General features: G+C 55.2%; 11 protein-coding genes and 1 long non-coding RNA gene across 46 annotated transcripts; 6 read left to right on the top strand and 6 right to left on the bottom strand.

Moving 5' to 3' along the window:
* Positions 1-58,873: 58,873 nt before the first annotated feature.
* On the bottom strand, positions 58,874-91,405 carry KCNH2 (potassium voltage-gated channel subfamily H member 2). 6 transcript variants are annotated; one of them, XM_059711499.1, is made up of 15 exons: positions 90,918-91,403; positions 87,956-88,186; positions 72,734-72,898; positions 71,229-71,720; positions 70,344-70,555; positions 65,700-66,128; positions 64,783-65,170; positions 64,293-64,492; positions 63,575-63,827; positions 62,375-62,568; positions 62,030-62,100; positions 61,119-61,204; positions 60,850-61,042; positions 60,390-60,567; positions 58,874-59,174 (listed from the first exon to the last, which is right to left on the bottom strand). In XM_059711499.1, exons 1-15 carry the CDS (start codon positions 90,991-90,993, stop codon positions 59,025-59,027), a joined length of 3,318 nt encoding a protein of 1,105 aa, XP_059567482.1. In that variant the 5' UTR covers positions 90,994-91,403; the 3' UTR covers positions 58,874-59,024. The 6 variants fall into 6 exon arrangements, with proteins under 6 accessions (XP_059567482.1, XP_059567480.1, XP_059567481.1 ...); XM_059711497.1 differs by having other exon boundaries at positions 61,119-61,391; positions 62,030-62,129; positions 90,918-91,401; XM_059711498.1 differs by having other exon boundaries at positions 61,119-61,391; positions 62,030-62,129; positions 71,256-71,720; positions 90,918-91,400.
* Positions 91,406-109,470: 18,065 nt separating this feature from the next.
* On the top strand, positions 109,471-126,102 carry NOS3 (nitric oxide synthase 3). 2 transcript variants are annotated; one of them, XM_059711492.1, is made up of 26 exons: positions 109,474-109,705; positions 110,973-111,075; positions 111,380-111,528; positions 111,724-111,886; positions 113,112-113,203; positions 113,277-113,418; positions 113,638-113,777; positions 113,879-114,053; positions 114,637-114,738; positions 115,268-115,462; positions 115,559-115,632; positions 115,807-115,951; positions 116,161-116,265; positions 118,736-118,803; positions 119,198-119,314; positions 119,413-119,587; positions 121,260-121,392; positions 121,505-121,583; positions 121,699-121,886; positions 122,388-122,560; positions 122,809-123,019; positions 123,099-123,186; positions 124,310-124,431; positions 125,185-125,333; positions 125,636-125,830; positions 125,941-126,102. In XM_059711492.1, the coding sequence occupies exons 1-26, from the start codon at positions 109,539-109,541 to the stop codon at positions 126,100-126,102; spliced, it is 3,612 nt and encodes a 1,203-aa protein (XP_059567475.1). In that variant the 5' UTR covers positions 109,474-109,538. The 2 variants fall into 2 exon arrangements, with proteins under 2 accessions (XP_059567476.1, XP_059567475.1); XM_059711493.1 differs by lacking the exons at positions 125,636-125,830; positions 125,941-126,102 and having other exon boundaries at positions 109,471-109,705; positions 122,485-122,560; positions 125,185-125,327.
* A 776-nt stretch (positions 126,103-126,878) lies between these two features.
* ATG9B (autophagy related 9B) lies at positions 126,879-134,624 on the bottom strand. Of its 2 annotated transcripts, XM_059711494.1 has the most exons (15): positions 134,462-134,624; positions 133,915-134,059; positions 133,741-133,784; positions 133,523-133,587; positions 133,202-133,363; positions 132,347-132,488; positions 130,171-130,925; positions 129,878-130,031; positions 129,490-129,669; positions 128,788-129,024; positions 128,478-128,611; positions 128,204-128,300; positions 127,894-128,017; positions 127,669-127,807; positions 126,879-127,506 (listed from the first exon to the last, which is right to left on the bottom strand). In XM_059711494.1, the coding sequence occupies exons 1-14, from the start codon at positions 134,462-134,464 to the stop codon at positions 127,683-127,685; spliced, it is 2,367 nt and encodes a 788-aa protein (XP_059567477.1). In that variant the 5' UTR covers positions 134,465-134,624; the 3' UTR covers positions 126,879-127,506; positions 127,669-127,682. The 2 variants fall into 2 exon arrangements, with proteins under 2 accessions (XP_059567477.1, XP_059567479.1); XM_059711496.1 differs by having other exon boundaries at positions 133,915-134,588.
* A 2,670-nt stretch (positions 134,625-137,294) lies between these two features.
* ABCB8 (ATP binding cassette subfamily B member 8) lies at positions 137,295-154,629 on the top strand. Its single transcript, XM_059711474.1, has 16 exons — positions 137,295-137,504; positions 141,126-141,438; positions 141,779-141,934; positions 142,010-142,104; positions 142,247-142,352; positions 143,599-143,760; positions 143,863-143,948; positions 144,062-144,159; positions 144,518-144,623; positions 148,474-148,507; positions 148,641-148,777; positions 148,943-149,037; positions 149,173-149,306; positions 149,993-150,140; positions 151,849-152,099; positions 152,729-154,629. Exons 1-16 carry the CDS (start codon positions 137,410-137,412, stop codon positions 152,852-152,854), a joined length of 2,142 nt encoding a protein of 713 aa, XP_059567457.1. The 5' UTR covers positions 137,295-137,409; the 3' UTR covers positions 152,855-154,629.
* Positions 154,630-154,761: 132 nt separating this feature from the next.
* ASIC3 (acid sensing ion channel subunit 3) lies at positions 154,762-160,087 on the top strand. Of its 9 annotated transcripts, none has more exons than XM_059711483.1 (12): positions 154,762-156,219; positions 156,408-156,949; positions 157,633-157,783; positions 157,997-158,124; positions 158,308-158,509; positions 158,601-158,657; positions 158,756-158,903; positions 159,124-159,215; positions 159,289-159,368; positions 159,480-159,551; positions 159,699-159,757; positions 159,901-160,087. In XM_059711483.1, the coding sequence occupies exons 1-12, from the start codon at positions 155,985-155,987 to the stop codon at positions 159,977-159,979; spliced, it is 1,845 nt and encodes a 614-aa protein (XP_059567466.1). In that variant the 5' UTR covers positions 154,762-155,984; the 3' UTR covers positions 159,980-160,087. The 9 variants fall into 9 exon arrangements, with proteins under 9 accessions (XP_059567466.1, XP_059567465.1, XP_059567462.1 ...); XM_059711482.1 differs by having other exon boundaries at positions 159,898-160,087; XM_059711479.1 differs by lacking the exon at positions 159,699-159,757.
* Positions 160,088-161,079: 992 nt separating this feature from the next.
* Positions 161,080-165,061, bottom strand: CDK5 (cyclin dependent kinase 5). Its single transcript, XM_059711491.1, has 12 exons — positions 164,903-165,061; positions 164,203-164,291; positions 164,046-164,113; positions 163,847-163,907; positions 163,694-163,750; positions 162,945-163,040; positions 162,746-162,820; positions 162,490-162,586; positions 162,252-162,321; positions 161,635-161,695; positions 161,449-161,529; positions 161,080-161,359 (listed from the first exon to the last, which is right to left on the bottom strand). Exons 1-12 carry the CDS (start codon positions 164,937-164,939, stop codon positions 161,273-161,275), a joined length of 879 nt encoding a protein of 292 aa, XP_059567474.1. The 5' UTR covers positions 164,940-165,061; the 3' UTR covers positions 161,080-161,272.
* Positions 165,062-166,728: 1,667 nt separating this feature from the next.
* On the top strand, positions 166,729-182,403 carry SLC4A2 (solute carrier family 4 member 2). Of its 5 annotated transcripts, XM_059711472.1 has the most exons (23): positions 166,730-166,912; positions 169,132-169,245; positions 171,229-171,394; positions 171,547-171,788; positions 171,868-171,986; positions 173,408-173,640; positions 173,728-173,870; positions 174,807-174,987; positions 176,801-176,936; positions 177,019-177,184; positions 177,276-177,390; positions 177,503-177,687; positions 177,773-177,998; positions 178,118-178,333; positions 178,413-178,561; positions 178,669-178,863; positions 179,949-180,203; positions 180,322-180,411; positions 180,602-180,768; positions 181,137-181,390; positions 181,484-181,653; positions 181,910-182,083; positions 182,179-182,403. In XM_059711472.1, the coding sequence occupies exons 2-23, from the start codon at positions 169,195-169,197 to the stop codon at positions 182,257-182,259; spliced, it is 3,714 nt and encodes a 1,237-aa protein (XP_059567455.1). In that variant the 5' UTR covers positions 166,730-166,912; positions 169,132-169,194; the 3' UTR covers positions 182,260-182,403. The 5 variants fall into 5 exon arrangements, with proteins under 5 accessions (XP_059567451.1, XP_059567455.1, XP_059567456.1 ...); XM_059711468.1 differs by having other exon boundaries at positions 166,729-166,912; positions 181,137-181,653; XM_059711473.1 differs by lacking the exons at positions 166,730-166,912; positions 169,132-169,245 and adding an exon at positions 169,753-169,871.
* A 92-nt stretch (positions 182,404-182,495) lies between these two features.
* FASTK (Fas activated serine/threonine kinase) lies at positions 182,496-186,682 on the bottom strand. Of its 6 annotated transcripts, none has more exons than XM_059711484.1 (10): positions 186,509-186,682; positions 185,308-185,730; positions 184,665-184,874; positions 184,395-184,534; positions 183,760-183,973; positions 183,518-183,692; positions 183,210-183,301; positions 182,987-183,122; positions 182,797-182,911; positions 182,496-182,705 (listed from the first exon to the last, which is right to left on the bottom strand). In XM_059711484.1, exons 1-10 carry the CDS (start codon positions 186,588-186,590, stop codon positions 182,598-182,600), a joined length of 1,695 nt encoding a protein of 564 aa, XP_059567467.1. In that variant the 5' UTR covers positions 186,591-186,682; the 3' UTR covers positions 182,496-182,597. The 6 variants fall into 6 exon arrangements, with proteins under 6 accessions (XP_059567467.1, XP_059567470.1, XP_059567471.1 ...); XM_059711487.1 differs by having other exon boundaries at positions 183,518-183,677; positions 186,509-186,680; XM_059711488.1 differs by having other exon boundaries at positions 184,665-184,844; positions 186,509-186,680.
* Positions 186,683-187,174: 492 nt separating this feature from the next.
* Positions 187,175-189,442, bottom strand: TMUB1 (transmembrane and ubiquitin like domain containing 1). Of its 3 annotated transcripts, XM_059711467.1 has the most exons (4): positions 189,301-189,425; positions 188,793-188,886; positions 188,017-188,435; positions 187,175-187,714 (listed from the first exon to the last, which is right to left on the bottom strand). In XM_059711467.1, the coding sequence occupies exons 3-4, from the start codon at positions 188,403-188,405 to the stop codon at positions 187,363-187,365; spliced, it is 741 nt and encodes a 246-aa protein (XP_059567450.1). In that variant the 5' UTR covers positions 188,406-188,435; positions 188,793-188,886; positions 189,301-189,425; the 3' UTR covers positions 187,175-187,362. The 3 variants fall into 3 exon arrangements, with proteins under 3 accessions (XP_059567450.1, XP_059567447.1, XP_059567448.1); XM_059711464.1 differs by lacking the exon at positions 188,793-188,886 and having other exon boundaries at positions 189,301-189,442; XM_059711465.1 differs by lacking the exon at positions 189,301-189,425 and having other exon boundaries at positions 188,793-188,969.
* Positions 189,443-195,048: 5,606 nt separating this feature from the next.
* On the top strand, positions 195,049-250,268 carry AGAP3 (ArfGAP with GTPase domain, ankyrin repeat and PH domain 3). 9 transcript variants are annotated; one of them, XM_059711458.1, is made up of 18 exons: positions 195,057-195,699; positions 223,914-223,972; positions 224,152-224,239; positions 224,385-224,470; positions 224,567-224,708; positions 225,062-225,196; positions 225,335-225,462; positions 226,982-227,140; positions 230,450-230,542; positions 235,212-235,316; positions 240,819-240,987; positions 244,417-244,536; positions 245,916-246,053; positions 247,747-247,901; positions 247,983-248,073; positions 248,259-248,481; positions 249,147-249,402; positions 249,574-250,268. In XM_059711458.1, exons 1-18 carry the CDS (start codon positions 195,369-195,371, stop codon positions 249,778-249,780), a joined length of 2,685 nt encoding a protein of 894 aa, XP_059567441.1. In that variant the 5' UTR covers positions 195,057-195,368; the 3' UTR covers positions 249,781-250,268. The 9 variants fall into 9 exon arrangements, with proteins under 9 accessions (XP_059567446.1, XP_059567445.1, XP_059567441.1 ...); XM_059711454.1 differs by lacking the exon at positions 195,057-195,699 and adding an exon at positions 221,651-222,753; XM_059711456.1 differs by lacking the exons at positions 195,057-195,699; positions 226,982-227,140 and adding an exon at positions 221,648-222,753.
* Positions 240,999-242,100, top strand: LOC132242611 (uncharacterized). Its single transcript, XR_009454681.1, has 2 exons — positions 240,999-241,557; positions 241,595-242,100. It is a non-coding gene; the product is annotated as an uncharacterized LOC132242611 (long non-coding RNA).
* Positions 250,269-252,268: 2,000 nt separating the features above from the next.
* On the bottom strand, positions 252,269-274,601 carry GBX1 (gastrulation brain homeobox 1). Its single transcript, XM_059711453.1, has 3 exons — positions 274,076-274,601; positions 259,176-259,178; positions 252,269-252,824 (listed from the first exon to the last, which is right to left on the bottom strand). Exons 1-3 carry the CDS (start codon positions 274,599-274,601, stop codon positions 252,274-252,276), a joined length of 1,080 nt encoding a protein of 359 aa, XP_059567436.1. The 3' UTR covers positions 252,269-252,273.
* Between the last annotated feature and the right edge of the window lie 501 nt (positions 274,602-275,102).

Below are 275,102 nucleotides of genomic sequence, written 5' to 3'. Positions count from 1 at the left end.
GTTTCCAGGATGTTTTTAATTTCTTCTTTGATCTCATTGGTAACCCAATCAATATTTAATAACATGCTATTCAGCTTCCAAGTGTTTGAGTATTTTGGGTTGTTTTTATTGTAGTTTATTTCTAATACTATGCCATTGTGGTCTGAGAAGATGCTTGGTATGATTTCAATCTTCTTGAATGTGGGGAGACTTTGTTTGTGACCCAATATGTGGTCTAGTTTTGAATATGTCCCATGAGCCCTTGAGAAGAACGTATATTCTCTGGCTTTGGGGTGAAGTGTTCTGAAGATGTCAATTAAGTCCATCTGATCTAGTGAGTCATTTAGAATTGCTGTTTCTTTGCTGATTGTTTGTCTAGAGGATTTATCCAGTGATGTCAGTGGTGTATTAAAGTCCCCTACTATGATTGTATTGTTGTCGATCTTTCCTTTGATATCTTCCAGGAGTTTTTTATGTATTTGGGTGCTCCTGCATTGGGTGCATAAATGTTTATCAAGGTTATATCTTCATTTTTTTTTCTTTTTTGAAAAAATTAAATCTTTATTGTTCAGATTATTACTTTGTTCCTCTTCCCCCCCCCATAACTCCCCTCCTCCCAGTTCCCACCCCACCCTCCGCCCTCACTCCCCACCCACTGTCCTCATCCATAGGTGCACGGTTTTTGTCCAGTCTCTTCCCGCATCTCCCACACCCCTTTCCCCCCCATGAGTAGTCAGTCCATTCCCTTTCTATGTCCCTGTTTCTATTATAATCACCAGTTCATTCTGTTCATCAGATTATTTATTCACTTGATTCTTAGATTCACTTGTTGATAAGTGCGTATTTGTTGTTCATAATTTGTATCTTTACCTTTTTCTTCTTCTTCCTCTTCTTAAAGGATACCTTTCAGCATTTCATGTAATACTGGTTTGGTGGTGGTGAACTCCTTTAGCTTTTCCTTATCTGTGAAGCTCTTTATCTGACCTTCAATTCTGAATGATAGCTTTGCTGGATAAAGTAATCTTGGTTGTAGGTTCTTGCTATTCATCACTTTGAATATTTCTTGCCACTCCTTTCTGGCCTGCATAGTTTCTGTTGAGAAATCAGCTGACAGTCGTATGGGTACTCCCTTGTAGGTAACTGAGTTTCTTTCTCTTGCTGCTTTTAAGATTCTCTCTTTGTCTTTTGCTCTTGGCATTTTAATTGTGATGTGTCTTGGTGTGGTCCTCTTTGGATTCCTTTTGTTTTGGGTTCTCTGCGCTTCCTGGACTTGGAAGTCTATTTCTTTCACCAGGTAGGGGAAGTTTTCTGTCATTATTTCTTCAAATAGGTTTTCAATATCTTGGTCTCTCTCATCTTCTGGCACCCCTATAATTCGGATGTTGGTATGCTTGAAGCTGTCCCAGAGGCTCCTTACACTATCTTCGTATTTTCAGATTCTTTTTTCATTTTGCTTTTCTGGTTGGGTGTTTTTTGCTTCTTCACATTTCAAATCTTTAACTTGATTCTTGCACTCCTCTGGTCTGCTGTTGGGAGTCTGTATAATATTCTTTTTTTTTTTTTTTTTTGCATGCTCTTTTATTTTTTTTTTATATTTTTTTATTTTTTTTTATTGCTTAAAGTATTACAAAGGGTATTACATATGTATCCATTTTATCCCCCTGCCCTAGACAGTCCCCTAGCCTCCCCTATCACCCAGTGTCTTATGTCCATTGGTTATGCTTATATGCATGCATACAAGTCCTTTAGTTGATCTCTTACCCCCCTACCTCCTGCCCCCCAACCCTCCCCGGCCTTCCCCGTGCAGTTTGACAATCTGTTTGAGGCAGCTCTGCCTCTGTATCTATTATTGTTCAAAAGTTTATAATGGTCTCTATTGTCCATGAATGAGTGAGATCATGTGGTATTTTTCCTTCATTGACTGGCTTATTTCACTTAGCATAATGCTCTCCAGTTCCATCCATGACGTTGCAAATGGTAAGAGTTCCTTCCTTTTTACAGCAGCATAGTATTCCATCGTGTAGATGTACCACAGTTTTCTAATCCATTCATCTACTGATGGGCACTTAGGCTGTTTCCAGATCTTAGCTATGGTGAATTGTGCTGCTATGAACATAGGGGTGCATATATCCTTTCTGATTGGTGTTTCTGGTTTCTTGGGATATATTCCTAGAAGTGGGATCACAGGATCAAATGGGAGTTCCATTTTCAGTTTTTTAAGGAAACTCCATACTGTCTTCCATAGTGGCTGCACCAGTCTGCATTCCCACCAGCAGTGCACAAGTGTTCCTTTTTCTCCACAACCTCTCCAGCACTTGTCGTTTGTTGATTTGTTGATGATAGCCAGTCTGACAGGTGTGAGATGGTACCTCATTGCTGTTTTGATTTGCATCTCTCGGATGATGAGTGACTTTGAGCATGTTTTCATATGTCTCTTGGCTTTCTGAATGTCCTCTTTTGAAAGGTGTCTATTTAGGTCCTTTGCCCATTTTTTGATTGGATTGTTTATCTTCCTTTTGTTAAGTTGTATGAGTTCCCTATAAATTTTGGAGATTAGGCCCTTATCAGATATGTCATTGGCAAATATGTTTTCCCACACAGTGGGTTTTCTCGTTGTTTTGTTGATGGTTTCTTTTGCTGTGCAGCTTTTTATTTTGATGTAGTCCCATTTGTTCATTTTTTCTTTAGTTTCAAGTGCCCTAGGAGCTGTATCAGTGAAGAAATTGCTTCGGCATATGTCTGAGATTTTCTTGCCTTTGGATTCTTCTAGAATTTTTATGGTATCCTGTCGTACATTTAAGTCCTTTATCCATTTTGAGTTTATTTTTGTATATGGTGTAAGTTGGTGGTCTAGTTTCATTTTCTTGCATATATCTGTCCAATTTTCCCAACACCATTTATTGAAGAGACTATCTTGGCTCCATTGTATGTTCTTGCCTCCTTTGTCAAATATTAATTGAGCATATTGGTTCGGGCCGATTTCTGGGCTCTCTATTCTATTCCATTGATCTGTATGCCTATTCTTGTGCCAGTACCAGGCAGTTTTGAGAACAGTGGCTTTGTAATACAACTTGATATCTGGTATTGAGATCCCACCTACTTTGTTCTTTTTCAGGATTGCTGCAGCTATTCGGGGTCTTCTTTTATTCCAGATGAATTTTTGGAAAGTTCGTTCCAGATCTCTGAAGTATGCTGTTGGTATTTTAATGGGAAGTGCGTTGAATTTATAGATTGCTTTTGGTAGTATGGACATTTTAATGATGTTGATTCTACCAATCCATGAACACGGTATGTTCTTCCATCTGTTTATGTCTTCCTCTATGTCTTTTTTCAATGTCCTGTAGTTTTCTGAGTAGAGGTCTTTTACCTCTTTAGTTAAGTTTATTCCTAGGTAGCTTAATTTTTTTGGTGCAATGGTAAACGGGATTGTTTTTATAATCTCTCTTTCTGAAAGTTCACTATTGGTGTATAGAAATGCCTCAGATTTCTTGGGGTTAATTTTGTATCCTGCTACATTGCCAAATTCATGTATTAAGTCTAGTAGCTTTTTGATGGAATCTCTAGGGTTTTGTATGTATAATATCATGTCGTCTACAAATAATGACAGTTTTACTTCTTCTTTTCCAATTTGGATGCCTTTTATTTCTTCTTCTTGTCTAATTGCAATGGCTAATACTTCCAGTACTATATCGAACAGGAGTGGTAAGAGTGGGCATCCCTGTCTTGTTCCTGTTCTTAGGGTAAATGGTGTTAGGTTTTGTCCATTGAGTATGATGTTGGCTGTGGGCCTGTCATATATGGCTTTTATTATGTTGAGGTATGATCCTTCTATTCCCACCTTGCTGAGAGTTTTTATCAAAAATGGGTGTTGAATTTTGTCAAATGCTTTTTCTGCATCAATTGATATGACCATGTGGTTTTTTTCTTTCAATTTGTTTATGTGATGTATCACGTTTATTGATTTGCGGATATTGTACCATCCTTGCATCGCTGGGATAAATCCTACTTGGTCATGGTGTATGATCTTTCTGATGTACTGCTGGATCCGATTTGCTAAGGTTTTGTTGAGGATTTTGGCATCTATGTTCATGAGGGATATTGGCCTGTAATTCTCTTTCATTGTGTTGTCTTTCCCTGGTTTTGGTATTAGGGTGATGCTGGCTTCATAGAATGAGCTTGGAAGTGTTCCTTCCTCTTGAATTTTTTGTAGTTGTCTGAGGAGGATAGGTTTTAGTTCTTCCTTGAATGTTTGGTAAAACTCCCCTGTGAAGCCGTCTGGTCCTGGGCTTTTGTTTGATGGAAGCTTTTTGATGACTGCTTCAATTTCTTCCATAGTTATTGGCCTGTTGAGATTTTTAGATTCTTCCTGATTGAGTTTTGGAATGTTGTATTTTTCTAGGAATTTGTCCATTTCCTCCAGATTGTCTAGTTTGTTGGAGTAAAGCTGTCCATAGTATTTTTTAACAATCATTTATATTTCTGTGGGGTCTGTTGTTATTTCGCCTCTATCGTTTCTGATTTTATTTATTTGGGTCCTCTCTCTCTGCTTCTTGGTGAGTCTGGCTAGAGGTTTGTCAATCTTGTTTATCCTTTCAAAGAACCAGCTCTTGGTTTCATTGATTTTCTGTATTGTTTTTTTGGTCTCTATGTCATTTATTTCTGCTCTAATCTTTATTATCTCCTTCCTTCTGCTCACTCTGGGCTTTTCTTGTTGCTCTCTTTCTAATTCTTTGAGTTGTAGAGTTAGATGATTTACTACCATTTTTTCTTGTTTTTTTGAGATAGGCCTGTAGAGCTATAAACTTCCCTCTCAGGACTGCTTTCAATGTGTCCCATAGGTTTTGGATTGTTGTGTTTTCATTGTCATTAGTTTCCAGGATGTTTTTAATTTCTTCTTTGATCCCATTGGTAACCCAATCAATATTTAATAGCATGCTATTCAGCTTCCAGGTGTTTGAGTATTTTGGGTTGTTTTTATTGTAGTTTATTTCTAATATTATGCCATCGTGGTCTGCGAAGACGCTTTTTATGATTTCAATCTTCTTGAATTTGGGGATACTTTGCTTGTGACCCAATATGTGGTCTATTTTTGAATATGTCCCATGAGCACCTGAGAAGAACGTATATTCTCTGGCTTTGGGGTGAAGTGTTCTGAAGATGTCTATTAAGTCCATCTGATCTAGTGAGTCATTTAGGATTGCTATATCTTTGCTGGTTGTTTGTCTATAGGACTTATCCAGTGCTGTCAATGGTGTATTAAAGTCCCCTACTATGATTGTATTGTTGTCGATCTCTCCTTTGATATTTTCCAGGAGTTTTTTTATGAATTTGGGTGCTCCTACATTGGGTGCATATATGTTTACCAGGGTTATATCTTCTTGTTGTATTGATCCCTTTAGTATTATGAAGTGGCCTTCCTTATCTCTTGTTAAGGCCTTCACTTTGAGGTCTATTTTGTCCGATATAAGTATTGCTACCCCAGCTTTCTTTTCCTTTCCATTTGCCTGAAAGATATTTTTCCATCCTTTCACTTTCAGTCTGTGTGAGTCCCTTCTAATGAGGTGGGTTTCTTGTAGACAGCAGATGTATGGGTCATGTTTTTTTATCCATTCAGCCACTCGATGTCTTTTGGTTGGAGCATTTAGTCCGTTTACGTTTAAAGTTATTATTGAAAGGTACTTGTTTGTAGCCATTTCTTTTTTTGTGTGGCTGTTTTCTTTCTGAGCTTTTTATTTCTTATTTTTATATCAGTCCCTTTAGCATTCCTTGCAATGCTGGCTTGGTAGTGACAAACTCCCTTAGCCCTTTTTTGTCTGTGAAGCTTCTTATTTCCCCTTCAAGTTTGAATGATAGCCTTGCTGGATAGAGTATTCTTGGATTCAGTCCTTTGCTTTGCATCACTTTGTAAATTTCAGTCCATTCTTTTCTTGCCTGATGTGTTTCTGTTGAGAAGTCGTTTGACAATCTAATGGGAGATCCCTTGTATGTAACTTTCCGTCTCTCTCTTGCAGCCTGTAAGATTCTCTCTTTGTCCTGAACATTTGCCATGGTGATTATGATGTGTCTTGGTGTGGGTCTTTTCGGGTTCACCTTGTTTGGGACTCTCTGGGCTTGTGTGACTTTTTTCTTCCCCACCTCAGGGAAGTTTTCTGATATTATTTCTTCGAGTAGGTTTTCTAATCCTTGTTCATCCTTCTGTTGTTCTGGTACTCCTATTATTCGTATGTTGTTTCGTTTCATGTTGTCCCAAAGCTCCCTTAGGCTCTCCTCCTGTCTTTTAATTTTTTTCTCCAATTGCAGTACATTTTGGGTGTGTTTTGCTTCCTTGTCTTCTAATTCACTAATTCGGTCCTCCGCTTCTCCTAGTCTACTGTTGATACTTTCAATGGAGTTTTTCATTGCAGCTATATCACTCTTCATTTCTTCTTGGGTCTTACTTAGGTTGTTGATTTTTTCATCTGTTTCTTCTAGCTTCTTCCATATGTTATCGATTTTTTCATCTGTTTCTTCTAGCTTCTTCCATATGTTATCGATTTTTTCATCTGTTTCTTCTTGCTTCTTGCAGAGGTTGTCGATTTTTTCCTCCATCCGGTTTATGCACTCTAGGATCCTTATTCTGAATTCTTTATCTGTCATGTTGCATGCCTCTGTATTACTTAGCTGGTTTTCTGGAGAGTCCTCCTTCTCTTTCCTTTGGGGGTTTCTTTGTCTACCCATGTTTGATCTCACTGACATATCTAGACGTTGAGTTGTTCAGTGGTTGCTCCCTTGGTGGCAGTGACTCCTTGGTCTGTGGTTGCTCTTCGGGCGGTTGCGGTAGCAGCTGCTCTTCAGTTGTCAGCAGCTCCTCTGGTGGGTGCTGTTCACAGCTGTGGTGGCTCTTCTGGCTGGTGGGGCGAGGTTTCACGTACAGCTGCTGTTCCTCAGCAGAGGATGTGGTGCTCAGGAGGTTGGTGTTGCTTGGATCTGCTGCGTTGATTTAAAGGCACAAAATACAATACAACAAGGCACCACGTACCAGGCACTATACACAAATATATTCACGATATTAATAACCCCAATTTAAGGTGACCACCTGAATTAAGAGAATTAGGGGATAAGGAAGAAGGAAGAGAAAAAGATAAAAGAGAGAAAGGAAAAGAAAAGTAGGGACCAAAAAAAGGGAGTGCAAAAATGAAATTGGGAAAAAGGAAGGGGGAAAATAAAAGCGAGAAAAGAAAAGAAAAAAAAAGAGCGAAAAGAGAGAATGAAGTGGAAGAGGGGAAGAGACTTTTTATATGAGGAGAATACTCCTATAGAACAGCCATTAATCCCAACAAATTCCAGCAACAGCTCCCTGGATATGAATGCAAACTAGAAACAACCAATAATATAACGATGAAAATAGAATGGTGAACACTAATCCCAAAATAAAATAAAGAAAAAATAAAATGGCACTTTAAAAAATGGTAAAATGGTAGCAGTAGTAATACTGGTTAAAAATAAGAAGGTAGTAATTAAAAGGGTAAAATCAGGTGATGGAAAAAGAAGAAAAGAAAAAAAAAAAGAACAGAAAAAAAAGTGAAAAAAAATTGGTTTCTTAGTTAAAAAGTGAAAAAAGAAAAAAAAAAATTGCCGTAGTGAATGTCCTTCGTTTCTTCTATTCTTCAGTGTGGCTCGCCTTAGACCTTCCAGGTATTCAGGAGAGTGTTGAGTTTCCCTGCGATATACTGTTCCTCTGTGTTGTAAACCACAGTCCTTATTTTAAAGCATGCCGCATTTATTTCCCAGACTGCCTTATTTTGTGTTTAGCAAAGAGTCAGTTTGTGGGTCAGCCTCTGGGTGGCAGTGTTCTGGGGTTGGCCTCTGAGGCTATAGGGCCTCTCTGTCCAGTGGAAGTTCACTGCCCAGAGCTGACTGCGTAATAGTTAGTTACCGGCGCTATGTTGTTGCTGGGATTGAAAATCCCCCTATAGGCCAGACCCTGTTAACTCCCAGGGACTGATCAGGTTATCTTAATCCTTGATCTCGTACAGGGTGGAATCTGGGTGTGGCTGTGCTCCTTGCCTGGGGGCTGGGGGGAGGAGACTCACTCTCAGGAGCGGGTGGCTGCCCCAGTCCTGGGCTCAGGGGTGTCTCAGCACTCAATTCACTACCACCTCTCCCGGCTCCCCCTCTTTCCCCAGTCTCTCCCCAGATTCCACTCCTCAGCACACTCTCCCTCTCTTCAGCACAGGTGAGTGTCTGTATCCGAAATGTCCCATGAACAGGATTCAGTGTAAACAAACAAACAAATGCCGGCCGCGGAAACGGGGAAGGCTTGGTTTCTGTAAGCTTCTTCTCTTACCGGGACTGCATGGTCAGGTCAGCTCTTCAGGCTGCCCCCTTTAGGCTCAGTCCTCCGTGATCACAGAACCCAGCTCTCAATTTCCCTGGCGGCGCCAGGAATCCCGCGGTTCTCCTTTCCCCCGTCAGGGGCTGTGCCTGTCCCAAGGGACGCGGCTGTCTGCCACGCGGTCTCCCTCCGACTCTCTGGGCTCAGAGGTCAGGCAAACTTTCCTGCCCAAATCCCTGGTTTTTTTTTTTTTACCTTTCCAGGGGAGTTCTGCTCTTCCCGGCTGCAAACCCTCTCACCAGCTGAGCAATTTTGCCAATTCAGTGTGAGTGTTACTAGCTTCAGCTGCTCGCTCCATTTGCTCCGGGACACGACCTGGGACGCGTCTGCCTATATCGCCGCCATCTTCTGCATCAGACTGTGTATAATATTCTTTATTTCAGTCAGTGTATGCTTAATTTCTAGTTGGCTCTTTATCACAACATCAAGGGTCTCATTAGATTTCTTGAGGATCTCACTATATTTATCAGCGGTCTCACCAGTCTTTTCAAGGGCCTTACTAAGTTTATCGGCAGTTTCTAGACAGTTCTTGAGAGACCTTAAAAGTGTGGTTTTGAACTCTATATCCTGCATTCTGCTTTCCTCCATTTCTGTCATTTGTGTCCTGTTTCTTTGTCTCTGCATTTTTTATGCTTTCTTGGTGCACCCCCTTGTGGTCTTTGTGTGCAGTCTTGTTGTAGTTAAGCCTTGATTGTTGTAGGTAATACTGGGGGGGGATTTGACCTCCAGGCCAACTAGCTGTGAGAATCAGCTGTGTTTGCAATGGGAGAACTTCTGTCCTCTAGGGGGGTGCTAATCTCGCCTTTGCCTGAGGCTATCCCGCAAATGTCTCTGTGCAGGGCTTGGGCGGGGCTGGTCGCAGGGGATCAACAGGGCGGGTGGAGCGAACAGTTATGGCTGCTCTCAGTCCCGTCCCCAGAGGCTCTGCCTCTCAGTGTCCCATCAACTGCTGCAAACCTCGGAGAGAAAGCTGCCCCTGAGCTCTGACTGATGCCAGACAGTCCTGTTTCTCCAGTTTGAGTCTGGGTCCCCAGAGACTCGCCAGGAACTGGAGCTCAGAGCCTGAGACTCCCTCCGTATTGAAACAGACAACCGCGCCCTCAGCCGCCAGCCCGCTCTGCACGCACCTCCGCACTTTTGTATTTTACTTCAGCACTGCGCCTCCTCTGAGTCTCAGTATGCTTTTCTCTTTCCTTCTAGTTGTAGAATTTCCCCTCAGCCAGCCTTCCTGTGTTTCTAGGTGATATCCGTTCCGTCTTTTAGTTGTATTTTTGAAGTGGTTGTGCAAGGCAGCAATCTCCGGTGTTTACCTATGCCGCCATCTTGGTTTCTCCCAGGGTTATATCTTCTTGTTGTATTGATCCCTTTAGTATTATGAAGTGGCCTTCCTTATCTCTTGTTATGGCCTTCACTTTGAGGTCCATTTTGTCCGATATACGTAATGCTACCCCAGCTTTTTTTTTCATTTCCATTTGCCTGAAAGATATTTTTCCATCCCTTCACTTTCAGTCTATGTGAGTCTCTTCTTCTGAGGTTGGTCTCTTGTAGACAGCAAATGTATGAGTCATGTTTTTTTATCCATTCAGCCACTCGATGTCTTTTGGTTGGAGCATTTAGTCCATTTACGTTTAAGGTTATTATTGAAAGGTACTTGTTTGTAGCCATTTCTTTTTTTGTGTGGCTGTTTTCTTTCTGAGATTTTTATTTCTTCTTTTTACACCAGTCCCTTTACCATTTCTTGCATTGCTGGCTTGGTGGTGATAAACTCCTTAGCCTTTTTTTGTCTGTGAAGCTTCTTATTTCCCCTTCAATTTTGAATGATCGCCTTGCTGGATAGAGTATTCTTGGATTCAGTCCTTTGCTTTGCATCACTTTGTAAATTTCTGTCCATTATTTTCTGGCCTGATGTGCTTCTGTTGAGAAATCATTCGATAATCTAATGGGAGATCCCCTGAATGTAACTTTCCATCTCTCTCTTGCAGCCTGTAAGATTCTCTCTTTGTCCTGAACATTTGCCATGGTAATTATGATGTGTCTTGGTGTGGGTCTTTTCGGGTTCACCTTGTTTGAGACTCTCTGTGCTTGTTTGATTTTTTTCTTCCCCACCTCTGGGAAGTTTTCTGATATTGTTTCTTCAAATAGGTTTTTCAACCCTTGTTCCTCTTTCTGTTGCTCTAGCACCCCTATTATTCGCATGTTGTTTCGTTTCTTGTTGTCCCATAGCTCCCTTAGGCTCTCCTCCTATCTTTTAATTTTTTTCTCCAATTGCTGTTCAGTTTGGGTGTGTTTTTTCCCCCTGTCTTTTAATTCTCTAATTCGGTCCTCTGCTTCTCCTAGTCTACTGTTGAAACTTTCAATGGTGTTTTTTATTGCAGCTATAGCACTCTTCATTTCTTCTTGGTTCTTACAGAATTTATTGATTTTTTTCATCGGTTTCTTCTTGCTTCTTGCATAAGTTGTTGAGTTTTTCCTCCATCCGGTTTATGCACTCTAGGACCGTTAATCTGAATTCTTTTTCTGTCATGTTGCATGCCTCTGTATCACTTAGCTGCTTTTCTGGAAAGTCCTCCTTTTCTTTCCTTTGGGGGTTTCTTTGTCTACCCATGTTTGATCGTACCACCATATCTAGATGTTGAGTCGTTCAGTGGCTGCTCCTTGGGTGGCAGTGGCTCCTCAGGCTGTGGTTGCTCCTTGGGCGGTTGTGGTAACAGCTGCTCCTCAGTTACTAGCAGCTCCTCTGGTGGGTGCTGTTCAGAGTTGTGGTGGCTCCTCTGGCTGGTGTGGGGAGGCTTCACACACAGCTGCTGTTCCTCAGACAGAGGGTGTGGTGGTCAGGAGACTGCTGTTCCTTGCATCTCCTCAAAATTCTTAAACAGGGGGCCAGTTCACTGTCCTTCAGACTGTTGGAGGGCCGGACTATAGTTTAAAAAAAAACTATGAACAAATTCCTATACACACAGCACATATCTTATTTTGAAGTAAAAAAAAAAAAACGGGAACAAATACAATATTTGTATTTGCATGCGGCCTGCGGGCCGTAGTTTGAGGACCCCTGCGCCTGAACAAACTCTGTACAACAAAGAACTGATCAGCAGTGAAAAGGAATTACTTGTGATCCAGGCACTATGCTTGGTGAAAACAAAAGTCCATCCCACAACGATGCATCCAGAACGATATCATCCAGATGGCATCTCGAAATGAGAAAACCGTGGAGATGGAGAAGAGGTGAGTAGGAGTGGGCGGGACATGTGAATAAAAGAGGCAGCAGGTGATGGAGGGGTTCTGCATCTTGATTTTTGTGGTGGATTCACAAGTCTATGCCTGAGATAAACATGGTGGAAACTGAGCCCCTCCTGTGGCCTAGCTAGCAGTGTGCCAACATCAAGGTCCTGTTGTGACTTTGAACCACAGCACCAAGATGGCACCACTGGGGAAATCCGGTGAAGGGGACTCCGATTCCTGGTACCATTTCTGCTATCCCTTGTGATTTTATAATTATTTCAAAATAAAAGGATCTTTATACTTGAAAAAATACATGTAGCATTCCTCAAGCAAAGGACAGTAAAGCTCTTCTTACTTTTTCAGGTTTCTTATTCCTTTAACTGTAAATTGTTTGAAAAGATATGGAACTCATAGAAACAGAACAGATTGGTAGTTGCCAGAAATGGAATGGATGACAGTGGTCGAAAGGTACAAACTCCAGTTATAACAATTGCTGGGGCTATAATGTGCAGCTGGTGGCTGTCGTTTACAATACTATATTTCACATTTGAAAGTTAGTAGGAGAGCAGATCTTAAAAGTTCTCATCACAGGAAAAAAAATTGTGACTCTGTATGGTGATGGATGTTAACAAGTTGTGGTGATCATTTGCAATATTTACATGCTTCAAATCATCACATCATACACCTAAAACTAATGCAATGTAACATGTCAGTTACATCTCAATAAAACTGGGGAGATTGAAATGTAAAAAGAAAGAAAGGGGTACAACATGAACAAATATTGTGGCGGGGATATTTCAATAACCCTCAATTCCCCATATTCATGAGCTGGAGCACAAGAACAAAACACTGTGCCCAAGCAATCCAGCCATTACTCTTTCAGTAACAGTAAGGACCTGAAGAAGGACAGAGAAAAGAAGCACTATTTTCAAACCTCAGGCAGCAAATCAGCATAATTCACAAGGACTCATGAATGCAAGGGTACACGTCCATTAGCAAGGGGGCCAGGCTGTTCCTATGCTCCTTTCCTCATGGCCTCCCTGCCCTCCCTCTGCCAGGACTTCCCAGGCACTGAAGGCCTATTGATCCTGGGCTCCCTTTCTTTGTTCTTGGGGGTGGAGGGACCGGAAGGGGGCGGTGGGGGGAGCGCTTTTCCGGCACCGCCACCGAATGGGCGCTAGGTGGCACCCTGAGCTGCTGCAACTCTCGCGCCCAGGGTTTCCACCAGAACTCAGGCTGAGGCTATCCTACTCTTTGCACCACCGGGTCCAAGTTCATGGTCCAGACCCGGGTGCCTGGGGAGGACCAGGAGGGCTGGAAGGCTAAAGACACAGTGGCCAGATGCCTGCCTTCCTGCAGGGAATGTCTTCTCCAGGCACTGACATGTTTTGTCTGTCTGTTGCACCCCCTTACTTTTTCCTGCCCTCTCTGTTTCTCCATCTCCAGGCCCCGAAGACTGTGCCTTCACCTTCTCCTCCCAAACCTCCCAGGGTGTCTCAGGCCCTTGGTGTGATTCACTTTTGAGTCGAAAGAGCAAGCCACACGTTTGCAAGAAGAGCACCTACCAAAAAGCACAGGCACTTCTCTATTGGCCAGGAAAGCACAGTTTGTTGAATTAGTGAATTATTTTAATCCTGTGGATTAGTCTCCTCTTGTCTTTACTTGAAGTAACAGAAGCATCTCCAAGCAGCTTAAGCATAAAGGGAGAATGTATTGGCAGGACAGTGTGAACTGGCCGTAACCAAGGAGGATTGCAGGCTGGGAGCTAGGGCCTGCAGGGAACTGCTTGGGAATCATTGTGTGGCATGCTGGTCCCTGGAGACAGCCAGGTGCCCTGGCCACAATCACAGAAGTGGCTTTCAGAAGTGACAAAGCGCTCCTACAGCCACCCAAACCCCTGGACAATTAGACTTGGCCACCAAACTCAATAGGTTAACAAGGGACAGTGCAAGTTAGAGGAGAAACCGCTTCCTCCCACATCCCCACCTTCCCCAGACTTTCTACTCTGGCCTCAAAGAGGAGATGATGCAGAAAAAGATGCAGCTGCCCCCTCCCTCTCCACAACGCCTCAGCATACAGAGCTAGTGCCATCCTCAGCTGAGAGCTGGCCTAACCTTCCCATCCCTGTCCTTTACCATCCACCCAAACTGGGGAGCAAAGGGGGGCAGCCCAGCACACCTGTCATCAATCACTTCCCTCCCTTCTGAGCCTCCAGCTGGTGGGAAAGTCTGAGACTGGGCTTTGGAGGGACTCACAGAGCCGCCCCCCATTACCTGCTGTGTGGGGGTCCCTCACCAGGCTTGGGGGCCCACCCCCTGCTGACAATCCATGTGACCTTGCTTGCCTTTGCCTTTGCTCCTGGTTTTCTCCATCCTACCCCAGGACTCCGTGGGAAGGTGTGGCCATGCTCTGGGGCAGGATTAGTCTGCGCCCCCTGGTTTCCAAGGGATGTCTTAAGCAGACAGATCATTGATAATGCGCAATATTCCAGAAACCTGTCTGAAGAGCTTTCACGTGTAGGACAGTAGGAAGATGAACCTCAAACCTTTTATCTTCCCACTATTAAGGTAAACATTCTGGGATGTGGACAAAGCACTTTTATAACAACTGATACAATATTTAAAACATCAACAATTTTTATCTTGGTGATTTTTTAAAAAATGTTAAATAGTCTGAACATTGTATCAAAGCTTTGAAAACATTAAAAAACAAAGGATCATAAATGTTCACAAAAGGAAAGGGAAATAGCAAATCTTCCAGCATTAGGGCAAAAACATCTAATCTTCCTCAACAAAAAGGGTTCGGTTCAGTGAACAATAACTTCTTGTAAAGAGGACCCAAGAAGTGTACTTGCTTTGAAACTGCTTAGTTTTGACCTTCAGTATTACTGAAGAAGCCGGTCACTGTGCTTTAAAAATTATTTTTTTTTCCTCATATTTTTCTTGAGTTGAAAGGAGTGTCTTCAACTTTAGCTAGTATAACTATTAATAGCATTCCACATCCTAACATCATTCCTAACATCTGACATACTCTACTATTAATCATTAGATTAACAAAACAAAAATATAAAGAAAAAAAAGAAAGAAAAATACAAACACACACACACATCTCAATAAAAAGATACATTTGCCCTAGCCGGTTTGGCTCGGTGGATAGAGCGTCGGCCTGCGGACTGAAAGGTCCCGGGTTCGATTCCGGTCAAGGGCATGTACCTGGGTTGCGGGCTCATCCCTAGTAGGGGGTATGCAGGAGGCAGCTGATCGATGTTTCTCTCTCATCGATGTTTCTAACTCTCTATCCCTCTCCCTTCCTCTCTGTAAAAAATCAATAAAATATATATAAAAATATATATATACATTTGAATACCATTTCTCCTCTCAGTAGACACAAATGGCCAATATGCATATCAAAAGATGGTGAACCTTACTGTTCATTAGAGAAATGCAAATCAAAGCCAGGAAGAGATGCCCTTTCACTTTCACCAGTAAGGCTAGACTCAGACAGACAACAGCAAGTGCTGGAGAGCATACAGAGCAACTGGAGCTACCATATGCCATCGCTGGTGGGCATGTGAAAGGGTGCAGCCTCCTCCCTCCTCTCTGTAGAGTAGTGATTGCCTCGGGCTGGAGAGTGTTGGGGAGAAACTGGGAGTGACTGCTAATGGGTATAGGGTTTTGTTACCCTGTGTAATAAAACCCTAATATGCAAATCAACCAAACAGCTGGACGACCAGTCGCTATGATGTGCACTGACCACCAGGGGGCAGACGCTCAACTCAGGAGCTGCCCCCTGGTGGTCAGTGCACTCCCACAGGAGGAGTGCCACTCAGCCAGAACCTGGGCTCACAGCTGGTGAGCGCAGTGGTGGTGGCAGGAGCCTCTCCCACCTCCAGGCAGCACTAAGGAGCAGCGAGCATGCAAGTGATAAGGGGCGAGGGGTCCCGGACTGCGAGAAGGATCCTGGACTGCGAGAGGGATGTCCAACTGCTGGTTTAGGCCTGATCCCCAGGGGCAGGCAGACATCCCCCAAGGGGTCCCCGACTATGAGGGGGCGCAGGCAAGGCTGAGGGACCCGCCTCCCTCTCCCCCACGCCAGGCACAAATTCTATGTACCGGGCCTCTAGTTGGATAATAAAAATGTTCCAGTGTGGCAATCATTGCACAACTCTATTAAACATCATTGAATTGTGCACTTTAAATGGGTGAATTATATTGTATGTGAATTATATAAACCGTTATTTTTTTTATTTTATTAATTGAAATTTGGAAAGAGAGGAAGGGAAGGAGGGGGGGAGAAAGAGAGGCATCTATTGGGTTGCCTCCTATCAAACCTGCAACTCAGGTATGTGCCCTTGACCAGGAATCGAACCCATGACTCTTCAGGATGTGGGCCTCTGGACTAACGCTCTAACCATTGAGCAATTTCAGCCAGGGCAAACTGTTATTTTTTTTTAGGAGGGAGGGAGGGAAGGCGGGGCCTTTTTGTTCTGGGGAGAAGCATTCAACCCCTCTTCATTACTTCTAACATCCTTCCACAGGATCTAGAGTTAGGAATAATTTGTGCCGCCAAGCCACAAGATCTCTGCTCCTACACTGGGATCCCTGGCTATGAGCCACAAACAATCTATGTCAAGCAGGGGCAAGGAGGGTCCGGGTGAGAGCTCAACCCAAAGGGCCTGGCCACCAGCCACCAGCCTGGTGTCCACTGTTGGTAGCCAGCAGGAGGCTCTGGGCTGGCAGGTCAGGTCACTGCAGGAACAATTTATTGCCCAGAAGTAAGTAAACAGATTTAGACTTGACCATAAGCCTGAGCAGATGCCTGAATTTTCACTGTTAGGGTAGCTAATTAAAAAGAAAAATGAGAGAGACAACAGATCATTGAATGGGACCTTTTCAGTGTCTGTGAATCTTTCCTAAAGCCCAAAGCTGGAAACACCGCCCACACAGTCCCTGCGAGTATTGTGAGGCTAAAATTCCCTGTACCGTCTCGGAACCTTTCAGGGTCTCAGGTCCCACAGGCCCAACCCTGGGTTAGCTCCCTGTTCTCTCCAGCGATACCCCAGCCGCTGGCTCACTCCTCGGCCCTCTGGCCCTCCCTCCCCCGCACAGATTGCAGTTCCTCTGCACCAGGAGGGCGGTCTTCGCAGTCCCCTCCCAGCCCCGCCCTGAGCCCAGAGGAGGCGAGGCGCAGACAGCAGCCCCTGCCCATCCTGGGACCGGGTTCAGGCTGAACTGGGAAGAAAAACTTTTAATTAAGTGTCGAATGAGAGTTTTAAATTAATTTGACAAGCTGTTCAATACCCGAATGTAATCAAACGTTGATGGTAGGGCCTGCCCGGGGTCATTAGGGTCAGGATGGAAGACCTGGGCAGATGAGGGGATGGGGAAGCAGAGCCTGGGATACCGAGCAGAGCCCACAAACCCAGGGGCCCAATGGCTCGGGGGACGGAGGAGCTGAGAAGCAGGCAGGCAGGCATTGCCGGGAGGGGTAGGGGGGCGGGGGGCTGTCACTGACCACTGACCGGGCGCCTGGCCACCAGGGAAGCTGGTCAACACCCCGCCCCCATGTCTGTAGCGTGGGGAGGAGGGGTCTCGGACCAGCACCGCAGGTTGAGCGGCGAAGGGGAACCTCCGCTTGTACGTTGCACCCACCCAGCTCCGAGCGTTCAGTAAGTGGGCTCATGGTCCTGTTGGCCGCAGAAACAGGGCGAAGAGTGCTCAGCGATGCCGGGTGGCCAGACCCAAAGTCGTAGAAGCCACACAGGAGTCCTTACCACGCCCTTGGGCAGATCACTCCGCCTGGGTCGCGGGCGCCTCCACGTGGCCAGGCTGACCGGCTCCCCTGGAGGCTCACGGGCCCCAGAACACAGGGGCAGGGCTGTCGAGGCTGTACCGGGAGGGAGCCCCTCCCTATGTGCACCTCTGCCCACTCTCGCCTGCCAGAGGCTCCCACCTGGGGTGAGGCGCGGAGGAGGAAGGGGTCCCTATGCATTCCCCCCCCCACCCCCCCACCCCCAGGACAGGCGGAAATCCAAACCCAGCCCAGTCCTGCTGGAGGAATGCTGGGGACGCCCAGGCCAGGCAGGGCCGACGGGAAGGGCAGCAGGTGAAGCTTGGGGCTGGATTCTGAGTGGCAAATGGCGCCCCGACCTACTTGAACTTTCTAGGACCACAAAGACCCGAGAGAAGGGAGAGAAGAGGGAGGACAGGACTTCCACCCTCCGCCCTCCCTCCCTCCAGCCCAGCACATCCTGCCGTTTTGTTTGTGGCTCTGCTCCAGGTGGAGGTGCAAATGGGGAAAGCGGAGAGAACGCACTGCTTTGCATGAGGAGGGGGAGCTAGACAATTTACAAAACCCTGTTGCTTCTAGAGGCCTTTGCTGAGGGGTGTCAAGTGAAGGGGAGCTTTGGGAGGAGGACAGGAAAGGGGAGGCGAGCGACCTTCTCGCCTGGCCAACACACGGAGACCCTTTTGTCATCTCGAGCATAAAAGGGATGCAGAATCACGAGGCGTCCCCATTGTCTGGGTGCTGATTCCAGACCAGCAGGACTCTGACCCCAGCAGGTGGAGGGCCTGGCCTGACCCCAGCTCTACCAATCAACCCTGCGCCAAGCTGTGCAGGCCACACCCCCTCGGAGGCCCAGCTTCTTCCGCTGTCAAATGACAGGTTAACTCTAAGGTCCTTCCTTGAAGCCCTGAGGTCCGGGGTTCTGGATCAGCCTCTTTATCATCCCCCCCACCCCCCATCCCCCCGCCCCACAATCCCAGATCTCATTCCTTCTTCCAGCTCTATCTTCTCATTACCCACACTGCCTGCCTCTGACTCTCCTGTCCACTCCCACCCAGGCTTACAGGTCCCTCCCAGAGACTAAGGATGGTCATGAACCCGCTGAATCCCGCCCTTCCGTGTAACAGGGACCTCCACACGGACACACACCACCGACATGCAAGCGTCTCCTTTCCACTCTGGGTAAGAGCCAGGGAAGCCACCTTCCCGCTGTTCTTGCTTCTGTTCCTCCCCAAAGCCTCTGCTATCTCGCCCTAGTGACTGAGGGCCCGCTAACTGCAAAGGCCGCAGTAGTGGCACAATGTCAGGGCTGAAGGCGTTCTGGCCACCTTAGGTACCAAGTGGAGGGAACCTGGAGAGAGAAGGTGGGCACCAGTCACACACTGTGGGTGGCAGGCTAGGTGTACACGTGTGTGTCCAGGTGCCAGGGGTCTTTCTGCCAAACCTCTCAAATTTCCAAAACTCCAAGACTGGTTTTGGCAATTTGAACTCAACTTTGGCCACTGTTGGGCGTGTCGGGTGTGTGCCTGGGTCAGCAGAAGGAAGCGTTCATCAGCCACCCAGAAAGCCCACGTTGCCCGAGGCTCAGAGACTGCACATCCTTGTGTCCCAGCGGCTGCCAGGTTAGGGCCTCTTGCTGCTCATTTCCTGCTCAGCGAGGCCATGAGTCATAGCCTCCCTTTCCTCCCCTTCCAGCTATTGCTCTGAAACCAGAGTCTTCAGAAGGAGAGGTCACACCAAATCTTTCATTTTAGCACAGAAGTTCTCAACCTGGGGAAGGGGAGCCCGCCCCCCCCCCCCCAGCAAAGGTAGCTGGAAACAGCCCCCCCCCCCCCCCCCCCCCCCGCTGGTTCTGAGCATCTCGGGACAGCGGGGAATTCCTGGAGCTCTCAGAGGCCCACGAACATTCAGGACTCTGGAGCACTCATTTTGTAACTGGTTAAAGATGATTCAGGGAACCAAAATGGCAGTGTAGGTAAATGCCTATACACACCGCTTCCCACAACCACATTAAAATTAAAGACAAAACAACCATCATTCAGAACCACCCGAAAGCTGGCTGAATGGAAGTCCTACAACTAGAGAAGTAAAGAAGAAAGCACATTGAGACTGGTAGGAGGGCTGGAGGCATGGCATGGGCTGGTCTAACATCCACGTGTGCCGTTTTTTAATTGGGAGGGAGATCTCTGCAGAGGCTGCCTTTGAGAAGCAAGGGGTCCCAGCCCCACACCAGACTCCCAGCCCATGATCCAGAGCTGAGGAGAGAAGTCCACAAAACTGTGGGCTGTAAAAACAAGTGGGGATTGTGGCTGAGTGACAAGGAGGCTGCTGGAGACCCAGGTGTTCCATTTAAAGGGCCCACACACAAACTTAGTCAGACTCCCAGTACTGGGTGCCTTTGGGAGACCCAGACACATATGGGGAGGAACTGGATTGTCTGGCATCAGGGCAGGAACTAGGGGGTGGCTTTCTCCCAGATAGGGGTGCTTGTAGGAGCCATTGTTCCTGTGCTGGGACCTCCCCCATCACAGGGCTGATTGTCAGCCATATCTGAGTCTCCATCAGCCTGGAGCACACTGTTTGCTCTATCCTGGGCATTCCCTGAGACCCCACCCTATCCAATTTGCAGCCCCACCCAAGTTATTTACAGCAGCTTTTCCATATGAATGGCCTGTGCTGGCTCAGGCTTCAGACTTTGCTAAAATCTCTCAAATAAGCAGCAGCTGGTATCTTCATTCAGGCCTCCTGCTCACTGCCCCTTTTTGTTCTTTGATGGTTGAGGCTGAGAAAGATTCCTCCTAGGGCTTTTCTGTTCCACTTTCAGGTGTGTGGGACCCACCTTTCCCCCTAGGTGGTGGACAGGCCTTTGGGAACTGGAAAGGGCTCAGCATGCTGCTCAGGTGAGACTTCACACTCACCCACTGGAGAGCATTTTCCTGGCAGGCATCCTGGTGCTCAGGCCATGTGGGGCCCATGAAGGACATACGCAGAGGTCCATCTATCTCAAGTGCTTGGTATTCTTGAAATGAATTTGAAGCGCAGGGCTTTCCAAGGTGACTGTTTTGAGACATCTTTAGATAATTGTATATCAAGAAAGGGTGGTTGGTGTGAAAATTAATGAGGAGTTAGTAAAAGATTGAGTTGTCATAGTTTTCTTAAAGCTGCATAGGTGCATGATATTAAATCCTATAAAAATTCTATGTATCTTGGTCATCTTATTGCAATAGCAATTTACATAAAGTGATTATTGACAGTCCAAGCACAGGGCAAGTATTTTTGCTTAATTTTGTATTCCAAACAATTGTTTAAACAATCAGCTTCATTATTTTATAATCACAGTTTATAAGTGAGTTGGAAGTCTGTGAGAGCCATCACTAAGAAACCAGAGCAGGAGAATTTAGCATGATGTCTTACCATTATTTTAAAATTAGCACTAGCATAAGGTCTGGCTGCAAAAGACTTCGATGCTAACTGGCAAGGAAATCAGTCATTAGAGAAACAGTCTGGAGAGGGTTCGCGCAGCGAAGTGGCTGTATGTGACGGCGGTGCTTCCTCTTCCAGCTCTATCAGGTGATGGAGAGCTGCAGACTCTGAGGGACCTTGCTGATTAGGGACAGTAGGAGGGTCAAATGAGGCTGTTCTCATGGTCTCAAATGGCGTAAGTGGAATGAAACTCTTAGCAGATGGGAAAATGACCAAGTGCTTTATTTAATGTCAAACTGCCCCAGGCGCTCCCAAATTATGACTGTCATTCATGCAAGTTTGGCTTACTGTGGGGCTCTGAGTGGCCATAAAGAAGAGCTATGGTCAGGGCTGGTGACAGGAGTGTGGGGAATGAGGACTGGGTTAAACCGCGATTAGAGACATGGCCCAGCTGCCCTCCCTCCTCCAGCCCTGAGTTGGGGGGCTTCCTTTGGGGTGCTGAGAATTGGCTGGAGCCCCATCCTGTGGAGAATAGGGTGTGCCCAGTGCCTCCCTGTCTTGGAGTGCTGAGGGCCTAGGCTCCGGTTCCAGTTGGTCCCCCTGTGACTTGTGTCTCTACAGGCACTTGTCCCCTAAGTATGCTGTGGCTGCTGCCACTTCTTCCATCCCAGAACCCCACTAGCCACAGGCTGTTGCCTACAGCAGGTGACACATGCAGATTTGGGGGGGGGGGGCGTCATTGCTAGCACAGGGGAAGTTATCTCACAGCACAGCCCAGAAGACAGCCAAAAAGAGGGTCTCAGACATTACAGCGGAATTCTTGGCACATCCTTGTCCACATCTTTCTCGCTGGCTGACCTTCCTCATCTTTCCAAGACCTTCTTGCTTGGCTCCCATCTTTCTAAAGACCCTTCTCTGCCTCCCCCAGCCCCCACCCCTGTTTCCCTGGCTGGTTCCCAGACACTCAGATTGTCCTTGCTGGAGGGACAGATCTGTTTAAGTTACTCCAGGCTGCTCTCAGCTGTCCTTGCCCAGGGCTCCACCCTTCTTCTCCTAAGTGGCCATCCCAGGCTAAGGGGCACGATCCAGACCTGCATCTGATGGGCCCAGGACTAACTATGCCACGAGAAGGGAGCAGTACCTGAGGCAAAGTTCGCTCCCCCCACCCTCACAGCAAGCACTTCCCCCACAATAATGAGTAGTGAGTCACAGTGAGACAGCAGATGGGAGCATGGGGCAGATCTGAGGATGGCTTGGCCCTGTCCAGTGGCTCCTGTCACTGTCCTTCCATGCAGGTAGTCTTGACCGGCACGGGAGGAAGGGGAGTGCTTGAGCTCAGGCAGAGCTGTGCAGCCCAGGTCTTAGGAAAATCCGCTCTCGTGAGCCATTAAGCTTCTCTTCTATAGCAGCACAGGCTGCGGCTCCAGCCCAGACCACCCTCCTGTGACCTCAGGCATTTGGTGAAGCAGCAGTGTCTGGAAGGGACTGGAAGAGACCCCGCTCACATCACACAAGGCCCTGGGGAGGGGCTGGGGTGAAGCCCCACTGACTGAGGACAGACGCCTCATTTCCCACCAACTTCTTGCCAACAGACTGGCAAGCACTGGATGTGCTGGGCGACTGTCACATGTGTGGTTTGGGAAGGAATAAAATGCAGAAAAGCTGCAAGTGACTTTGGTGAGGAGGCAGCTCCTTTGACTAATTGCTTGGCAAGCTGCTGCTGCATTAGGATGAGGCCTTGTGTCTGCACCGTCCTCGCTCAGGGGAACACCTTCGGGGTGCGAGCAGGGGTGCTCTCCTCAGTGACAACATGTCCACTCCCACTTCTTGCCTGGACATGGGCACATCCTTCCAGCCCTTCTGGTGTGCCCCTCATTCAGCCTATCCACAGCTTGGCTGGTCCCAGTTCTCCCCAATTCCCAGTCGTCCCCCCCCACCCCCGCCATGCAGATGCCTTTCGACTTACGGGGAAGGGTCTCAGTGCCTTGCTCCCTCTCCAGCTGTGCGTTAGTCAAGCACAACTTGTAATTAGCGGGGAATGCCCACTCTTCCTTCAATAGCAGAGGCTCCCCTAACTGATGTCTCTGGTTCCAGTCCTTGGCATCCTTTCTCCGCACAAGAACCCTGGAAGCTGCCCCACGTGGGACCAGGAGTCTGTGTGGATGGAGCATGGGGCCTGGGGGAACTCCTTTCAGTGCTACCTCTTACCTGAGATTCTGATCTCACCTATGGCCCACGCTTGAACACCAGGTGGTGGGCCCCAGATGACTCTTAAAAGGACTGACCTTCCATGTCTTAATGGGAAACCAGCAGAGCAAAGATTTCCTGGGCTGACATTGTATTCTCTTTGCTCTAAAGGAGGGCTTGAAAGGGGGTCTTCAGTTTGCCCTGGCCGGTGTGGCTAAGTTGAGTGTCAGCCCCACACTGAAAGGTCACAGGTTTGTACCTGGGTTGTAGGTTCCTTCCCCTGGTCAGGAAGCGAACCAATCTCTCTCTCTCTCTCTCTCTCTCTCTCTCTCTCTCTCTCTCTCTCTCTCTCTCCTTCCCTCCCACTCTCTCTAAAAATAAAAAAAAATAATAAAAGGAAAGATATCCTCTGGTGAGGATTAACAAAAACTAAAAAAAGGGCGGGGGGGGAGGAACTTCAGTAGTCACAGCAATTCCATGCTGTAGAATTCTTTTCATTTTCAGAATCTTTCAAACACAAAATCGTCCCACATGGGGGAGCAATGCACAAATTGGGATCAGAGCCTGGCAGGGTCTCACTTGTCCACTGGCTCCTCAGACAGGGCCAGTCTGATGAATTCAACTGAAGTCACACACTGACCCATGGCAGCAACCTGCACAGTTGTAAATGGGCTGGGGTTGCTAGAAAGCCAGCCAGGAGAGTCAAGGGATGAGAGTGTGAAATGCTCATATGAGTCTTAGTCCGTTCAGGCTGCTATAACATAAGTACCACAGGCTGGGTGCCTCATAAACAACAGACATTTCTTTCTCACCGTCTGGAGGCTGAGGAGTCCCGGATCAAGGCAGATGCTGTGTCTGGTGAGGACCCATTTCTTGGCTCATCGGCTGAGAGGGTGAGGGAGCTCTCTGGCTCCACCCTCATGACTTAATCACCCCAAAGGCCCCACCTCCTAATATTCACCTTGGGCATTAGGTTTCAACTTACTAAATTTTTTTATGGGGGGCAGGAGGTGTCACAGATATTCAGTTCATGGCAGATTGGACCAATCACAGCAAGATGATCCAGTTAGACCAACTGACATACCCTTACATGGACCCGATCGCCACATTCTCCTTGGCCAGAGGGAGAAGAAAAGAGTGCAATGAATGAACTATAAAAGATGGATTTGTTCTTGTAGAATTTAAAAGCTCATGTCAAGAGTTATAAATTATGAAACAGGCCTGGAATAAACCAAGTTATTTTGGGGCTACATTTAACAATTGTGGAGAAGGTGGCATTTTTCACCTTTGGCAAAATAAAATAGAAATGTGTGCTAGTCTTGACTTCTCAACCCGAGTATAAATTGCTTGGAGACGGGGCTAAGACTGGAGTTGAAATTAAAAGTGAGGGGCCATCTGAGAAAGTCTCTCACCAAAGGATCACATGAAAGGGCAGCTGCCACACCGCACTCCCCAACTCCTGCCTCCCTTGTCCCTGAATGAAGGAAATAAAAACCTGGGGTTAGGGTTAGGGTTTGGGGCATGGGCCTGGGCTCCATGAAGGTTGGCTGGCTGATTGAAAATATCAGGGTTGGGGAACTGGGCTATTGGGAAAACTCAACAAGTGATGGAAAAGTAGAAGGCCAGGCAGGGAAACAGGCTCTGTGGGGCCAGAGGTCAGAGCTGGAAGATTGGAGAGCACTTGGCCACATCCATTCATTACAAGACCAGGAAGCTGAGAGCCCAGAGGGCATGCAGCTCATCCAAGGTCATACAGGTAATTAGTGGCAGGCAAGGCCAGGTCCAGAACACAGGTCTCTGGCCTCTCTACCCCACCAGATGCCCAAGTCATGACCCTCCCAATCCTTGGGATACGTTGTTGTAAAACCCGGACTGTTCTTTGAACATGAAGATATTACACTAGGCCAGGGGTGGGCAACCCCTGGCACCCGTGCCAAACATGGCATGCCAGTAACTTTTGCTGGCACTCGAAACCCTCTCTTATAATCTTCCATTTACAATTGTGAATCTTTGCTCTCAGTGATGAATTTTGTTAAGTCTCGTAATAGGAGTAGCCTGACGGATGAAAGTTGTAGCTCGTGCATATCTCTGAAGGTCACGAAATATAAACCTGATGTTTGGGGATTGTCAAGGGTGGGGGGAAAAAAAGGAGACATGTGTAATACTCTTTGTAATACTTTAAGCAATAAAAAATATATATATTTTTTAAAAAAACCTGATGTAAAATCTCTGTCATCAGTGATGCAGCAGCAAAAGTCCCACTGATAATATCAAACGGAGTCATAAAGTTTTCTGTCGGACTATCAGTGTACATGTATACATTAAAAAATAAATGTATTTTTCATCATCATATACTGTATTTTTGTCGCTCGAATGAATTTTATTATTTCTTCAAGGTTCTTCACATACATACACTTTAAGAGATATCAAGTAGGCATAACATGTTCTCAAAAAAATTAGGGTTGGCAGAAGCATTTTGAGTGAGAGATTTTGCTTGTTTTGGCAAGCACTCACAAAAAGGTTGCCCACCCCTGCACTAGACTCTTCTCACACAGCTTGTGTCTGGGAGTCTTCCTCTGGGCTTGGGGCAGGATTGAGTTGAGCCATTCAGCCCCTCCTACCTACTCTTCCCAGGGGTGTCTCTGTCCCTCAGAGGTGCAGAGCGGTGGAACCCGTTCAGTCAATGTCTACTTGGACACCAGCATCTCGCCCCAGCTCTACTGCCTCTCACACTCTTTTATTACCCACTCTCCATGTCTGGCTCCCTGCTAGCTGGCCCTGGTCACAGGACCAGCCTCAAGTGAGCTGTGAGGGGATCCTTGGATCAGAAGGCACAAAGCAAGGTTATCTTGTCCTGTCCTATATCTGAGGCATGCCTTTCTACAGCCCTTGGTTCTCAAGCAGGGGTGATTTTGCTTCCCAGGATCTGATGATGTCTGGACACATTTTTGGTTTTCACAACTAGAGGTGGGGGTAGGTGGCATTGGTGGGTAGAGGCCAGGGATGCTGCTAAACATCCCACAAGGCACAGGGCAGCCGCCCATGACAAGGTTATTTGCCTAAAATGTTAACACTGCAGAGGCTGAGAAATGCTGTTCTATCCCTTCCCCTTACAATATGTTGGAAAGAGGGATATCGCAGACTTCTTTCCCCCCTGTCATGTGGTGAGTCATTGTTATACCTAATTTGACTCCTACTTTGGTGTTTTCTCATTGAAAGTGGGGACAGCCTTTCTATCCTCTACATGTAACAAAAAAACTATTCTAAAAAGCTGACTATAGTCAAGGACATGTGCCTGGGTTGCAGGTTCCTTCCCATGGTCAGGGAGCAAACAAGTCTTTCACCATAGGTGAAAAGGCAAAATATTCCTGCTAGGAAAGAACTTTAGGAATATCTCTGTGGGCCTTTTTGGTTATTAAAAATGAGGTTCCTAGAGATAGGCCTGGCTAACTGAGCTCAGAGCAGGGATGGAATAACAGAAATAATTTATGGGCATCCTGGAAGAGAGAGTTCAGGACCCAGAGATGAGAGGGAGAAGGATCCAGGAACTATGGAGACCCTGGCAGTAGGAAGAACTTTAGGGCAGGAAATGGCCAATGAATTCTTCAGAAAATTGATGCTTGATCTTCAGTGCTGTAGTATTTCCGACCTGTAATAAAATCACTGTCTGTGCTGCATAAGCCTTCAGGAGAAGTCCACTACGCACATCACTGTGAGATAGCAGTGCTTTGGGGATGGAGGAAGGGGAGTTTCCAGGAGGACACAGATGCAAAGTGGGTGAGGCAGAGAGGAGAGAGATGGTTAGAAGGCAGACAACATCTTTTCTTCCTCTCCTGTAATCTGTCATTGGTTCTCACTGATGAAACATAACTGGAAGCCAGTTGGCGAGGAGTTTGGGATATGTGTATTTCAGATTTCCAGCCCTCACAATACAAAGGCAAGTATGGAAGGTGAGTATGGGTCTAGGACCAACAGACAAATAATTGGTGCATGGAGCAGAGCAATGTTTACAGTGCTCCACTTTCCAGATGAGCCTTACTCCAAGTATCTTTTCTTTTAGGGATTAGATTTTATTTTTAATATGGAAAATTTTAAACATATACAAAAGCACTAAGAACAGCATACTCACCCTTCATGCGTCTATCATATAAGTTCAATAGTCATCAGTTAATGTCTCAGCTACACCATTCACACCCCTGACATCAGATTATTTTGGTACAAACCCCAGAATATTTCCTATTCATCTGTAAATAGGAAATAACCACAATAGCATTGCCATACCTAAAACATAATAATTTCTTGATTTCATCAAATCTCCAGTTGGTGATTAAACTTCTTCAGGTGGCTCACACATTTTTGAAAAACAACTTCTTTATTTGAATCAGAAAACCCAATAAGATCCATACATTGCAATTGGAAGATACCTTTTCTATAGGGCTCTCCTCCATATATTTTTCTTGATTTTTTGGTTTTCATCGAAGGTTCTAGGTTATCTTTTAGAGTTTTCTCCAATTGGATTTTGCTGATTTCATCTTGTGGTGTAGCTTAACTAACACTACAGTGACCAACTGACCCAGTTCTCAACCCGGAGCACTTCTGAGCACACCAGATTGGTCACTCACCCTATATTTTTGTCTGTCACCTATTTTTCTCATTAGTTGGTCATTAAATCTAGAGCCATTGTCATACTCAGGTTTAGTTTTCTGATAGAATTATTTCATAGTGGTACACTATTCTAACAGGGGGCACATAAATAGTTGGTTGCTTTTGTGTCTGTGGCATTAGCTGGTATTCATGACCATCACTTAAATCCATTCATTTGTAAAATGGTGATGTTCTAATTCTACCTTCCCTTCCTATTTGTTATCTGGACTTCTTGTTTTTTAATTCTTTTTTATTGTAATACAATTTACATATAACATTGTATTAGTCTCAGGTGTGTAACATAATGATTCTACATATGTATATATTGTGAATAATCTAAGTTAACATTCATCATCACACAGTGACAATTTTTTTTCTTGTGGTAAGAACTTTTAATATCTACTCTTTTAGCAACTTTCAAATATGCCATATAATATTATTAACAATAATATTAATACACCCTCAGGACTTACTTATTTTATAATTGGAAGTTTGTACCTTTCGACCCCATTTCCCCTACCTCTCAATACCCACCTCTGGCAACCACCAATCTTGGCATCTATGACTTTGATTCTCTTAATTTAGATTTCACATATAAGTGAGATCATATGGTATTTGTCTTTCTCTGTCTGACATTTCATTTAGTATAATACCCTTGAGGTTCACTCATGTTGTCATAAATGGCAAGATTTCCTTCTTTTTATGGCTAAATAATATTCCATTGTATTATCTATAATAATAAAAGGGTAATATGCTAATTAGATCAGACATCTTCCAGACGTCGTTCCAGACATCCTTCCTGACAAAACTGGGGCTGGAGGGATGCTGACCAGGGTCCCAGGTGCCTGCAGGTAGCCCAAGGGAAGCCATCTGAGGTTCCAGGTGCCTGCAGGCGGCTGGAGGAGGGAAGCAGCCCAGGTCTCAGGTGCCAGAGGGAAGCCGGTGCCAGCAGCCAGGGGAAGGAAGGCCTACTCTTGCACGAATTTTTGCGCATCAGGCCTCTAGTCTATATAATAAAAGCCTAGGTGGCAACACGCAACATTGTCACATGATGGCTGCCCTATGTCATCACAAGATGGCCATTCCCACTTCATCACAAGATGGCCGTCCCCACATCATCACACGATGGCCACCACAAGATGGCTGGCAGGGGAGAGCAGTTGTGAGCAATCAGGCGAGCAGGGGAGAGCAGTTGGGGGCAAAATCAGGCCCGCAGGGGAGGGCAGTTGGGGGCGAGATCAGGCTGGCAGGGAAGGGCAGTTGGGAGCAGCCAGGCCAACAGGGGAGGGCAGTTAGGAGCAACCAGGCCAGCAGGGGAGGGCAATTGGGAGCGAGATCAGGCCAGTAGGGGAGGGTAGTTGGGGGCGATATCAGGTCTGCAGGGGAAGGCAGTTGGGGGCAAGATCAGGCCAGTAGGGGAGGGCAGTTGGGGGATATCGGGCCAGTAGGGGAGGGCAGTTGGGTGATCGGGACAGCAGGGGAGCAGTTGGGTGTCAATTAGGCCAGCAGGGGATCGGTTAGGGGGCAATCAGGCAGCAGGCAGGCGAGCAGTTAGGAGCCAGCAGTCCCAGATTGTGATAGGGATGTCCCAGATTGGAGAGGGTACAGGCCGGGCTGAGGGACAACCCCCACCCTGTGCACCATTTCATGCACCAGGCTTCTAATTTCCTTTATAAGTGATGTGGACTATTTAACCAATGTTCAAAGGTATTTTTCCTCTTTAATGTTCATTTGTCTAGCATTTGTCATTGTCAGCTGTGCTAGAATGATTTTCCTGAGGGGTGTGCCATTAAGTACAGTTTTATGTATTTCAGAAACAATTTTTCAAAATTCTAGTTTTGAGTATTATTCTGTTTTACAGATTTGTTTTTCTTTTTGGGATTCTAGTCTATGAATATTTGTTTGATCTTCTTCACCTATCTCCTGTTACTTTCTCTGGCATTCTTTTTATTTTCTAACTCATTCCTTTTAACTAAAATGTTTTCTTTTTTCATATTTTATTTCACTTAAGGCATTACCCATTGTGTTTATTTCCATTTGTGATTATTTTAGCTTGGTCTTCATTTCTGAAATAATTTTGATTTCATGTCTAATTCTCCCATCTCTTTTCATATCTTCCTTTTCTCCAGTCACCTCCTTTCTGAGCTTTTCTGATTAAAGACGTTCTTTCCCAGCTTCTATCATTTTATTTCCTTTAGCTCATTTTGGAACGTTAAGTGACCAGCTTCTTTTATGTTCTGGCCTCATCACTCTGGTCTGTCCTTACTGACTGTGGGATGTCATGCTACCCCCATCTCTCTTCTTTCCATTTTATGTGCTCTCACTTGGTATTTAGGAAGGTTTGAATTATTGTTCTAATGAGTGCATTTATTCTAATACCATTACATGACACTTTTTGTTCCTAGTTTTACTTACTCTTTATTAGTTTCCTGCTAGGAGCAATATTAAAATGAGCTGGTAATCTTTCCTTCTCACTCCCCTGTGTCTTCCTCAGCATATAATTGGAAATAACATTCTTTTACTTCCTGTTTCTACCTTTGAGGCAACCAGCAAGCTAATTCTACACTTTACATTTCTTCCCACTCTCCCTCCATCATTTTTGACAGTTGCATTATATCTACAGACACAGCAGTTCCCTTCTCTGTGGTCTCTCATAATTATCACGGAGTCTCAGCACCAGTCTAGCTGCCTGTCCTTATCCTGATGGGAATCCTAGGGGAGGTATCAGGGAGGGTCTTACAGAATATTCATTAATTTTCAGGTGTGTCCTTCAAATTTGATTCATCAAAATGAGTGTAGAGAGGGGTCAGGGTCATTCTCTCGTCACTTTCATCTTTAAAGGATGCCATTAAAGAGGGACTGGGACTGAGGCAGGTCTGCCCCAACATGGTCTAGAGTGTGTAAATCATTTGTTCCTAAGTGTCCTTGGTTAGGGAAGATAATATCTTGTATTCACTAGCTGGCTATAAATTGCTCAGATGGTTTGGCCTTGTGTAATTATTTTCTCTAAATTTCCCACATTCCACCTGCCAAAGAATTTCCCTAGCTTCTTATTATCCTGCCTCAGAAGTATGTACGTGGTATTCATGAAATGCTAACCAATCATTGTATCCTGTGTGTTGGAAATGTCCTATTCAGGGCAAAGTGTCCAGAAGACACACCCTGAGCAAATGTAATAAAGATTTAGGAGTTGTATTGATTTCCTAGGGCTGCCATAACAAAGTACCACAAACGTGGTGGCCACAGAAGTTTATTCTCTCAAAGTTCTGGAGGTTGAGGTGTTGTCAGGCCACACTCCCTCTGAAGGGTCTAGGGATGAATCCCTCTTGCCTCTTCCAGCTTCTGGTGGTAGCCAGCAATCCCTGGCTAGTGGCCTCATCACTCCGATCTCTGCCTCCGTCTTCACATGGTCTTCTCTCCATGTGAGTGCCTGTGTCTCTTCCTTCCTTATAAGGACTCCTACCAGTCACTGGGTTAGGGCCTAATGCAGTATGACCTCATCTTAACTTGATTTCATCTGCAAAGACTATTTCAAAAAAGCCTTCACTCCCAGGTACAAGGTGGACATGGGTTTTGGGGGACATTATTCAACCCAGTACAAGGGTGATAGACTACATACCAGTACATGTATAATAGGGGGGTTTCCTGGACAAAGAAGAACAAAAATGTCTCCATAAGAAGAGAGTCAGAAAAAGGAGACATAGGAGAACCAAGATGGCGGCATAGGTTAACGCCGGAGTTTGCTGCTTTGAACAACTACTTCAAAAGTGAAACCAAAAAACGGAAGGGACATCACCCAGAACCACAGGGGCGCTGGCTGAGTGGAAGTCCTACAACTAGGAGGAAAGAGAAATGCATACGGACACTCAGAGGAGGCGCAGTGCTGAAGTCAAATTCTGAGGTGCGGAGTGCGCGGAGCTGGCTGGCGGCGGAGGGCGCGGTTGTTGTTTTCAATCGGGAGGGAGTCGCAGACTCTGAGCTCCAGATACAGGCGAGTCTTTAGGGACCCAGACTCAGGCGGAAGAAGCGGGACTGTCTGGCTTCGGTCAGAGCGAGTGCAGCTTTCTCTCCCAGCTTTGCAGCGGGTGCTGGGACTCAGAGAGGCAGAGCCCCTGGGGACAGGACTGAGAGCCGCCATAACTGCTCTCTCCGGCCCACACTGTTGATCCTGTTCGACCCGCCCTGCCCAAGCCCTGCACAGAGGCATTTGCCGGATAGCCTCAGGCAAAGGCTAGATTAGCACCTCCCTAGAGGACAGAAGTTCTCTCACCGCTGACACAGCTGAATCTCATAGCCACTTGGCCTGGAGGTCAAACCCTCCCTGGAATTAGCTACAGCAATCAAGATTTATCTATAAGACTGCGAACAAAGACCACTAGGGGGTGCACCAAGGAAGCATAACAAAATGCGGAGACAAAGAAACAGGACAAAATTGTCAATGGAAGAAATAGAGTTCAGAACCACACTTTTAAGGTCTCTCAAGAACTGTTTAGAAGCTGCCGATAAACTTAATGAGCTCTACACGAAAACTAATAAGACCCTCGATCTTATATTGGGGAACCAACTAGAAATTAAGCACACACGGACTGAAATAACGAATATTATACAGACGCCCGACAGCAGACCAGAGGAGCGCAAGAATCAAGTCAATGATTTGAAATGCGAGGAAGCAAAAAACATCCAACCGGAAAAGCAAAATGAAAAAAGAATCCAAAAATGCGAGGATAGTGTAAGGAGCCTCTGGGACAGCTTCAAGCGTACCAACATCAGAATTATAGGGGTGCCAGAAGATGAGAGAGAGCAAGATATTGAAAACCTATTTGAAGAAATAATGACAGAAAACTTCCCCCACCTGGTGAAAGAAATGGGCTTACAGGTCCAAGAAGCGCGGAGAACCCCAAACAAAAGGAATCCAAAGAGGACCACACCAAGACACATCATAATTAAAATGCCAAGAGCAAAAGATAAAGAGAGAATCTTAAAAACAGCAAGAGAAAGAAACTCAGTTACCTACAAGGGAATACCCATACGACTGTCAGCTGATTTCTCAACAGAAACTTTGCAGGCCAGAAGGGAGTGGCAAGAAATATTCAAAGTGATGAATACCAAGAACCTACAACCAAGATTACTTTATCCAGCAAAGCTATCATTCAGAATTGAAGGTCAGATAAAGAGCTTCACAGATAAGGAAAAGCTAAAGGAGTTCATCACCACCAAACCAGGATTATATGAAATGCTGAAAGGTATCCTTTAAGAAGAGGAAGAGGAAGAAAAAGGTAAAGATACAAATTATGAACAACAAATATGCATCTATCAACAAGTGAATCTAAGAATCAAGTGAATAAATAATCTGATGAACAGAATAAACTGTTGATTATAATAGAATCAGGGACATAGAAAGGGAATGGACTGACTATTCTTGGGGGGGAAAGGGGTGTGGGAGATGTGGGAAGAGACTGGACAAAAATCGTGCACCTATGGATGAGGACAGTGGGTGGGGAGTGAGGGCGGAGGGTAGGGCGGGAACTGGGAGGAGGGGAGTTATGGGGGGGGAAAAAAAGGAACAAATGTAATAATATGAACAATAAAGATTTAATTAAAAAAAAAAAAGAAAAAGGAGACATATGTAATACCCTTTGTAATACTTTAAGCAATAAAAAAAAAAAAAAAAGAAGAGAGTCGGAAGATTTCAGCCCACTTCCTCCCATCTAGGTCATCAATCATGAGGCATGTTCCCCATTAGTGAGGCATGGCCATGGTGACATGTTCTCTCCAGGCAGCTCAGGGCTCCTCCTGAGGTCCAGTGTGCCCTTGACTGTGTCCTTTGGGCTGATCTCCACGTGGACCCTGCACCGGGCTGGGGAGTAAATTTGGTTCAGAGAGAGCTTAGCTCCCTGCCAATCTTCAGAAAGGCCATAACCTGAGAAACTGTCAGAGAGAAGCTCTCTACATCCAGACCCAGTGGATGGCAGCAGAAGAGAAGGGCTGTTCTCTGCTCCCTATTCTGACCATAGAATTCATATAAATGAGCTTCTTTTTAAAAGCCTGAAACACTCACACAGGCAGAGAAGGAAACAAGGAGGCAGAACAGGTGCCAAGAGCTATAAATTTTCTCTGTCTGGAGCCATTATCCCATTGCCTGCAGGCACTCGCTTGGCAGCTCAGAGCAAATCAGTCACATCCAGGTGGATGCACTGGTGACTTAATTAATCGGATGTAGAGACCAGGGTCCTAGCTCTGGCTCGGGGCCTCTGCCAAGTTCTCAGTAGTCTAGAAATATCCCAAGGAACTTTTCTCACTGATGAATAGAATCACTGTAGCCATACCTCTCTTGTTCTAACTCAGAGCCGATCACTCATCAGCCTATTTGAACAGCAGCAACAACAGAACAACAGTGACTCCGCTCCAACCCACCATTTCTGGACATTGTGTGTGTCCTTAGAGCATTTGCAGCTGCTTCACAATGAACTCAGGGGAGTCTCTCAGTTGACATGGTCTTATGCCTGATTAATGTGCCCTTTGCCTTTATGAAGCATTTTTTAAGAACTTAAATTCCATTGGAAATCAACTCTGTATTCTCTTTGCAACCTTTCTGTAAATCTAAAATTATTCCAAAATAAAAGATTTGTTAAAATAATACATCTTTAAGAGAGAGAAAAGCTAAGCCACAGAGTAGAAGACAATATTTGCAATGCATATAACCTACAAAAGACTCACATTTAGAGTGTGCAAAGAACCCTTACAAATTAATAAGAAAAATGCAGACAAACCAACAGAAATTAATAGATAAAAGAATGGAACAAGCACATTACCAAAAAAAAAAAAAATGGCCATTAAACAGAAAGAGGTGCTTTATTTCATCCAGGATATGCAAATGAATTATTTCTTTTTTAAATATATTTTTATTGATTTCAGAGAGGAAGGGAGAAGGAGAGAGATAGCAGCATCAATGATGAGAGAATCATTGATCTGCTGCCTCCTGCGTGCCCCCTACTGGAGATGGAGCCCACAACCCAGGCATGTGCCCTGACCAGGAATCAAACCTTGACCTCCTGGTTCACAGGTCAAGGCTCAACCACTGAGCCACACACGCAGGGCTGAATTACTTCTTTAAGAATTTGTTGTTACTTTATTTTTCCTCTCCAGACCCTCCAATTATGTGTAATTTGGAGCTCTTTCACCTTCTCTCACATCTGCCATTTTCTCCCTGTATTTGCCATTTGGTTTGCTTGTCCTTCTAATTTATGCCTCCTTGTCCCTGTACTCAGAGATGTCTGTTCTCTCTTGTGCTGTTTCCAGTGTTGTCTTCATTTCTGGGATGATTTTATTTTTGATTCTGCACTTCCCTGAGTTTTGACAACTTGGCTTTTCATATCCTTCTGTTTTCTCACCATCTTTTTCTTGAGCTGTTGCTTCATAAAGTTTAACAAATTCATGGCAAAATATTTGGATACAGTTTTTATCTGTTCCTTGCAACACATTTTTATGAGTATTTTTCATCTGCCAGTTTTTCTTTTATTTTCTATGCTACTGTGTTTTTTTATGGATTTTTTTTTAGTTCTAAATATTATCCATACTAGAAGCCCAGTGCACAATAATTTGTGCACTGGTGTGTGTGTGGGGCGGGGGTGTCCCTCAACCCAACCTGAGCCCTCTCACAGTCTGGGACCCCTTGGGAGATAACCACCTGCTGGCTTAGGCCCTCTCCCCTGGTGGCAGATGGCACACCCAATCCCGCAGTGTCTGCCCCGTCTCCCCCAGTTGCAGATGGCAGGCCGGGATCCCGCGCTGGGACAGGCGGCCGCTCAGATTGTGCTGCCGCCCACCCCACCCCACACATGGCAGGCCCGGATCCCGGGCTGGGGCGGGTGGAGGCTCGGGATTGCGCTGCCGCCCACCCTGCCCCACACACAGCAGGTCAGGATCTCCTGCTGGGGTGGCCAGCAGCTGGGGATGGCGCTGCCGCCAGCCTCAGGTGGGGCGGTGCTGCGGGATCTGCCTGCAGTATGCAAATTAGCCACCATCTTTGTTGGCAGTTAATTTGCATATCACACTGATTAGCCCATGTGAGGTGTAGCGAAGGTACCATCAATTACCATGTTTGTCTATTATTAGATAGGATTTGAAGCAGGTGAGTTTTTCCTGAACCAGATATCTTCAGAAGGTCCATAAGGATTAGGGTTCAGGGCCATTCCAGCTTAGAAAAAAAATTTTCTTATAATTTTGAGTTTAATTTTTACTTTTCCCCACTAAATAGATAAATGAAGGTATGGAGCTGGGCTTAGGGAAGGAGAGAAATTCCCAGCAAACAAATCAATTGAGGACTGTACTCTTTTAAGAAAGGGACTGATGGAAACATTAGCTTTGGAGTCGGAAAGATTTGAATTCAAATATGAGCTCCAATAAGTGCTGGCTGCTGATTGTGTGACCTTGGAGACATTGCTTAAAGTCTCAGAACCTCAGTTTCTGCATTTATAAAGTGGGAGTGATATTACCTCCACACATGGGGTTATGGAAACTTAAATAATATGTGAGTCCTGGCCGGTTTGGCTCAGTGGATAGAGCATCAGCCTGCAAACTGAAGGGTCCCGAGTTCGATTCTGGTCAAAGGCACATGCTGGGTTGCCGGCTCAATCCCCAGTGGGGGGAGTGCAGGAGGCAGCCAATCAATGATTCTCTCTCATCATTGATATTTCTATCTCTCTCTCCCTCTCTCTTCCTCTCTGAAATTAATAAAAATATTTTTTAAAAGAATATGTGAAAAAGCAAATCACTAGTTATATAAATCAAGGCTATCTGCCAGGGCAGGCAAACTCCATGGTTTGTTTCTTGTTGGTGCAAAGTCCAGGCTGCTCAGCTCCATGCAGTGACAGAGATGAAGTTGGTTAATTTGTGGCTCTATCTCGCAACATGGCGTCTGTACAATTGCTGCCAAGTGGATCTGGAAGAGGCATATCTGCTCTTTGTGCCTTGGTTGGAGCTGGCCACATGGCCCCACCAGGACGCAAGGGAGGCTGGGAAATATAGGGAGCACAGGGATATCGGGAGACACTCACATTTATTCACACAGCTCAGTGCTTCACTCCACCAGCGTGGTAATGTTTGCCTTTGCCTTTGCCTTTGCCTCTAATTGATCATGTCCCAACAATTCCTTTAGTGTATCCCAACATTGCCTCTGCTGTAACAACAGGAAAGGGAGTTTCACACTTTGAGACACAGGCCAGTATGGGGGGAAGACCAGGCATCACCCAGAGGATATGGTGATGAGCTTGGCAGCAGGAAAGACATTTCTAAAAGAGACTGTAAACATATCTCAGGGGGGGGGGGGGAGGGAAAAATACATAGGTTGGAGGAATTAGAAACTCTCTCTTTTTAGGATAGAGGAAAGAACTGGGGCTAGTGATAAATACAAATTTCTTCCTCTTGAAATATTCCGCCGAATCCACACAGAATGGAAACCCTTCCACTGCATCCCAGACACGCAGGCCTCTAGGCAGCAATGAACAGGTTCTACTTTATTGGACAATGTCTATTTTTATGACGAACTGTCTTCCTGTACCTTCCATTCGTGGGTCCTGTTTCTTCACTGGGCAGCCCCGGCAGCCCCACTCTGTGACGATGACTCGATGGGTTAGATGCTCTATTCCCCTCAACCATTTCCTCTTCAGGCAGAACAACCCCCATTTCAGCCACAGCTTGTAGGATGTACTTTTGAGATGCTGACCACAAAAGGCACGGCAGCCCTCACCACTGGCCCAAAGGTGCTGGTTTCATCAGCCTGCAGAGCTTCAGCCCTGGTCATCCCATTGGGGCAGGTGGGCAGGGGGAGGAGTAGAGGCCCCTCAAGGCTGAAAGCTTGACGCATAAAAGCAACACAAACGGTAAGAGACAGTGCACCTCTGGGCCAAACATAAGCCAAAGAGATGTCATTAGCAGAGCTAAAAAAACAATGTGACGGGGAAAAGGGGATTTGGACATAGACGCAGCACAAAACGGGGAATCAGAGAGATGAAAGTTGACAGTGTCTGTCCAGTACAGTCTGGGGACTGGGACGTTGAATCTGAGTGACTTGAGCAATTAGGTCACAGGAGAGCTGGTCAGCGTGGGCAGGAGAGTCACCAGTGCTCCTGGGTGGGGTGAAGTACCCTTCAATATCAGCCGCCTCGCTTGGATCTGATGCTACATGTTTAGATTAATAATTTCACTTCCAGGTTCCCTGATCCTAGGAAGGAAAATGTTCTGGTGGGAAACACGAGAATTCTGGTCACTGAAATGGGATCCTGTGCCCTGAGAATGAGTACATTGGTGTTTGGTTAATATCTCAGTAAATTGGGAAATATCAACCCTTCCCTGCTGCAGTGATGACCCATGGGTACTGTGCATCACTGACAGTTGCTATCCAACTATTTTCTACGCTTCCTTATTAATTGAGTGTCATGTGTCCAGCTAAAAAGACTCATTTCCCCAGACTCCCTTGCAGCTAAAGGTAGCCATGTGCCACAGTTCTGGCCAATGCAATGTAGATGGGCCTCCCTGGAGAGTGTGTTCCTTTTCTGGATAACAAAAGTGAAGCCTTACTAGGAGAAAGTGTTTTTGCCCTTTTTTCATCTCTCTACCTAGAACATGGATGTGAGGCCTGGAAGTACAACAGCCATTTTGTGACAATGAGGATAAAAGCCATATAGAAGGATGACAGAGAAATCAGAAAGAGGGGATCTGCTCTTTGATGACATCCATGAGCTGCTGCACCAGCCCTGAATTGCTTCTCTCCAGTCATTGTTAGAAAATTAAGCCCCTATCTGTTTAAGTCAAAATGGGTAGGGCTTTCTACTATTTACAGCAGAACATATTCTTCAGGAATACAGGTTCTAGGTGGAGTTTCTGAGTTAGCAAAGCTGAGAACAAGACTCTAGAACAGTGGTTCTCAACCTGTGGGTCGCGACCCCTTTGGGTGTCAAATGACCCTTTCACAGGGATCGCCTAAGACCATCGGAAAACACATATATAATTACATTTTGTTTTTGTGATTAATCACTATGCTTTAATTATGTTCAATTTGTAACAATGAAATTGGGGGTCACAACAACATGAGGAGCTGTATTAAAGGGTCGTGGCATTAGGAAGGTTGAGAATCACCGCTCTAGAATGTGGCTAATTGACACAGTGATGCATTTATGATGCTCTTTGGTAGTCATCACAGTTTCCTTCTGATCATAAATATAGCTCATATATTCTGTGAAAATGCAAATGAAATAGTAAATCATAAAGAATAAAGAAAAAGACCATTATAAACTTTTGAACAATAATAGATACAGAGGCAGAGCTGCCTCAAACAGATTGTCAAACTGCAGCGGGAAGGCCGGGGAGGGTTGGGGGGCAGGAGGTAGGGGGGGTAAGAGATCAACTAAAGGACTTGTATGCATGCATATAAGCATAACCAATGGACATAAGACACTGGGGGATAGGGGAGGCTAGGGAACTGTCTAGGGCGCGGGGGAAAAAATGGACACATATGTAATACCCTTTGTAATACTTTAAGCAATAAATTAAAAAAAAAAGAAGAAAAAAAGTCTCTCTAAAGCTCACCATCCAGAGATAACCATTGCTTGCACAGTAGTAAATGCCTTCATAGATATCTGTGGGCCTATTTAAGTAGTACATTTTTCACATAAATAGGATTGATATTGTAACTTGCTATTCATTGGACAATTATGGGCATCTTTCTAGCAATTTTGTGAAGAAAACCCATTATATTGTCTGATTAAATATAGATCCTCATTTTTAATTTTAACTATTTTAATATTCAAATACTGTTATTTAATTAGGTATACTATAATTTAGCCAGCCAATCTTTGATTGTTATCTAGTTTTTTATATTATGTACTAGAAGCCCAGTGAATGAAATTCATGCACGGGGGTCCCTCAGCCCAGCCTACACGCTCTCACATTGCGGGACCCCTCGGGAGATGTCCGACTGCCGATTTAGGCCCAATCCCAGCATGTCAGACATCCCTCTCACAATCCAGGATCACTGGCTCCTATCCACTCACCTGCCTGCCTGCCTGATCACTCCTAACCACTCTTCCTTCCTGCCTCATTGCCCCTAACCCCTCTGCCTGCCTGCTTGATCGCCCCTAACTGCTCGCCTGCCTGCCTGATTGCCCCTAACCACCTATGCCTCACCCCCCAACACCACGGCTTCATCTGGAATGAGGTCCAGAAGGTCGTTCAGCTGTCTGGTCTAATTAGCATATTATGCTTTTATTATTATAGACTAGTGGCCCGGTGCACGAAATTCGTGCACGGGAGGAGAGTGTCCCTCAGCCCAGCCTGCACCCTCTCCAATCTCAGACCCTTTGGGGGATGCTGACTACTGGTTTAGGCCTAATCTCAGGATGTCCAACTGCCGGGATCGGGTCTAAACTGGCAGTTGGACATCCCTTTCACAATCCTGGACCGCTGCCTCCTAACCACTCACCTGTGTGCCTGCCTGATTGCCCCTAATTCGTGCACGGGAGCGGGGAGTTCCTCAGCCTGGCCTGCACCCTCTCCAATCCGGGACCCCTCAGGGCTGCTGGCACCTAACTGCTCACCTGCCTGCTGGCCTGATCCCTCTAACTGCTCTCCCCTGATGGTCTGATACCCTTAACTGCTCTCCCCTGCCGTCCTGATCCTCCTAACTGCTCTCCCCTGCCTGCCTGATCACCTCTAACCGCCTCTGCCTCAGCCCTGTCACCATGGCTTTGTCCGGAAGGACGTCCGGAACCTCGGAACCTCGTCTGGAAGATGTTCAGTCTAATTAGCATATTACCTTTTTATTAGTATAGATGCCACCTTGCCTAAAAATGCAGGTTGTTAGCAGGTTTTCCCATCATGGAAGGAGAGCCCGCAGTAGCATCCTGGGTTCTGACCAGGGCTTATGCACTCGTGCTTTATCTCAGCAGATGAGATTCCTAGAAGACGACTCTTGGATGTACCTTGAACATTTCTATCGATTTTGCCAAATCATCCTCCAAAAATGTTGAATCACTTTAAACTCCCACCAGCAATCATGGATGTGCCCTCTGTCCTACTTTGATGCCAGTATCATTGATTTCCCCCTAGAAGCTTCCCTCCCCTCAGCCGGGACTGCTTGGCACTTGAGCCAAACTCACTGTTCAGCCCAGGACTTGATTTCCCGAGATAGAATTATGGAGGAGGAAAAATAGTTTTCCTCTACCCTTCTGAGTTCTTAGCAGAGGCCCTTGTAATGAAAGACCGATTACCAAGAGAAAAACTAAAGTTCATTAACTTGTGTACCTCGTGTATATGTGGGAGATCCCAGGGAAAAATGAATAACTTCCCAAAGTGTCTTAGAATCCAGATTTAAATACCTTCTTTCTAGGGAAAGGGGACGGGATATGTAGGCCTCTTAGAGGAGAGTACATGATTTTTAGGAAATATGAATGGGGGTGGGGGAGATAGTTTGTAACAAAGTTTGGATGTGATGTCAACTTCTAGTCTCCTGTCCTGTGACAGGAGTCAGTCTTCACTGGCTGATGGCACTTTTCCCATCAAGGGACCCTTTTGGGGGGTCCGATTTTAGGCAGAGAAGGAGACTTCAGTGCATTTGCTGTTTTTCAAGCATCTGCAGGTCAAGATCGTCAATATAACAACATGGCATATGTTGAGGTGGCCTGTTCTCTGACCTTTAGAATAAACCCAACAAAAGCTTGTTTCTTCTCTTAGATAATTTGGCACAGTAGCGTTATTCCCTGGAAACAGTATTCTGACCAGTATTCTGATCACTTCCTGGGAGTGATCATAAGTACCCTGTGCTTGTAGAAAGGTGTGGGCTATATCACTAAATAATCAGGGTCAGTTTTCTCATCTTGTGGAAAGGGAAATAAAGTTATGATAGTTTATCTCCCTTTCCACAGGTTTCCTGCCGGTTTGTGTCTCTGCTGCAGCCCCTGTGGCCCCAGCGCCTCTGCGGCCTTGGGGTTAGGGGCTGCTGGATGCCGGCCCCCCTGCAGGCCGTGTCTGTGCTTCTCTGACCCCAGCACTGAGGTGGGGCTTGAGGCTGCTGGGTGCAGGTCACCCTGAGGGCTGTGTCTCTGCTCCTCCAACCCCAGCACCAAGGCGGGGCTTGGGGCTGCTGGGTGCAGCCCCCACTGTAGGATGTGTCTCTGCTCCTCTGACCCCAGCGCTGAGGCGGGGCTTGGGTTTCTGGGTGCAGGCCCCCCTGCGGCCTGTGTCTCTACTCCCCCAACCCCAGCGCTGAGGCGGGGCTTGGGTTTCTGGGTGCAGCCCCCCTGCGGCCTGTGCCTCTGCTCCCCCAACCCCAGCGCTGAGGCGGGGCTTGGGTTTCTGGGTGCAGCCCCCCTGCGGCCTGTGCCTCTGCTCCCCCAACCCCAGCGCTGAGGCGGGGCTTGGGTTTCTGGGTGCAGCCCCCCTGCGGCCTGTGCCTCTGCTCCCCCAACCCCAGCGCTGAGGCGGGGCTTGGGTTTCTGGGTGCGGCCCCCCTGCAGGCTGTGTCTCTGCTCCTTCATCCCCCCAGCAGCGCTGACCAAGCAGGCCCAGAGGCCCTCCACCAGCCGGTTGAGGCAGAATGCCTGAGTCCTCACCAGGCTTCGCTCTGCCACTTGGAGCCTACGTATGCAAATTAGCCACCATCTTGGCTGACAGTTAATTTGCATATCTCGCTGATTAGCCAATGAAAAGGGTAGCGGTTGTACGCCAATTACCATGTTTCTGTTTTATTAGTGTAGATAGGGCTGCAGTGAAAGTTCTTGGATAAACATCTTCAAGAACTTTTCTGATTATTTCCTAAGGAGAAGTTCTAGAGGTGGGCTTACTGGCTCTGAGGGTTATGCAAGTGTGCCTGTGTCTCCCACGTGCCCTCCAGGCCCCACTGCTGCCCACTGTGTGACCCCTGCATTACAAGGTCATTCTGGAGATGCCCTAGCTCTCTGCTGGTTTGCCCTTCCATGTGTCTAACTGTCTAGTCTCCGTGGACCCTGAGATAACTCAGCAGGGCTTTAATCACCACCTTTTCTCTAACACGTGCCCACAACGGCTGTTCAGTTTCCACATTTCTTAAACTCCTAGTATGGGCTAAATTGTGTCCCCTCTCAAAATCACATGACAAAGTCCTAACCCCCCAGTGCCTCAGACTATATTTGGAGACACAGCCTCTAAGAGGTAATTAAGATAAAACGAGGTCATATGGGTGGGCCCTGATCCAATAGGACTGGTATCCTTATAAGAACAGGAGATTAGGACACAGACACAGGCAGAGGAAAGACCATGTGAGGACACTGGAAGCAGCTGGCTGTCTACAGGCCAAGGAGAGAAGCCTCAGAAGAAATCAACCCTGCTGACACCTTGATCTCAGACTTCTAGCCTCCAGAATGTAAAACATAAAAAATCTGTTGTGTAAGCACCCACTGGGTGGGATTTTGTTACAGCTGCCCTAGGAAATGAATGAAGACCCCCACCCCACCCTCTGGAACCACACTGAGGAGAGGGTTCCTTTTCTGTAGACCAAAATTAAGCTCAATTCAGGCTGTGTTTATAAGGCATTCTAAAAAATTCAGCTTTCTAAGGGAGATATTATAATAGACTTTCTTTTTTAAAAAAAATTATTGGTTTTAGGGAGAGAGGAAGGGAAAGGGAGAGAGATAGAAACATCAATCATGAGAGAGAATCATTGATCAGCTGCCTTCTGCATGCCCCCTACCAAGGATCGAGCCTGCAACCTGGGCCTGTGCCCTTGATCGGAATCAAACCCAAGACCCTTCAGTCCACGGGTCAACACTCTACCCACTGAGCCAAACCAGGTAGGGCCAGCCTCTCTCTTGAAGAGGTCTCTCGGCACAGTTCTTTACTCCACCCCCACACACACACACCCCACCCCCAGGAGAGGTGGACACCAAGAGGTTAGTCTGCAGTCCACCTGGGGCTGTAGCCACACCAGTGCTTTTCTCCAGAGAGGCTGGCTGTGCCCTGCCCACGCTGATGGACAGTGATGACAATGGACTTCAATGTCCTAGTCCTCATGGGGGACTTGAGAAGAGGGCGTCCTCTGTTCTCTCACACAGATATTGTAAAGTAGCAAGCATGCGAAGTTTTCTAACCAAACCATCTATACTATTAAAAGAGTAATATGCTAATTAGACTGAGAGACCTTCCAGACAAAGCAGGGGCTTAGCTGGCCTGCAAACCACACCCAGGTCCTCGCCCAGGCCACCCCGCCCCCCGGCCCAGGCCAACCCGACCCCAACTAGGACCCCCACCCCATCAGGGGGCTGGCTGGCCTGCAAACCGCCCCAGGCCCCTCGCCCAAGCCGCCCACTCCCCAGCGGGGACCCCCATCCCTATGGGAGTGTGGCCAGCCTGAAGACAGCTATCAGCCCCTCGCCCAGGCCAGCACCGTTTCCAGTGAGGACCCCCACCCTGATGGGGGCATGGCTGGCCTGCAAACCCCTGGCGGCCCCTCACCCAGGCTGGCCCCACCCCCCAACGGGACCCCCACCCTGATCCAGAACCCCTTTCAGGGCAGACCAGCTGGCCCCCACCCTTGCATCTGGCCTCTATCTATAGTAATAAAAGGGTAATATGCTAATTAGACCAGACATCCTTCTGGACAAAGCCATGGTGGTGGTGCCAAGGCAGAGGCAGTTAGGGGTGATCAGGCCAGCAATGGAGAGCAGTTAGAGCAATCAGCCCTGAAAGCAGGAGAGCAGTTAGGAGCTAGCAGTCCCAGATTGCAAGAGGGATGTCGACAGGGATTGGGCCTAAACCAGCAATCGGACATCCCCCAAGGGGTCCTAGATTACAGAGGGTGCAGGTCAGGCTAAGGGACACCCCCCTTCCTGTGGACAAATTTCGTGCACCAAGCCTCTAGTCTATAATAATAAAAATATAATATGCTAATTAGACCAGACAGCCAAACAACCTTCCGGATGAAGCCACAGTGGCAGGGGCTGAGGCAAAGGCAGTTAGAGGCAAGCAGGCAAGCAGGAGAGGTGATCAGGCAGGCAGGCAGAGTGGTTAGGGGCAATCAGGCAAGCAGGCGTGTGATTAGAGGCAATGAGGCAGGCAGGTGAGCAGTTAGCAGTGATCAGGAAGGCAGGTGAGTGGTTAGGGGCGATCAGACAGGCAAGCAGAATGGTTAGAGGCAATCAGGCAGGCAGACTAGCAGTTGGAGCATCAGGCAGACAGGCAGAGCAGTTAGGGGCAATCAGGCAAGCAGGTGAGGGGTTAGGAGAGATCAAGCAGGCAGGTGAGTGGTTAGGGGTGATAAGGCAGGCAGGCAGAGTGCTTATGGGTAATCAGGCAGGCAGGCAGGTGAGTGGTTAGGAGCCAGCAGTCCTGGATTTGAGAGGGATATCCGACTGCAGGTTTAGGCCTGATCCCGCAGGGGTCCTGGATTGTGAGAGGGTGCAGGCAGGCTGAGGGACCCCCTCATGCATGAATTTTGTGCACCTGTCCTCTTGTCTATAATAATAAAAGGGTAATATGCTAATTAGACCAGATGTCTTTCCGGACGAAGCCAGGTCCGGAGCGAAGCCCCGGTCCTGCGTGCCTGCAGGCAACCAGAGGGAAGCCAACCTGGGTCCTGGGTGCCTGCGGGTGGCCAAAGGGAAGCCCAAGTCCCGGGTGCTAGAGGGAAGCCAGTGCCAGCAGCTGGGGGAAGGAAGGCCTGCTCTTGCATGAATTTCATGCATCGGGCCTCTACTGTAAGACATAAAGACTAAAGAACATCCTGGCCCTCCTATTTACCCACTGGTTATCATCTCCATTAAGTATCTTGTGGGCCAGGACATCCTAGGCCTTGGGGTACCAGTCTCTTAGGGATAGTTTTCAAAATCCAAACATTCACAGGTGAGTAATATTATAATTGACAAATGGCCAAGGGCCATCCCCCTACCCACCACTTGCATAGGATCTCCCTGCTGTTCCCAGCACATCAACTCTTTTATTTCCTCCTGGATAAGAGGAATAGGAGATTTCTATTTGCTTTTTTTTTTTAATTTGTAGTAAAATACACAGAACATAAAATTTATCATTATAACTATTTTTGAGTGTATACTTTAATAGGATTAAATCATTCACATTGTAGGGCAACCACCACCACCATCCATCCTCATAACACTCTTTATTTTGTAAAACTAAAACCCTATACCAAATAATAACTCCCTATTTCTCTCTCCCCAAAGCCCTTGGCAACCACCATTCTACTTCCCCATGTTTATGATTTTGACTACTGTAGTACCTCATAAGAGTGGAATCATACGGTATTTATTTCACTTAACATAATGTCCTCAAGGTTCATCCATGCTGTAGCATGTGTCAGAACTTCTTTTCCTTTTTAAGGTTGGATAATATTCCATTTTATGTATTTACCACATTTTTAAAAAATGTATTTTATTGATTTTTTACAGAGAGGAAGGGAGAGGTAGAGAGAGTCAGAAACATCAATGAGAGAGAAACATCGATCAGCTACCTCCTGCACACCTCCTACTGGGGATGTGCCCGAAACCAAGGTACACGCCCTTGACCGGAATCGAACCTGGGACCCTTTGGTCCGCAGGCCGACGCTCTATCCACTGAGCCAAACCGGTTAGGGCTATATTTACCACATTTTGCTTATCTATTTATCCATTTAAGGACCCTTAGATTGTTTGCAAGTTTTAGTTCCTGCGAATAATGATGCTATGAACATGGGTGTGCAAGTACCTCTTTGAAATTTTGCTTTCAATTATTTTGGGTACACACCCAGAGGTGGGATTAATCACATGAAAATTTCATTTTTACCTTTTCTTAGGAAACAGTATACTGTGTTCCATGGTGGTTATACTATTTTCCATTCCTACCAACGCTGCACAGGGCTCCAGTTTCTCCACATCCTTGCCAACATTATTTTCTCTGTGTGTGTGTGTGTGTGTGTGTGTGTGTGTGTGTAGTAGGTATTATAGCATCTCCTTGTAGTTTTGATTTGCATTTCCCTAATGATTACTGATATTGAATATCTTTTCATGTACTTATTAGCCATTCGTAATCGTCTATCGAGACGTGTCTTTGTAAGTCCTTTAACCGTTTTTGGTTGTTGAGTTTTAGGAGTTCTCTATATGTTCTGGATATTGATTCCTTATCAGATATATGATTTGCAAATATTTTTCTCCCATTATTTAGGTTGACAGTGGTTTTTGATGCCCCAAGTCCCACTTGTCTTTTGTTGTTGTTGCTGTTGTTCCCTGCACCTTTGGTGTTATGTCCAAGAAATCGTTGCCAAAGTCAATGTGTGAAGCATTTCCATTCTGTTCACACATTGTTTTCTAGGCTTTCTCCACCTCTTCCTTTGGTTCTTCAAGCCCCTTAAAGACAGTTGCTTCAAAGACTTTGCCTAGTATGTCTGCCATTAGGGCTTTTTCCGGGACAGTTTGTGTTGAATTATTGTTTTCCTTTGATGAAACACACTCTTTTGTTTGTGTGCCCTGTGATTTTGTTGTCGTTCCATAATGAACATTTGAATCTAATCATGTAGATTCCTCCTTCCCGAGGGTTTGCTTTTTTTTCTTTTTCTTTTCTTTTTATTGTTGTAGGTTGTCTGTGTGCCAAAGATCAGCCTGAGGTGCAAACCTAATGTCCTCTCAGGTTTCTTCTGAGCCTTTTCCTGGGCATGCACGGTCACTTTCTAATTCCCTGTATATGCAGTTGCTTTTTTAAAAATTTTTCTTTATTGATTAAGGTATTACATATGTGTCCTTATCCCCCTCCTTGCTCCCCCCCACCCCACTCATGTCCTCACTCCCCTGTTGTCTGTGTCCATTGGTTAGGCTTATATGCATGCATACAAGTCCTTTGGTTGAACTGTCTCCCTTACCCCCAGCCTCCCCTACCTTCCCCTGAGGTTTGAGCATCTGATTGATGCTTCTCTGTCTCTGGATCTGTTTTTGCTCATCAGTTTATGTTGTTCATTATATTCCACAAATGAGTGAGATCATGTGATATTTATCTTTCTCTGACTGGCTTATTTCACTTAACAAAATCTTCTCCAGTTCCATCCATGCTGTTGCAAATGGTAGGAGAGCCTTCCTTTTTACAGCAGTGTAGTATTCCATTGTGTAGATGTACCACAGTTTTCTAATCCACTCATCTGCTGATGGGCACTGTTTCCAAATCTTAGCTATGGTGAATTGTGCTGCTATGAACATAGGGGTGCTGTGGTTGCTTTTTAATGTCCTGGTCTTTTATGTCAGACTCTTAAGGGGGAAAGAGTCTTATTTATGAAATCTTCCCTGAATTCAACCTCAGGTATCAAATACATTACAAAAACACATTACTGTATGTTTTTCCCCTCTTAGTTTTATAGTTATATCTTCTCCATTTAGATCTTTAATTCACCTGGAACTAGTTTCCCCAACAACTATTTACTAAACAAGTTCCTTCTACACTGACTTGTCATAACTTCTTTCTCATGAACCAAATTCTTGTATATACAGGGGACTATATCTAAGCTCTCTATTTTGGGTTATGGTGCAAGACTTTATTGTTTTATTACTATGGCCTTGGAGTATGTCTTTATATCTGATAAGATCAATTTCTTCTCACCCTTCTATTCTAAAATTACCTTAGTAATTTGGGACCTTTTATTATTCTTCCTTATAAATTTTAGAATAAGTTTAAGTTCCTAAAAAAGTACAGTTGGAATTGATTAGGATTATAATTATGATAATATTTGGGTGGAAGTGACATTTTTATATTACATGGATTAGTTCATTTACTTAGATCTTCTTTTATCTCATTTAATAGAAGGTAAAAATTTCCTCCATTGAGGATGATGTATTTTGTGTTATAGTTTTAGAGATTTTACAGGTTTTGTTGCTATTATGAATGAGATCCTTTATTCTATATCCTAAATTGTCATATTTTTAAGTGGTTATTTTGGTCTAGAGAAAATGCTATTGATGTTTGTAAGTTGATCTGACATTGATCCAACAACCCTTTTATTAGTTCTAATAATTTGTTCAAATTTCTATGTAATATGTAATACCCCTTGTAATACTTTAAGCAATAAAAAAAAAGACCGTAAAAAAAAAAAATTTCTATGTAGATCATCATATTGACGGAAAACAATGATATTTTAATCTCTTTCCTCTCAATTCCTATGTTGCTTATTTCTTTTTCTTGTTTTATAACATTGGCCAGGACCTCCAGTTCTTTGTTACATAATAGCAGCACTAATAGGCTTTTTATCTTGTTGCCAATCTTTTTTTTATATGTTTTATTGATTTTTTTAAAAATATATTTTATTGATTTTTTACAGAGAGGAAGGGAGAAGGACAGAGAGCCAGAAACATCGATGAGAGAGAAACATCGACCAGCCGCCTCCTGCACACCTACTGGGGATGTGCCCGCAACCAAGGTACATGCACTTGACTGAAATCGAACCTGGGACCCTTGAGTCCACAGGTCGTCACTCTATCCACTGAGCCAAACCGTTTAGGTCATCTTGTTGCCAATCTTGATCAAATGTTTCTAAAGTGCCACTAAGTATGAAGAGTGCTGTGGGTTTTGATATACAGCCTTTAAAAGGCATGGAGAGAACACTGGCCATGAATCAGGCTGTTTTGGCTTCAAAACTGGGACCTGCCACTTACTAGTGCGATGAGGACAAGTTATTTAAACTCTCTAAGTCTGAGTTTCCCCATTTGCAAAATTGGGAAAATAACCATACCTGCTTCCCTGGGGAAGCCACATGGCAGGCTGTCAAATGTAATAATTCAGAAAAACGCTTAGCCGCGACCAGTAATTGTCAGCTATTGTATTCTTAACCCACACAAGGAACATCATGGACACACAAAAAGTTTCACGGGACTTTTAATGATATGCAAAATGCTTTTGGTAAAAAAGTTAACCAAAAGCTATAAACTGACTAAGTCAACATTTATTCTAAAATGTTTTTAAGTCTGCATAAATAAGAGATTAAAGAGGAAGATGTTGAAATGAGGGGTTACAGGTGATTTTTAATGATCTTTTTATTTTTCTGTGTTTTCGAATTTTTTTCTAATGAGCACAGGATGACTTTTATAATCTTTAAGACATGTTTTCTGGAAACAAAAACTCAGTGTGACTCAGCAATGACGAGGCTGCCAGGAAAGCTAGTGCCATCTTTGGCCGCCCTGGAGAAATACCCAGGACCGGAGGGACGGCCTGCAGTGTTTGGCACTGGCCAGACCCTGTCTAGATCAGCGTTTTGTTTAGCTCTGAGCATAGGTAACCATGGGGACCTTAAATGTCAGGGAGGAACAAAAAATGTGGTGAGTGCGTGAAGGCCTCACAATCTAGAGGAAAACAGGGCTGCAAAAGCAGGGAGGGAGTGACACCAGATTGGGAGAAGCAGAAGAGCCCCCAGCTTGGGTGTGGAGGACAACAAGATGACACATGGGGGTTGGGCGAGGGGAGAAGAGATGGAAATAGAGGTTGGGGAGAGGAGAGGAAAGAGAGGGAGAGGGAAGAAGAGGGGGAGAAAGAGAGGGAACAGGGAGGGGGGAGATAGAGTGACAGAGAAGGAGAGGAAGGGGGGAGAGAGAGAAATATCAGCATGGGAAGGGGGCTTCCGTAGGAGCCCAGCTGGACCTAGGGCCCATCCATTGCTTTCCTTGTGCCTGGTTCCTGAAGCATTCTTCTGGGCACCGGGTAGTTGACTCTGAGTTGCAAGGTACCCTCTGGTCCATTGATCCCAGCGAACAGGTGTCCTTCTGGGGAGCTTGCACACGGGCCCTGGGGACAGAATTGCCCCTCAGTGAGGATGAACTCACCTTGGAGGGCTCAGGCAGCAGCTGGACCCTAACCGCTGGTGGTGGCCAGTGCTGGGTCCCCGCTAACCTGTCCTCCTCCAGGGCCTGGCCCTCCTAATCCCCTGCACCCACCAGCTTTTCAGAGCAGATTTCTTGTTTCTTAGCCTTCAGGCTGGGTTTTATCACCTGAAACCAGAAGGGTCCGGAGGAACACAGCATGACAGATGTTAGTGGTAAAGAGGAGCTAAAATGAGAGGCTCTAAGGAGGCTTCATCTTGGACACCTTCATAGAGCTCCTATACCAGTCCCAGGCTGCTTTTTTAAATAATTTTTATTGATTTCTGAGAGGAAGGGGAGGGAGAGAGATAGAAACATCAGTGATGAGAGAGAATCATTGATCGGCTGCCTCCTGCACGCCCCACATTCGGGATGGAGCCCAAAACCCTGGCATATGCCCTGACCAGAAATCAAACCGTGACTTCCTGGTTCATAGGTCAATACTCAAACACTAAGCCATGCCGGCCGGGCCCAGGCTGCTTTTTCATAAAACAAAACTTCTCTCTTGCTGAAGCCACTGTTTTATTTTTCTGTAAAATTTAGCTGAACTTAGTCCAAATGAAAACATTGTGATTCTGTGATGTTTGTCAAACTGCAGCCTGGCACCCAGGAGCATTTCCAGGCGCTGCTGTGCTAATCTCTGGGGCGGGTGCGAGTGAAAGGCCAGCTGCGCCAGGGAGCTGATGGCTAAGGTGAGATTCGTCACCAGGTGCACACATGTCAGACAGCACCCCTTTCAAGGAAGGTGCAACATAGCTAGAAGCTACGATGCTCTCCTGGGCTGCCAGGCTTTTACCAGAGATCCTCACCCCAGTTCGCTAATTTGACCTCAGTCCCAAATCATTTTTTAAAAATCTTTACTGTTGAGAGTATAGCAGATGTTCCCCTTTTTTCCACCCAGTGCCCACCCAATTCCTGCCCCACCCCAGGCCTTCACCATCCTACTGTCTGTGTCCACAGGTAAGATCTTTGGTTAATCTCTTCCCACCCTCTCTCCCCACTTCCCTCTGAGATTCGTCAGTCTGTTCCATGCTTCCATGACTCTGATTCTATTTTATTCACCAGTTTACTTTGTAGATTTCTTGTTCATTTTGATTTTTAGATTTAATTGTTGATAGATATGTATTTGTGTTGCCATTTTATTGTTCATATTTTTTTATTTCTTCTTCTTCTTCTTCTTCTTCTTCTTCTTCTTCTTCTTCTTCTTCTTCTTCTTCTTCTCCTCTTCTTCTTCCTCTTCTTAAACATTTCATGTACACTGGTTTGGTGGTAATGAACTTCTTTAGCTTTTTCTTATTTGGGAAGGTCTTTATCTGATCTTCAACTCTAAATGAGAGCTTTGCTGGGTAGAGTAATCTTGGTTGTAGGTACTTACTATTCGTCACTTTGAATATTTCTTGCCACTCCCTTCTGGCCTGCAAAGTTTCTGTTGAGAAATCAGCTGACAGTCGTATGGGTACTCCCTTGTAGGTAACTAACTGCTTTTCTCTTGCTGCTTTTAAGATCCTCTCTTTGTCTTTTGCTCTTGGCATTTTAATTATGTTGTGTCTTGGTGTGGGCCTCTTTGGGTTCCTCTTGTTTGGGACTCTCTTCGCTTCCTGGACTTGTAAGTCTATTTCTTTCACCAGTAGGGGGAGTTTTCTGTCATTATTTCTTCAAATCAGTTTTCAATATCCTGCTCTCTCTCTCTCTCTCTCTTCTCTTTCTGGGAATGGGAACGTTGGTACACTTGAAGCTGTCCCAGAGGCTCCTTATACTATCTTCATATTTTTGGATTCTTTGTGCTCTTCTGATTAGGTGGTTTTTGCTTCCTCATATCCTAAATCATTTATTTGATTCTCTGAATCCTCTACTCTATTGTTGAATCCCTAATTATTCTTTCAGTTATTATGCTTAATTTCTGACTGGTCCTTTTTCATGTCTTTGACATTCTCACTAAGATCCTTGAAAGTTTCATGAAGATCCTTGAGTAACCTTATAATTATGGTTTTGAACTTTGTATCTAGTAGTTTGTTGCCTTCTATTTCTTTCATTTGTGACATGTTTCTTTGTCTCCCCATTTTAGCTGCTTCCCTGTATTTGCTTTTATGTATTAGGTAGAGCTATGTCTCCTGGAATTGGTAGAGTGGCCTTGTGTAGTAGATGTCCTGTAGGGCCCAGTGGCTCAGACTCCCCAGTCACCTGAGCTGGGCACTCTAGGTGCACCCCTGTGTAGACTCTGTGCACAGTATTATAGTTGAGCCTTGATAGCAGATGGCATCACTAGGATGAACTGACCTCCAGGCCAATTGGCTGTAAGGACCAGCTGCAACTATAGTGGAAGAGCTACTATGCAGGGAACACCCTTATGAAGAAGGACTTGCTTCAGTGGGGCTTTAGTGCTCACTGAGTTTGCCTTTTGAGTGTTGCTTATGGATGTGTAGAGTTGTAATCTGCTATGGTCTGAAGCTGTCCAAAGGTACACTGACTCTCAGGCCTCCAGGGATGTGCAAAATCAGCCACTGCCTTGGGGCCACCTGTCAGGAGCTACAGAGGGATCTTCAGAGGGCCGCTATTTGATACTTATATTGGGCTTGGAAGTGCCCAAGAGAGGCCCAGCTGTGAAGCAAGTCAGGCTAGTCATAATACCAGGTCTTAGGCCTTTTATTAATAGGTTTGGGGCATGCTGTCACCAGCTACTGCTTGTTTGAGAGATATTAGCAAAGTCTGAATCCTGCATAAGGACCGGCCATTCATATGGAAAAGCTGTTGCAAATAGCTTGGGTGGTACTGCAAATTGGATAAGGTGGGTCTCAAGGAATCCCTAGGGCAAAGCAAACAGTGTGCTCCAAGCTGATTGAGACTCAGATATGGCTTCCAGTCAGCCCTATGATGGGGGAGGTTCCGGTACAGGAAGGATGACTACTGCAAGCACTCCTGTCTGGGAGAAAGCCACCCTGGAGTTTCTGCCCCTATGCCAGACAATCCAGTTCCTTCCCATATGTGTCTGGGTCCCCCAAAAGCCACCCAGTGCTGTAAGTTCGAGTAAGTTTGTGCACCAGCCCTTTAAATGGAACACTTAAGTCTCCAGCAGGTTCTGTGTCACTCGGTCAGATCCCAGCTGGTTTTTACAGCCCAAAGTTGCAGTAACTTCTCTTCCCAGCTCTGATATCATGGGCTGGGGGGCTGGTGTCGGGCTGGAACCCCTTGCTCCTCATAGGCAGCCTCCACAGAGACAATTTCCCTCCCAATTAAAAAAAACTGGCACATGTGGTTGTCAGACCAGCCCATGCCATGCCTCCACCCCTCCTACCAGTCTCAGTGTGCTTTCTTCTTTACTTCTCTAGTTGCAGGACCTCCATTCAGCCAGCTTTCAGGCGGTTTTGAATGATGGTTGTTCTGTATTTTAGTTGTCATTTTGATGTGGTTTATTGTCAAGTACCTTTTAATGTTAAGGATGTTAGTAGTAATCAATCCCAAATGCATTTAGTAAGTTGCTGAGTGCCTACTCTTTGAGGAGCCACTGTGCTTGGCTCTGGAGGGGACAGAGTGTAGCACAGAGGCAATGAATCCCCCATATCCAGCAGTCCTGTGTACTGAGAGCGAGGTGAGGAGAGCAGAGGGTGGGGAAGTTCCACAGTGAAGCTCCCAGCCCAACGGAAGGGAGCTCTGAGCCTTTCTTAGAAGAGTCCCCTGAGGACCAGCAAGAATTCACCAAGCAAAGGGTGCTCCAGGCAAAGGAGCAGAAGTACAAAAGTCTGCAGGGGAGAGAAGGTTCTAGAAACCCCAAAACCTTGCAATTATCTCCTAGTCGCTGTCCCTTGAGCAAGGGAAGCCATGTGAGCAAGCGTTAAGCCAGCAGGTGGTGGTTCCGACCGCCTGGTTCACTACAGCTCTGTTCTCAGAAGCTGTGGGCTCAGGCAACTTACTGTGTGTCCTTGGGTGCAGCCTCAGCCTTTGGTTTCAGACAATAGGAATAGTACTGGCCACAAAAGTTGTGTTGAATATCAGTTCCTCCTATTTGTCAATGAAATGTGAGAGCTGGGCTGCCTGGGCTGAGTAGGGGCAGAAGTCCAGGTAAGGACAGGTGCGGAGCTTGCACCTGGTTGCGGGCAGTGGCTGAGTCATGAGGCCGGAACACACCACCAGGGCCTCATTCAGCTCCCGGGCCCTTGGTGCACAGGTGGAGGTGGGGGAGGCAGCCTGGTCCTATCCCTTTGGTTCCAGCCCCAACCCTTGACTGTGTTCCAGCTCTAAGCCCTTCCTGGGTGCTGGCAACCACATGGAACTCTTTCCTTACCCAACACAGCTCCTCCACCTCCCACCCCACCTCACTGGCCCTCATGGTTTGGGAGAACCTTCAGTCCTGCACAACAACCCCCCCCCCCCCCAGCAATTTGGTGCCCAACCCTGCAGGAGAGGAGAGGACTACACCACCACCCTAGCCCCACCCCATCACCAAAGTTCTTGTGGCTCTGCGAGCCCAGGTCACAGGGGAGGCCAGGGAGCAGGTCTGGTGCAGGCCTAAGGACAGACACAGAGATATGGTCACCAGGGTGAGGGACCAGAGCCCTGGGAAGGTGCCCCTCTCTGCTCCCATCAGCCATGTGAGGCCTCCCACCGTCCTGCCTGTTGCGCCCAAAGGCCTCTGTCCCAGGGAGGAGGGTGCTGCTTTCATTCATCCATTCAGTCGTTCGTTCAACTGAGCATGTTCCGATGGCAGGCATTGCACCTCCGCCTCATGGAGCTGACAGCCCACATCTCTTGACTGCAGGCCAGCAGAGGGAACAGCCCATTTGTCTGACTGGACCTGTCCTAGGATGCACAGTGGCTGCATGGTGGGCCCTAGGCAGTTAGTGGGGCCCAGCTCCTCCTTTCTCCCTTCCTGAGGCCCACGCATCAGTTGCCTCTTAGGCATCCCTTCTCCCAGGCTCACAGGCTACTATCACCCTTTCTGCCTGGCCCACCTCTCTCTGCCGCCCCTCTCTACCCTGACCCCAGGGTCACATACTTCTCCTGTCTCTATGCCCTGGTACACAACTATCCGGACAAGAGAAATTCTTCCCCTCTCTCCTATCTGCCCTGGACACAGCAAAGACTCCTCCAGGCTGCTCAGAGACCTGGTCTCTCCTCCCAGCACTCCCCATCCCTGGCAGTGACATGGCCGAGTTTGACTTTTAATCAAGGTTAACAAAGTCACCTCACAGGGTCAAGGGTTGTGGGACTAGGTGGGCTCTGGAGTCCTTTGGCAGCAGCTTCGCCCACCAGCAGAGCTGACTAATGCACTTGCTCCTCAAGGAGACTGGGTGTCCTTTCAGGGCCAGCAGCCCACACGCACCTGCCCACCCACACTTGCGCACACGTGAGGGCACCAGAACGTGTTCTGACTTCTTACCCCAATAATGGGAATGAGCCACTCTCTTTAGGCAGCTCATCTGTGATCAAGGATCACAGGTGATCAGGTGATCAAGGTGAGCCCACCTGCAGCCAGACACCAAGGAAGCTCTAGTCAGGGCTAGGAATCCAGTGTGCCCAGAGCGGGGTTGGCATATATAAGGTCCATAAGAATCTAGGTTAAGGTCAACATAAGGCCAAGTTGAGGGTTTAAGCAGTGGTTCTCAACCTGTGGGTCACGAACAATGAAAATACATCCTGCATATCAGATATTTACATTACGATTCATAACAGTAGCAAAATTACAGTTATGAAGTAGCAAAGAAAATAATTTTATGGTTTGGGGTCACCACAACATGAGGAACTGTATTAAAGGGTCGCAGCAATAGGAAGGTTGAGAACCACTGGGGGTCATGGGCCAAGACTTAGGCCAAATCCAGCTGCAGGTTACAGTCCGCATGAGTGGGTTTATGAACTGTGTAGGAGATAAGAGCATGGCTGCATTAGTGGTGAGTGTGGGAAGGGCTTTGGGAACCAGTACCAGGCAGCAAAGCAACATGACCTGGAGGGGCTGGACACCGGCCTGCAACCCATCAGGACTGCCTCCCATCAGGACTGCATCCCATCAGGACTGCCTCCCATCAGGACTACATCCCATCAGGACTACATCCCATCAGGACTGCCTCCCATCAGGACTGCCTCCCATCAGGACTACATCCCATCAGGACTACATCCCATCAGGACTGCCTCCCATCAGGACTGCCTCCCATCAGGACTACATCCCATCAGGACTACATCCCATCAGGACTACATCCCATCAGGACTGCCTCCCATCAGGACTACATCCCATCAGGACTGCCTCCCATCAGGACTACATCCCATCAGGACTGCCTCCCATCAGGACTGCATCCCATCAGGACTATATCCCATCAGGACTGCATCCCATCAGGACTGCCTCCCATCAGGACTGCGTCCCATCAGGACTACATCCCATCAGGACTGCCTCCCATCAGGACTACATCCCATCAGGACTGCCTCCCATCAGGACTATATCCCATCAGGACTATATCCCATCAGGACTACATCCCATCAGGACTGCCTCCCATCAGGACTACATCCCATCAGGACTGCCTCCCATCAGGACTACATCCCATCAGGACTGCCTCCCATCAGGACTACATCCCATCAGGACTATATCCCATCAGGACTGCATCCCATCAGGACTGCCTCCCATCAGGACTGCGTCCCATCAGGACTACATCCCATCAGGACTGCATCCCATCAGGACTGCCTCCCATCAGGACTGCCTCCCATCAGGACTACATCCCATCAGGACTGCCTCCCATCAGGACTGCATCCCATCAGGACTGCCTCCCATCAGGACTATATCGCATCAGGACTATATCCCATCAGGACTACATCCCATCAGGACTACATCCCATCAGGACTACATCCCATCAGGACTGCCTCCCATCAGGACTGCCTCCCATCAGGACTACATCCCATCAGGACTGCATCCCATCAGGACTGCATCCCATCAGGACTACATCCCATCAGGACTACATCCCATCAGGACTGCTTCCCATCAGGACTGCCTCCGATCAGGACTGCTTCCCATCAGGACTGCCTCCGATCAGGACTACATCCCATCAGGACTATATCCCATCAGGACTGCCTCCCATCAGGACTGCATCCCATCAGGACTGCCTCCCATCAGGACTACATCCCATCAGGACTGCCTCCCATCAGGACTATATCCCATCAGGACTACATCCCATCAGGACTATATCCCATCAGGACTACATCCCATCAGGACTACATCCCATCAGGACTACATCCCATCAGGACTGCCTCCCATCAGGACTACATCCCATCAGGACTGCCTCCCATCAGGACTATATCCCATCAGGACTACATCCCATCAGGACTATATCCCATCAGGACTACATCCCATCAGGACTACATCCCATCAGGACTACATCCCATCAGGACTGCCTCCCATCAGAACTACATCCCATCAGGACTGCCTCCCATCAGGACTACATCCCATCAGGACTACATCCCATGAGGACTACATCCCATCAGGACTGCCTCCCATCAGGACTATATCCCATCAGGACTGCCTCCCATCAGGACTATATCCCATCAGGACTGCCTCCCATCAGGACTGCATCCTGTCAGGACTGCATCCCATCAGGACTGCATCCTGTCAGGACTGCCTCCCATCAGGACTACATCCCATCAGGACTACATCCCATCAGGACTGCTTCCCATTAGGACTGCATCTCGTCAGGACTGCATCCCATCAGAACTGCATCCCATCAGGACTGCCTCCCATCAGGACTATATCCCATCAGGACTGCATCCCATCAGGACTACATCCCATCAGGACTGCTTCCCATAAGACTGCATCCCGTCAGGACTGCATCCCATCAGAACTGCATCCCATCAGGACTGCCTCCCATCAGGACTATATCCCATCAGGACTGCATCCTGTCAGGACTGCATCCCATCAGGACTGCATCCCATCAGGGCTGCCTCTACATTCAATCAGCTCAGGTGGTTCTTTGCTTCCCTGAAACCAGGGCCCCACAGAGACAGGAAACCCTGGCAGTGACCTGTGTCAGCCCCAGGGATACCCGCCACCACATATACCCCACACTCAGCGAGGCAGCCCCCACAGGCCCTGCATGTTCATTCCTGCAGAGGCCGGTATGCACGGACACATGTGAACGTGAACACAGGCTACTGTATGCTGATGCCACGCCCTCCCAGCACCACTGGAGTCAGTTCAGGATAATTATTTATTATTCATAGTCATCAGCATCTTCATTAATTATTCATATGATCCTTAATTATTATCCTTAACAATAAGAGCAGTAAATAGCAGAAAAGTCCTTGAGTGCCTAAGGCCTAGGGCGGGGTGTCACCAGGCAGTTAGACCAGCTACTGCCCCCAGAGCAGTGGGGGGACCACAGACCCCCGTCCACTGCCCAGCCCTGCCCCTGCCCCGCCCATTGCAGGAGGAGATGGTCCCAAGAGCTGGGGAGGGGCTGTGCCTTGAGTTCCTCTCCCCATTGAGTTCCTCTCCCCTTCGTGGCCAGGGCCTCCTGGGTAGGGCCTCCGAGGGGAGGGGCCCAGGCCGTGTGCTGAACCCGAGGTGAGCCACGTGTCCACACTGGGCCACCCCACTAACTGCCTGGGTCTGAGCCGTGTCTGTGCAAGGGCTGGGAGGTGAGGGCGCCCAGCTGGCCTGGCAGGGAGAGGCGTCGAGTAGGGCCATCTTGAGGGAGCTCTGGGGCCCCCGGGGGGAGCTCCTCACACACCATGAACTGGGAAACCTGCAAAGAACAGAGAGTGTAAGAGGCAAGGAGCCCTCAGAGGGGGAGGGGATGGAGATGCAGCCAAGTGGGTAGAGAGGAGGTCAGAGTTTGGAGAGGGTCGGGAGAATCCGGTGGCAGAGGACAGGAAGACAGAAAGGGGTTGGAGAGGACACGTTGAAGGGCCAAGGCAGACAGAGCAGCACAGGACAAGGACCACAAGGGAGGCTCTGAGGATGGAGGTAGATAAATGTACTGTCAGTGGGCAAGAGCCAAACCGGGCAGCTGGGAGCTGTGGGAGCTTCCCTGACAGGGGAGAACTCAAGGCCACAGCTACTTCCCAGGAACGGGGCAGCTGAATCCAAACCAACCCAGGACAAAGGGCCCTGAGTTGGGACAGAAGCTGGGACAGAAAGAGAAACAAGGTTCCTTCCTCCAATCTAGAAAGAACTCAGGGACCAAATGCGGAAGGCCAGGGAGCATACAGGGCCAGCAGAGGGGTTTTCGGGTGCTGACGAGTCTGTGTGAGGTCTGCGGGGGAGGTTGTGAAGGTAGACTGGCACATTTGCTGGCGTGGGCCCTGTGTCTGAAAACAGGAGCTGGCGGCAGCAGCTTGGGGGGGCGGGGGGGGGGCAGGTGGAGAGGGGCGTCAAATGCCAGAGGAAGGGGCAGATCCGGTTAGGAAGCCATTCAGGAGAAGACAAAGGGCAACAGAGGCCTATCTCCAGCAGGAGGAGGAAAATAGGGCCAGAAAGCTACCCTAGGAACTAGCCAAAGCCCTCAGGACAACCCTGCAAGGCAGCCAGTGTGACAGCCACTGGCTGCAACAGTCAGGTCTGAGGATGCCCCTCACACCAGAGACCTGGGACCCTGTCCCGAGGGCTCACTGGCACTCAGCACTGACTACCAGGCCATGGGGTCAATTAGTATCCCCTGAAGACCACTGGTGGTCACGACACAGGCATCATGAGCAGATCGGGCCCTCCGGCGGCATAAGGGAGCCCACACCACTCAGCCTGCTCGTGCCTCTGCCCAGCTGCCTGGGGACCTTGGTTTGGGGGCTCTGCTGCTTTGCCCTGTGCCCACAGCTCCTGGGGCTGCCCTCCTTTAGGAGCACAGCCTGGGAGAGGCTGGGGCCCACGGCTAAGCAGAAAGGGCAGCAAAGCCGGTTAGGGTGGCACTGGCTCAGAAAAGGCAGGGCTGTGGTGCCATGGCGGAAGGGGGTTTGGAACTCACCTGAGAAAGGGAGTACTGGGTGAGGGTGGGGATGGGGCTGACAGGCAGCAGGGGGCAGGTAGAGGTGGGGCCGGGGCCGGGGGTGGTCACAGCACTGTAGGTGGGCGGGACCAGCGTCATCTGCCTCTGTAGCAGCTGCAGGATGGTGGCCATGTCTGCACTGAGCCGTGTCTCCAGCCTGGGGCAAGAAGGAGGATGCTCTGGGTCTCGGGGAAGCGGAGACATCAGTAACTGTGACTTTGAGACACTCTTGATGGGCCAGCTGGTCAACCCCAGGTATGTCAGCCCCTGGCTCAGCTCTGAATGGGACACTCGGGCAGGCCTAGACAGAGCACACTCTCCAATCTCCATACAATACAGCCAGGAACCCAGAGATCACACTGCAATATCCCGCACCACACAACTCACAGACCCCCAACACACAGCTGGCGCTCGGCTGGACCCCAGGGGCTGCCCTCACCTGTTGAGCTGCCTCTGGAGGGCATCCAGCCTGCTCTCCACATCGCCCCGGGACCGCCGGCCGGGGCTGGAAAGAGGGATGTTGAGGAGGCTTGGGGCAGGGGCGGGGGCGGGGCATCGAGGCAGCTCCTGGTACTGGCGGCCCCGACTGTCCCCCCAGAAGCTGAAGATGTTGGACACTCCTGAGAAGGCCCCTGGAGCCAGAAAGCTGGGTGAGGGAGGCCAGGACAGACGCCACGCCCCCCCTTCCCCACTCAGCCCTCGCCCTACCTGACAGTGGGTTACAAGTGTCACTGCTCTTCTCACAGTCCTCAGTCAAGGGCTCCCCACCCGGCAGCTCTCCAGGGGGTCTGGGGCTGGAGAAGGGCACCAGGCGGAGGGGGCTGGAGCTGCGGCCTGGGCCTTCGTCGTCACTGCTCTCAGGGCTGGAGGGGCCACTGGACGGGCTCTCCCCCCAAGGCCCCCCTGGCCGGCCCCGGCCACTAGGCGCTGCCCCCACCCGGCCTGGCCCCAAGGCCGACACCTCCCCTGGCTGCTCCGGGTCTGTCAGAAACAGAGAACGGGCCTCAGAGAGAGCAGGAGGCATGGAGGAAATCAGAGTGGAGAGGCAGGAAAGGGGGGAGAGGGGGAACCAGAGCAGGCCCGGAAGAGGGCTGTGGCAGGCCACCCTGGGGTGTCTTCCCTGGGCAACAGGCCCAGGTCCTCTCCAGCCACTGGCTGCCTAAGATGGGCAGCAGCAACGCTGGGCGGGCCCCTCTGGGTCCCCGGGTCCTCAGCCCAGGTCCTGCCCCCTTGCTCTCCTTTGTCCTGTCTCTTCTCCCCTCATCAGTTCAAGGCAGCATCCACCCAGACACCAGCCCTGGGAGGACCAAAGAAGCTCAGGCGCGCCCCTGCTGTGAGGGCAGAGGGCTTCCTGGAGGAGGTGACAGTTCAAGTGGCCTGAAAAGACAGGCTAAGTTTGGACAGTTAAGGTGAGGAGTAGGGAGCATTGAAGGTAGAGGCAGGAATGTCTGTGGAGCCAGGACAGAGCGATACTACTGGACCCCGAGCTCCGCCCTCCTCCTTGTCACCTGGACCCCATCCTCTGCCCTCCATCCACCTGCCTGGACCCTGCCCAAGCCCCCCCTCCCTCCACCCTGTCCCCTCCTCAACTGGACCCGCCTGCCCCGCCCCCGCCTCACCCTTGTCGGTGCGCCTGCGGAAAGACAGCTTGCGCTTGCGTTGCCGGTTGAAGCCACCCTCTAGCTCCGCGCTGCCGGGAGAGCCGGGGATCATGTTGGTCTGGAACCAAGGCAGGTGTCAGGGCCCTTCCACGCCACCCACCCTGCCCGGGGTCAGGCTCAAACCCCTCATTAACGGAGATGGGGGGGCGCTGCCCTGACCGCTGCCTCAGGACAAGGGCGGAGGCGGGGTTTTCACCTCCTGGTCAGACTCTGTGCCCTTTGACAGGCAGGGAAGCAGGCCCAGGAGGGCAGGCAGCTTAAGGGCAGCCCCCCGGGCGCAGCCCGCAGGGGCAGCCCACTCACGTCTCGCAGGTTGAATGTGATCTCCAGGCTGGACCAGAAGTGGTCGGAGAACTCGGGGTACATGTCCAGCACCTCCAGCAGGTCGTCCCGGTGGATCTTGTGCAGGTCGCAGTAGGTGAGGGCCCGCACGTCCCCGTTGGACTTGCCGGGCCTTGCGTAGAGGTTCAGAGGCTCTCCAAAAATGTCGTTCTTCCCTGGAGGCCATGGAGAGGGGGACTCAGCCGCAGGCAGCAGCCAGACAGCAGCACCTGTCTTCCCGAATGCTCACCCATCGTCCACACCCAGCCCCCGCCCACAGAGCCAGAGACCTACCAGCCAGCCCCTCCTCCCTCAGCTCCCAGCAGTGCCTGGGCGGTGAAGGCAGGAGTCTGGGTCTCCCTGTCTCGGCTCTCCCTGCCTCGCAACACCAGGAACCAGCCAGCAGGACCAGCCGGATGACCCGCTGTGCCCACAGCCCAGGCTGCCTTAGATGCTTACTCCACTTCTCCCCCCGAAACCCATGTTCCAAACCTCCCCTGGCCAGTCACCGCACCCTCATAAGCGTTATTCAGACTACAGATCAGAACGCAGTAGGGACTCGAGGCCCACATTTTGTTTACTGAAAGAAGACAAGCCAGCATAGCTTAGCACAGCAAATACCTAGTGTTGTGTAGAGAAACTGGTTTCGGTTCTGTTTGGGGGTGTTTGTGAACTAAAAATCTCAAGTGGCCCTCCGTGACAAGGAAGGAACAGGAAGCAGACAGGAGGTCCCCTGCCCAGGCACACCGCCCAGGTGGGCAGGTGCCCAGGAAGGGGCGAGAGGGCAAGAGGGGCAGGACTCCCTTTGCTCTGCAGACTGTGCTGGGCCTGGTTGTATAACATGAGACTTAGTACGTTTCCTTAGTAAAATCAAATGCATAACCTCCCTCCACTGCCCACCTTGGAGCAGGCTTTGCTGCTACTCTAAGGAAGCCAGGTGCCGCTGCCTGTGGGGAGCTCCTGAAGGGAAACAAAGTCTGGGAACCCTCAGCGTTCAGCAAGCCTACCCGCTGTGGGGCTCCTCTCTGCGGCCCCTGGGGCCTGAGCTTGGGTGAATTAGAGGAGCCCAAGCTCCCTGTTAGCAGTCCCTGGTCCACAGACCCCACATCTGGGTCCTCAAAGGGCTCAGACCGCTCCAGGCCTTGGCAGACATTCCGGCGCAGCGCCCAGTCCCCACCGTACCCAGGATGGCCACGACGATGTCACCCCGCAAGATCTCGATGGAGCCCCGGGAGATGAAATAGAGGGCAGTGAGCAGGTCCCCCGCGTGCACCAGCGTGTCCCCCGGTGGCGCATGTGTCGTCTTGAACTTCATGGCCAGGGCCCGCAGGCAGCCCTTGGTGGCCCCGCGGAAGGGCTTGCAGTGCTGCAGCAGCGAGCGGTTCAGGTGCAGGCAGATGTCGGCCTGCAGGCACTCCGGGAAGCCCTTCAGCACCTGGGGGCAGGGCCAGCTCAGCGCAGCACCCTGGGACCTCACCCCACCCCCACCCAGAGATCCAGGGAGGAGCATCAGGGTCCAGTTTGGGGGAAGGTCGTGGGTGCCAATTCCAGCTCCACTCCTTCTAGCTAGGCACCCTTGGGGACCCACCTCATTGCCCGAGGCCCCCATTTGCTCATGTGTTCAGTGGGAGAGCAGTTCCAGGCAGGGCTGTTGCAAGGATTAACCATAATGGGCTTCATGCAAGAGCTGGTCGCCGCCTGCCCCAAAGTGAGAGCTCTCCCAGTAAATGAGCTCCAAGGGCAAAAGGAGGGTGACCACTTCTCGGGGGCTTTCTAAGCACTAACCGTGACCACCTGAACCATAGGCTGTGAGGTGTGATCACCGCACCTAGAGGCGTTCCCACCGCCACTCCGCTCCCTTCAGCCCACCAACAAGCCTTCTACAAGCCAGGGGCCTCACCGCGTTCATGTCGATGCCGTTGGTGTAGGACCAGGCGTGCTGGAAGTACTCCTCGAGGCGCTGGCGCAGCGGGTTGGGGATCTGGTGGAAGCGGATGAACTCACGCACCCGGAGCATCTGCGTGTGGTAGCGGGCTGTACCCGAGTACAGCCGCTGGATGATGGCCGACACGTTGCCAAAGATGCTGGCGTACATGAGGGCTGGGGGCGGGGGTGAGTGGGGCTGTCAGCATCCAAGGAACCTGCCCGCCCCTGCACCAGTCAAGGACACATGCATGTGAGCGTACACGCAAGAGTCACAAACACAGAAGCCCAGGCCTGCATGCCCTTGGGCTCTGCCTGTGCCCCTGTGTCCTACCCCAGTGTCCCAGCCCCCAAACACACCATGATAGTGGCCCTGGAGTCTCCAAGTCCCAGGGCCCTAGTTGGCGCCCCCAAGCATCTACCCTTTCCTCCACCTGGGGCTCTGCCCACACCCAGCGCACACTCACAGCCGATGAGCATGACGCAGATGGAGAAGATCTTCTCTGAGTTGGTGTTGGGGGAGACGTTGCCAAAGCCCACGCTGGTGAGGCTGCTGAAGGTGAAGTAGAGGGCCGTGACATACTTGTCCTTGATGGAGGGGCCGCCCAGGCCGCTGCTGTTGTAGGGCTTGCCAATCTGGTCGCCCAGGTTGTACAGCCAGCCGATGCGAGAGTCCATATGCGGCTGCTCCATGTTGCCGATGGCGTACCAGATGCAGGCCAGCCAGTGCGCGATGAGCGCAAAAGTGCACATGAGCAGGAAGAGCACGGCTGCCCCGTACTCCGAGTAGCGGTCCAGCTTCCGGGCCACGCGCACCAGCCGCAGCAGCCGCGCCGTCTTCAGCAGCCCGATGAGCTGGGGTAGGAGGAGATAGTCCACGTGGGGCCAATGGAAAGTGGAGGCACCGCAACCCTCGGGGGACATCAGAGGAAAGGTCCCCAAAGACTTCCTCCCAGAACTTCCTCCTAATAATTGAAGCACCTCCCACTGAGCCCAGCACAGTGTCCTGCTAATCTTGGCGCTAGCTTTGGGACAAAGGGTTCATGGCCCCCATGGTGAGAATGAGGAAACTGAGGCTTAGAAAGGTGCAGCACCCACCCTACGGTGCCTGGCCAGAGGTCCCACTGGCGCCCAGGGCACTTATCTGTGAATTAGAAGAAGTGGCCTCTTTGGATAGACAAATGAGAAGAAAGCACCCCCTCTGGACCTCTGCGTCTGGCGCGTGGCTGGGGTAGGCAGGGACTGGCATGAGCCAGCGGGGGCGGCCTCCAGGCCCCTGCAGCCCTCTTTCTAGCCACCCCTTCACCCCACCACCTCCTCACCTTCTCCCACACCCTCCAGAGGCCTCTGCTCTCCCCCCGCCCCGGCCTCCCCGCCAGCCCACCTCCTCCGAGCCGGAGCCAAAGATGAGCAGGTCGAAGGGGATGGCGGCCACCATGTCAATGAGGAACCAGCCCTTGAAGTAGTGGACGGCGATGCGGCCCGGGTGGCTGACCACCTCCTCGTTGGCGTTGACGTAGGTGGTCCGGAAGTTGATGAGGATGTCCACGATGAACATGATGTCCACAATGAGGTCCACCACGGCCAGGGGCTGGCAGGCGTAGCCGCAGTCAGGGGCCACCGGGCCCTCCTCCGTCTCCTTCAGCAGGAAGGCGGCTGAGTAGGGCGTGAAGACGGCCGTGTAGATGACCAGCAGCAGGATGAGCCAGTCCCACACGGCCTTGAAGGGGCTGTAGTGCAGGATGGTCCAGCGGTGGATGCGCGGCGCCTGCAGCTTGTACTCGGGCAGCACGTCCGCCCCCAGGGACAGGACCTGGACAGGCAGGGAAGGTGGCGGTGAGGGGGTGGTGTCCAACTGGAGGCGGGAGCGGGGAGGGCAGGCCACGGGACCTCCAGGGTGGGAGCAGGTGACATCTCTGTTGGAGCCTCCAGAGAAGAGGCCAAGCAGAGTAAGGAGGGAGGCCAAAATGTTTTGATCAGAATGCACAGCCACTGACCACCCCTCAATCTGGGCACTCCAGTTCCCCAAACCTGGCTCCAAGTCCAGGGCACCATGCAGTAACGCCCAGAATGGCTCCCACCAGCAACACAGACCCCTGCCTGGGGGTGTGACTCCCATCCGATCTTGCCCACATCTCCCCAACAGCCCCACACACACATACACCCACACACACAGCATGGCCTCCGTCCATGCCACTGGCCCAAGGATACCAGCCATCCAGACTCGGGCCCCTTGGCCCCCAGGGGAGAGAGACTAAAACACCCCATGCCTGCTCCTGCAGCCCCCTCTCGCCTGGCCCAGGGCAGCCCTCTCACACTCCTACAAAGGCACGCAGAAGACCTCACCCAGCAGAGACGTGCCTACACGTACACAGAGGGACACGCACACGGGCAGACGTCCAGAAGTGACGCAGACAGCCAGCAGAGGCTCACCTTCACATCCTGCCCCACAACAGCAGGCAGAGGCAGCTGGCCACCCAGACCAGGTCGCAGTAGGCACGCCACGATTTCTCCCCAAGCCAAACTAGGAAGAGCTGAGGCCAGCTTCCCCCTGTCCCAGGAGCCTCTGTGCATCTCCCTATGGCCTCCCCCTGCCCCTGAGAATCCTCTCACAGACATTTGATTCAACCCGGAGCCCCTCCCCAAGCTCTCCCGTCCTGGCCCACCCTGAGAGCCAAGGTTGCCAGCCCTGCTGCTGTAGCACTGAGTGCCAGCGTCCCTCCCCCCGCCACCTCCACCCCACTCTGTCCTCAGGCCTCTGGGCTGGGGAGGGCCATGGTGGGTGGAGCCTCAAAGAGTCCTACTCACATTCAAGCTGGGAATCCCCTGGGCCCCCCCTCACCAAAGGGACTGTTTGGAGAACATCGCCTTAGAAGAAGTAACTGGAAGTTCAGACAGGCAATAGTTAGGGGTTGGTCCACCCTGGGCTGGCCACAGGGCTCCAAAGGCACATGATGGGTGGAAGGAGCAGCTGGGGCCGAGGCAGGGGAGGGAGCGTGTGGCTTCCAGGTCCCCACTCTGCCCTGCCTTCAGCCCAAGTTGCCTGCTCCTTAAGGCAGAGAGCATGGGGCAGTGGCCTTTCCAGGGTCAGGTGGGGATTGGGAAAAAAGGAACTGACCAGGGCCCCTGCAGACAAGGGACGATATAAGGTAACTGCCCCCTCCCCCCGCCATGGGTCTCCTCCAAGTGCCTGAGAGGCAAAACCACGCCTGATAACAGAGACCTGGTCCCTGAGGTCTGCCCACAGCAGGACCACCACCACCCTAACGCACACACGCACACTCAAGGGGCAAGCCTGGACACAAGACCTGGACCTGCAGACCTCATCTCACGGGAGCCAGGCCCAGCTCTGCAACCACCAGTGTACTGCATGGCCTTGGGCCAGGTGTGTAACCTCCTTTGACCCACAGGATACCGAAGCCCACTTAAGCCAAATCCTGGATCCTCACCTGTGGGTGGGAAGGAGTCCCCCCATACCTGTCCCCGAGCTGGGAGGAGCACATGAGCCAAGGCAGAGAGTGTTGCCAGGTGGTGGTGGCAGCGGTGGGATCCTCAGACTCACCCTTGAGCCACCTCCAACACCCCCTCTGCCGCCCTCCCCAGCTTGCTCCAGGCTCTCTGACATGGGATGGAAAGGTGGCTCCCAGAAGGTACCTACAGAGTCATCAGCCTAGGGGACCTGGGGCAGCTCAGGCTGTCCCAGGTGAGCCAGGTGCCTCAGTTCAGCTACCCTCACCGCATCCATTGTCCTCTGACCCCGCCCTCCTCAGACTCCAGCCCCAAAGCCTGGACCACCGAAGCAGCCCGCGCCTCCCTCACCACCACTGGCCCACCCCCAGCACATGGAGAAGAGGAGCAGTGGAGCCCATGGCTTCCAGGCCAGGCCTGGCCGCTGCCCACTGCAGGAGGTGTGGTGGGAGGGGGAGGCAGGCTCCTCTCCTCCGTCTCCCGCCCTCCTCCCTGGGCACCCATTTTATTCCTACTCTTCCTCCCCTCCCGGAGCATTTTGAGCTAGAAGAGTATGGGCCATGGAGGCCCTCGGAGAGGAAAGTCCTGGCAAGAAAACTACTGTCTGCCAAGCCCAGCAGGCCTGGGGAAGAGCAACCTGGAGCCAGGAGTGGGATGAGCAGGGCTGCGGACCCTCTGGCTCCCCAAACTGTCCTGCTTCTCAGCAGCTCTCTCCGGCCTGGAGCCAGAGTCGCTCCTCTGGACTGCATCCTGAATCAGTGCCCCAGCCTGGAAGGGAGAGGGAGGGGCTGGGGGGTCACCTACCTCCTGGGCCACCAGGCTGGAGATGCGCACGGCCCGCCTGACCCGGCCCTTCTGGGCCCTGGGCTGCAGAGCCCCAGTCCCGCTCGCCTTCCTGGCGGAGGCCGCCATGGAGGACCTGGCTCCCCCCAGCCTGCCTGCCCTGGGGCCCGAGAGCCCAGCCAGCGCCTCACCTGCGCCCCAGCAGCAGTCCCAGCCCAGGCTGCGCCCCAGAGACTGGCGGCCTGGCTCCCAGGGCAGCCTCTGGAATGAAGCCAGGGTTGCTGGGGCTGGGCCCCAGGGCTGGGGTCACCCTGGCAGCGAGCGTGGACAGCAGCCCGCCTGGCTCAGGCTGCGCATGGCCCCCTGGTACAGGCCCGGCTGCCAAGGTGCTGCGCTCTGCCTGCCGCCAGCCCAGTGGCGGCTCCGCGGTCAGAACCTCGGCTCCTGGGCCCGCCCCTCCTCCTCCCCGTCCCCACCCCCACCCCGCCAGCCCGGCCAGCGGCCCCCTCCCCCGCAGCCGCTCTGGGCTCCTGCTGCAGCCGCTCCTGCAGCCCGCACCCCTCCCCCTCCCCCAGCAGCCCGGCCTGTCACCACAGATTAATGGTCTCCCCAACACCCCCGCCCGCCAGTCCAGCACCCAGCCAGCCAGTCAGACAGACGGCCAGAGATGGAGAGACTGGCAGGGCCAGGAACGCCGGACACATAGACGCACACGCACAGACCACAAGTACACAGAAGCGCACGCTGAGGGCCAGGAACAGGGCTCCAGGTGGGAATAACAGAGCCAGCGGCCAGAGGGGAGAGGGAAAGGCAGCCAGATATGGGGCCTGGGATGTAGGGGAACATTCTGGACTCAAGGCCAAGGGGCTGGAGACCTGGCAGGGACCCAGAGAGCCAGAGGCAGTGGGAGCGGGGCCAGGAGGAGGGCTGAGGAGGCCGGTGCTGGCGGCTCTCACGCGGGCCAACTAGGGGAGTTGCTGTGGAAGGGGCAGGAGGCAGCCACGGGGATTGAGGCATGGCGGGCAAGGGACAGGAGCCCCCTGTCCCAGGCTTCTCACCCTCTGCCAGGACTTGAGGAAGGATCTGGAATGGACTGGGCAGTGAGGGTGATGCAGGCGATCTGGCTGCCGGGAAGGGGCAGGAGACAAGGCTGGCCCTGCCACCAGGTAGTGCTGGGCACAGCCCCCAGAGTCAGGGACTTGATCACTCCATATCTGTACACCCACCACCATACCCTCCCCTCCCGACCTTGCTAGGGAAGAGGGGTGGGCACTTCCAGGCCATCCTGGCCCCTAGCACCAGCCCCCACCCTCTCCCTGGATCATCACCTTGGCCTAGAAGAATCAGGACCCCCAACTTTGACCCCTGTGGCCCCTTCTAATCAAAGCCTCCTCTTGGTTGCCCCTCAGTACTCCCCTCATGACACCCTAAGAACAGACCCTGTCATGCCCCTGTGGCTGCCTTCTCCCACCCACCCTGACCCTCTCAGGTACCCAGCCTCAACTGCACCGTCCCCCTGAGCCCCACCAACCTGTTCTCTGTACCCATCCTGTCCCAAAGCCACCTGTCCTCCAGTCTCCCTTTCTCCAGGACCTCCCAGACTGTCTGTCCTCTCACCCCAGCTCTGAAACCCCCACCCCCACCCCTAGCCAGCAGGTCTGCCCACCCTCAAGAGGCCCTCACTGTGGCCCCCTCCTCCCCACCTTTAACCACAGCCCACAACCACCCCTTCTGAGCTCCTGCAAGCTGAGGGGAGAGCCAGGGACTGGGCACCTACCTGGGTGACCTTCTCCGTGACATTGTGGGTCCGCTCCTTTATCTTGGGTGCTATGATCTCCCGGTCGCTGGAGGGCGAAGCCAGGAAGGGGTCGCCCTTGAGGTCCACAAAGTTGAGGGTGATTTGGGGGATCTTGCTAATGGTGCGGTAGCGCACGAGGTCCGAATCTGATGTGGAATTAAGCAGGCCACTGCGCAGGGGGTGCATGGCCCCTGGGGTGAGGGGAAAGCGGAGTCAGGGTGGCAGGCAGGGAGTGCATGGCCCTGGGGTGGGGGAGAGTGGGGTGTGGGTGGCAGACAGGGGGTGCATGGCCCTGGGGTGGGGGAGAGTGGGGTGTGGGTGGCAGGCAGGGGGTGCATGGCCCTGGGGGGGGGGCGGAGAGTGGGGTGTGGGTGGCAGGCAGGGGCCGGCATGACACTGTGGTGGAGGCCAGGCCTGCAGGAGCCAGGCCATGGGGGTCAGTGTGTCATGGAAGCCAGCTCAAGAGCTGGGGCAGAGTCCCCGAGAAACAGGCCAGACTCCTCCCCACTTAAGGGAAGCACACGTTGATCAACTAGGAGACGGCAGAGGAGGAGAAGCCTCCCGCAGGCTCTGTTCAAGGGCACTGAGACCCCGCCAGAGGGCCAAGTAGGGGGAGGGCCCCAGATGCTGTCCTGCCCTTCAGACTCCCCCAGGCCACCCCTGCTCCAGGACCCCAGCGGGAGCCAGCTTCATGGGCCCAGCAGGCTCTGAGCCTGCACGAATGAACCGCGATGGATGGGCATTCAGTGGGATTAAACAGGCGTGAATGGGGTTTCCATCCCCCAAGCACCCTGGACGGGTGGAGACCAGGAAGCTACGGTCCTGGAACTGGGCCGGCTGGCGGGGGTGGGGAGATGCTCTCACCGGTGGCGGGTGGGGAGGTGCCCTCACCGGTGCTGGCGTGGCGCGGGGGCGGGGGCAGCACCCCAGCGCGCATGGCCTCAATGTCGTCGGCTGAGGAGGCGCGGCGCACGCTGGCGCAGCTCTCCCGGGAGCGGGTCCGGGCCAGGCTGCAGGTAGAGCCCGACGCCTCGGGGTTGAGGCCCTGCGCCTGGGGCGCCTGGGGCGATGGGTGCGGGCCTGGCTCGCAGGAGGGCGGGGAGCTGGGGGCCACCAGCGCCCGTCGCTCCTCCGTGGGCCGGAGCCCTGCCACGTGGTTGTCCATGGCCGGCACCTCGTCCAGGGCCAACGACTCGCTGCTGGGCGCCGCGGGCGTCAGGTCCAGGTCCACGTCCACCACCACGGCCCCCGCGGCCCCCGCGCCGCCAGTGCCTGTGCGACCCGTCCTCCCCGAGGACTCCCGGGCTGTTAAAGCCAGCATGGCCGGCAGTTTCAGGCGGAAGGTCTTGGCGCGACCTGTGGGGAGAAGGGAGCTGTCTGGCGGGGGAACAGGAGCGGCCAGAAGCAGGCAGGCCCAGGAGCCGGAGCCCCTGCCAAACAGAAGGGGAAGGTGGGGAGTGGGAGCCTGGCAGTGGGCACCCCTCCACCCGACTTCCACTCATCTCAAAAAATTCTAGGACCCGATCTTATCCGAGGCTCTGAAAATAATAAACTACTATTTCTTGAGCCAAATACCCCAGTGGGCTCTACTCAAAGCGTGGGTGACGAGACTGCACTGCAGGCAACATTTCCTCTTCCCCTTAGCGAGGCAGGAAACGCAGGCCTAATGCACTGTGACTCGCTGGAGGCCGCAGGGTGCCTGGGGGGCCTGCCTCTTGCCAGACCCCGCCAACTTGCAGATGGCCCCAGCGTTAACACTGCCAGGTTAGAGCTTGAGAGACCACGGGGTGGACTCCTTGCCATGACTCTAAAGGGCAAATGAGATTTAAACCCAAAGAGGCCACAGCGGGGAGGAAAGGAGTCTGAGCCTGAGTCACAGGGGGATGAGGTGAGGGTTCCATGTCTCCAGCCACGGTGAGCAATTCCCTCAAATTCTCTCCTCAATTAGCCCAGGCCACAGGGAGCTGTCCTGTCCAGGATCAAGGACCAGGGGCAGGAGTTCCCCAGAAAGACATCTGGGTCCCTGAGAGACGGGGCCTTCTGATGAGCAAAGGGCCAGAACGTCCGGAAGGGTGAATGCCCTAACCCTGGGCTGCAGAGAGGACCACGCCCAGAGGGTGCTGCGGTGGAAACCTGAGCAGGTAAAGCTAGGACACCAGGTGCACCTCGGCGCTGGACCTGTGGCGCTGTTGCTCCATCCCTGTCTGTTCATTTTGAGCCAGATGAGACCAGGCCACGTCCTCGGTAACCTCTGAAGGGACCCCGCACACACATTCCTTCCTGCAGGGCAGTGGCCTTGGGGAGCCTCAGGGCCCCAGAAAAGGGAGAGCTCGTTATTCCTGCACCAGTCCGAGTGTGGCTACACTTACCTGGGGCCAGCCAGCTGGTGGGGGGCCCGCGGTGATTGGTGTCATGGGCCGGGGACCCCACCATGTCCTTCTCCATCACCACCTCGAAGTTGAGGATAAACATGATGACAGCTCCATCCTCGTTCTTCACGGGTACCACGTCCACCAGGCACAGGAAGCAGCTCCCTGTGGAGTGGGGGACACGGCCACTGTGGCACCAAGGCCCCTGATGGGCAGAGCAGAAAGCTGAAGGGGCCCGTCCACGTCTGCCTCCCCCACGGCCACACACAGTTCTGCCCCTTCCTGGCCAAGTCTCCTTCCCACCCCCCTCCCCGCTGCAGCTTTGTGCCAGCCAGACCGAGCTTGTGACCTCAGTCCACCTGCTCCGACTTGCTGGTGGCCAGGCATTCCCTCTCTCTCCGCCTGTCTTGTTTCTCTAGCCCTCTCCCCGGGTGCATTCTCCCTCACCTTGGCTTAAGCTCCTTTCTGCCTCCACCTTGTCATCTCATTCTCCCTCGCCTCTCAATGTATCCTTGTGACCCTCACACAGGGCAGTGTGTGGGAGCCGCCTATTGTCTTCTCTAGCGGAGAGGCGTGGTCAAGGAGCCCAGAATACTGGTGACCCTTGAGCCCTGGCAAAGGTCAGAGCTATGCACCCACTGTTTAGTCGAGACAATGGAAGCTGAAGCAACTTCCCCACCAGATAGTCACGTAAATCCTTACTGATAAGATAGTCTCTCTGTTACTGGAACCTGCCTGTCTAAGGGCTATGGATGGATCCCAAACTGAATAAAAGGATGGCGAGGCCTGCGCACAAGCGGAATCCATCCTCTTGCGATGGGCTCTTGCCTGGCCCCCCAATTTCCAAATTATTATCTCTTGTCTCTTTCATTTGTGTGCGGCCCTTCTTCCAGGTCCTGAACCCTGAACCACACGGGACGTGGGGGTACACATACACAGCAGTGCAGTGTGGGAATTAAGCCCACAGACTTTAGGGCCAGGGTCTCTGGGTTCAAATCCCACCTCTGCCACTTAGTCATTTATGCATTATGCTCAACTTAGTTAACCTTCCTGTGCCTCGTTTTCCTCATCTATAAAGTGGGAATAGTAGTTCCTTTGCCCTAAGTTGCAAAGATGAAGTCAACACATGCTGAGGGCCTAGAGCAGGGGTCCTCAAACTACGGCCCACGGGCCACATGCAAATACAAATATTGTATTTGTTCCCGTTTTGTTTTTTTACTTCAAAATAAGATATGTGCAGTGTGCATAGGAATTTGTTCATAGTTTTTATTAAAACTATAGTCCGCCCCTCCAACGGTCTGAGGGACAGTGAACTGGCCCCCTGTTTAAAAAGTTTGAGGACCCCTGGCCTAGAGCAATGCCTGGTGTACACTGAACAATGCACATGGGTTAGGGATCGCTCTGTCCCCATCCTGGCTCTCTCTGCATTAGTCCCAGCTCTTTCTGCATTAGTCCCACCAGTCGGTCCACAACAAGATACACTCAAAGTTGAGAGCAAGAGTTTCAAAACCTTCAAGCAATTCAACATTGCCACGATGTCCAAGCATGTGATTTTGTACTTCACAAAGGTGTGTGATGTAGTAGAAATAAAGAAAAGTGATCCTTCACCAAAGAGCCGTGAAGCACTGCTCCTAAATCTTGCATCACTGTCTCTCCTTGTCTTTCTTTTTCTAAAAATATTTTTTTATTGATTTCAGAGAGAGGAAGAAAGAGAGAGAGAAACATCAATGACAGAGAGAATCGTTGATCGGCTGCCTCCTGCACGCCCCCCACTGGAGATCGAGCCCACAACCAAGGCATGTGCCCTGCCCGCGAATTGAACCATGACCTCCTGGTTCATAGGTTAATGCTCAACCACTGAGCCACGCTGGCTGGGCTCCTTGTCTTTCTCTTCTCTCCCAGTCTCTCTGTCTGGCCATCAGGTGAGGCCAGTCCACCAGGCCAGATGTGCCCCATCCACCTCTGCTCCCTGTCCAGCCCACAGCCCCTCACCCTCCTCTGCCAATTTCTGAAGAAGGCCTTCATGCTCATATTAACATCCTGTTCCTCTCTCTCCATGTTCCCTGCGGGCACCAGGCTTATCCCTCATCATGCTTTCTTCTCAGGACAAACTTCTTTTCTTGTCCACCTGCTCATCTGTCTTCTCTGAATTGCAGGGACCTAACTCACCAGTGTCTGTGTCCCCTCTGCTGGCCTAGCACCTAGAACAACACACCAGGGAGCAGACATTGGCCAGTGGGGCTAGTGATGGGGCAATGCTGATGGAGAGCCGTGGAGAGGAAGTATCAGTGGTGGATTGAGTCAAGGGAGGGGCCAGCAACCTGGAGGCTCTCTGGACAGGCCCTGGTGGCTGAGCCGTGGGGAGTGCGACGGCAATGTTCTGAGCAGACCAGGCGTGAAGGGCCTGGTTCCTGCAGAACAGCAGTTCTAACAGCCGTGGGATTCATCTTGTGGAAGGAGATCCTCTGCAACCAACTGAAACAGGATGGCGGAGTGGGGAGGGGAGAAGGGGGGGCTGGACCAGGTGAGGGGCTGGCAGGGATTCTCCGCTCTGCCTGAGGTCCTTCTACTCACCTCATCCCAGGCCCTTCTGGCCCAGCCCTCAGAACCTAAGCTGGGGGCTCTGTCTGGATCTCCCATCAGCAGCCTCTACTGTCCCCTGACCTCCGGCCTCTGAAATGGCCCAATTGAAGCACAGCTGTGGTGCTGGGAGCTGCAGGGGGCCAGACCCAGCTGGAGACTGTTTGGCACCCAACAGCCTGCCTAGAGTTCATATCCTAATATGGTGATGGCCGACAGCGGCCTGCACAGGGACTGGCCCTGATCTGGACTAGAGAGGCCAGAGACCAGGAAACCTTAGCCCTGGAGATCCCAAACACCCAGCCCCAGAACCCCAGGCATCCAGGCTCCTGGTCCTCATTCCTCACTAGGAACTTGTCCCAGAAGTCCAGAGTCTGGAACCCGGAAAAGCCCAACCTTTCAGGACAGCCTGGGGATTCTGACCTTGAGGCCTCCGCACCCTGCCCGCTCCATTCAGATGTCTCAGTGAGGGAGGGCAGAGCTGCATTCTGCCAGCCCACCCCCTGCCTGGCTGCAGAAACTCCAAATAGAAGCCTCATTGCAGCTCAGGCTCACCCCTGCCCCTAGACACACACTCAGACGCAGAGCCCCCTTGGCCCTCTCTCCCTTTGTGACATTCAAGGAATTTTTCCTTTCAAATAACCCTGTCAAAGCCCAGCTTCTTCCAAAAATGTGACCTGGAGCCCTGCCTGGTGGCTGCGGGACGTGGCAGGGGGAGAGGAGGCGCCAGCTGCTATTTTCAAGGAGACACAGAAGGAAGGAAAGCGGGCAGCCGACTTGGAGCTCTCTGAGGCTCTGCCTGCTCAGCCCCTGCTCGCTTGGACGGATGGTTGGTTGGTTGGTTGGTTGGTTGGGTCTTCAGTGAGCGTCACATCACTCACCCCCAGCCAGACCTTCCAGCGGACCCCATGGGCCCCATCTCGTCTTGGGCTGGGAGTATGGGAGGCGGGGGTCCCTGAGGGCAGCTGAGGTTCAAACCCAGGTCAGGGGTGGGGCACAGGGATAGCAGGCGCCTGTCAGGCCTGCAGGCAGGTGGTCTCTGACCCTCACACAGCAGAAATGTCGGCAGTCGGTGGCTGAGCTGCTTCTGGGAGACCCATGCTGGCACTAGCACATACAGTGCCTTGCCCCCCACAGTCCTGCTCCTGGCCCCCACTCGCTGCTCTCCTCCCTCAACCTTGCCCTGCACCCAGCAGAGGCTGACTCTGCCCGCCCAGCTGCGTGAGGTTGCAGTTCCGCGGAGAGCCACACCGTGGCAGGCGCGGCCCACACTCCTGAGGCAGCCAGCACCAGAGCGCGCTGGGAAGGAGGGAAGGGGTGGAGGGGAGCAGAATTCCCACCCCCGGGGTCCCCCCAGCCCCGGCTCTGCCCACAGATAGGATGTGGGGTTCCCCGACGCAAAGGGGAGGGACACGGGCTGTGGAGTCAAATAGCCTTTGCTCCTTATGTCAGAATGACCTTGGGCAAGTCACCTCCCCTCCCCAGACTCAGGGTCACGCGCACCCCAGGAGGCTGGAGGGATGGATGACATGTGTGAAGCAGAGCGGGACTCCTGGGAAGTCCTGATCCTGGGAGGAGGAGAGGGAGAGACAGGTGGCTGGGTCTCCCCAGTGGAGAGGCCCCGAGCCACCTGGCTCTTGTAGCTGATGCCAAGAGCCCTTACTCACACTCCCAACCCCCAGCCCAAGCTGAGGACACCTGGCTCTGGGTGGGGAGGCTGAGTGCCCAGCCCTCGCCTGCCTCCTGGAGCTCAGGGCACCCTGGGTCTGTGGGATGGAGACAGGAAAGTAGACACAGCCATGCAGCTCACCAAAGGTCACCGAGGAGGAGAGGAGGCGGGGACAGCGGAGGGACCCTGGGGGAGAACCAGGCCTGGACACATTCCAGGTGCAGCAGGTACAGCTCTTCCTGTGCCCAGGGAAGGGTGCCGTCCTCATCAGAACCCAGTGCTGGCTTACTTTCATCTGCCAACCCTGGCCATCCTCTTGCCCAGTGTCCCAACCCAACCGGGGCCCCACTCACGGTCCCAAACTGGATTTCCCACCTCTGGGCACCCCTGGCCTCAGCTTATCACTCCCAGGCCTTATCCATCAGGGCGGTGTGGCCAGGGGTGGAGGGGCCAGCAAGGATTCAGAGTGTCCTTCAGCAAACCCCCAAGTCAGCCCCGTGCCTGTAAACAGGTCGTGGTGCTCCTTCACCCCCCACGAGCAGTCACTGAGGGCACCAATGTCAAGCATTTGGGCAGCACAAACCACACAGGCCTGGCACCTGCCCTCACTACGCCAGAGAGTCAATGGGACCCCAATCCAGAGCCCGGGCAAGATGAGGAAGAGAGAACAACCGAGGCAGAGGGACGGGCCCGGGGAGCAGAGGTGATCTGCCCAGCCATCAGGAGACCTGAGCAAGTGCTGTGTGACTGTGGGCAGGTCGTCCGCCTCTCTGAGCTTCAGGCTCCCTGGGGACACCACAGGGATGAGCGATTCCTGCCCTGGCCGCCAGATGAGATGACAGATGGCTTGTGGAAGCATCCAGAGCTGTAACGAAACAGGGCCCTGCAAGGAAGGTGACCTCAGGGAGGCAGCCATCCTAGCCCTGGTCCCTTCCCTGTCCCGCTCCCAGCAAGAGGAGCTGAGCCCAAAGTCACGCTGAGGGCAGGAGGCTGGGGCCCCATCAGCCCTGTCCGCCCCCAGGCAGAGACGCTGTCTTCATGCAGGGCTGTGCAGTGTCAGGTTATATTTAGCCTGGTGGCGGCGACAGGAAGATGCAGAAGGAGCGACTCCTGGACGGAGGCCATCGTGTCACTAACACGGCTCTCATGGGCAGCCTGGGGCCTAGGGAAGCGAGGGACATTGCAGGACCAGGGGACAGAGTAGGGGAGCTGAGAGGCCAGCCAGTGAATGAGTGCGTGTGAGACGGTGGGGTGGGGAGAGAGAGGCCATCTTCTCGGCTGCTTCAGGGGCTGCGAGGCAGACACCCTGGGGAAGACTCACTGCAGGGCAGGAGTGGGGAGCCAGGGTCCAGACCCCGACTCACACAAAAGAGGCATTATCCCCAGACAGACCTCCACCACCCTCCCTGTCTAACACCTTCCCAGGGAGTTAGAGGCCATACAGAGGGTCTCAGGGGGCCAGTCATCTAGCCCCCCCCCCCAAACCCACTGCCTGTGGCCTGCCTGCATCATCTCCCCTTCCCCAACCACAGTGATAGTCTCAAGAGAAGAGCTTCTTCTAGAAGAGCTCTGGGCCCAGCCCGGCCCTGCGCCAGTCCGCTGGGTGCCACTCAACCTCTCGGGGACACGGCCTCCTGGTCTCTCACGTGGAGTCACCGGCCCTGTTCCCCATGAGCCCGAGGAGGTAGAGCAAGGCTGTGCTCAGACGGAGAAAGCTGCTCCGTGGATCCATTCCCTTCCTCCCCAAGGCCTGCACGCTTCACCTCCCTCCTCCGACTTCCTGGTGTCCGTCCCTGCTGAGAATCCTTCAGGATCTGCCCTTCTGGATCCCAGCAATCCCTGCACACAGACACCTGAGACACGAGTGGGCTGGCCTACAGGGCACCCCAGCCTCACCGAGCCTCCCACTCCCCACAGCCCTGACCCCTCTCTCCTCCAACTCAGCCATCCTCTAGGCTCTGCAGGATCCCTCCACAAAGATTTCCCTGACTGCTCCATCCAGCCCACATGGATGTTTCTCATTGAGAACTCTTCTAAAACGATATCCCTAATTTGGGAGATAATTGCATACTGGCTTCTGGAGTGAGGTTCCTCCCTCCCCCAGAGTCAGAGCCCTGAGGCTAGGGCTGGGCTGTTCAAAGGAAGTACTGGGGAAGCAGGTGTTTGAGGACTGCTGGTGGACTTGAGGCCTCCACCTGCGCCAATGACAGGTGTGTGTGAACAGGGCCATCTCCCACCCTCGAAGCTCTTCCAGATCCAAGGGTACCAACTGTCCCATCTCAACCTAATTTGTCCATTTCAAACCATCAGAGTCTAGACAGCAGTCAGGACCACCGTGGGAATCAGGCGGTATCTTTGCTGACGTGTTATGAAATCTGGTCAGCAGTTAGCATGGCACATGGAGGCTGCCCGCCCAGGAACCTGGGGAGCAGTGGAGCAGGAGCCTCACAGGTGTGGGATTTCTGAACCTCAGACCCCTACCAGCCTGCTTCACCATGACCCCTCACAGACGTGTCCACCAGGAGACAACCTGGGGGTCCTGCCCTCCCCCAGGCTCAGCAAGCTTCCAGAACTGTGCCTCCTCTTAGCCCCCAGCGTGCCCCAGAAAGCCTGGGGTGCCTGGAGAACACCTCTCCCTAACTCCAGCTCTCCATCAGCCACAGCTTCTCAATCACTCAACCGAGACTTGTAATCCCTCCAGAATTCGACCATCTCACAGGACTCTGAGACGTGCCACCACAGACAGCACACATGAAAGCTTCCTGAAAAGTCCAGTGGAACATTCTAATGGCATCAGAACATACGACAATGACCCGAACGTAAACAGAAAACCGGCATTATGTGCAGATGATAGGGTCATCTCCCTAAAAATACAACCAAATCAACAGATAAACTATTAGAACAAATGATGGCGTTCAATACAGCTGCCTGGTACAAGGTCAGCCCACAGAAATGGGCAGCAGTTCTCTGCACCAGCATGGAGCTACTCAAATAGGTGTTCCAAAAGAAGGCCCTTTTCATAACAGCGACAGAAGGATAAAATATCTAGAAATTGACTAGGAATGTGCAGGCCTTTGGGGGGGGGGATGGGGGACAAAGATTTAAATTAATAAAGGATACAGAAATGATCTGATACATGGAGGGATAATCCAGGCCCTTGGATAGGAAAATTATTATTATTTTTTTAAATATATTTTATTGATTTTTTACAGAGAGGAAGGGAGAGAGATAGAGAGTTAGAAACATCGATGAGAGAGAAACATCGATCAGTTGCCTCCTGCACATCTCCCACTGGGGACATGCTCGCAACCCAGGTACATGCCCTTGACCGGAATCGAACCTGGGACCCTTCAGTCCACAGGCCGACGCTCTATCCACTGAGCCAAACCGGTTTCGGCAGGAAAATTATTATAAAGATGTCAGTTCTCCCCAAATTCAGCTATAAAACCAATCTAATTCCAGTCAAGATTATAGTGGGGGTTTTCTTTGCAGGGACTTGATAAAAGTTTTTTGAAAGTTTATAAAGAAAAAGAGAAGCCCACAAACACCTATGTCAACCATTAGAATGAAGAATAGAGAGAAAAACCCTAGCCAGTTTGGCTCAGTGGATAGAGCATCAGCCTGCGAACTGAAGGGTCCCAGGTTTGATTCCGGTCAAGGGCACGTGCCTGAGTTGTGGGCTTGATCTGGCGTGCAGAAGGCAGCCAATCAATGATTGATCCTGTCTCATCATTGATGTTTCTATCTCTCTCTCCCTCTCCCTTCCTCTCTGAAATCAATAAAAAGATATTTAAAAAAAAAAAAGAATAGAGAGAAAAGATGTGCCTTTCCAGATGCTAAGATATACTAAATGTCATTGTTGTTATTTTTTCATGTGGTTTTGATGCAAGAACAGACAAATAAATATTTGGAACAGAATAGAAAGCTCAAAAAAAGACCCAAGGATATATGGGTAATTAACTGGTGGTACAGGGGGCCCCACACACCAGCGGAAAAGAACAGGCTGTTTACTCGTCATGTTGGGAAAATTGGCTCACTACATGGAAAAAAACATAACTTGATCCCTACTCGACACCGCAGACAGAGGTAGGCTCCGGATGGATCCGAGACCCAACCGAGGAAGGTGAAACAATTAAGTAAATAGAAGAAGGGGGTGTAGACATTTGCAACCTCCGGATGGTGAAGAATTTCTTCAACAAAACTTCAAAAGCTCAAACAAAGCTAAAACTCAGGCAGTGTGTTTGTTCAAAATTCAGTATCTCTGTTGGATAACTTGAACAGACAACTGAATGGGAGAAAACATTTGCAGTATCTCGATTCAGCAGGAAATAATGCCCAGGATATGTATGTTGAATATTTAACTAGGCATTTGCATTTCTAGAATACACAAGCAACTCCTGCAAACCAAGAACAAAAGACAGCGGCTTCGGTGGAAGAGTGAGCAAAGGATATGAGCAGGTGATTGACGGGAAAGTAAGCTGAGAGGCTGTCCAGCCTATGAGGTGGATGCACGAACTCATGTGAAGCCAAAGAAATGCAAATTCAAGCAGCAAGATATCACTTTCACCTATTAGACTGGCAAAACTTAGGAAGGTAGACAATGCCAGGTGTGGCGGAGATATGGCGGAACAGCAGCCTCGTGCTCTGTGTAGGCAGGTGATGATGGCGGCAGCCAAGCTGGTACACAGTCAGACAATACTTAGTTGAATTAGGTGCCCACAGATCCCATGATCCAGCTATTCCACCTCTGGGGATGTATCTCAAAGACACCCTCACATGAGTCCAAAAGGGGCCACGGGTGAGGATGGTCACTGCAGCATTATTTAGGGAGACGCTGTGGAGGGCCCTCCGTGGGAGGAAATTAGGTGGGTTTGCCTCACAGAATATGAAGCTACAGACTAGATGTCAAGTAACAGCCTGGATGGACTTACAGGCGTACTCCTGCGTAAGGAGAGTGAGTGCCAGAACACAACAGCTAGCACATCCCATTTACATAAATTAAACCTATACGCATCCAGACAAAACACACATTTTGCAAGAACATATGCAAGCAGCATATTCACAGGAAGTACATTTCAATGGTTGCCTAAGGGGAGGGTAATGGGACTGGGGAATGAGAGCAAAAGGGAAAAAAGCAAGGGAAAGAGAAGGCGAAAACAATAACACAAATATCGTGTTTGCATGATTTGAGGGAGAGGCAGGAGCTGGGACAGGCAGGGTCCCTTGCAGGACAGGGCAATGGGGCACAGGAGTGCTGAGACCCTGGCTCAGCTAACTTCAGTACCTGGGAGGGCAGGTGCTGGACGCCACTTAGCCAATGAGGAACTGCGGCTCTGGAACCGAGCTGACACCCACACTTCTTGGGGCCCTGAACCCATCGTGCCCCCAAAGGACTCTCTGGGGCAAGACAGCTGGTGTGACAGAATTCCAGCCGCATGTGGGAGGGCTCTAGAGCTGAAAGAGGAAAACTGGGTTCCAGTGCCCACTCAGGTGCCCACCAGCTGGGTCAACCGGCGCAAGTCCCCTAGCCTTTCTGAGCAAGCGTTTCCCTCCTGTGAAACGATGGAGAGGAAGTCTGCCTCTCTGAGGGCTGTGAGGACCACCTGTCAAAAAGCATGCCTCCCTACCTGAAAACTGGAAGTGCAGTCACAATGGCTGTGCCTGTGAGTGCGGCCCAGGCCACCGCCACCTCCCCCAGCTTTGCTCCCCCACTCAAGCCTCCTTGGTCCATCACTGGGTGGGGCGAGGGCTGGGAGTCCCAGATACCTTCTCTGTACCCCACCATGTCCCCACACACAGCAGGGCTGGAGGACTCCTAGGCCTCTCAGGCAACCTCTCCCTGGCCCACCCTCCTTTGGCCCTGAAGCCTCCCCATCCTCTAATCCTCATCCCTCACAGAGGGAGAGACTGAGGCCCAGAATGGAAAGTGATTTACTCAAAGTCACACAGCAGCTCTGTAACTGGGCCAGAAACTGCTCCCAAGTCACTGACACCAGTGTACGGCTTCTGCAACAACACCCCGCCCACCGTATTCATTCTTTCATTCGTTCGTTCATTCATTAAGTGAGCAAGCAAGCAAGCATATACTGAGCTCCCACTATGCACTGGACACACAGATTCAACAGAGAACTGAACAGACTGCTGTCTGCCCTCACGGAGCTTGCAGTCTGGTGGGAGAAGTCTGACATGGCACCCTCATCCGCAGCTGTGAACAAGGAAGACGTGGGCCAAGGAGAAGACACTGTCCAGCCCTCAGGCGCTTCATGTCACCTAAACAACGAGAGGTTTGCTCCAGGCCAACAGTCCACAGCATGGAGACCTGTAGGTCAGGGCAGGAGGGGCCTCTCCTGTACTAACCACCTGCCCAGGTGCCCTCCACTCTCCCTGTTCTGGCCTTGACCCCAGGGCCCTCCTCCACAGCAGGGAGCAAAGTTTCTGTTAAGCTCCCACACACTAAGGGGCTAGATAACTCCATGTTCCTCCCTGCACGTGGGGGAGGGGTGATGAGAGAGAATGTATTTTTAAAGAAAAAGACTCATTCTCCCTCAAGCAAAAGGTTCTCTAACGGAGGTATTTGAAGCACCGTGTGTGTGTGTGTGTGTGTGTGTGTGTGTGTGTGTGTGTGTGTGGTGTGGGGAGCTGTTTAAGTGTGAAAGGGGTTTCTTAGAACCTGTCACAACACCCTGGAAGCCACCTCTGGGCTAAAACATGCTGAGTCTCACCAGTCTCACCCCCACCCCACACTGGCCCCCCTCCCTAGAGTCCAAGGCCATCACCAAACTCTGCTCCCATCCCGCCCGATCTGTGCAAATATTTACATAGCTCCTCTCTGGGGTCTACAGCAGACACAACACGGAGGAGCCGCCCTCCTGACACTCTCCAGAGCCAAGTGTGCAGGAGTGGCCCACACTCCTCGGTCCTGGCAGGCCTGCCTCACTTCTGCCCCAGGGACGGGAAGACCCATCCAGAACTGTGAACAGGGCACCCTGCTCCCACTTGGGAATGTCTCCTCCTGGAGCCTGGAGGAAAGGTGCTGGGTGGGGAGAGCCCTGGGCACCGCTCCTGGCCTCCTGGCCTCCTGGCCTCCTGGCCTCCTGGCCACAAGCAGGTGCTCTCACCTGCCCTGTCTTGGAAGGCCCAAGGAGAAGGGAGCCCCTGATGGCTTCCGCCCCTCCAGAGAAGTGCTCCCTATGTCTAACCTTGTCCTCGGTGTTCAATCTGGGCTGCTCCCATCTCAAGGATGGCACCAGCCTGGGTCCCGCCCTGCCTGCCCAGCTCAATAAATCCTGGGGCTGCCTCACCAGCATCCCAACACGGGGCTTCTGCACACAGCACACTGCAGTTAGGGGTCTGGGCCCTGAGGGCCATGGGCCTGGAGAGGGTGGAGGAGGGTGGGGGTCTGAGCTTGGAGAGAGGTCAGCTGTGCTGGAGGAGGGGCATGGGAGGAGATGGGGAAATGGCCTGGGTGTGTGGAGGGTCAAGGGAGGCCCATAGGAGTGTCACTGGTGCCAGCAGCGCCTGCATAAGCTGGGGTCTGAATCTGGGAACCATAAACCAGCTGGTATGGGGCCACCTCTGGGGCTCAGGGTCCCCACAGGCACTGGGGGATCCAGGGCACAGGCTGGCTCACTGGTCCCCACTCCTCCCCAGCCCACAGCTCAGCTGTTGCAGTGGGTGCCCTCTGACCCTGTTACCATGGCAACCAGCCTGCAGCTGGAGCAGAGAAGCAGACAGATTCTTCTCTAGAGACACCCCTATCTCCACCCACGCATGGGCTCCTGGGGACACAGGGACACGGAGACCAGGCCAGTGCAGGCAGAGGTATGGGGGAGCCAGACAGAGCCCAGAGGGAGAAAGGCTCAGGGGGGCTGGTGGGGAAAAGAAGACAGACAGATGCAGGGAGGAGGAGATAAGACCAAGGGGACAGGGTGTCTGCAGGGAGGGAGCCCTGGGGAGAGGAAAGCAGCAGAGGCCATGGGCACAGGCAGACAGGCTGAGCGCTGCAGGAGGTGGGGCGAAGAGAGACAGCGGGAACAAAGAGCAGAGGGGCCAGGGACCCCAGGGACAGAGAGCAGGGGGGACCTCCGCCAGGCCCGGCAGAGGAGGGCAGCAAGCGAGGAGGAGCCTTGCTCAAAGGGATCCCGGGCCACCCCTCCAGCGATGTGGGGATGCAGATGTGCTCCAGCAGCACCTGCTGCCCAGGCAAGGCCCCAGGACCCTGGAGCCATGTTACTGCCTGCCAGCCCCACACTAGCTGGCTCTGCTCCCAGTGCCACTTTAATCCTGGGCCTGACGTGAAGGGGCATGGACATGGGGCCAGCAGGTCCCTGGCACCTCGTGTCTCTCCCTCAGTCCAGCCTCCCTGCCTCCCAACAATCCCAGCAACTAAGTAACGGAGCTGTCTGGCTCCAGGCCCTGACACTGCACAGAGCTAGGCCGGAGGCACCGACACAGCACAGCTGTCCGCACTGGCGCCTGCCAGCAAAAGGCCCCGCCTCCTGCCCAGCCACCCACCTCCCTGGGGCTGAAGCCCAGGGACCTACTCCCCCTGGCTGGCCCAGGCAGAGACCCTGAGAAAGGCCTGGACAGAAACAAGAGGTGGCCCTGGCATTCTACACCTCTGCCTCCCTCCTCTGCCCGGGCGCAAAGTGTGAGCTAGTGCACGCACGCACACAGCACAGGTCAGGCCACACAGAACCTCCCTAGGGACCCATCGTCTCACGGCAGAGGGGGGAGGCGGAGGGGGGAGGTGGAGGGGGGAGGCGGAGGGGGGAGGCGGAGGGGGAGGCAGAGGAAATCTGTCCGCTTCCTAGGCTCCAGTGCCAGGACAAGTGGGACTCACATGACCTGAGGGCCCGGGCCAGTCTGCTGGCCAACAGGAGATACCTGGCCCCATGGGAAGTGTGAGAGCAGCGAAGGGGGCGGGCAGAGATGACTGGCACAGGATTTTCTGGGTCACAGCCTCCTTTGGACTCGTAACCTGACGGGGCAAAGAGACTGAACGCGGGCAAGGGGCCTGGGTTCTAGTCCCACTCCCTCCACTGATTCACTGGTAACTGGACCTCCGCCTCTCAGTTTCTCCATCTGTAACTGAGTGAGCTGGATTGTGATCCTCGAGGTCACCAAGATTCCAAGCACCCCTGCAGAAAGGGTCCCTTGGCCATCCTCCCCCAAAGGAGCCAACCTGGGGAAAGAAGGAAGGCCTGCTCCACACACACTACCGCGCAGACGAAGCACTCAGGCCCCTGGTGCCAAGGGGCTGAGCAGATTCATTATCCCAGAACGAGAAAGAGGTTCAAGACAGTAACCAACGTGGCCCTACATCACATTATTTCTGGTGTCAGACCTGAACATCAGACTTAATGTATTCGCATTCTGTTCATTCCACCAACGGTTTGCAACTTTCAGATAAAATTGTACATGAAGTCGTTCGAATCTGTAGATACCCCTGTAACTAGTTGGTGTCATTGTTAATGCATATATGACAGCAAAGCAGAGTGGGGAGGCTCTGATCAGACAGGCACAGTCGCACTCCCCGCTCTGCCACTTACTGGCTGTGTGACTTTGGAAAAGTTTCTTAATTTCTCCAAACTTGTTTCCTCGTCCATAAATGGAGAAAAAATTATATCTACCTCCCAGGGTTGTTGTGAAGATTCTGTGAGATAATGTAAGTGAAACATTTAGTAGCACAGTGTCCAGCACGTAGAAGCCACCCACCGATGTTAGCTAGTACTAGATGGCCAGGCAGATATAAAAGCAAATTGGCCCTGGTTTAGGTTCTGGGAGACATGGGTGAAAAAGCAGACAGGCCCTGCCTTCCGAGTTTCCATCCAGTCTGGCAGCCCCTGCCTCCTAGCCAGAACCCCCACAGTGTCCCCTCTATGCTGTGTGTGCAGTGATGTCCCAGGCTGGGCACCCCTGCAAAAGCAGGGCCATCGGGGAGGCACAAGCCTTTACAGGGCACCCAACCCTGTGCATGGAGGGGAGGTTCCAAGAGGCAGGGCCAGGGGCCTGGCTGCTGGCTCACTTTGCCTACCCCCAGGGGGAGACAGAGCATGCCTCCAGCAGGTCAGCTCCCTACAGGCAGGAACCCCGGCTGGTGTTCACTGCTCTATCTGCAAGACCCTGAGTTCAGCAAATGCTCCTCTGCAAGCACTGGGCAGCTAGGTTTGGGCACCAATGGGCAGTCCAGAGGCACCTTCTGGAGCCACCTCCCTAGCCCTCTGCAGACCTCTCAAAGCCCACCAGCCAGGACAGACACGTGTGGGAGCAGCCCCGCCCAGAGCTCTGTTTATCCGATCTCCGGAAGCCCAGAGCAGCAGAGCTAGGAGGCGGTGGCTGAGCCGAGACACCTGGCGCAGGAAGGGAGGGCAGGCGGGGCCTCAACAGATGAGACAAAGGGAACTGGGGTTGGGAAGAGGCACACACCTCATGCCAGGTGCAGTTGAAGTGCAGAAGAGAGAGGGGGTAGGAGAAGGGCAGCAGAGAGCGAGCTAGTCCTCAGCCCCCGCCCCCTTGGCCCTCAGTGACTTCTCCCCAGACCTGTCAGGCACACGGCAGGGGCTGGCTGCTAGGGTCCCTAGAGGCCCGTGATCAGAGGTCAGCGCCCAGCCGCCAGCCTGACCTATTCTGTCCACACACGCACCTGCCATCCCGGCCCCATCCGCCTCTAGCTCATCGTGCCCACATCTGCCCAGGGAGGAAGGAACCAGAGGCGCCAGACCTACAGCCAAGCAGCCCCCTGGCTACCCCGAAAAACCATCCCGCCAGAGAGAGGTGAAGACGCAGACCGCCCTGCAGCCCCAGTGCCCAGCCCTGGCCTCCCACCTGGCCCACTGCAATGACCCCAGCTGGGGTCACGCAACTATGGAACCCGCCCAGGCTCGGGCCATTTTCCAGCGGCCCCCACCCCGGGTCCGCCCCGCCCCCGCCGCGGCCCCGCCCCGCGGCCCCGCCCCCGCGGCCCCGCCTACCATCCTTCCGGTAAAAGGCGATCTCCACTTTGCGCTCCTCGGCGCCCAGCAGGGCCTGCGCGATCTGCGCGGCCGCCCGGCGCTGAGTGCGCGGCCCGTGCAGGAAGTCGCAGGTGCAGGGCCGCTGCATCACCTCGGCTCGCGAGTAGCCGCACAGCTCGCAGAAGCCGTCGTTGCAGTAGATGACCGCGCAGTTCTCTACCCGAGCGTTGGCGATGATGAACTTGCGGCCTGGGGGGCGGGGCGGGGGGCGGGGAGGTGGATGGGGGGGATTGAACAGGCACGTGAGCAGGGACCCTGCCCCGAGGGCTCCAGCCCTCACCTACATCCTCTCGTCCCACACTGCCGCCTGCCCGGGGACTCCCGGCCTCAGGGAGCACCGCGGAGCCGGGGTCCCCAGCAGGGGGGCAAACGCAGCTGTGCCCCGACACAGGTGCCTCGCCAGCCCGTCAGGCGGCGCCCCCCCCCCGCCCCGCCTCCTCCCGCCGGGCCCTCGGGCTGGCTCCGTGGCTTCCCCGGGGCAGGCTGCCAGCGGCCTGCCGCCCCTCCGCGCCTGGGGCCAGGGCCAGACTGGGCGGGTGTCAGCAACGTGTGTCAGCAGCCGCGGCGGAGGGATAAACACTGGGCCTGGAGAGGGAGACTGGGAAGGGTCAGAGATGGCGGCCAGCCTTCCCTTTGCACGGCTCCTTCAGCTGCTTTTGCAGACACACACCCCATCTCTAGACTGAGCGGAGCTCCCTGGACACTGCTTAGCCCGGGGATCCCTAGGGAATCACTCCCCCCGAGTATCAGTACTTCCTGTAAGGGCAGTCGGGGGCTGGGGAGGCTGAGGAAAGTACCACGTGAGCACCTGCTATGCTGTATCTCATGTAATATTGACAACCCCATAAGGTAGGCGTCCTCGTATTATAGATGGAGAAACTGGGACTCAAAAGAAGTTCAGAGCCGTGCCCACAGCTTGCAGCTTGTAAATGGGAGCCAGCTTCTAAACCCAGTTCTGGCAGCAGGTGAAGGAATATGCTAAGGGCCACAGGCAGAAGCCCAAGGTCATAGGGAGCAAGGAAAGGGACCTGCAGCGCCAACCCTGGGAACACCTGCAGCCCGGGGAGGCCTGAGGCAGGGGCCCACTTACAAGAAGACAGATGCGGGAAGAGGACCTTTCCCGGGAATGTGAGGGCTGCCTCAGTTTTGCCCCATCGAGGAGGGGTGCCCCAATGGACCTATTTCAGCTAGACTGGGCTCACCCCTCCATGCCTGCCCTGAGGGCTGAGCTGGCGGGTGAGCAGCAGGCAGGCAGCAGGAGCTGGTGCCAGGGAAGATGCTCCCAGGATAAGAGCTTTTTATAAATGCATAAGTTTCCGGCCACTTTGGCCTTTAATGCTGGGGCTTTCAGTAGCAGTCGGAACTCTGTCCCCTCCCTTCGCAGTGGGCACAGGCCGCAGGCTGCAGCCCTGGGCAATCCCAGGGGCCAGGCCTAGGCTGCTTAGGCAAGGCCTCAGTCCCTGACCCTGGCCTCCAGGAAGTTACTTTTTGAGGTTGGGTCATCTTTAGGTCAGTTCCCTAGGCCTCAGGCAGTGGTCAACCCTAGTCAGGGCTCTCTGTCACATACAAAGACCCCAGATTCGGCCTCCATCTCCACCTAAGTCCATGGCAATCCAGAGTTCCAGCCACCCACCAGCTTCGGAGGAAGAAGGAAAAACCACCTGGCACCCACTGCCAGGCCTGGAGAGGAGTTTCTTCGAAGGCAGGCCCCACCCTCACCCCCTTCACTGAGCTCCTGGAAAACTGGACAGAAGGGACCTGAAAGGCTCCTTCAGTCTCATGCACCCTTCTTCCCAGATGTGGAAACTGAGGCTCAGACAGGGAGGAGACTCGCTCAAGGTCACAGTGGCAGAGGCAGGGCCAGAAGCCAGGCCCCCAGACCCAGCCCAGGTGCCTGCACTGGAGCTCGTGGGAAAGACGCCCCCAGCCTCGGGGCCTCCACCCGGCAGTCTCCTCCCCCCCCCCCCCCCCCCCCCCCCCGGGATCATCGTGTTCCTTGCTCAGACAATGCTGTGCATCGAACGGACCCCTCCCTCTGCCCACCACTGTAACAAGCACACGTTGTCCTATGTTCGCAGGGTCATGGGCAAGGAATGTCACCAGCTCTCTGCTCCCAGGGCCCTTGGCAGTCACACCCACCACGGTACACGCAGCCTTGGGACAGACACATGCGCTCAGGCAGGTGCAAAGCCCCTGCCAGCACACTCACCTAGCCTGGGACACTTCTGGAAGCCTCCCCTGCCAGGCCAGTTTAGGGTGCTGAGTCCCCGAGAAGGGGCTCACGGCAGGAAAATCCACAGCATGGGAGCACTGCATTGGGGCTGTTAGACCCTCAGAACTGGGGTGCGGCCCATGACATCCTCTCAGCCCAGGGCCCACAGTGTGTAGCCTTGTCTAAGACACCTCCCCGCTGCCCATGCAGGGTCAAACTCATGGGTGACAGACACACATCCCACACCCCCAAGAGCAGGTTAGGCAATGATCCTACCTGCTGGCGTTCCCTCTCCCACAGTACAGTCAAGACGGGCACCCATACGATCTGTTGGGGTCCCACAGTTTGGGAGATACCTCCTCTCCTGTCCTCGCACCCACACAGCCCCTCCACATCCAGGCACCCGGAGCCAGGGGTACCTGCACACCCCATCCCATCTCCCTGCCCTGCACACTCAGTGTCACACACCCTCCCCATCCCAGAAGACTGAATTGAGCCTCCCACCCGGCGCCCCAACACCAGGTCCCTTGGCCCCCAGCACCAAGCCTTGCCCTCGCGACCCCTGGCCAGCGCCCTGAGGACATCAGCCCCTCTGACTCGCACTTGGCAGATGCACACGTCCCGGGCACGCCCCCCTCCCCCCATTCACACTCGGAAGAGCTCGCCCCCCGCCCAGTGCCCGGCCCCGCCGGCCCCTCCCCCACTCACTCTGGCCCTCAAACTTGCGGATGATGGTGTCCAGGAAGGTGTTCTGCGGCGCGACGTGGCCCCTCCGCACCGGCATCCTGAGCCCATGGGCGGGCCGGGCGGGCCCCCACCCACCCCGGCCCAGCCCGGCCCAACACTCGGCTTTGGGTAGCCCTGCCTAGCCGTGGTCCCCGCACCCCGCGGCCAAGCAGAGCACGGGCGGGGCCGGGACTGGGCTGCGGGCGTGGAGTCCCCGGCTCAGCTCCCGGCTCCGGACGCGGGCCCGGCCTGGAGCCGCCTGAGCTGGGGCCGCCCGCACACCTGTCCGCCTGCCCCCGCCGAGCCGCGGGCCCCGCTCCGCCGCGTCCCCGCGCTGCGCTCCGCTTTCCCGAGCTCGGGGCTCCCGGCTCCCACCCTCCGCGCCCACAGCGGCTCCGGCGCCGGCGGCTCGGGCTGCGCCTGCGGCTCGGCCCGGCCGCGGAAGGGTTAACGCGTCGCGCGCCCCTCGGGCTCTGGCCCCCGCCTCCCGGCCCCCTCCCGCCCGCCGCGCCGGCAGCGCCGCCCTCTCCCCACCCCCCTACACACACCCCGCGCGCCCGCCCTTCCCATTGGCTGAGCCGCGCCGAGGGCTCCCCCCACCAGCCCCACGCTCAGCCCCGAGCCCCCGGGACTCGCGCCCCCGCGAGGGGAAGGGACCCTTAGGGAACCTTGGACAGGTGCGCAGCTGCAGGGCGGGACCTGGGATTCCGCGCCCCCGCCCTGCGCTCCGAGGCCTGGGGACCTGACTTGAAGGGAGAGGGCGGGTCCCTCACGCCCTGGCCCGCACCGCGCCGAGCACCGCTGGTCCACCCCGCAGAGCGGCGGCTGGTCCACCCCGCACGCGCTCGGTGGCCGCTGCAGGTGACAGGGCGAGGCCTGGGCCCGGGGAGGACGAGTCCGGGGTCCGGGGAGACCCGAGAAACGTGAAGGGCAAGACAGTCTGGAGGCCCCGGCCAACCGAGAATTGAGATAATAATGGGTGAGATTTAGGGGGGACGCGCACCCAGAGAGGGACGCCCCCACCAACACACACACACACACACACACACACACACACACACACACACACACGGCCCTCTCAGGGTTACGCGGGGCCCTCCTCTACGGGGACATTCTGACAGTTAGCTGCGGGATCAAAGAAAAGCCCCTGAGCGCGAGGTTCCAGCCTGGGGATCCCCTTGTGCTAGCGGCCCGCCCTCCGTCTGCAGCTCGCGGCTGAGGTGCAGGCCCAATGGGCGGGCTCGGGGCCCTGAGGCTGCGGCGGCCCAGCCCCTCAGAAAACCCTGGCCTCGCCGCCGGCCCCTCCCCCCGCCAGCTGGCTTGCTGCAGCTGCAGCTCCCTTATTTAGGCAAGGAGGCCTGAGGATGCTCAAGGGCAGGCAGGGTGTCTGTCTGTCGCCTCCCCATCTCCTGCCTGGGTCTGAGTGAGGGTCTCCGGGGCGCGGTGTCCCTGGCTTGAGCAGCCAGGCACGGCCCTGGGAAGGCCAGGGCGGGAAGGTGAGTGTTGACAGCTGTACCGACAGGCGGGGGATGAGCCGGCAGCCTGCCGGGTCCCCTCCCCTGCAGCCCCGATCAGAGACCCTGCTAGATGGATGGGGCCAAGTGGGGGCCCCTGAGGGCTTGCAGCTGCCTCTGTCCTTGAGCTAGGGGGTGGGCCTTGTCACCAGGGAGAATCTTCATGGGATGTGGGGGAAGGGGAGGAACAAAGGGCAGAGAAGGAAGCCGAGTCAGAAAGAAGAAAAGCGCAGAGGAAGAGGTCTTATGGAGACCTATCCAGACTCTCACCTATCACCCAGGAGCAAAAAGACCCAAACAATGGGGCCATAGGCCAGCAGATGACACCCCTTTTTTATTTGCTGGTGGGTGGGCAGTGACTCAGGGAGGCAGCCAGTGGGAGAGAAGGAGGTGGCTCTACCCGCTGATGCTAAAAAAGACCAGCGGCTCCTGCCTGAACAGTCATCTCGTCCCTTCGGCCCTCTCCACCTCCAGCAGCTTCCTCACTAGCATTTTCACTTGGCCTCCAAGATTCCCAGAGCCTTCAGTGGCACAGAGTCCCCTTCCATTCTGCCTGGCATCAGGCACATCCACCCATCTTGGGTGCTAGGCAAAACCCAGCCTATAGTCAGACTGGCCCAGCACCTCCCCCACCCCCCACCACTCCCTGGGGAGTTAGTTACCTGCCCGAACTCCAGGGTGATTCCCATTTGAGTGGAGTGTTTGCCCCTCCGGATTGGGGATCTAGAGCGTGAGAAAGGGCCTGCAGTAATAACAGAGAGAGGACATGAAAGTGACATCTGTAGGTAGCATCCCTTTCTCTACAGACCAAAGGTGAGGACGAGCCAGGCTGAAGGGGCCTGGGGGGGGCGGGGGGGGAGCAGGGATGCTACTCATCTAGCCCAGACAGCTGTCCACACTCCAGTACCCATGTTCCCGGGACAGGCATCTGCTCTCTTTCTAGCTGCTTAGGAGGACAAAGGAATCTGAGGGGCCCTTGGTCTTCCCAAAATAAAGGTGACAAGGCTCAAAGTAGCCTCCTCCTGGGCACAGAGGCAGGCAGGGGAGCGCTGCCTCTCCTCTCTCTCTCTCTCTCTCTCTCTCTCTCTCTCTCTCTCTCTCTCTCTCACACACACACACACACACACACACACACACACACACACACTTCATGGAGGCTGAGAGGAGAGCCTGAAGGCAGTTTCACTGAGCCACCCCCACAGCCAAGAACTGGGACAAGGAAGGGAGGTTGTCAGATGGGGACAAGCTCTCCCCAAAGGCATCCTTCCTGGGCCCACAGGTGTCAGGCACCAAACGGTAAAGGGCAACATGTGAGCTGAAGCCTCCCTGCCCATCGCTTCCACTTCCACTACCCTGGACCCAGGGGAAAGAGGCAAGTGCCCAACCTTAATACCCGGAGCAACTAGAATCCGTCCCACCCCAACTTCCGCTCACAGAGCCATTTGCAGGGACTGGTCCTGGGAAGAGCTCTCCCCACCCGGCCTGTGGCTGGGAGACCCTCACTGTACCAGCGGTTCTCAACCTGTGGGTCGCGCCCCCTTTGGGGGTCGAACGACCCTTTCACAGGAGTCGCCTAAGACCATCAGAAAACACATATATAATTACATATTGTTTTTGTGATTAATCACTATGCTTTAATGATGTTCAACTTGTAACAATGAAATTGGGGGTCCCCACAACATGAGGAACTGTATTAAAGGGTCGCGGCATTAGGAAGGTTGAGAACCGCTGGTATAGACAATGAGACACTAGGCTCCTCCCAGCTCCCAGAGACAATTTGAGGAGAAGAGTCTCTGGAAAACATCCTGCCCACCCCACCCTCTGCTCCTGCTCAGTCTGAAGGAGTCAAGCCAGGACATCCTGGGAGGAAAAAGAAACTACAGCCTCCCTGCTGTGGACCCCCAAGGAGTGGGCCGGGCAAGACAGCCAAGGCCTAGGAGAGCGAGTGCCAATCACAGGGGACTGGGGAGCAGCTGAGGGAGGAAGGGTGCCTCAGAGCCCCTGGGAAGGGAGCACACAGAGCAGCCCTCCCTGCGCAAGGGGAGCTCGGAGTGCACGGCGGGGCCTTGCTCTTCTTGACAGCGGGGTCCTGAAGATGCAGATGCTTTCAGGTAGGACCTGGGCTGGAGGAGAGAAAGAGCAAAGAAACTGCATGTTTCCTCCCCAGAAGTGGGTGCTCAGGGCTTGTGGAAGGCCAGAAAGGATGCGAGGAAGGGGAGGAGGGAGGAAGGGAGGAAGGGATCCACCTCAAACCAATAGCCAGGAATCTGCGCTCCCTCCACTTATTGCCACCTGCAACCCCACATGCAGCGATCCCATTACACACACCCCACACACCCAAGGCCATAACCCCGGTCTTCACCCACCAACCTGATACACACCAATGACGGGGCTTTTTCCTCGCTGTGGTGATATAAAACGAATCAAAGAAGATATGCCGAGGAGCCCTGGCCGTTGTGGTTCAGTTGATTGAGCGTCGTCCTGTGCACCTAAAGCTTGCTGGTTTGATTCCCAATGGTTAGGGCACATGCCCGGATTTTGGGCTCGATCCCCAGTAGGGGGCGTGCAGGAAGCAGCTGATTGACATTACACTCATATCATGTTTCTCTCTCCCTCTCCCTTCCTCTCCATCTAAAAATCAATAAAAATTAAAAATACAAAAGATATGCTGGAGATTAGGACTCAGAAGACTTGCCTTCTAATTCTGGTTCTGCTACTAGTCACGTCAACAAATGTTTACTGGAGGCCCCCTGTGTACTGATCCCAGCACCAGATGCTGGGCGGTGGACTACAGAAGGGACAGGAAGGGAACCCAGGATCTCTGCTCCAGGACTCAGGCCACTGAGGCTGAGAGAGGCAGTGGGCAGGCAGAACTGTGCGGTCTGCACTGAGTGGGGTTGCCAGGAAGTGTTAATTACACTCACGGGAGGAGTCCAGGAGGGCCTGGCGAAGGGAGGAAGTTTTGGAGCAGGTCCCCAAAGGTCGAGATGAGGCAGGACAGAAGCATGGCAGGTGGAAGGGACAACATGAGCAAAGGCATAGAGGCTGGAGACTGGGTCTGGGCAGCAATAGGCTGGAGCCATTAGTGGAGGACTGAGGAGTTTAGTGTTTATTCTGTGTGAAAAAAAAAAAAAAACAATGGTGGTAAGTGAAATGTATTGTCCACAAACATAGAAATCATGTGTGCATTTGCACAGATCCTAGCATGCAGTCGGTACCTAATAAAGGTCTGTTGAATTAATGAAACACGTAAAATAGGTGGGAGAAACTGAGGCAGCTATGAGGTGTTTCAGTTACTATTGCTGCCTGACAGCTATGCCCAATCCCATGACTTAAATCAATGGCAGCATTCATTCTGCTCATGGGTCTGCCATTTGGGCAGGTGCAGCGGGAACCACTTGTGTCTGTTCCACTCAACTCAGGACTGAAAGGCTCATTCACTCTTCACGTCTGGTGGTTGATGCTGGCTGTCAGCTGGGACCTCAAATAGGACTGAGGCCAGAACGCCTACACGAAGCCTTTCCTCGTGGCTGTCTGGCTCCCTCACAGCACGGTGGCTGGGTGCCAAGGGCATGTGTCCCAAGAGAGGTCCAGGCAGCAACTGTACCACCTTTAATAACTCAGCCTCAAAAGTTGCATAAAATAACTTCTGTCACAAGCATGGCCAATCAGATTCAAAGAGAGAAACATAGATTCCACCCCTCAATGGAGCAGTGTCTCTGACATAGTTTAAGAAAAGCATGTGTGACGGGATCTATTGGCACAACCACCTTGGAAAAATAAAATCTGCCACAGGGAGCTATGCAGTAGTCCAGGAGAGAGATGTTGAAGACTTGGACCAGGTTAGAGGTGAGGTAAAGGGGCCTGCTTATTGGGTAACTTTAGGAGGATCACTAAATATCACTTTCCTTATACCTGTAAAATGAGGAGAACAAACAAGCTGATCTCAGAGTCCTTCCAGCCCCAACAGTGAATGATTTCTTTTTTTTAAAATTAAATCTTTATTGTTCAGATTATTACAGTTGTTCCTCTTTTTTCCCCCCATAGCTCCCCTCCACCCAGTTCCCACCCCACCCTCTGCCCTTACCCACCCCCCCCCCACTGTCCTCATCCACAGGTGCACGATTTTTGTCCAGTCTCTTCCTGCACCCCCGCACCCCTTTCCCCCCTGAGAATAGTCAGTCCACTCCCTTTCTATGGCCCTGATTCTATTATATTCACCAGTTTATTCTGTTCATCAGATTATTTATTCACTTGATTCTTAGATTCACTTGTTGATAGATGTGTATTTATTGTTCATAATTTGTATCTTTACCTTTTTCCTCTTCTTAAAGGATACCTTTCAGCATTTCATATAATACTGGTTTGGTGGTGATGAACTCCTTTAGCTTTTTCTTATCTGTGAAGCTCTGTATCTGATCTTCAGTTCTGAATGATAGCTTTGCTAGGTAAAGTAATCTTGGTTGTAGGTTCTTGCTATTCATCACTTTGAATATTTCTTGCCACTCCCTTCTGGCCTGCATAGTTTCTGTTGAGAAATCAGCTGACAGTCGTATGGGTATTCCCTTGTAGGTAACTGACTGTTTTTCTCTTGCTGCTTTTAAGATTCTATCTTTGTCTTTTGCTCTTGGCATTTTAATTATGATGTGTCTTGGTGTGATCCTCTTTGGATTCCTTTTGTTTGGGGTTCTCTGTGCTTCCTGGACTTGGAAGTCTATTTCTTTCACCAGGTAGGGGAAGTTTTCTGTCATTATTTCTTCAAATAGGTTTTCAATATCTTGCTCTCTCTCTTCTTCTGGCACCCCCATAATTTGGATGTTGGTACGCTTGAAGTTGTCCCAGAGGCTCCTTACACTATCTTCATATTTTTGGATTCTTTTTTCTTTTTTCCAGTTGGGTGTTTTTTGCTTCTTCGTATTTCAAATCTCTGACTTGATTCTTGCGATCCTCTAGTCTGCTGTTGGAACTCTGTATAATATTCTTTATTTCAGTCAGTGTATGCTTAATTTCTAGTTGGTCCTTTTTCATAACCTCGAGGGTCTCACTAGATTTCTTGAGGGTCTCACTAAATTTATCGGCGGTTTCTAGAAAATTCTTGAAAAACCTTCGAACCGTGGTTTTGAACTCTATATCCAGTAGTTTGCTTTCCTCCATTTCTGTCATTTGTGACCTGTTTCTTTGTCTCCGCATTTTTTATGCTTCCCTGTGTTGATAGAGTGGCTTTCTGTGCTAGGTGTCCTATAGGGCCCAGTGGCTCAGCCTCCCTAATTACCTGAGGTGGACACTCTTGGTGCACCCCTTTGTGGGCTTTGTGCACAGTCTTGTTGTAGTTAAGCCTTTATTGTTGTAGGTATCACTGGGAGGAATTGACCTCCAGGCCAATTGGCAGTGAGAATCAGCTGTGTCTACAGTGGGAGAACTTCTGTGCTGGAGACACCCTTCTCAGGCAAGACTTGCTTCAGTGGGGCTTTGGTGCTCACTGAGTCTGCCCCCTGAGTGTGTCCCTTATGGATCTGAGGAGTTGTAAGCTTGATGGTCCCACTCTGACCACTGGGTACACTGGCTCTTGGATCTCTAAAGAGGTGCTAATTTAGCCCCTGCCTGAGGCTATCCAGCAGGAGCTATGGAGAGATCTGCAGATTCCTCTTCTTTGTTTGGGGTTTGGAGGTGCCCAGATGAGGCCCAGCTGTGAAGCAATGCAAGCTGCTGTGGGGCCTTGGGCCTTCTTTTGGAAATTCTGGGTCTCTCTGACCCAGCTGCAGTTTGTTAGGTAATTTTCAGATTGCAAAGGGCCAGGCCTTTCATATGCAAAAGCCTCTGAGCACAGCTTGGGTGGGGCGGGGTCTCAGGGAATCAACAGGGTGGAGCAAACAGCTATGGCTGATCCTCAGTCCTACCCTAAGAGGCCCCGCGTCTCAGTGTCCTGGTAATCACTGCAAGCACCTCTGAGAGAAAGCCGCCCTCAAGTCCCAGCTGATGCCAGACAGTCCAGTTTCTCCCTGTATGAGTCTGGGTCCCCAGAGACTCACCTGGATTGAATTTCCCTCCCGATTGAAAAAGACAGCAGCGTCCTCAGTTGCCAGCCTTTTCCTCGTGAGCCTCCGTACCTCTGCACGTTACTTCTGCACCTCCTCTGAGTCTGTGTGCTTTTCTCTTTCCTTCTAGTTGTAGAATTTCCACTCAGCCAGCCTTCCTGTGGTTCTGGATGATGTCCGTTTTATCTTTTAGTTGTATTTTTGAAGTGGTTGTGCGAGGCAGCAATTTCTGGTGTTTACCTATGCCACCATCTTGGTTTCTCGTGAATGATTTCTTAATGCCACACAATCATATTGTCCACCCATCAGTGCGTCCTCCATTTTCCCTCAATACTCATCTTCAGCTCCACCTCCTGTCTGCTCAGTGATCCTAGGTGCCCTTTAGGCCAATGGTTATTCCAGAGATAGCACCCTGGTCCATCCTACATATTTATTCAGAATTTAAAAAGTGGACTGGGAGAGCCTTAATGACATGTGAGAAGACCCTCAGACTCCTCAGTCTCCCGCTCCCCTCTGCAATGTGCTCTTTACTGGAGGGTCTTCTGAAAGAAGATATGTGATATGGAGTCCACCTGCATGGGGTTCATAATCTAACAGGGGAGAGGGATCTAATGGGCATGAAATGTCATGAAGACAATCTGGCGTGACTCTGTGTAACTGACAGTATGTGCAGGGGGTCTGGAGGAGGTGGGCTCTGAGCTCCCCGGGGCAGCCAGGGGGGCTTTCCAAGAAGGCTGGCCCTCCTGGATGGGAAGGGTTTTTTCAGGCACCGAGGGAGTGAGCATCTTCCTAAAGCAAGATCCCAGCAGGGGTCTTGTGTGGAGTCTTCCCACCCATCTACTTACCCCCAAATGCCTGAGAACTCAATAGATTTAAGGATGAGGCTCAGCTTCTTCAGACACCAGAAGGAGCTCTCCAGAACTTAGCGAGTTGAAGCTCTAGAATTACTATATAGGAGTCACTGATGGGAAGGGGAACCCGCGTGTAAGGGAGTCTAGGACATGTCACTATTGGGTGTCTATGAGGGACCGAAAAAATATTGAGGCAAACCCCTCTTTGGTGCCACCCTGCGGGGTAGCTGGCCTGGAAGGAAATCCCAGGCCTCTGGGCTGCTCAGGTCCAGCAGGGCTGGCGCTCTGTCCCTGTCCGAGGTGCTGAAAGCCCTTCTTGCCAAGCTGGGCGGGAAACCAGGGACAGCCACTCAGGTGATTAAGACTGGGGCATCCTGGGACACCGTGAATCAGAGTCACCCCGAACCATGAAAATACTCTTGGAACTGGACAGTAGCTCCAGGAAGCAGCATATGGTGAAGCAAGAGCTTGCTTTGGGGGGAAAGAAGGGGGAAATGGGAGACATATGTAATACTATCAACAGTAAAAAATAAAAATAAATAAATAATAAAAATGTTAAAAAGAGCTTGCTTTGCCAACCGGTGCTAAGAAGCCAGAGTTCTCACTTCCATATGTCCAGAATGTGCCTTCCCCTCCACCCCCACCCAAGTCTTCAAGAAAAAGATATAACTCCTCCCCTGAACTTTACACTTGCAAGCTGTGGGCTTTCCCTTGGGGGGTTTCTGTTGCTTTATGAAATACTAGAGCAGCGGTTCTCAACCTGTGGGTCGCGACCCCTTTGGGGGTCAAACGACCCTTTCACAGGGGTCTCCTAAGACCATCAGAAAACACATATAATTACATATTGTTTTTGTGATTAATCACTATGCTTTCATTATGTTCAATTTGCAACAATGAAATTGGGGGTCACCACAACATGAGGAACTGTATTAAAGGGTCGTGGTATTAGGAAGGTTGAGAACCACTGTACTAGAGCCAAAAGGAAGCATTTTCATATTTTTAGATGAGAAAAAAGATTGAGAGCCCTGCAGACCCACAGAGCTCTAAACACAGAGATGGCTACCTCAGCTCTGCAGAACCAGCCCTGCTCATTCTGCTGAATTCATCAGGCAGAATTCAGAGCCTGACCCAGCCTGGGTGAGGGGTGAGCATGTGGATGCTAACCTGATACTAGGTCCATATCCTGTAGGTAGCTATCCCACCCCATGGATCAATGGCCAACATGAAGGACCAGAAAAGAGAACTCAGGTCCACCAGGTCCCCCAATCCATCATCTCTTCAATCTACTCACAGTTACCCACCACTTTCCATGTGCCCCAAGCTGGGTGGGATCCATCTATACTAATAGAAGGGTAATATGCTAATTAGACCAGGAGACCTTCCTGATGTCCTTCTGGACAAAGCTATGGTGGCAGGGCCGAGGCAGAGGCAGTTCGGGGCAATCAGGCCAGGAGGGGAGAGCAGTTGGGAGTGATCAGGCCAGCGGGGGCAAGGTGGGCAAGCAGGCTGGCAGTGGGGGGCAGATGGGGGCTATCAGACAGGCAGGCAGGTAAGCGGTTAGAATAGGGTGCAGGCTAGGCTGAGGGACACCCACCCCCACCCCCAACTGCCGTGACGAATTTCGTGCACTGGGCCACTAGTAGGGTAATATAAGGCATACAATCCAGGCCCTGGGCCTTAAAAAGTTAGCAATAAGTTGGGAAGAAAAGATGCTCACACATGAAGACAATATTACAAGAACCAAATACAACTCTTGGCAGCCAACAGAGAAGTGCCTAAATCCCAAATACCAAGAAGTGGTGCAGACCATGAACGTTTTGACTTCAGGGAAGGAAGAGACCATTTTAAGGCTGGAAAGGGTGGAACCTTCACAAAGGAGAGAGGTTTGGGGATAATTCGACGGAGTTGAGAAGAGAGGCCAGGACACCTCCTCTCTGTCCCTCTGGAGAATAGCAGCCCAGCGTTGGGCCTTCCTGTAGGAAGATAAAGCTGGTGAAGGTGGAAAGGCGAGCACAGAGGCCAGTCACAGTGCGTGGGCCCAGAAGGTCCAGGAAGAGAGGACTCTCTCCCCCGGAAAAAAAAAAAAAAAAGAAAGGTTTAGAGAGCTCCCCCTTCTGGATCCACTAGGCAAAACACCATCTAAGTCAGGATCCTGAGAGAACCAAGATGGCGGCATAGGTTAACGCCGGAGTTTGCTGCTTTGAACAACTACTTCAAAAGTGAAACCAAAAAACGGAAGGGACATCACCCAGAACCACAGGAATGCTGGCTGAGTGGAAGTCCTACAACTAGGAGGAAAGAGAAACGCATACGGACACTCAGAGGAGGCGCAGTGCTGAAGTCAAATTCTGAGGTGCGGAGTGCGAGGAGCGGGCTGGCGGCGGAGGGCGCGGTTGTTGTTTTCAATCGGGAGGGAGTCGCAGACTCTGAGCTCCAGATCCGGGCGAGTCTTTAGGGACCCAGACTCAAACGGCAGTAGCGGGACTGTCTGGCTTCGGTCAGAGCGAGTGCAGCTTTCTCTCTGAGCTTTGCAGTGGGTGCTGGGATTCAGAGAGGCAGAGCCCCTTGGGACAGGACTGAGAGCCGCCATAACTGCTCTCTCCGGCCCACCCTGTTGATCCTGTGCGACCCGCCCTACCCAAGCCCTGCACAGAGGCATTTGCCGGATAGCCTCAGGCAAAGGCATTTGCCGGATAGCCTCAGGCAAAGGCTAGATTAGCACCTCCCTAGAGGACAGAAGTTCTCTCACTGCTGACCCACCTGATTCTCATAGCCACTTGGCCTGGAGGTCAAACCCTCCCTGGAATTAGCTACAACAATCAAGATTTATCTATAAGACTGCGAACAAAGACCACTAGGGAGTGCACCAAGGAAGCATAACAAAATGCGGAGACAAAGAAACAGGACAAAATTGTCAATGGAAGAAATAGAGTTCAGAACCACACTTTTAAGGTCTCTCAAGAACTGTTTAGAAGCTGCCGATAAACTTAATGAGATCTACACGAAAACTAATAAGACCCTCGATCTTATATTGGGGAACCAACTAGAAATTAAGCACACATGGACTGAAATAACGAATATTATACAGACGCCCGACAGCAGACCAGAGGAGCGCAAGAATCAAGTCAATGATTTGAAATGCGAGGAAGCAAAAAACATCCAACCGGAAAAGCAAAATGAAAAAAGAATCCAAAAATGCGAGGATAGTGTAAGGAGCCTCTGGGACAGCTTCAAGCGTACCAACATCAGAATTATAGGGGTGCCAGAAGATGAGAGAGAGCAAGATATTGAAAACCTATTTGAAGAAATAATGACAGAAAACTTCCCCCACCTGGTGAAAGAAATGGACTTACAGGTCCAAGAAGCACGGAGAACCCCAAACAAAAGGAATCCAAAGAGGACCACACCAAGACACATCATAATTAAAATGCCAAGAGCAAAAGATAAAGAGAGAATCTTAAAAATAGCAAGAGAAAGAAACTCAGTTACCTACAAGGGAATACCCATACGACTGTCAGCTGATTTCTCAACAGAAACTTTGCAGGCCAGAAGGGAGTGGCAAGAAATATTCAAAGTGATGAATACCAAGAACCTACAACCAAGATTACTTTATCCAGCAAAGCTATCATTCAGAATTGAAGGTCAGATAAAGAGCTTCACAGATAAGGAAAAGCTAAAGGAGTTCATCACCACCAAACCAGGATTATATGAAATGCTGAAAGGTATCCTTTAAGAAGAGGAAGAGGAAGAAAAAGGTAAAGATACAAATTATGAACAACAAATATGCATCTATCAACAAGTGAATCTAAGAATCAAGTGAATAAATAATCTGATGAACAGAATGAACTGTTGATTATAATAGAATCAGGGACATAGAAAGGGAATGGACTGACTATTCTTGGGGGGGAAAGGGGTGTGGGAGATGTGGGAAGAGACTGGACAAAAATCGTGCACCTATGGATGAGGACAGTGGGTGGGGAGTGAGGGTGGAGGGTGGGGCGGGAACTGGGAGGAGGGGAGTTATGGGGGGGAAAAAAAGGAACAAATGTAATAATCTGAACAATAAAGATTTAATTAAAAAAAAAAAATAAGTCAGGATCCTCCCAGGGGGGACCACACAGCCCGCCAGGCCAAGGGCTGTATAATGCCCACGAAATCATTTGGTCTGGCCTGCCAAGGCATTAGGGGTGAGCTAATTAAATGTTTGACCAAAGATAGCAGGCTAATTTTTAAGTGGGTAATTTTGTGTGGCCCGCGAATGGTGTTAGAAATACACAAGTGGCCCTGGGCAGAAAAAAGGTCCTCACCCCTGTTAGGAACTGGAGTCCGCCAGTCCTTCAGCAGCCTCGCTGGAGTTAGAAAACCAGACAACAGAACAGAACGGGGCCCAGGAAAAGTCAAGATCATCATCTGCAGCAAACATACCAGGAACATCTCACTTGCTGGTCGTTGGGAGTCAAGGGGCTTAGGATCCGGTTGGGAGAGCAGGAAAAAGACCACACAGTAACTGAAGTTACGTCAGGGTTTGGGGTCAGGGTCTCCACATCTCACAAGTCAGCACAGGGATCTAAAGGCCTCTCCTCCCACCCCGGTTTGGAGAGAGGGTCTGGCCCCTCCCCGGGCACCTGAGACGCAGGGGAAGGGTTTCTGCCCAGCCAATCCCCAGTGATGGTTGCTATGGAATTTCCAGGCTGGGCACACTCGATGCTCAAAGCCCTGGTTCCCAAGAGACCCAGCACCACAGCAACCACACCAGGAAACTGAGCCAGCCAGAGGGATTGAAAGAGAGAGGAGGGGGAGAGGAGGAAGGAGGGGGGCAGGGCCTGTCAGACTGATCCCTGACAACTGGGACCTTCTTTGTAGGGCCCCCATGGCCTGAGACAGGGGCCCCCATAGTCATCATTCTGGAGAGCGCCACCTGAACCTAAAAACTCCGCGTTCACTCAGGATCCCAAGAATGAAAGATAATTTCAAGTCCCCATGGATGTGACAGCATTCATATCCACACTGTGTTCTTAGTCCCAGTTAGCTTTGGAGGGGCAGGACCAGATGAGGAGGCCAGTCAAGGAGTGAGCCTCAGGACACACTGCCCAGGGACACATGCACATGTGTGTTTACACGCATGTGCGTGCACACACATGCTTACATGCATGCACAGTCACACCCATGCACACTCACACATAACTTACACACACACACACACACACACACACACACACACCCCACAGGCACGGGATCTGCTCAGGATGTTGTTCAGAAGGCAGAGTCTAACCCTCAGGACAATCAAGGCCTCAGGAATTAGTGCACTCCCCAGGAGCTCCCATTGGCCAGCACTCACCCGTCATCCCAGAGCAAGGACTTAGGCTTCTCAAAGCCTCTGGGCCCCGGGACTTTCCTACCAGGCTGAGGACCAAGAGGCAGAAGAGTGTCCAGAACAAACAGGGGCCATCTGCCCTCGGAGCCCCCCTGTGGGACGGGGGCCCCTGCACTGCCTCCCACGCCTCCCCAGCAGCTGCCTCATGGGGTTGGCTCTCTGCGTCTTCAGTACATCACACCCCGAGTGGTCTGTGCAGAAGCAGGGAGGTTTCTCAAGGGGAGGTACCCCGGTTCCTGTCGGGTGGGCTGATCACAGAGTCATCGTCAGGAATTTCAGGCTTAGTGAGACCACTTTAGGGTCCTAGAGGGCTGGGCTGACTCACCAGCCCAACGTGCCAGGCATGGGCCACACTAGTCCTCCCTCACCCTGGTCTCATTGTCTCTCAGGGTGTCAGGGCCCAGGCCTCTGCTCCAATCTTTTCTCGTTGGCTCTCTGCTGCCCCCATGTGGCTGCCTCAAGAAGGGCCGGGGCTGCTGGATGGCTCCACAGTGCCAGCTAGGAGTCCCTTTCAGACAGCGCCTTCCACTGCCTGAGCCCTAGACAGCCAGACCCTGCCCAAAGCCTCTCCCCAAATGCCCAGCCTCCACCTTGCAACCTGGAAGCTGAGCAAACCTTTCTGGGCCTGATCTCACAATGCAGCATGAGTTATATCCTGAGTCAAAGAGGGCTGATCCCCTCCCCTCTGCCCACTTCCCCCTCCCTCCCCTCCCGTCCCCTCGCTCCCCACCCAGGCCTTGCCAGCGGGCAGGAAGGAAGCTGCTCATAGTGGGGAGGGTGGGGCACTTCCAGCTCACACTGAACAACCCCGGGTTGGGCTATAAAGAGCCAGGGCCTTCCGCTCCCATCACCCGCCACCCTCCACAGCCCCCACAGCCCCCACACACCCCTGTGGCCAAGGCCTCCCCTCCCCCAAGGGCAGAGCATCCACCTCGAGCACTGCCCAGCCCTGTGCTCTGAAAGGGAGGCTGGAGCCAGGTTTGCCACCCTCAGAGAGAGCAGGGAGCAGGGTCCTGGATACTCACCCACAGAGGGTCTGTCGCCCTCATCTGCCAGGGCCAATGGGGGTTGGGGTCTAGGCCAGCCTCCCCAGTGGCAGAAGACACAGGCGCTGTCATAGACCAAGGGGCTAGGTTCCCAAAGATCCCCTCCAACTCCCTTGCCAGCTTGAAATCCCACCATTTAACATTAAAGTTCTTCCCTATCCGTGGGATTTCAAATCTGTAGGTCTTGAAAAAAAATTTTTTTCAGAAATTACTCTTTAAAATGCAACTACTGAGAAGAGCATTCAGCCATTGGGACGCAGAGGCCTAAATGCCCTGGCAGGATGGCTGACAAAGAGCAAGGAAGACAGAGAGAACTGGGCAGGGTCCTGCGGAGGGGAGAGAAAGCCCTCCCAGAAGCAGAAGAATCAACAACTGCCAGGAATGCCATAGTCCCTTGATGGCAATTAGGACACTTGGGACAGTGTGGCCACAGCCCCAGGACAAGTAGAAGGAGGAAAAGTCCCCAAAGAGAAAGCTTCCACCTTCAACTTCCTCTGCCTCTACCTTGACTTTCTCCTCCTCTTCCTAAAACCCAGGTGGTGGCTCCTTGTGTTCAGATCAGTGCCAGTTCAGGACTAGCTGGCCCCTGCCACCGGTAAAGCTGTGCTGGATCGTCCCCTACCTCCCTGTGGCCAGAGAATGCCCCTCTTGGGGCCATCACCTTCACCAGCCGGGCCCTTCTTTTTGCCCACACAGACCCTGTCCAGCCTCAGCCAGTTCCCTTCTCGGTGGCCCCAGAACACACATCTGCAGTGAAACAAGCCAGTGTTCACAAAGCACCTACTCCGTGCAGGGTCCTGGGGCCCAGCAGCCTCCCACATGAGCAGCACTTGACCTGTTATTCCAGAGCACACATGGTCATTTAGGAGAGAAATTCCAGATGCAGAGCAAACTGCCCCAAAACCACCCCAGGAGGAAACAAGCAAGTGATGCCCCGTGGCCTGGGGAGCATGGAGAGGGGGTGCTGGCAAGGCCTCCCAGGGGAAGGATACCGAGGCTGGGTATGGACAGAGCCCTCTGGAAGCACCTTGAGAAGGAGTTAGAGGCACAAGAGAATGACGGGGGTAATGCCTGTGTACGATGACAGGAGGCAGGGAACGTCTCTGGAATGGGATGCAGGTCTGACATCTGTGAAAGGAGAGAGGGAAGGAGCAGGGTCAGGTGGGGAGAGCCTCAGACCAGAGTGAGCTCCGCAAAGCTCTCTGCCAGGCCAACGGGAGCTCTGCAGAGGCCGACCGCAGAGGAGCCCCGTTGGACAGGCGTGGAGCCCGTGAGCCTCCTGAGGCTCGGTGACCCTCTGGAGCTTCTGGAGGAGCACGGGCCTTGGGGTGCACGCTGGGAAGATTCTGAAGACATTGCAGCTGGAGCTGTCAGCCACCTGGACCTCCTGCAGTAAGTTCTCTCTTGAAGGGAGATCTGGGCAGGACGTGTCCAGAACTGCCCAGGCTGAGCCACAAGGAAGAGGAAGAAAGATTCCAATTAGTCAGAGGGCAAAGGGAGAGGTCAGTATAGGCAAGCGCCCAGAGGCAGGAAAGCACAGGACTGTTTGGGAATCCGTGAGGAAGCCCGTTTGTCTAAAACAGAGGGTGTGAGCAATGCGCTTGGAAAATTGAGGGCCAGGCCAATGTGTTGAAGTGGCCTTGGCCTTAGATTAAAGATTTCAGGGTGAGCCAAAGCATGAAGTAAGCCCTGCTTTTGAGGTGAATTTAACAGCCTTGTGGAACACAGAGGGGAGGGGAGCCCCCAGGTCAGGGAGGGGCGGTAGTCAGTGGTGCAGGCAAAAGGTCAGGAGGACCTCCGTATCTGACGCCTATCACCTTGTCCCTGAGGAGGCCAGCCACAGTTCCATTAACTGGAATCTGGAAAAAGTCATGCACACTTACTAGGCGGTGGCTGAATGAGAACCAGAAATGGGGTCTGTTGCTCAGCCATTGGGGGTGAAAATGTCTAAGAGGAGAGGCCCGGGTGCCATCTCCTGCCTCAAGGGAAAGGGGGCAGGTGGGGTGGGGTCTCGAGCTCCAGGACCTTGGGACCAGGTCTGGACTCAGCACAAACCTCATGTTTCTGCCCCTCGTCTGCTCCTTTGCTGAGATAGGCAACAAAACTCTAGGATAGGAGTGGGCAACCTTTTTGTGAGTGCGTGCCAAAACCAGCAAGATCTCTGACTCAAAATTCTTCTGCGTGCCAACCCTAATTTTTTGAGAACATGTTACGCCTACTTGATATCTCTTAAGGTGTACGTATGTGAAGAACCTTGAAGAAATAAAATTCGAGTGACAAAAACACAGTATATGATGATGAAAAATACATTTATTTTTTTAATGTATACATGTTATGTATAATTATTTATTTATCTAAGATGCACCTACACTGAATTTATCTGAAAAATAAAAAAGTCTATATTAAGAAAAAAAATTGTAAATGGAAGATTATAAGAGGGTTTCGTGTGCCAGCAAAAGTTATTGGTGTGCCATGTTTGGCACGCGTGCCAGGGGTTGCCCACCCCTGCTCTAGGCGCTCAGGTTTGTCCAAGTTTACAAGGCCCCCTCACCCTCCTCCCTCCAAGCTGGCAGACCCTACCTTCTTGTTGTGACCCCAGAGCTCACAGCACACCCCTTCCTTCCGGTTGATCCGCCAGCCACCCCCCATCCAGGCCCACCCCAATCTATCCTCCACTGCTTTCCAAAGGAGTCCAGCCAACACAAATCTATGTCTGTTTGTCTGCCTGTCTGCCCCTCCTAGTCTCTGCCTGTCCTGTCTCTCAACTTCCATTTCTTCCTTGCAGTTTCTCTTGGTCTCTGTGATCTCAGATCCACATGGCTTGGACCCCTGTAGATCCAGATGCCCCAGCCTATGGCCTTTCTCCAGGCCACAGATGTCTTGGGACTACAAATCCCAGCATGCACTACTCTCCGAGGTGTCTGGAGAGTGCTGGTGTGCACCATCTGCATTCTGGGAATTGTGGTTTCCCTGTCTCCATTCTCTTGCTAGCGCTCTAAGGTCTCCCCAGTGGGCAGTCCCGCCTCAGCCCTGACTACTGGATCTACCACCCCCAGGGAAACATACGTCACTGGCTGACAGGGTAGGGGGTGGAGGCCCTGGAGGGCAGCTTCCTGCAATTTTGTGTTCCCCACTTGAGTCACAGGGGGGCAGGGTTCCAGGAAATTGGGGCTGGGAGGGGAAGGGATGCCCTAATGCCAGACTCAAGGACAAAAGGTCACTGCATCCCTGCTGGGTCGATATCCCCAAGGGACTCAAAGGCGGGGTTGGGCGGCACTGAGATGTAGGGAAGGTGGAGAGGAGAGTGCCTGAGGGGGCCCTAGAGGTCCCTGTGGTCACTAAGAGCCTGGAACTCATCCCTTGTTCCTGACAGTGCTCAGCTTCCACAGGACTCTTCAGGGCACGTCAAGGGCCAGGTTCAAGGTCTTCCCTGGTCAGACACCACTGAAGAGCCTTTCTGACCCTCTGGTTGGCCATTCTGCCATCCCCTGCCCACGTACCTCCTCCCTCCCCCGGCTCCTGCACTCCAGCTCCAGAACACAGCTGGACACCTGGGTTCCCACTTATCAGCCCTAGTCCTTGGAGCGGAACCCAGGCGTCCGCTCCCCACCCTGTGGGCGGGCGGGCATGGAGCCCGAGGCTTTAGAGCCTCCCAGCTGCCTTGTTCCTGTCCCATTGTGTGTGGACAGGGGCGGGGCGAGGGCCAGCACCGGAGAGCCCCCTCCCCTTCCTAAGGAAAAGGCCGGACTCTGCTCAGAGACGCAGAGCTGAAGCGAGGTCGACATGGGCAACTTGAAGAGCGTGGGCCAGGAGCCTGGGCCACCCTGCGGCCTGGGGCTGGGGCTGGGCCTCAGCCTGTGCGGCAAGCAAGGCCCAGCCTCCCCTGCGGCATCCGAGCCCAGCTGGACACCACCAACCGCACCCGCACCCCTGCCTGCGCCAGACCCCAGGTGAGCTAGGAGCAGGTGACAGGAGAGCCAGAACACAGGGCTTGGAAGGGCTGGAGCCTGCAACCCAGCCAGGAGGGCCAGTGCAAAAGGGCTGTCGGTGTGGACAGAACAGGACCGTCAGGGTTAGGACGTGAGGGGCACTCACACAAGAGGCCAGGATCAGGGACAGCAGGCAGCAGGTGAAAGTCGGAGGTAAGGGCACCCGCTTACCAGGTTTGAATGCTGCTCTGCTGCCAAGAGCTGTTTGACTTTGAACAAGTTACTTAACCTCTCTGAGCCTTCGTCCTATAAAATGGGGATGTAGCGTACCTACTCCATGGGATTGCTGTCAGCTTCCAGCTCAGGACAAGTCTTCCACAAACAGGATGATGACTGAACAGAAGAAAGTTGCTGGGGGTGGGTGTCGGGGGCAGGAGGTAGTTACAGGAGACCAAGGAGACAGGTCTCCTGGGAAGGGAGAGCCAGGGCACAGGTCCTTGGGGTGGGAGACTGAGGTCTTTTTCCCCAGCTCCAGGCCCTCCTCCTCATGGCCATCAACCCCAAAAGTAATGGGCAGCCCCAGAAGGGGCGTCCCTGAGGCAGAGGTCTCTGGAAGGAGGAAACGAGTCCAGGTGGGGAGCCTGGCTGGCAGGGCGGCTGGGCTACAGGCAGCTCCGGAGAAGGTCTCCGCACAGGCGCACTGGCAGCCTGAGGCCCTCCCTTCCTCCCGGGGGCTGGCCTGGCGGCTCTGGGAGGAAGTGATAAGCCTCCGAGGCTTCCCTTCACACGATGGCTACTGTCAGGAGGGGTGTGAGTGAGGAGGGAAATCTGGGCTGAGAATCCCTGCTGGGCACCGGCCTCTACACCCTCAATGTAGAGCTCATTGCAACTTCGGGGGGTTGGACACCCCATGTTCAGAAGAGGTGAAGTGGGCCCAGCAGGGGGATGAGGACCCAGCCTTGGGCCAGGGGCTCGGGGGCTCAGCACTAGAACACCGCTGGACACCTGGGTTCAACCCCAGCAGCTCCAAGTCGGGGGGGAGGAGGGGGGTCGGGGGGCTGTGTGTGGACAGGGCCAGCGCTGCCTGTGTGGCCTCTGGCGAGATACTTAACTTCTCTGAGCCTCCAGTAGGTCCCTCCTCTGTGAATGGGATGCAGACACTGCCTACCCCCTAGGGTTGTGGTGAAGGGAGAGAAAATGTAAGAAAGCAGCAAACCAATGGGAGTTTGGTGCTGCCGTTGGGGCCTTGGGTTCATCTAAAAGGAAACACACTCCCCGCTCCCAACAGCCCTCCGCTGACCCGGCCCCCGGAGGGGCCCAGGTTCCCTCGTGTGAAGAACTGGGAGGTGGGGAGCATCACCTATGACACCCTGAGTGCCCAGGCACAGCAGGTAAGGGGAATCCCCACCCAATCGGCTGAGGTCTGGTCCCTCCTAAACTGGCCAGGAGACAGACTAAGAAGAACCGGAGGAGCTAAGGGAAGGCAGGGGGCCTGGGGACTCCGAGCTCCAGCCCCGGCCCAAGTCCTGCCCTCACCCAGCCCAACCTCACCCCATTTCCAGCCTCAGCCCCGGCCCTGAGCCCACCCCTCTTCACTCAACCTCCCTCTGCCCCCGACCCCTGGTTCCCGCACCCTGACCTGGCCCTGACCCGAGTGCTCCCTGCTCGCTCCACCTCTGCTCCCCACCGACCCAGGACGGGCCCTGCACCCCACGACGCTGCCTGGGCTCCCTGGTATTTCCACGGAAACTGCAGAGCCGGCCCTCCCAGGGCTCTCCACCTGCCGAGCAGCTGCTGAGCCAGGCCAGGGACTTCATCAACCAGTACTACAGCTCCATCAAGAGGTGTGACCCCGACCTGACACCCACAGCCCACCCTGTCCTGCCCCAGGGTCACTCCCATCCCCCTCCTGATACGGCCCACACCCACACGGAGCCCAAGCTCAGCGACACGGGCCTCCCCCACACCCACACCCACATGGCCTTGGGGGCTCTCTCCGCACCCCCCCCCACTTCCTTCTGCTCCCCTCTCCTCCGCAGGAGCGGCTCCCAGGCCCATGAGCAGCGTCTTCAGGAGGTGGAAGCCGAGGTGGCGGCCACAGGCACCTACCAGCTGCGGGAGAGTGAGCTGGTGTTCGGGGCCAAGCAGGCCTGGCGCAATGCCCCGCGCTGCGTGGGCCGGATCCAGTGGGGGAAGCTGCAGGTGTGGCTGACTAGCAAGCACCCAGGATGGGGGGTGGGGGACACAAAAAAGGAGGAAGAGGGGTGCAGGCAGCTCCTGATGCTTCCTGGAGGGTCCCAAGCAGTGGGAAGATCCCCGCTGTTCCCTCAGAGACCGGCTCCCCTGGGTGCCCTGGCCCAGTCAAACCCCTGCAGTGCCGCAGCAGAGAAACACCAGCCTCACGGCGTCAGTGAGGGTAGCTGAGAAGTGGTCCCTGGGGGCTGACAGAGCCATGGGAGCCGCCTTCTGGAAAAGCCCAGACTGCCTCTCCCATGTGGGCCTCACTTGCCCGGCCTAGTCCCCTCACCCCAAAAACACTGCTCCCTTCCAGCCCCGTGCCCAGCCCAGGCCCTCCGGCACAGCCCCACCGCGTGACTCAGCATGCCTGGGCTCCTGGGACAGTCTGTGGCGCTCAGGGAAGCCAGCTGACCCACAGGGGAACTGAATGCAGGACCTTGGTCTCCTGGCTGTAACTGACCGCCAAAGCCTTTGGAATAAAGCCACGTGCTTAGTCAATCCCAAAGGAGCATCAAGTAGAATGAGAACAGCCTGCCTGACGCGTGCATAGCCCTTTAAGTGGTTCAAAGCTCTAGCTCCACTCTGAACCCATCAGAGCCTCCATATTTGACCCCACTCGCTGCTATACCCCTCCGTGGCCCCAGGCCAGCCCCTGCCACCTCCTGCCCTGTCACTAGCACAAGTCTCCTCCGCCCTCAGGCAGAGAAGGGGCCTCCCAGCCTCCCTCCCGCTGGGGGTGGCTCCTCCTAGCACCAGAAAGCCAGCTCGCGCCGCCCCCTCCCTCCCCAGCGCCAATGTGCCAGGGAGAGTCGGTGACTTGGCTTAAGCACCGTGAATAATAGGGAGCCCACCACCCACACCTCTAGGTGGCCTCCCCGTCCCTTGGTGCCCCTCCCCAGGGCAGTGACCGGGTCCCTCCTCTGTACCAAGTGCCAAGCCTTCCCCTGTCGGGTGGGCTAAAGAGCAGACCAGGCTATGGGGGGTGGGAGGTGGAGGGGGGTGGAGGTCAGGGCAGGAAGGGTCAGTGTGGCTGCAAATGGTCAGGGAAGCGCCTGAGAGGAGAGAGAAGGGGGCTCCCAGCAAGTGGCCCCCAGCCTTCAGGCTGCAGATGGAGGTCGCTGCTCTCTCCGGCCGCCAAACCTCCTCCTGGCTGGCCTCACACCTGCTCTCGCCCTGCCTCGCGGCCCAGGTGTTTGATGCCCGGGATTGCAGCTCTGCGCAGGAGATGTTCACCTACATCTGCAGCCACATCAAGTACGCCACCAACCGGGGCAACCTCCGGTGAGTGTCTGAGCCTGCCAGCCCCAGCCCGCGGCGGCAGAGAGGCTGGGGCTGACCGGTTCTCTCCCGTCAGCTCGGCCATCACAGTGTTCCCCCAGCGCGCCCCGGGCCGGGGAGACTTCCGAATCTGGAACAGCCAACTGGTGCGCTATGCGGGCTACAGGCAGCAGGACGGCTCTGTGCGAGGGGACCCGGCCAACGTGGAGATCACCGAGGTGGGCACAGCCAGGTGGAGAAGGGGCCAGCCATCCAGCGGGGGCTCTGGGGTGAGGTGCGGGTGGGGGGGTCAAAGAGGGGTCAGTGAAGCAGGGAGAGGGCACCTCACCAGATGAAGATGAGTGATGCCCAAGGAGGGTCCCTGGGTGGGACCGAGATCCAGCCACTGAGGGTGCCTGGGAGGAAGGGTGGCGATGGCTGATGAACGGCGCCCACAGCTCTGCATCCAGCACGGCTGGACTCCAGGCAACGGTCGCTTCGACGTGCTGCCCCTGCTGCTCCAGGCCCCAGATGAGCCCCCGGAACTCTTCACTGTGCCCCCCGAGCTAGTCCTCGAGGTGCCACTGGAGCACCCCACGTGAGCACAAGAGGGAATGGGCCGGTGGAGGAGGAGCTGCCCTGAGGGTGCCCAGGCAGGCAAGTCTCCACTGGGGCCTGACCCCGAGCCCATACCCCCAGGCTGGAGTGGTTCGCGGCCCTGGGCCTGCGCTGGTACGCCCTCCCGGCTGTGTCCAACATGCTGCTGGAAATCGGGGGCCTGGAGTTCCCTGCGGCCCCGTTCAGCGGCTGGTACATGAGCACAGAGATCGGCATGCGGAACCTGTGTGACCCTCACCGCTACAACATCCTGGAGGTGAGCCCCAGCTGGGGCGGGCGGGGAGGGTCCAGGCACTGGTGCCTGGTCCTGCAAACAGAGCCACAGAACGCCGGCAGAGGGAGGAGCTGGGCGTGGGCAGGCCAGGCCGCCTCCTAGGCCAGAGCTGTAGGCCCCTGGGAGCACCAGGGCTGTGTGTGTGCTCCCAGGAGTACAGCTGACCCTTGAATATCACGGGTTTGAACTTTGAGGGTGAGTTGGGGAAACCAGCATGTAAGTGAACCCCTGTTGTTCAAGGGTTAACTGTATGTAGTTACTTTTCTGGGAATAGGACCTATAGTTCCACCGCTTACATCAAATTCTCAAAATGGACCTTGACCCCAAACTGTGAAGACCCATTTAGAGATGAGAAATTAAGGCCCAGGGCTGAGAAGGGTCTGACCCAAGGTCTCTGCTCTGTGGTGCCCCTGCTAGCAAGGACCCGAACCCGCCCCAAACTAGGTAGTCGGGCCCCCAGAGGGCCACCCACCCACCTCACTGCTTCCACTCCCGAGTATGAGGCAAAGACGCTGTCGGCACCTCCCCACCCTGTGCCTACAATGCCACCCACCTCTGCTCCCAGGATGTGGCTGTCTGCATGGACCTGGACACCCGGACAACCTCGTCCCTGTGGAAAGACAAGGCAGCCGTGGAGATCAACGTGGCTGTGCTGCACAGCTACCAGGTGCGCAGGCCCAGGCTGGCCAGGGGGCCGAGGGCGAGGGCGAGGGCGAGGGCGAGGGCAGGGCTGCCAGAGAGGGAGGCACAGGAGTTGGACAGTGGGAAGGAGTCCCACGGCCAGGTATGATGGCGCACACGGGGGCCTGCATTTTGGGCACAGCACACACTAGTCCGGGTGCTGCAATACGGGGTTTGTGTGTGCTGGGAGCCCAGCGACCAGTGCGTGCTCAGCAGTTCTGGTCCCCAGGCCACACTGGGCACTGACTTTTGTGCCACCCACTGGATTTTGGAAACTCATTCAAGAGAGCATGCCGGGCACAGTGCCTGCCGAGTACCTCTAAGGGGTCTCGAGAGTTTAGGACATTGGGTTTGGGGGGCGGAGCTGCTATTGTCTGCTGAACTTTGAGAGTGACCTTGTATGCTGCAGGTAGGGGTCACGTGCGGTTGGGAGAACACGGGATATGTTGGGTTTGGGGTGACAAGCGGTGGGGCCTGTAGGCTGAGCCTAAGCCACCCCCCTCCCACTCGCCCAGCTGGCCAAGGTGACCATCGTGGACCACCACGCCGCCACCTCCTCCTTCATGAAGCACCTGGAGAATGAGCAGAAGGCCAGGGGGGGCTGCCCTGCCGACTGGGCCTGGATCGTGCCCCCCATCTCGGGCAGCCTCACCCCTGTCTTCCATCAGGAGATGGTCAACTATTTCCTGTCCCCTGCCTTCCGCTACCAGGTGCTCACCCACTGGCTGGCCCCCCCAGGGTGGCTCTAACTAAGCAGCCCCCTGGGCTGCTATTTTCATTACCCACTTTCCCCTCCACCCCTGCAGCCAGATCCCTGGAAGGGAAGTGGAGCCAAGGGTGCCGGCATCACCAGGAAGAAGACCTTTAAGGAAGTAGCCAAGTAGGTGCCCCAGGAGTGCCGCCCTTCACCCACACCCAGCGACCAGCCAGCGGTGTTCTGGCACCACCCCTCCATGCCTACCACTCAGGGCCCCAAGGCCTTGCTTGGCCCACGCGCCTGGGGGGACCCCAGCTCTGTGTGCCAGGGCTCCCCTCACCCCACCCTCGTCCGCAGTGCGGTGAAGATCTCTGCCTCACTCATGGGCACGGTGATGGCCAAGCGTGTGAAAGCCACGATCCTGTACGGCTCCGAGACCGGCCGGGCCCAGAGCTACGCGCAGCAGCTGGGGAGGCTCTTCCGGAAGGCCTTCGACCCCCGGGTAGGACTGAGCCTGCAGGGCAGGGACCTGGAAGGGGGCAGCCCTTCAGATACGCCCTGGAGGATAGGAGAGGGTCGCAAGGCAGGGCTCACAAGGACCCTGGGGACCCACAGGGAATCAGGGGCCGAGTCGGGGCCTGCGTCTTGCCCGCCAGGGAAGCCAGAGTGAGAAGGACCAGGCAGTAAGGACACCTGTCTTCCCACCCACAGGTCCTGTGCATGGATGAGTATGACGTGGTGTCCCTTGAGCACGAGACGCTGGTGTTGGTGGTGACCAGCACATTTGGGAATGGGGATCCCCCAGAGAATGGAGAGGTGAGGCCTGGGGGAAGGGGGTGAGGGGAGAATCAACACTGGGGTGGCTGGGCAAGACCCCCCCATGATGGAACGTGGGTGAGCAGGGAGTCCCCCAGAGTGTGACCTACACGGGCCACACTCCAGGCCCACCCTCGAGCTGCCTCACTGTTTTACTGGGTCCCCGAGTGATTTCCATCCCCAGTGCACGTGTGTAACATGCTAAAGGCACGTCTGTGAGGCTGCTCGGGGACACTGACAACTGAGGAAAACAGGAATACTCCATTTAATACGCAATTTCAGCTTTTTCTTCTTAACAGAAGAAACTAGCCCTGTTCAGATGTCAGCAGATTAGGTACCTTTCACTTTCTGAACAAATATTAAAAGAAAGAAACAGACTTGAGCACCATTCAGTCCTTTACGGTTACCCATCATCTTCCAAGCATCTCTGTCCCCATCCACTCCTGGTGCCCTCCTGCCTTGGGCTTCTCGCGCCTAAAGCAGGAGGCTGATGCCAGCCTCTCCCCTACCTTGCTGCCTGGGTTAGGCCTTTTAAAGAAAAATAGAAGCATGAGCTTTTGTTTAGTATGAAAGTATTTACACCCACATGGCCCGCAACACTACCAAGATCTGGAACATTTCCATCCCCCTGAAAAGCTCCCTTGTCGATTCCCCCATCAACCCCCTTCCCAGTCAACCCCGCCCCCCTCCCGTGCCCCCCACCCCCCACCTCTGCCCACAGGCAGGCCTTCTGACTTCTGGCCCCGGTTAGTTCATCTGCCCTCGGAAGGCAGGGAAGGGGAGCACACAGTACCCCGGCTTCTTTCACTCACCCAGCTCTCAGGTCCTCTCCAGGCGGGGGGCTCGGGGTGCGGTCCCAGGCGGCGAGCAGCGTCGCTGTGTGACTACCCCCGTGTTTCTCTCCACTCTCCTGTGGACGGACACTTGGGCCCGGTCCAGTGCTCAGCTATTGTGAATCAAGCTGTTATGAACATTCCTGTGCGAGGCTTTTGTGGGCTTATGTTTTCATTTCTCTTAGAAAAATACCCAGGGGTGGAACGGCTGGGTCATCGGGTAGACGTACGTTTAACTTTTTTATTTAACTGCCAAACGGATGGAACTACACCCTTAACTTCTGTGCATTGCTATGTATGTAAACTGTGCCTCAAATTTTAAAAAGTGGAGCAAACCTAGGCATACACCCCACAAAAAGTGGGATATATTCACTAAACGCACAAACAAGAATATTCATAACAGCATTGTTCATAATACCCCCACACCGGAAATAACCCAAGTGGCTGTCACCGGCAGGCTGGATAAGTAAATTGCGGTATATTCGAACGCCTCCCAGTAAGGAGGGTGGACGGATGACAACCACATAACGACGTAGATGAGACTCAAAACGCCACGTCGAGTGAGAAGCCAGACACAAAGGAACACAGACCGTGGGATTCACTCTGTGTAAAGCTCAAAAGGAGGCGGCACACGCCTGTGCTGCTTCGCTCAGGAGAGCGCTAGTCCCCTTGGGGTGGGCTGGGGGCTGGGAGGGGCACCGAGGTGACGTAAAGGACGCCGGTGGCTTTTCTTGATGGGATGCTGATTGCACAGTCTGTTCTGTTTGTGAAAATCTAGAAAGCTGGACGTTTATGACATGTCTGATTTTCTGTCTGTACTTCGCGCTTCAACAAAATGTTTTAAAAATCAAATCAAGGTAGGACAGGCCAGTTATGGCGAACCTGACAGACCCAAATACATCTGCATCTGACACTGGATGCGATGGCCTGGCCGCATTTTGCTGTTTCCTGCGCGAAGGTTGAGTAGTTCTAAGCTGGTGCCGTGGCAGCGGTAATGTGGCTCGGCTCCTGGGAGGTGTCCGTGCCAGCAGGCACCCGGCAGTGCAGGGAGACCCGCCTGTAGCACTGGCTGAAACATCAGGACTCATGATGCCCGGTGGTTTTGTTTTTTGTTTTTGTTTTTAATATACTTTTATTGATTTCAGAGAGGAAAGGAGAGGGTTGGAGAGATAGAAACATCAATGACGAGGGAGAATCATTGTTTGGCTGCCTCCTGCATGCCCCCAACTGGGGATCCCGCCTGCAACCCGGGGCATGTGCCCTTAGCCGGAATTGAACCTGGGAGCCTTCAGTCTGCAGGCCGATGCTCTATCCACGGAGCCAAACCGGCCAGGGCCCATTTTTACTTTTTAAAAAATTATAAATGCAGGTATGTGTATAAAGACAACAGGAAATGGGCGAGGTGGTCAAATGCCTGTCAGGCGTTCACATGCCTTCGGGTGAGACTGGAGGGAAGATGAGGGCAGATTTTCTCTTTTATCACTTTACATGCTTCTGGAATGTTCTCAAAAAGTCACTTTGAAAATTTCAAAACAAATTGAAAGTTACAAATAATAAGAAGGTCCAGCCTGGCGCTGGCCTAAGCTTCTGTGCCCTTACAACTGAACTAACCGCGATGCCCACGCTTCCCCTCGCAGAGTTTCGCCGCGGCCCTGATGGAGATGTCGGGCCCCTACAACAGCTCCCCTCGGCCCGAACAGCACAAGTGAGTGGGGGAAAGGGGGGGTTTGGGGGCAGGGGGTGATGAGGCACCGGGAGACAGGAAAGGAAGGCAGCTGTGGAGAGCTCCCCCTCTGTGCCTCCAACACACTGGCGCCTCCCCCACAGCCTCCCACAGCCCCCCTTCCTGTGATGTGCCCCCCTGCAGTCCCCGGGACTCTAAGAGGAGACTGTCCAGAGAAGGGAAGGAGGCAGAGCAGAGCCGGCGGCCCGGAGACCCTCGGCCTCCACCCGAGACAGCTCCAGAGAGCAAAGCCCAGCCAGGCAGGGCCTTTCCCTTCCCCGATGCAGAGACCCTGACGCTGTGCCCTGGCTGTGTCTGAGCCTGTGCCATGTCTCCAGCCCCCTGCGTCACCCTTGTCTTTGTCCTCTCTTGCCAGGAGTTACAAAATGCGCTTCAACAGCGTCTCCTGCACAGACCCGCTTGTGACCTCCTGGCGGCGGAAGAGGAAGGAGTCCAGCAACACAGACAGCGCAGGGGCACTGGGGACCCTCAGGTCTGGGGGCCTCAGGGAGGGAGGCGAGCGGGAGGGCAAGCTCCCTGGGCACAGGGGCTGGAACAGGGTGGGCTCCCGTGACAGCTCCCTGCCCCCAGGTTCTGTGTGTTCGGCCTGGGCTCCCGGGCGTACCCCCACTTCTGCGCCTTTGCTCGCGCGGTGGACACGCGGCTGGAAGAGCTGGGTGGGGAGCGGCTCCTGCCTCTGGGCCAGGGCGACGAGCTGTGCGGCCAGGAGGAGGCCTTCCGCGGCTGGGCCAAGGGCGCCTTCCAGGTGAGCCCTGGGCCTGTCCCAGCATCTGACCCCTGTCACTGCTCCGGCCCCAATTCTGACTCACTCAGACCTGGACACCTCCCCACTGAGACCTGCAATTCTAAGACAGGGACCCACTGCCACCCAATCCTCTTTGGGTTTTTTGGTCCCTTCCTGTTCCTTCCAAAGTCCACCCTCATTTGGCTCAGTCCTGAGCACTATATGACATGGCCCTAACCTCATGGGAGGCTGCTGGCCAGGACAAAAGAGGGCAGACAGGCCCTGGCAGGTGGGGGCCTGAGTGGGCACACAAAGGGAGGGGCTTTGGGGGGCAGGACGCAGGGAGAGGGAAAGGATGGAGAGAGGGCTAGGCAGAGGTGAGTGTAGAGCTGAGGCCAGCACAGAAACTCAGGGAAATCAGAGGCCAGACAGCTCGGGCAGTGCCAGGGGGTGAGTCCCAGGGCTGTGACTTTCTAAGTCGTGTTCCCTGCAGAAGCAGCTCTGCCTGGTCTGGGAACCATGCCTGGACCTGAAGGAGGCTTGTTGTCCCGGTCCTGACAGTGTTCTGGGCAGTGCTGGTCCCGCTGGGGTTCTGGGCTTGAGCTCAGCAAGTATGGGAGGAGGAGAGGAGGAGGGCGTCCCAGAGGTGGGCTGGGCAGGCCGCCTGGCACAGGTGGAGGGTTTGCTGGGGAGAAGGTCAAGCTGGAAAAACAAGCTCAGATTGGAGGCGAAGAGGGGGATGGAAAACAAGACCATAGAATCTAGACACAGGGAAGCAGCCGGAGGAAAGGAATGGGACAAGAGAAGGGCCCAACGTGAAGTTTCGGGACCTGGTCTAGAGGCACAGGGTGGGCGGAGGAGAATCCCGCTGGAAGCAGGAAGGCTCTGGCTAACGAGGGTGGTAGCAGCAGGGGAAGGAAGGAAGGGAGGGGGCCAAGGAAGGAAGGAAGAGATATAAGACTTCACACGCACAAAAGAAAGATTAACAGGACTGGCGGTGCAGGGTGAGAAGAGAGGGGAGACCCAGCTGGATGAGCCTGGGATTGCAAGCTGGGGGCTGGCCATGTGGTTCACCAGGCTTGTGCCTGAGCAGAAACTAATGAAATACGGACCCTCCTGGGGCTGGGCTCCAGCGGCTCCTCCGGCCCCTGCGTGGGTGCAGGGCAGAGCCGACTGCCAGAGAGCCCTCCGCGGCCTTTTACATAAAGTATCTCATGTCATCCTCACCAGACCTACTGAGCTGTAAAGACAGGGAAACAGGCAGTTTACTGTGAGGACAAGAGCAGAACTTGAATGCAGGTCTGAACACAGAGAACGGCAGACACATTCAGCGGGTGCTACCGTGTCCCAAGCACTGTGCTCCTCGGGACACGAGACTAACACTCTCCAGATTACGGAACTAGTGGCTGTGACAGAAACCCGTGCAAAGGGAGAGCTAGCACAGCGGCCGAGGCAGGACGTGGGCTAAAGATCGAGGGGCCACAGCCCCAGCCTCCATTTCGGTCCCATTCTCCTTCCTGCCACTATGGCAGCCGATCCCACAGTGTCTGTGAGCCTCGGATGGTGCCCCCGACTCCCAGACCCCTCTGCTCTCACAGTCCCAGGAAGGTGGCAACTGGGGACCCAACAGGCCAGCCCCACCTCCCCCAACAGCCCCCCTGAGTTCCACAGCCCTCATCACCTTGCCCCTCAGGCCTCCTGCGAGACCTTCTGCGTGGGAGAAGATGCCAAGGCCGCTGCCCGGGACATATTCAGCCCCAAACGGAGCTGGAAGCGCCAGAGGTACCGGCTAAGTGCCCAGGCCGAGGGCCTCCAACTGCTGCCAGGTGCGCCCTGACCTCCCACTGACCCTGCTGGCCCTCTGGACCCTCCAGGGTCCCAGGATAACTCCCAGGCACCCGCTCCCTGGCTCAGGCTTGTCTCACCCCCTGCCCCCAGGCCTGATCCACGTGCACAGGAGGAAGATGTTCCAGGCCACAGTCCTCTCAGTGGAAAACCTGCAAAGCAGCAAGTCCACGTGAGGAAGGCTCCCCCCCACACCTGTCTCAGCCCCTCCTTCCCCAGACCCCGGCACCCTCCTCCTCCCACATTCTGCCTCCCACTCCCTGTAACTCCCCTCTCCTCACCCCCAGCCGGGCCACGATCCTGGTGCGCCTGGACACTGGAGGCCAGGAGGGGTTCCAGTACCAGCCGGGGGACCACATCGGCGTCTGCCCGCCCAACCGGCCCGGCCTTGTGGAGGCCCTGCTGAGCCGCGTGGAGGACCCACCCCCCCCAGGCGAGCCGGTGGCCGTGGAGCAGCTGGAGAAGGGCAGCCCTGGTGAGGGGGCTCGGTCTGAGGCATGGCACTGAGGGCTTGCTCCATCCCCCTGGCGCCAGGGTTCCCTGGGTTCAGGACCTGGCAAAAGGTTGCCACATTCGCTCAGCTGGACAGTCCACAGAGCGAGGCTCCGTTCTCTGAACCTGTCCCCACACACCTCTAGCCTAAAGGCTGTCTCCTGCCTCGGGGCTCCTCCCAAAAGCTCCGCCTGGCCACTAGCCTGCTCTGTAGCTGGCATGCGGTCTACCTTCCGCTGCCCCCCGAGCCTGGAGTTAAAATAAGTTGGGTGGGGAGAAGTAGAGGAGCCCAGACCAACCCAATCCAACCAGGGGCCCCCAAAAGAAGCAACATGGGGGCTGTCCAGACAGTTCCAACACCGCTGTTCAAGGGCAAGTCACCGAAAACACGAGGCATGGTCAGGCCCCATGTCCTCTCCAAGAAGCAATCATCACCCCAGTCCAGCTGCCCCTTCCTCAGAGCTCCCCTATGCACGACCCCCAGGTGGCCCTCCCCCCGGCTGGGTGCGGGACCCCCGGCTGCCCCCCTGCACGCTGCGCCAGGCTCTCACCTTCTTCCTGGACATCACTTCCCCGCCCAGCCCTCGCCTCCTTCGACTGCTCAGCACCCTGGCTGAAGAGCCCGGCGAACAGCAGGAGCTTGAGACCCTCAGCCAGGTTGGGGGCCACCCAGTGCGGGGGAGCAGGAGCAGGGGCTAGTGAGGCTGGATGAGCTGGGGGGAGGGGAGCCTACCTGGCTAGCAAGTGCTGACCCAGCTCAGAGTTACTAATGCATCTAGAATGCTCAAGGTCTGAAAGAGCTGGGCACGGAGAAGGTGCTCGGGAAGGCTGGGCTTGGGTGGGGTCAGAAGGTGAAGTCAGCAGGCAGCACAGGAGGTTCCAGCACCCTGCACCCCACCCCCCAGGACCCCCGGCGCTACGAGGAGTGGAAGTGGTTCCGCTGCCCCACGCTGCTGGAGGTGCTGGAGCAGTTTCCGTCGGTGGCACTGCCTGCCCCGCTGCTCCTCACCCAGCTGCCCCTGCTCCAGCCCCGGTACTATTCCGTCAGCTCAGCACCCAGTGTCCACCCACGGGAGATCCACCTCACAGTGGCCGTGCTGGCATACCGGACCCAGGGTGAGACTGGGGAGGTGGGGCAGGGCCACATAATGACCCTGGAGTGGCCCCTCACTGACCCCTTCTCCTCCCAAACTAGATGGGCTGGGTCCCCTGCACTATGGAGTCTGCTCCACATGGCTCAGCCAGCTCAAGGCCGGAGACCCTGTGCCCTGCTTCATCAGGGGGTAAGTGAGCACGTCAGGGGATGGAGTGGACAGACAAGAAGAGAATGTCTGTCCGAGCAGGGGCAGAGAAAGAGCCAAAAGGGTGGCCAGGACAGATGGAGGACTCTGTGGGGGTCGCACAGGGTGAGGCTGGAAGCGCTGGTGAGAGATGTGACTGGGAGCAGAGAAGACCCACTTCACATATCAGGGACGGGGTGTCCAGCTGAGCCACTCCAGGCCGTGGGCTAAGCTCTGGGCCTTTCACCAATTTGGATGTAGAGTCCTGCTCTGAAACGGCGGCCCCCAGAGGCAGGGCTGGGGTTCAGCCTGAGGTTGGGAGGCACAGCCACTAGGCCCGTGGTCGGCAAACTGCGGCTCGCGAGCCACATGCGGCTCTTTGGCCCCTTGCGTGTGGCTCTTCCTAAGCTTTAGGAGTATCCTAATTAAGCTAATAACAATGTACCTACCTATATAGTTTAAGTTTAAAAAATTTGGCTCTCAAAAGAAATTTTAATCATTGTACTGTTGATATTTGGCTCTGTTGACTAATGAGTTTGCCGACCACTGCGCCTAGGCACTGTGCCCGTTCAAGGACAAGCCCCTCTCAGTCCAGGGAGAACCAGTTCAGTTACCATAGGATCAAGGAGGACTCAGGGCACCCTCCCCTCATGCTGTGTAAGTCTTGCCCCATCTAGCAGCGAGGAGCCGAAAGTCTCAGGCGGAACAATGAAGAGTTCCCAGGATGGCACCAGCTAGGCCCAGTGGCCCAAACCCATCCAGGAGGCGAAATTACCAATAGGCTGTGACTTATTGAATACAAACTACCTACCAATACGGAGACGAATAAGCACACTCAGGAAACTCGTAAACCAAAAGACTGGCCTTCCCTTCCCCTAGTTTCTAACTCTCCTCAACTGAGACATCAAAATGGTCTTCAGTTCAGGTTTGAACTGTTTCCTTTCACCCAGCAAGCAGAGTTCAGTTACGAAACACATCGTGCCTACTATGAACTAGACACGGTCATAGCACTTGACAAAGCAGTCGCTCCGTTGCCAACAGAAGCCGAGTTCTCTCTCCACCCCGCACAAGTGGTAAGACTGGGAAGCGGGGAAGCAAGAGGCCTGACGAAATGTCTCTCTGCTAGGGCTCCCTCCTTCCGGCTGCCACCCGACCCCAGCGTGCCCTGCATCCTGGTGGGCCCAGGCACTGGCATCGCCCCCTTCCGGGGATTCTGGCAGGAGCGGCTGCACGACATTGAGAGCAAAGGTTCGGCTGGGGGGCCAAGGGAATGACGGGGTCACAATCTAGGGACAAAGAGGTGGGGGCTGGAGTGCAGGAACCAGGTAGGAAAGAGGGCCACGAATGGGCCACAAAGGTGATCTAATAAGCTCAAGGGGAGGGCAAGGCCTGGAGGCCGGGGCAGTGCCCGGTAGGTCTGGCCTCCTGGTGCTGGGCACAAAGTCGGGGTTGGATTGGATTAAGGACAAAGAGAACTGGAAGGGGACGGGGCTGAGACTCAGGAGACAGAAATGCCCCAGGAAGACTCACTCACCCAGGTGAGGCCAGGACCCGAGGTACAGGGTGTTCAGGTTGGGCACAGGGTGCCCAAGGCCTCTGGTAAGTCACAAGAAGGGGGCTGTGACTGAGAAAGGTAGGAAGTGTGGGAGCCCGAGGTGGGGGAAAATATGGGCTGGAGAAGGGAAGGAGCCAGATAGAATCCCCACTGCAGCTCAGGCGGTGCAAAGGACAGCAGTTCTGAGTCCTGAGCCCATGTTCTAGCGCCACACACTGGCCCCTGGAGCCCAGGAAAGGCACCGCCTCCGGTGAACGTGGGCTTCCCTGTGTATCAGGATCAGGCAAGGCTTCTGAGAAACACGTCCTGCGCTCACCTAGGAGCCAAACAGCCCAGGGTGGTTGTTTCTGCCCGAAAGGCGGGGGCTGTCAGCCTGGGCGAGAGTAGCCAACAGGAGGTGCGCCCCGCCCGGGGAGGCAGCCTCCAACCCGCAGCGCTGCTTGCAGGCCTGCAGCCCGCCCCCATGACGTTGGTGTTTGGCTGCCGATGCTCCCAGCTTGACCACCTCTACCGCGACGAGGTGCAGGGTGCCCAGCAGCGCGGGGTGTTCGGCCGCGTTCTCACCGCTTTCTCCCGGGAACCCGACAGCCCGAAGGTGCGGGGCCCCGGCGGGCGCAGGGGCAACCTGAAGCGAGGGATGTGGGAAGGCCCGGCGCGCACGGCCGGGGGGGGGGGGGGGGGGGGCGGGGGGGGTCAGGCCCAAGCCCCGCCCGGCCCCGCCCCCTAGTGGACACCCTCCGCTTGGCCCCTCAGCTCCCGCCCAGCCCCGTCACTGGCCCAAGGCCCTAGGGGTCTCCCCCACCCTCCCCCAAGCCCCGCCCCTGTTCCATCTACCGCTCCAGACCCCACACCAGTTCACTTTGGCCCGGGCGGGCCCCTGACCCTGCCTCCCCTCAGACCTACGTGCAGGACATCCTTCGGACAGAGCTAGCCGAGGAGGTGCACCGCGTGCTGTGCCTCGAACGGGGCCACATGTTTGTCTGCGGCGACGTCACCATGGCAACCAGCGTCCTGCAAACGGTGCAGCGCATCCTGGCGACAGAGGGCAACATGGAGCTGGACGAGGCCGGCGACTTCATCGGCGTGCTGCGGGTGCGAGGGCGCGGGCGCGGGCGAGGGCGGGCGGGCGGCGGCCGGGTAGGGGCCCGGCGTGCACCGGCCGAATCTGCCTGCCGGGTTCTGATCTCCTGTTTTCCCCGCAGGATCAGCAACGCTATCACGAGGACATTTTCGGGCTCACGCTGCGCACCCAGGAGGTGACCAGCCGCATACGCACCCAGAGTTTCTCCTTGCAGGAGCGGCATCTGCGGAGCGCAGTGCCCTGGGCTTTCGACCCGCCCGGCCCCGACACCCCTTGCCCCTGAGAGCCCTCTTTCCTGCTTCCCACCCAGTTCCCGGAGAGGGGCCGTAGTCCACACTGGCGCTGCAGCTCTTCCCTCGGCCTGCCCAGGCCCGGCCACCTCTCCCTCCCTTCGCCAGGTGCCTTCCCCGGTCTGTGCAGAGTCCGCGGAGACTCGCCTAACACCTGGGGAGTCTTTCTCCCCCTAGGCCTGGTTCCCTACCTCGGGTCTGACTAATCTGGAAGGCCCCTCCCACCAGTGGTATTCCAAAGCCTCCCGTCACCCTCTTCGTGTTCTTTTTAAAAAATATATATATTTTTATTGAGTTCAGAGAGGAAGGGAGAGAGAGAGCTAGAAACATCAATGATGAGAGAGAATCATTGATCAGCTGCCTCCTGCACGCCCCACACTGGGGATGGAGCCCACAACACGGGCATGTGCCCTGAGCGGGACTCAGAAGATAATCAATCTCCTGGTTCATAGGTTGATGCTCAGCCACTGAGCCACCCTCTCCGTGTTCTTTAGGTGGGTTTTAGATTTCCCTTACCTCTCTCAGGAGTATTTTATCTCGAAACCTAATCTCCAAATCATTCAAATATTTATTATTGAATGTTCACCATAAGAGACTGGACCAGGTGTTATGAGAGCGACTGAGATGCCTAACCCAGCCCTGTGGATTAAAATTACAGAATGACAAGCTGTCTTTTAACTTGTGCTGAGGGGGGCGGGGGGGGGCGTAATTCTTGGAGAGCAGTCCTACCCTATACTCCACTTTGACCCAGCTCTCTAGGAGCCAGGCTGTCAGTCACCGGCATTCCGGGGAGCTGCTCCCTCACTCTTGGCTGAGAAGCAGTACCGCCCTCTGCTGCCAGGAATGGGAACACTGGAGACCAAGGTCGTAAAGATGAGCAGCCGTGGGCAACCTTTACCACTGGTTTCAGACAGGATGGGCAGCCACACTCACTTCCTCAAACGTCATACTGATGCCCAACTCCAAAAGCATCAGCCCTCGCTAGTCTTTCCACTCACAAGTCCCCGTGTCCCCCCTCCACAAATCCCACGGGAACCTGAAGAACCAACTGCCTCCCAGGCACGTTCCTCACGGTTTCCGTACACTGAGCTTGGCCTCCACCTTGGCCTTGCCTCCCACCTGGGACTTGTTCCCAGGTAACTGTCCCAGGACAGCTAATGGGGGCGGGGGGGGGGGGGGAGTCGCCTTCTCCCCTCCATGTGGGGATTGTCTCTAAGACTTGTTTCCGGATGCCCTTGCATCTCCTCTCCTACTCTTTCTCTGCTCTCTGGGGCCAGATGGTCATTGACCCCCAAGTCCTGCCCAACTAAAGCATCTCGGGGGCGCCCCTAAAAAGGGCTTGGCGCGTTCTTCCACTCCACCTCTTCTGGTCTCCTGGGCTGGAGACGCTGGGGAACCTGAGGGAGGAGAAGCCTCTTGGCAAGCAGTCCAGGGGTTTAGGTTCCAGGGATGACCATCCCCCTCACCTCAAATACCCACCCCTGTTTGCATTCCTCCAAGTCTGGCTCCATCTAATTTCCTACTCATCCCCTCCCCCGCCCCCATTAGACAATACTGACTCTGAGGAGGCCTCTCAAGCAGTGCTATGGGTCTGGCCAGGCTCCTTCTGAGTGTCCATGGTCTGAAAACCTCCAGGGAACAGATTCTGGGTCCTCTGGGTTCTCCACTGCTGTCTGGGGCTGGAGGCAGGACTGGAGCCTAATGAGAAAAGCCATCAGCTGGGCAGTGCCCTGGTGCCTGCTATGCCCCCAGGACCTGTCCCCTGCACACCCTGACCGCCTCACCATCACTTGACCAGGATGGCTTCTCCTCATCAGGTGAGAGTGTTTGCGGGGGGCTGGACCAGGGTCTGGACAGGGAGGAGGCTGAGGGCTCGCCCCACAGTTCCTGCTGCTGCTGCTGATGGAGCTAAATGGAAGAAAAAGAAATGAGGACTCCCTCCTGCTCGCAGCACGAGGCCCAGGCCCTGGGCTGGGCACAGAGGGCTGTGAAGCCTCCTCCTCAGCCCCTGTCGGGTACACCCTTACCCCTTTCCTCAGCCTCTATGTTGGGCAGTTGCTTTCTCCCCACATCCTTCTGCACCTCTTTACTCACCTGGTGCAGGTAGATGGCATGAAGACTCATCTCAGCAGAAGCAAGCTCTGGTAGCTGGGCCAGCTTCAGGCCCCCAGTACCTCCAGGGGACACACAGCTGGAACAGAGGGTGGCAGAGATCAAAGACATGCCCCTCCCCCAGCACCCCACAGAGAGGGCAGGCTTGACCTCCCCTTCCCAATTACCCACAGAGCTCCCCTCACCCTGCACCCGCCTCTTGGAGGATCAGCCCCACCACCCCTGCTCCCCTGAATCGGAGGTCCCCAACCCTCACCTGTGGTCCTGGCCAATTCGGGAAATGGAAGCCAGGAGGCTGGCCGTGGCTGCAGCTGGGCAGGGGGCTGTGGGGCTCAGGTCCCGTGGGGGCAGGAAGGGGTGCACCAAGAGGTTAGCCAAGAAGGCCTCTGGCTGCAGGCAAGAGAAGACGGGTCAGGATAGAGGACAGAAGGGGGAAGGAGGTCTCAGCAAGGCAGGAGAGCAGACTGGACCAGTGAGTGAGCAGGTTAATACAAACGGCGAGGCAGAGGGAGGGGAGGTGGGCGGGGCCGGAGGTGGGGGCAGGGGGCCGGCCAGGCTTGGCTCACCAGAGGTGAGGAAGAGTCGCTGAGTACCCCCGGAGTGGCAGGGCTGCGAACCGAGGTGGCGCCCAAAGCGGCTGCATCCTGTTGTACCCGGCCTCGAAGTTGCCCCAGGAACTTGGAGCTGTGCCCTGGGGGGCGCCATTGTGGGTGCACCAGGGAGAACCTCATCAGGGAGAGCTCAGTCTTCCCGTCCTCTGCACGCTGAGACTGCGAGGCCTCGGTCTGTCCTGCCGAGAGCCACTGAGAGAAAAAAAAGCCGCAGTGGGAGCCTCTGGGGTATGAGGGACAGGAAACACTAGCCCCAGTCTTCAGGTGAAAGAACAGAGGCCACAATAGACACTTGCTCAAGGTCACCCAAAAATACAGCAGCAGAGCTGGGACCTGGGTCAAGGCCCAGCACTGGAAGCCGGTGTGGGCTCAGTGTTTTGCCAACTATACACACCAGACCCAAGGCTAGCCTGGGCCTTGGTGGGGAAGGCCAGTCTTACTCCAGCCCCACCCACTGACCAGCCCATTTCTCGGCCTCTCTGGTGGCCTTCACTCCATTTACTGGCGCTAAGATTATGCACACATCATCCTTACACAGCCCTGTCCATTGGCTACAGTCATTGTCCTCAAGGACACTATGGCGCGGGGAAGTGAAGTGAACTGGGGAGCAGCCCCTTATCTAACCATCACCCCCCACATCCTGGGAAGGACTCTAACCTGAGGGTGGCCGTGGCGCTTCACATCCATGAGGGCAAAGGAACAGATGTCACCAACCCCAGCCACATCCACAGTGAAATGATGAAAAAAGTCAATAATCTCCAGGGCACGAGGGCAAAACCAAAAGAGCAGAAACAGTGGGGTGAGGAGCGGGGACAGGAGCTCCTCCAAGAGGGAGACCTGGGGAAGAAGGGGGGGGGCGTTAAGAAGGGGTTGCTGAGGGTGACCACCACCAAGAGGCCCCCAGGGATGCGGGCCAGGGCAGGAAACCTCCAAGCCAGGCACTCCCCAGCTGCCAGCCCCGGGGCCATTTGTCCCAAGCCCTTTCGAGGCCAGGCGGCTGCACAGCTTCCCAGCGGAGCAGCCCCGCTTGGGTCTGGACCCTCACCGCTCGGTATTGCAACAGCCGCGCCATCTGCCGGTAAGCGCTGGCCCTGCCGGCAGCACCGGGCTCCTCGGGGAGGTAATGCATGTGGGCCAAGGCCGACTGCAGCAGGAGCTGCGGAGAACGCGCCTGGCACTGCTCCTCCGGAATGAAAGACCTGGAGGGCGGGATCCGGGCGGAAAAGGCGCCTGAGGTTAGGAGGCTGTGCGGACGGGGAAGCAGGGCTGGGAGGGGGGGGAGGGGACTCAGCCCTAAATCAGAGGCATGCCCCCCTCCCTGGGCAGCTCCCGTCGCACCTGGCCACGGTGGCCGTGACCCCGAGCGCGGTCATGGCGGTGAGCACGTGCTCCACGGCGAGCACGTCCTCGTCATAGACAGTGAGCAGGAGCAGCGCGGCGAAGAGCGCCCCCGCGAAGAAGACGAGCTGGCGGGCCAGCAGCGCGAGCAGGGGCGCGGGGGGCGCCGCGGCGCGCAGGAAGGCGGCGGCCGGGCGGTAGGCGCGGGCCAGGCGCGCGCGCAGCTCGTGCGGCAGCTCGTTGAAGTGGCGGAGCTGCAGGCGGGCCAGGCGGGACCAGCGGCGCGCCCCCAGGGCGCCCGGCTCGCGCCGCAGCAGCTCCACGTGGCTGTAGAAGGCGTGCAGCACCTGCCAGGCCAGCACCAGCGGGCTCAGCGCCAGGTTCACGGCGGCCAGCAGCAGCACGGTGCGCCGCCAGCGCGCGGCCAGGGTGCCCCGCTGCTCATGGCGCTTGTAGGCGTCCGGCAGCTCCCAGCCCCCGCGGAAGAGCGAGAAGGGCCCTCGGAAGAGGAGCAGGTCGACGTTGAGCGCCAGGCCGCGGCTGAGGAAGGCCAGGCTGCCCCCCCAGGGCAGCGCGCAGCGCGCCGGCAGCAGGCCCTTGTTGGCCAGCGCCACCTGGTAGTTGGTGTAGCGCAGGATGCGGTGGTGGACGTCCAGCTCGGTCAGCGGCCGCGGCTGCACGCACAGGCCCCCGCTCCTCTGCAGCGCCAGGAGGCGCGACTGCACCTCGGCCCAGGGCACGGAACTGAGCTCCTCCTGAGGACAGGGGCTGGTGAGTGCCGCGACCTGGATGCCTCTGCAGGTGATGCCCAAACTCACCATGACCAGAGCTGCAGCCAGAGCGAGCGCCTCCCCCGCCCCCTCCTCACTGTTGTCCTCAAGTGGGAAACCTGTCACCACTCCGCCCTCCTTGCCCTTCCTTAACTGTGTCACCACCTGGGGGCCCTTCCTTCTTCCTTTCATCCTCTTCTGCACTGTCCCACGTGGCCCTGCCACTCCTGAGGCCTGAGTCATGCGCTTCCCAGCGACACCTCATAAACTAAACTCTTCAGGTATTTGCTCTCAGCTCCCTCAGAGCAGATTTTCCTGAGCCTCCCGCCCTCACATCCTACACACGGAGGACACTGCTCGGCCTCAGTGCCCAGGGTGCCTGCCAACGCTCGCCTCGCCTCCACATGCTTCCAGGCGGCCAGCCCCATCCCATGCCATCCCCACAGTAACCTTCCTAAGACTCTGCTGTGTCCACGTCTGGGTTGGGGCCGTCTGATCTCACTTGGACCTCCTCTGCAAGCCTCATGTTAGCCCAAATCACCCAGCTGCCCCCGTCCGCTTAGTCAGGTCCCTTAGGGCCAGCCTCTCCAGTCCATCCCAGGGTCTCCCCTACCCCTGGAAGGAAGAGGGGAGGAGGAAAATGAAGAGAGAGGAGAAAGAGAAGGGTGAGCAGTGCTCTGACTCCTGCCCTCGCTGCCTCTGCGACCCTGGCCCTCCTGCCCTTCCCTGTGCTATGCCGAGGGAAGACCAAGGCGACTTCCTGGGACCTCCCCCCTGGCTGTACAGGAGGACGTGCAGAAGGCCTAGACTTCTAGGGGCAGCGAGGGAAGCTGGCTGCGGAAGGGAGCCTTGGGCAGTGCTTTAAAGGGAGGACTTAGACACAAAACAAGGAGCGTGAGCAAGACAGGGAGGTAAGAAAGAGCAAAGCAGGACCCAGGGACAGTGACGGGGCCCATGCAGTTGCTGACCGCAACACGGGGCAAAGCCCGAACGGGGAGTGGGATCACCCCGCAGGGCCTGGGCACAGATGCAGGTGGTGGGTTGCTCTCCTCACTGCTGCCCACAGATATTCACTGCCTCCCTGCTCCCTGCATCCGGGTGTCGCCTGCCTCCCAACCTCCTGTCCTTCCCAACCCCACCCCAGTTCCTCCTCCTGTAAACATCACAAGCACGTGACTGTACGTAATTTTCTATAACCCATCTAAACCCACTAGGCCTCCCTAGAGTGGGGACCGTGTTTTATAAGTGGTGGTACCTCCTAAGATTATTCGGGGCCTAGAGTAGGTGTCAATGGGGCCTTCTGCCAGCTTTCCAATGGGCCCTTCTGTCCGTACAGCCCCTACTCCTCCCCGGACTCTGCCCCATGACATGGCACCCCTCCACACAGACACCCCCACCCAGCTCACCGGGGGGATGTGCAGGGCCTCCCTGTAAAACACCTGGATGTCCCAGTAGCTGAAGAGGTTGCAGACTGAGCGAAGCAGCTGAACAAGCCAGAAGGCCGCAGCCAGGATCAGAAGGAAGACCAGCAGAGGGCTTGAGCGGATCCTGGGGGTGGAGGGTAACATAGCGAGAAAGTGGGACCCCCACGGAGAGGGAGACAAGACGTGGGGAGCAATGGGAAAGTCATGCAGGAGATCCAGCAAGACCAGCGATTCTCAAAGTGTGGGGTGTCTGGCGGTCCTTGAGACCCTTGAAAATGTCTGCAAGGTCAAAGCTTTTTTCAGGTAATATTAATGTTTCTGCCACTTTTCTTCTCATTATTTCATGAACATAGAGTAGACTTTTCCAGAGGCTACACTGGCAGCCAATGGAATATGTGCTCTTAGGTTTTGCAGCTGTCCTCACCTTTACTTTCTAATGAGGTAACTATAGATATGATTCTCATAAGCAAAAGTTCCTGGAGTTCTCAATAAATTTCAAGGGTATAAAACAGGGGTGGGGAACCTTTTTTCTGCCAACAGCCATTTGGATATTTATAACATCATTTGCAAGGCCATACAAAATTATTAACTTAAAAATTAGCCCGCTATATTCGGTCAAACATTTAATTAACTCACCCCTAATGCCTTGGCAGGCCAGACCAAATGATTTCACTGGCCTTATATGGCCCGGGGGCCAGATGTTCCTCACCCCTGGAATAAAAGGTACAGTATTCTAAGACCCAAACCTTGGAGAACCGATGATCGAGCCCAGGGACAAAAAACAGGTGGCTCTGGTCTGCTCCTCTCCCTCACCCACCCCCACCAGGTGTCACTCACCGCTGGGCACACTGGGATGAGGGTAGGATGGCATCTGACAAAGTCACTTTGCTGTGAGGCAGCCCAGGTCTTGTTTGGTTGTTTGGTTGGTTGGCAAAGAGAATGTTGTAATCCACGCAGCGAAGAAGGAAGGTCGTGAAGGTGATGATGAAAACAAACTGCCTGGAGAGCCAGGAGTTCAGTGATTAGCCTGAGAGCAGAGGGGCTGCGGCCCAGCCTCCAGGCCAGCTCAGTCTGCTCCCCGCTTGGCAGAGCCCCTGGCTGCTTGGGGAGGCTCTGGGTGGGCTAGAAGCACAGGGGCTCCCGGGACAAGCATCTCACCCCAGCTGGAAGACATCCTCCAGCAGGATACAGGCAAAGCCATTCCGCTGGTGGTAGCTGTAGATGTGGCGGTGTGTCAAGAAATAAGCCTGAGACATGATGGGCCTTCCCTGAGCATACCTTCCCCTCACTCCACCGATAAGTCCCCCAACCCCTGCGCCCTCAGAGTCCCCGGCCAAGGATGGCGCCTGCCCTGCCAAGTCCAGTACAAAGGATATCTTGGTGAAGAAGCTGTCCAGGTCCTGGATGTGGTGCCAGGAGCCTGGGCACAGAGAGAGGAGCGTTAGGACTCAGCTCTCATCTAAGCAAGCTTTCCACACTCTCAACCTGCTGCCTCGATCCCCAGGCCCTCCCCAACCCACACCCCCACCACCCCACACCCACATGCTCACCTCGGAGCCCTTCAGGCACATGAAGCAGGGGCTGCTGCTCCTCCCCATGGAGGGGTGAGTCTTGGGACCCCTCAGGGTCACAGTCCTCCAGCCGCTCATAATCCTGCTCAGGGATCAGAGGGCCTATCCGCAGCCCAGGATTGTCCTGGGGGCATCGGCGTGAAGGAGGGGCAGTCACCGAAGCCAGGCGTGGGGTGGAATGGGAACCCCAGGAGGGAGGAGTGGTGATGGGTGTCATCACAAGCTCTACCTGTGTTGGGGGTGTGGCTGGGGTGGGGAGGGCCCTGTGTGGGGGCTGAGAAGCCCCTGGGGTCTGTACAGCTGGGCAGGAGGGCCCCAGGACGGGGGGAGGAACGGAAGAAGGCACACTTCTTGTGTGAGGAGCAGGGGACAGAGAGAAGATGGAGAGCCTCCCTCCCCCAGGCCCCCGACACGGAGGAGGAGGAAGAGGAGGCAGTGGCATGGGGAGGAGGGGCACTGATCCAGGCCCCAGGTCTCCCCATTGCCCCAGCTGCCCCCTGCTCCTCCCCCAGCCCATTCGCCTCACCATCAGGCTGGTGGCTTCTCCTGAAAGTTTGGAAGGCTGGCAGCCGCTGCTGCTTCCACAGAGGTTTGAGGAGCTGAGCAGGAACTCTGACAAGACAGTGACAACAACACAGTGACTCAGTGGGGGCAGGCCCCAGGCGTCCCAGCTCCCAGTCACCTATATAAGCACTCACACCCCCTTCCAGGACAACTGCAACCGAAGCTCTCAGGCCCCGCCTCCATACCTGGGCGGGGCACCAGCCGAAGGGGCGGGGGCTGAAGTACAGACCAGAGGAGACATCTGGTGTCCCATCCTCAGACCTCAAGAGGATTTGAAGGGGAGTCTAGAGAGTAGCAGCCAAAATAACAAAAGCAAAACGAAAACCCATCAAAGAAGATTATAGGGCTATGGGGCCAAGATATTGCATCTTTGATTTCTTAAAATCATGTCTTTTCTCCCTACACACACACACACACACACACACACACACACACACACACACACACAAAGTGATCAACAGAGAAATGCTGTAAGACCAAAAACAGGAAGGAAGAAAGGAAAGGCTGCCTATTTTGTCTGATCGTACTCAGGAAGGGAAGAGGGGAGACTGCCTGGCTTCGCATCCAGGTTAGGGGACACTGAGCGGAAGGGAAGAAAGGAGAGGCAGCTATTTTGTATGAGAGAAGTGGGTTTTTGGAGCTTACAGTAGAAAAGCGGGGTTCCATTATGCTTACTTCTTTATCCTCTTGAATAATGATACCCTCTCCCCCAAGTCCTGATCTAGTTTTTTAGACCCCTGAGAAGCAACAGGACTGAACCAGCAGAGGGAAGCTGGGGGTCAGGGATTTGGAACAATAATTTGGATAACAAGGAATGAATTGACTGAGTTGTGTTCTTTGTTGCCACGTCAGTGAGGAGGAGGAGGAGGCAGCTGGCCTGGTGGCTTGTCCAACGCCATTCTTGAGGTCCTGAATCACCAGGTTTCCTCCTGAAGCCCATGCCTGAGATGCTGACTCAGCCACCAGGTGCCAGGCCTGGTGGGTTAGGGTAAGGGCTGACGTAGGGGCCAGTGTCCATGAAATGGAGAGTGGAACAGACTGTTCACTGGAAGAATATGAAGGCTATCACAGAATTGCCCACAACTTTTGAGTCCAGATATGCCCGTTTCTCCTTCTGTGCCTCCTTCCGGGGACAACTGTCATCCTAGCCCAGGACTTGCATAGTTTTATCCCTAATCAGGAGGCAGAGCTATGAAAACAAGACTTGTCCTTCCTAGAGATGTCATACTAGTGCCCTAAGTGGAATCCCACATTGTAGAGGGGCTAGGAATTTCCCATGAACTCTCAGAGCATCTGTCCAGATGGATTCTGTGGGGTTTCATCTGCTCTCCCCTCAACCTCAATATTTTGCCACACTCACTATAGGACCCCTCCCACCCACCCTCTCCATATACCCAGCCCAACCTCAGACTAATCCTGGAACCTTTTCTTACCGAGTGCCACCCACATTCAACAGCCTCCCTACCACCACCCCCAGTTCAAGTCAATTTAAAGGGCACGTTTTCCTGCCAGGCATTTGAAGGGGATGGGGGACGGATGAATGAGACAGAGCCACTACTGAAAAAGAAGTCACAGCCAGTGGGGGAAGCAGCTACACAAACAAATGACACGGAAGAAGCGCTAAACAGAGGTTCAAGAGCTGAGCTAAGGTGAGAGCCTTAGTCAGCCTGACCTGCGGTGAGGAAGACATCTGTGGGGAGAAGCGTCTGAGGTCGTGCCTTGATAAGCCACCGGACCTCGATATCAGTGGTTCTCAATCATGGAGTAGAGGGAGCGTATCAAAACCACACGGGGAGTTTTTTCTCAATTATACGTGGCTCCGTTCCCAGAGCTTTGACCAGCCTAGGACCGTGGTCGGCAAAGTGCGGCTATCGAGCCACATGCGGCTCTTTGGCCCCTTGAGTGTGGCTCTTCCTAAGCCTTAGAAGTACCCTAATTAAGTTAATAACAATGTACCTACCTATATAGTTTAAGTTTAAAACATTTAGCTCTTTTTTTTTAACATTTTTTTTTATTATTAGTTAAGGTATTACAAATGTGTCCTCATCCCCCCCATTAACCCCCAACCTCCCCCCCACACACAAACTCATGCTCCCATCCCCCCGTTGTCCATAAAACATTTAGCTCTTGCCAAAACTGGTTTGGCTCAGTGGATAGAGCGTCGGCCTGTGGACTGAAAGGTCCCAGGTTCGGTTCCGGTCAAGGGCATGTACCTGGGTTGCGGGCATTTCCCCAGTGGGGGATGTGCAGGAGGCAGCTGATTGATGTTTCTCTCTCATTGATGTTTCTGGCTATCTCTCTCCCTTCCTCTCTGTAAAAAATCAATAAAATATATTTTTTAAAAATTTAGCTCTCAAAAGAAATTTCAATCGTTGTACTGTTGATATTTAGCTCTGTTGACTACTGAGTTTGCCAACCACTGCAAGGCACGTGCACTTGTTTTGAAAAAGAACTCCGCAGCGGACTTTTGTCCCTTCTTTTCCCAGCGCCAGCGCTCTACACTCCCAGGAGACCCAGGGAGCTCTAGAGTCCTCTGGGAGCGCGGATAGAACAGCAGGGTGGGCTGCGGGTGACGCGTTGCTATGGATACCCCGGGACAGGGGACGCACCGAGCACGCTCAAAACTTTCACCCAGAGCCCCGTCAGGCCGCGGGCGACGGCACTGCCCCAACCTGCTCGGCCCCGCCCACAGCCTGGGCGGGGCAGGTGGCTCTCTCCAATCACAGTTCCGGAGGGAGAACTGACAACGTTCTCCCCAATCATAGCCTGCAACGACATTGATGCCTCTTGCCTCCAATCATCACCGAGTCGCGAGGGGGTTGTCGGGATGGTGGCCGGAGCCAACATGGAGTCCTTAGTAGGATAAGGGTGAAACTGCTGTTGCCGGCTGCTCCTGTTCTTCCCCCCATCATGTTGGTGCACTTATTTCGGGTCGGGATTCGGGGAGGTACTGTCCTAGGCAGGCCGCTACTCCCCCTCCGCTTCCAGACATTCTCGACCGTCAGGTAAAGAAAAGACCTACTGAGAGCGCGGGGCCATTGACCGGCTGGCCGGGCGACGGAGCCGCCGGGAGTTGGAGTCCCGGGCTCGCCCGAGGCCTGCTGGGAGTTGTAGTCCGACCGGGCCGAGGGTGGAATGTCACTCCCCGGAGAACTGGCCTCAATTATTCATAACGATGAGCCTGGTGCCTGCAGGAGGCTCCGCGCGTCTGTGTCCGCGTGGGGGCCGACTGAGGGAACGCTCTCGGTCCGCGACCACACCCGACCCGCACTCCCTCCCCACCAGGGGGCGCCGAGCTGCACAGGTGTCGGCCCTTCCGGTGCTGTTCCGGCCCTGTCCTCTCGTAATTAATTGGTCTGGCAATTTGGATAAAATTTATTCGGCTGCAGGCCCTGGCTTCGGCCTCAAGTTCTGAAGTTCAGAATGGACCCCAGAACAACCCTGCTGTAGGCAGCGTCTGGGTCAGAACCAGGTCCTGCCTCAACGACGCAGCTGCCGCAGCCTGGGCTGCAGTAAATAGTGACTTCAAGTCTTGGACTGCTGGTCTTGTTTGGTTTTCCACGGTTGTTTTAATTTTGTTTTCTATTTTATCTTGGCTTGTAAATGTGTAGAATTAAATCATATTTCCTTGTGGGGGAAAAGTGATTCGTGTCCAGAGACACTTAGTATTAGTGGTGCTCCCAAGATTCAAAGTGAGCCGAACAAAAATGGTTCCTAGATGCGGGTACTTTCAGCAAAGACAGGCAGACTAGTAAGTTGTCCATGTGTGTTCTTGTATGTTCACTGTGCACACATGGGTCCAAAGAGAGAGAAAGAGAGGGGTGGGAAACGAAGAGGACCCCGAACGGAGACTCCAGTGTAAATGCTTTATGAGAAGGCACTGGTTCCTTGTGACCCTGGAGTGAATGACCTGAGGGTCGAGCAGCAGCGGATTGCCAGGGTGGGTGGATGTGGACTTGTGCTTTGGTAAATCCATCCGACTGATACAGGGCAGGGGCCGAGTGGAGCTGGAGCCAGAAGTACCGGAGCTGGGAAGTAATCTGCAAGTTCTTGGCAGTGACCAAGCCCTGCTTAGAGCCTTAGTTTGGAGAAGATACGGAAAGCTGGAGCCCAGCGGGTGTGGCTCGGTGGTTGAGTGTCGACCTATGAACCAGGAGGTCACGATTGGATTCTGGCCAGGGCACATGCCTGGCCTGTGGATTGAATCCTCAGTAGGGGGCGTGCAGGAGGCAGCCAATCAATGATTCTCTCTCATCCTTAATATTTCTATCTCCCCCTCCTTTCCTCTCTCTGAAATCAATTTTAAAAAATGAACATATTAAAGAAAAGCTGGAAAGTGTCCATGGTAAATTATTAAAAGGTTTGAATAATCAGTAGGAAAAGAATAAGGCTATTAGTATAATTTAAGCCAAAAAGAAACCCAAGGAAAGAGACCCAATAATATTCAAGTATTTGTTCGTGCTTTTGTGCAGTGTTTTTCAAATGTCCAAGTTATAACACAATAGATCATAAAATGAACTTAATGGGTTGGAGCCATTTAAAAGTGAATATAATAGAAAATAGCATACATATTTAAAAATAGAGAAAGTATCATTTTGTGAAGCATTTCAATTTTGTGTGATATATTTATGTTCCGTACTGGGTTACTTTGTAAAATGAATTTTTTACTGTTGGCCTCAGTAAATCTGAAACTTTGCAAACCCCGAAGCTGTGTGTTAGGTCCGGTTGTTCTGCATTTCTAATGAGGGCATTCACTCAACAAACATTTTTTAAACATCCATTATGTTCCTGAGCACTGCGAAGTGGTGAGGATGCGATGGGGAATAATACGAGTTTCCAAGGATAGTCTAATGGGGAAGTTGGACAATTACACAGGGCAGAAGGAGAGTGAGCTTCTCTATTTACACTTAGGATGGCCCTGGCTGGTGTGCTCAGTGGTTAGGTCATCGGCCTGAGCACCAAAGGGTGGAGGCTTCAATTCCTGGTCAAGGGCATGTACCTGGGTTGCAGGTTTGATCCCTGGGCCCCAGTCCCTGGTTGGGGCGAGTGTGGGAGGCAAGCAATCAATGTAGGATTTTTCTCTCTCCCTCCTGCTCTCTAAAAATCAATGGAAAAAATATCCTCAGGATAGTAACCAAAAAAAACACACCTGAGGACAGACATAAATTACACAGTGAAAACGAGACCTAAAAACCGGGCAGGTGGAAAGGGGTGAGTGGAGGCATAAGGTAGAGGTGGAAGAAGCATGGGCCTCCTGCACGAAGGGAAGGTTGAGGTGAACTCTGCAGTTAGGAGGGCCGGGGAATATAAAGCACGATCACCGTGAAGGGAAAACTCCCTCACTGCCTTTCCCCATCGATAATCTCATTTGGATTTTTAAGCATCCCACTATATACTCTTGTTATAACTTCCACTCCTAACAGGCCTCTGTGGCCAAGCTTGTCCTCTTCCAGCCACATCCCTCGCTATGATCTTTAAAATGCAAATCTGATTATGTCACACCCACCCCAACCTAAAAACCAGAAATGGCCCTCACTGCCCTCCAAAGTCCAGCTGTTACAAGGACTGTAATGACTGCTCCCTCAGACGGGAGGGCAGTCCCTGCTCTGCACGAGGAGTGCCGCGTGCCCCTCGGTTCCCCTACCCCACACTCTGCAAGTGAAACTGCCAGGAGGTATTTACGTGGTCTCCCGTTCAGCTCCTGCTCTCCATGCCTCACAGCAGAGCACTGGGCACAGTAGGCACACAACTCTACCTGGCTATTTATAGATGCAGAAGCTGCAGGAAAAAGGAGGTAATCCTGGCCTATCCAAGATGACAAAATATGTTATTTGCATTTTTTAATCTTTTTCTTCCTTCAGCTGGCAGAGTGGGAGCGTGTCACGCTTTCCCTCCGTACACTGTCACATGAGCACTGGAGGCCTGGGAGGAGCCAGGTGATGGGATGCTAAAAGCATTGACCAGTAGTCAGAAGACTTGGGTCCTGGCGCTGCCCCACATGGCTTTGGGCACGTCCCAGAGGGCAGAGTAGAATAAGCCTAGATCCTGGAATCCCGTGTCCGGGTTCCCCTCTAGTCCCAGTTCTGCTGCTTGGGGACAGTTTATTAGTTCTGTCAGCCCCACATGCTGCTGCCGTCTACCAGGTGAGAATAATGGCATCTCGCTCCCAGGGACTCAAGATGAAACGTAGACCATGAACACGTGTAGGCGGGGCCCTGGCTGGGTGCTCTCCCCCTCTTCTCTGAACCGTGTGCACTCACGACTTCTGTGTCCTCCACCGGGAGGCAGTGCCATGAGCTAGCTGCCAGGCAGGGTGTCCCCCAGCTCTGCCCTCCTGGGTCCTGGGGTCTGACAGCATGTGGGTTGCAGCCAGTCACGGGTCCAGAGGTGCCTCCGGAGGCTGAGAGGGCCTGGCTGGCTGAGTGACTGCACATGCCCCCGTCTCATTCCTCAGCTACTCTGCATGTGTATGTTTGTCTCAGAAACAGTTGCCTCAGAGCAGCCTGAGAAACGCAGTGCCGGGCCTGGGAGAAGGGAAGTGCTGCCCTCCAGGGGGCTCACCCCAGGGCTCTGCTGGTTCACAGTCAGCGGGGCCTCGAGCCATCAATGCAGTTCTCTCCCCACAGGCACTCTGATGGCCGCCACAGCTCCTGTCTCCTCAGGGCTGTGGCCCAGCTGCGGTCCCAGCTCCGGGCTCGCCTCCCTCAAGTGCCACCGGGTCCAGGTCGAAGGCCCTTTTCCTGGTGCTGGGTTGGGGGAGCCCTCCTGGGCCCCGTGGTGCTGAGCAAGTGCCCCCGCCTCTGCCTTGTGGCGCTGTGTGAGGCAGAAGAGGCTCCTCCTGCCTGGTCCAAACCCTATGATGTGGAGACCCGCTTTAACTGGAAGCTCTTCTGGCAGTTTCTGCGCCCCCACCTGCTGATCCTAGGGGCAGCCATCGTGGTGAGATATTCCCCTGCACCCCTAAAGCCAAGGATAGGGAACAACTCAGTCAGGGGTTTGCAGAAGCCCCAGCCAGAGCTGCGTGGGGACAGCTTGCCTGCCTCGTGGAGTCTTAGGAGACCTTGGGAAGCAGCCTGGGCTGGCTTGAGGAGGGAGGCCAGGGATACAGGAGAACCTGGGTGTACAGGGTACAGGAGTCCCCAGGGCCTGGCAGCCTGAGCTTAGACTCTCAAAGAGGCACAAGAGCAGCCAAAGCATGGACAGCAGCAGGAGAGGAAGGGCTAAGGTCAGAGCTGGGGGTGAAGAGTCTGGCCCCCTCTCAATGTCTGTGCTCCCCCAGCTGGCACTGGGTGCGGCATTGGTGAACGTGCAGATCCCGCTGCTCCTGGGCCAGCTGGTGGAGATCGTGGCCAAGTACACGAGGGACCACATGGGCAACTTCCTGAAAGAGTCCCGGAGCCTCAGCACCCACCTGCTCCTCCTCTACGGCCTCCAGGTATGGCAGGACAGGGGGCCCGGGCAGACAGAAAAGCCGCCTGGGCGCCCCTGAATGCCCCTGCTTCTCTCCCAGGGACTGCTGACCTTTGGGTACCTGGTGCTCCTGTCCCGCATCGGCGAGCGCATGGCTTTGGACATGCGGAGGGCGCTCTTCAGCAACCTGCTCCGGTACGGCCAGCTGCAGGGGTGACTGCGGGTCGGAGTGACCGGTGGGCCCCCCGGGGGGCCCAGTGAACGTCTGGAGGTGGGGCCTTATCCTGAAGTAACGTCTCTCTCTTTCCCCCACTGTTGCCCCGGGTCCCACTGCCAGACAAGACATTGCTTTCTTTGACGCTAAAAAGACAGGGCAGCTGGTGAGCCGATTGACAACTGATGTACAGGAGTTTAAATCGTCTTTCAAACTTGTCATCTCCCAGGTCAGTGCCCCACGTTCCCTACCCACCCCCCCACCCCCGTTCAGACACACTGGCCAGCCCCCCCAGTCCTTTGGGCCCCGCGCCTGGTGAGGGTGTGGGTGAAGGACTGGGGAAGTTCAGGGAAGAGTGCCAGGGCAGTGTCCAAGGTCAGGATAAGCTGTTTCTCTCCTGTTCTGAAATCCTACCTCCCCCGGAAACCTTCCCAAGGACTCGGACAAGAGCCTTTCCTGGCCCAGCTTGCCAACAGCAGAATCACCTGGTCCCCAGGAGGCCTGGCACGTTGGCAGCGTTGAGGAGAATGAGCGATGGCTTTTACTATATTACTGATGTCCTCTCCTCGTCCACCGTGTTGGCACTGCGGCTGCTGGATCACAGCAGACACCAGCCCACAGCATCAGCTTCTAGAGCAGAAAGAGAGGCACACTGGGATCTGTCGGGACGGAAGCCATGTCCACAGACACTCTCATCCAGCCCCTTCATGCCTGCTTGTCAAGCAAGGGTTATGGCGCTAGCCAGTTTGGCTCAGTGGATAGAGTGTGAGCATGCGGACTGACGGGTCCAGAGTTCATTTCTGGTCAAGGGCACATGCCCAGGTTGCAGGCTCGATCCCCAGTGGGGGGCTTGCAGGAGGCAGCAGATCAATGATTCTCATTATTGTTTCTATCTCTCCCTTCCTCTCTGAAATCAAAAATATATTTTAATAATAATCCTATGTAATAAAAGGGTAATATGCAAATCAACCGAATGGCAGTCACTATGACATGGTCAGCATGGACAGGGACTCAACGCAGGAGCTGCCGCCCTGGTGGTCGGTGCGCTCCCACAGCGGGAGCGCAGCTCAGCCAGAGCCCTGAGCCAGGCCCACAGCTGGGGAACGCAGCCAGGGCTCCAGGCAGCACTAAGGATGTCCGACTGCCGTGGGGGGCGGGCCTAAGCTGTCAGTCGGACATTCCCCCAGGGCTCCCGGACTGCGAGAGGGCAGTCCGGACCTGGCTGAGGGACCCCAGAGTACACGAATTTTGTGCACTGGGCCTCTAGTAATAAAATGTCTAAAACCATTTACTGGAAGAAAAAAAAAGAAAGGGTTATGTTCTGTGACCAGTGGGCCACCAGTTGGCCTCCGAGGAGTGAGGCCTGTAGCCTTGGCCTTGTGGATGTAGAGCTGTAGCCAGCTGACCCTTCATAACATCCCCCATGTTGTGGTGCTGGTGCCAAACTGCCTTCCTGCCTCCTTCCCTCTACCCAGGGGCTTCGAAGCTGCACCCAGGTGGTTGGCTGCCTGGTGTCCCTGTCCATGCTGTCCACACGCCTCACGCTGCTGATGATGGTGGCCATGCCCTCCCTGATGGGAGTTGGCACCTTGATGGGCTCAGCTCTCCGAAAATTGTCTCGCCAGTGTCAGGAGCAGGTACCAGAATTCCCACCCATCCTCCTTAGCCTACCCTTTCTCTCTGCTCTGTCACTCCTCCTCATCACCCACCTGACTTCCTGTCTCCTGGAATCTCTGCAGGTAGCCAGGGCAACAGGTGTAGCGGATGAGGCCCTGGGTAACGTTCGGACTGTGAGAGCCTTCGCCATGGAGCAGCGGGAAGAGGAGTGAGTCCCGGGCAGGGGTGGAGCCCAAAGCAGGGGGGCTCCCCATAGGCACTCCCACGCCCCGCGCCCAGGCTGGCTGCTTCCTGAGGGCTGGGCTCGGCCTCTGTCCCCAGACGCTACGGAGCAGAGCTGGAAGGGTCCCGCTGTAAGGCAGAGGCACTGGGCAGAGGCATCGCCCTGTTCCAGGGGCTCTCCAACATCGCCTTCAACTGTGAGTGACAGCGGCCTCGCCTGGGGGGCAGGGCTGGGAGGAGCAAAGGACAGGCCCCCGCAGGGCAGCCCTCACCTGCTTGATGTCCTTCAGTGCCAGGAGCCCGAGCTAGTCACGCAGGCAGGCAGTGGGCAGGTGGGCTGATGTCACAGCCGAGCTATGTGTGGCATGCCCAGGGGGAAGCAAGGACGTGGCCCCTCCTCCCACCACTTGTTTCCAAAGACAGAGACCATGCAGGTGACTCACCGGAATTCAGTGGAGGCACAGCAGGGACTGGAACGGGACTGCCACCTGGGCCAGGCTCTGCCCTGTGCTTCCAGCTGCTTCCTTCCTAACCACCTGTCCATTCCCCACGCAGGCATGGTCTTGGGCACCCTCTTTATTGGGGGTTCCCTCGTGGCTGGACAGCAGCTGACCGGGGGAGACCTCATGTCCTTCCTGGTGGCCTCCCAGACGGTGCAGAGGTGAGTGTGGGCGGCCCCTTCCTCAGCAGCGCTGTGGGCTGAGGGCGCGTGCCCCCTGCTGCTCCCACAGGCCCTCCTCCCCGAGTGCCCTCCAGCCTGCTTCACTGACTCCACTCAGGAATGCAGCTGTCAGGTCAGCCTTCCAAACCACTCGGGCTTTAAGACATTTTTTGGTTAATCCTGACCCAAGAATATGTTTTCAACTGATTTTTAGAGAGAATGGAAGGGAAAGATGGGGGTGGGGTGGAGAGAAACCTCAATGTGAGAGAGACATATCGATTGGTTGCCTCTCACACACACCAACTCGACTAGCGATTGAGCCTGCAACCCAGGTACATGCCCTTGACCGGAATCAAACCCTTGACCTTCAGTCCTCAGGCCAATACTCTAACCACTGAACCAAGTTGGCAAGGGCACATTTTTAAAATTATAGTAAAATACACATGACATGAAATTTACCATCTTAACCTTTTTTAAAAATACATATTTTTATTGATTTCAGAGAGAAAGGGAAAGGGGGAGATAGAAACATCAATGATGAGAAAGAATCATTGATTGGCTGCCTCCTGCATGCCCCCCACTGAGGATCTAGCCCACAACCTGGGCATTTGCCCTGACTGGGAAGTGAATCATGACCCCCTGGTACATAGGTTGATGCTCAACCACTGAGCCACACTGGCCGGGCTACCATTTTAACCATTTTTTTAAAAATATATTTTATTGATTTTTTTACAGAGAGGAAGGGAGAGGGATAGAGAGTTAGAAACATCGATGAGAGAGAAACATCAATCAGCTGCCTCCTGCACACTCCCTGCTGGGGATATGCCTGCAACCAAGGTACATGCCCTTGACCAGAATCGAACCTGGGACCCTTGAGTCCGCAGGCCGACGCTCTATCCACTGAGCCAAACCGGTTTGGGCAATTTTAACCATTTTTAAGTTATAGCTTAGTAGTGTTATATATACTCACACTGTTGTGTAACCATCACCACCATCATCTTCAGAACTTTTCATCTTGCAAAACTGAAACTCTGTCTCCATTAAACATTAACCCCCATGCTCCCCTCCCCCAGCCCCTGGCACCCACCCCCCTACTCTCTGTCTCTGAGTCTGACTACTCTGGGTGCCTCCTGTAAGTGGGATCACACAGGATTTGTCCTTTGTGGTTGGCTTATTTCACTCAGGTTCATCCACGATGGAGCCTGTGTCAGAATTTCTTTCTTTTGGGGGCAGAATAAGATTCTGGATAGACCACCTTTCGTAAGAGCTGGCCTGCCCTCCTCTGCCTGACTTGCTCCCCAGCCCTGCACCCTGGTGGCTCCTTGTGCTGGTTGCTCTGAAGTCTACCTGCTCCTCTGGGCCCCGTCTGCCCATGGGCAGCCCAGAGCTAGGCTGACTTTGCCACAAGATGGCCTCAGGCCCCCTTCCCTGTATCTTCCTTCCCAGTAAACAGTAGCAGTGCCTTCTGCCACTTCTCCACACACTTCCCATGTGCACAGAAATATATGAAACTTAAATATATGTTCCAACAAGTAGTTGAAGATTGAATATTACACAGTAAGTCATGAAGAGCCAAGACCTGTGTTACCACCAACCACGTCAAGGAAATAGAGCCTCACCCCAGGTGCCCCCCCCCCTCCCCCCCCCCGTGCCCTTTACCTGCTGCTCCCCATTCTGATGGCAATTGGCACCTGGCTCCGCTCCGTGTCTCCCACCTGTTCCTCACAGAATCCCTCACTGTCGGCCTTATTGTCCTGGGCAGAATGGAACTAACCCCGGACAGGCAGGTGCAAAGGACTCCCGTCCTCGGCCCCATTTCTGCCTGGTGCTTTCTGATCTAGGCCTGCTTAGCCCCTCTGGTCCTGGGTGGCCCCTCCTTCCTCCAGCCTGGGAACTGTTCCCTGGTGGCCGTGGGACTCAGAGGCTCTAACTGTCATAGTGCAGGGACTTGGGGCCTCTCCCTGCTGGCCTCCCCAGGCCCACCTTTGGCCTCATTTTAGTCCTGAGGACGCTTATGAACCCACCGGCTCCCTTCATGCCCTCACCAGACGGCCTTCCAGGGAGCAGTGGCAGGAAAGTCTTGTAAGGAGGGAAGCTGCACCCTCCAGGCCTGGCCTCGTCCTTCAGACTCACCTTCCCTTGGCCCCACCCACCCCGCTTCTGGCCTGTGTACAGACCCTCTCCTTCCTCCCCCTGCTCTGCTGGCCAGTTAACAGAGTTCAGACAGACGCAAGGGGCCTTGGGAGTGCCTGGGAGCGTTCACACGGCGTCTCGCCGGCTGCTAGGTGGGCCGCTCCCACAGCCACGGGCCTTTGGCCTATCTTTTAGGGGCCCCTCACCTCATGGGAATCTTCACCACCCACCTTGGAGGAATTGGGTTTCATTTTATTAAAGAAGCTGGTGTGTTTCCTCCTGGGTCCAGCAGGAGAGAGGGGAGGGGTGGGAGGGGAGGAAGGCAGTGCTGCCCTGCCTTCAAGCTGCCCCAACCTTGGACCCCATCCAGTTATTCTTTTTGGTGGCACTGGGGCCCCCCAAGCGATGGGGAGGCACCTAGACTACAGTCAGAGCCACTCCAACTGGTCCACGTCCGGGTCTGGGCTCACCTGGGCCTCACCCCCCCCCCACCCCACCCCCGCCCGCCCCGCCCCGCCCTGCCAGCCAGGTCTCTAGGGAGAACCGAGGCCTGGCTTCTGAGCCATCTCTGAGAGCAAGGCCATGCTCACCAGCGAGTCATGTGCATCTGGTTTTCGGTTGCTGCTGGCACCTCTGCCAGGCACTAATGGCTTCCAGATCTCTCCCTTCTCACCCACAGATAAGGCTGTCCTGGCTCTTCCTTGTTCAGTGCATCCTGCTCCCTTTGGCAAGTGCTGATGCTCTAAGCCGCCAGAGCCACTTCCCCGCAGGCTTTCCCCTCCCCCACCCGGGGCTGGAAGAAGTGAGATTGCTGAGGAGTCAGCCTTTCCTCTCAGGAAGGCCCTGCGCACACAGCCTCACACTGTCATGGGCCGCCCAGGCCAGTGCAGGCCTGGTGACTAAGAACAGTGACTCACCGCCCTCCCCGCCGCCCGCAGCCCTGCGTGATGGAGGAGGTGGCCTGCTGTCTAGACAGAGACACACTCGCCCATCCCTGCTGTCAGAGCCACGATAAAGTGCTCCAGGGCTGTCCCCGGAGTTTGCCTTGTGCTGTGCTCTCTTCTCTTTGTTTGTTTGTTTGTTCGTTTGTTCATCCTCACCCGAGGATATTTTTTTCATTTATTTAAAGAGAGAGGAAGGGAGGGAGGGGGAGAGAGAAACATCAAAGTGCGAGAGACATCCATTGGTTGCCTCCTGCACATGCCTGACCTGGGCTGGGAATCCAATCTGCAACCCAGGTCCGTGCCCTTGACTGGGAATTGAACCCTCGACCCTTAGGTGCACAGGCCAACGCTCTACCACTGAGCCACCCTGGCCAGGGCTTCTGTTTTCTTTCTAAAAGGACTAACATCCATTTCCCCCTTTAATTAGCCTTTGCTTCCCCCGTGGCTCAATATCTAGCTCTGACCTGCCCTTGTGGGCCTCACAGCCCTGACTGCTGCTGATGGCTGCAGGCCGTGTCCGGTCCAGCCCCACTGAGCCCTGGAGTCCTGGTCCTAAGGGAGTGAGGCTCATAAGGAAAGGATGTGGCTCCGAAGGGAGGAGCGACTTGCCCTGCGACCTGCCTGGGCCCAGGGCTCCCAGGGTTGCCGCTGGCAGGACCGTCCTTTGCGTTTGGCTCCAGCCCACGTTTCCTTGCCTCAGCCCACACGTCCCCAGCTGAGACCCAGGCCTCCCTCTGGTGCCAGCCTTCTCAGCCCTTCTCTGCTCCTCACAGGTCCATGGCCAACCTCTCTGTCCTGTTTGGTCAGGTGAGTGGCAGAGTCGGGGGTGGGTCCGGTGGCCGCCAGTGTCACCTGTGCGCTGCAGGAACTGGGTGTCTGGCCACGGGGATGCCACACCTGCCTGCGTGGGAGCCCTCACTGCACATAAATCCCCTCCCAGGTGGTGCGGGGGCTCAGCGCGGGCGCCCGGGTGTTTGAGTACATGACTTTGAGCCCGTGCATCCCGCTGTCCGGAGGCTGCTGTGTCCCCAGAGAGCAGCTGCGTGGGTCCATCACGTTTCACAACGTCAGCTTCAGGTAAGTGTCGGTGGGTGGGGGCAGGGTCATTCCCTCCAGGCCGGGGACCTGCAGGCCACTGTCCCGCTCAATCAGCCCCCTCGGGTACAAGGAGACTTCAGGAGGGACTGGGGCAACCAGGGACCGGGGACCTGATCTGACTGAGGGTGTCTTGGCTCCTCCCAGTTACCCCAGCCGCCCGGGCTTCCCCGTACTCAAAGACTTCACCCTCACGCTGCCGCCTGGCAAGATCGTGGCCCTTGTGGGCCAGTCCGGTGGAGGTAAGAGGAACCCACAGCCTCTCATCCTGTGACTTCCCTCCTGTGGTGGCCACTCAGAGCAGAACCCCTCCACTGCCACCCCTGAAACCCATGCCCCTCCCTGACTGCCCTGTCTCCCTAACCCCCATTCCGCAGGAAAGACCACCGTGGCTTCCCTGCTTGAGCGCTTCTACGACCCTACGGCAGGCAGGGTCACCCTAGACGGACAGGACCTGCGGACCCTCGACCCCTCTTGGCTCCGGGGCCAGGTCATCGGCTTCATCAGCCAGGTGTGGAGAGAAGAGGCTTTCCTCACCGCCCAGGCACTCAGACGTCTCCCTCCTCCTCCAGGCCCTGTCTCTCTCAGTTCTATGGCACCCGGGCCTTTTCTCCTTCCCAGCCCCTTGTCCCTGCGCTGGGGGTGGGGGGAGGCTCTCGCCATCTTCGCTTGTTCCCCCGCATTCCTTGGGGTCTGAGGCTTCCATGTCCTGGACCACCGCCCCCCTGCCCTGGTCTCACTAAGGGCTGCTCCTCAATCAAAGCCAGGAAAGGGGCTGGGATGGCTGTTGCAGGATCCCTGGGTTATGACAAGCCCACGGTGTCCAGAGATCTAGAAACACCCATGATGTTGCTGGTACTGCTGGCAGCCACTCACTCACTAAGCAAGGTCTGACACTGCCTCTGCTTGAGGCGGTGCCGCCCAGAGAGGATCCACTTTCCCGCTGGGCATGGATTAAGTGGGCACCTACTAACCCCCGAGGCTGCCTCCACCGCAGAAGAAAGCCGCAGTGCACACACCTCTGTGCCCATCCCTGCAGAGGGGAGGGGCTCTCTGTTCTCACTTGAACTGTAACTGAACTGGCCCTGCCTGCCCTCCAAGGGGTCCTGGTATGTCCAAAATAGCCGCTCCTGACATCCCCCTCGGGGTTGGGGCAGAGTCAGAGGGTTTCCTGTGGACTCCCCCCTCCCACCCCAGGAGCCAGTCCTGTTCGGAACAACAATCATGGAGAACATCCGCTTTGGGAAGCTGGGTGCCTCTGATGAAGAGGTCTACGCAGCTGCCCGGGAAGCCAACGCACACGAGTTCATCACCAGCTTCCCCGAGGGCTACAACACCGTCGTCGGTGAGTGCCAAGTGCCTGCTGGGTCTGCAGGGCCCATGGTGTGAGGCTGGGGCCGAGGGGACAGGAATAGGCATTGCATCGGGGAAGATAGGCCAGAACTGCGGCCTGTGGGGACCGGGGAGTCCAGGCACAAGCAGGCTGCACAGACAGACACGACAGGGAGTGCAGTCACCGTCCGGGCCAATAATGATGTCCTGGTCAACAACGGACCAGGTGCAGGACCGGGGTACCCGCACAGCCTGGCGTGCTGTGGGCTGCACAACAATAAAAGTCACCAATGACGCATTTCTCAGAATGCTGTTTTTTTTTTAATTCTCATTTGAGGATGTTTTTCCATTGATTTTTAGGGAGAGAGGAAGAGAGAGGGAAAGACAGAGAGAAATATCAATGTGAGAAACACATCAATTGGTTGCCTCCTGCATGAGCCCAGGCTGGGGAGGACCCTACAGCCACTCGGTCTGCAGGTCAACGCCCTATCCCAGGGGTGGGCAAACTTTTTGACTCGAGGGCCACAATGGGTTCTTAAACTGGACCGGAGGGCCGGAACAAAAGCATGGATGGAGTGTTTGTGTGAACTAATACATGTTAACGCTGCTGCTGGTGAAGGAGCGGAGGGGAGAGCAAGAGAACCCTCTGCTCTTTCGGCTCCGCGGGCCGGATAGAACAGCCGAACGGATAGAACAGCCATAGTTTGCCCACGGCTGCCCTATCCACTGAGCTAAACCGGCTGGGGCTCTCAGAATGTATTTAATCGTTAAGTGATGTAACTGTACAGGACCCGCCAGGGACACAGCGAGTGGGTGTTGGGGCCTGTGTTCTGAGACGCGAGCAGTAGGTGTGATCTCGTCGCCGTTCATCCTCTGGCTCCTGCGCCGTCCCTGTCCTGCTCTCTGACTAAAGGAGTGTCCTCTCTGACTTACCCAGGAGAGGACTGGCCTGTAGGGCGTCCGAGTGGCAGCTTGCAGCGTCGCTCATCTTGGAGGTCTTCCCTCCAGCCCTGGGGCATGTTACCTATCGTCCAGTCTCTGCTCTTGGCTAATGTCCCCGCATGTCTCTGGGCACAGGCACACCAGGTTCTCCGCTCTCTTCTTGAACTTCGGCCTCAGTCTAGCTGAACTTCCACCTCCCGAGGGGTGCTCCCGTCTGTAGCCATCTTCACGTCCCGTGTTACTGATCAGCTGGGTTACTCACTGCTCAGATTCCACAGCCTCTTGGGTGGCACTGTCGTACCTCGTACCCAGCACGCTCCAGGCTTCCTGGGGCTTCAGCCTGCCCCTCCCTGCTCCGTGACGGCCGCTGCCCGGAGGCTCTTTGGCGCCAAGGCTGCCACCCCTGCAGCTCTCCCCAAATGTGGCCTCCCCAGAATGCCTGTGCTGTCACACCCCCAGGAGCCTATATCAGGTCTTGGATGTCCCACAGCAGCAGAGACCCATGAGGCCAGGGAAGGCGGCTAGAACCTCAGATCCCTTCCTGGCGCTGACACCCGGAGCCCTACCGTGTGCACAGCTCACATCACCTTGCACGCGTGTGCGTGCATTTGCACAGGGATGTGGGAGCCGATGCAGAGGCAGGGCGAACACGCACAGGCCAAGGGGGACCCCAAGGGGCCAGATGGGAAGTTCCCAACAGACCCATGCCCCTCTGCAGGACCTCCCCCAAGTGCAGAGCTGACTGCTTCAGGCCCCTGCCCTGTCCCCTTCCTCCCCAGGTGAACGGGGCACAACCCTGTCTGGTGGCCAGAAGCAGCGCCTGGCCATCGCCCGCGCCCTCATCAAGCAGCCAGCAGTGCTGATCCTGGACGAGGCGACTAGCGCTCTGGATGCAGAGTCCGAGCGGGTCGTGCAGGAGGCCCTGGACCGAGCCAGCACCGGCCGCACTGTGCTGGTCATCGCCCACCGGCTGAGCACCGTACGAGGGGCCCACCACATCGTCGTCATGGCCCAGGGCTGTGTCTGTGAGGTTAGTGGGTGCCCGGGGGGGGGCGGGGGCGGAGGGTTGTTGGGAAGCTTGAGCCATAGACACACTGGAGCAGTGGCTCAGCCGAGCTGTGTGAGCATACGGCCGGTTCCTGGGGGCTTGGGGCTATCTTCTACAAGCAGCACCCCATGTGGATTCAGAAATTTCTGCCCTTTGGTAAGCGCTGGCCTCTCAGGTCCCCAGAGTCTTCCTCTGTTCCCTGGGGACAGGAGAGCTCCCAGGGTCACAGGGAAGTGTAGTGTCCCTGCGGCTGAGGTGCAGAAGAGGCAGCCCCAGGGACCAGCCAGGAGCTGCACCCGGAGGCAGGGTCCGCAGCAAGGCTTGGAGGCTGCGTGGGGCCTGTTAAAGCCAAAGCTGAAGGGTTTGCAGGGATGCAGGCCCTGAGCTGCGGGTCTTTGGGCTGTGAGGGGCCTGGAGGACAGCAGGGAGTGCTGCTTACAGATACAGATGTGCCAGTGGCACCTGTAACCACTTGTGCTTTGGTTTCATAGTGTCCCCACCAGGGACTGGTTTAGGTGACGGTGAGCCCGATGGCCAGTATGAAGCCAGCTTTGTAGGGCCCTGACCTCTGAGCTGTGTTGGGTGACCATCTGCCCCTCCTTCCTCTCCAGGAGGGGACCCATGAAGAGCTCCTGAAGAAAGGTGGCCTCTATGCCGAGCTCATTAGGAGACAGGCCCTGGGTGCCCCGTCTCCTGAGGCACCCAGAGGCCCCAGGAACCACCATCCAAAGTCCTGAGAGCAGCCCTCTGCAGTCTGGTCACTGCCAAACATTAGTGCCCAGGGCTGAGGACTGAGCTCCCCAGAGGGCCGGGCTGGGCTGTGGGCTGCCCTCGGCCCACATAAACCCAGGACAAGCCCTAGGCTGGAAGGAAGTTGGAACTGCTCCCATCGCCTCCCCCACCTACCTCCTGGCTGCCTTCCTCCTGCCAGAGCCACCGAGTCATTGGGCTGCGCAGGGAAGGAGGCAGAGTCCTGGGCCCATGCTGTGCTCTCTGCCTCCCCCAGACCCTCCTCCCAGGAGCTCTGCCAGCCTCCCTCCTACCCGACAGCCTAAATTTGTCCAGGCCCCAGCTCTAAGGAGACTACATTCAGGGTTGGGGTGGGTAGAGAATTCACCCTGGGGTTCTCCCCCACACCCATGCCAGTCCTCAGTTTCCTAGGCTGATCCCAACACCCCTTCGTCCCCACTGCCTCTCTGGGCCCTGAAAGAAGGAACCCCCACCTTGGGTCAACCCCTCAAGCCCACAATCCCATCCTCAGAACAACTTCTCTTCCTTCACACAATCCTTGTTTCTAGATTTCACCCTCCCTCATCCAAACAGGGCGGATGCCTGACAGGCCCTCGGGGAGGGAGAGGAGGGGTGGGCACTGTGGTCCAGCCTGGCTGTCTCACCACTGCCCCCCCCCCCCCCGAGTCTGTAACAAGGTGAGATTGTAGACAGCCCCCTCTACATGAGGACACCAGCCTGAAGGGGACAGCAGGAGCCAATACACCCCGAATGACAGCCACAGCCACAGGAGCACGTAGTACCAACAGTCCCCAAACCACAAGGGAGGGGCTGATGCTAAGCCCCTTGGGCAGACAAATACAAAACCAGTTGCAGGTCAGGCCAGGGGAAGCCAGCAGCCCCAAAGCTTGAATGAGGGCCTGGGAGTAGCCGCGGTTTCCCACCAGCCCTCATGGACTCCCCTCCTGCCTTGGTTCTGCCCACGTCACCTGTCAGCGGGCAACCTTCCCCTTTCCCAGCCACGTCCGGCTGAGGTACCCACTGAGCCCTGCTCCTTAGGGTGGGGAGAGGGATGGCCTGTGCCAGACCTTCGAGGCTGACCAAACATGTTAGGTTTCTCCTGTGGCACAGAGGGTGAGGCATGGCTGGGGGGCAGCAGCAGAGCTCAGGTGTGAACGCAGGAGCTGGGTGAGGAACTCCACAGCCTCTTCTGTGTGTGGGTTAGGACCAGAAACCACCCAAAATACCACGGCCACAGCCGCCCTGCTTTGCTGCCCCACTCCCTGACCGATGGAGAAATCGCATCCCAGGGCACCCCCGCCCAGGAAGCAGAGCCCAGGCCTGACTTCTGGTTGCTTTGCCAACTAAGCACCTAGTGCTGCCAAGAGCAGGCCTTAAGCCCCCTCCCCCCAGTCCACACTGGCCCCTCCCTCAGGAGAGCCAGCTGGGCCAGTTCCTGCTACTCCAGCCCTGGCCTCGGCCCTCTGACACCAGATTCTGGGTCTCCTTAGCCCTTCACGGTGGCCTCTCCAAATCCTGCTCCCACGCCCCGCTCAGCTAGGAAAGTAGCGAGGTCCACGTATGCCTTCAGCTGGAAGGCCATGAGGTTGGCGCCGTGTAGCCTGAGCCTGCACCTTTGCTCCTTTGGCTGTTCAACATGGATCCTGAGCCTGGCGATGCTTAATTTTGACAGTTTAAGAGTTTCAGCGTTAAAGTACTTAAAACTCACAATGCTGCAGCCTCCGAAGGTGGTGAGATCTGGGCAATAAACCGTATTACCCACTTCCTCTGTCCAAAATGTGTTCATTGAGCACCTCTCGTGCCCACGGTGGGGTTGACAGTCCCTGCCCATCGGACAGGCAACTGCAGTGCCATGTGACCACGTTGTGAACTATGTTTCTTCTACTCGGCCAAGAGCCCACCGACACGAACCCAGTGGGCTCAAATGCTCTGTGGAGAGAGACGAAGTAGAAACAGATTTCAGTGAGTTAATGGAGATAAAAACCTGCTTTCTCTCAGGCCCCCAGTGCAGCATCTGTCTCCCCATTCCCCATCCACCAGGCTGGCTCCTGTGGCCCTCAGCTTGGGTCCCCAAGACACCCTGATCCGCCAGGCCAGCAGGCAGTGACGTCGCAAGCCATGCTCTGCTCTCTGGAGGTGCCTGCTCCAGCTGCTGGGAGAGGCCCACTGCCCCACAGGCTCTGGATCCTCTGACACTTGTTCAGTCAGATGTGCTAGCTCTGTGGCCCAGGGCCCTCCCACCAACTCACAAAAAAGCAGGCACACTCCCGTGTCACTGCTGGGAGCACAAAATGGTGTGACTCCTACGCCGGGAATTTTGTGGCATCAAATGACCCACGAAGTTGCCTCTTGACCCAGCACTTCTGTTTCTGGGAGTTACAGTGTTGCTGAGCACACTGTAATGGAAGACTGGAAACCCCCAGAATTCTTCAGGGACGCGGTGATAGCAACAAGGGTGTGTCCGCATAATGGAAGGGTATGCAGCCATTTAAAAATGGGGAAGTTTTCCAGGTACTGGGTATCACGTGGTCCCCAGAATGTGTTAAGTGAAAAAAGATGTGAAATCATAGAACACCATGTCATGCCTGGGAACTGGACTACGTCACCTGGGAGTGTGGCAGGCGAGCCCACTTTCATTGCGGTGGAGACCAACCTTCCAGACAGGAGGGCATGAGTTGAGGGCAGGGGCGGGGGCAGGGGCAGGAAGAGGGTCACTCAAGAGACACCCCCCCAGGACATGGGACCTGCAGAGGCCTGGGCCATCTGGGGTAGGCTGGAACCCTGGGGGCTCAGAAGGAGGAGATGGCCAATGCCAAACGCCCCACCACCTTCCAGCCTGGTCAAGAGCCAACTCCCCTCTTTGCAAAATGAACACCTCCCCACCCCTACCCCGCCCCATGATGAGGTTAGTGGGGAGGGAGGAGGGAGGAGCCAGGCCAAGGGCCAGTGACTGACTCTCAGCCCCACACACAGGGACTGCAGCTGGGAAACTAGAGGCCCCAAGGGCACCCCCAGCCCCGATTATCTCTGGGTTCTTCTCAAGCCCAACCAGGGTTGCTGTGGTTTCCTGCTGGCGCCTCTGGCCTCAACAAACCCCCGCCCCCCCATGCTGCACTAATGGCTCAGCCTGGGGCTCCAGGGACCTCCCCACCCCCCAGGCTGCTCTGCCAGCCCCCATGCCCCTCACTGCTGAAACCCAATCCTCTGCGGCAGCTCTGGCTCAGCAGAGCAGCAGACCAGCCCTGCCGGCCACGCAGGCTGCACCCTACCTGCTCAGCTGCGGAGCCCCCAGCCCAGCCCCGGCCCGTGGAGCCACAGCCTGTTCCCGGACGAGGCCAGCTGGACCCTTCAGGTCACTACATCCAACCCAGCCAGGCCAGTGCCTCCCCACCTCCCTTTCAGGTGTGGCTCCTCTCCTTGCCTCCCACTGCACCGTCCCCTGCCTGGCCAGCCCCTCCCAGACCTCAGACTGACCCTCTCCTGCTCCTAAGCCTCCGTAGCCTGGCCACCAACCCAGCCCTCTCTGTTCCCTCACCTCAGCGGGGGCCATGAAGCCCCCCTCAGGGCCGGAGGAGGCCCGGCGGCAGGCCTCGGACATCAGTGTGTTCGCCAGCAGCTGCACGCTACACGGGCTGAGCCATGTCTTTGGTCGAGGAAGCCTGACCCCGCGCCGGGGGCTGTGGGCCGTGGCCATGCTCCTGTCGATGGCTGCCTTCCTCTACCAGGTGGCAGAGAGGGTGCGCTACTACGGGGAGTTCCATCACGAGACGGCCCTGGACGAGCGCGAAAGCCACCAGCTCACCTTCCCGGCCATCACCCTGTGCAACATCAACCCGCTGCGCCGCTCACGTCTCACGCCCAACGATCTGCACTGGGCCGGGCCCTCGCTGCTAGGCCTGGAGCCCTCTGAGCACGCCGCCTTCCTGCGCGCGCTGGGCCAGCCCCCGACACCACCCGGCTTCATGCCCAGCCCCACCTTCGACATGGCCCGACTCTACACCCGGGCTGGGCACACCCTGGAGGACATGCTGCTGGACTGTCGCTACCGCGGCCGACCCTGCGGGCCTGAGAACTTCACTGCGGTGAGCTGGCCACCCACCCTGTCCCACCAGAGACCCAGGAGTGCCTAGGGCGGCCATCCCAGTCTTGGCAGCCCAGGTTCCCCCAAAGCCAGGGGATCTTAGCACCTGTGCCCTGGGACCCTGTCCTTCCCAGCCAGGATGCAGGCCCCCACCTGACCAATACCCGCCTTTCTGTTGAGACCAGCCCTGTCACTCAGCTGGACTAGAGTGTGCCAGGTCACACCTTCCAGAGTGGGCACTCACGCAGGCTGGCTCTGGGCTCAGGACTGGTCTATGGAAACCCCACTACTGGGGGTGGAGGGATACAAGTGGGGCCGGACCATTTCAGGGCAGAAGACTCCACTGTCTGTGAGGGAGGGGCTGGTTTCCCTCTGCTTCACATTCTGCCAGTCCTGGAGGGGAGCAACTGGGACCCACTGTTTTTTACCCCAGCCTCCAAAGAAACACTTGCTCTGTGGACTGGTGCCCTCGGCTGCGGATAGAAGGGGTGAGAAGGTGGCGCGATGGGAGCCCATGAGGGTCCAACTACATGCGCCTGTATGATGGGGGGCATTGAGATGTGGGCCTCCGTGTTCAAAGAAGAAATCCAAACAGAGGATGGGGAAGGGAGCGGTCCCATGGCCCTGGGCTTGCCTGGCTGCCCTTGCTCCCCAGTGAGGTCTGCACCCGTCTGCTACCCCCAGATCTTTACCAGGATGGGTCAGTGCTACACCTTCAACTCGGGTGCAGATGGGGCAGAGCTTCTCACCACCCCCAAGGGCGGAGCGGGCAATGGGCTGGAGATCATGCTGGATGTGCAGCAGGACGAGTACCTGCCCGTGTGGAAGGACATGGGTAGGGGATCCTGCGTGTGAGGCTAGGGGGTGGCCACCGGTGGGGTGCAAAAGGCTCTGGGAAGGAGAGGAGGTGCTGGGAAGGGACCTGAAGCATGTCCTTCCTTTATGAGTAGGGAGCGGGCGGGGTTGGCCCATCACAGGCCTGGGGAGAGGGGCTGCAGCCAGGGCCTCCAGGAACCCAGGCCTCAGGTCCCTTCCTCCCCCCTCACAGAGGAGACCCCGTTTGAGGTGGGGATCCGAGTGCAGATCCACACCCAGGAGGAGCCACCTAGCATCGACCAGCTGGGCTTTGGGGCAGCCCCTGGCTACCAGGTTTTTGTGTCTTGCCAACAGCAGCAAGTATCCTTGCCTGGGCCAAGCCCCCCTCCCCCCACCAAGGCTCCCACCCCCTCCTTCAGCCCACACCACTGAGACCCCAACCCTGCAGCTCTTCAGACCTGTCCCAGGGCCTCAGCCCCGCAGTGACCACTCACATTCTCCCTGGGTGCCCTCTTCTCCCCAAGCCGCCTTAACCCTCTACAGCTGAGCTTCCTGCCACCACCCTGGGGCGACTGCAGCTCCGCATCCCTAGACCCCGACTTTGAGCCAGAACCCGCTGGTCCCCTGGGTCCCCCCAGCCCCAGCCCGGGCCCCAGCCCTCCCTATAGTCTAATGGGGTGTCGCCTGGCCTGCGAAGCCCGCTATGTGGCTCGGAAGTGCGGCTGCCGAATGATGCACATGCCTGGTAAGGAGCGGGGGAGGGACACGGCGCCCCGGGGCGGGCCGGGCCTGGGAGGAGCCCTGAGCTGTCACACGCCCTCCCGTCTGGCCCCCAGGTAGCGCACCGGTGTGCAGCCCGCAGCAGTACAAGGACTGCGCCAACCCGACGCTGGGTAAGGGGCCAGCTCCCTGCACCCCGCCCCCGCCGCGCTGGGCCCGGGACCCCACCCCACAGGGCAGGCAGCCTGACCCAGACGACTGTGGCCCGCAGACGCCATGCTGCGGAAGGACTCGTGCGTGTGCCCCAACCCGTGCGCCATCACGCGCTACGCCAAGGAGCTCTCTATGGTGCGGATGCCCAGCCGCGCCGCTGCCCGCTACCTGGCCCGGAAATACAACCGCAGCGAGGCCTACATCGCGTGAGCCCGGCGGGGCGGGGCGGGACGGGCGCCCTCCCCCGGGCCAACCAGGCCTTCCTGTGCCCACCCACCAGCCTGCATGTCAGCACGGGGCTCTGGACTAGCCGCCTAACGTTTCTGGCGCTGTGTCCTCTGCAAACGTGGGTGACGATGTCCCTCCTAGAGACCAGGGAACGCGCACCAGGGGGTCCAGTGAGCACTCCCGCCCCCTTTCCTCCAGGGAGAACGTACTGGTGCTGGACATCTTCTTTGAGGCCCTCAACTACGAGACAGTAGAGCAGAAGAAGGCCTATGAGGTGTCAGAGCTGCTAGGTGTGTGCAGGGCGCCCGGGGAGGTGTGCACAGAGCAGGTGGCTGTGAGCCAACAGTGACCCCATCTCCACAGGCGACATTGGGGGCCAGATGGGGCTGTTCATCGGGGCCAGCCTGCTCACCATCCTCGAGATCCTGGACTACCTCTGCGAGGTGGGCCTGGGCCCAGCTCTGGGAGAGGGAAGGCAGCCACGGACCCACCCGGGAGGTGGGGGGAAGAGGAAGAGGTGTGGGCTGACCACCTCCCTCACTGCTTGCCCCCAGGTGTTCCTAGACAGGGTCCTGGGATACTTCTGGAACCGGAAGCGCTCCCATAGGCCCTCCAGCACCCATCTGGTAACAGCCCGCTCTTCCTCCCCTGCCACCTCCACCTGGATGCTCTGCCCGCCCCCTTGAAGCCGGCAGGGAGGGGCATGCAGGACTTGGCTGGTCCCTGGGTGGGAGGAGCCTTCCCCTCCTCTGACCCTCTCCCTTCTCCCACAGCTTCAGGAAGGGCTGGGCAGCCATGGAAATCAAGTGCCCAATCTCAGTTTAGGCTCCAGGTAACACAAAATGCCCCACTAAGGTCAAGGGAGATGGGGCAGGTCCAGTCCAGAGGGTGACGTTCAGGTCCAGGAGGGCAGGAGCAGGGTAGGGCATTGGTCCGAGGCCTCCTGTCCCAGCGCTGTGGTCTGTGTCTCAGCAGGCCTTCCACCCCTCCCTGTGCCGTCACCAGGACTCTTTCTGCCTCCCACCGCACCTGCTACCTCGTCACACGGCTCTAGACCTGGTGTCTGCGTCTTCAGGGTCGAACCTCAACATCCTGGACACGCTCTGCCTGCACATGACTTTGCCATCTTCATCCCAAATAAAGTTCTAGTGCATCAGCCTGAGCTGTTCCTCTTACGGGCAGACCAGTCAGGCCAAGGTCAGCCCTACTCAGACACAAGACTTCTGCCAGCCATCATTTAAGGACATGGTGTCTGAAACGTGGGTAGCTTCCCAATTAGCCTGCAAATGTCTCTCTGGGAGAGAAGAGTAATAAGGGGGCACCAGTCATTTGTACCTCAGCGGGAATGAGTTTCAGTGTGACATCTCAGAGAGAATGGAGCCCAAAGCCAGGTGTGCAGGCAGACAGGAGTCAGTGGCAGGACAATCCCAGTGGGGGACTATAGGGAAGTGGGGAGCAGGCAGAGGGAATCTCCCACTTCCAAGAACACAAGCTGTTGTCCTGCCTTAGGTCATGACTATTTTTTTCACATATGGGATCAGGCTCAGCATGCTGTCTCCATGGGAAGAGCTCTTGCTTCCCCGGCCTCCCTTCAACAGCACAGGCCCCAGCTTGAGATGGTGAGGGGGCCGGCCTCACTTCTGCCAGTAAGGACACACCCAGCCACAGCCCACTTTCCCTGCAACCTCAAATATTAGTAAACTGACAAGGCAGCTGGGAGAGGTGTTCCTGATCTAACTACATCTTTGAGTCTCTCCTGTCCCAGCCTGCAGGCCGAGGTATTGGGGGATGAAGAGGGAAGGGACAGGGCAGGCACCCATGGGATATGGAGAACCACAAGGAAACGCCCGGCCCTTTTCTCCTGTTCCAGTGGAAGCTCTCAGACACTGGCTGCCTAAGCCCTTAGTCACAGGCCCTCCTGGGCCGAGAAAGTGGTGTGCACAAGCACATAAGCACGTGTGGGCACAGCACTGCCCTGAGCCCAGCCACTGGGCTGAGAGTCATAGCCCCCTGCCCCCAGCCCTCAGCCCCCAGCCCAGGACCATGTACAGCGCACAGTGGGACAGGACAGGGTTGCATGTGGTGGTGAAGCGGGGTAGAAACCCCAACCCAAGCCCACCCTCTCAGAGCCACCCACCACCACATTAGCCAGACTGTGGGAAAGGAGCCAATTTATGAAATTAAATAAAGTCTGTAGAGGGAGAGAGAACCCAGGCGAGGGCGCCTCCACCCTTGTGGGCCCAGCACAGCTGGAGCTCAGCACACTGTGCGTCCTTGCTTTCCTCCCCTCCCGGGAGGGGGCTGAAAACAGGCCAGGCCCCAGCCTGGCGGCCCAGGGTCCCAGAGCCTAGGGGGGGCAGAAGTCGGAGAAGTAGGGGTGCTGCAGAGCCTCCTCTGCCGAGATGCGCTGGATGGGGTTGCACTTCAGGAGGTTCTGGAGGCACGGAAGGAAGGCGTGGCAGGGTCAGGCAGGGCCAGCTGCCCGGAGCCCCACCCTCCCCCAGTTCCCCTGCTCTCGGTCACCTGCAGCAGGTCCCTGCCTGTGGCATTGAGTTTGGGTACGACGTTCACCAGGGAGGTTGTGGCCGGGTACATCGGGTAGGGCTGTAGGAGACAGACAGAGTCAGACCAGAGGTGAGGGGCATGGAGGCTGCTAGGGCTGAGAAATAAGGACCACCGCTGAACCATGACCCCCAGCCCCCGTAACACCTTATAGTCCGGCAGCTTGGTCATGGCGGGCCATTGCTCCTCAGTCGGTGTCCCCAGCAGTGTGTCCAGGGAGTCAAGGACCACTCAGTGCAACAGGGCAAGGTGCGAGGCTCTTCTCCCAGGAAGGATTCCTCAGACTCACCCCTGCCCGCCCCGCTTTATCCGCCAGCTCACGACAGAAGCAGCCCCAGCACATGGGATTCTCATTTTCAGTCCCACCTGCATGGTGTTTACCGTGGGCCAGGCGCTACAGATACACATGTCATCTGCTGGGACCTGAACCCTGATGTCTGTGTACTGAGGACCCGCCAGCCTTTCCCGACGCCCACAGACCCTCCTGCTGACCCTCTTGGCTCCCTGGTCCTAAGGAGTCACCTTGCAGCTGGAGGGGCATTCTCTTGGCTTCTTCCCCCAGGGATACCTCCTTGTCTACATGTCACACTCTTTCCAGCTGGCTGCATGCAGCTGCACTGTGACAACCAGGGGTGTTGCCCACCCTCTGCCCTCCATCCCCGACCTTCAGAAGCCCACAGCCCCTCCCATGTGACCCAGCCCATCGCCCAAGGCTCCTTACTCCCCTTCCAGAGGGCTCGAGGCGAAGGGGAATGGAAGGATATCGGAAGATCCTCTTCAACTGGTCATCTACATCGTTGCCGGGGAAGAGAGGCCTCCCTGCATTGGCCAGCTCTGGGAGAAAGAGGACAGGGTGAGAGGAGCGGACACATGAAGAAACCCTCACTCCCGAGACTCCCCAGCCCCAATGGCCCTGCTCCTTGCCCCAGAGGGGACCCTCCAAACCCTATCTGTCAGCTCAAAGGGGAGAGAAAGTGCCTCTGCAGACCCCCAGCACGTCACCTGCAAAAATGCAGCCGGCTGACCACATGTCAATGGACGTGGAGTACAGCTTGGCCCCAAAGAGGACATCCGGTGGGCGGTACCACAGCGTGACCACCTGGAAAAGACCCCACCCACAGGGACCCCCCACTTAGAGGGCTGGGGGGAGGAGGCTCAGATAGGAGAGAGTAACGTTTTGGGTCCTAGAGTAGGAGCTGAGAGAGATGCTCACTGGGGAAGCCCTCCCTCAACCCAATATCCCACCCCACCCGCTCACCTCAGCTGAGTAACAGCGAACAGGGATCCCAAAGGCTCGAGCCAACCCGAAATCAGCCAATTTCAGCTCCCCATTCTGAGGGAGATGGGAGGAACAGTGTCAAGGCTAGCTCCGTGGTCCCACCTTCCAGCCCGGCTTCCTCATCATTCAGACATTGGCTCCAGTCTCCCCCATCTCCCACCTTCTCCCCAAGAGGTACCCTGTTTATGAGCAGATTCTGAGGCTTCAGGTCCCTGTGCAGCACGTTTCGGCTGTGACAAAATCCCAGGCCTTTTAGCAGCTGGAAGAGGAATGACTGGGGGAGGAGCAGGGAAGAGGGCGTCAGACCCTCTGGATGGGAAGCTGTGCCCGACTCCCCTCTTCGCCCTCTGCTTTGCTTCGTACCCACTGGACTTTTAGCACCAAGTTGAGCGACATACCACTCATTTATTATCAGGGGTTTACTCTGTATTATGCTGGATATTAGAAATGAACAATGAATGGGGGGACTTACAGCCATGTGCACCTTCCTACCTTCCCGCCCACACTATTCTCCCTTCCCTGGCCTCCTTTGAACATCCACATCATAACAGTCAACATATACATATATTGTGCTATATTATTATTCAGCATTTGTTTCCCTTGGAATCTAAGACAAGGCATTTGGTCGTGGGCCTAGAACAGTGCCTGGCGCACAGCAAAACATTCAGTATTTGTTGAATGAATAATAATATCTCTCTTTGAATCTCATTTTTTCATCTCTCAAGTGTAAATCATGTCACTGAGACCATTACTGTCAGGTCAAAGATCATGGGAAAATGCTCCTGGAGAGTAAACACAGGGTTCTCTCAGTCCCTGACACCCAGAGCGTCTCTGTTCAGGGCCTGAGCTTGGTGCTCAAAGGCAGGTACACTGAACATATACTCGAACACCAGCCTCCACGAGACCCCAGAACACCAGTCCCCTCACCTTCACAATTTCAGGATCTAGATCACCATTGCAGCTGTCAAAATATTTCTTAAGGTCCTAAAAAGGGATGGAGTGGGGGAAGGGACAGAGTTTAACCTCAGTCTGGGCCCCTATATCCTCCCAAGGCTACTGTCCCCCAAGTCCCACTTTCACCTGGTCACAGAACTCAAAAACCAAAGTCAACTTCTTGTCGCTATGCAGGACGTCATGGAGCCTAGGGAGAAGGGAGGGCTTAGCCAGGCAGGTCCACAAGGATGCTCCTGACACCCCACTAGCAGCCCAGTCCATCGCTGAAGCCCCCACCTCCTCCGGATGGCCACACAGGCAAGGAGGAGCCCGCGGGCCTACACACCTGACAATGTTCTTGTGCTTCAGCTCTTTGAGTAGGCAGATTTCCCGAAGGGCAGAACTCGGCACTCCCTACACACGGAGAGGGCAGGGTGGGCCACAGTCACATCCCACCCAACCTAGGCCCTCAACCCCCCCCCCCCCCCATGCCCCAGTCCTACCTCATCATCGTCATCCAGCCTCACCCGTTTCAGGGCCACGATCTCATGAGTCTCCCGGTTTTTGGCCTTGAACACGGTTCCGTAGGTGCCTAGTGGTAGGAGGTTGGGGTGAGGGAAAGAATGGGGCACTCTTCCCCACCCCAAGAAGTCCTTCCCAAGAGGGGAGGTATCATGGGAGTGTGTTCTGATGCCTGGACGAGTAAGAGAAGAGAATCGGGGTGAAAGCCGGGCGTGGCGGAGCTTTGTGAGTGGGGACGTGGCACAGAGGGGCCTGCAGAGGCTCAGAGGTCTGCAGCAGGGGGCGGCTGTGACTGCCAGGCAGGTCTAGAATGAAGGCAGTGCTTTGAGAGGGGCCGGAAATAGTGAGCAGGGGTCTGGGAGAGGAATGAAGGCTGGCAGGAATGTTGAGGTTGAGGTCTGCTGCCAGAACTGAGGCTGGGGGGGGGGGGGGGGGGGAGGGGGTTGTACAAGTGGTGCTGAGGTCCGGAGGTCGGGCCTACAGGGAGTGCTAAGTTTGGGAGGGGGGCGTCTGCAGGAAATGCTAACAGGAGGATTGTTGTCTGCACGGAGTGTGGAGCTAGGGCCAGGGCTGCAGCCGGTGCTGAGGTCGGAGTCTGTGGGCATTGCTGATGGTAGAGGAAGGAGCCAGAGATGCAAGGAATGCAGAAGATCTTGCAAGAACATCTCGTGGTCCTATTACCTTCCCCAATCTTCTCCAGTTTCTCGTATTTCTGCATCGCAGCCGCTTCGGGGACCCTTGTGGGCCCTCCGTTTTAATATTCTGGCCCCGGCAATGCAGAGGAGGCGGCACCCCAGCCTCCAGCCCGGCCCCGCCCTCCCGCCTGCCCATGAGCTTCTGGAGCTTGTAGTCCTAAGACCACCAGGCTTCCCAGTAATGCCCGGCGCCCGAGGCCGCCAGAGGACTACAACCCCCAGCAGGCTGCGCTCAGGCTCTCTGCGGCACCGGCTGCCCGGGACTCGGGTTCCCCGGTGGAGGCAAACCCTGGACTTCAAGTCCCAGGAAGCATCACATATCCGCTTTCCGGGCGCCGGGGTAGCGCCGCGGCTCCCAGTGTGCTCCGCTCTAATTTCTTTCCGTGACCACCACCTTCTTTTGAGAGAGGCCTCTCCGGGGCGACACATTCCAGAGTGCAGCAGGGCTGGGGGTGGGGCGCTCTCTGAGGTTTGGGGTTTGGTGGCCTACATCCCGAGCCCAGGCGGTCCGGCTCTGACCGGGTCGATGGTGTCGAGGTCTCAACGGCCTCGTGGCCACCTCTGCACGGGTTCCCACGTCTCTCCAGGCCATCTGGTGAGCGCAGCGTTGATTGGGGAATGGCTCCCAGCCATCTCTTCCTGATGATGTCTTTACGGGGACCAGCTGACCCGAAGGCTGGGCCGAGAGGCAGGTGTGCCCCATTGGAAACTGGAATTAGCGTTCGCCGAAGACCCTTGTGTTCTCTGGGCTACCGACTCCAGTCGCTCGCTTCCCCAGGCAAACCGGCTGGAGTCGTTCCCCGCCCCCCAACCCAGGCCAGTCTCCAGAGCCCGAGCCCAGCCAGGGTGTGGCCGAGGCTGGCAGGTTGGTTACCGCCCTCAACAGAAAGACGCACAGACAGATGCAGCAGCCTTGACCGCATCCCGTACGGAGGTGATTATAGATGTGATCGCGCTGCTCTCATTGTCTCATGATTGCATTTCTGAGGGCTGTGAACCGACGAAATGGGGCCCAAACCGCACGTAGCGCAGGAACCCGAGTGGGTGCTAAACATGTATTAACTCGTTTACATCTGAACGTTTTGTGCGTTCACGATTCTGTGCTTCACCCAGGGGCAGACTATAGAAAAGAAGCGACAAATATATTCCTTATCCGAAGAACTTATCATTTAGTTGAGAAAAACAGAAGTGCACACAGATTTTTAAATGACAGGTGATGGCTATGAATTGGGTTCAAGGACGGAGGTCACCGCAGGGAATCTCTCCACGGCAGAAGTCCCCGGCTTTGGGGAAGTCAAGTCCAGCTCAGGGTACCGGCTTTGGGGAAGTCAAGTCCAGCTCAGGGTACCGGGCATCCAACCTCCAGCCCGCAACACCCCTCTCGCCCCCCACCCCGCCCTTCCCCCCACCCCACCCCCCCAGCCAAGACGGGGCTTTCGTGGAGGTGCTGGGGATTACTGGAGGGGAGGGGCGGCGGGCGCGAGAGATTCTTGGCCCGATACACTCCTATTTCAGCCTCTCGGTCCCGAATTTCCTTGTCATCTTCGTGCCTCCGTTTTCCTGCCTGGAATCCCCAGAGTGAGCGGGCTCCTTTCCGCCCAGCGGTGCCTCCAAGGGGCCAGACACGGCGTCCCCGCGGCACCCAAGCCCGGCGCGTGGGAGCCCGGGCGGCGGCCTTGCAGGAGAGCGGGGACCGCCTCCCGGACGCGGGGCTCCGGTGCCTGGCGGTGCCTGGCAGCGCGCTTCCGCTCGCGGGTCCGGGCCCCCGCTCCCCGCCTCCCATCCTTGCGCCGGGGCCGCGCACGGTGCGCCGGGGGGCGCGCACGCAGGGGGCTGGCCTGCCCGCGGCGCGGGGGAAAGTTGAGTTGGGAGAAGTTGGGAGCGGCGGGGGCGAGCCCCGAGGTGGGCACCGGAGAGCCGTCGGGAGCGCGCGAAGGCGTCGGAGCAGGGGGAGAGACCCCCAAGGCCCCCGGGGCACGAAGTCTAGAGCGAGCGGGTGAGCGAAGAGGGGGCGGCGGGGGAGGGCCCGGGCCGCGGGGGAAGGGAGGGGGAAGGAGGGGGAGCTCGGGACTCGGAGCCGGGAGGGAGTGGAAGTGGAGGAAAGGGCGGAGACTGGGGCGCGGGCGAGCGATGTCTGGGGAGAAGGATGGGGAGGCGAGGGGAGTGCTTGCTGGGCAGAAGCGGGATCGCGGCTCCGCTGCCTAGTTTCCTAAGGCGAGGGTGCCGCGCCCCCTGTCCCCGGGAGAGGGCAGTCCCGGGAGCGCCGCCGCCCCTCCTAATTCCCGGGCGGGCTTCACACGACCCTCTTCCCTGCGACCCCTACTCTATCCTTTGGGCCTGTGCCCGGCACCCAGCCTGGGGGTTGCCCGGCGGCATCTCCCCCAGCCTCCGGGTTGGAGGAAGAGCCGAGAAGGGGGTGGGGGTGGCGGGTCAGGTGAGGACAAGGGGTCCGGTAGAAGAGGGAGCCGCTGGGTAGGGATGGAAAAGACGAGCCCCGAGAGCTGGACCTGACTCCTGGGGGGCTGGCTCGTCTGGGCGGGGAACTCCGCACTGGGTGTGGGGGACGGTGCAGCCTGAGATGCAGGGTCCACTTTATCCTTCTCCCTCCGCCCCCCACCCCAGCCAATCCCACTCGGAAGAGCTGTGGAATGTGCGAATTCACGTGGTTAATGCCCCAAGTGGGGTCCGGGGTGCTAATCCCCTGGGCCGGGGGAAGATGCTAATCCTCCGGGCCGGTCAGGGCTGGTCCCGGAATGTGTCCCTACCTCGGATTATCGGCACCGGTGCTCCGGACAGAAGCTGCTTTGTGTTCTAGGATGTCGGGGGAGGGGGCGGAGGGGGGCTAGGGGAGGAGGGAGGATGGAGGAGCATTGTGAGGGCACAGCCTGGAGGTGAGAGTGGGGCGCCTGCATGTGCTCAGAACACTCCACAGGCTTCTCACACCAGGGCCGGGTGTCCCCCCTCCCTGCTCCTCTCCCCTGCACCAGACGTGTCCTGGCTAAAGGCCTGTTGGGGGAGGTGAAGGGAGCCGTCAGCTGAGTTGAGTGCTTGCCAGGAATGTGTCGCTTCAGGCACCCCATTCTGGACTGACACCCCCCTCAGACATATATTGTTGGACCCTCCACTGGCCTCTCTTACCACGGAGGTAGCCCTAAGTTGGGCAACCCTGAGTCCCCCCAACCACACAGTGGGGAGTTTCAGTACTTTTGCCCCCTAGTGATTCCCCCACTTGTGAATGGGTACCCCGATTCCCACCGGTCAGGTTCCCTAACTGCAGCTCTCTCTGCCCTCACCATGCACAGTGTTCTCCCAGACACCCCTATAGTCACAGTCAGGAGGGCGTCAGCCCTGCCACTCAGATTTTCCTGGCCGGAGGGGAAGGGAGCGATCAGGACTGCCCTTCAAGGCAGAACCTCAGGGCTCGGTGCCCACCTCCTCCAAGTTCACGTGCCCTTCCCCCAGTATAAAACTCGGCCTGGTCTGTGCCTGTCCGCCCTCCCGCCCACTGAGTGAGTGGAGTGGGGCTCCTGCCCCTCCCCCAGGGAGCCTGCATCCCTCCGGCCTGGCTTTCATCAGGGGAGGGGGCAGTCATGTTCTCCTTCCCGGCCCTGGGCTGTCTCCTGACCCCCTTGCTTGTCTGTTTGGACTCTCTCCAGAGTTCTTTCTCTCCCTTCCTTCCTCCCCACGTTCCTGCTCCATGGGGTATCTCACTCTCTCCAGCACACCCTCCCTGGTCTCAGTCCACCTCCGCATGCCACCACGAGGTCACTGCTCCTGCTTCTGGCTCAGCCTGTCCTTTCCCTCCCCCCTCCTCGCCCCTTCCCCCCGCCCCCCCCCCTCCACGCCTCTGATGCTTTCTCTCCAGGTCTGGGCCTTGACTCCTTTCTCACCTCCCCCCCCCCCCAACCCTTACTTTTTTTGCAGCCTCTCCCACTTCTGCTTTCTACACTAACTCCTCCTTTAGTCTCTTGGCCCTTTGTGGTCCCAGTCCTCACCCATCTTTCTCTTTGTTCTCCTCCTTTCTGCCTATAAATAACTCTTCTCTTTGCTCTCACTGCCTCTAAGGGCCACTCTGAGGCCCTTAGTGACCTGGGAGGATCTTGCACAGCTGGGAGACTCCTCGGAGCCAGGCAGCGGGAAGCCGGCATCCTGTCCTACCTGGGCTGGGCCAAGGGCTGTCGCCCCACGAGGTGACCGGTCCTTTCCCCTGTCCAGGTTATGCCGCCACCTTGTTGCCCTGAAAGCCGCAGCGACAGCGAAAAGGGCTAAGATTTGGCCATGAGCAGCGCCCCCAGGCGCCCCACCTCGGGCGCAGATTCTTTCCGAACTGTGAGTATTGCCAGCTGAGTTGGCCACTGCTCTGTCTCTCCTCCCGCCACAGGAGCTCCTCCTGAGGCTTCCCATTGTGTGTGTGTGTGCGTGTGCGTGTGCGTGTGCGTACACACGTACGTGCATGTGTGCACAGAGGCTTGGGAGTGAGGGGAGCCTGTAATGGATTCCCGAGGGGTGCTAGGGGTCTGAGGTGGGTAGTGGTTGGGGGCATCAGCAGGCCTCCAGACCTGGGGAGGGAGTTGAGGCTGTTTTACTGAAGACCTCGATGGTAGCCTAAGTGAGAGAGAAACGGACGCTGGTGCCCAGCCCCACACGGGTCTTGGAGAGCAGCAGTCTGTGCTCAGTGGTTCTGGGCGGAGCTCACTAGCAGTGACCGCCCAGGCCCCGCCCCAGCCCCACATGCCACCCAAGGCCCCGCCTCGCCCCCACGTGGTCCCCACCCCACGTGGCCCTCCCGATTTTCCTGGGAAGTGTAATGATTAACCCCGAGTGCCATAATCAGCCCGTTATTGGTCACTTTGGCCCAGTGGACATGTGACTGAGAAGGGGCGCGGGCAGGTCCCTTCCCCCCTCCTTCCCAAGTTCACCCCTGCCCGGCGATGGACTTCCTCCTGCGCCCTCAGGTGCGAGGGATTCAAGACCCCCCCCCCTCCCTCACCCCGCTAGCTCCCCGTGCCCTCACTCGCTTCAGCACCTCCCCCTGCCTTCCTCTCCGCAGCTGCCAACTGTGGTGTGTGTGTGTGTGTGTGTGTGTGTGTGTGTGTGTGTGTGTGTGTTGGGGGCTGGGGGGGGGGGGAGCGCCTGGGAATTGCAGGGCTAGAGCTGCAGAGATGGGCTGGGGAGAAGCAGCCCCCTGACCCCTTCCTCCTCTTGAATCCAATATCCCTGCTACCCCAGCTGCTCCTGTCCTCACCTCGGAGTCTCCCCAAGACCCGCCCTTCTTCCCAGCTGCCTCCCCTTGCTCTTCCTTGCTCTAGCCCCACGGCGGGGACTCCATACCCTGCCCTTTGAGATCTTGATGCCCTTCACGTCCAGGAGCTCTTGAGCAAATATTTGGCGCGCTGGGAGCTGAGACCGGCAGGGGGTGGGTGGGGGGCTGGACCAAGGCGGCAGACTAGGCCCTTAGCTAGTCTCTAAAAGCGCCAGCTCTTGAAAGCGCCCAGCCACTGGGCCACTGGCCACCGCAGTCCTGCTGCTCCTCTCCTGCAGTATGACTCAGGTGGTGGGAGTGGGGGTGGGGTGGGAGGCGGGGCCAGGGAGCAGTGGAGGGACCCCAGGGAATGCGGCTGTGGTATATGGGGGGTGGGGGGGCTTCCCTGATGAGGTGAAGCTTCCTGTCCAGGGGCTTGGTTTCAGTTTGACTCAGACCCGAGTCCAGGTCAGTTAGCTTAGGTGCTTCCAGAAATTACTTTTCAGGCTCAGCAGCTGCCTCTGTCCAGAGGGCGTGTGTTTACGGCCAGCCACGTGAGCTGCAGGTTTACATCCCCTGCCAGGGGCTGCACACACAGGGTTTCTGTTGAGACTTTCAGAGCAGACCCTTCCCACTGCCCTAACTGCCTGGATGGGCACAGCCAGGGTCCAGATAGCCTGGAACTAGGGGCTAGGCTGCTGGGGGGCAGGTCTGAGTCCCCAGCATTTTTTTTTTTTATTGATTTCAGAGAGGAAGGGAGAAGGAGAGATAGAAACATCAGTGATGAGAGAGAATCATTGCTGGGCTACTTCCTGCATGCCTCCCACTGCAGATCAAGCCCACAACCCAGACATGTGTCCCTGAATCCAATATACCCTAAGACCGTGGCCAGGGTACTGGGGATTACTTCAGTCCGCAGGCCGATGCTCTGTCCACTGAGCAAAACCAGCTAGGGCCATCCCTAGCATTTGAGAGGACGGGTACTAGATCCCCAGCACTGGGCAGGGTAGGTTTCGGTGTGCGCTCCTGGTGAGCCCCTGTGTCTTCTCTCTATCCCTTCCTCCTCGCAGCCAGAGCCAGAGAGCTTGGGTCCTGCCGTGCCCGGCTTCCCTGAGCAGGAGGAAGATGAACTTCACCGCACCCTGGGCGTGGAGCGCTTTGAGGAGATCCTTCTGGAGACAGGGTCTCGAGGAGGGGAGGAGCCAGGCCGCTGCTATGGGGAGGAAGACTTTGAATGTGAGGGGATACCCTGAGGAAGGGGTGGGGGCCCTCTGGCCTGACCGCCCACAAAGGAAGGGGCAGGGGCCTAGCGGGAGGGGCCGGGGCTGGGGCCAGGATGGCCGGGGAGTGAGGCTGGGCCCGGCAGCCAGGTCCCCTTCTCCCTGCAGACCACCGTCAGTCCTCCCACCACATCCATCACCCACTGTCCACCCACCTGCCTCCGGACACCCGCCGCCGCAAGACACCCCAGGGCCCCGGACGGAAGCCTCGAAGGCGACCTGGAGCCTCCCCCACTGGGGAGACCCCTACCATTGAGGAGGGAGAGGAAGATGAGGATGAGGCCAGTGAGGCCGAGGGGGCCCGGGCACTCACCCAGCCGTCCCCGGCCTCCACACCCTCTTCCGTGCAGGTGAGTGGGAGCAGGGCTCCGGGAGGGTGTCTGTGGGGTCTCCAGCCTGGCCCTCCGCCTACGTGGGTCCCTTTGCCAGTTCTTTCTCCAGGAGGATGAAGGCGCTGATCGGAAGGCAGAAAGGACCAGTCCCTCTCCCCCTCCGCCACTGCCCCACCAGGAGGCAGCTCCCCAGGCCAGCAAAGGGGCCCAGACGGGGTAAGTGTCCCCAAACAGAGAGCTTCCCTGCTTTTGTCCGCGAGGCGACTGAGAAAAGAAGCAGAGGCTTGGGGTCATCAGACTGGGGTTTACATCTCAGTTCTGGTTCTCACTAGCTATTTGGGCGAGTAACCTCTCTAAGCCCGTTTCCCCATCTATAAACCAACAATCATAGACCCTTTCTCGAAAGGTGGGTGTAGGGATTAAGGGGTGGTGTGAGTTAGGGTGTAGCCTGGGACGGAACAGATGTGCAGTCTGAGCTGCCTCCCCCCCGCCCCCCACCAGCCCCTCGCCCCAGGCTTCATCAAGCTCTGGGTCAGGGACTGGTCTGATGACTCCAAGCACCCCTGGGGCCCTAAGGACGTAAGAGAAGTAGGAGAACCCCTTTTGCATTTGGGGAGCTGCCAGGCTACCCTGGTCATCATCTCAGGAAATGGCACCAGAACAAGTTACTATGCCAAACGGCCTGGTTCAGGCACGGCGTCAGCAACAGCAGGTGATTGGAGTTTGGGGGCGTTGGCCAGAGAAGGCTGCCTGGAGGAAATCACTTTGAACGAGTTCTCAAGGTCGCTATTATCAGGGACCTGTTGTTTTCTGGGTGCCAGGCAGCATGAAGGGCTGCGGGGAAGTGAAGGGCACGGTGCCCCTCCAGGGTGTGCACAGGCTCGTTGTGCAGGTAGTGCTGGGTCCCCAGCTGGGTCTCACTGTAGGCACTGGCCTGTGGGCAGCGGGTGGCCAGTGGGAGGTGGGGGAGCCTGAGAGAAGCCTGGCATTGCAGATTGTGAGCAAGGGTGCGAGCAGAGCCCAGGGGACTGAGCGAGGGCATGGGCAGAGGAAGCCTGGTGGTGGAGGGTCCTGGTCCTGGGCTGGGTGCGGTGGGAAGCGCTAGGTACCGGGCAGTGGTTGAGAAACCATCACTGGCAGTGGCAGAGAGAAAGGCATCTGGCTGGAGGACAGGAGCAGAAGTTGGAATGTGGACGGGATAAGGAGTGATAGCTTCCTCATGACTACAGGGGCTGTCTGAGGTCTCAAAGCTCATCTCCATATACTTTACCCCATGTGGTCAGAAACTTGGGACCCTGGGACCCTCTGGGGTCCATGGTAAGGGAAGTGCCTGGGAGGGCGGAGGGAACCAGCACTGTTCTGAGTGGCGGCTTCAGACGACCCCTCCCCACACCACAGGAGTTGCCTCAGCTCAGTTTTGCTGGTCAGGACTTTGTTCTCAGGTAGCTGATGTGATTGTTCAGGGCATAGCCAGTAGAGGGGAGGGCCGCATAAATCTAGTCTGCTTCCAGAATCCTCCATCTTTCACAACTGCACGCCCTAGAGTGGGGCGCTCGGAGGGTGGGGTCCTCCTGCCTGCTCCCGGCCGAGGGGAGGGGCCTGGCCTTCCCTGTCTCATGGCCGCTCTGTCTGTCCAGAGCCGTGGTGGAAGAGGTGGTGGCGGTGGCCAGCGGCACAGCAGGAGGTGACGATGGAGGTGCCTCAGGGCGCCCCTTGACCAAAGCGCAGCCTGGGCACCGCAGCTACAACCTGCAGGAAAGGAGGCGCATCGGAAGCATGACAGGGGCCGAGCAGGCACTGCTGCCCCGGGTCCCCACGGACGAGAGCGAGGCCCAGACACTGGCCACGGCTGACCTAGACCTCATGAAGAGTGAGTGCTGGGCCTGGGCCAAGCCCAGTGCCGTGGGAACAGGGTTAAGAGAAAGGGGGAGCCTGATCCCGCCCTTCTGCCCCCCAGGTCACCGGTTTGAGGACGTTCCTGGGGTTCGGCGACACTTGGTACGGAAGAATGCCAAAGGGTCCGCGCAGAGTGGCCGGGAAGGACGTGAGCCCGGCCCCACTCCTCGGGGCCGGCCCCGGGCCCCCCACAAGCCCCACGAGGTCAGGTTCTCCGCATCACGCGCGTCCTTCCTCTCCTCACCGCCCTCCCCCTGCCTCTCGGACCAGCAGTGACCGGCCCCAGCCCCGGCCCACCCGCGTGGTGGGGACATTTCCTCCCACACTGTTCGTGTCTGTCATGGCCCCTCTCTGGCAGTGAGGTGTCTGTGGGCCCTTTGGACTAGAGATAGCTCTGCAGAGCCTTGAACTTCATTGTCCAGAATCCAGTTCCCTCTGACTCATTGATCCTCCCACAACCTGTAAAGAGGATGGCCCAGGTGGCGTCAGCCATAAACCAGGGCAGCGATTGGCCAAGGCCACTCAGTGACTTAGTGGTGCTGCCCCTCTTAGACTCCAAGGCTGTGGTCCTGAACCCTGACCCTCCCAGTGGATTTTTTAAACCGTTTTATTGAGATCTAATAGACATACAGTAAAGGGAACTCGGGCTAAGTGCTCAGTGGCTTTGTGCACATACACACAGCTGGCTCATTCCACGAGACATGGAACATTTCCTGCACACGGCGGGTTCCTTCACGTCTCCGCCCGCCAGCACCCTCAGAGGCGACTGCTCTTTTGTTATTAGTTTTGCCAGTTCTTGAATGCATATAAATGGAATCATACACAGTTGTGTGTGTGTGTGTGTGTGTGTTTGTGGCGACTATTCACCAAGTACTTACCGTGAGTTGTGTCCTATGCTCAGTGTTTTGTCTGCTTTTTCTTTTAACCCCCCTAAAGGCCCTCTGAGGTGGGTGGTATTGCTCCCATTTTACAGATGAGGGAAAGAAAGTCTCCGATTGGATAGGAACTCACTAAGACTCCGTGCCTACTGCCCTGTGCCGTCCAGAGTCACACGCACCCATCTCGACACTGTTGGTCTGAGAGCAGCCCCTGGAACCCCAGAGGCTCTGACCCTGCCCTGCCCTCTCGTCTCCTCTCCAGGTTTTTGTGGAGCTAAACGAATTGCTGCTGGACAAGAACCAGGAGCCGCAGTGGCGGGAGACGGCGCGCTGGATCAAGTTTGAAGAGGACGTGGAGGAGGAGACTGAGCGCTGGGGCAAGCCCCACGTGGCCTCCCTGTCCTTCCGCAGCCTCCTGGAGCTCCGCCGGACCCTGGCCCACGGTACCTGCTCTGCCCTGCCCCCTGCCTGTCCTCGCCCAGGACACACCCGCCCCCCTCAGGCCAGTTCTCTGAGAACCACATGGCCCAACGGCCCCACGTCTGTCTTGAGCCACATGATCGATGTCAGCAGAGCCCGGAGGAAGCCTCCTCCGAGATGTCACTCAACCTGCCCTTCCTCAGGACCACCTCACCGTGGGTGACTGCAGGAGTGACTCCCCTCTCTTATCTTGTCTAAGTAACATTTTCTTTTTCTTTTTTAAAATATTTTTATTGATTTCAGAGAGGAAGGGAGAGGGAGAGAGAGATAGAAACATCAATGATGAGAGAGAATCACTGATTGGCTGCCTCCTGCATGCCCCCGACTCGGGATGGAGCCCGCAACCCGGGCATGTGCCTTTGACCGGAATCGAACTCGGGACCCTTCCATCCGCAGGCTCTGTCCACTGAGCTCAACCAGCCAGGGCTCTAAGGGGCTCTTTCCAGTAACCGAAGCTGGTATGTTTCGGGTGCTAACATGGTTTTCCACAGGTTTGGTGGAACACTTTCCAAAATGGTCCAACATGTAGGACAGTGTAAACCAGGGGTCCTCAAACTACGGCCCGCGGGCCACATGCGGCCGCCGAAAACATGTATCCGGCCCGCCGGGTGTTTTTGCCGCCGCTGCCTGTCCTGCTTAGCAGCCGGCTCGTCCCGGACCCGCAGTGCGCATGTGTGGAATGTCTGAGGGACAGTGAACTGGCCCCCTGTTTAAAAAGTTTGAGGACCTCTGGTGTAAACCCTGACTTACAGGGCACAGACGCAGCCTCTGGAGCTCTGCGGCTGCCGTTTCTGCTCTTTGCTTGTTCCTCCCTCCCCCTGGGAGAGCACTCAGCTACTGTCAGGAGGCCCAGTTCCAAGCACTGAGGACCGAGAAACCTGCTGTTAGAACTGTTTCCAAACGAGGGGTAAAGAGGCTGCCGAGGCCTGCGGCGCTTTATCGCCAGGCCTAGCCATCTCCGTTGTGGCTGCGCAGAGGCTTTTGGTTCTGTTTGTTCTTTAGTTCTGTGTTCTGAAAGTTGACCTTGACAGGAAAATGACCTGGTGACTTTTAAAAGGACTTCCACTGCCCTGCCCAGCTGGTGTGCTCAGTGGTTCGATTCCTGGTCAAGGGCTCGGTCCCCAGTAGGGGGCGTGCCGGAGGCAGCCGATCAATGATTCTCTCTCATCATTGATGCTTCGATCCCTCTCTCCCTCTCCCTTCCTCTCTGAAATCAATAAAAATATATTTAAACGCACTTTCACTGCTGTATGAAATGGCAGCTCAGAGGAGTGACCTCTGGGGGGGTCTAGTAAGTGCCTGTGAGCAGCTGCTGGATGAGGGGTGCTGAGGAGCGGTGGGGGGTCGTCTTCAGACGGGGCAAGGTCAGAGCTGCGCTGTGGTGCTCAGAGGGCAGAGCGAGGACCTGGGGTGGATGCGGGGCGGCAGCGTGCGGCTCACTGCGGGAGGAACTTTCTCACAGTCAGGAGCTGTTGAGCCGGCGTGGGTGGCTGGGGCCCCGGGGAGTCCGCCTGCGTCCATGGAGGGGTGCCTGGGCAGTTTGTGGCCCAGGTTCCCACTCTGATAGCTGGGGTTCCGAGGCCTCTGCTGAGCCCCACAACATTCCTGGGGGGAGGGAGGGAGAAAGGAACAGGTCAGAGAGGCAACGAGACTGGGGCCTCAAGCCCTGCTCACTGTCCCCTGAGCGGCCCTCACCTGGCTGCGCCCTCCTCCCCGGCTCTCCCGCGGCCCGACATTTTCTTGCCTGAGGGTCCCCCTAAGTCATCCTTCTTCCAGGGGCTGTGCTCTTGGACCTGGACCAGCAGACCCTGCCGGGGGTGGCCCACCAGGTGGTGGAGCAGATGGTCATCTCTGACCAGATCCAGGCCGAGGACAGAGCCAACGTGCTGCGGGCCCTGCTGCTGAAACACAGGTGAGGCCCCGCCCACTGCACCCTGCCGCGGCCCTCAGTCCCTCTTCTCATGCTTCTTACCCACCGCGCTCTGCCCCACCAGCCACCCAAGTGATGAGAAGGAATTCTCCTTCCCCCGAAACATCTCGGCCGGCTCCCTGGGCTCCCTGCTGGGGCATCACCACGGCCAGGGCGCCGAGAGTGACCCCCATGTCACCGAGCCGCTCATTGGAGGTGTCCCCGAGACCAGGCTGGAGGTGGAGCGAGAGGTGAGTGTGCCCTGCCTGGGTCGGGTCTGGCCAGCACCGCCGGCAGCAGGGCTGCCAGCAGGCTGGGCTGAACTCCGCTCTGCGTCCCCAGCGTGAGCTCCCGCCTCCAGCCCCCTCGGCCGGCATCACTCGCTCTAAGTCCAAGCACGAGCTGAAGCTGCTGGAGAAGATCCCCGAGAATGCTGAGGCTACAGTGGTCCTTGTGGGTAAGTGGGGGTGGGCGCCCTGGCAGCAGGCCCGCCTCAGTGCTGCCCCTGGGCTTGGGGCTGGGAGGTGGCCTGCGCCCTGCTCTTGCCCACGATGGCCCTGTGCCCCCAGGCTGCGTGGAGTTCCTCTCCCGGCCCACCATGGCCTTCGTGCGGCTGCGGGAGGCGGTGGAGCTGGACGCGGTGCTGGAGGTGCCTGTGCCCGTGCGTTTCCTCTTCCTGCTGCTGGGCCCGAGCAGCGCCAACATGGACTACCATGAGATCGGCCGCTCCATCTCCACCCTCATGTCCGACAAGGTCAGCCCCAGCCCGGAGCCCAGCCCTGCCCCAGGCCCCTGGCCCTTGCCCGGTGCCCTCACCAGCCCCCGTCCTGCATTGGCAGCAATTCCACGAGGCAGCCTACCTGGCAGACGAACGGGAGGACCTGCTAACTGCCATCAACGCCTTCCTGGACTGCAGTGTGGTGCTGCCGCCCTCCGAAGTGCAGGGCGAGGAGCTGCTGCGATCCGTCGCTCACTTCCAGCGCCAAATGCTCAAGAAGCGGGAGGAGCAGGGCCGGCTGCTGCCCCCGGGGGCTGGCCTGGAGCCCAAGTCTGCCCAAGATAAGGGTACGGGCCAGTGCAGGCTGGGCTGCCCGGGGCAGGAGTCGGGTGGTCTGCGCCTTTGCGGAGGGGAGCGGGGCGGGCGGGGGCCGCGGCAGGCACCCTGATGGAGGCCTGGGTTGCAGCGCTCCTGCAGATGGTAGAGGCGACGGACACAGTGGAAGATGATCCCCTTCGGCGGACAGGCCGTCCCTTCGGGGGGCTGATCCGGGATGTGCGGCGCCGCTATCCCCACTACCTGAGTGACTTCCGGGATGCGCTCGACCCCCAGTGCCTGGCTGCGGTCATCTTCATTTACTTTGCAGCCCTGTCTCCTGCCATCACCTTCGGGGGCCTGCTGGGTAAGGAGAGGCTTCCGGTGGGGGTGGGGAGCACACAGGGCTGGGCTGCCAGCCCCTGAGCAGGTTCCTGCCGCCCCAGGAGAGAAGACGCAGGACCTGATCGGGGTGTCGGAGCTGATCATGTCCACCGCGATCCAGGGCGTGATCTTCTGCCTGCTGGGCGCCCAGCCGCTGCTGGTGATCGGCTTCTCGGGGCCCCTGCTGGTCTTTGAGGAGGCCTTCTTCTCGGTGAGGCCCACAGGCCACGGGGGTGCCCCTCCTCTTTCCGGAACAGGCCCAGCCAGTTAGCCCCGGGCTCTGGACCTGACTGGGCCTATCCCCTCCCTGCCCCGCAGTTCTGCAAGAGCAACGACCTGGAGTACCTTGTGGGCCGCGTGTGGATCGGCTTCTGGCTGGTGCTTCTGGCCCTGCTCATGGTGGCCCTGGAGGGGAGCTTCCTGGTGCGTTTTGTCTCCCGTTTCACCCAGGAGATCTTTGCCTTCCTCATCTCCCTCATCTTCATCTACGAGACCTTCTACAAGTTGGTTAAGGTGGGCGAGGCCTCGGGACTGGAGGGAGCCGGGGTGTCTGTGCCTCTCTGTTCTCTCTCCTGGCTGTGAGGCCAGGCTGGCTCGGAGATCCCCGGCCACGGTCCATCGGGCCCACCGCGTGTGCGCTGGTTTTTCCCCTTGCCTCCCCACAGGTCCTGCCAGGTCATCAATACACACCCCGGCTGGAGACCAATCCGAAAAACATTGTTAATAACAAAGGAATCACTTTTGTTAAAGTGGCAAACAACCCAGAAATGCAGACAGGAAAAAGCCCCTGAGAGGACAGATGGTCACAGTCACACTTCAGACCCGAGTCTGTGACGGGCTCAGTCCTGCGCTCCACTTCCTGCTCCTCCTGGCCTGGGTGGGGCCACACTCCCACTCCTTCCCAGTTAGAGCAGCCTCCCAAGCCTCAGGTTCCTGTGCGCACATCTGGTCTTCTGAGTTATTTTCTTGCTAATAGTTGTTGTTGTTAATCCTCACCCGAGGATGTTTTTCCATTGATTTTTCAGAGAGTGGCAGGGAAGGGGAGACAGAGAAAGAAACGCTGATGTGAAAGAGACACATCTATTGGTTGCCTCCCGCACGTGCCCCCTACTGGGGCTGGGGATTGAGCCTACAACCAGGTATATGCCCTTGACCCAATCAAACCCAAGATCCTGCCCTAACCGGTTTGGCTCAGCGGATAGAGCGTCGGCCTGCGGACTGAAGGGTCCCAGGTTCAATTCCGATCAAGGGCATGTACCTCAGTTGTGGGCACATCCCCAAGAGGGGGTGTGCAGGAGGCAGCTGATCGCTGTTTCGCTCTCATCATCGATGTTTCTAACTCTCTATCCCTCTCCCTTCCTCTCTGAAATTAATAAAGAAATATTAAAAAAAAGAAAAAAAAAAAGAAAAGAAACCCGAGATCCTTCAGTCCTTGGGCCAATGCTCTAACCACTGAGCCACCGGCGAGGGCTGGGATATTTTCTGAATCAACAAGGAAAGCTCCTGAGGGCAGGCTGGCCATCCCGCCCCACTTGTCTTGTTCAGCATATAGCTGAGCCCGGAAATCTTGCTGATGGAGCCCTTTGTCCTCTCCCCAGATCTTCCAGGAACACCCCCTCCATGGCTGTTCGGTCTCCAACAGCTCTGAAGTGGACAGCGGCGATAATACCACATGGACTGGGGCAGGGGCCACGCTGGGGCCAGGGAATGGGAGCTCGGCCCAGCCCTCTGGGCAGGAGAGGCCCCGGGGCCAGCCCAACACAGCCCTGCTGTCGCTGGTGCTCATGGCCGGCACCTTCTTCATTGCCTTCTTCCTGCGAAAATTCAAGAACAGCCGGTTCTTCCCTGGCCGGGTGTGTGGGCCGGAGGCCTGAGGGAGGCGGGAGCCGGGGGTCGGAGGGGGTGAGGAGGAGTCAGGTCTGCCCGGATCGGGGCAGGAGCCTCTGGTCTGAGCATGGCACTTGCCCACAGGTACGGCGGGTGATTGGGGACTTTGGGGTGCCCATCGCGATCCTCATCATGGTGCTTGTGGATTACAGTATCGAGGACACCTACACCCAGGTGAGGCAGCGCGCAAAGTGAGAACGTGCTGCCTGGCACGGGGCTCCGGATGTTGCCCTGCGGTCCCCAACCCCAGAGCCGTCTCCTCAGGGGCAGACGGGCCCTTTCCATGGCACATCTCAGGGCTCAGCCTGCCTGTGCAGCCCAAGGCTCTCGCACCAAGTTCACCAGCCCCACCTCTGTCCTGCAGAAGCTGAGCGTGCCCAGTGGATTCTCGGTGACGGCCCCGGAAAAGCGGGGCTGGGTCATCAACCCCCTGGGCGTGAACAGCGCCTTCCCCGTGTGGATGATGGTGGCCAGCCTGCTGCCCGCGATCCTGGTCTTCATCCTCATCTTCATGGAGACGCAAATCACCACGTGCGTGGTCCTCGCCAGGGGGGTGGTGTGTGGATGGGCCAGAGCCCTGGCTAGGGGCTGGCGGGTGAGGGGACCCAGGCTGCCAAGCTGGAGTTGATTTTGTAGATGGAGTTGATTTTGTAGCTGGAGTTGATTTTGTAGAGGGAGTTGATTTCGTAGATGGCAGACCCAGCTGCTGTGGGCTGGCACGGCCCGTCCAGGCTGGAGCTGTCCTAGAGGCCGGGGGCATGCAGAAAGGGCTCAGTTCCGTGATGGAACGCTCATTTGGACGGAATGGGTGGGGACCACCAGCTTCCAAAAGCAGAGGCTCTGGAAAGACCCTGCCTGTTGAGCTGGCCCCAGGTTCAGTGAGCGCCCATCCCCCTCAGGCTGATCATCTCCAAGAAGGAGCGCATGCTGCAGAAGGGCTCCGGCTTCCACCTGGACCTGCTGCTCATCGTGGCCATGGGCGGCATCTGTGCTGTCTTCGGCCTGCCCTGGTTGGCTGCTGCCACCGTCCGCTCTGTCACTCATGCCAACGCACTGACCGTCATGAGCAAGGCTGTGGCTCCCGGGGACAAGCCCAAGATCCAAGAGGTCAAGGAGCAACGGGTGACAGGGCTGCTAGTTGCCCTGCTCGTGGGTATGTTCACCTCTTGCCCTGCCTGTCCTGGAGGGGCCCCGGGGCCCCTGAGGGTGTGGAGCCCTGGGGACCACCGTTTCTCCCTCCTCCCAGGCCTCTCCATGGTCATCGGGGACCTACTCCGGCAGATACCCCTGGCCGTGCTCTTCGGGATTTTCCTCTACATGGGAGTCACCTCCCTTAACGGGATCCAGTTCTATGAGCGGCTGCACCTGCTGCTCATGCCGCCCAAACACCACCCAGATGTCACCTATGTGAAGAAGGTGAGACCCCCTTCGGAGGGCTGCATGGGTCACCCTCCAGCCCCCCAGCTGCCCACTTTGGCCAGCCACCATCCAGCCTGTGCGGACCGGGCTCTGGTGCGCCCCCAAGAAGGCACTTCTGTCTTCACCCCCGTGGAGAGGGAAAGGGTCAGCCATCCTCCGGATGTGGCAGAACCAGATGTCCCAGCAGGGACCAGGGCCCTCGGCTGGGAGAAGCCTGGGCTCACCCGTCTCATCCCACCCTGCCCACCCCCAGGTCCGGACCCTCCGGATGCACCTGTTCACAGCCCTGCAGCTGCTCTGCCTGGCCCTGCTCTGGGCCGTCATGTCCACAGCGGCCTCCCTGGCCTTCCCCTTCATCCTCATCCTCACAGTGCCTCTGCGCATGGTGGTGCTCACCCGCATCTTCACGGATCGAGAGATGAAATGTGTAAGGCTGCCTGCCCTCCTGCCCCAAGCCCCTTTTCTGGTCCCTGCCAAGACCCTGGTTGGGGTCAACCCTCCTGACACCATCCTCCCCTACAGCTGGACGCCAACGAGGCAGAGCCCGTGTTCGATGAGCGGGAGGGTGTGGACGAGTACAATGAGATGCCCATGCCCGTGTAGCTGCTGCCGGGACGGACGATGGACAGAGGGAACGGGCCAGGGATGCTCTCCCATCCCCTTCCCTCCTCATTTTTATTTAAGTGATTAATTTAAAGTCCCCTTCCTCCCCTCCCCCCCGCAGTAAAGTGCTTCGGCCCCCACCTATCCTTGGCCTTTTGTCTCTGTATGAGGGGTGGGGGCATGGATGGAAAAGAAGTGGGGAGACCCAGTCTGCTCCCCGTCCCAGAAACAAGATGTGCAATGAAGAAGGGACTTTAATGAACAAAAACAAAGGGATCCAAAGTGCAAACTGTCCACCCCCCCATAGGGGAGCCATCGTGAACCCCATGTGCATCCCCTCACCCCCCTTCAGGACCCCAGCGGAGGCCCAAGGCTTGCAGCTTCTGTCTCAGGTAGCTCTTGAGCTGGTGCAGGCCTCTCTGTGACTCCAGTTCCTCAAAGGGTAGCTGTGGGGAGAGGCAGCAGGTTAGCCACAGGCCCTGTGGGTGAGGGAGTGGGCACACACAGTGTCACCAGGGGCGGGCGGGGGAGGCTCACCGGCAGAAGCTGGTAGCCCAACAGGCCCAGGTGCCGTTCCCGCAGGGCCCGGGAGCCCAGCAGCACCCTGCTGTCCCGGCAGAAATGCCAGCGTTCCTGCAGCATCAGCACCACCCTGGAGAGAGAGCGGCCGTGGCTCAGGGTCGCTGTCCGTGAAGGCAGGGGAGGCCCTCCTGCCCTCTTCCCTTACCTCTGGGCAGGGTCTTGGGTAGTGGGCTGAGAGGCAGCCTGGCCCTGGGGACAGGACCTGGGCGGGTAAGGTAAGAAAGGGTCCTGGGTCCTCACAGGAAGCACAGCACCAGAGCTGCTGACACACAGCAGGAAGTCTGAAAGGTGGGAGAAGAGAAAGGGCCAGTGGCTTTTAGCCACAGCTCCATGTCAGCCTGCTGCCTGCCCACGTACCTGGAGCTCACCTGTGGAATAACCTGGAGGCACAGTCAGGTCTTGGCGGTATTTCTCCTCCCCCAGCAACTGGCGCAGCCCCTCGGCCACTATATCCTTGTGACTGAGGGGAGTGGAACACCGATAGCAGGAAGGCCCAGGAGTCTCTGGTCGTGCTCCCCTCCCCCGCCAGCTCTGTGACCCTAGGCAAACGCCTTTGTTGCTTCAAGGCCCATTTATTATGACTGCTCAGAGTACCAGCCGAAACAGGTCCCAGTTCTCTGGCCTTTCTACACTGCCTCTTCTGGGCTGGTCCCTTCCCCTCCCCAAGCTGCCCCACCTGTACTTGCAGCGAGCACGGTCAGTGATGAGTGGCTGGGGGAAGATGGGCACTTTCTGTCTTCGGGGAAGGCGGGGACCCTGGTATCCTGGGAGCTCCAGCTCCACAGCCGTGTCCAGTAGGGAGAGGTAGCGCCGCACAATCGGGGCATGAGGGGTGCCTACGGGCAAGGGGACTGAGGTTTGCTGGGCTGCAGACTCCCAGCCCCTCTACCCTGCCCACCAGCCCTCCTGTCTGCGCACCACTGATGTGGCTGATGAAACCTGGGGAAAAGACAAACTGCAGGGCTCGGGAGGGCAGGCACCGAAGCTGGCACAGTGACATCAAGATGTTGACAGTGGCCAGGGGGGCCGCCCCTGCTTCTCGAGCCAGGATCCTTTCAAGGCAGGGCATAAACCGCTGTTCCAGGGGAAAGTAGTTCAGCCGCCCAAAGGGCAGGACCAGCTTCTGCACCACCTGTAGAGGGAGAGCAGCCATCACCCCGCAAGGAACGTTCTCCAAAACCCTTGGCAAGGAGAGCCTCAGGGAGGCTTGATCTGCACGTTTAGACCGTCACTGCAAAGGCAGACCATTCCTCTACCGGACACACACCAGAAGTTTGTGGCATAAGCAGTGTTTTGAGCCCCATGCAGTCAATCACCAAACAGGTGGAGGAGACACTGCTATGGGGCCTGGCCCTGCAGGCCTAGAGGAGTGGGGTCAGTGAAGTGAGGACGGTGCTGAGTGCTTGCAGGACTGCACGTGCTGGGGGGTGAAGCCAAGGATGGAAACCTGGGGACAGGGCCTGGCTGGGTTGTTCGCTGTGGGACACGCAGCCAATCAAGCTGGACAGGGGCTGAGCCTGGCGGTGTCTGGGCAGCACGGGAGGCAATCCCACCTTGCTGCTGAGCTGGGCTTCCTGGACCACCAGGAAATGAGCAATGGCTTCCAGAAGCTGGGGCTCCCGCAACCGGTGTCGGGCCAGGTGCTGGGCCAGGCGCACCATCACGTGGGGAGTCAGTTCCTCTGGCCTGGCCTCTGTGAAGGACAGCCTATCACCCTGGACCCTCAGGCCAGACCTCCAGTCTAGTGTCCACCTCAGCCCAGACCCCACCACCTGCTCTTCCTCGGCCCCTGACCCCCGCCTGCCTTTGAACCCCTCCGGCACCTGCCAAGCTTCGGATGAGGTGCTGCTGTGGATGCCGCAGAAAGTGGGGGCAGCTCAGAGCAGCTTCCAACCTTTGCCCACCGCGAAGGACAGGTTGCAGAGGGGGAGGCGGCTTCAGGGGGAGGCGGAACCTTCGCTCCCTCTCCAGGGCGCACACCAGGGGCGCATCCGAGGGGAAGCCTGAGAGGGAGAGGGTCAGAGGAGGCGGTCCTGGGAGCGGAGCGGAGCTGCTTTGCTCCAGTCCTGGGGTTGTTAGTGGATCCCAACCTCTCTCATCTGTTTCCTGGGCTGGAAGGTGTGCTACAGTGTCAGTGGAAACACTGGGGAAATGTGAAATTCCACGTGAACTAAGGGATCAGAACAGCTTATGGGGAAGGCTTTATACAAAGATGGCGAATACGTTCTCATCTCGTTCTATTGGTGACAGAGTGTGGTGGCTCCTAGGGCACGGGGTAGCAGGGATCTGAGGCAGCAGCAAACGCTGCTCCACTCCCGCAGCCTGTGGGAGAGCGCCTGTGGGAGAGCGGCCGTGGGCCGGGTGTGGCCGTTCTGGCGAGGCCCAAGAGGCGAATCCTGTCAGTGATGTGGGTCCTCTCCTGCTCTTCTCTATTCATTAACGCCCACCCCCAGGCAGCCTCCTCACCAAGTAAGACTGCAAGGTGCAGACACACGTGGATGGTGTGAATATCAAAGGAGGGGCAGTTTCGGATGATGAGCTGACTCAAGTCCTGCAGTGAGGTCTGCTCCACGGGCGGGGGCCGTGGCTGAGACCCCAAGAGCTGGCCCAGACGACGAAGCGCCACTGGGTAGTGGTGGGCGCGCACCTTGGCGGGGTTCTGGCCCAGCCAGCGCACCAGCTCCCCAGGGCTCCTCGCCTGCTCCAGGAGCCGCTGCAGCCCCTGCGCGGGACCTGCGTGGGGGCCTCCTCCGGGAGGCCGTTCCCCCCACTTGCTGGGCCCCAGGCAGAAGGGCTGTATTGGCGGGAGCAGCAGCAGGCCAGACAGCTGAGCGGCAGAGGCCTGGGCAGCAAGCAGGACTCGAAGCATGGAGTTGGGTGACGGAGACCCTGAGGGCGGCCCAGAAAAGGGGGTGAGGTTTCCCCGAAGGGGAGGAAAGCCTGCTCTCTACTCCTCACCTCACTCCCTATTCAGAGGGGTCTAGGGTCAGAGCAAGGCAGACTCCTGCTCACCCTTCTCTGCGACGGCCCTGGTCCTCTTCCCCACCCGCCCCTCCGCCTCCTTCCATCCGGGAACAGCCATCCTAATCCCTGTGTGCCCGGCGCAGGGACGTTTACAGAGCAATCCACATGCATTATCTTCTCGGTCCTCCGCACACGCCCCCGGGGCGCAGGCAGGGCTGGGTCACCTCGATCGCACAGGCGGGGAACCCAGACCCAGAGAGGTGAGGGGGGAAGGCAAGCCCGGGGTCACGAATCCGGTTAGTGGTTGCGCCCAGCCTGGAGCCCAGCCGGCCCCGGCGACCCGCCTTCCAGACCACCTCCCCCGCCCGCAGGAGGCGGCGGCGGCGCAGAAGGTGGCACGCGGGCTCCGCCGCCGGACGGTCCTGGGTTCCACGCTGGGTGCTCCCACTTACCAGCGGCGTGACCTTGGGCCAGCGGCTGCGTCTCCTGCCTAAGCCTTCTCGCCTGTGAACCGCGCGCGCCGCGCCCACCGCGGAGGACGCCCGTGGAGCCCGAGTGCACAGGTTTGCAGAGGCGCGGAGTCCGTGGTGTCGGGGGCCCCCACACCCACCCAGGCCGGGGACCCCCCCAGAGACCTGGTCACGGTGGCCAACACCAACTCCCGCAGCCCTCCCGCGGCCCGCCCCGCAGGGGCCGCCCCTACATGACTCCCCAGGCCCCGCGCAGGTCGCTCCCTCGGTCGGTCTTGGGGCCCGGGAGCCGAGCTCCCCCCGCGGCCTCCTCATCGACCGGCCACCGAGCCCGCCATCTTCCCAGCAGCCCCGGGACGCCAATCGCCGCTCAGTCCTCGGCCAGCAGAGACGTGGCTCCCGTCAGGCCCTGCGCGCCGGGCGCCGCCAGCCCCGCCCCCCGCTTCCGGGCAGCTGCGCAGGCGGCGCCGGGGGCGGGGCCAGGGGGCGGGGGCGGGGCCAGGGGCCGGCGCCGGGCCGCGGAGAGGAGAGGGCAGCCCGGGGCGGCCCGGGCGGAGGCCCAGCCCGTGCCCTCACTCCGTTCCTCCCGTGGGCAAGGGCCCCGCCCCACGGGCCCCCACGCGCAGACACACACCGGGAGTGAAAACTTCACAGTCATTTAATCTGCACAAGTTCCAGGGAGCTCCCTCAGCCCTCCCACCCCCAGGGTCCTTGGGTCCCAAATCAGCGCGAGGAGCGACTAGGGACTAGAGGTGGCGGGGTCTTCAGGCCGAACCCTAGGCCGGGCCCAGGGGTGCGGCCCCGCCCTGCCCAGGGCCAAGGCAGCGACAGCAGCCGGCAGACCCGGAGGAGCCCACGGTCAGTGGGGGCTGAGAGCCAGCGGCCCCGGAAGGTGGCTCGGAGCCATGGAGGTCACCGAGAGGGGCCTCCACCTGCCGCTGGGGTGCTCCGCGGCGCAGGGCTGGGCTCCAGGGTGGCGGGAAGAGACAGGCCAGAGAGCGGGGCCCGGGCAGACAGCAGCCCCGCCGGCGTGGTGCGGGCCGAGGTCCCGCGGGGCCAGCCAGGCGGCCGGGAGCCCGCGGAGGCACTACGGGCGGTACATGGCAAAGGCCAGGAAGCTGAGCAGCAGCGTGAAGCCGGCCAGCCCCAGGGTGGCGGTCAGCGGGAAGAAGGGCCGGTACTGGATCTGGCAGTACCAGAGCAGCAGCAGCAGCAGGAGCAGCAGGGGGAGCAGCAGGCTGCCGATCTCCAGCCCGGAGGGGCCTGGCTCTGACCCCGGTGGGCAGGGCGGGTGTGGGGGGCCGGCCCGTGCGGACACGTGGCAGTGGAGGACGCAGTTGGGAGGCAGGTGAAGGCTGCCCAGGGTCTGGGTGTCGTCTCCCAGCAGCTGTCCTTGGTAGATGAGTCGAACCTGCTGCTCCCGGCCAGGGAACTGGGTCCTGAGGAGAGAGGGACCTGGGTAATAGAGCAATCCTCGTCCCTGGCCCAGAATAATACTCCTGCCCTTCACCTCTGCCTCCACCCCCCACCACCCAGGTCACGGCGCCCAGGGGGGCCCCCTCCTCCACCAGGAACAGGACAGTGTGATTTGGGCATCTGGGTCCCCTCATCTATGAGACCCGGGGGAAGTCTCCAGTGTCTCCTGGTCCTTCCAGGTCTACGATCACTCCCACCCACTCACTCCCACCCCCTCACTCCCACCCAGTCCTTGGCGTCTGTTCCCTTCCTCACCCCAGCTTACCTTTTCAGGGAGCCGATGGTGTCGTGGGGCCAGGCCCTGGCCACCTGCTCTGAATCGTTGAGGAATTTCAGCCGAAGCACGAGAGGCTCCTGGGGGGAGTCTGGCGGTGGTGTGGTTGCTGGGAGTCCTGTGCCAGGCTCCGGGTGTGCAGCCTGACCTCTGTGTCTCAGGCTGGGGGTCTCCGCTGCCGGGGCCTCCCCTCTGGCACTGTCGGTGACCACCATGGCTTCGCTGGGCTGCGCTGGTGTTGGGGTCCCTGATGGCTGGGCCAGTGGGTCACCGCTCTCCGATGTGTGTGTTGAGACCCAGGCGAGAGCCAGCACCAGCAGGCAGGCAAGCACCGCGAAAAGGACAGTCACCTCATCACCCACCCCTTCAATCAGGGCCATGGCACCCGCCTTGCCCGCCGCGCTACTGAGCTGGAGAGGCACAAAGAACCCATAAGGGGTTGAGGGGCTGGCCCACCGGGGCCAACAGCTCTCCGAACGTCAACAGGCTCCTGACCCCCCCCCCCCCGGCACCCCACTTTCCCACCGGCCTCACTCTGTCCCCTCACCCCAGCCCCAGCCCAGGGCATAGACTGTCTGGACTCCAAGTTGCCCCAAACTTGCTTCACGTGCCCCTTCCCATCACCACATTCCAAGTCCTAACTTTTGTAACCTGAGTTCTCGGTGTTTAACCAGCTCCCAAATTCACTATCCAGAGACAGGGTGCCTGGACCTTCGGGGCAACCTCTCCCCTACCTTCATCCCCCACCAACTTCGCCCTAATCTTACCTAGTCTTCCATCTGTTTCATCTCAACATTTATTCCTTCACCAGTTTCACCCAAAGCTGCTTATCTACCCCAAAGCTTAGCTCCTGCTCCGTGGCTAAAGTTTGTTCAAAGGGGAAGAAAAAGGGCCTCTATGCCCCCGCCCTCTTACCATTGACCCAAACCCCACCCACCCACGCGGACGGCTTCCCCAGGGCTCCCAACACCAAAAGTCAGACTCCGCCCTTCGGCACCGGGAGCCTCCCCAGGGTGCCAGCCCCCACCCAACCCGGCCCCACCCTGGCCGCACGACTCCGCGCCTCCACGGGAAGCCTCTCCAAGCCCGGCCCCCGGGGGGACCCCAGGTCCAGCTCGGGGTCCGGGGCTTCGCCCTCCCCGTCCCCAGCTATGCCATCGTACCCCGCCCCCAGCCCCCGGGCGCGGGAGGGCGCGGGCGACTCCGGGGCGGGGAGCGCGGGTGACTGCGAGCTCGGGGAGGCGGGGTGGGCGCGGGCGCGGCTCGGGGACTCACCGCCCGGCTCCACCGGCTCCATAGCGGACCCTAGGCCACTTCCGGGCGGGAGGCGCCGAGGCCGCCGACACCTGAAGGCACCCCCACCCCCTTCTCCGCCGCCGCTGTCCGGAGCATTGTGGGACTTGTAGTCCTGACCGTGCGAAATCCCCGCCCTCCTCGCTGCGGACCTACCAGCGGGCTTGGGCGGACTGGTTCCGCTGCCCTCGAGTGGCAGAGGGGAGGGCAGGGCAGGTTTGGGGTTGTGACAGCCCCCAGAGGTCCGGCCACAGCGGGATCCGCCCCTCCCTCTGCCAGCATCCAGGGCATCTGTCCCCGCATCAACCGGCGTCAGCAGGAGCAGATCAGAGCCCCGTGTTTGGAGATGCAGGCTCGGGTGAACTCCGGTGGCTCATTCTACTCATATGGCAGGTGAACGCCAGGAGGCACCTTGGACACCCATCCCCGTCCCCCCGCCCCCCCCCCCCCCCAGTTGACTCTCGGCCCAGAGCCCAGCAACCATGGGCTGCCCCACCAGTCTGGCTGCGTATACATCCCAGGTTGTCCTGTTTCCCTGGCCCCTTTTCCGCCTTGCCCCTGCAAGACTGGGAACGAGGCATGGACTTTGGAACCTGACACAATGCTGATCCCTTATCCCTTAATGACCTTAGGTTCGTTATTGAATCTTTGAACCTAAATTTCTTCATTTCTAAGGCCTCCTTCATAAGGCAATTGTAAGGAAGAGCTTCGGTGTTTTGTTAAATGTGGAAACTGTAAGGGATCTGTCACATGGTAGATACTTGCTCAACTAGTATTAGCACACTCCTTCCACTCAAATCTGGGCTTGGAAATGAAATCCTTAGCATGTTGCTGTGTAGAGTATGTGATTTGATCCCCAGCCTGGCCCAGGCCAGCTAATTTCTGTGGGTTTTCCCTCCTTCCTCTGGGCTTCTATAGCCACAGAAATCCCACATCCTGGATTTTATAGGCCAGTCTTGATTAAAAAGTATGATACCCTCATGTTCCCATAGCACATGCCTATTTGTGGGAGCAAGTACTCCCAAGTGTTGCCTTAAGAAGTCAGTTTAGCCCAGCTGGTGTGGCTCAGTGTTTGAACATTGACCTATGAACCAAGAGATCATCGTTGGATTCCCAGTCAGAGCACATGCCTGGGTTGCAGGCTCCTTCCCCAGTAGGGTGTGTGCAGGAGGCGGCTGATCAATGATTCTCATCATTGCTGTTTCTTTCTTTTTTTAAATATATTTTTATTGATTTTAGAGAGAGGAAGGGAAAAGACAGATAGAAACACCAAGGATGTGAGAGAATCATTGATTGGCTGCCTCTGCACGCCCCCTACTGGGGATGGAGCCCATAACCCAGGCATGTGCCCTTGACTGGAATCGAACCTCTATCCATTGAGCCAAACAGCTAGGCTCATCAGTGATGTTTCTATCTCTCTTTCCCTCTCCCTTCCTCTCTGAAATAAATAAATAAATAAATAAATAAATAAATAAATAAATAAATAAATAAATACATAAATAAATGTCAGTTTAAAAAAAAACACCTCAATACAATTTACCAGAAAAAAAAGAATGTTAGTTTATTTTATTTTAAAAACATTTTTATTGTCCTAACCAGTTTGGCTCAGTGGATAGAGCGTCAGCCTGCGGACTGAAGGGTCCCAGGTTCTATTCCAGTCAAGGCCATGTACCTTGGTTGCGGGCACATACCCAGTAGGGAGTGTGCAGGAGGCAGCTGATCGATGTTTCTCTCTCATCCGATGTTTCTCACTCTCTATCCCTCTCTCTTCCTCTCTGTAAAAATAATCAATAAAATATATTTTAAAAAGACATTTTTTGGGACGGCCCCGGTGAGGTTGAAACAGCCCTGGTGAGGCCGAGACGGCCCCGGTGAGGTTGGGACAGATAATGGGGACCAGTATAGACTGATTAACAGGGGTAGATGCAGAGGCAGAGCAGCATTGAACAGACTTTCAAACTAGTGGGAAGCCTGGGGAGGGTTTGGGGGGGGGTTAAGAGATCAACCGAAGGACTTATATGCATGCATATAGGAATAACCGGTGGACACAAGACACTGGGGGGTGGGGGCCGGGGGGAGTGTCAAGGGGGGGGGAAGGAGACATATGTAATACTCTTTGTAATACTTCAAGAAATAAAAATTATTAAAAAAAAAGACAATAGAAAAAAACAAAAACATTTTTATTGCCCGGCCGGTATGGCTCAGTGGTTGAGCATAGACCTAGGAATCAGGAGGTCACAGGTTCGATTCCCAGTTGGGGCACTTGCCCCAGTTGCGAGCTCCATCCCCACTAGGGAGTGTGCAGGAGGCAGCTGATCAATGATTCTCTCTCATCATTGATGTTTCTTTCTCTTTCTACCTTCATCTCTGAAATCAATAAAAATATATTTTAAAAACATTTTTATTGATTGATTTTAGGGAGAGAGAAGGGAGCAACATCAATTTGTTGTTCCACTTTATGAATCCATTGGTTGATTCCTGTAACTGCCCTGAGGACACCAGAACCAGCCCATCCAACCCTGCATGTGGGTAGGTCCCGCAACCTTGCATGTTGGGACGATGCTCCAACTGAGCTACTCGGCCAGGGCCAAGAATGTTACTTTAGATTTATAACATATAGAACCAATTTATCTTTAGGTCCTTTGCTCCCATTCATCCATTTGTTCTACAAACACGTATTAAATATATACTATATGCCAGACATGTGTTAAGATGCGGTCCCTGCCCTCATGGGGTTCATATGCTACTAGGGGACACGCATGTAGACAGCACACCAGTGCAAGAGTAGGTGTGTGCTGGCTGCTGGGCAACACATTTCAGAAGTTCTATAGCCTCAGCATCTCTCCTGGGAGGTACTGGTAGCAACTTCTTGCTGTGGATTCTAATTAAGCATCTAAAACAGATGCTTTTAGAATTACAGAACATCAGAGCTAGGTGTTCTGTTCAACCACTATATTTTGCAGATGAAGCCCAGAGAGTGTATGACATCCTGAATGTCAAACAGGTAGATGGGTCCACATCTCTCGGGAGGGGGGAGGTGGGGGTGGGGAAACCTCCAGTGTTGATTAGCTTGCATCTCATTCTTTGGAAGGTTCAAGAAACTTAGGAATGGTGACTTGGTTGGTACTGGGGCAGAGTTGTGTGGATAGCCACGTGGGGGACAGCTTTATGCTGGTCTTGGCCTGGGAAGTGGAAGTGTGTTTAAAAAGGATGACAGACTGGTGCAGCCATTATGGAAAACAGTGTGGAGTTTCCTCAAAAAAATGAAATTTGGAACTGCCATTTGACCCAGTGATCCCACTTCTAAGGATATATTCTAAGAAATTCGAAACACCCGTCAGAAAGGATGTATGCACCCCTATGTTCACAAGCAGCTTAATTTACCATAGCTAAGATCTGGAAACAGCCCAAGTGCCCATTAGTAGATAAGTGGGTAAAAAAGCTGTGGTACATTTGCACCATGGAATACTATGCAGCAGTAAAAAAAGAAAGAACTCTTACCCTTTGAGACAGCATGGAGGGACCTAGAGAGCATTATGCTAAGCGAAATAATCCAGTCAGAGAAAGACAAGTATCACATATCTTACTCATGTGGAATCTAATGAACAAAATAAACTGATGGACAAAATAGATCCAGAGACATAGAAGCATAGAACATACTTTGGAATCTCAGAGGGAAGGCAAGGGAGGGTGGGTGGGTGGGAAGAGATCAAGCAAAGAACTTGTATACATATAGGCAATGGGTATAGACAATAGGGTGGTGAGGGCCTGGGGTGGGGGGCGGGGGTGGGCTAGAAGAGGTCAATGGGGGAAAAAGGAGGACACATGTAATACTTTCAACAATAAAGATTTTTTTTAAAAAGGATGACATTTCTTTCAACAGTAAAGATAAAAAAAATAAGTAGTCGCCCTAACCGGTTTGGCTCAGTGGATAGAGCATCGGCCTGCGGACTCAAGGGTCCCGGGTTCGATTCCGGTCAGGGGCATGTACTTTGGTTGCGGGCACATCCCCAGTGGGGAGTGTGCAGGAGGCATCTGATCGATGTTTCTCTCTCATCGATGTTTCTAACTCTCTATCCCTCTCCCTTCCTCTCTGTAAAAAATCAATAAAATATTTAATAAAAAATAAATAAATAAGTAGTCTCTGGCTGGTTTGGTTTAGTGGATAGAGCGTTGGCCGGCCTGCGGACTGAAGGGTCCCAGGTTCCATTCTGGTCAAGGGTGCATGCCTGGGTTTCGGGCTCAATCCCCAGTAGGGGTCGTGCAGGAGGCAGCCGTTCAGTGATTCTCTCTCATCATTGATGTTTCTATCTCTCTCTCCCTCTCCCTTCCTCTCTGAAATCAATAAAAAATATATATATATTTAAAATATATATTTTATTGATTTTTTTACAGCGAGGTAGGGAGAGGGATAGAGAGTTAGAAACATGGATGGGAGAGAAACATTGATCAGCTGCCTCCTGCACACCCCCCACTGAGGATGTGCCCGCAACCGAGGTACATGCCCTTGACCGGAATCGAACCCGGGACCCTTCAGTCCGCAGGCCGTCACTCTATCCACTGAGCCAAACCGGTCAGGGCAATAAAAATATATTTTAAAAAAATAAATAAAAAGGCTGACACATGTCAACTGTGCCAGAAGACATGGGGGAGGGGGGTGAAGAGGCAGCCCTGTGCTTATTGGCTGGGCCAGAGTCTTGGACATGCCACCCCTGTGGGTTCTAAGAAAGGTTGGTGAGAGGGGTGGCTAGCAGAGCTGCAGATAGCTGTGGCAATGGGAATGCAGAGGACTGGGACAGTGAACGGAGCTCCCCGGCCCTGGAGGAGTGGACATGAACACAGGATGGACAAAGGGGTTAATACAAGAAACATTAAGACAGTCATGTGGGCTCTGTTGTCTCTTGAATGGGGTGAGTTGGGGAAGAAGTCAAATATTTGATTCCTCCCTCTTCCTTTTTAAAAAAAGAAGCTAGGGCTTCTTCTTCTTCTTTTTATTGTTTGAAGTATTACATGTCTCCTCCCTCCCCTCCCACCCCTGAGGGCAAGCCCTCCCTCTTCTAAGTACCTGTGGGGTTCCGCAGAGGGGTCTTTAAGGGGAAGAGGGAAGACAGAGGAGTGGGGAGTTACTGTTCAAAGTATCATTTCCAAGGGCCCCGCCAATAGAGCTCTCAGAAGTGGAAATAGGATTTCAGCGGCTGTGCTGCAGCTGGCAGCGGGGAGTCCGGGGGGGTGGGGGGGGGGTGGGAGAGAGAGAGAGAGAGAGAGAGAGAGAGAGAGAGAGAAGCCCGAGGGAGGGGTAGTCTCTAGGGAAGACCTCAGGCCAGGGACAGGGGAGCCTGTGCCGCATTGAAGGCAGGACGGTGTCAGGGAGGCGCAGCTGGGCCTGGGCTGGCGGCCCTCTTCCACAATCTGCCGTGCTCATCAGCACCCTCAGGCGCAGGGCACTGTTCGGGCATTGCCCAGAGATAGGACACCCCGCCCAAACCAGCGCAGGAAGGCGAGAGTGACTGCCGGGCAGGAGGAGGCCCAGGCCACAGTCCCTTGCGCGGTGGTCCCCGCCGCGGGTGTGGGTGTGGGCTGCGGAGGAGGCGGAAGGGCTAAGGCGTGGTGGGAGGGGCCGGGGCGCCCGGCTGGAGCGCGAGGCTCGGGGGTGGAGGCTGCCAAGCCTGCGAGCGAGGGGCGGGGGCGCTGGAGGGGCGGGGGCGGCGGGGAGGGGGCTCGGGTTGCGTGTGCAGGAGCCGGCGGGGGTGGCAGTGCGTGCGCATGACGCGGGGGGAGGGCCCGGGCCGCGCGCTCCCGGTGCCGTTGTTGTTGCCGCTGGAGGCTGCTCAGAGGCAGCGGGATCGCGGCGGCGGGAAGCGCCCGGCAGCGGCCACAGCGTGCGCGGCGGCGCCTCCCGGCCAAGGCCCCGGGCCCCCGGCCCCATGCACTAGTCTCGTGCCGCCGGCTCCGCAGTCCCAGCCCCGCCAGCCCCGCGCGCCCGCCCGCCGCCGCCGCCGCGCCGCCCCGGCCTCGGCCGGGCCCGCCTCGGGCCCCGCGGCTCCGGAGCCATGAACTTCCAGGCGGGCGGGGGGCAGAGCCCGCAGCAGCAGCCCAGCCTGGCGGCACCGGGAGGCGGCGGCGGCGGCGGCGGAGGCGCGGGGGGCGGCGGGCAGTTCGGTGGCGCGGGGCCGGGGGCCGGGGGCGGCGGCGGCCCCTCGCAGCAGCTGGCCGGCGGCCCCCCCCAGCAGTTCGCGCTCTCCAACTCGGCGGCCATCCGGGCCGAGATCCAGCGCTTCGAGTCCGTGCATCCCAATATCTACGCCATCTACGATCTGATCGAGCGCATGGAGGACTTGGCACTGCAGAACCAGATCCGGGAGCACGTCATCTCCATCGAGGGTGAGCGGAGCTGGGCGCGGTGGCCCCTCCGGGCTCTGCGGGTCCGGCCTGGCCATGCTCTCCCCGTCGGGGATCCTCGCGCGCCTCAGGTCCGGGCCACGCGGTTTGTTGAATGCCGGCGCTGCAGTGCCGGCGTCCAGGCTTCGCCATTTCTCGCCTGGGGACACGGGCTGGGGGCCGGTCCCGGGCCAGGGTGTACATTTTCGGCTTTTAGTGCGCCAGGGCTCGAGGATAGCCTCTTCGGGGGCGGGGGCGGGGGCGCTCGGAGCCGTAGCGGTTCCGGGAGTGGGGGGGGGGGGTCTGTGCCCGATCTGGTCAGGCATGTCCCGGGAGAGTGGGCGCAGCGGAGGGCCTCGGCGGCCGGGGAGGTGGGGCCGCTGCCTGAGAGGCCGCTCAGCTGCCCAGGCTCTGCCCCGCGGCGGCGGCGGGGCCGGGGATCGGAGCCTCCGTTAGTGGGTGTCAGCCTTCCCGGGCCCAGTGCCCGCAGGCCGGGGAGGGTGGCGCTCGCTGCGGCGCGCCCTCTCCCGACGCACATCCCGCAAGCTGCCGAGGCCCGGTGGGCTGGGCCTGACTCGGGGCTTGGGCGCTGCGACCGTGTGGGAGGCGCTGGCCTGCCCATCCGCGCCTTCGCCGGGTCCCGCGGGCGCCGGACCCACTGCTGCTTTCCAGGGAGCCTCTTGTGGGTCACTGACCAACTTCCAGGGACACGTCGCCGGGTGTCAGGGGCTGCCCCCCCGCCCCACTGCCCAGCACTCCTTTCCCAGGGGCAGGAGAGATGGTGTAAGCTGCTGGTAGATGCCCCTCGACCCCTGGTGTCGTGGGGGCTGGCTCCACCCGCAGGCCCTCCCTGTGGCATGGTGACCTTTGAGTGCCCAGTGGGCAGATGGCCTCACCCTGGGGCATCTGCTTCCTCCTCAGGTTCCATTCCAAGGGGAACGCCCACCAGCAGGTGGTGGGTTGGGCCTTAGTGGAAACGCAGGGAGAGGGCAAGGCCTTTTGCTGATGACATGGAATTGTGCACAGGGGCCTGGCCCCGACTGGCGCCTTGCAGTTGGGGCTCACTCCCGTTTTCGCCTCTTTGTGTGAGGGCCGGGGGGGGGGCTCCTCATCTGAACACCCCCTTTCCACTCTCAGAGCTCCCTGTAGCTGGGGAAGGAGCATGGGGTCTTTGGGGAGTAAAGGGCCCATTAGAGCTGGGGTCCTGCCCTTTGGGGTGACATCCCAGTCTGACTGCTGTCTGTCCGTTCCCCAGCCCTCTCTAGCCTCTTTTCTCTCAAGGCTGAGTTCATTGTGAACTAATTAGGTGACAGAAAAAAACCTCATTAGCATGGATCCGAGTAAATGGCCTGAATCAGTGCTGAGGCTGGGGACCTGGAGGTGGCATTGTGTGATCCCGGGGCCCCAAAGAGAGGCAGCGATGACCAGTTTTTCCTCCTGGAGCTGAAGGAGGTGGGGCAGGGAGAGCAGCTGGTCCCTGCCGCTTCCGTGTCCTTTGGAGGAAGTAAGAGAAGTCAGCTCCCACCCCCTTCCCTTTTGGTGAAGGACTTGGAGGGGCAGCCACAGAAGGGGCGAGGGGAGACGTCTGTCACAGCCTTTCCCAGAGCCGGGAGAGGCAGGAGTCTCGGCTTCCACAGCTGACTCCGCTTCCTTTGTCTGATTAACCCCCACCCCCCAGCTCAGGAAGTCTCTGGCCCCCATCCTTGGTGATGCGAAGGCCGCGATTGCCGTACGCACTTGGGTTTTCATCGTCGTAAATTCATCACAACAGGCGACTCCCGTCTTAGAGCTCTCCCCCGTGACCAACTTCCCCACTGTGGTTTGGAAGTACCCCATGTTCCTGCTTAGCCTGGGAGCTTGGTGTTACCCCTGTGAATCCTGGGACCTGATGTCTCATTGTCACCAGGCCCAGCTGCTCCTCACACATCCGTTCTCAGCTCTCCTGATCCCTGCTTCCCTGTTCTTTCTTGGCAAGGCCTCCCACCTCTTTCTTTCTCCCCCCCTTTTTTTTTCCAAACTCTTTCCTGGAACCCGTTTTTATTACCCACCTCACCGCTGCTTTCCCACTTCTATCTCCCCAGCTTTCCTGCTGTAGGCAGGCATCAAAAAACCCCAGAAAACTCCTCCAATTTCTGCCCTATATCCTTCCTCACTCCATCTGCCAAACCATATTGCTGCTATCCTGCAAAGCAGTGTCCCCACCTTCTTTTTTGGCGGAGGGAGGGGAACAGCTTCCCGGCGGTTCCCTGTTCACTCCGAGCCTGACTGAGCCCCCCTGAGCCCCCCGAGCCAGGGCCCAGCTGACCTGGGTTTCAGCTGTTACATAAACACTCCTGGCCTGGGAGGCAGGTCCTGTGTTTGTTGGGATGAGCCTCTTCGTGGGAAGGAACGGCGTTTTGCTGGTGTATAAAAGTCTCCGCCTCACTCCGATAATATCAGTGGAGGTTTCTGTTCCAGCTCTGAAGGTGACCTGGAAGGTGCAGTCAGGATGCCTCTGGGGCTGAGGAAGGGCAGTGGCACCTTGCCGGCCTGTCCTGGCTCTGCTCCTCTCAGTCACCCCTGACCCTCTCTGACCCACGGTTAGGGCAGGGGGGAGCTGAGGAACATGCAGCTTTGTGGGGTTTTAGGATAGGATTTGAGGGGAGGCAGACTGTTTTTGAAAAGTTCCATTCCCCACCAAAGGCCAAAAAAGGAGAAACGTGCCCACACGGGGGCCCTAAGGAATGAAGGAAGTATAGCCGGGAGCGGGACTGGGATGGCAGGCCCACCCTGTGCTGACCCTCTGAGCTGCTCCCCCTCCCTGTGGGCAAACAGACTCAGAGAAGGGAGGGCTCCAAGCTGATCAGCCAGGGGTCAGGCTGAGCCTCAGGCAGGGCCACAGGCTGGATCCTCCAGGGAAAGGAGCGCCAGGGACTGGCATGGGTCTCCTGCCTTAGAGAGAAGGCTGCAGGGGAACGGGCCCTCCGGTCAGAGGGCACCTGGAATGCAGGAAGCTGGGCCAAGTGAGGAGGAGCCAGATGAGCTGTTGGGAGAAGCCGCCCTTGGGGTCCCAGCCGGTGGCTTGCAAAGGCAGAGTTGTCCCAGAGATGTGCCCTCTCCCCCCAGGTCTGCCAGCGGGGAGGGCAGCAGGCGTGGGCTCCGAAGGTCCCAGGGCGGGCCTGGCAGTGGACCTTGGCCATGGGTGTGCCACATGGCCACGACTGTGTGCAGGGACTGGGCTTTGTCGACTGGTGAGTGGTGACTGGTTCCTGTCCTCCTTGTTTCCCCCTAGGGTCTTTGCTCTTTATTTTTTATTTTTATTGATTTGGGAAAAAGAGATAGAAACCTCAATGATGAGAAAGAACCATTGATCGGCTGCCTCCCGCACACCCCACACTGGGGATGGAGCCCGCAACCCGGGCCTGTGCCCTGACTGGGAATCGAACCGTGACCTCCTGGTTCATAGGTCGATGCTCAACCGCTGAGCCACGCCTGCTGGGCTCCCCTAGGGTCTTTTTTATTTATTTATTTTTATTTATTTAAATATATTTTTATTGATTTCAGAGAGGAAGGGAGAAGGAGAAAGAGATAGAAACATCAATGCTGAGAGAGATTCATTCATTGATCGGCTGCCTCCTGCACGCCCCGATTGGGGATAGAGCCCGCAACCCAGGCATGTGCTCTTGACTGGAATCGAACCCGGGACCCTTCAGTCCGCAGGCTGATGCTCTAGCCACTGAGCCAAACCGGGTTAGGGCCAGCTAGGGTCTTTTTTAAAGCAGAGTTCCTTTGAGCATTCCAGAGGCAGGCTGGCTTGTTCTCACCCTCACCTTAGTCTTTCTGGCACTTTCTTCCACAGGCTGGGGGCTTGGTAACATTCTAAATACGGTTTTCCTGTTGGTTCAAGTCTAGGATAGAGAGGGGGGCGGCGGGGGCTGAGCTGGGCGCAGATGTGTTGGGGTGGGGGCTCAGCAGCCACACTCTTCCTGGCTGGCCTGCCTGGGGCTTTAGAGTTGGTTCCCTGTCTGTGTGTGTCCTGTGGCTAGATCCTGGCAACAGCCCTATGATGCAGAGAGAATTGTATCCATTTGGAGACAGGGAAGCTGTCTCCTGAGGTAATTGGGCACCCCCCAACCTGGTGAAGATGCTCACCCAGGGGACTTGCTAAAGTGCGGATTTCTGGGGCTCCCTCCAAGGGATCTGGGGTGCATCTGCGTTTGGAACTTTCCTGGGCCATCCCAGTAATTAGCTGGTTTAGGGAATGAGTGCCTGGTGGGGGGCTGGTTGCTTATGTAGGACTTTGCACAAAAGAGTTCCAGGAATTCTGAAAAAGAGGATATCCGAGCGGGGTTAGTGGCCAGGGAGAGCCACACTTGTTCCAGATACATTTATTTAGCTCCGACTGCGTGGCCCAGTTGCACCTAGCTCCGTGGAAGGCAGGAAGGCAGGGGAAGGAAGGAGGGGCTCCGACTGCTCTCTCGATCCCAGAGGTGAATGGATCAGCCTGCACGAGGTACCAGACAGGGGATTGGGAGTGGCAGGAATAAACCCAGATTTTTAAAAAATTAGGGCAAAAGTTAGATACTGGGGAAGGCCCCTTTCCTTAAGGTTACAGGAGAGGGATGGAAAGACCCACCCCAGCCTGACCTCAGGCAGCCAGGCGGACCCCTCCCCATTCAGTCTCATGGGGACCCCTCCCCATGCAGGGGAGGTGAAAGCATATCGCGGTGTTCAAGAAGCAACAGCACTGCTCTGTGCAGAACTGCACCAATTGGCACTCTTCTGCCTGCCTGCCTGCTGGAGGGGGTCAAGAGGCATTAAGTCCACGGGGACAGCAGGAGAACCCTGGTTCGGCGGTGTCAATGCTTTATCCTGTGTTATCCATTGACACCTTGCCATGTTTCAGGAGGCCATTTGAGGTGGAGCTTAATCCTGCAGGAGGCGGGCTGTCACAGGAGGGTGCATTGGAGAGCACGCAGTCTCGGCCCCAGGTGCCGGGGCAGGGGGACCAGAGGGTGACCGGGGTGGGGGGTGGGGGTTAGAAGCGGATGAGTGGGCTCCTCGGATCCACACGGTGCTTTTGCCCTGTGAGCCCTCAGAACCCCAGGAGGGAAGAAACGATGATGCCCTTCCAGAAAGCGGGGCTAGCGGGGTGAGCCGAGGCCTGGAGAGGCAGGCAGCGCCCTGAGAGTTGGGTGTCGCTGTTTAGTGTCTCCTCAACACCCGCCTGCCTGGACCCTCTGGCTTGTCCTCATTCTCGTTGTAATGTGCAGTCACCCGAAATCAGCTTAACCAGATTGCATTCCTCCTGACCCTTGCTGCCTTCCACCGCGCAGGCCAGGGGTAGGGGCCGGCCGCTGGAACGGGGGCTGAGCACGAGGCTGTGGATGTGGGGAAGGGACGGACCTGGGACACCTGCTTGGAGGATGGAGACACTGCTCTGTGCAGAACTGCACCAATTGGCACTCTTCTGCCTGCCTGCCTGCCTGCTGGAGGGGGTCATGAGGCCTTTACAGCACTGCGGTCACTTTCTTTTCCCACAGGCTCTTGTGAGGTGTGCACGTATCATCCCCATTTGCAAATGAGACAGCCTAGGACTTACACAGGGGCAGCTCCCCCAGGCCACACACAGCGGCAGGACCAGGGCGTCACCTGGTTTTCCAGCTCCTGTCTCATCTTTTCCCTTTAGGGAAGGACCAGTGAGCTTTTGGGGGGCCGTGCCGGACCCTGGTCAGCCCTGCTGGGGTGCCTCTCAGGGATGCTTTTGACCTGAATTTAACTTGTGGAAACGTTTAAACTATAACCTAAGGGCGATGTAGTTCTTTCCTGCTGTGTCTATCTTCTGATGTCTTTTTTAAAAAAATATATTTTTCATTTATTTCAGAGAGGAAGGGAGAGGGAGAGAGAGATAGAAACCTCAGTGATGAGACAGGATCAATCATTGATCAGATGCCTCCTGCACACCACTACTGGGGATCGAGCCCGCAACCTGGGCATGTGCTCTTGACCGGAATCAAACCTGGGACCCTTCAGTCCGCAGGTCGATGCTCTATCCACTGAGCCAAACCGGTGGATGGATGGTGGATGGTGGCTCTCGGAGCTGCCTCTCCCTTATGTGAGCAGCCCGGATGTGGATAGGCCGCATAGTAGGTGCTTGGTCAAGAAACACTTGATAATATTTAAACATGGTTAAAGTTTAAATATATGTTCAAACGACAAGAATAACTTTTTGTTGTAACAAATTCAAATGTGTAGGAAGTAGAAGAAATGTGTGTGTCCCATCTCCCCCCAAGCGTCCCTGCTTTGACTGTCTGACCTGCTCCCTTCCCGCCTGTTTCCCAGCCTACGAATACCTGCCTTCAGCTACTCTGGGATCAGTGTGAGGCTATGGGCCTTTCACAGCAAAGGGGGGTGGGTTTGTGGGAAACTCGGCCAGAGTCACAGGTTCACGAAAGGCCCCAGGTCCGTCCTCCCCTCTGGCAGCTCCCTGACGGGGAGTCAGGGTTCCTGGGTCCCCCGTCTGTTGTGGCGCTGACTGGCGGTGGGAACCTGGGCGAGACGCGCCCGCACACTTGCAGGCGTGCACACCCGCTCGGGCGGGTCTTCGAACAGCATTCTGGTTGCATCTGTGCAGCTTGCCGTGACCCTGCAGGGAGCGAATGAACTAGCTCGGTCTTGGCTCCCCGGCCTTGGCCCCGCTGGTCCGGGGGTGCAAGCCACAGTCACCGAGGGTTCTGCGTCTGGCTCCCGCGCTCAGCCTGGCTCTGGCACGCGCTGCCTGGGCACCTCAAGGAGCTGGTACTTGAAGAGGCCGGTGCGGAGAGATGAGATCTCTTGCGCCTCAGTTTCCTCTTGTGAGATGGGGGGTAATGCGGAACCTACCTGCAGGGCGTGCTGAGGTGTGAGGGGGTTGTGCATGTAAGGCGCTCAGAGCAGAGCCGGGCACAGAGCAGGCACCCCACCCGTGAATGCTCGTCATGTAGACGGCTGCGCGGTGCCCGGTGTACGGGTGTAAGTTCATTACACATCTCCCTGGACGGAGATCTTCATTCACCTGTCCGGTTATTTCCTCTGGACGGATTCCGAAGAAGAAGGAAAGGGTGAGACTTTCGTGTGTGCACGTTTTTAGGGCCACATTACCCTCCCAGTCCCAGGAGCAGAGGTCCCCATTCCCTGGACCCCTGCTGCCACCTGATTGGTTAAAAAAAGGACAAAATGATTTTCATTGTTGTTTTGGTCCTTTGTATTTTGTTTAATTCTGTTTATATTCTTTATTCATTTTGGTTTTTGTTGGTCCCTCTTTTTCTTATTATGTGTAATACAGTTTCAATCTCTTTGGTTTTTCTCTGGCGTACGTTCTTTTTGCTGGAGGTAGGCGCCATGTCGGGGCCCGAGGCGGCCAGCCCCACACCCCATGGTCCCAGGAGAGGCCCCTGCTGCTCTGTGCCTGGTGACAGTGTGTATTTTTTTATTTCTTTCTTTCTTTTCAGTCCGCACCCCTCCTTGCCACCGCTGGTGTGCCTGCCCACAGCAGTTTCTCTTTTGCATTTAATTCGATGTTTCGATGCTTGCAGACCCGGAGCCCAAGCTCTGGAGTGGGATTGGAGCCAGTCACAGCCTCTGGTGTGTGCGTGTCTGTGTGGCGGGACTGGGGCTCCGCCTGCTCCTGGTGGGCGCTCCCAGCCCCTCCTCCTCCTGGTCTCTTCCTGGGAGGGACCCATGAGGATTTTGTTGTGTTAAATCATCTCTACAGGAAGGCCCCAAAGCCTTGGGTAAAGAGCAGTGAAGGTTTGATGTCTGGTCACTCCAAAGCCCCCTCTGCTTGGTTATTGCTTCTAGCCCAGTGATGGCGAACCTTTTGAGCTCGGCCTGCCAGCATTTTGAAAAACCCTAACTTAACACTGGTGCCGTGTCACATATAGAAATTTTTTGATATATGCAACCATAGTAAAACAAAGACTTATATTTTTGATATTTATTTTATATATTTAAATGCCATTTAACAAAGAAAAATCAGCCAAAAACATGAGTTCATAGGTTCGCCATCACTGTTCTAGACTGTTCCACGTTGGGTGCTGTGGTAGAATGGAGCCTGGGTATCATCCCTGCTCTGTCAGAGCCTGCACAGGCTACAGTTTCAGCTCTGGTGCTAGGCGGACTCGATTTGAACCCCAGACCTAACACTTGGTAGCTGTGTGACTTTGGGTGAGTTCCTTAACCTCTCTGTCTTGCCTTTCTTGTTGCTAAAATGAGGTTAACAAGCACTCACATCATGGTATAGGCCAGTGGTCGGCAAACTGCGGCCCCTTGAGTGTGGCTCTTCCACAAAATACCACGTGCGGGCGCGCATGTACAGTGCGATTGAAACTTCGTGGCCACACTCAAGGGGCCAAAGAGCCGCATGTGGCTCGCCAGCCGCAGTTTGCCGACCACTGGATAGGCGGAAGAGTGAAGGAAGTTAAGGCATGTGAAGCTTTTAGACCAGCACCAGCCTCTAGGACAGGGGTGGGCAAACTTTTTGACTTGAGGGCCACAATGGGTTCTTAAACTGGACCGGAGGGCCGGAACAAAAGCATGGATGGAGTGTTTGTGTGAACTAATATAAATTCAAAGTAAACATCATTACATAAAAGGGTATGGTCTTTTTTTTCAATAGTTTTATTCATTTCAAACGGGCCGGATCCGGCCCGCGGGCCGTAGTTTGCCCACGGCTGCTCTAGGAAGTGCTCACGTGTGGCACCTCTGGTCCCCCATTCATAAACGAGCTGCCATGCTCGGTGCCCGCAGCAGTAGCTCCCCCAAGGGTGCTTCCTGAACGCGAGCCACAACCTGGAGGGGCAGAGTTTGGGGTTGGCTGGCATAGCCCTGCAGGCCCCGGGGCAAGGGTGCCAAGCAGGGATCTGTGAGGTTCCAGCTGATGATGTGGACCCTGGACCACAGCTTGTCGCGAGGTGTGTCACACAGCCACCCGGATTGCCTTCATTTGATGATTTGCCTGTCAATTAAAGTGTTTCCTCCAGCTCAGCACATACAGGGTGGGGCAGAAGTAGGTTCACAATTGTTCATATGGAAAATAATACAATAATTAACAATAATACAAGAATAAACTTTTATGTACTCACAACTGTAAACCTACTTCTGCCTCACTCTGTGAATCACGTGCAAATTTAAAAGGCGAAAGATTTATTCGATCTGAAGAGAAACCAGAGTATACGTGCAAATTTAAATGTCCAGGTGGCCATGTTAAAAAAGTAAAAATGGTGAAATTGATTTTAATACTGTATTTTATTTAACCCATATACCTGATATATTACCATTTCCACATGTAATCAATACAGACATTTTTTTAAAAAAATATATTTTATTGATTTTTTACAGAGAGGAAGGGAGAGAGATAGAGAGTTAGAAACATCGATGAGAGAAACGTCGATCAGCTGCCTCCTGCACATCTCCCACTGGGGATGTGCCCCCAACCCAGGTACATGCCCTTGACCGGAATCGAACCTGGGACCCTTCAGTCCGCAGACCGACACTCTATCCACTGAGCCAAACCGGTTTCGGCAATACAGACATTTTTGATGAGACATGTTACGTCTTTATTCCTACGAAAGTGTTCAAATTCCGCTCTGGGTTTCACATCGTAGCCCTCTCCCTGGGACAGGCCGCATTTCACGTGCTCAGTGGCCACACGTGGCCAGTGGCTGTGATACTGGAAAAACAGCTCTCGTTTTAGCCTGTAACAAAAGGATACCCGTTTGTTTAAAAGAGTGAACACGGGAGTAGTCACCTTTTGGACTCACCTTTCTAAAGTTTTGTATTTAAATTTTTAAAAGAATGTACATATCACAATGTGCTGCTACTCTTTTCATTCAGTCATTCAACAAACATTCATTTATTGAGGACCTGGTAAGGCGATGGTGATGGAGTCCAGACAGATCCATGGGAAACGGTTACTGAATTCACAGTAGCTTTTGTCACCATGGATTTTCTTAAAACCTGGAAATATAACTACTGTTGTGAAGGGTCGGCCAGAAAACTTGTTAATGTCAGAGGGTTCCCATGCTCCAAGTTTGGGAATCACAGTTTATACCCTTTGCCCCGCTCTTGCAAGAAGATGAAGGAGAGTGCATGTCTGGGGGCCCGTGTTGTGGGCCCCCCGTTCGTCAGTGTCTTGGTTACGATGGGTTGGCCACAGGCCTCCGTGTGGCTGGCTCGTGTCACTTCAATTTGGCAGTTTCATCCCATGTGGCTGCTGCTGCCTTATTCATGTCCCCTCCCCTCTCCCAGCTGGAGGATAACCCTGAATTAGGGTGAGGGAAGAAAGGCGGTGGGGAAAGGCCGCGACAGGTCCCTCCGCTCCCTCCGTCTGCTGCTGGGCTGGGCCAGCCCCGAGCCTGTGGGAGACAGACTGCGTGACTCGCACAGTGGACTGGCCGGCGTTCTGTGTATCAGCTCTGCACACGGCTCAAAGGGAGTGCTGGCTTGTGAGGTGTGGACAGTTAGGGAGCAGGGTGCTGGATACACAGCCCAGACGCCGCGCAGGCCAGAGAGGGTGGGAGTGGCCGGCTGAGGTCACGGCAGCAGCGGGGCCCAGAGTGACCCCAGGTGTTTTGCATCCTGATGACCTCTTTCCAGAGGAGAGGTGGGCTGGAAGCCATGACCTACGATGCTGCATGTCACCAGCAAATGCCACAATATTCCCCTCACCCCATGCTGGCATCTTAGGCAGGGGCTGTTTTGTAATTTTGTTGTTGTTTGCTGTGTTTTGGCCTTAGTTTATGCTAACTTATCCTATCCTATATAATAAAAGGCTAATATGCAAATAGACTGAACAGTGGGACGACTCGTTACTATGACACGCACTGACCACCAGGGGGCAGATGCTCAACGCAGGAGCTGCCCCCTGGTGGTCATTGTCTTCCCACAGGGAGAGCGCTGCTCAGCCAGAAGCCGGGTTCATGACTGATGAGCACAGCAGCGGTGGCAGGAACTTCTCCTGCCTTTGCGGCAGTGCTAAGGACCCCTGGGGGATGTCCGCCTGCCAGGGAGCAAACCTAAGCTGCAGGCGGACATCCTCCAAGAGGTCCCGGACTGCGAGAGGGTGCAGGCTGGGCTGAGGGACGCGTCCCCCCGCCCCCCGCCCCCTGTCCACCAAGTACACGAATGTCGTGCACTGGGCCTCTGGTCCTAATATATAAAAACCCTGGGTTGTAACGACTGGTAACTACCGAGGCTCAACCAACCAGAAGTCAGTCTTGCAGTCAGTGTTGGCGGCAACCCAGTGCTGACTGCTTCCGCTGTAGGCGTGGTGCCCCAGCACTGACTGCTGAGGGGGCTGTGAATCAGGGCCAGAGAGAGGCCTGAAGAGAGAAGCAGGGACTAATCCATTGCCTCTGTGGCAGCTTTTGATTAGCACTTGCCTCTCTCTTTCTCTCCCAGTCTGGCCAGCAGCTGTGCCTCCATTTCTCTCCAGGCCTCCACCGGGGCTGCTGATCAGCCCTGCCTTTCTGATCAGGCCCTGTTGATAGGCCCAGAGACGCTGACTGGCATAGAAACTGACCAAACAGAACCAAATCTGGGTGAAGTGTGAGGAACCAATGGCTGCCTAGGAGGCGGAGCTTTTGGTGCTGACTGGCATAGAAACCAACCAATCAGAACCAAATTGGCCAGCAGAGGAGGGCAGTTGGGGGCAAGATCAGGTTGGCAGGGGAGGGCAGTTATGGATGAGATCAGGCCAGCAGGGGAGGGCAGTTGGGGGCAAGATCAGGTTGGCCGGGCAGGGCAGTTAGGGGCGATCAGGCAGGCAGGCAGAGGCAGTTAGGAGTGATCAGGCAGACAGGCAGGCAGAGAGGTTAGGGGCAATCAGGCAGGCCGGCAGGTGAGTGGTTAGGAGCCAGTGGTCCCAGATTGCGAGAGGGATGTCCGACTGCCGGTTTAGTGGGATTGGGCCTAAACCGGCAATCGGACATCCCCCAAGGGGTCCCTGATTGGAGAGGGTGCAGGCTGGGCTGAGGGAACCCCCCTCTTCGTGCACAGATTTTGTGCACCGGGCCACTAGTATATTCATAAAATAGCAGGAAGTTTGTGAACAGACACATACCCTTGGAAAATGGCACAGATGGTAGCCCCTCAGCCAGCATCCCTGCTGGCCTCCTTGCCCTGTCTCAGCCTTCCCAGCGCTGAAGCCAGGACTCTCCCCACCTTCCTGCTCGGAGATGAGGGAGCTGTGGACCTGGCCAAGCAGGGGCATCCCCTAGTGTGGCAGCAGTAAGTGCTGGTACCTTTTACCAACCCCCTTGTGTTAACTTTTGTCCAGGGAGCCCGCAGGGAGCCTGAGGATGGCCTGGTGGGCAGCCCTCTGCCTTGAGTGCAAGCATGTCAGACTCAAAGGCTGACACAGGCCAAATAAACAAGCTTTAAGTTTATGTGGGTTGCAAAAAAAAAAAAAAGCTTCAATTTTCATAGAAATGTAGGTTTATTTTGATAGAGACCTGCTGAATACTAAGGGCTAAAATAAATGAGTAATCGTGCCCTAGCCGGTTTGGCTCAGTGGATAGAGCGTCGGCCTGAGGACTAAAGGGTCTCAGGTTTGATTCTGGCCAAGGGCCTGAGTTGCGGGCTCAATCCCCCCTGGTAGGGGATGTGCAGGAGGCAGCCAGTCAATGATTCTCTCTCACCATTGATGTTTCTATCTTTCTCCCTTCCTCTCTGAAATCAATAAAAAAAATATAAAAAAGTAAATAAATGAGTAATCGTTAACATAAAATATTAGACCATTTTAATAAAAGTTAATATTTTTTGTTTCAGTAAGGTTTATGTTGTTTCAAAAAAAAAGAAATAAAGGCACTCTGAAGCTCAAAAAAAGGTTAATCTTTTTTCTTGAACATTAACTTATTAGACATTGAATAACTGCACAAATTAATAAGCGTAACGCAAATTTGTTTTCCTTGTTCTCCAAAAGCAAAATATTTCCTGTTGCTCACACCAAACAAGTCAGTAGAAGACTAATGACGTGGCCATCGGCTGCTAAAATATTCGCTGCTAGTGTTAGAGGAGAGAAATGGTGCGTCTGCACGTAAGGGAAATGAATGCAACAAATTATAGTAATCAGTCATTAGCAAAGGTTGTAGTTTGTTATTAACATTGTATATAACAGGATAGGTGAAAATTAAGTCACGAGATTTTTGTTAAAACGTTTCTTACACACCGTTGTATTGGCTGGGCCGCAAAAATATTCATTGTGGGAGTTTGACATGCTTGCTTTAGTGTGCCCTTTGTGACATCTTGGCTGGGATGTCTTAAGGCCCCTCCAGCCAACCCAGAGAAGACAGGTTGTCATCTTGTAGAGCTGTCGTTCCCCCGCAGCCTCGTCACTGCCGCTCTGGACCTGTGTCAAAGGCTCTCTCACCCCTTGCTGGGTCCCCATCCCCCTGTGGCTGTGGCCCTCGGGCCGGCATGTCTCCCCGATGGGCCGGGAGCCCCACAGCAGCCCCTCCAGGGGGTGTCCCTGCCCTAACCTGTGAGCTGTGTCTAAACCTGGCTCCAATGCCCACCTTTCTGGTTCCAGGACCTGGTGTGTGGGGTGCCCTCCTCCCCAGCCTTCCTGGTCTGGTACCTCATGGGGCCTGGAGCAGAGGGTGTTCTTTCCCCGGCTGGCATTTGTCAGGAGCTGCTGCCTGCTCCGCTCACTGCTTTCCCTTAGACCCGTGGTTCTCAACCTTCCTAATGCCGCGACCCTTTAATACAGCTCCTCATGTTGTGGTGACCCCCAACCATAAAATTATTTTCGTTGCTACTTCATAACTGTCATGTTGCTACTGTTATGAATCGTCATGTAAATATCTGATATACAGGATGTATTTTCATTGTTACAAGTTGAACATAATTAAAGCATAGTGATTAATCACAAAAACAGTATGTAATTATATATGTGTTTTCCGATGGTCTTAGGCAACCCCTGTGAAAGGGTCGTTTGACCCCCAAAGGGGTCGTGACCCACAGGTTGAGAACCGCTGCCTTAGACACTGAGCCCCGAGCCCTGAGCCCAGCACCAGCCTGGCAGGTAACGCTTGACAACGACCAAGGAGCCTCTCTACTCTGTGCCCAGCCCAGGAGCCCTGCTGGGCACTGGAGGTCACTCAGGGAGCCTCCCTGCCCAGGTCACACAGCTCGTCTGCTCCAGGGCCACACTGCTGCCCAGAGCCCCCGCCCCGCCGGTGGGCCCCGCTGGCCTTAGGAACAGGGGCAGGTGGGCTTGGGTCTGAGAGAGGAGCTTCGGGGCCCTGCCAGAGCGAGCCTGCGCAGGTGCTCGTGGGCCGGCAGGGGCACCGTTCAGGGTGAGGACAGGTGCTCTTTGTGAGCCCGTGTCTTCCCTCTGGCAGGAGCTGGAGAGGTGCCTCCGCTTGAGTCCCTGGGACAGGCTGGCTCTCTGGCCGGGGCCCAGCTGCTGGCGCTGGGAGAGCGTGGCGGGGCGGCAAGTCCCCTGTCCTCCCTGGGAGTTCCCATTCCGCCTGAGGTCAGAGCTGAGTCAGGCCCGGCCATCACTGAACACACGGGCTCCTGACAGGCCAGCTGGCTCGGGCTGTGAAAATACTACCTGCCCAGTGAGCAGGCTTCCCCGGGGCGGGGAGTGGCCTTCCCTCCCGGGGCCCAGCGAGGTGGACATGGGCGCGTGGCCAGTTACTGGCCGGGAGGCAGTTGTGAACGGCCCCGCTACTGGGGTGGAGCTGCAGGGTGAGGGTGGGTGTGAGGCCCGAGTGAGCCTTCCCACCTCTGGGGGGCGGGAGCCGGTCCCTCGGTGAGGTGCCCTCTGTGTGGGGTGGGGAGGGACACTGAAGTGCAGGTTGGGGGCACCGGTGGCACAGATAAAGAGACCCTGACCCAGGCCAAACAGCTGAACGTAGGCCGTCCGAGGGGCTGGGGGGCAGCCGGGGGCCGGCCCCGGAGCGTGGTGTCTCCTTTCCTTGCGATGTGAGAGGGACGCGCTGAGATGTCCTCTTGGTGGTAAAAGAAAGTCCGTCCTCGGGAGTGAGGGCCGGGGCACCCCAGCCCTCTGGTCTTGAAAGCGAGGGCAGATTGGGGGTGGTCCAGGTAGAGGGAGCAGGTAAGTGGGGTACGGGTGAGGCCCTCCTTAGTTCCGATCCGGGGGCAGTGGTCACAACCGGGCTGCTTCAGCTGCCAAAGCCTTTCCTTGCCAGGTTGCCCCCAAAACTTGATCCACAGTAAAATTGATTATTTGCTACCAGGGGGTAAAAGTCACAGCACTGCCCGAGGCAGCTGAGGGCCCAGAAGTGCGGCCTTTCTCTGGGCAGGAGACCTGGGGCTGGATTGAGTTGAGTTGACACCAAAGTAACAACGTGTTTACCGACAGGGCGTGTCCGCAGCCAGGACCGGTGGTCTGGGCCCAGGCAGTGACTCAGGTGGGCTGGCCCCGTGAGTGAGCGCGCGGCTGCTTTAATGGGCACCGAGACAGTTGTACTGGAGTCAGGATTTCATTATGGAAATGGCTGGCATAGTGTGTTTTTAAACTTTTCAAATGTGCCTCTCCACACTCCAGTACCTGATGTTTGTGCTGCAAATGTCCCACAAGATTGGCAGCTCTAGCGGGTGACGGAGCTGCAGGTTCTGAGCTGGGGTGGGGCAGGATCAGACTCGGAACCTCGGTAAGAACGGCAGTGAAAGAGGAGCTTTCTGTGGGCGCTCCGTGGGAGCCGGGCGCTGCCCTGTGTCCCTGCACGCCTGCTTGTACCTCCCTGCAGGGGCCACGTTATCCCCATTTTTCCGACGAGGAAGCTGAGGTGCGGAGATGTAAAGGTTGCTTGCTAGTAATGGCCGAGGCAGGACCTGAACCCAGTACGTCTGGCCTCAGAGCCCGTGGTCTGAGCTGGCATGCACTGTGGTAACAAGAAAAAGAGAAAAAATTTAAAATTCCGGAGGAAATTAGAAGAATATTGTGTCATCTTCAGGTAGGGGGATCCTTTTAAGCCAGACAGGAAGCCCAGCATTTATAGAGGAAAAGACTGACAGGTTTCCCTTCAGCTTTTTATTTAAAAAAATGACCTCCTTGAAATTTGTTACTATTTTATCCCGTTTGTTCTCTCTCTCTCTCTCTCTCTCTCTCTCTCTCTCTCTCTCTCTCTCTCTCCCCCTCCCTCCCTCCTCTCTTCCTCTCTTCCTTGCACACACACACACACACACACACTCACACACGCACAGACACACACACTCGCTTTTGGTGGTGGTCACAGTCAGCACCTGTATCATTTCCCCGCTAAGCACTTCAGGAGGCATTTCCTAAGAACCAGACACCTTCCACACAACGTAGTACCAGCATCAAACCCAAGCCTAGGACAGGAATCCTCTCACATCAGCAGTCGCTCATCATCCGTAACCAGGTGTCCTCGGCGAGCCCCCAGGTGCCTTATATCACCTTTTTGCTTTTCCCAGTCCGAACGGGACAGGATGGAACGGGCCCATCATCACGCTGTTCCCTTCACACAGACGCTGTTCCCTTCACACAGACGCTGTTCCCTTCACACAGACGGGCGAGGCATCCGAGCCAGATTTCTCGCAGGCAGTGCTCCGGCCGCCCGCCCGTGGAGGCCGCTGCTGCTGCTGCCTGGTGGTGGTAACTTGTCCCTCCATCCCCGGTGCCGGTGCCGGTGCCGGTGCCGCAGTGACTGGAGGTGAGGTCTAGGGGCTCATGGATACCTCCTGCCGTGTCACCTCAGGCCCTGCTGTCAGTGATGTTGAGACAACTAAGATCTCCCAGTCTCGCAGTAAAGCCACTCACACATTTTTTGGTTTCCCTGTGCATGTGAAAGTTATGTTTACGCGATACTGTCCTTAGTCTTTATTTATTTTATTTTATTGTTCTAAAGTTTTGCATACGTCTCCTTCCTCCCCCATTGACCCCCCCACCCCACCCCAGAGGGCAAGCTCCCACCGCCCCAGTGTCTGTGCCCACTGGTTATGCTACTATGCATGCAGACAAGTCCTTTCGTTGATCTCTACCTGCCCCCCCCCCCTTTGTCTCTGGATCTGTTTTTGATCATCAGTTTATGTTGGTCATTAGATATTCCACACGTGAGTGAGATGTAGTTGGTCTTTGAAATGTGCAGTGGTATTATGTCTAAAAATATATACTTACCTTAATTAAAAAATACTTTATTGCTAAAAGATGTCAGCCATCACTTGAGCCCTCAGCAAGTGGTAAGCTTTTCGCTGGTGCCCGAGAGGGTCTTGCCTCAATGTTGATGGAAACGCGTGTCTGCAGAGTGCAGTGAGACAAGGCCTGCCTGTCAGTGGTAACGAGGTTGACCACTGACACAGGCACATTTTTTTTCAGGTGTTGATTTCCCATTGATTGTATTTCCATCAGGTTTTCACAGGCTTTTATCAGTCAGGGCTCTTTGTTTTTATGTAGTTGAATCTGTTGATCCTCTCTCTCCTGTTCTGTAACTCCAGCCAGCCTCGTTGCGTCCGCTTGGTCCTTCCCACAGCCCCACAGCCCCCTCTGGGTCATTGCGTGGCCACCCTCCCTGCATGGTGCCAGTGCAGCAGGGCCTTTGGGCAGGTGGGGGTGAGGAGGGCGCACAGGAGCACGGGTGAAGGCGGGGAGGAGAGCCCCAGGAGACCTGTCTGCGAGGTGCTTTGCAGACAGTTACCAGGTTACCAGGGTCCCCGCCACCTCTGCCACTGCCTGTCATTGGCCCGCTGTGCCTGGCATCCCTGAGCCTGGCTGCACACAGACCAGGACCATCGCCTGGCTCGTCAGGGAGGGGTCCTGCCAGGGGCCTCCTGGTCTGCTGACTCTGACCTTGAAAGTTCCCAGAGGGCAGTGGCTCTAGATGGCCTAAGACCCCCTGGCCTTTCTCATCTCGAAGCTGAGGGCCCAGCCACCCAGCCAGGGGAGGGCCCCTGTGCACCACAGAGCCCCTTCCCTCGTGCTCTCCTGTGGGCCCCCACGTGGTCACTGGCCTGAGAGCTGGTGGGCCGGCCCGGGCGGCAGTCATCGGGCTGAAGGGAGATGACAGTAGACTTAACATCGAAGTCTAACCCCAGTCACCAGATGCCTGAGGTTCTGATCGGATCATCAGTGGCTCTGCTGCAGGAGAACCTGTGGGCCGAGCGCACGTGGTTTTGGTTGGCAGGAAATTGTGCAAGTGAACTGGCCGCATCTGGGGTTGCTCCTGCCCCCCCCCCCCAGTTCTATGCATCTTCTGTTCAGGGTGGTCTGACCTACCCACGCTTCCCCTCCCCGACTAGTGGGCCTGCCCTGGCTCCTCTGTGGCTCTGTCTACGTGGCATGAACCCATCCGCCCCTCGATAGGTCCTTTTATTGTCAGAGGTATCACCCGAGGTCGCTTTCTCCTTTGTAAGTGGCCACGGGTCCCTGGGAGAGTAGCCCAGCTTGTATTGGCCCCTCGCACTGATCCAGGGCTGGGAGAGTGGGGGTGGGGCAGGAGTTTGCTTGGAAGGTGGGTGAGGAGGAACCTTGGGGAGGGTTTTTGAAAGGAGGGCCCCTGCTAGGAACGCCATCTGGGCTGCCCCGATGTGGGTTCCAGGGCAGGAGGAAAGGAAGATAGGCGGGGGAGGGGGGGCAGTAAGATGAAATTCAGGCTGAAGTCCGCCCTATGCCAGCAGAGATGTCACCAGGCCAGGGAGGCCCAAGGGCTAGGGGCCAGCCAGATAGCCTGGGTTGGAATTCCACCTACTGGAGACCTTGGGCAAGTTACTTGGTGTCTGTGCCTCAGTTTCCTCATCTGCAAAATGGGTTCTTGTGAGTGCTCAGTGGGTCAGTGTGTGTAAATGCCCAGAGTGGGGCCCCTCATCTATACAATAATAGAGGAATATGCAAATTGTCCAGGACACCGTCACAGTAACAGTAACGACCGAACAGCAGGCTGCGTGGGGCGACCAGGCTGGCGTGGGGCGGGGGGTAGTTGGGGGCAACCAGGCTGGTGGGAGGGGGCAGTTGGGGGTGACCAGGCCGGCAGGGGGGTTAGTGAGGGACGACCAAACGACCGAACAGCAGGCTGCATGGGGCGACCAGGCTGGCGTGGGGCGGGAGGCAGTTGGGGGCAACCAGGCCGGTGGGAGGGGGCAGTTGGGGGTGACCAGGCCGGCAGGGGGGCAGTTGGGGGCGACCAGGCCGGTGGGAGGGGGCAGTTGGGGGTGACCAGGCCGGCAGGGGGGCAGTTGGGGGCGACCAGGCCGGTGGGAGGGGGCAGTTGGGGGTGACCAGGCCGGAAGGGGGGCAGTTGGGGGCGACCAGGCCGGTGGGAGGGGGGCAGTTGGGGGTGACCAGGCCGGCAGGGGGGCAGTTGGGGGCGACCAGGCTGGTGGGAGGGGGGCAGTTGGGGGTGACCAGGCAGGCAGGCGAGCAGTTAGGAGCCAGCGGTCCTGGATTGTGAGAGGGATGTCTGACTGCCGGTTTAGGCCCTGTGGGATTGGGCCTACACCAGCAGTAGGACATCCCCCGAGGGGTCCCGGATTGGAGAGGGTGCAGGCTGGGCTGGGCCTCTAGTGTTCAATAACTGGCTATTCCTTCCCAGTGACCAGCAGTGTCCCACGTGGCTGCTGCCTTGGTTCTATGGGGCACCAAAGGCGGCCCTGCTGTCCTTGGGGCTACAGAGGTGGGCTCTGAGCTGCCAGGGCAGGGGTCTGTCATCCTGCTTGTGCCCAGGAGCCCAGACAGGTGAGGGCAGATGATAGACCAGCTGAGCTGGGACGTTGAGAGGAGACTGGCAGGTTTGAGAGGTCCCCTCTCCCCGGGGGCATTGTGGGGACAGCGGGCATGAGCCAGGGTTGGTGGAGAAGCACACTGAGCTGGCAGGGGTAGAGGAGGCAGCCTCCACGTCCAGATCCTGCTGGTGTCAACCTGAGCCCTGCCCTGGGGCTTCCCGGGCTCCCGGGCCTGGGCCTGGGTGCTGGATGCTGGGGCCAGTGGGTGGGCTTGGGCTCAGGATAGGCCCCCCCCCGCCCGGGGAAGTTACTGTCTTGCTTTTAAAATCTGTAATGAGAATTCAGGCACTTTTAAACGTTTGTCCATTAGACTCTCAAACCACCTGCCTTTATTGTTTTTTTATTGTGTACACTGACCCTCCATCCCCTTTCCTTGCGCATCTGAGGTCTGAGGTGGTGGTGGTGGTGGAGTAGGGGGTGGGGAGGGGAGGGCGTAGTACCTGGCAGCAGCTTCGTTTCTGCAGCTCCTCCATCTCGGAGCAAACTTAGTGCAATTATCTGGACACTCTATTGCATCTTCCCTTGATTCAATTACTTTACTTTTGTGAAAATAGGATGAAAGTAGACGAGAGAGCTGATATGCTGAGGGACGGTGGTCTCATCATTGGATGTGTTGTAGAAGCCTGTGAGGCTGGGAGCAGCAGGTTCTTAGCTCACGGGACGTAGCTGGGCCAGGAACCGTGCCCGGACTGGGGTGAAAGGCAGTGACATTAGGGAGCGCCCACCCGCTTACACCGAGTCTCGTCTCCCTCCATAAGGCACTGGCTCCCTTTCCTTTGGGCTTTTTGGTGAAGGGCCCACGGTGCTCAGACGGCCCCGGGGATATTTTTCTGGTCTGGGCAGGAAGCAGCACGTCCGGGTCCCGCTCAGGGTGTTAGAATGTGGGTCAAGGTCAGGAGGCCGGGGGGCTGCACAGAGGGAGGGACTGAGTCTTCCGGGCCGGTCTTGTTGGGTCTTGTCCCGTCCACCATCGTCCCGACAGTTTGTGGACAGAAAGGAAAGGGGAGAGACTATTAAGTAGCACGTTTGGGGCTAGAAGGCCATTTCCGGGCTGGGATGACGTTGCTTCCCAGCGGACGGGACGGTGTTGGTTTCCTCCCTTTGTCCACCCCAACCTGGCCCCTTTGATGCCCTCAGCTCTACCTTGGGGTGGGGTGGGGGTGGGGGTGACACTGCCGCTGGGGAGCTCTCTGACGCGGAGTTGGGAGATAGGGCAGAATTCCCCAGCCCCTCTGAGCAGCCCCGGGGGATGATCTGGGCTGGGCTGGGGGGCTGGTTCCTGTGCAGTCATCCCTGCTGGGCCCCCTGGAGCTGCCACCTTCTTCTTTTTTGTTCGTTTGTTTTGTTAACCCTTATCCAAGGATATTTTTCCACTGATTTTTAGGGAGAGTAGAAGAGGGAGGGAAAGACCGAGAGAAACATCGATGTGAGAGAAACACATCGATGGGTTGCCTCCTGCACGAGCCCCGACCAGGGCCCGGGCCAGGGAGGAGCCTGCAACCAAGGTACGTGCCTGTGACTGGAATCGAACCCAGGACCCTTTGGTCCGAAGGCTGATGCTCCATCCACTGAGCCGAACCGGTTAGGGCTGGAGCCAGCGTCTTGAGTCTAACAGCTTCTGTGTTTCCTGGGGCTGCAGGAACAGCAGCCCACGTACGGGGGGGGGGGGGGGGGGCAGGGTAGTGGGGGGTGTTTTCTTAAAACAACAGGAATTGATTCTCTCACACCTGGAGGCGGGAAGTCTGAAGTCCAGGTGTTGGCAGGGCTGAGCTCCCTCTGGTGGCTGTGAGGAGCTGTTCCGGCCTCTCTGCTTGGCTAGTAGATGGCCCCTTCCCTCTGAGCATGACTGTCTCTGTCCACATTTCCACGTACCAGTCACATGTGATCAGGAGTCCACCCTACTCAGTGTGACCTCATCTTAGCACGTTACATTTGCACCCTCGCTGTTGCCAGTTAAGGCCGCAGTCTAAGGCCCGGGGGTTAGGACTTCACAGTATGAATCTGCTTCTTCCAGCCCATCTCGGTTTTCCTTACATACTCGGAGAGTGACATGACCCACTTGGGCCCGGGGACTCTGAGGTCCAACTCTGCAGTCCCTTGGGGAAGCGATGGAGGGACCAGTAGCTGCTGAGTCCCCCTCACTGTCTGCCTGGAAGAGGCTGGTGCTGGTGGGAATGAGTGAGGCTCCTTGGTTGGACCACCTGCTGTGAGCCAGGTTCCGAACGGGCAGGGTGGATGGTCCCTGATTATCAGACTGGCTGCCGAGACCCAGTGAGGTGACTGCACGGGATCAGCACAGAGGCTGAATTTGAACCCAGTGCCCTCAGCTCCTGAGTATTCGAGTGTCTTGCCAGTGCACTGCCACCCTGTTGACATGGGGTGTGTGTGAACTGTTTTGCCTGTAGTTTATCGCCTCAAAAGACTGTACCAGCTCTGACCGGTTTGGCTCAGTGGATGGAGAGCATCGGCCTGCAGACTGAAGGGTCCTGGGTTTGATTCTGGTCGGGGACATGTACCTTGGTTGTGGGCACATCCCCAGTAGGAGGTGTGCGGGAGGCAGCTGATCGATGTTTCTCTCTCATTGATGTTTCTAACTCTCTGTCCCTCTCCCTTCCTCTCTGCAAAAAAATCAATAAAATATACTTTTAAAAAAAGAAAAAAAAAAAGACTACCTATCAGGGGCCATCTCTCCCAAGCCTGCCTCCCTCTCTGCAAGGAGAACAAAGGCCTGGTGTACAGTTCATGCTCAGTGAAGACATTCACTCACTCACTCACCGAGAGTCAGGAAGCCCAGCTGAGTGCAGGGGTGGGTGGGGTGTTAAACACACCAGGAAAATGCCTGAGAGTAGTGAGTATTAGGTGGCCGTGGTGATGGAGTGGCTGGGCACCCAGCTGGTGAGGGAAGGGGATCCGGGTGAGCTGACGCACCAGCAAGGGCAGAGGCCCTGTGTCCGGGGCGCTGGCCGACGCAGGTGGGAGTGGGGCGAGTGCCAGGAGGTGAGGTCAAAGAGGTGTGGACTTTGGATGGTAAGGAACTTGTGATTCTGCACCAAGTGGACAGCCCCTGAGGGGCAGTGCCCGGGTCACTTCTGGATTGGCAGTGGGGCCCTGGGCTGGGAGGCGGCGGCTTGCCTTGGCCGGGTAGAGGAGGTGGTGAGAAGTGGACTTGAGGAGGTAGAGCCAAAAGGACGGACCTCGGGTTGGATGTGGGGCGTGGAAGGAGGAGGGAACGGAGAACATGGGTAACCGGTTTGGGGGGAGAATGTGGAGGTTCTTTGCTGCTGCTGCTGCATCGAACTGTCTTGGTGGACAGCCCCTGACACTTGTAAAGACTCAAGAGTCCTGCAGGCCTCCAGCGTGAGTGCTGGCTTGTTGGGGAGGCTTTGAGCAAACAGGGAAAAGAGGGAAGCCTCGAGCCTCCTCTCCCTTCTCCAGTCCTGGACTGGAGACCTGCATATGGCGGCCGCTGGGGTCACCTGCTTCTCCCTGCACTGGCCGCCAGGGCTGCAGGAAGAGGTTTTGCTGCCACCTTGTGGACAAGGGGAACCTGTGACGTTGAGGGATATTGGGTGACGCTGGGGCTGCGTAGCTATGGGATCCTCTGGGCTGCAGGGAGAAGCTGAAGATTTCCCTGAGCCACCCACATGCACCAGGGTGTCAGCAGGCAGCTAGCCCGTCCCTCCTCTGAGGAGGCCAGCCACAGCTCCCTGTGGGCCGCGTGACCTCAGCTGGGCATACCCAGCTTATCAGCGGATCACCCAGCAAATATTTGAGTGGAGACTCAAGTAGGTGCAGGTTCTGTGGGATTCCTGAGCCCGAGGCCGCCCTTGCCCTGCTCAGGACCAGTGTTCTGTGTCTGCAGCGCCCGTAAGTCAGGCCTTCGCCGGGTCCTTCTCTTCACCTTAGCTCCCCTGACGCGGTCAGTAGTATATTCCTGCTGCCCCAGACACGCAATTGCACACCCAGAGCAAGATGCCTGAGGCCCCCAGCACGCTGCGTGTGCGTAGACTCAGCATCTTCTGATTTCCAGGCCTCGGACAGAGGGGCCGTGCAGTGCTCAGCTTCTGCACGCTTGGCTCTCGGGGCTGCGTGCCCATCCTCACCCGGAATGCTCACTGCAGGCCTCACGGGCATCGCCTCTTCCGTTCCCCCAGAAACTGCCATGGTGACCTCACCCCCAAGCGACAGGTTTAACTTGGTGTTGCTGATGACCGACAGCTGACCTGAGGGCTGTTTTACGGATTTTCTGTCCCGTCTGCAAGGTCGCAAGCTGGGAGCTTTGGGTGCTGCACTCGTGTCCTTCAGGCTTGTTGAGCAGAACTGTTTACCGCTTCTCTTTGGAGCAGAATCTTTTCAGACAGAACACAGACCTGGTCCCTGGTGGGGCCGATGCCCGCGAAGAGCTGTGTGCCTGCCCTGTTCTCCTTTCTGGGGTCTCCGTGTCCTTGGGCTCTGAAGTGTAGGCAGGTGCCCTCTCATTTCTGCCCGTCGGGAACGGGTTCTGGGAAAGGGCTGGGAGGATGGGAAGTCACCATTTTGCCGGGGCTGGTCATACAGGTGCAGGGGGAGCCCAGAGCTGGTGTGTCCCCTGGGAACAGATGTCCTTCCATCCCTGCTGCCCAACCTCCCTGTGCCAGTGTGCAAGAAGCTGGCGGGCGTGGGGGGCTTTTCCCCTCCAATCCATCCTGCTACTCCCAGCAAGAGCCAGTGGATTCTAAAGCAGCCCATCCCCTCTGGGTACCTTGTTCCCTCTCCCTCAGTCCCCAGATGGCCCCCAGACTGCTGTCCTCTGCGTGCATTTTCATTGGCTTGGGGGAAGGGTTTGGGATGAGCACCTTATTCTTTGGGGGAGGGGCAATTCTGTGTGTGTGTGTGTGTGTGTGTGTGTGTGAGAGAGAGAGAGAGAGAGAGAGAGATGGCGCAGATAGGGAAGTTGGAAGTCGAGTGTGGGAATTTTAAACTTGGAAATGTGAGTCAGGATTCCTGGGTCATGTTCGGGTCTCCATGCCTGAAGGCTCCTGGGAAAGGCCCTTCAGCGGAACCATCTATTATGTGGAGACTATGCACCCCGAGAGGACAAAGCCAGCCTCATCACTGCTAATGACTAGTCCCAAGAGAACACAACTTCACCCCAGGCCTCTCCGGGCGATCCAGTCCGGGACTTGGGAATTCCCAGCCCTTTTCTGCCCCAGCACCTTGGGATGGAGAGGCCCTGCCTTCCTCAGGCATTCACCCCCCTCCAGCCCCCTCTGGAATGTGCCACTTTATCTTGTACTTTGCTTCTGACTAGGACCATGGCTCTAAAGCTAAGAGGCAAGTTGGGAGTTGGGTTGGACTGAGGAAACCGGGAGCATTGCCTCTTTAAAGGAAAAGAGCCCCTCACCTTCGCCGCTTCCCAAACTGGTTTCTCCTGATCTGCCCGGGGTCCTGCGGATTCGGTAAACTGGCCCCTGGCTCCTCTCCAGGGCGCTGGAGGAGGACTGGGAGAGCCCAGAGCTTAATGAGTGTCGGGTGCAGCCCACGCTGCAAAGTCAAAGGGCTTGGCGAGAGCGCTTCCGGTCCGCGCTGCAGGCCCGCTCTTCACCTCTGCTCAGCCAGTCAACCTCTGGGCACCTCTGGACAGGAGGCGAGGCCCGGGGCTGCAGACCAGAGTTCAGGATCCCGTAAGTTGAGTTTTCCTTGTCCAGAACTGTATGGTCCAAGTCCACAGGTCACCTTTGGGCTTTCCACTGCCCTGAGGCAGGACGACTCAAGCCAGTCCCGACGATGTCACAGTCACCGAGGAGGAAAGCCTGTCACCAACAGAACAGCAACTCCCCTGCAGCATCCAGCAGCCCTGCCCCGCCAGCTCCCCAGCCTCGGCATGTCTGAGCCTCGAACTAAGCTAGGGTCCCCTCATTTGGGCTTCCCATTTTACAGATCAGGAGACGAAGGCCCAGAGAGGGTGTGTGACTTCCTCCTCTTACTTCACCCTTTTCCTAATTCCCGCCCTGGCGTTGCACCGTCAGGTTTTTCCTTTGGAGAAAGAGTGGCCCACTTCTGTCCAAAGTGGGCCCAGTAAGGACTGTTAGTTCCTTGGCCTGCGCTTAGTGACAGCTCCTCTCCTACCTGCTCCACTCCGAGGAGGAGCCCTGGGCTGGAATTTCCTGTTTTCCGAGGGCTCCCGGGGCTGCCCCAGTGGGCCGCCTCCCCAGCGCCGCCGTTCCGGGGTGTTCCAGGCCGGGCTTGCCGCCTCTCTCTCCTTGCTGGGCAGGCTCCCGGCCTCGCCAGGTCTGGGCTTGCCGGCCGCGCGGTGGAGGAGTTGTGGGACTCAGTCGACCGATGCCAGGTGCCCAGAGGCCGGAGGTCCGTGCGCCGCGGCCCCGGCCCCGGCCCGGGCCTCGCCCCGCGCCCCTCGCCATGGGCCTGGCCCTTGCCCGCGGGCCCTGACCATGGAGCAGGGCTGGCCGCCCGGGGACAGCTGCAGCCGGGAGCGGCCCGCCGCCTGCCGCCGCGCCCTCAGTGTCTGCGACTCGCTGGACCTGCACGGCGCCCCGGCCGACCGCGCGGCCCCCGCCCTGCCGGCCGCCCTGTGCGCTGGGCGCGAGCCGCCGGCACGGCCGCTGAGCGTGTGCTCCGGGGACCCGGGGCCGGCGCCCTCCGGCGCCCGCAGCCTGCTGCTCGGCTTCCTGCGCCCGCGCCTCGGTCGCCGAGGCCCCGCCGACGGCCGCCCGCTGGTCCCGGGGCCCGCGCCCCCCGAGCGCCCCGGCTCCGCCGCGCCCAGCCCCGGGCCCGCTCGGCGCAGCCGCTCCGGGGTCTCCCAGGCGCCGCGGCCGCGGCCCACCAGCATGACGTTCCTGGAGGTGAACCGCCTGGAGCTGGCCGAGGCCGAGGCGGGCGCGGGGCTGGGGCGCGCGGGCAGCGCCGGCTTCCTGCGGGGCGCCTCGCTCTGGAGCAGCCAGCGCTGGCAGGTGTGGCGCGGCGGCGGCGGCGGACGCGCGGCCCCGGGGCCCCGGCGCGGCCTGTCGGCGCTGAAGAAGAGCTTCAGCTTCCGCCTGCGCCGCGGCCAGGAGATCCGGCGCTCGGAGTCGGGGCCGCTGCCCCGCGCGCGCACCCGCAGCGACGGCGACGCCAGCTCGCTGGGCGCCTTCCCCAGCCGCCGGGACTTGCTGCTGGGCGCCGAGGCCCCGCGCGCCGCGCCCGAGCCCGGTCGCCCCCGCTCCGCCGCCGGCCTCTGGAAGCTGCTCACCAGCCGCTTCCGCCGCAGGGACCCCGCGCCGCAGCCCGCGCCCGTCGAGCCGCTGTGGAGCCGCCGGGCGGCCGCCGCCCCCGGGCTCCTGGGCGCGCCGAGCGGTAAGAGGGAGCGCCCGGCCCGCCCGGGTCCTTCCAGTTGGAGTCCAGGCTGAGCGGGTGGGAGCCTGGAACCTCCCGGGCGAGGGGGGCGTGTCGTGGGCCAGGGACGGCGGGACGCCTAGTGAGGGCAGCGCCCAGCGGGCTCTGGGCGGTGATGGTCCCTGGAGGTGGCAGCGAGACAGGAGGACGTCCAGCAGGTCCCGGTGCCAGCGTGGCTCCGACCTGGTGGAGTAGGAAGCCTTCGTGGCTTCTGGCACGTGCAGCGTGGAGGCCAGGGCAGCCTCGGGCGGAAGGCATTTCTGTTTTCTAGCTCCCGCGGGCTTGGGCTCTCCCTTACCGCGGCTTCTGCAGATGAGCGCAGGGGCTGCTGTGGACGCGGTTGGTCAGTGGGTCGTTTGGTGCGATAACTACTCTTTGAGAGCCTGGGTGGGGAAGCAAGCGCGGCCCAGGGGGTTGCCATTGCCACCTAGAAGATGAGGAGGTTGTGCAAGCCCTCGGAGGGCTCTGGGTGGCACATTCTCCGTCCCCAGGACAGTGCCAATGTCAGGCCCGCTGCCCTGGTCTGAGAATGGGCTGAAGAGGGAGCCTGGGAGGCGGGTCTCGGGGAAGGAAGGGTGGTGGCCTCCCAACAAGGAGGAGCTGCGGGTGGAGGGCTGTCACAGAACAGGGCCAGGTAGGGCTCCTCCCTCTTCACCCTGGCAGGAATGTGTGGGTGGCCCCACCCTGCACAGGGGAGCTGTTCCTACTCGCTGCAGGAGGCTGGCCCCCCTGCCCAGCTGCCAAGTGCCCAGCCCAGCGTGGGTCTGGGCTGAGACCTGCTGGAGCTGCTCTCACCTCGGCCTATTGTCTGGGCCCCGGGGGCACCAGGCTGGGTGTGGCGCAAGGTGGGAGCTACTTATTTTGTTGGAGCAGTAAGAGGAGGAAGACCCAGGTCCAGGCCAGGGGGCAGCCCACACCTCTCAGTGTCCTCCCCCTGAGGACTGTCTTCACTCTGTTCCACTGCCCTGCTGCTCCCTAGGGAACTAGGGGTGAGGGGTAGAGTCCCCTCTGGACAGTCCTCTGGCCTGGGCCTAGGAAAGGGCAGTGTAGGAGACAGCTGGTAGCAGATGGCACAGGTGTGGGTGCCACCCAGTCCTGACAGGCAGCCTTCTCTCCCGCAGACTCCTTTGTGAACAGCCAGGAGTGGACCCTGAGCCGCTCGGTGCCGGAGCTTAAAGTGGTGAGTGAGGCGGGGAGGGCCGGGCAGCCCCCCCTCCTCCAGGCCTCTCCCTGCAGCGTCCTTCTGGCCCTCTTTCCCCTTCAGCACTCGTCCTCTCAGTCCTTATGGTTTCTGCCTTTCCTGCCCCATCTCCCCCGTGTGCCTTCTGACCGCTGCTGCCGCCCCTTCCTCTCCCACAGGGCATTGTGGGGAACCTGTCTAGTGGAAAGTCGGCCCTTGTGCACCGCTATCTGACGGGGACCTATGTCCAGGAGGAGTCCCCTGAAGGTGAGGGTCACACGCTGGCTGCGCTGGGGGTGGGGCTCGAGCCCCGTCTTTCTCAGCTCCGGCCTCCTCAGAAGCCGGGTGTTTTCTCTGCTCAGCCCGCGGGCGCTTCTCCCAGCTGCGGCCCTGACTGTGCCCTCTGTCCTAGGGGGTCGGTTTAAGAAGGAGATTGTGGTGGACGGCCAGAGTTACCTGCTGCTGATCCGAGATGAAGGAGGCCCCCCTGAGCTCCAGGTGAGGCTCCTGCCCCGCTCTGGCCGTTGAGTGTGGGAGCGGGTCCAGAGTCCGCCCGGACCAGGCCAGGCTGGTAATCGTGCTCGGTCCCCCTAGTTTGCTGCCTGGGTGGACGCCGTGGTGTTTGTGTTCAGCCTGGAGGATGAGATCAGCTTCCAGACGGTGTACAACTACTTTCTGCGCCTCTGCAGCTTCCGCAACGCCAGCGAGGTGCCCATGGTGCTGGTGGGCACGCAGGGTGAGCGGGCCTGCGGGCCGGGTCCCTAGGCGGGCAGGTGTGTGAAAGCCCATCCGCCACCCCCCTGCTGCCCCACGTTGACTGAGCCCTCATGGACCCAAAGGGGCTCCTCGTCCTGGCTCTACCCAATGGGTCTTCCCCAGCTGCGTCCTGCCAGCCCCGTGACAACAGGGTCCGTGTTTTCTGAGATGGTTTAACCGAGTGGCTGGCTCATTTCCACTCAGCGCGTTGGGGGCGGAGCTGGAGCGAGGCCATCCTGGGTTCCTGTGCTCACCCAGCCCCTGACCAGAGGCCCTCCGCTCAGCGCCCAGCTTCTCCACAGGCTGAGCTAATCCCCACCCTGGCCTCCGCAGATGCCATCAGTGCCGCCAACCCCCGGGTCATCGACGACAGCAGGGCCCGCAAGCTGTCCACAGACTTGAAGCGCTGCACCTACTATGAGACGTGCGCCACCTACGGGCTCAATGTGGAGCGCGTCTTCCAGGACGGTAACTCGGCGCCCGGCGGGACTGCTCCCCCCGTGGGTCAGGAGGGCCCTCTGGCCAGCGGCGCGGGCTCCGGGGGGCGGCTCTGAGCGGGCTTCTCCCTGCTCCCCAGAGGGGTAACTGACTGTGCTGTCCCTGCAGTGGCCCAGAAGGTGGTGGCCTTGCGGAAGAAGCAGCAGCTGGCCATCGGGCCCTGCAAGTCACTGCCCAACTCCCCCAGCCACTCGGCAGTGTCCGCCGCCTCCATCCCGTCCGTGCACATCAACCAGGTGCGGCAGCCTCCCCGCGTCCCCGAGCTCGCGCCTCAGCCCCGCCTCACACACTGTCTGTCTGCCTGCCTGTCCCCTCCTCATCCGGTCTCCTGCCTTGTGGACGGTTTGGAAGCCCTGGCTCGAGTTCATGCAGCCTGTGCGACTGGCCTGGCCTCATCTGCACGCCTGTGGTGACTGCCTTCCTGCTAGCGCCCCACCCCGCTCGCCACCCTCTGACCCTGCAGCCCCTGCAGCCGAGGCAGCAGACACTTGCTCTAGGGAGCGCTGTCAGGGCTGCTTCAGGGGCCGCTGCCCGGGGAGCAGACTCAGGAGGCACAGAGGCGTTCTTATTGGGACTAACCAGCCCCTGGCAAAACTGGGAGCGTGGCAGGCCCCCCACCTGTCGGCCCTGTCGGTGTGTGAGTTTAGAAGGGCAGTGCCTGCCCCACAGGGACCAGTGGTTTTCATGCCATGTGGGGTATGCGGGGAGGGGGGGCTTCTGAGCCAGGTTCTTCCAGTGTCCTCCCATAATTCCACTCTGACATCTGTCCACTTCCTGGCCCGCTGCCTGGTTATTTTTCGTCCCCTGGCACATGGGCCAGAGCTTCCTTCCGGAAGTGCGTTTCCCACTGTCCCTGCTCTGCAGAGCGCTGGGCCGTCACAGGTGCCTCATGGACTGGTCCAGCGGGCAGATGCTGCTTTAATTCTGCCCAGGGCCCACCGGCCACCGGCTTCCTGTTGGCAGCCTGGTTGCTTTTTCCGAGATGCCTCCCTTTAGCATTTTAGAAGGCAGCCAGGCTCTCCCTGTGAGCGTCCCTCATGGAGCAGAACAGCAGGGACATAGCTGTAGGCTTCCTGCACCAGCTCTGAGCACTCCCCCTCAGTCTGCACGGGGCCCTGCCAGGGAGGCTCTGATGGGTGAGGGGGCGCAGCTCCTTTGCTCCTTGTGCAGGTGAGGGTCGAGGGGCCACCAGGGCCCTGGACTGTGTGTGTTCTGAGTCCTGGAGTAGACACTGGCATGCACTTTCTGCTCCCCTCTTGTCATCTTTTTTGTCTTTCCTCCTTTTCCCAGCCCTGTCCCTTCCCGCCACCTCCTCTGACAGTGGTCCGAGTTCTGTCGTGTGCTCGGCCTCAGCTCTCCCGTGTCCCTTCCCCCGTCACACACACTTCTTACAAGCAAACCTCGTCCTCCCCTGCCCCGACCTCCTGCATCCTTGACATATGTCACATCCAGGGTGACCTGCTACCTTGTGTCACACCCTCCTGTGAGCCGACTCGGCAGTTCACTTCCAGCCTCAGCTGCCAATTCCGACTTGCTAGCCACTGCCTCTCATTAGCTCCCTGGGGGGCACGGTGGGCAGCCCCATGCGGTGGCCTCCAGGCCATGCTGCCTTTCTCGTCGGTTCTGTCTAGTGGCCCCTCTGCTGCTCCCATGAGCCCCAGGCCAGGCTCCCCATCCTGCAGGGCTCCTGCCTGCCGCCTGCCCCGGCACCCACCCCAGAGCCGCCACGCCCTCAGCAGCCCTCTCTGTCCTTAGGCCACGAATGGCGGCAGCAGCGCATTCAGCGACTACTCGTCCTCAGTCCCCTCCACCCCCAGCATCAGCCAGCGGGAGCTGCGCATCGAGACCATCGCTGCCTCCTCCACCCCCACACCCATCCGCAAGCAGTCCAAGCGGCGTTCCAACATCTTCACGGTATGTGCCCGTGCCCGCCCCTCCCGCCTGCCCAGCCGCCTCCACCCAGCAGGCAGCGCCCACCTAGGAGGGGAGCCACCTGCAGCCTCCATCCACACAGACACACAGCTCAGTAGGCTCTAACCGGCGCCCTGGTCCACACCCAGACTCTTCCAGGCTCTCTCTCAGCCCACATGGGCTGCCCTCAGCACATCCACACGGAGCCACCTGCCCTGCCGCACACACCTCCCCTCCCGGCCACCTGAGGGCTTCTTGGCCAGCTTGAGGGATCTGTGGAGGCATCTGCTCTCACTGCCCCAACACCCTAGATTTCGAAGTTGTGCACCAAGGCTACGCAGAGAGCTAGCGGCAGAGCTTGAACCAGGGCCCAGGCCTCCTGTCCACATTCTGATCTTTCCCATTCATCACCCCACGCTTCCTACCGCCGCTGCGGTTGGTCTAGCAAAGCCTTAGCCATCTTTCCTAGGTCTCCAGCCTGTGCCCCACCACCCTGCCTTCAACCTCACAGGTCGGTTCTCCCCTTCCCCGCAGACCTCATACCCAGGGCCCCATGTGCCTCCTGCCGCTTGGGGCCCAGCCCCTAAGCTCTTAGGTATCCTGAGCCTGCTGTCTGTCATGCCCAGGATCTAGCATCTGGCACATAGTCCACCCCCAAATGCTCACCCTCCAGCTGGGACTTGGCTGGACCATTCCAGGATCTTGGGTCAGACACAGGTGGGTGAGCTGCCGCGTGGATTCTCAGGAGACCGCCCTGTCCTTCTGCGTCACTCCATGCGCCTCTTTCTGAGCGTCAGGGCTGGGCTCTCCGCCCGGCCTGTGTCTGCCCGCCAGGCCAGGCCCCAGCCGGGCTCTCGGGAACCAGTCCAGCAGAGCCAGTGCTCCCAGGCCTTGCCCATTCATTCTCGCCCTGCCCCGCCCAGCACACTTCTGCCCGGTCTGCCTGCCTGCGTCCCCTGTGCCTGCCACGCACTCCCGCCCTGTCCATGCTGACCCACCCTCTTTCTGCTGACAGCTGCCGCCATGCCTTGCACTTCCCGGCCTTGACCCTGCCTAGACTCGAAGCTTCTTATTTCTGTTCAGGCCCATTGAGACTCACAGGGCCGTGGGCTGCCTGCTTGTGCCACCTGCTGCTGCTGCTGCTACCACTGTAGAGCCTGTGGGTGCCTGTGTGACCGCCGTCCGTGCCCTCTGCACATCTGCCTCCGTCACCTGCTCCCTCAGCACCATTCTTAACCTTCCACCTTCCTTTGCTGCTAGTCCTGCACATTTGGGCACGCCCTCCTTCTCCGTCCTTGCCATGCTCCTGGCCTCCTCGCCACGGCCTTCGTGCTGCCTGCCCCGTGCCCCTCTGCCGCCCGCTGCCACTGTGCTGCCTCCGCCTGCCACCCTCCCGCGGCCCTTCCATTCTCTCCATCTTCATGGTGGCAACCTTACTTCCCCTCGCATTGTTTCCATGGTGACCTCACTTGTGCCATTGTTCCCGAGGCTGCCTCAAGACATGTCCCCCATCTCTAAGGGTTCATCTCGAGACCTCCCCCCTCATCCTTGCTGTTGGGGCCACCCCCTCTCCTCAACATCTCCCTGGCAGAGCAACGCCTGCTCGAGCTGGTGCCCTTGTGACCCGCCCACTGGACATGGCTGTTGAGCTCTCCAGTCTCCCCCATGACTCCATGTACTCGTTTTGTTGACACTCTTGCCCTGGTTCCTGCCATGGGGGTGTGCCCTTCTGGGCTCCCGGGGACCCTCTGGTGGTTGGGGACCTCTCGGCTCACCAGTCTAGCTGGGGCAGGCTGCACCCTTCCCCCCTCCCTCCCCGCCCTCCAGTGGCAGCGATCCCACCCACCTTCCTTCTCCCCGGGCCAAAGGGGCAGAGGCTGTGGCACCCAGTGGAGGCCCGGAGCAGGCACTGCTGGAGCTGCGGGCGGTGGCCTTGGGCCCGGCTCTCCCTGCTCCTCTGCTGTGCTCCCCTGTGCTGCTATCACTTTGCCCCCTACCTGTGCTCTTGGCTCCTGGCAGCCTGGGCGAACAGGGGGACATGGGCCTGACCATTCCCCGCTGGCTGAGATGGACTGCCGGCTGCCCTGCCGCCTCCTCCGCCTCCTCCTGCTCCGCCTCCTCTTCCTTGTCATCCCGCTGCCATCTCTCCCCAGGCACCTGGGTCTCTGCCCTCACCAGTGCTGACCAACTTACGCGGGGCTTGAGTATAACTTGCCAAAATCTTTATTCTTTCGATATTTGCAGATATGTGCCACTGTTTCCAACTTTTCATCAACAAAAAGGCCTTTCCAACTCCTTCCAAATTAGAAGACCAGGTGGTGACACAGCACCTCTGGACATTCTCCCCTGTGCGGGGCCGGAGGCGGGCCGGGCCCTGGGACTGCTCTCAGATGAGAAGCGGCCGCCGTGCTCCCCACTCCAGAGACCCACAGGAACCTTTGTAACTAACCCCCACCCCCAGGGAAGGCTAGGAAGCTGGAGCCCGAGGCTGGGGGCTGCCGGGGACCAGGCCCGGCTGGACGCTGCGCCAGGCTCGCTGCATGGACAAGAAGGGAGCTCGGCCCCACGCCTGCCCGGCAACGTGGCCCAGAGGGGCGGGGTGTCCAAGCGCCCACGGCCCAGCTGCTCCTGGGGGAGCTTTCCTGCCCCTCCCCTCCTCTGCTCCTTCCTGCATGGACTTCTGCGTTCCTGCTCTGCTCTGGACGCCAGCACCGCCGCGCGCTTGCCTTTCCCCCTCTTGGCCTCCCGTTTCCTAGGATCCGCATTGGGGCGGCTCTGCCCCAGGAGCCTGGCAGGGGCGCAGGGCCTCTTACGGCCTCTCTCCTCTCTCTCTCCATCCACTGTGCCCCTTGGGCCACGCCGATGAGCTCGGCGCAACATGCCGTGTGGTATCTGTGCCGCAGACGGGCCACTGCCCGCTCACTTCTGGACTTTGCTCTCCCCGATTGTCGTGCCCTGTGCTCCCGGCCATTCCTCAGTCCCACCGTCCACCTCTCCTCACCCCTCCCTTCTCTTACCCCCCAGCCCCCGGGCTGTGCGCCTCTCACGCCCTTGGTATCTCGTGTCCTTGCTCTTTTGTAAGGGGCGGGCCCGGCTCAGTGACCTGTGCTGCTCTGTATGGTGCCCTGTGTAAGAATAAACCCGTTGGAATACTCGTGGTCTCAGTTCCTTCCCCGTCCCGCCGCCCCGCCCTGCCCCTGCTAGGGCCTGTCCAGGCCGAGGGAGGGCGGGCGGCGGGCTGGGGTTTCCAGGTGGGCAGCTGTCCCCGCTGACCCTGGGCCCCTTTAACATTCCTCCTCTTTTCTCTTCCAGTCTCGGAAGGGTGCCGACCTGGACCGGGAGAAAAAGGCCGCCGAGTGCAAGGTGGACAGTATCGGGAGTGGCCGGGCCATCCCCATTAAACAGGTCAGCACCCCCTTTCCCTGAAGCCTGCGGAGCTGAGGCAAGGCCCGGGAAATGCTAGAGGATGGTCCTTCTCTAGGCCTCTGTGACGGGAGATGGTGCGAGAGGCGGGCCCCTCCTGTCAGGCCTGAGGTTCTACTAAGAAGGGCTCACCTCTGGTGGGGAGGGTAGCCAGAGGGTCTGCGTCCGTTACTGCAGACCTGAGCCTGTGGCTGGAGCAGCCTGCTCTCCAGGCTTTGCCTGTCCCCTCTCACCACCACCAGGGGGCAGCAGAGAGCCGCCTTCAGTTGCTCTCCTGCTGGTGGTTCTGGAGTTGGGTCACCTGGAGGGGGCGAGCTGCTGTCTGCCAGAGGGCTTGGTCTGGGCGCTCTGGCCCGGAAAAGGAAGAGGACTCCAAGAGTAGCCTGAGCGTGCCCCGAAGGGCGGACTGAGAGCTGTAGGTCCTCCAGGTTCCATGGCAAAGCCTTACCCAGAGGAGCCGCTGTTCATTTGTAAGGAATAAACTTAGTTGAGGTCTGTCCCCAGCTCCTTTCTGAGTCCGCCTGGCAGGGCTCCCTGACCTCCTGTGTGGGTCCCTGTGCTGGGAAAACTTGAGTGACGGGGTGTCTTTGTGCAGAGATGGTGGTGTACTGGACAGGGCTCTAGAACTGCTGGCTGGACAAGGGTAGAGCCAGGAGGTGTCCCTCTGGGGCTTGGGCAGGAGCCTGTGCGCTGAGGTGCCCACGAGGATGGGGACTGTGGCCTGGTGGTCAGTTTGCTGTACTCACAGGAGCTGGGCGAGGCAAAGACCTTCTTGGGAGCTGGTGGTTAGAGAGGTCGTGTCTACAGGGGCTGTGTTGTCAGGTTTTGACCACAGAGCAGCAGAGCTCAGCTTGGCCAGGGCCCTGTGGTCAGGTCTGGCCCTCTAGGCTGGAGCTTCTGGGGTCCTTGGGCAGAGTGACAAGAATTCGTGGGAAGGTCCATTTAGAATGGAGAGCCCAGGGTGTGGGTCAGGGTCCCAGAGGACAGGATGGGGACACCACAGGTCCCGTTTCTCCCCTGAGATGTCACTGCACTCCAGTTGGGTCTGCATGCAGGGAGGCCAGGTGAGAAGGCTGAGAGGACAGGCAGCCGCCAGTCTCCTGTAGGTCCCCACAAACCCAGTGACTGCCACTGGGGCTCTGCAAACCGAGCGCCTCCTTGGGGGGCTCTTCTGGGCGCCGTGACTGTGATCCCAGGACTGTCCCCGCCTGGGATGTGTGCACACAGACCTTTAAGACATGGTGCGGGCGGCCCTGGGCCCTTGCGGTGAGGAATGGTAGCCCACGGCCTTCAGTCTGGGGAGGAGGGCCAGGGATGCAGGGGCTGTGGGTGGGGGTGGAGCCCTGTGGCCAGCACCTGGGCCTCTGGGCTGGGCCAGGCAGTCAGCTCGGTCACTGGCTGTTACAGGCCCATAAACCTCCGCCCCCAGGACCGACACTGCGGGAAGGAGCCCAGCACAGGCCTGGCCCGGGCCCCAGTGCCTGCTGGAGGCAGCGGGCACCTCAGACAGCGATCTCCCAGGGCGTTTGGGGGAGCGCCTGCGGTTGGGGTGGAGGCTTCGCCCAGCCGGGGCCATTCCTCCCGCTCCCCGCCCCCTGCCCAGGGCCACCCTCCCGCCCGCTCCTTCCCTCCCCCCTGCTCCTGCTGGGAGTGGAGATTGCATTTCAGTTGCCATTTGCATTCCCAATCAATCCGGACTCCGCAATTAAGCCGGCTGGCGGAGCTGGGAGGGAGGTGGCGGCGGAACGGGTCCTCTGGGGGCTGTCGCCCGGCGCCGCTCCCATCCGCCCCAGATTGCTTCCTGCTCCGCCGTGCGCAGCCGGGGAGGGAGCGGAACCCCTGGAGCTCCTTCTCCCTCCTCGGAGCGCGGCGCCCCGAGAACGGGCGCGGGTGGCGGGCGGGCCCCGCTGGCCCAGCTTCTCCGCGGGTCCTGCCCGCCCACAGGCACCGGCGCTGGCGGGCGTGGGCGCCACGTCGGCTGCGCTGGCTTCTCCGGGAGCCGGCGCTCCTCCCACGCCCCTCCAGGCTCAGGCTGAGGAGCCATCTCATTGCCGCCGCCGCCCTCGCCCTCTGGGGAGACCAGGCGAAGAGGCCAGGGTTTGGGTAGGAAAGGGTTCCCCTCCCAGCGACTCCTGGTCTCCGCTCCGAGGAGGGAGGGCTGCCATATGTGAGTCCACGCTCCCGGCTGTAGGGGGACAGGCCGAGGCTGTGAAGGGCTAGTTGGTGGCAGAAGAGGGAGAAGAGGCCGGTTCCCTTTTCCTTGACAGGAGCCGGGCTGGACGCTAGAGCTCTGGTCGCCAGTGGTGGTCCGTGAGGCCCGAAAGGTGGGCCACCGCTGCCCTAGAGGAGGGCAGGGCTCGGGTTCTAAGGATTAGAGAACAGAGGTTACTGGGGACCCCCCCCCAAGGGAGGCTGGGGTGCAGGGTAGTGAGATGATTTGCCAGGGAGCCTCCCTGAGCGGGAGCAAGATGAGGGGGGGACTCAGTCAGGAGACGGGGCCAGGCACCCTCTCCTGGCCTGTGAGGGGATGGATGCCCCCCGGAAGCAGGTCAGCAAGGCTCCGTCACAGGCCAGACGTTCCTGCCACCCCTGGGTGGTGTGAAGGTCCGTTAACACGTGTCGGCAGCAGCGCCTGTGACCACACTGTCCGTGAGGCTGACTTGGACCAGGATGTGTCCTCCGCCTCCAGTCGCAGGTGGGGGCAGCAGGAGGAGGAGGAGGGAGGAGGGGGAGCAAGGATGTGAAATGTCTACTGAGAAGTGGGAGACTGGAGTGGAGGGCCCTTACCTCCACCCCATCCCTACTCAGGGAGCGATCAAGCAGGAAATCCCAAACGACCTGTTTGCTGATCTCCTTGCTCCGAACCTAGTGTTGTATTCCCCGGAATTCAGAGGGGAGGTGGAATGGAGCCTGGGTTCCCCCCACCTCGGGCCTCAGGGCCACAGCCGATGCTGGAGAGACCCCCTGCTTTCTCACACCTGAGTTCCTCTTTTCTAAAAAAAAATTCAGTCCTGGCCAGTTTTGCTCAGTGGTTTGAGCATTGGCCTGCGGACTGAAGGGTCCCAGGTTTGACTCCGATCAAGGGCACATGCCTGGGTCGCAGGCTCTATCCCCACTAGGAGGTGTGCTGGAGGCAGCCGATCCATGATTCTCTTTCATCAGTGATGTTTTTTTTCTCTCTCTCTCTCTCCCTCCCTCTCCCTTCCTCTCTGAAATCAATACAAATATATTTTTTTAAAAATTTCAATTACAGCTGAAAGTCAATATTATGTAATTTCCAGGTGTATAGCACAGCGGTTAGACGTGTACCCTGCGAAGATGATATTTCTAGTATCTTCCGGACACACGCAGTTCTTACAGGATTGTGGCCTGTATTCCCTGTGTTGTACTTTCCATCCCTGTGGCTATTTGTATATATCCCTTCACTTTTCCCCTCCCCTAACCTCCTCTCACCTGGTGACCATTAATTTGTTGTCTGTATCTATGGTTTTCTGTTAGTTTATTTTCTTGTTAGATTCCACATGTAAGTGAAATCGTCACACCTGAACCTCTTAATCCCACCTTTTCTCTCTAGAACAGTGGTTCTCAACCTTGGCTGCACATTAGAATCACCTGGGAATCTTTTTAAAATCCTGATTTCTGGGCCTCATCCTCCGGAAATTCCGTTTCTTTGTTATATTTGTTATGGGGTGAGGCCACAACATTAGTAACAAAGAAACAGAATGTCCGGAGGATGAGGCCCAGAAATCAGGATTTTAAAAAGATTCCCAGGTGATTCTAATGTGCAGCCATGGTGGAGAGCCACTGTTGTACAGTGTCTGTCTCTCTGCCCCTCCCCCCTTGGGCCCCCGTTGAGATGGACTCGGGGTGCGTCCCTGGTCTCCCAGCCATTGCCGATCGGACTTGTGGCCCCTGGTTTGTGGCTCTGGGTGGCTGAACCCTGTCGTTTTGTCCAGGCACCGGCAGAGACCGTGGCCTCTGCTCAGCTCTCCTGAGGTTGGGAGGAGGTGGCCCCCAGGGGCCATGTGGTCCTGGAATCTGCCACCTGTATACATTCCTAGCTGTCCTTGGCCTGTCCCCACCCCAGCTCCTGTCTTCACTCACAGGTTGTCATTTCAGAGGGAGAGCCAGAGGCGGGGAGGGCGTTCCCAGGGCTTGTCATTAGAGGAAGGCAGCAAAGGCTGCCCCCGAGTATGGTCTCGTTTCCTCTTCCCACTTTCCGCCAGTCCTGTCTGGTTTCTCCCTGACCCGTCCACCAGATGTTTCCTGGGTGTCTGCTGTGTCCCAGGCATTGTCCCAATCTGAGTGTATCAGGGAACAGAACACACAGCAGTCCTTGCTCTCATGAGCTCTGTCCAACCTCATGCTCACGTGACCTCCATGCTCCGAGTGTCTTACCTGCTTCCACGGGAAGTCGGGCTGCTGGGCTCCATGCGGGGGTCCTTGCTGCCTACCTGGGGGGAGTTGGGCATTCTGGGGATGGTTAGGGGATTTTCTGTCCTAATCTGGGGCCCCACAGGGTAGAAGGCCGAGGCCTCTCTGAGGTCTCTGTGCCCTTGGAGGGCCCAGGCCGGGGGCAGGGAAGGAGGACACCCCCTGGCGTGGTGGCCCTGGGGGCTGGCGCCGTCCCCGACCCAGCCTCTGTCCTCAGGGCATCCTGCTGAAGCGCAGCGGCAAGTCCCTGAACAAGGAGTGGAAGAAGAAGTACGTGACGCTCTGTGACAACGGGCTGCTCACCTACCACCCCAGCCTGCACGTGAGTCCGGGGCGGGCAGAGGGACGGTGCTGACTCTGGGACCTGAGTGAGTTCGCGTGGGTTCTTGCTTGAGTTGAAGGACTTCGCTCTGGTGGCTTGGGAACTGCACAGACCCCAAGACCCAGGCCCAGGCCGAACGCTTACACTGAAGCTCTGAGTGGTGGCTGAGCCTGTTGGAGAAAACTCCTCTGGGATGGTCAGCCAGGCCAGGCTGGTGTGGGCAGTCAGGTTTTATAGCTGACATTCTAGTTGTTGGAAGAGCTGATTTGGCCCATTTACACAGAATTGCTAAAGTTGGGGGTGCCCATGTTGCCAGCCAGGTGTCTTTAGGGAGCCACACCAGGGGGGCGCCCTGGGCCTGGGATGCTGGAGCTAGAGGGCAGTGAAACCGGGGCTACGAGAATGGCGTTGGGACTTGGACAGGTCCTGGGAGGAGGAGAGTGGGGTCTGGAGGGTGTGTGGCCTGTGGCCGGGGCTTGCCATGATTGTAGATCATGGCTCCCCCACCCTTCCTTCTTCCCCCTCCCCTCACTGCGTGGCTCCAGCACACAGCTGTCACCAGAATCCATCTCTGTCACCTCCCCACTGTGGGGCTAATGAGTTCTCCTGTGCAGCCCCTCAAGCACAGCACGTGGGCCAGCCCCACCCCCGGCCCAGAGGCCCAGGGCCTGCCTCAGAGGGTCCCTCGCCTGCCTTTGATTCTGCACAAGGCATCAGGGAGGCCCAGCCCAGAGGTGCTGGTGGTAACGGGTCCTGGGAGCACCACCCAGACAGCTGAGAGCACGTGGAGGAGGCCTGGCTCGGGGGAACCAGCAGGCAGTCCCTTCCCAGGGCGGCCAGAGCCCAGGGTGGCCCCTGTTTGATCTCCTCTTGTCCCAGAGGACAGCACTAGTTGGACTGTTCGCTCCTGGTCTCCCTGATTCCACAGGTTGGGAGCTGGTGCTGGGATACCTGGCGATTGGAGGAGGGGCCACACTCGGGTGACCTTGGGTGTTTAGCACGAAGGCTCCCCAGCGCTGCCTCTCTCCCACTCTGGCCTCCTCTCCTGCTCACACTCAGCCCCGGTCCCGCTGCTGAGTTGGTGGCACCGTGAGAGGCAGCAGGGTTACCAGGAAAGGCACTGACCCCGAGGCACAGGGCTCTCAGAAAGTCCAGGGGCAGCTTCGGGTGCAGTCTCTAACTAGGAGGAGCCCAGGGGCTGCCGTGCCCGTGCCCGTGCCCAGGCCTGCGCTGAGCCCACAGCGGCGCCTCTTAGCTTCCTCTACCCAAGGCAGCTTTGCTCTTACCTGTTCCTTCTGCTTTGTGCTGCCTTAGCCGGGTGCTGTGTTCTGTCCCCTGTGCTTGTCCCCGGGCCTCAGAATGTGGAGGAAGAAACCCAGCGTGAGGGGAGGGTGGAGGAGGGGTCTTGAAACACAGAGGAGCGGTTGGGAGCGGTGCTGTGTTTGGCTTGGGCTTGGGTTTGGGTTTGGGTTTGGGTTTGGGTTTGGGTTTGGGTTTGGGTTTGGGTTTGGGCTTGGGCTTGGGTTTGGGTTTGGGTTTGGGTTTGGGCTTGGGTTTGGGTTTGGGTTTGGGTTTGGGTTTGGGTTTGGGTTTCGGTTTCGGTTTGGGTTTGGGTTTGGGTTTGGGTTTGGGTTTGGGTTTGGGTTTGGGTTTGGGTTTGGGTTTGGGTTTGGGCTTGGGTTTGGGGAGGGCGGGTGAAGGCCCAAGGGAGTGCTGCTTTTATGCCAAGGCTCAGCGGGCTTTGTTGGATCATCAAAGTCACCCAGCCAGTGGCTGAGCTAAGACGTGGACATGTGACTTGGACTCTACGCACGCCCCAGGTTCTTTTGCACGTGCCAAGAGCACCTCCCTCAGGGCCAGCGGAGAAAGTCCCGGAAAGTGAGCGTCAGGGTACGTGTGGCCCAGACGTACTGTCACACAAGGAGGCTGGCCAGGCTGCCAGCCCCTCGGAGCCCTGTCCAGCGCCATGCTCGCTGCACTGTGCGTGGCTTAGGGCGTCAGGGCTGGGGCAGGGTCGCCGGAGCTCCCAGGCTTGTCCTCGCTTTTTGCCACGTGAGCCTAGGGCCGCTCTGCTCTCCCGGCCGCCGGACTCCGTAGGATGGACAGCTCTTGGAGAGCCTGGGCTTTGGCTCTGGGGTCAGAGTGCACGTCCTTCCCCCACACGGGACGCCAGGAGGAACTGGCACGTGCAGACGGTGGCGGCGTGCCCCGCAGGTGCTGCCCGTCTCACTCAGAGGAACGAATCAGACCAGAGCACAGTAATGGTGGCAGGCCGGCGCGGTTCCATGAGCGGGGCCGGAGCTTGCTGCTAGCACAGGCTGCTTGGGCCGCCCCTCCTCTTGACCTCCTTCCTTGATTGTCACTAGATTCGTGTTGCTGGTTTACCTGCCTCCATCTCCCCTTTTCCATCTTTTCCGAGCTGCCAGCAGTGAGCAGGCACCCTGCCTCCCTGTGAGCTGCCCTGCGAGAGCGCCGTGCAGGGGAAGGGCCCTGGGAACTCCAGCCCTGCTCACCATCACCCTTGGCCCAGCCGGCTGCCCTCCGGCGCGGCTCTTACCTGAAACCCCAGGGCAGCCGTGCTGGACACTCACCTGCCCACGGAGGCCAGTGGGCTAGATGGGCTGGCTGTGCCGGATGGGCGTGCAGAGGAAGGGCTGGTGGGCAAGCCTCGGACCTCGCGCCCGATCCTCGCCTGGCCCGAGAGCCGCCACAGCCTCCCCCATTTTGCATCCAGCGGAGCCATTCACACAATCACCTTCTGTTAATTCTATCTGCAACATCAATTAAATTGTTTGTAGAAACTAATTGAATGTGGCTTAATCACACATCTTAATAGCTTTCCACGCTCTGAACTCGTTGTTAATTCCAGTAATAAAACGAGATGAGAACGCTGGCTGGGTAATTAGTGAGGAGGCTGGGGAAGAAATTGCTGTTTGATGGTGGGTAATAAAGGCAGCCGTGGTGACCGCTCTCCTGAGCAGCCGCCGCCGCCGCCACCACAGCGCTCCCCGTTCTGCTGACGGAGGGAAACGCTGCTGCTCGCCCTGACGCTCCGTCCCCGCTGCTGCTCTTGCCACTCTCCTCGGGCTGGGCTCCCTCTCCCGGGGGTGCGGCCCTGGAAGCTAGCCTGGCACCGGGCACAGAGCGGAGCCTCGTCTGCGAGGTCAGAGATGCCGCCCGGGCGAGCCCTTTCCCCTCCTGTCAGGGTCTGGCTCCTTGGCCTCGAACAGAGTCCCTCCGTGCAGCTCTTGTTGGCTCAGGGTCAGCTTCTCCTGTCCCAGCCCGGCCTCCCAGGGCTGTCATGGGGCCTGGAAACTGTTGCAGTGGCTGTGGCCTGCTTGTGAACTAGAGCAGCCCAGCCCCTCCCCAAGCGAGGACTGCAGCTGTGCTCCGGCCCCGCCAGCTGTTGACAGTTGTCTGGAGCAGCCTATCCACGATGTGGTTGAATGCAGGGACCCAGGATGAGCATGTGCAGGGACTCAGGATCAGTATATGCAGAAGCCCAGTCCGTGGGATGCTGGGGCTTGGCGTAGGGAGGGCCGAGACAGTGAAGTCACACGTGGATGCTGGGCTGAAGCGGGACAAGTGGGCCGTGGTGGCTGCGTCGGCTGGAGAAGGGACAGAGAGAGTGGGCAGAGGGGCGCCTGGGTGTGTTTCCTTCCCAGCCACTGAGGCTCAGTGCTCGGGGCAGAGTCGGGGCCCGCGTGTCAAAGGCTGTTCCCGTGGGCGGAGACTGCTCACTGTCGCAGTGACATCGGTCAGTGGTTCTGAGAGCAGCATGTGCCTGAGACCGGGCACCCCGTCCCTCGGACAGGACCAGGTGGTGGCGGGAGGCCCTGGGCACAGCCCAGAGCTGCAGGGAGGGAGCCCCTCCTTGGACACACACTCTGGAAGCTGCGCCTCCCCTGGCTGGCCACGCCCCTCGGTCCTTCCGAACGGCCCTCTGCCTCTGAGGGTTCTCAGAGCCGCTTGGAAAATAAAAGGTGACCACAGGCCTGGCCAGGCCTCCCCATGGTCTTCCCATCCTGCAGTGCCGTCCAGCCCAATGACAGGTGTGCGGGGGAGGCTGGGCTGGTGCTGTTTCCTTGTTCTCGCTCCTCTTCCTAACTGGTCCCTTCCACATTCTCTTGGCTGCTTGGGGCCAGGTGACCCCTTTCCACTGATGTCCTCTCGGTCATTCCCAGAATGATGGCAGCCCTGCTTCCCAGAGGCAACACTTCTGCTTTTTTAAGCAGAGGGGACTGTCGCTCTTCCCGGAAGCTAAAAAGTGAGACGGTAGGAGGGAATGCCAGGGTACCAAGAAGTCTGATGCCCCAACGTGGGTACAGATAGGGCTGGGCCTGTGAAGGCTGCGTCTGAGATGGCGCTGTGCTGCTCAGGGACGCTCTCTGGATGCAAAATGTCCCAGAGGTGCTCCTGAGGGAAGAGGAGTTGATTCCAAGTCTAATCAGTGGGATTCTGTGCACCTGGCTTCTGCTCTCAGGGACACCCCGGGGAGGGGTGTCGGGGGAGACAGGAGTCTGCAGTCTGGAAGGAGAGACCAGAGCAGAGGGGAAAGCTGGGCCCCGCTGAGACCCAGGGCAGCACTGTGCTCTGCAGCCCCTGTGGCCACTCCCCCGGGGGGCGTCCTGGCCGAGGGGGCAGTGGCAGTGATGGTGGGGTCAAAGCACCAAGCAGCTCCCACTCGGGGTCCCTCTGACTGGAAGGAAGCGTGGAAGGAAGTCACCTTCAGTGCACAGCCTTGGGAAGCAGAACAGCCTTCTGCTGTGCGACGTTGGGGCAGATTAACCTTTGTGAGCCTCAGTTTCTTCATCTGTAGAGTGGGTGGTGTGAAGATTACATGCGGTAACGTGTGTAATACAGATACACATCTACAGGACAGTGACTACCTGGCCCCTGAATGGGAAGAGGATGTGGTGATGATAATGGTGTTATTATTAATTCCTGAGAACAGCAAAAAGAAGGAAAGGGTTCCCTTTAACTGTTCAACAAATATTTATTGTCAGGTGCTGTTCTGAGGACTGGGGACTGCTAGGCTGTAAAGGTTCTCCATGCCTCACGTGGTGAGGAGCTTCTGAAAGCAGGACTGGGTGCTTGCTGACCAGCCCCCAGAGCCTGGGAACCCAGTTGTCTGCACCCCGTGGAGCCTGTCAGCTCCTCTTGACCACACGGGCCCTCTCCCTAATCCCATCTTGGTCCAGCACTTGGCCCCCTTAGCATCTTCCCTATAGGAGGCCTGAGCCCCAGCTCCTGGCCCCAGACCTTCTCTCCGCTGACTCTGCCCCCTCCTGGCCGAGTCCCCCGCGCAGCGTGTGGTCAGCCTGTAGCCGTAGGTGTCATCCAGATTTGGGGGCATTCTGTGGGATTCACAGTCCTGCTCTTTAAACCAGCTTTCCCTCCCTCCGCCACCCCAGGCGGCGGGGTTGAGGGGTCAGTGCCAGAGCGAGAGCTGCCGGAGAATGGCCTGTCCTAACGAACCTCTGTCTTACCCCGCGGCCCTAGGATTACATGCAGAACATCCACGGCAAGGAGATCGACCTGCTGCGGACAACAGTGAAAGTGCCAGGGAAGCGCCTGCCCCGAGCCACGCCGGCCACAGCCCCCGGCACCAGCCCCCGGGCCAACGGGCTGGCCCTGGATCGGAGTAGCACGCAGCTGGGTGGGGGCACAGGTGAGGTGGCTGCTGGGGTGGGGGGCGTGTGGAGCGCATCGCTTCCTTTCCGGGAAGAGTGGGGAGTGCTGCAACGGTGCCTGGGGAAGGCGTTTAGGGGCTTTGCCTTCAGTGGAGGCCTGTGAGCTCCAGACATGCTTGCCACCAGCACTGGAGCAGCTTGGCCAGAGGCATTGCCAAATCCCTGTGGAGTTAGAGATCGCAGCCCATGGACAGCCCCGCAGATGATATCGAGGTCAGAATGGGGCCAGAAGCCGCATGCTGACCGGTGGCTTCAGTGGTCCTGGGACTGTCTTTCGAGGCAGGTGATGGTGCGGCAGGACCTTGGGCACGTACAGCCGGCATCTCAGCCCAGCCTGCCATGTGGGGAGGGGACAGAGCTGCTGCCTGGGGCCCACCTGGCAGATGTCGTCCTCAGTCTTCAGTGAGAGGGGAGGTCTTTGCTCAGAGCGGACTGAGTGTAGAGACAAGCTGGAGGCCCAGCGGACTCTGCCGTGTGGCCAACGGTCTGGAAAGAAGAGATAGAGCCTGAGGGGCCTGAGCTTGAGGGAGGCAGCTCTTCCCTGGCCAGTCTTCCCTGTCCAGAGGACACCGGGTTCCGGTGAAGGTCTGCGCTCCTCCCCAGGCCTCTTCGGCTCTAAGCCACACTGCTCTGTGGGGGGCGCCCCCTCCCATGCCCAGTCCCCTCGCCCCAGGTCTGCTTGGCTTCTGGACCCTTCCTCTCACGACCTAAGTCTTGGTGTTGTTCTAGATAATTGGGTCTCGTTTTCCCCTGGCCAGGAAACAGCTGCTCAGACGCTGTCCTGCCCTCCTAGGTGCTCGTCACATTCAGTGGACAGGGGGCTGGGGTACTTAGTCCCTAGAATGGATGGGACAGACCCCAAAAACTGCCCCATTCAAAACGCTGATAGGGCCGCTCACTGAGAAAGTCGGGACTAGGGAAGGCAGGCGGGACGACGGCCTCCTGAGTGGGCACCTGCCCTGGGGCTTGTGCTCGGCCTGGAGGCACTGGGAGAGGCCGGGGCACTGACATCCGCCAAGTGAGGTGAGCCAGGTGCAGGCCCCGTTTCCAACTCTGCAGCTGAGATCATCATCCCCATTCTGTGGATGAGGTTAAGTAACTTGTCTGTAAAATCCCACAGTAAGCAATAGAGCTGGGGTTTGAATCTGTGTTCCTGAGTTGAAAAGCTGTGTTTGTCTTCCATCCTGAGCTGAGAAAGAAGCCCCTGAGTTGTGCAGAGGGAGCCCCAGTGGACGGGGAAGGAAGGACGCTAAGGCAAGAAAGACAGCCGCCATCAGGTCAGGTGCCTCCTGTGAGGCTGCACCAGGGGAGGATTCCGCTCGATGGCAAAGATGGGAGGCCACGGGCAGCCCCCAGTGCTGTGCCCAGAGTGAGTCAGGGCTGCTGGGAAAGCCCTGGCCTGTGGGGAGGGGGCTGGAGGTCAGCCAGGGCCCCAAGAGCTTTCCCAGAGCTGCTTGGGGAGAGTGAGTGTCAGTTTCTGGCCTGGCTCAGGGTTTCCCACCTCATACTGGAGGAGCAGGAAGTGTAAGTGCCCCAAAAGGGAACCTTTCCTTGAAGCAGGTAGCAAGAGAAGCTGGGCTGTTCCCCCAAAGGAGGGGAAACAATAAGACCCTCTGCCCAGTCACATTCCTGGGCCCTGATAGCTTCACCTGGGGAGCAGAAGTGGCGCCTGGAGAAGGGAGACGCATGCATCACACTCACCCGCATCATTACCAGCGCCCACAGACCCTCGCTGACACTCCCAGAACATATGGACCAGCATTTATCCAAGCCTGCGTCCCCTCGCTGCACGCTGACACCGACCTCATGCACACTCACACATGTCTCCCGCTCACCGGCGATGTTAACATCTCATTATCTTTGTTACTGTAATTACATTATCCGCTGCTTTATGCAGAATTATCCTCCGAGGACTAATTGATGGCTCCATGTTTAATTCATTAATCATTAGCATCAAATTCGACAATTACAGTGCACACTGATTGTGGGATTGCAGGCGTAATGAGGGGAGAATTAACAAAGAAAAGGGAGAGTACTTTTCTTCCCTGGGGTTTTGGGTTGGGGGCTTGGGGAGGAAGGTGTGCCTGTGATCTTTGGGTTGGAGACTGGGGAGGCAGAAATAAGATTTGGAACCCAGGAGGGGATGGGAGCAGGAGAGGGGAGAGCAAGGTGTCTGAGAAGTTAGGAACTGAGCTGTCTGTCCCCGGGAAGGTTTCCTGACCATGGAAAAGGCTGTTTGCAGACCTGAAGCCGGAGCGGGAAGGGGCAGGATTCTGAAGAGGGTAGACTGGCTGCAGGCTCAGCCCTCACGTCTCGAAGCACCTATTGTGTGCCTGGTCCCGCCTTGGAATACAATAGAAACACAGAACTTGGCGACCTTTCAGGGTCATACTGTCCCCAGAGGATTGGGGAGGTCTGGCCTGTCCATTTCCTTCTGGCTTCCGCTCAGAGCTTCCCACCCTAGGCTTCCAAAAACTCAGCCCGTGTGCTCGCTCCGTGTGCTCGCTGCCTGCTCTCTCCAGCTTTTCCCAGCTTGCAGGCCCGTCTCTGCTTCCTCACTAACCTGCAGCACCCTCCCAGCCGTGTCCTTGCTGCTTTGGGGCAAACACCTTGGGTGTGGCCTATTCATCCTGGGCCTCCCACGGCCATGGCCTTCTGGGCTGTGCCCCAACCTGTCTTACGTGGACTGAGGTGAGAGGGCAGTGTAGGCCCTTGGAGTGTTACGCGCTCGGAGGTCCCGTGACTGTTCCCACGGTCTCTCCACCGGTGACTCAGTGCCTAGGGAGAAGGCAGGGGATTCTGAGGTCACTCATGGTTCTCCCTGCCCAGCCTTGGCACTCCCGGAGCCTTCGGTTCCCCTCGGCCCTGCCGTTCTTCCCTGATGGGAAACGAAAGATTAATTTTCCCCAGCCCAACAGGATAATTACTAATACTAATTAGACATAATTACTTGAATTTGATACACTTATTTCTCATCAGAATGGCAGCAAAGCTGAGGCAAAGCAAATAGCATATGTGGACTAGAATGTAGGGTGCAGGTCCCTGACCAGGAGAGAGGAGGCTGGGGATAATGGCTGGATGAGGGGCTTTGCAGGGATGGGGGTGTCGATACCACTCCCCCCCCACTTTTGGGTCCCAGGGAGGGGACAGATGTGTATCCCTTCTTGTGTATGGAGAGAGGAAGGGCGTGAGGTCTGAGACTGGCTGCTTCCTAAGGCACGGAGAGCCTGTGTGATGCCCCTGGTTCTCCAATAAGCCTGGCCCTGTACCTGGGCCCAAGACCCCTTAATTTCTGGTCAGCTTCCTGTTGGAATTTCTCAAGCTGTGCCTACAGTCCTGTTTCCGGGAAAGCCTACGTGCACCCCTCCCCTGACTTCTCCTCCTAGTCTGACCCTTCCCCTCTCCAGGCGCCCCCCACTCGGCCAGCAGTCCTGCCTGGGCTGGCCTCCGTCCCGAGGGGCTGCACCAGCGCTCCTGCTCCGTTTCCAGTGCCGACCAGTGGAGTGAGGCTGCTGCCCTGCCCCCAGGTATGCAGGACCCCATGAAGGGACAGAGGAAGGCAGCATGGGCCTGGGTGGCTGTGATTGGATGGCGCCCAGGCAAGGGGAGGGGCCCTGTGGAGCCCTTGGGGCTGTCACAGGGGCTCTTACCCTTCTCTGGCCTCCTCATGAGCTTCCTGCCCCCAGGTAGAGCCCTGCCTCTGCAGCTTCTCTGGCAGCCCAGCCACTGTCCCCAGGCAGCACTGGTGGCAGCTCTGCATCCCCATCAGCCCCCTGCGCAGCCAGCTCATCAGCCTCCCTGCAGGGGGACGGGGAAGCAGGGCTGAGTAGGAGAGTCCAAGGCAGGAGAGGGGGTCCCTGCAGACAGGATCCAGGGAGTTGTCCAGAAAGGCAGTGTCCACACCCCTGCTGTCTCCCCAGATAGGTTGAGGCCCCACCCTGCCTAAAACCACCACCTTCTCCTGTCCCACCCTCCTCTTTCCTTGGCTCTTCATTTTATTCCCTCTGTCCATTTTTGTATATTGCATTTCAACTTTTCCTCCCCTGCACACACATTCTCTCTCTCTCTCTCTCTGCCCTTCTCTCTCCTTACTCTCACCTGTATCCTAACCCTTTGGCCACAGATTCTGGGAGCAGTTCTTATGGCTAAAAGGAAAATGGGTGCAGCTCTGCCCTCCTTTACTGAGGGTGTAGAAGGGAGGAGACCCCAGGGTCCAGGTTTGCCTCTCTGCTGCCCCTCCTCCCCACACATTAACTACCCAGGAAAGTGCCGCTCCCAGCCTGAGCTCTGACCCAGGCACTGGGTATTCACAGCACAAGGAATCAAGTCCAACCTCCCTGGGGGAGTGAGCGTGCAGGGCCTGAGAAGGGGAGCTAGGGCCCTTCCTGGGCCCCCTTCCCCAAGGGTGGGGCCCCTCTGTTGAGTCTGGAAGGCAGGGAGGGAGGGAGGGAGGGAGCATGTCTACCTCTAATGAAGTTTGACATTTAGTGGTGAGCGCTGGGCGGGGTATGGGAGATGGGAGCTTGATTAGCGCGCTCTAATTGACAGTAATTAGGCAGCTCCCTGATTGTTTCTAATTCTGCTATTAATTGTCAGGAGCAGGGAGTGTGATTGAGGATAAATTTGGTGCGGAGCTGCTGGGGCTTTAGCTCCCTATGAGTTCCCTAGGCCGCCTTCCACCCCTCCAGGCTGCGGAAGCCAACATTTCTGCCTGCCTTTATTCTGTTCTGCCTGACTTTCCTACACTCTCCTCTCCCTACCTTCTCCTCCACCGAGGCTGGCAGGCTGCTCTCCCAGGGTGGCCCAGCTGCACTTCAGGGTGGCTCTCTGAGGTGCACTAGACAGGGCTTATGCTCATCCCCCACCCTCCCCTCTGCCCACACGTCTCCAATTCTCCCCTCCCCAGCCAGTGGCCCAGCTGAGGTGCTCAGTTCCAGCCCCAAGCTGGAGCCTCCCCCATCTCCCCACTCCAACCGGAAGAAGCACCGGAGGAAAAAGAGCACCGGGACCCCCCGACCAGACGGCCCCAGCAGTGCTGCCGAAGGTTAGGGGGACCCAGAGGGATACCGGGCACAAGAGGGGGGCAGTGGGACTTGGGGATAGTACCCTAAAAGTATTAGGTGAAGCACTTTTAATAATCCTCAGTAAAGGTAGTTCCACACCTTTTGGCAATCTAGACCTGGTGTCTTAGCTCTTTTCTTCTGCCTGACTTAACCCTTTCTGTGAAAACGTGAGCTTGCTTCTCTTATTCTTGTAGAAGGTAAAAGATCACAGGCGGCTACCCCATAGCTCTTCCAAGACTTGTGGAAAAGCAGGACCTATTTTCTGTGTCTCTTGTATCACCCATTAAGTTTAATGAGTGCTGGGCACATAATAGGTGCTTAATACATGTGTACCGATGGGCTGAGCCTCTCCTCAGTCAGCTGTAGGCTAAGGGATTCCAGCTCCTTGTTTTTCCATAGGCCCTCTCACATAATCCTTTATTCACCGTCGCGCCACTTCTCTGATTTTCCCTAAAGTATCTTCAAAATATTCCTCTGACCAGTGGTTGGAGTCTCCCTCTGACATTGACACCTAGTTTGTCATTTCTGTTCTGGTTGTCAGGGTAGGGGTGTGGGTATGTGGGTGGAGACCACCTCTGTGGGAAAGAGCTACCTTTCCCAGCCACCCTGTGATATAGTGATTCTTAGTGTTCGTGGCACATGGTCCACCTGTCCCAGGGAACTGAGCCCCAGTTGATGGCGGTGATGTAACTCAGAGGCTGTGTTAAGAGCAAGGTGAGGTGGAATTGTGAACGTAGGGACAGAAAAGGTGCCAGTTTTCTTTTCTAGGAAGGCAGTTCTGTTAAGGGTGCCCTTAGAGCAGGAGTCCTGCAGGATGACTTCCAGGGGATGTTAGTGTCCTTGAGGTGAGAGGCTGCCCTGGATGGAACACGTGGCTCAGGCTTTGCCAGGGGCTCAGCCTCGGGCCTCCAACAGGTACCTGAGCTGTCTCTCCAGCTCCCACAATACATTCACACTGCTTGTTAGGAACTGTTCACGCGTGGGGCAGTGACCATTGGGAATGAGATTCAGGTGGCTGTCTTCTGAGGGAGAACTTGGAACAGCTGGACCGCATTGCTTGGGGTCACTCACAGTCCAGCCTCCAGTACTGTCACCGCAGATGTCCTTCGGTCCCTGTCTGCTCACACGTCCTAGTTTGTGGAGAAAACCTCTCCTCTCCCATCCACTTGCCCTTCCTGCCTGTCTATGGGAGGGTAGTGGGGGAGGGGCCCAGTTCCCAGGAGCCCCATGCTGACGCCGTCAGGAATATTGGGTTTAATGAGCTGCAAAATGAGGTGGCTGCAGCTGACATGTACGGATGCCCACACCAGCCACCCCCACCCTCTCCCAGCATTGCCTCCTAGCACCCCACCTCATCCTTCTCCAGATACTCAGCTCTTCTTGTTCCAGGAAGCACCCTGATTTCCAGACCCACTGCTGGCAGTGCCAGTGATGCCGAAACCTTGCACCCCCATCTGTTCTCACTCAGGCTCTCCAGGTGGTTAGGAATGGAGGGTTGAGGCTCCACACTACTCTTGCAAGTATCCTCCCTCCCGCCTTGCAAGTTGCCCTGGAGAGCGTGGTCCTGGAGGCTGGGTGCCAGGAAAGCAGGGTGGTGAGTGGGCTTGTGGCAGTGGCCTGGTGTGCCTGCCAAGGCACCTACCATGATGGTGGTAAATGTTCCATCCCCCACAGACGCGGAGGAGTCCTTTGAATTTGTGGTGGTGTCCCTCACTGGGCAGACGTGGCACTTCGAGGCCTCGACGGCAGAGGAGCGGGAGCTGTGGGTACAGAGCGTGCAGGCCCAGATCCTCGCCAGCCTGCAGGGCTGCCGCAGCGCCAAAGACAAGGTTGGCATGGAAGCCCGAGTGGGGTGGGACCCAAAGGTGGCCTCACGATTGACCAGCCACCCCTTGTCTCCCACTGTGCAGACTCGACTGGGGAACCAGAACACAGCTCTGGCTGTGCAGGCCGTCCGCACTGTTCGTGGCAACAGCTTCTGTATCGACTGCGACGCCCCCAGTGAGTGGCAGGGCCAGGGTCAGCAGGGCTGGGCTTGGGGGCGGCTTAGAGAAAGCTCCACGGGCTCCACAGAGAAAACGACAAGAGGCTTTCAGTAGGCCCGGGAGGAGGGCAGGGAGGACGAGGACTCTGGGTTGTCTGACTGGTTGTGCTGGGGCTTCACTGTGCTGCTTCTCCTTGCCTAGATCCAGACTGGGCCAGCCTGAACCTGGGCGCCCTGATGTGTATCGAGTGCTCAGGGACCCACCGACATCTTGGGGCTCACTTGTCTCGGGTCCGTTCCCTTGACCTCGATGACTGGCCACCTGAGCTGCTGGCTGTCATGACTGCCATGGGCAATGCCCTGGCCAATAGCGTCTGGGAGGGGGCTCTGGATGGCTATGCAAAGCCAGGGCCTGACGCCTGCAGGTAAATGGATGGGACCCTGAAACTGGCCAAGAAGGGAGGGGACATCAGTGTTCTGTATGGGGAAGATGGGAGATGGTGCCAAGAGCCTGTGACAGTGCTAGAAGGGTTAAAACTGGCCGTTGCTGTGCTTGGCAGTTGGCCCCTTGGGGTTCCCCTCCTCCTCCCTCCCTGTCACTCAGGCGCCTCACAACAAGAGGCCCTTTCTGAGTTGTTATCAGCTGGTCCGGGGGCCAGCAGGAGGTGCATGCGCAGGGCCCTATCTGCACTGTGGTGCAAAGGCCCAGCCTGAGCTCTGAGATGGGGAGAATGGGTAGTAGATAGGATAGTGGTGGGCCCCCAGCACAGTCTCCTATCCCCTTTATTCTAGCAGGACCAGATAAGCTGCCACACGAGCCTGCCTGGAATCTTCCTGCCCTTCCGGCCCTCTGCATCACTGCTGTCCCCAGGGCCTCCCTTCAGCCTTCCTTCCTTTCTTCTTCCACACCCTTTGCATTGCCCACTGCCCCTCTGTGTGCCCTTGATCTCTTAGGCTTCTCTTTTCTCTACCCTGACACCTTCTCCCGCTGTTTTTCCCTTATTCTCCTTTTGGGTGTTGATGTGATTTCCTGACCACTCTCCCTGGCCCTGGCTTCCTCACTCATGCCTTGATGGGCCCGTGTTTTCAGAGAGGAGAAGGAGCGCTGGATACGGGCCAAGTACGAACAGAAGCTCTTCCTGGCCCCACTGCCGAGCTCAGATGTGCCACTGGGGCAGCAGCTGCTCCGGGCCGTGGTGGAGGACGACCTGCGGTTGTTGGTGATGCTTCTGGCACATGGGTCCAAGGAGGAGGTGAACGAGACTTATGGGGATGGGGACGGGCGGACGGCTCTGCATCTCTCCAGTGCCATGGCCAATGTTGTCTTCACACAGCTGCTCATCTGGGTGAGTCCTGGGCTCCCTCCTTGCCTTCCGAGTCCCACCCTTGCAGGCTCCTCTGACCTGCCCTGACATCCTTTTTAGCCCAGACCTTTGAAAGCCACCTCTCCTTTTCCTCCCCAAGAACCTATCTTCCCTGCCATGTCACACCAACTGAAAATATGCTTCCTTCTGCAGTATGGAGTGGACGTGAGGAGTCGGGATGCCCGGGGCTTGACTCCACTGGCCTATGCTCGCAGGGCTGGAAGCCAGGAGTGTGCAGACATTTTGATCCAGCATGGCTGCCCTGGGGAGGGCTGTGGCTTAACACCTACCCCCAGCAGAGAGCCTGCCAATGGCACCAACACCTCTGCTGAGCTGCACCGAAGCCCTAGCCTCCTTTAAGGCCCAGGAAGAGGGCAGTGGTCAGAAGGACTCCATACCCTGGGTGCCTCCTCCCAATAGGCACTGGGGAAAACAAAGTACAGAGACTGAGAAGTAGAGACATGCAAAAAGGAAGAAGGAGACAGACAAACAGCTAAATGGGGCGACAGATCAGAGGAGACGTCTGGGATTTGAGCTGCAGCACAGAGGGGTGGAGGTATTTAGCCTTTTGCCCTACGGTGCCATTGAGAAGGGACAGGACCCTTTGGAGGTACCTGTAAGGAGAGGGGAGCAGGACCTCTCCCTCCTCCAGATTGCTACCCTCCAGTGCCAGCCCCCTGCGAACTTCATCTCAAAGTGGAGCCTGGATAAAGCACAGGTTGGGGGTGCTGGATGAAATACAAGGGGGTGATCTGTGAGTCCCATGTAAATTTGTACATTCAAATATTTATGTTTGTGTACATATTTGGTGTGAGTGTATGATGAGCCAATAAACCAGACTGTGTGGTCTTGTTTCCCCCTTTTGTATCTCTACCCTTCTCCAGATGCCCTCACTTCTACCTCTTTGCCCCATCTTCTCATGCTTGCTCTCCGTACTCTCGGATTGTCTTTCCTGAGCCTTCCATGAACATCGCTTTCAGCCCTCTTTTGCCGCAGGTGTAGTTGAGTTTGTCAGCACCACTGGCAGTGAGTCTGGACAAGGTGATACAGAGCTCTGGAAGCTTCCTGCTGCATTCTCTACTCACCTCCACCCCCCACTTTTCCAAGTTAGTCTTATTTTCATCAACATTCTATCCAGTAACCTCCTGCCATGACTTGTACTGGCCAAAGTTCACCCAAAGAGAGGATATAAGCATTGTTCCCCTTTCTGAGAATATGGGAACTAGCCCACACAGGGAAGGAAACGAGTCAGTGCACCGGAGGAGAGCTCTGAGGGTGCCGCAGGAGGAGTGGCTTGGTGCTCACTAGGGCAGCGCTTCTCTCCGCACGGATGCCTAGCCTTTGCTTTTAAGGAAAGGGGAGGTGATAGGTCACTGATGGCAGAAGAGTTACCTTGAGTCCCACCATCTTGCCAGGCTGGGCTAGAATTCAGAGCCTCTGCTTTTCCCTCTCTCCCTTAGTTATGTTAGAAAGAAGATCTAGGGGAAATCCTCCTGTACCTGTCCTTGAAGGGTAAGAACTTGCTAAGTTAGGGTCTGTAACCGTGCCCACTAACGCTGTTCCTTAATTTGCTCATAGAATTCCAACCCCAAGGCCTCATTCCTATCTCTAGCTTCCCCTACAGTACATACCCTTCCAGAACCATCACAGATTCTTTTCTGCCTCCTCCACTTTGCCGTGGGCCTTCTCAACCAATCTCATTTTATAACAAGAGGATTGGTATCCCAAACTTCACAAATGCTGTGATTGGGAGGAGAAACCACAATTAATGCCATAAGAAATAACTAGAAATGTGTCTTTTACTCTATGCCCTCATGTCTGGGATACTAAATGGTGGCAGATGCACTTAGCTGCTGTGTCCTCTGCATAGATAAAGATTAATGAGCTCACAGGTGATGAGGGTGAGCCAGCACCCGCCCGCCCTCCCCCCACCCACACACACACCTGCCTGCCAGTCACTAACAAATTCCAACTGCTATCATCTACCTAGTTAGAGAGGGCCTGGACACACCCAAGCTAAACTAGGGCCAAGTACTTCATTTCCTGTCCTAATACAAATGTGAATGAGTCCTCTATTCTAAATCTGCCAACTCTTCCAAAGAAGGAGGCCTGAGATGATGAAGCTTGCCTGTTTAATGGGTAGACAGTAAAGGACCACGTTAGGAACATGAAGTCTAAAGGTGCACAGTGGGCAGACCCCAGGCTGGGAAAGAACAGATGTGGAGGTAGTTTACATGAGAAGAGATGGTGTGTGTTAAATTTCTAAGGAGGCTAGTGACGGTTCCATTTAGTTTCTCTGCATGTCCTTGTATTATAGATAGGCAAGACGGTAACCACTCCGAGGCAGTAAGATGGAACTAAACTCTGGTTAAGGATTGAGGAAACAACTTTCCCAAGCCCTCTCAGTGCAGACAGACAGAGGCAGATAGATCCACATATACAAACTTTACACAAAATAAATAAGGAGTTGTGATCAGCTTGGCTGGTCATTACCCTGGATTCTTCCCCACCCCTGTCAGAAGTGATTCCAGGAACCTTTCAGGCCCTAGGCATTTTAGAACCCAACACCTCCCCAGGAGTCCACCTCAGTCCCAAAAGCTCCTGGGCAATGAGAACCCAAGCCCCTTCAATCCTGAAGCCCCAGTCCTGAGGGTCTCTGGAATAGGCTCGAGGACACGTGCCCATATCTCGGATTGCCAGGAGAGCATACCTAGAGCTAAGTGAGTTGCCAACTGAGCCCCCTGCTAGGGCAGAATCATAGTGGTAGCTCCCTGGTCCACAGAGCCATAATCCAGTCTCTAAGCAAGCCCAGGAAATGAATCCTTTGCCTTCTGAAGTCCTCAAGAGCCCCATTCAGGGCCGGGCTCCCTGTTCCATTTGTTGGTGCTGGCTCCGCACAGCGAACCTGTTGACATGCACAGGTATGGGCACAACAATCTTGGGGTTTCTTACGGGCTCTCCAGAACGGCTGCTGACATTGCCAGCTTTGATGCGCTTCCACTTGGCTCTCCGATTCTGAAACCAGATCTTGACCTGCACCTCACTGAGCTTGAGGGCATGGGCGATCTGGGAACGCTCTGTCAAGCTCAGGTATTTCTTGCAATGAAACTCCTTCTCCAATTCCAAAAGCTGCTCACTGGTAAATGCTGTGCGGCGCCTCCGGCTTTTGCCCCCAGGAGCCGTGACTCCTGATGTCACTGGGGCTGCCTCCTCGGCTCCAGTCCCCAGGCTTCCCTTTAGCTTCGGTTTAGGTGCCAGGAGAACCCCCGGGCCCCCTGCAGAACTGTCCAGGAAACCGTCGTCCTCACTGTCACCGCCCGAGCCCTCTTCCTCCTGTTCGCTGCCTGCTGGGTCTCTTGCTGGTGCCTCCAGCTTCTCCTCATCTGAGCTGTACACCTTCCCCTCTGTGGGGAGTGAAAACCAATGGACAGGGAGGGAGACGGTAGGAAAAGAGACAGGTTGGAAGAGGCACATGAAACCATGACCAGGCATGGCCAGAACGACAGCAGGAAGAGAGACAGATGTAGAGGGGATGAGATGGGGATGGAAGAAGTTCAGGGAAGACAAAGAAATAGGAAGAAAGGTATTAACCAGCACAGATTTCACTAAAGTAAAGTGGGGCAGGCAACACGCGTCTGTCAAAGGAACACCATTCCCAGGACTGTGTCCCCTCCACGTTCCCACACCCTACCTCAGTTCTGCCTACCCACTACCTTCCCCGCTTCCTCTAAACCCAGACCACGCAGCCTCAGGCCCCAGAGTAAAGTAGGAGGGGACCTGGCTTAGGATCCTTCCAGTAGCTGTGGCAGGAATGAACAATATAGGAGAACTTACTTTTGCAGGACGGGGGCTACCAGCCTTTGTTATTCTAGGAATCCCAACCAGACCCAGTGGAAGAGCTATGTGTTGACTTCTCTTCTGTCTTCCCTCTTCCTTAAATCTAGAATCTCATTTCCAGATGGGAATTTCAGGGTCATGTGATTCCCCATCCTCACTCTATTCCCAAAATCTAGGTCATAGAAATGTAACACAAGGACCTGGGAATCAGGAATTTTCCTTACTGCACTCCTTCCCAATCTACCTTAATCAGACCATCCAGCCCACAATGGGGAACCCTCCCAGCCACATGGCTTATCAGTGACCAGACTTTTCTTCCAATTACTTCGTCTCCTAAGTCCCTTTCATTCCTTCTCCTTGTTTAAAAAATGATGTCATCGCTTTCCCACCTTCCCTCTTTCCCAGTTAAGGTTGCTGAGCAGCACAAACAGCTGCTTTCTGCTTAAGTTCAGAATCCTGAGGACCCTGAGCTTGATGTCAGCTGGGAACATGGAAGGAATATGGGAAGAAATAAAAATGCAGCAAGGGAAAATATAGATGGTGAAAACGAAATTTTGATTCATTTAGTAGATTACTGATTATTTGTAATCACAGCCACATAAACATTTTAACCCATATATAATTCTAAAATTTAATTGAACCATTGGTTTTTATTCTATCCACTGACATTTTTATTCTTATAATGCAAATAATGCATTGTAAATGTTTTCAATGTTTGAGTTTTACAAAATCCCTTGTTTTCTGCCCAAAGGACCAATAAGCAGTGAAACAACAAAAAAATCACAAGAAAACCAACAAATAGGAAAGAGAAGAGAAAAATGAATAATCTGTAAACAGCTCCTTACCAATAGAGTTTAGTGTGTAAAAGTGGGGAGCACTTCACAAATTGGGAGCACATGTATCTACACCCACATGTCACACGTACACTCATAAGCACACTCCAAGGTTGTGAATACAACCCAAAGTAAAATAACTTCAGGGAATGAAGTCCCTTATATGGAAAAGAAGTGTGCACATGTACACACGGCTAGAACACCTCTCAGCACTCAGAGGTTACCTGCTGCTCTCCTCAAACCCCTCCCCATCTGCCTTCAAGTCAGCAGAAATCAGGGCCTCTAGTAGCAGCCCAGTAAATTTCAATCCCCTTCCCCATCCCAGAGTTGTCCCTTTCCTCTCACTGATGCAATCTACGCCTGTTCCTTTTCCTTAAGAGCCACACTGACATTATCCTTAGAGGCCAAAATTCTCGACCATATCCAGATCACCCACTTCCACCTCAATTAGCTTCTTCATACCTCAAGGGTATTTTAAAAAATGTTTTTATTGATTTTTTAGAGATAGAGGAAGGGAGAGGGAGAGAAGATGGAAACATCAATGATAGCAAAACATGACAGAGAGACATCAATCGGCTGCCCCCTGCACACTCCCCACTAGGGATCCAGCCTACATCCTGGGCATGTATCCTCACTGGGAATCGAACCAGCAATCTCTTGGTTCATGGGACGATGCTCAATCCACTGAGCCATGCCAGCCAGTCTCAAGGGTATTTTTATACCCCAGGCCAGCACCTTTTCTCCCTGTGGTACTTCATTCTTATCTAACCTCAAAACCTATGTGGCACACCCCAGCTGAGGCTTATCCAGCCTTCCTATGTGACTATTCATTGCTTTTCACCAGCAAGTGGTCCTCATTCTCTCCCTAACAGCTGGCCACGCTTCATGAGCACCCCACTTCACATATTATAAGGTGCTCCTCATGATACGCACCTCTTATCACCCCACACGTTCTCCCTTTTCCCTAGCCAAGTCCATTTTATTTACTGTAAGATTCACAACCTTGGTTTCTTCCTTCATTTCACTAAGACGGGTGGCTGGGGAATGTCCAGCCTGTGTGCTATATAACACCAACAAAATCATTTGGTCTGGCCCTGCCAGGCATTAGGAGTAAGTTAATTAAATGTTTGACCAAATATAGCAGGCTAGTTTTTAAGTTGATAATTTTGTATGGCCCAAGAATGATGATAGAAATATCCAAATGGCCCACAAATTATGCTACAAGTATCCAAAGGCTCTTGGCAGAAAAAAAAGTTCCCCACCCCAGCACTAAGGGCTTCCTCACACATCTTCCACTTTCCACTTCCAGAGCGCAAACGTAACAGTCCCAGATGGAACTTGTGATCTTTCTTCTACGCTAGTTCTTCCCCACATGCACCTACATCTTTGCCATTTCAGTTAATGGTAACTCCATCCTCCCTGTTGTTCAAACCAAACCCTGTCCAATCCACCAGCAAGTCCTGGTCTTGTTGCTGCCTTTAAAATACAGACCCTGACCTCTTCTCACCACCACCTCTGTATCCAGCTAGTCCAGGTCACCATCATCTCTCCCCTGGTTCATTGGCATTTTCTCTAAACTGGTTTCTCTGCCCTGCCTTCTCCCCCTATCCAGGTTCTTCTCTCTGGAATACATAAATACTCTCACCTAGAGTTTTGCACTGGCTCATATCCTGTCTCCTTAGGTTTTTACTTTATCACCCTTTTAAAATTAAGACTCCCAATACTCCCTATCTGTGCTTTATTTGTTGCTATAGTACAAATCACCAACTTCATTGATTTTGTTGGTTCTCTCCTCTTATTAGAATACTAGGGGCCCGGTGCACGAAATTCGTGCACTGGGTGTGTGTGTGGGAGTGTCCCTCAGCCCAGCCTGCCCCCTCTCACATACTGGGAGCCCTCAGGCGTTGACCCCCATCACCCTCCGATCGCCTGATTGGCCCCTTGCCCAGGCCTGACGCCTCCGCCAGAGGTGTCAGGCTTGGACAGGGGACCCCCATCTCCCCCTGATCACTGGCTCTGGCCCCCACCCAGGCCTGAGGCCTCTGGCCCAGGAATCATGCCTGAGCAGGGGACCCCCATCTCCCTCTGATCGCTTGGTCCACCCCCCGCCCAAGCCTGACGCCTCTGACCCAGGCTTCAGGCCTGGGCAAGGGGACCATCATATCCCCCCAATCCCCGGCTCCGCCCGCCACCCAGGCCTGATGCCTCGGCCAGAGGAGTTGACCCTCATCACCCTCCGATCACCAATCACCGGATCGGCCCCTTGACCAGGCCTGAGGCCTCTGGCCTAGGCATCCGGCCCGGGCAGCGGGGACCCGCAGCTGCAGCGGCCCCGCGATCGTGGGCTATGCTTTAGGCCCAGGCAAGGGACCCCTAGCTCCTGGGACTGCCAGCTTCGACCGTGCCCAGCTCCCATCGCTGGCTCCACCCCTACTTCCTGCTATCACTGGCCAGGGCGGCAAAGGCGCCTGATTCTCCGATCATGGCTGGGGGGCAGGGCCAAGGCGGCCCCAGGGCCGCCTTTGCCCTGCCCCCCAGCTCTTAGCTCCCCCCTGGGTTTCCGATCACTGTCAGTGGCAGGGGGCTTCTTCCTGCTTTCCCTTTCGCCTCCCTGCATTGTGCCTACATATGCAAATTAGCCGCCATCTTGTTGGCAGTTAACTGCCAATCTTAGTTGGCAGTTAACTGCCAATCATAGTTGGCAGTTAATTTGCATATAGCCCTGATTAGCCAATGAAAAGGGTATCGTCATACGCCAATTACCATTTTTCTCTTTTATTAGATAGGATAAACCCCATGAAGGTAGACATTGTTAATATATTTTTTCACTGTTATACCTTCAGTATCTAGAAAATTACCTGCACAGAGTAGGCACTCAATAAATATTTATTGACTAAATAAGAGAACTGTTCCCAAGCTTGCTCTCTTGCCCTTGGTCCTTCCTTTCCCATGTCTCTCCTAAGATATTCTCCACAGCCCCAATCCAAGCCAGTTCTAGTGCGCATAAGGCATCTTCTCCATGAATATTATCCTGCCCACTGCTCAGCATGCCCTCAGGTCTCACAGTAGCTGGAGAGGAATCCATATGTAGTAGTAACCTATAGGATTGTCTGCTAAAAGAAATGAAGGACAATCTCCAACATTATTACTAAATCTTTTAACTTCTAATTTTTAAAACATGGTTTGTCGTAAATAATAACAAAAACCACACAAAAGCTTGTAAAAACTCTGCCCAGTATTATAATATTTTAAACAGCTGCTAAAAAGGCAAATACTGGATTACAATATTTTAAACAGCTGCTAAAAGGGCTTGAAAGATGAAGTCAGTTAGCACAGTTCTGAATACCCAAGGGGTGTCCAATAAATCTAAATGGATGAGGATTGAGATGAGGCTCCCAGGTTCCTCGATCTGGCAGGGCCCTCCTGAGATCACATCATCCATCCCTCTGTCTTCAGACAGATTCCATAAAATCAAGCCCCCATAAGTGGGCCACCCTCAGTGCTGCTTTCAAAGCCAGACAAGAACCCCAGATTCACAGCCTCTCTTGGTTACTTGATCCCAGGGGGATGCTGAGAGGCAGGGCAGGAGTTTCTCTCTGAGTCTTTACAATCATGACATTGAAGGCTCTGATAAGCAACTCTTAGAAGGAGATGGAGGTGGGGTAAAAAAGAAAGCAACCGAGAGGGGGAAATGCAGCTAAACAAGAGTCTGGGACAGTAGGACTGAGAAGGAGTGGGTGAGAGAAGAAAAGTTGGCAGAAAGGAGTGGGTCATGAGAGAAGGAGGGTAAAAGAATTAAGTGATGAATCAGAGAAACTAAAAGAGCTAAAAAGTTTAGAGAAGGAAGAAAGAAAATAGCAAAAAGCTTTAAAAACGCACATACACCCCTACCTTCTTTACCTAAACATTGATGCATTTGGAGCAAAGCAAAACATTTTAGCCCTGCCAATTTCCCTTTGCTCCACCAACAGTGGAGCACATTAGAATGTAATACCCAAAGCGATAGAGACATATTCAGAAGAATTGAAGGAACAAGACATTAACCCAATCCTTTGCAATGTGTCAATCGTGAAACAGCTTATTATTTTCTATTGAGTTAACTAAGAAATAAATACAAACTATTTCCCTTTATCCAATTTATAATATGTTATATTAATGGTAACATAGTCAAATCAAATCAAATGAAAATTGCAATAGAAAAATGTGTTGACTAAAAACAAAAGCAAAACTTTTTGATAAAATTTCAATTTGCATAATTTGATTTAGAATAATTGGACTTGTTAGGTTTAATGTCCATAAAAGTAAAATTCTAACTGCAGGTGCTATAACTGGTTGATATGAACAAAAAACCTTGATCAACAAAACAAGACCACATTGAAATTTTACATGGGAAATAAAGATTCTGATGACAATAATTTCACCAAAAGGAAAACTTGAAATTGGAAACAATTTGCCTGAGCTAGGTAGGTAAGCCAAACAGAAAGAAAGATTCTGTCCTTTGTGCATGAAAATGTTATTACTGGTAATAGAAGAATATATGCATTTAAAACTTGTTCCCTATGGGTAAGTCTCGAGTCTGTGAAAAAAGCTTGGTGTCTGTTCAGGAGGAATAATGTGGGGCAGATCGGTTATTAGGATTATCCAGAGTTCATGTGAACTCTCCTTGTCGTTGCTATTACACTAAGAACCAGAAATCACAAATTTTGAACCGCAATTAGTTGTAGAGTCCATGCCAGGGCACTAATCCCACTCCAGAGAGTAGTGTCCAGGCTACAGGGATACCCTTGCCTGGGGCCTCCTTCCAAGAGGAAGGGAAGCAGCTCCAGAGACAGAGAAGCCCCATCTTGGTAATGGTCCAGTCAGGCTGGAGAAGAAATCAAGGACCAAAGAACCCATGATAGGTATTTTCCAGTAGAAAGAATTAATAGCACTGGCTCTCACCATCTAGAGGGGAATCCCACAGCTGTGGTCACCAAGGATGGTGGCCTGGGTTGTGGCACAGAAAACTGCCCAGGAGTGGAGAACCATTTTAGTTAGAGTCCAGCTACAGGAACTCACAGGGCCCCTGTGCCATCCCTCATCCACCTGCTGTCCTAGCTTATATAAAATCAATAGTCTTTACAACCCACTGAAGAGAAGTCTCTCCCCCATTCACTCAATTCTGACTTCTCTTCCCTGTACTTCAAAGATGAACTACCCTCACACTCCCCAGCCACTCTCAGGACACAGAGTTTCCTGATCCTACTGATCAGGTCACCTCCTCAGTTTCCTGAATACAGAACCAATGGAGGAAGTTGTTGTCAAGAGGTGAGAAGAAATGCAGGTCATACCTCATAAAAGGGGTGTTTGCTACCACTCTCATTTCTAAATCCTCATCTCATCATCAAGCCCAGTATAGAATTATTGCTCTGTTCTTTTCAAAGACAGTACTTACTCCAATTGTTTATAGCAACTAGCTTACTTTCTCCCCGCCCCCCCCAATATACCCATTTATTGCCATCACAGTTACCACTTTATTTGTTTATTTATTTTTAATCCTCACCAGAAGATATTTTTCCATTGAGTTTTTAAAATATATTTTATTGATTTTTTACAGAGAGGAAGGGAGAGAAACATCGATGAGGGAGAAACATCGATTAGCTGACTCCTGAACACTCCCTACTGGGTATGTGCCCACAATCAAGGTACATGCCCTTGACCGGAATCGAACCTGGGACCCTTGAGTCCACAGGCCGACACTCTATCCACTGACCCAAACCGGTTAGGGCTTTCCATTGATTTTTAGAGACAGTGGAAGAGAGGGATAGACAGAGCTATGAATGTTGATATGAAAGAAACACATTGATTGGTTGCCTCCTGCACGTGCCCCAGCCAGGTACAGAATCGAACCAGAATCGAACCCAGGACCCTTCAGTCCACAGGCCGACACTATCCACTGAGCAAAACTGGCTAGGGCACAACTAGCTTAGTTTCAATTTGTTTTTCAGTAACCCATCCATTTCATGTCCCCCAATTTGCTATTACTCCTCTCTATAATTTAGGTTCTCTCTCTCTCTCTCTCTCTCTCTCTCTCTCTCTCTCTCTCTCTCTCTCTCCCTCCCTCCCTCCCTCCCTCCCTCCCTCCCTTCCTCCCTTCCTCCCTCTCTCTCCTTTTCCCAGGGCTCTTCAGCATTCTTGGCTCCAGGTTTGACATGAATTTTCTCTGCATCTCGACCATCCAGAGTCCCTCCCACCTTCATGACAACTTCAGGACAATGTCCCCACCACTTCAAGCTCAGAGCTCCTCTCATGGCACACTAATGGTGCCAGTGCCAAGAGCACCTCAGCTTTCCAAAACACTTTCACATGTATTATTTTATCTTCAAGCAACTCACTGAAGTGGAGTAGAACCTATTATTAATAGCAATGAGAGGTTGGTAACCTTATTTTCAGGTGAAAACACTGAGTTTCAGAAAGATTAAAATGTTTTTCTTAAGTCACATAGCTAGGAACAGAGCCATGTCTAAACCTTAGTCTCCTACACCTTTAGTCAATGCTCTTTTATTCTTTGCAGTAAAATATCTTTTCTCCCCTCCCACCTGAAGTAAAAGTCCTTTCCCTAGATGTATCATCAGATAAATAACCTTCCTATCAAATCTAGTTTTAAGTTAGACCTCATCCCTTTCACTTATCACTGCAGAGCTCTAGCCTAATATTGTCCTTTAACAGGATATTTCTCTCATTTCCCAAAACAAAATTCCCATCAGATCTTTCTCATATTTTTTTCTGTCATTATTGGTTTGATGATATAATCCATCCAGTCAACATTCCTTTTATTTAGAAATGTATTTTCTCATTTAAAAATAATGTTGTCAAACTCTGGAAACAGCTTCATTTTAATATAAATTTTCTCTAGCTCCTAGTTTACAACTGTCTCCCTCATCCCTCAAGGACAGCTCTTTCTTGTACAAGAATCAGCCTCATTGAGGAATAGAAATTTTCTACTATCTTCATTTCTCTCTACCTTCCTCATTACAGAACTCTCTTCAGGCCTCACTCTGGGTATCTCTTCTATCACTCCCTAGGACTCCTTATCTAGCCAGGGAGAAGGCTTTCCTCCCTAATAATGAAAAGGAGTTAAAGGTCGGTTCTTTTTTTTTCTTTCTGGTTGAGATAGGTATCTGTTTGGGGTTTGTTTTTGTCTGCCCAGCATCCCTTCCCCCTTTGTTCACTCACAGCACCCCTTCCTTTGGGCACTGCTTTTCACCTATTATCCAGTACAGTGGGGCTGTCAATCACATCCCTCCACCTTAGTGAAATGTAGGCATGGGACCTGAATCTGACCAATCCTAACATCCCATCTCCCTGGGGACCTGATTCAAGCTAGTTAATCAACCATCCTAGGATTTGATATGTGCTAGAACCCACTGGGGTCCCAACATAGGATTATAAAACTTAGATCAGCTTATGCTTGTGCCACACTCCTCCTCCTGCCTCTCATATGGAGAGAATGAGGTGAAAACAGAGAAAGGAGACAAGTTGAGAACAAGAAGAAAATAATAGCACTATTTGCATTCTTGTACTTCAAAGTCATGTGAATCAATAACTGCCCATTTTAGCTTAAATTAGAGTTGAGCTGCTGTCACTAGCAACTCAAAGAGTTCTGACTACATACAATGCTGTAACTAGCTTATTCCACCCCCTACCCCCAGGGAAAGTAAGCATCTCCACCTCACTCCCATAACTTCCCATCAAAAATAATTTTTCACCCTGGCCGGTGTACTCAGTGGTTAGTTTACAACTCTGTGCCAGCCTCAAACTGAAGGATTGAGGGTTCAATTCCCGGTCAAGGGCATGTACCTGAACTGCAGGTTCGGCCCCCTGTCTGGTCAGGGGGGAAATTCGGGAGTCAACCAATTGATCTGTCTCTCTCACATCAATGTTTTTCTCTCTCCCCATCTCTCACCAAATAGGAAAATGTCCTTGGGTGAGGATTAAAAATGATAATAATAATCATTTTCCCACATTACCTGAAATCATTTATAATACCACCTCCTAAAATTCCACCAGTTTGAAATTCATTTGGATTTTTAAAAAATCTCATTAATCCATTTGAGTATGAATTAATTTTAATTCATTGGCTTTGCTCCTAACATCAAGTTGAGATCAGACATATGAGAGAAAAGGAATTTGGATGAAGAAAAAAAGGAGATGGTTTTGTTTGTTTGTTTTTTTGTTTTGTTTTTAATGGCGAGAAAGGAAGAATAGGTGCCAGGGGGACACAGCAGAAGGGCTTTCAGCAGCCTTGGGACCTAGAGGAGATGCCAAAATGTGAGACATGGAAACCAAAAGGAGGGAGAAAAAGACCCAGAAATTCCACTTTGGGGAATATATCTGAAGAAATGCAAAACACTAATTCGAAAGAATATATGCATCCCTATGTTCATAGCAGCACAATTTACAATAGCTAAGATTTGGAAGCAGCCCAAGTGCCCATCAGTTGATGAGTGGATAAAAAAAGCTGTGGTACATTTACACCATGGAATACTATGCAGCTGTAAAAAGGATCTCTTATGCTTTGAGACAGCATGGATGGACCTGGAGAGCATTATGCTAAGCGAAATAAGCCAATTAGAGAAAGACAAATACCATATGATTTCACTTACGTGTGAAATATAATGAACAAGTAAACTAACAAATAAAATAGAAACAGACATTAGATACAGAGAACAGACTGACAGCCATCAGAAGGGAGGGGTGTTGAGAGTCTGAGTGAAAAAGATGAAGGGTTAAGCAAAAAAAACAAACCGCTTATAGATACAGACAACAGTATAGTGATTACCAGAAGGAAAGGGGGTGGGGGAAGGTAGAAGAGGGTAAAGGGGGGATAAATTGTGATGGAAAGATACATGACTTAGGGTGGTAAAACAATACAATATACAGGATGATCCTATATAATAAAAGGCTAATATGCAAGGGAGCACACGCTGGATGCAGGAGTTGCCCCCTGGTGGTCAGTGCACTCCCAGAGGTGGAGTACTGCTCAGCCAGAAGCCGGGCTCATGGCTGGCGAGTGCAGTGGTGGTGGGGGGAGCCTCTCCCACCTCCACAGCAGTGCTAAGGATGTCCCACTGACATCCCCCAAGGGCTTCCAGACTGCAAGAGGGCACAGGCCGGGCTGAGGGACAGCTCCAGTGCACGAATTTCATGCACCGGGCCTCTAGTGTATTATAAAATTGTATACCTGGAACCTATATAATTTTATTAATCAATGTCACCATTTTTATAAATTCAATAAAAATTTAAATTTAAAAAAAAAAAGAAGGAAGGAAAGGCAAGAGACAAAATTTACTCCTATTAGATTCATACAATGTTCTCTCCTGGCATTCCCCATATGAATAGTTCTCAGAATACAGTGCTACTTCTATCATCACTCCCAGAAATATTTGTCCCTATCAGTACAGAGAGTATCATCTATCCTAAACAATTCCTAGAGAAGATGTCTTTCCCAACTTAATTCCCAGGAAAGCGCCCCATCCATTTCCAGAACAAGGACAATACTGATAATTTTTTGCACACTTATTATGTTAGGATGCTAGACAAATATCTCCTCGTTTAGTCCTTAATTCTATGAGGTAAGTATTATTGCACTAATTTTACTGGTGAGGAAACTGAGACTGCAGAGGTTAGTTTTTTGCTTTAGGTCACAAAGAAAGGGTGGTACCAAGATCTGTATCCAAAGGTACTCCGGTACTCCTTCCTCTGCACCACACCACATCTCTTCAACACTGAGTGGAGAGACTGATTCCTGATGTCACCCTATGATAAATATTGTACCAATTGGAAACATAATATAGAAAGTCAGGAACTGATTCCACAACATAACTTTTTTTTTCTCACTCCCTGGTGGGCACTGCTCTTTTGCCCACCAGATAAAGTCGGTCACAATTGATGCCCAATCTTTTTGGCCTGGATAAGATCAACTCCCACCTTTATCACGTTTCTCCATCTCATTTAATCTGAAGGCTGTACACAGCCACAGCTGAGTTGACACCTCCCCGACCCCAGATGACAATGCCTTTTCTATCCTAAAGCCCAGTCCTGATTTTACCTCAAGACATACATATCCTCATCAGCTACCACGACAACTCAGCATTGAGAAGTATAGAAATTCACCCAATTTTTTTGCTCAGGATGACCTTTTTTTTAAGGAAACAACTCATTAAGATATCCTTATAGATAAAACAGAATTGTAGAGCTTATAGATCACCTAATTCAAACCCTAATTTTACTGATGAGGAAGCTAAGACACAGAGTGGTGTGATTTGGCCAAGGTCACGTACTTACATACTTCTAATATCTAGCTATAACTTATAGAATAGTTATCATCTAGCCCAGCACTCAGTGCTTCTGACCTTCACTCTCAAGATAATTTTCTCCTCCTCTCTCCCTCCAGTATACCTCTGCATCACTTCTCTTCCCATTGCTTCCAACACAGTTCCATCTTCTCTGTTCTATTATAATACCACTAGAGGCCCGGTGCACAAAAATTTGTGCACTCGGCGGGGAGGGGGCGTCCCTCAGCCCGGCCTGTGCCCTCTCGCAGTCTGGGACCCCTCGGGAGATAACGAACTGCTGGCTTAGGCCTGCTCCCGGGTGGCAGAGGGCAGGCCCAATCCCTAGGTGCAGCCCCTGGTCGGGCTCAGAGCAGGGCCAATTGGGGAGTTGGGGCGCCGCCCCCTGTCACACTCAAGGCAGGGTTGATGGGGAGGTTGCGGTGCCACCCCCGTCACGCACAGAGCAGGGCCAATCAGGGGGTTGGGGAGCTTCCCCCTGTCACGCACAGAGCAGGGCCGATCAGGGGGTTGAGGAAGGAGCTCCCCCCTGTCACTCACAGAGTAGGGCCAATAGGGGAGTTGGGGCACCGTCCCCTGTCACACACAGAGCAGGGTGGATCAGGGGGTTGGGGCGCCGCACCCTGTCACACTCAGGGCAGGGCCGATGGGGAGGTTATGGCTCTACCCCGTCACACACAGAGCAGGGCCCATGGGGGGTGGTTGGGGCGCCGCACCCTGTCACACACAGAGCAGGGCCGATCAGGGGGTTGGGGCGCCGCACCCTGTCACACACAGAGCAGGGCTGATCAGGGGGTTGGGGCACCGCAGCCTGTCACACACAGAGCCGCAGGGCGATCAGGGTGTTGGGGAGCTCCCCCCTATCAGGCACAGAGCAGGGCCGATCAGGGGGTTGGGGCACCGCACCCTGTCACACACAGAGCCGCAGGGCGATCAGGGGGTTGGGGAGCTCCCCCCTATCAGACACAGAGCAGGGCTGATCAGGGGGTTGGGGCGCCTTCCCCTGTCACGAACAGAGCAGGGTGGATAGGGAGGTTGTGGCCCCGCCCCCTGTCACACACAGAGCTGCAGGGCGATCAGGGGGTTTGGCGCTGCCCCCTGTCATGCTGATCCCGGTGCCAGAAGGCCTCGCGGCTCCGCTGATCCTGGTGCTGGGAGGCATATTACCCTTTTACTATATAGGATAGAGGCCTGGTGCACGGGTGGGGGCCGGCTGGTTTTCCCTGAAGGGTGTCCTGGATCAGGGTGGGGGTCCCCACTGGGGTGCCTGGCCAGCCTGGATGAGGGGATGATGGCTGTTTGCTGCTGGTCACACACCTTTCAGGGTGGGGGTCCCCACTGGGGTGCCTGGCCAGTCTGGGTGAGGGGCTGAGGACTGTTTTCAGGCTGGCGGGTGACGGAAGCTCCCAACCGCTCCTTTTTTTCTTTTTTTTATTCTGGGCCAGCTTTAGCTCTGAGGCTTGGCTCCAGCTCTTAGGCCTCGGCTGCTGAAAGCAGGTGTCTGGTTTGTTTGGGTTCTATAATCGAAACACTGTTTCAACTCCAGCTCTGAGATCCTGGCTGGCTGAAAGCAGGTTTCTGGGGTTTTGTTTAGCTTCTATATTTGTAACAATGTTTCAAACTGCAAGCTCAGAGGCCAGCAGCAGCAGGCGGGGAACGTTGGAGTCCTCCATCACTGAAGCAAGCTAGCCTCATGTTCCCTTCAAGCTGCCTGGCTGCCGGCCGCCATCTTGGCTGGCAGTTAATTTGCATATCACCCTGATTAGCCAATGGGAAGGGTAGCGGATGTACGGCTAATGACCATGTTTCTCTTTTATTAGATAGGATTTCCCAGGAATCACAGTCAAGAAGTCCATCTACGCCGAACCAGTTTGGCTCAGTGGATAGAGCATCGGCCTGCGGACTCAGGGGTCCCAGGTTCGATCTGGTCAAGGGCATGTACCTTGGTTGCGGGCACATCCCCACTGGGGGGCGTGCAGGAGGCAGCTGATCAATCTCTCTCATTGATGTTTCTGGCTCTCTATCCCTCTCCCTTCTTCTCTGTAAAAAATCAATAAAATATATTTTTTTAAAAAAGAAGTCCATCTACTATTATCCCCAGTTCCAAAGTATTGTCCTGTTTCTCCTGTACTCATGTTTCACAAAGTGCTTTTTCCTTAGAACCCTGGTCTCTGCCCTGCAGTCTTCCTGATTCTAATACAGATTTTTCATTTCATCACTTGAAGATTATTCCTTTCTCTTCCATGAGAGGAAGGAAATTACTTGTAGTGCAATATTGTAGCTTCTTACTACAATTTATTTCAGCCTGTGCAGGTCATTCTTCTATCACACTAAATTCAAGCATCTCTTTTCTCTGTCATTCTTTCTCCTAATTAGTACATCAATATTTTTTCCCACATTACTCTAAGCTGATAACTTTCTCCCAGGTTGACCATATTTCCAATAAAACATCCAAACTTCTTTGCCACTCTTAATCCAGATCTCTTTCATACCCATCGTGACCACTGCAGCTGTGGTACCACCACCTGCATATAGAGCGCTGTCCTTTTTTAAAAAAAAAAAAATATATTTTATTGATTTTTTACAGAGAGGAAGGGAGAGAGATAGAGAGTTAGAAACATCGATGAGAGAGAAACATCGATCAGCTGCCTCCTGCACATCTCCTACTGGGGATATGCCCGCAACCCAGGTACATGCCCCCGACCGGAATCGAACCTGGGACCCTTCAGTCCGCAGGCCGACGCTCTATCCACTGAGCCAAACCGGTTTGGGCTAGAGCTCTGTCCTTTCAACTGGTTCGGATATGGGTCTTCTTTCCGGCCTCAACATGGGGCATCTCCCCATTCCCCTAGCTAAAAGTTCTCTTCCACCAAACTCTCCTCATCATCTCTATTTAAGTGTCTCTCTTTTTTGTACATCTACTCCATTACTTCTCACATTTCTATTTCCTAATTCCCAATCAGTTTCACCACAAAGATCCTTTCCCCGTTACTTCCAAGGCAAAATACTTCCCTAGTTTCCTAACATCACTCTCGATGCAAAGCACTGCTCATACTATATTCATCCTTATTTCCAATTAAATATTTGTCCTGGTTGGGTGGCTCAGTTGGAGCGTCGTCCCATATACCAAAAGGTTTCAGGTTGGCTTCCCAGTCAGGACACACATCTAGGTTGTGGGTTTAATCCCTGGTCAGGCATACACGAGAGGCAACATATCAATGTTTCTCTCTCACATCAATGTTTCTCTCGCTCTTTCTCTCTCTAAAAATTCAATAAAAACATATCCAATTACTGCCTCTTTCCCATTATTCCCTGTATAGACTATTCTTGCCCATGACTCTAAGAATTATCCTCCTAATTCTATATAATAAAAGCATAGTATGCAAATTGTCCCTTGACCAGAGTTCTTCCAGGAGTTCATACAGGGGGTGGGATGGCTGGGGGAAGGGAGGCCCCAGCTGGCAGATGCTAGGGACCCTACTAGTGCATGAATTTCATGCACTGAGCCTCTAGTCATTTATAATATACTAGAGGCCCAGTGCATGAATTCTTGCACCAGTGGGTTCCCTCAGCCTGGCCTGTGGGATCAGGCTGAAACTGGCTCTCCAACATCCCCTGAGGGGTCCTGGATTGCGAGAGGGCACAGGCCAAGCCGAGGGACACCACCAGTGCACAATCAGGGCCGGGAAGGGATGTAGGAGGTTGGCCAACTGGGGAGGGACTGCAGGAGGGCTCCAGGGCATGTCCAGCCCGACTTGCTCAGTCCGGATCAGTTGGACCCCAGCAGCAAGCTAACCTACCAGTCAGAGCATCTGCCCCCTGGTGGTCAGTGCACATCATAGCGAGCAGTTGAGTGGCCTTAGCATATTATTAGCATATTATGCTTTGACTGGTTGAAATGGATGACTGGAAGACCAGACACTTAGCATATTAGGCATTTATTATATAGGATATCTCCCTATTTACATATACCACTGCATAGATCTCTCCTGTCTTCCATCCCTCCCAAGGTTTACCTTTACCATGTATAAGGTATCCCAGTATCCCATTCCAAGCCTAATAAAATTTTCCTCTTGTCATTTTTGAGATCTCAGCTAGGGATTCTTAACCTTTTTTGTGCCATGAATTCCTTGGAAGTCTGATAAAGCCTATAAACTCCTCAGAATAATGCTTTTAGATGTTTAAGATAGATGAGAGAGAATCATTGATTGCCTGCCTCCTGCAGGCCCCTACTTGGTACTGAGACCGCAACCTGGACATGTACTCTGACCAGGAATCGAACCATGACATCCTGGTTCATAAGTCGATGCTCAACCACTGAGCAACACTGGCCTGACTAATCATATTTCTTTATTAATTTATTAAACAAAAAGATGCCTCCAAAGACTGTAAATTTCTATGAAAAATATCTATGATTTCTACTGGTGACAAAAATCTCAGGTATTGTTGAAACTACTATGGTTTCTGGCCTACATTTATAATTAAAGGAAGCACCAAATTTAGTTACAAGTTAATAAAAATAACAATGTAATTTCCCCCCCGTCTATAATTAACAGATCCCCTCACAAGAGGTGCATGAAGTCCATATTAAGAACCATATTGCAAACATGGAGGCTTTAAAGAGAAGCTTTTATCCTATGGAATTGAAAGGAATATTAAAAATCATCTGAGCCCTAGCTGGTTTGGCTCAGTGGATAGAGCATTGGCCTGCAGATTGAAGGGTTCCAAGTTCAATTCCTGTCAAGGGCACATGCCCGGGTTTCAGGCTCAATCCCCAGTAGGGGGTGTGCAGGAGGCAGCTAATCAATGATTCTCTCTCATTGATGTTTCTCTCTTTCTCTCCCTCTCCCTTCCTCTCTGAAATCAATAAAAAAATTTTTTTTTAAATCACCTGAACCAAAACTTTTTTGGGGGGGGGTTAATCCTCACCTGAGGATATATTTTCCATTGATTTTTAGAGAGAATGGAAGGGAGAAAGGGGGAGAGAGAGAGAGAGAGAGAGAGAGAGAGAGAGAGAGAGAGAGAAAGAGAAACATTGATTGGGTGCCTCCTGCACTTGTCCAGGCCAGGGCTGGGAATCGAACTGCAACCCAGGTATGTGCCCTTGACCAGGACTTGAACCTGTGACCCTTCAGTGCTCAGGCTGATGCTCAAACCACTTAGCCACACCGGCCAGGGTATGAACCAAAACTTTTATGCTATCGATGAGGAAACTGAAGCCTGGAGAAATTATAAGACTTTGAATCTGGCCTGGCTGGTGTGGCACAGTGGTTGAGCATTGACCTATGAACCAGAAGGTCACACTTCAATTACTGTACATGCCTGGGTTGTGGGGTCGATCCCCAGTGTGGGGCATGTAGGAGGAGCTGATCAATGATTCTCTCTCATGATTGATGTTTTTCTCTCTCCCTCTCCCTTCCTCCCTGAAATCAATTAAAAATATATAGTTTTAAAAAGGAAATTAACTGATGGTCATGTAACATAGTCTAGCTACAATCAGGTGCTTGGCTTACAGCAATCAGCACTCAAATACAGTATCATGCTCCTAAGTTTCCTGGTCTTCTGGCATGATTTCCATTATTACTGACAATCTCTATTCAGAAATTAGCAAATCTTTTTCTGTTTAATTTTAAAACATAATGTTCACTACATTGCCTTCTCTCAGGTTTGTCCCATCACATTCTCTTCTCTATATCATCTCAACTACAAATGTTTTCTTTTCCTTACCATACGCAACTAATCTTTGCTATCAATCTCTTACTATATTTTTACCATCTATACAAAAATTATATGTGGGTTATCTACCATCCCTCACTTCTTAAATATTTGTTTCCAGATAACCTAATTCTTTTTTTCTCTGAAGGAATCATTGCTCTAGACACCCCCAATTTAAAGTTTTCTTCTGCATTTATCCAAACAGACAGCTCTTTTTCTTCATTCCCCCAGCACATAGCATCCTCCTCACTTGTAATCTCTGGAATGTGTATTTGTACCACATCTTCAAGTTAGCTTAGATTTCCCTCAGCTTTAGCTCACACACACCTTCACACACAAGATCATCTCTGCCCATCCCAATCAAGGCAGAATTATCCTTTTTCCTGTCATTTAGAGCTTACCGCTCTCTTTGCTCCATTGTTCCTAACATGGAGGACTTCACTATTCACTGAAATTCAAAGCTCCTTTTCCCCCATCATGTTCATATGACTGTTCTTACGATTCTCTAGATCTGTTATGTTGAATATGGTCACCACTGGTCACATGAGGCGACTGACCACTAGAAACATGGCTAGTCTGAATTGAGATGCACTGGAAGTGTAAAATACACACTGGATTTCCAAGACTTAATATGAAAAGGGAATATAAAACATCTCATTGAACACTGATTAATGCTGAAATAATATTTTGAATATATTGGGTTAAATAAAATATTAAAGTTAATGTCACCTATTTCTTTATCCTTTCTAACATGGCTAATAAAATTTTTTAATTACATAAATGGCTTGCTAGACAGCACTACTCTGGACTTTTCTATTGATGCATACTTTTAAATCTTCCCTACTAATTAAAAATTCTCTCTTCTTGTATCACACCTTCTCCAATTACATTCACTGCTTCCCATACTCCAAACTTAGAATTATTTTCAATCTGCCGTTATCGATACCTTTTCTACCTCATTATTTCTGTACACAGTATTTCTTTGTGCCTACAATATAGCTTCTATCCATTCAATCAAAGCATAATAAAGTTTCTTCCTCATCAATTCTTGTAGGGTGGTATCTGTTTCAACTCTCAGCAATTTTTTTAAAAAATGTCCTTATAATTCCCCAAAAAAGGAAGTTCACTCATCATTTGCTAAATTGGCCTATCTTCACTATAATTTCATTTAAAGGGGCTAGTAATTGTAAAATGCTAAACTAATGTAAATTAATAATTTCAGACCAATATCTCCTATTCATACTAGGACAGAAACTCCTCCTCTGTCATTTTAAAGATAGAATTCTTTCTCCAAATTCTTCTCATTTTGAGGTTTCAATCCCATTATTTAAGCAGAGAACTCTCTTATTTCACACAAAAACTAAAATACAATTCTCAAAATGATACATTTATTTTCTCACCACTTTTGCAATGGGCCATGTGTCATCATCACTCCTCAAACTGATATTATGTCCAACATTTCTGGGGTTGCCTTTTCTCGTCCCAACTATTTTAGGGGGGAATCAAGACTGGGCAGATGGGTATGAATGGCATGGTGAGGAGAGTTGGGAAAGTTTGTACTGGAAGTGGTAAGAAGTAGCAGTCACAGATAAGATCTCTTACTCATTATCTTCTTGGAATGTTTCTTCTGAAATCTCTCCTTACTGCTGTGCCCCAGAAACCCCCCTGTAGACCCTTTCTGTGTATCTCTTCCCAATATGAATGATTAGCTTCACTCCAGCACTTCTCAAAATTTTTACTCTGTAAGGACTCCTCCCCTCATTTTTTTTTAAATCCTCACCTGAGGATATTTCCCCATTGATTTTGAGAGAGAGAGTGGAAGGGTGGAGGAGGGAGAGAGAGAGGGAGAGAGGGAGAGAGAGAGAGAGAGAGAGAGAGAGAGAGAGAGAGAGAGAGAGAGAGAGAGAGAGAAACATCGATGTGAGAGACACATCAATTGGTTGCCTCCTGCATGAGCCCCAACTGGGATTGAACCCTGGACCCTTCAGTCTGTGGGCCCATGCTCTATCCACCGAGCAAACCAGCCAGGCCCCTCACATCATTCTTAGCAAAGAAATTTCTTATCTTTACTCTAAGAGTAAGTTTCTTTTTTTGCTTCCAACATTTTCCTCAGAGGATGATCTTTCCTTCATCATTCTCTTTATATAAATTCTAGTTTCCCATTACTTCTAGTACTGAAAAACCTTTTTAAAAATTACTCCTACTGTTGAAACTTTCCCGTTTCCTACCTGTATATTTATTTAGCTCTCATCCAGTCCTCTCAAGACAGAACTCTTTCTGATCCACACACTTCTGATCCAGATAGTGCTCATTTTTCATCTAGCCCTGCTAAAAATCCCTTGTACATCTCTCCTCCAATAGACAGCTCTCTCCTTTCTAATACTCTCTCTTTGGATAATCTGGGTGTAAAGCTCATTTGTTGTTACTTTCCCTTATTCTTCCTTCCTCAATATTTCTCTTCTGTTCTTTTCCTCCGCTTATTCCTTTCTCTCTCTCTCAGTGTCTGGCTTTACAGCCAATATTCTATCTGCGTCAGAAAAGAGCACCCATTTTACAAATGGTTCAATATCAGAACTGAGGGAAACCTGAGAGAGTAGGACAAGCTGCTTGTTTTTCCATGGTTTGGGCATATTCCCCTTCAGTTCTCTGGAACTGAGGTGTCTTCCTTTCTCCTCCCCCACAGCTTATCTCTTCCCTAGGTGTGTCTGGTTCTTCTTCTGCTCCTATTGCCTCCAAAGGTCAATTTCAAGAAAGGGCCCAGAAACCTATGATCAGGAATTGCCTTCTCCTGGCAAAGGGCAAAAAATTATTGCATCTCCTCCTGGTCTTCACTAGAATCAGCCCCCATGCCTCCATGGGTCACTACTAAGCTGGTTGAGATGAACGGTTAAGCAAAGGCAGATCTATCCTGATGCTACAGAAGTTTAAGATTCAGGAACCCTGCACTTGCATGTGGCCCTTATTTTTCTTAAACAGGGCCCACCAAACTGTATAAGCTTTGGATGTCAGCACACCCGGATCTGTCTCTGGATGGGGAGAAGCTTTTTCGGCTACTAAGGGTGAAGGATCAATAAATAGGAAGTCAGGAGCTCTCTAAATAGATCTATTCTAAACAGGGTTCAGTTTAATACACCCTGTCTCTATTTAGAGGGCATCTTCTTCCCATGGAGGACCCAGTGTTCCTGCATTAGCTTAGCTGAATCTCCTAGTTCCAGAATCTTAGCTGAATTCTTGACTCCAGGCTTTTGGGCTGCACCCAGCCCAGCCCAGCCCAACCTCTCTCTTGGCATCCCAGTGAGCCCTGGTCCAGCAGGTGCTAAGCCCCCTGCTAGCTAAGGTTTCCTTAGGGCCACTACTCAGTTATTACGGCTTAGCTCTAAATATGCCAGTTCAGAAGTGACCTCTTCTACTAAGATGAAGATGGGTCATCAACATGGTCACCACCACTTTAAGACCCTCCCTTTGCCCCCTGCATCCACAGAGCCCATTTGGGGTCAATACAACCTTCTCAGAAGCCAGAAGTGCCCCCCTCTTAATTGACAGCTGCCCCAATGTACCCTCACCCTGGGGTCTTGCTGCTGTCCTCAGGAATCCCACACTTGCAGCTTCTCTATTCCCAGCATCTGAGGAAAATGAAGGGATTCTGAAAAGAAGATGCGGCAGAGCCAAGGCTTGAGGACTAGAATGCAGAAAGGAAAGACACTAATTTGGAAGTCTTTGTCGAGGCTTCGGGCACTTTGGAGACAGAGCAGGGCTGCGATTCTGGGATTTAGAAGTGCTCTGTATGAAGGGAACCGGAGGTGGTTCCCAGAACCCGCCATTTGGGGGGCCTGGGATTCCAGGGCTCCAGGCCAAGTGCCCAGTCTGAGTAGCCTGATGTTGGGATTTCCGGTAAGGAGCCTCCCGCCCGGCTCCCTGGTCAGCCCCAGCACTTACCCGGCAGACTTGGGAAAGTCTCTGAGAAGTGCGGAGGCAGGGGCGGTGGGGGCTCTGCCACTTTCTCCCGGGCCGGCAGCAGTTCTTCGGCTTCCAGTCCACCCTCTGGGCGTCGGCCGCCGGGCTCAGGGTTGTTTCGGGCGGCGGCGGCAGCAGCAGCAGCGAGATCTGGGGGCCCGTAGAAGGCGTCCGGCGGCTCTGCAAAGCTGGGCAGCGCGGTGGTCAGCGCCACCATCGAGGGCACAGCCTGCCCCAGCCCGGCGCAGAAGGTGTTGGTAAGGCGGCCGGCAAAGGAGGCTAGCGGGGCGAGGGGTGGGAGGCCGGTGGGGAGCGGCGCAGGGGCCAGCGCCTGCGGCAGCACGAGGGGCCGGTAGGGCATGAACATGGGGTAGCCGGTGTAGAGCAAGTGGCCAGAGCGTGGCGGCGGTGGCCCGATCAGGGAGTCAATGGAGAAGGCAGTGCCCGGGCCCCCACCACTGCCCCCGCCGCTGCCCCCGGGGGCGCTTCCGCCTCCAGCTCTCTGCATGGCGCTGGGAGCTGTGGCCGCCCCGGGGAGTCCCCTCTGGGCACCGCCGTGCGCCCCGCGGCTCGGGCGCCCGAGCGGACACGCAGAGCTGGCTCCTGGCTCCCGGGCCGAGGTGGCGCGAGGCTCGGGCTCAGCGCAGTGTGGCTCCCGTGCCGCGTTCCCTCTCTCTCATAAGGAGGGAGGGGGCGGGCGAGCGGGCGGGCTGGGGGTGTCGCCCTCCGGACTCATCCATCTTCTTCAAATTACGCTTCACTTCCTCCCTCCGCCCGCTGCGGAGCCCGCCCGCTCCCTCAGCAGAGCCTGTTCCCAGCGGCCCGACCCGCCCGCCCCCCGCGGCCCAACCAACTATTATTAATGGAGATTGATGAGTCCGGACACACCGCTTTGTGAAAGTTTGCGGCCAACGAGAAGACGGCTGCAGCTGTTGGGCCAGTGCCCCTCCTTCCACCCAGCCCGCCCCGACCTAGCCCAATCGGCCGGGTGTGGACTGGGCGCGGAGCG

This window comes from Myotis daubentonii, chromosome 10 (genome assembly GCF_963259705.1).
Source record: "Myotis daubentonii chromosome 10, mMyoDau2.1, whole genome shotgun sequence".
Lineage (NCBI taxonomy): Eukaryota > Metazoa > Chordata > Mammalia > Chiroptera > Vespertilionidae > Myotis > Myotis daubentonii.
The sequence above is the reverse complement of the archived record's forward strand: the minus strand, read 5'-3'. Positions and strand labels throughout refer to the sequence as shown.

Bases quoted from the DNA above. Each gene is read 5' to 3' on its own strand.
- FASTK (XM_059711484.1), bottom strand. From the start codon at position 186,590: ATGAGGAGGCCGCGGGGGGAGCTCGGCTCCCGGGCCCCAAGACCGACC. The intron at 185,731-186,508 runs GTAGGGGCGGCC...GGCCGCCCTCAG, and splicing joins CGCGGGGCCTGGGGAGTCAT to GGTCTCCGTCACCCAACTCC. The intron at 184,535-184,664 runs GTGCCGGAGGGG...TGTCCTTCACAG, and splicing joins CCTCATCCGAAGCTTGGCAG to AGGCCAGGCCAGAGGAACTG.
- ATG9B (XM_059711496.1), bottom strand. From the start codon at position 134,464: ATGGTGAGGCGAATGGGCTGGGGGAGGAGCAGGGGGCAGCTGGGGCAA. The intron at 133,588-133,740 runs ATATCCTTTGTA...ACACACCGCCAC, and splicing joins TGGACAGCTTCTTCACCAAG to ATCTACAGCTACCACCAGCG. The intron at 128,301-128,477 runs GTGAGGGTTGGG...CCTCTGTTCCAG, and splicing joins CGAATTGGCCAGGACCACAG to CTGTGTGTCCCCTGGAGGTA.
- CDK5 (XM_059711491.1), bottom strand. From the start codon at position 164,939: ATGCAGAAATACGAGAAACTGGAGAAGATTGGGGAAG. The intron at 164,292-164,902 runs GTAATAGGACCA...TCCTACCACTAG, and splicing joins ACTGGAGAAGATTGGGGAAG to GCACCTACGGAACCGTGTTC. The intron at 162,322-162,489 runs GTGACGTGCTGG...TCTTTCTCCCAG, and splicing joins AGCCGGCTGCATTTTTGCAG to AGCTGGCCAATGCAGGGAGG.
- GBX1 (XM_059711453.1), bottom strand. From the start codon at position 274,601: ATGCAGAGAGCTGGAGGCGGAAGCGCCCCCGGGGGCAGCGGCGGGGGC.
- SLC4A2 (XM_059711468.1), top strand. From the start codon at position 169,195: ATGAGCAGCGCCCCCAGGCGCCCCACCTCGGGCGCAGATTCTTTCCGA. The intron at 177,185-177,275 runs GTGAGTGTGCCC...CTGCGTCCCCAG, and splicing joins GGCTGGAGGTGGAGCGAGAG to CGTGAGCTCCCGCCTCCAGC. The intron at 178,562-178,668 runs GTGAGGCCCACA...CCTGCCCCGCAG, and splicing joins TTGAGGAGGCCTTCTTCTCG to TTCTGCAAGAGCAACGACCT.
- AGAP3 (XM_059711454.1), top strand. From the start codon at position 221,853: ATGGAGCAGGGCTGGCCGCCCGGGGACAGCTGCAGCCGGGAGCGGCCC. The intron at 224,709-225,061 runs GTGAGCGGGCCT...TGGCCTCCGCAG, and splicing joins GGTGCTGGTGGGCACGCAGG to ATGCCATCAGTGCCGCCAAC. The intron at 225,197-225,334 runs GTAACTCGGCGC...CTGTCCCTGCAG, and splicing joins GGAGCGCGTCTTCCAGGACG to TGGCCCAGAAGGTGGTGGCC.
- ASIC3 (XM_059711475.1), top strand. From the start codon at position 155,985: ATGGCTCAGCCTGGGGCTCCAGGGACCTCCCCACCCCCCAGGCTGCTC. The intron at 156,220-156,407 runs GTCACTACATCC...CCCTCACCTCAG, and splicing joins AGGCCAGCTGGACCCTTCAG to CGGGGGCCATGAAGCCCCCC. The intron at 159,216-159,288 runs GTGTGTGCAGGG...CCATCTCCACAG, and splicing joins TGAGGTGTCAGAGCTGCTAG to GCGACATTGGGGGCCAGATG.
- TMUB1 (XM_059711464.1), bottom strand. From the start codon at position 188,405: ATGGCCCTGATTGAAGGGGTGGGTGATGAGGTGACTGTCCTTTTCGCG. The intron at 187,715-188,016 runs GTAAGCTGGGGT...CTCTCTCCTCAG, and splicing joins ACCATCGGCTCCCTGAAAAG to GACCCAGTTCCCTGGCCGGG.
- NOS3 (XM_059711492.1), top strand. From the start codon at position 109,539: ATGGGCAACTTGAAGAGCGTGGGCCAGGAGCCTGGGCCACCCTGCGGC. The intron at 114,054-114,636 runs GTGAGCCCCAGC...CTCTGCTCCCAG, and splicing joins ACCGCTACAACATCCTGGAG to GATGTGGCTGTCTGCATGGA. The intron at 121,887-122,387 runs GTGAGGGGGCTC...CACGACCCCCAG, and splicing joins GCTGGAGAAGGGCAGCCCTG to GTGGCCCTCCCCCCGGCTGG.
- KCNH2 (XM_059711497.1), bottom strand. From the start codon at position 90,993: ATGCCGGTGCGGAGGGGCCACGTCGCGCCGCAGAACACCTTCCTGGAC. The intron at 61,043-61,118 runs GTAGGGCGAGGG...TTCTGGCTCCAG, and splicing joins CACTTGTAACCCACTGTCAG to GGGCCTTCTCAGGAGTGTCC. The intron at 59,175-60,389 runs GTGAGTTCCAAA...TGTTCTTTGCAG, and splicing joins CCCAGTACTCCCTTTCTCAG to GTTTCCCAGTTCATGGTGTG.
- ABCB8 (XM_059711474.1), top strand. From the start codon at position 137,410: ATGTTGGTGCACTTATTTCGGGTCGGGATTCGGGGAGGTACTGTCCTA. The intron at 142,353-143,598 runs GTCAGTGCCCCA...CCCTCTACCCAG, and splicing joins TCAAACTTGTCATCTCCCAG to GGGCTTCGAAGCTGCACCCA. The intron at 149,038-149,172 runs GTAAGAGGAACC...CCCATTCCGCAG, and splicing joins TGTGGGCCAGTCCGGTGGAG to GAAAGACCACCGTGGCTTCC.